The sequence below is a fragment of the Pseudophryne corroboree genome, chromosome 5 (genome assembly GCF_028390025.1).
Source record: "Pseudophryne corroboree isolate aPseCor3 chromosome 5, aPseCor3.hap2, whole genome shotgun sequence".
NCBI classification, from domain to species: domain Eukaryota; kingdom Metazoa; phylum Chordata; class Amphibia; order Anura; family Myobatrachidae; genus Pseudophryne; species Pseudophryne corroboree.
In genome coordinates this window covers 795,391,123-795,679,480 of record NC_086448.1, presented here as the reverse complement: position 1 = coordinate 795,679,480, position 288,358 = coordinate 795,391,123, and the positions used below count along the sequence as shown (strand labels likewise).

Sequence of the window (288,358 nt, the reverse complement as noted above, 5' to 3'; positions counted from 1 at the left end):
TAGAGGGTATTAGAGACCCGGCAGTGGACAGGTGATGCTGACTTTAAAAGGCACATGGAGATTCTGCCTTATAAGGGTGAGAAATTGTTTGGGGATGGTCTCTGGGACCTCGTATCCACAGCAACAGCTGGGAAGAATTTTTTTTTACCTCGGGTTTCCTCACAGCCTAAGAAAGCACAGTATTTTCAGGTACAGTCCTTTCGGCTTCAGAAAAGCAAGCGGGTCAAAGGCGCTTCCTTTCTGCACAGAGACAAGGGAAGAAGGAAAAAGCTGCACCAGACAGCCAGTTCCCAGGATCAAAAATCTTCCCCCGCTTCCTCTGAGTCCACCGCATGACGCTGGGGCTCCACAGGTGGAGACAGGTGCGGTGGGGGCGCATCTCGGGAACTTCAGGGACCAGTGGGCTTGCCCACAGGTGGATCCCTAGGTTCTGCAAGTAGTATCACAGGGATACAAGCTGGAGTTCGAGGCGACTCCCCCTCGCCGTTACCTCACATCAGCCTTGCCTGCTGCCCTCGGAGAAAGGGAGGTAGTACTGGCGGCAATTCACAAGCTGTACTTCCAGCAGGTTAAATCAAGGTACCCCTCCTTCAACAAGGCCGGGGTTACTATTCCAAAATGTTTGTGGTACCGAAACCATACGGTTCGGTGAGACCCATTCTAAAATTTAAATCCTTGAACACTTATATACGAAGGTTCAAGTTCAAAATGGAATCGCTCAGGGCGATTATTGCAAGCCTGGAGAATTTCATGGTATCACTGGACATCAAGGATGCTTACCTGCATGTCCCTATTTACCCTCCTCACCAGGAGTACCTCAAAATTGTGGTACAGGTTTGTCATTACCAATTCCAGACGTTGCTGTTGGTCTGTCCCCGGCACCGAGGGTATTTACCAAGGTAATGGCCGAAATAATTATCCCGTACTTGGACGATCTCCTTATAAAGGCGAGGTCCAGGGAGCAGTTGTTCGTCGGAGTAGCACTATCTCGGGAAGTGCTACAACAGCACGGCTGGATTCTGAATATTCCAAAGTCGCAGCTGGTTCATACGACGCGTCTACTGTTCCTGGGTATGGTTCTGGACACAGAACAAGAAAAAAGGGTTTCTCCCGGAGGAGAAGTCCAAGGAGTTGTCGTCTCTAGACAGAGACCTCCTAATACAAATACAGGTGTCGGTGCATCAATGCACGTGAGCCCTGGGAAAGATGGTAGCTTCTTACGAAGAAAAGCCATTCGGCAGGTTCCATGCAAGGATCTTCCAGTGGGATCTGTTGGACAAGTGGTCCGGGTCGCATCTTCAGATGCATCGGCGGATAACCCTGTCTCCAAGGGCCAGGGTGTCGCTGTTGTGGTGGCTGCAGAGGGCTCATCTTCTAGAGGGCCGCAGATTCGGCATACAGGACTGGGTCCTGGTGACCACGGATGCCAGCCTTCGAGGTTGGGGGGCACTCACACAGGGAAGAAACTTCCAAGGACTATGGACAAGTCAGGAGACTTCCCTACACATAAATATTCTGGAACTATGGGCCATTTACAATGCCCTGAGTCAGGCTAGACCCCTGCTTCAACACCGGCCGGTGCTGATCCAGTCAGACAACATCACGGCGGTCGCTCATGTAAACCGACAGGGCGGCACAAGAAGCAGGATGGCGATGGCAGAAGCCACAAGGATTCTCCGATGGGTGGAAAATCATGTGTTAGCACTGTCAGCAGTGTTCATTCCCGGAGTGGACAACTGGGAAGCAGACTCTCTCAGCAGACACGACCTCCACCCGGGACAGTGGGGACTTCATCCATAAGTCTTTCAAATGATTGTACACCGTTGGGAAAGGCCACAGGTGGACATGATGGTGTCCCGCCTCAACAAAAAGCTAAAAAGATATTGCGCCAGGTCAAGGGACCCTCAGGCGATAGCTGTGGACGCTCTGGTAACACCGTGGGTGTTCCAGTCGGTGTATGTGTTCCCTTCTCTGCCTCTCATACCCAGGGTAATGAGAATAATAAGAAGGAGAGGAGTAAGAACTATACTCATTGTTCCGGATTGGCCAAGAAGAGCTTGGTACCCAGAACTCCAAGAAATGATCTCAGAGGACCCATGGCCTCTGCCGCTCAGACAGGACCTGCTGCAGCAGGGGGCCTGTCTGTTCCAAGACGTACCGCGGCTGCGTTTGGCGGCATGGCGGTTGAACGCCGGATCCTGAAGGAAAAGGGCATTCCGGAGGAAGTTATCCCTACGCTAATTAAAGCTAGGAAAGAAGTGAGCGCAAACCATTATCACCGCATATGGCGAAAATATGTTGCGTGCTGTGAGGCCAGGAAGGCCCCAACGGAGGAATTTCAGCTAGGTCGATTTCTGCACTTCCTACAGTCAGGGGTGACTCTGGGCCTAAAATTGGGTTCCATTAAGGTCCAGATTTCGGCTCTAACGATTTTCTTCCAAAATAGAACTGGCTTCACTGCCTGAAGTTCAGACTTTTGTTAAGGGAGTGCTGCATAGTCAGCCCCCGTTTGTGCCCCCAGTGGCACCGTGGGATCTCAACGTGGGGTTAGATTTCCTGAAGTCGCATTGGGTTGAGCCACTTAAATCCGTGGAGCTAAAATACCTCACGTGGAAAGTGGTCATGCTGTTGGCCTTGGCGTCGGCCAGGCGTGTATCAGAATTAGCGGCTTTATCATGCAAAAGCCCTTATCTGATTTTTTTTTTTTATATGGATAGGGCGGAATTGAGGACTCGTTCCCAATTCCTTCCTAAGGTGGTATCAGTGTTTCATGTGAACCAACCTATTGTGGTGCCTGCGGCTACTTGGGACTTGGAGGATTCCAAGTTACTGGACGTAGTCAGGGCCCTGAAAAATATGTTTCCAGGACAGCTGGAGTCAGGAAAACTGACTCGCTATTTATCCTATATGCACCCAACAAGCTGGGTGCTCCTGCTTCTAAGCAGACTATTGCTCGCTGGATCTGTAGCACGATTCAACTTGCACATTCTGCGGCTGGACTGCCGCACCCTAATCTGTAAAAGCCCATTCCACAAGGAAAGGGGCTCTTCTTGGGCGGCTGCCCGAGGGGTCTCGGCTTTACAATTTTGCCGAGCTGTTACTTGGTCGGGTTCAAACACTTTTGCAAGAGTCTACAAGTTTGATACCCTGGCTGAGGAGGACCTAGAGTTTGCTCATTCGGTGCTGCAGAGTCATCCGCACTCTCCCGCCCGTTTGGGAGCTTTGGTATAATCCCCATGGTTTTTACGGAGTCCCAGCATCCACTTAGGACGTCAGAGAAAATAAGATTTTACTCACCGGTAAATCTATTTCTCGTAGTCCGTAGTGGATGCTGGGCGCCCATCCCAAGTGCGGATTGTCTGCAATACTTGTTTATAGTTATTGCTTAACTAAAGGGTTATTGTTGAGCCATCTGTTGAGAGGCTCAGTTATATTTCATACTGTTAACTGGGTATAGTATCACGAGTTATACGGTGTGATTGGTGTGGCTGGTATGAGTCTTACCCGGGATTCAAAATCCTTCCTTATTGTGAAGGCTCTTCCGGGCACAGTATCCTAACTGAGGTCTGGAGGAGGGTCATAGTGGGAGGAGCCAGTGCACACCAGGTAGTCCTAAAGCTTTCTTTAGTTGTGCCCAGTCTCCTGCGGAGCCGCTATCCCCATGGTCCTTACGGAGTCCCAGCATCCACTACGGACTACGAGAAATAGATTTACCGGTGAGTAAAATCTAATTTTCTCTAACGTCCTAAGTGGATGCTGGGGACTCCGTAAGGACCATGGGGAATAGCGGCTCCGCAGGAGACTGGGCACATCTAAAGAAAGCTTTAGGACTATCTGGTGTGCACTGGCTCCTCCCCCTATGACCCTCCTCCAAGCCTCAGTTAGATCTCTGTGCCCGAACGAGAAGGGTGCACACTAGGGGCTCTCCTGAGCTTCTTAGTGAAAGTTTTAGTTTAGGATTTTTATTTTCAGTGAGACCTGCTGGCAACAGGCTCACTGCATCGAGGGACTAAGGGGAGAAGAAGCGAACTCACCTGCGTGCAGAGTGGATTGGGCTTCTTAGGCTACTGGACATTAGCTCCAGAGGGACGATCACAGGCCCAGCTTGGATGGGTCCCAGAGCCGCGCCGCCGGCCCCCTTACAGAGCCAGAAGGCAGAAGAGGTCCGGAAAATCGGCGGCAGAAGACGTCCTGTCTTCAACAAGGTAGCGCACAGCACTGCAGCTGTGCGCCATTGCTCTCAGCACACTTCACACTTCGGTCACTGAGGGTGCAGGGCGCTGGGAGGGGGGCGCCCTGAGACGCAATAAAAACACCTTGGATGGCAAAAAAATGCATCACATATAGCTCCTGGGCTATATGGATGCATTTAACCCCTGCCAGAATCCATAAAAAAGCAGGAGAAAAGTCCGCGAAAAAGGGGCGGAGCCTATCTCCTCAGCACACTGGCGCCATTTTCCCTCACAGCTCCGTTGGAGGGAAGCTCCCTGGCTCTCCCCTGCAGTCACTACACTACAGAAAGGGTTAAAAAAGAGAGGGAGGCACTAATTAGGCGCAGTATTAACTATACAGCAGCTATAAGGGGAAAAACACTTATATAAGGTTATCCCTGTATATATATATATATATATATATATATATATATATATATATATATATATATATATATATATATATATATATAGCGCTCTGGTGTGTGCTGGCAAACTCTCCCTCTGTCTCCCCAAAGGGCTAGTGGGGTCCTGTCCTCTATCAGAGCATTCCCTGTGTGTGTGCTGTATGTCGGTACTTTTGTGTCGACATGTATGAGGAGAAAAATGGAGACTGAGCAGATTGCCTGTAATAGTGATGTCACCCCCTAGGGGGTCGACACCTGAGTGGATGAACTGTTGGAAGGAATTACGTGACAGTGTCAGCTCTGTATAAAAGACAGTGGTTGACATGAGACAGCCGGCTACTCAGCTTGTGCCTGTCCAGACGTCTCATAGGCCGTCAGGGGCTCTAAAGCGCCCGTTACCTCAGATGGCAGATATAGACGCCGACACGGATACTGACTCCAGTGTCGACGGTGAAGAGACGAATGTGACTTCCAGTAGGGCCACACGTTACATTATTGAGGCAATGAAAAATGTTTTACACATTTCTGATAATACGAGTACCACCAAAAAAAGGGGTATTATGTTCGGTGAGGAAAAACTACCTGTAGTTTTCCTGAATCTGAGAAATTAAATGAGGTGTGTGATGATGCGTGGGTTTCCCCCGATAACAAGAAAAAATGTTATTGGCATTATATCCTTTCCCGCCAGAGGTTAGGGTGCGTTGGGAAACACCCCCTAGGGTGGATAAAGCGCTCACACGCTTGTAAGGGCTCTACCTTCGCCTGAGATGGCCGCCCTTAAGGATCCTGCTGATAGAAAGCAGGAGGGTATCCTAAAAGGTATTTACACACATACTGGTGTTATACTGCGACCAGCAATCGCCTCAGCCTGGATGTGCAGTGCTGGGTTGGCGTGGTCGGATTCCCTGACTGAAAATATTGATACCCTAGATAGGGACAGTATATTTTTGCCTATAGAGCATTTAAAAGATGCATTTCTATATATGCGTGATGCACAGCGGAATATTTGCCGACTGGCATCAAGTCTAAGCGCGTTGTCCATTTCTACCAGTAGAGGGTTATGGACACGTCAGTGGTCAGGTGATGCGTATTCCAAACGGCATTTGGAAGTATTGCTTTATTAAGGGGAGGAGTTATTTGGGGTCGGTCTTTCAGACCTGGTGGCCACGGCAACAGCTGGGAATTCCACGTATGTACCCCAGGTCGCCTCTCAACATGAGAAGACGCCGTATTATCAGGCGCAGTCTTTTCGTGGACAAGCGGGCAAAAGGTTCCTCATTTCCGCCCCGTGACAGAGGGAGAGGAAAAAGGCTGCAGAAATCAGCCAGTTCCCAGGAACAGAAACCCTCTCCCGCCTCTGCCAAGCCCTCAGTATACGCTGGGGCTTTACAAGCAGAATCAGGCACGGTGGGGGGCCCGTCTCAATGAATTTCAGCGCGCAGTGGGCTCACTCGCAAGTAGACCCCTGGATCCTTCAGGTGATATCTCAGGGGTACAAATTAGAATTCGAGACGTCTCCCCCTCGCCGTTTCCTAAAGTCGGCTTTACCGATGTCTCCTTCTGACAGGGAGACAGTTTTGGAAGCCATTCACAAGCTGTATTCCCAGCAGGTGATAATCAAGATACCCCTCCTGCAACAGGGAACGGGGTATTATTCCACACTGTTGTGGTACCGAAGCCGGACGGCTCGGTGAAACCGATTCTAAATCTAAAATCTTTGAACACTTACATACAGAGGTTCAAATTCAAGATTGAGTCACTCAGAGCAGTGATTGCGAACCTGGAAGAAGGGGACTACATGATGTCTCGGGACATCAAGGATGCTTACCTTCATGTCAAAATTTACCATTCTCACCAAGGGTACCTCAGGTTTATGGTACAGAACTGTCGCTATCAGTTCAGACGCTGCCGTATGGATGGTCCACGGCACCCCGGGTCTTTACCAAGGTAATGGCCGAAATGATGATATTCCTTCGAAGGAAGTGAATTTTAGTTATCCCTTACTTGGACAATTCCCTGATAAGGGTAAGATCCAGGGAACAGTTGGAGGTCGGTGTAGCACTATCTCAGGTAGTGTTGCGGCAGCACGATTGGATTCTCAATATTCCAAAATCGCACCTGGTTCCGACGACGTGTCTTCTGTTCCTAGGGATGATCCTGGACACAGTCCAGAAAAAGGTGTTTCTCCCGGAGGAGAAAGCCAGGGAGTTATCCGAGCTAGTCAGGAACCTCCTAAAACCGAGCCAAGTCTCAGTGCATCAATGCACAAGGGTTCTGGGTAAAATGGTGGCTTCCTACGAAGCAATCCCATTCGACAGATTCCACGCAAGAACTTTCCAGTGGGACTTGCTGGACAAATGGTCCAGGTCGCATCTTCAGATGCATCAGCGGATAACCCTGTCACCAAGGACAAGGGTGTCCCTCCTGTGGTGGTTGCAGAGTGCTCATCTTCTAGAGGGCCGCAGATTAGGCATTCAGGACTGGGTCCTGGTGACCACGGATGCCAGCCTGCGAGGCTGGGGAGCAGTCACACAGGGAAGGAATATCCAGGGCTTATGGTCAAGCCTGGAGACATCACTTCACATAAATATCCTGAAGCTAAGGGACATTTACACTGCTCTAAGCTTAGCAAGACCTCTGCTTCAAGGTCAGCCGGTGTTGATCCAGTCGGACAACATCACGGCAGTCACCCACGTAAACAGACAGGGTGGCACAAGAAGCAGGAGGGCAATGGCAGAAGCTGCAAGGATTCTTCGCTGGGCGGAAAATCATGTGATAGCACTGTCAGCAGTATTCATTCCGGGAGTGGACAACTGGAAAGCAGACTTCCTCAGCACGACCTCCACCCGGGAGAGTGGGACTTCACCCAGAAGTCTTCCACATGATTAAAAACTCGACAGGTATTGCGCCAGGTCCAGGGACCCTCAGGCAATAAGCTGTAGACGCTCTGGTAACACCGTGGGTGTACCAGTCAGGGTATGTGTTCCGTTGTGTGTTATAATTTGCAACAATTTAAATGTTGCAATACTGTAGTGCAATACCTGTAAGGAAAAGGATTAGTAATGTTTACAGCTCCTTTAGTGTTTGTTTTCAGTCCTGCCGGATTTTTCTATAAAACCGGCTCCTTATCCCGTTGAAATCTCTGTGCGGGGTGACGGTTACCTTATCTTTCCCTATACTACCCACCTTGTGTTCAGCAGTGGTGGGACGAGATCTTTATTCCAAGCGGTGAAGTGTTTTTCCTCTTCGTAACCGCTGCTTGTCTCTGTTGTCCCGTGCTGTGCTGCGGCGGCTGCTCGGAATCCCGGCTTGTATTGCGGGGAGGAGACAGGTTGTTTCTTCTGTGCGCTCCGTTTCCAGTGTGCCGTGCTTTGCTGCTGCGGCCGCTCGGAATCCCGGCTTTTGAGACGGACGGGAGAGATGTTGTTTCTTATTTGCACTCTTGTATAGCTAAGAGTGCACGGACCGAAATCTTCCAACGCGTTTTGGACTGCACGTCCTTTATCGAGGATGTCACTGGTTTAGCCTATCTTCTTTTTCTAACATATCTTCTTTTTTTTAACATAGTGTCCATTTAAATTATTTTTTATTCAGGGCAGCTAAAACACTTAAATCCCGGCAACAGCGCGGTAATTCTCATTTTTAAAAGGGTATGTGTTCCCTCCTCTGCCTCTCATACCCAAGGTACTGAGATTGATAAGATGGAGAGGAGTAAGCTCTATATTCGTGGTTCCGGATTGGCCAAGAAGGACTTGGTAACCGGAACTTCAAGAGATGCTCACGGAGGATCCGTGGCCTCTACCTCTAAGAAGGGACCTGCTCCAGCAAGGACCCTGTCTGTTCCAAGACTTACCGCGGCTGCGTTTGACGGCATGGCGGTTGAACGCCGGATCCTGAAGGAAAAAAGGCATTCCGGATGAAGTCATCCCTATCCTGATCAAAGCCAGGAAGGATGTAACCGCAAAAACATTATCACCGCAATTGGCGAAAATATGTTGCGTGGTGCGAGGCCAGTAAGGCCCGACGGAGGAAATTCAACTGGGTCGATTCCTACATTTCCTGCAAACAGGAGTGTCTATGGGCCTGAAATTGGGGTCCATTAAGGTTCAAATTTCGGCCCTGTCAATTTTCTTCCAAAAAGAACTAGCTTCAGTCCCTGAAGTTCAGACGTTTGTAAAAGGGGTACTGCATATACAGCCTCCTTTTGTGCCTCCAGTGGCACTTTGGGATCTCAATGTAGTTTTGGGTTCCAAAAGTCACATTGGTTTGAACCACTTAAATCTGTGGAGTTAAAATATCTCACATGAAAAGTGGTCATGCTGTTGGCCCTGGCCTGGGCCAGGCGCGTGTCAGAATTGGCGGCTTTATCCTGAAAAAGCCCTTATCTGATTTTCCATTCGGACAGGGCGGAATGGAGGACTCGTCCTCAGTTTCTCCCCAAGGTGGTTTCAGCGTTTCACCTGAACCAACCTATTGGTGGTGCCTGCGGCTACTAGGGACTTGGAGGCCTCCAAGTTGCTAGACGTTGTCAGTGCCCTGAAAATATATGTTTCCAGGACGGCTGGAGTCAGGAAATCTGACTCGCTGTTTATCCCGTATGCACCCAACAAGCTGGGTGCTCCTGCTTCTAAGCAGACTATTGCTCGTTGGATTTGTAGTGCACATTCTGTGGCTGGCCTGCCACAGCCAAAAATCTGTAAATGCCCACTCCACAAGGAAGGTGGGCTCATCTTGGGCGGCTGCCCGAGGGGTCTCGGCTTTACAACTTTGCCGAGCAGCTACTTGGTCAGGAGCAAATACGTTTGTAAAATTCTACAAAATTGATATCCTGGCTAAGGAGGACCTGGAGTTCTCTCATTTGGTGCTGCAGAGTCATCCGCACTCTCCCGCCCGTTTGGGAGCTTTGGTATAATCCCCATGGTCCTTACGGAGTCCCCAGCATCCACTTAGGACGTTAGAGAAAATAAGAATTTACTTACCGATAATTCTATTTCTCATAGTCCGTAGTGGATGCTGGGCGCCCATCCCAAGTGCGGATTGTCTGCAATACTTGTACATAGTTATTGTTACAAAAATCGGGTTATTATTGTTGTGAGCCATCTTTCAGAGGCTCCTCTGTTATCATGCTGTTAACTGGGTTCAGATCACAGGTTATACGGTGTGATTGGTGTGGCTGGTATGAGTCTTACCCGGGATTCAAAATCCTTCCTTATTGTGTACGCTCGTCCGGGCACAGTATCCTAACTGAGGCTTGGAGGAGGGTCATAGGGGGAGGAGCCAGTGCACACCAGATAGTCCTAAAGCTTTCTTTAGATGTGCCCAGTCTCCCGCGGAGCCGCTATTCCCCATGGTCCTTACGGAGTCCCCAGCATCCACTACGGACTATGAGAAATAGAATTATCGGTAAGTAAATTCTTATTTTTTTTACAGTGCAAAACCACAATGCTGGTTTAAATCTTAGTGCTGAATCACCCAAATCCTGGCACCTTGCAAACATTTGGGGCGGTGTTGGTGCTTTTTCCTTTTTGAGCTGTTATTTATTTAGGTTATTAGCTTGTTTATTTGCCATCAGGTTAAAAAGATCTGCAACCTCCCCCTTCCCCTCTTTGGGTGTGTACACACGGTGAGATCCTTGCTATGCCCGATTTTTACTTGCGATTTCCCCTGAACTCCCCAGAGCCCAGATAGCACAGATTTTGACTAACTTTTCTTGAGATATGGACCATGTGTGCTTACGATTTTGGCTTATGTGACATTTTGGGTTATGTGAGATGTCATTGATATGCGAGATGAACTAGTACACCGATCTAGCAGGGATTGACTTGCCTGCACAGTCTATCTTTTCTTGCGATGCCGACCTGGCGGGACCGCGCATCGGGATCGCAAGGTGACTTTCACCTTGCGATCTGCACTAACTTTTCTTGAGATTTTGACTATATAGTCAAAATCTCAAGAAAATATCTCACCGTGTGTACACACCCTTACAGGTCTTCTGTATCTTGATGATCAATGTTCTCCTGAATGTTGCCCTAGATTAAAGCCTAGCGGTTTCATTCACATTCAGTAAGCCTTTCCCAGAAAACCATGCATGGTTACCAGCAGAATGCTGTGGTCTGGCGTATGCCCGTCTCGGGGGCCGAAACAAACTCTTAACAATTTTAATGCAAAGATAAATTTGTTGATCGCTAAGCTAAATGAGAGGAACGCCAAACAGTAATTTCAGATAAGTCAGCGAACATTTTCCTTGTGTGGCGGGGTAATACGCAACGTATCACTGCATTTAAACAAACCTCAAATGAATCTTTCATCAAAAGCAAATGAGCTATTCGTAACGTTCTACTTGGTTTCCAAGTCAATATTTTAAATTAGATCTTGCCCTTGGAGAGACCTAATGTTTCTGTAAACTTATAATACTGCTGGGGAAAGAGATGGAGAACAGTCTAATTTCTGTACAGAAGAAATTGGGTTGAATTGGACTAACAAAGGTATACAAAGTCCACCTTCAGATGTCTGTTATATATTGACCGCATTATGGGGGTCATTCTGACCTGATCGCTCGCTGACGTTCATCGCAGCGAACAGGTCATAAGTGCGCATGCGAGACAGCCTAGCGATCGCCTCTGCCTGATTGACAGGGGCAGAGGCGGTTGCTGGGCAGGAGGGGGCGGCACGGCGGCGTTTAGCGCTGTTTTGTGGGCGCAGTCTGGCCAACGCAGGTGTCGGACCGCCGCCCCCCCCCCCCCCCCCCCCCCCGCATGTCAGTGCACAGCTACGATCAGGTCAGAATGATCCCCCAATATCTTCCTTCATCTTGTACCAAACACCTATGTTTTTCCAGCATTCTTCTGTGCCTCTCAGCCATATTTCTCTATCGTCCTAGTGGATGCTGGGGTTCCTGAAAGGACCATGGGGAATAGCGGCTCCGCAGGAGACAGGGCACAAAAAGTAAAGCTTTTCCAGATCAGGTGGTGTGCACTGGCTCCTCCCCCTATGACCCTCCTCCAGACTCCAGTTAGATTTTTGTGCCCGGCCGAGAAGGGTGCAATTCTAGGTGGCTCTCATAAAGAGCTGCTTAGAGAAAGTTTAGCTTAGGTTTTTTATTTTACAGTGATTCCTGCTGGCAACAGGATCACTGCAACGAGGGACAGAGGGGAGAAGAAGTGAACTCACCTGCGTGCAGGATGGATTGGCTTCTTGGCTACTGGACATCAGCTCCAGAGGGACGATCACAGGTACAGCCTGGATGGTCACCGGAGCCTTGCCGCCGGCCCCCTTGCAGATGCTGAAGTAAGAAGAGGTCCAGAATCGGCGGCTGAAGACTCCTGCAGTCTTCTAAAGGTAGCGCACAGCACTGCAGCTGTGCGCCATTTTCCTCTCAGCACACTTCACACGCAGTCACTGAGGGTGCAGGGCGCTGGGGGGGGGCGCCCTGGGAGGCAAATGAAAACCTATTAAAAGGCTAAAAATACCTCACATATAGCCCCCAGAGGCTATATGGAGATATTTAACCCCTGCCTGGATTCACAAAATAGCGGGAGACGAGCCCGCCGGAAAAGGGGCGGGGCCTATCTCCTCAGCACACGGCGCCATTTCCTCTCACAGCTCCGCTGGTCAGGACGGCTCCCAGGTCTCTCCCCTGCACTGCACTACAGAAACAGGGTAAAACAGAGAGGGGGGGCAAATTTAATGGCAATATTTTGATATATATAAAGCAGCTATAAGGGAGCACTTATTATAAGGCTATCCCTGTCATATATAGCGCTTTTTTGGTGTGTGCTGGCAGACTCTCCCTCTGTCTCCCCAAAGGGCTAGTGGGTCCTGTCTTCGTGTAGAGCATTCCCTGTGTGTCTGCTGTGTGTCGGTACGTGTGTGTCGACATGTATGAGGACGATATTGGTGTGGAGGCGGAGCAATTGCCAAATATGGGGATGTCACCTCCTAGGGGGTCGACACCAGAATGGATGCCTTTATTTGTGGAATTACGGGATAGCGTCAACTCGCTTAAGCAGTCGTTTGACGACGTGAGGCGGCCGGACAATCAATTAGTGCCTGTCCAGGCGCCTCAAACACCGTCAGGGGCTGTGAAACGCCCTTTGCCTCAGTCGGTCGACACAGACCCAGACACAGGCACTGATTCCAGTGGTGACGGTGACGAATCAACCGTATTTTCCAGTAGGGCCACACGTTATATGATTTTGGCAATGAAGGAGGCGTTACATTTAGCTGATACTACAGGTACCACTAAACAGGGTATTATGTGGGGTGTGAAAAAACTACCTATAGTTTTTCCTGAATCAGAAGAATTAAATGACGTGTGTGATGAAGCGTGGGTTGCCCCTGATAAAAAGCTGATAATTTCAAAGAAATTATTGGCATTATACCCTTTCCCGCCAGAGGTTAGGGAGCGCTGGGAAACACCTCCTAGGGTGGACAAGGCGCTAACACGCTTATCTAAACAAGTGGCGTTACCCTCTCCTGAGACGGCCGCACTTAAAGATCCATCAGATAGGAGGATGGAAAATATCCAAAAAAGTATATACACACATGCAGGTGTTATACTACGACCAGCTATAGCGACTGCCTGGATGTGCAGTGCTGGGGTAGTTTGGTCAGAGTCCCTGATTGAAAATATTGATACCCTGGACAGGGACAATATTTTACTGTCGTTAGAACAAATAAAGGATGCATTTCTTTATATGCGTGATGCACAGAGGGATATCTGCACACTGGCATCACGGGTAAGTGCTATGTCCATTTCGGCCAGAAGAGCTTTATGGACGCGACAGTGGACAGGCGATGCGGATTCAAAACGGCATATGGAAGTTTTGCCGTATAAAGGGGAGGAGTTATTTGGAGTCGGTCTATCAGATTTGGTGGCCACGGCTACAGCCGGGAAATCCACCTTTCTACCTCAAGTCACTCCCCAACAGAAAAAGGCACCGACTTTTCAACCGCAGCCCTTTCGTTCCTTTAAAAATAAGAGAGCAAAGGGCTATTCATATCTGCCACGAGGCAGAGGTCGAGGGAAGAGACAGCAACAGGCAGCTCCTTCCCAGGAACAGAAGCCCTCCCCGGCTTCTACAAAAGCCTCAGCATGACGCTGGGGCTTCTCAAGCGGACTCGGGGACGGTGGGCGGTCGTCTCAAAAATTACAGCGCGCAGTGGGCTCACTCGCAGGTAGATCCCTGGATCCTGCAGATAATATCTCAGGGGTACAGGTTGGAATTAGAGACAGATCCACCTCGCCGTTTCCTGAAGTCTGCTTTACCAACGTCCCCCTCCGAAAGGGAGACGGTTTTGGAAGCCATTCACAAGCTGTACTCTCAGCAGGTGATAGTCAAGGTACCTCTTCTACAACAAGGGAAGGGGTATTATTCCACTCTATTTGTGGTACCGAAGCCGGATGGCTCGGTAAGGCCTATTCTAAATCTGAAGTCCTTGAACCTGTACATAAAGAAGTTCAAGTTCAAGATGGAGTCACTCAGAGCAGTGATAGCGAACCTGGAAGAAGGGGACTTTATGGTATCCTTGGACATCAAGGATGCGTATCTCCACGTTCCAATTTACCCCTCACACCAGGGGTACCTCAGGTTCGTTGTACAAAACTGTCACTATCAGTTTCAGACGCTGCCGTTTGGTTTGTCCACGGCACCTCGGGTCTTTACAAAGGTAATGGCCGAGATGATGATTCTTCTTCGAAGAAAAGGCGTATTAATTATCCCATACTTGGACGATCTCCTAATAAGGGCAAGGTCCAGAGAACAGCTAGAGATGGGATTAGCACTATCTCAAGAGGTGCTAAAGCAGCACGGATGGATTCTGAATATTCCAAAATCCCAATTAATGCCGACAACTCGTCTGCTGTTCCTAGGGATGATTCTGGACACGGTTCAGAAAAAGGTTTTTCTTCCCGAGGAAAAAGCCAAGGAGTTATCCGACCTGGTCAGGAACCTCCTAAAACCAGGAAAGGTGTCTGTACATCAATGCACAAGAGTCCTGGGAAAAATGGTGGCTTCTTACGAAGCAATTCCATTCGGCAGATTCCATGCAAGAATTTTCCAAAGGGATCTGTTGGACAAATGGTCAGGGTCGCATCTTCAGATGCACCTGCGGATAACCCTGTCTCCAAGGACAAGGGTATCTCTTCTGTGGTGGTTGCAGAGTGCTCATCTATTGGAGGGCCGCAGATTCGGCATACAGGATTGGATCCTGGTGACCACGGACGCCAGCCTGAGAGGCTGGGGAGCAGTCACACAAGGAAGAAACTTCCAGGGAGTGTGGTCGAGCCTGGAAAAGTCTCTTCACATAAACATTCTGGAACTAAGAGCAATCTACAATGCTCTAAGCCAGGCGGAACCTCTGCTTCAAGGAAGACCGGTGTTGATCCAGTCGGACAACATCACGGCAGTCGCCCATGTAAACAGACAGGGCGGCACAAGAAGCAGGAGTGCAATGGCAGAAGCTGCCAGGATCCTTCGCTGGGCGGAGAATCACGTGATAGCACTGTCAGCAGTGTTCATCCCGGGCGTGGACAACTGGGAAGCAGACTTCCTCAGCAGACACGATCTTCACCCGGGAGAGTGGGGACTTCATCCAGAAGTTTTCCACATGCTAATAAACCGTTGGGAAAGACCAATGGTGGACATGATGGCGTCTCGCCTCAACAAAAAACTGGACTGGTATTGCGCCAGGTCAAGAGATCCGCAGGCAATAGCTGTGGACGCGCTGGTAACACCTTGGGTGTACCAGTCGGTGTATGTGTTTCCTCCTCTGCCTCTCATACCAAAGGTATTGAGAATCATACGGCAAAGCGGAGTAAGAACGATACTAGTGGCTCCGGACTGGCCAAGAAGGTCTTGGTACCCGGAACTTCAAGAGATGGTCACGGACGATCCGTGGCCTCTACCTCTGAGAAGGGACCTGCTTCAACAGGGTCCCTGCCTCTTTCAAGACTTACCGCGGCTGCGTTTGACGGCATGGCGGTTGAACGCCAGATCCTAAAAGGAAAAGGCATTCCAGAAGAAGTCATTCCTACCTTGATTAAGGCAAGAAAGGAAGTCACCGCGAAGCATTATCACCGCATTTGGCGGAAATATGTTGCGTGGTGCGAGGATCGGAGTGCTCCGACGGAGGAATTTCAACTGGGTCGTTTCCTACATTTCCTGCAATCAGGATTGTCTATGGGTCTCAAATTGGGATCTATTAAGGTTCAAATTTCGGCCCTGTCAATATTCTTCCAAAAAGAATTGGCCTCAGTCCCTGAGGTCCAGACTTTTGTCAAAGGAGTACTGCATATACAGCCTCCTGTGGTGCCTCCGGTGGCACCGTGGGATCTAAATGTAGTTTTAGATTTTCCTCAAATCCCATTGGTTTGAACCACTAAAAAATGTGGATTTGAAATATCTCACATGGAAAGTGACTATGTTACTGGCCCTGGCTTCCGCCAGGAGAGTATCTGAACTGGCGGCTTTATCTTATAAAAGCCCTTATTTAATTTTCCATTCGGATAGGGCAGAGCTGCGGACGCGTCCGCATTTTCTCCCTAAGGTGGTATCAGCGTTTCACCTGAACCAGCCTATTGTAGTGCCTGCGGCTACAAGCGACTTGGAGGACTCCAAGTTGTTGGACGTTGTCAGAGCTTTAAAAATATACATTTCAAGGACGGCTGGAGTCAGAAAATCTGACTCGCTGTTTATACTGTATGCACCCAACAAGTTGGGTGCGCCTGCTTCTAAGCAGTCGATTGCTCGTTGGATTTGTAACACAATTCAACTTGCACATTCTGTGGCAGGCCTGCCACAGCCTAAATCTGTTAAGGCCCATTCCACAAGGAAGGTGGGCTCATCTTGGGCGGCTGCCCGAGGGGTCTCGGCATTACAACTCTGCCGAGCAGCTACGTGGTCAGGGGAGAACACGTTTGTAAAATTCTACAAATTTGATACCCTGGCAAAAGAGGACCTGGAGTTCTCTCATTCGGTGCTGCAGAGTCATCCGCACTCTCCCGCCCGTTTGGGAGCTTTGGTATAATCCCCATGGTCCTTTCAGGAACCCCAGCATCCACTAGGACGATAGAGAAAATAAGAATTTACTTACCGATAATTCTATTTCTCGGGAGTCCGTAGTGGATGCTGGGCGCCCATCCCAAGTGCGGATTATCTGCAGTACTTGTACATAGTTATTGTTAACTAATTCGGGTTATTGTTTAGGGAGCCATCTTTCAGAGGCTCCTCTGTTATCATACTGTTAACTGGGTTTAGATCACAAGTTGTACGGTGTGATTGGTGTGGCTGGTATGAGTCTTACCCGGGATTCAAAATCCTCCCTTATTGTGTACGCTCGTCCGGGCACAGTACCTAACTGGAGTCTGGAGGAGGGTCATAGGGGGAGGAGCCAGTGCACACCACCTGATCTGGAAAAGCTTTACTTTTTGTGCCCTGTCTCCTGCGGAGCCGCTATTCCCCATGGTCCTTTCAGGAACCCCAGCATCCACTACGGACTCCGAGAAATAGAATTATCGGTAAGTAAATTCTTATTATTTATAGCATCTGGTTTCATTTTACCCTGAAAGGCCTTGTGTATCTGCTTAGAACACTGCAAGCTTGGGCCCAGATTTATCAAGCCTTGGAGAGTGATAAATTGAACAGTGATAAAGTACCAACCAATCGGCTCCTAATGGTCATGTTACAGGCTGTGTTTGAAAAATGACAGTTAGGAGCTGATTGGTTGGTACTTTATCACTGTGCCTCTACAAGACTTGATAAATATGGGCCTTAGTCCCATGCAAACTAAGAATGTGACCTGCGCCTGAATGAAACCTACAGATGCACTTTTTTAAGATCTTAAGATGTCGTAAAATGTTATTCCATATACAGGAACAACTTGTCTTTTATATTCAGTTACTAGTATCTGCAGATGAACCAACAGTATTGTGAATAGGTTGCAAGATACAAAGAGGGCAATTTAATTATCTGCAATGCTGGCGATTTTATCTTTTTTTAATTATCCTATAAATTTAATTGTGAGCAATTGAACTGCAACCATAGCGTCTTGGTTTGTATGGATTTCACTAAATTTCTGTTTTTTATTTTTCTGTTCCTGCAGGTGTGTTGAGCAATTGCTAACCCTATGCGGAGTCGGGAGAGCCTCCAAAATTCAACCTGGATGATCTGTGGCATTTAACCTCTCCACTGTTTACAAACACTTACTTTTTTTTTTTTTGGACTAATTATTTGGATTCATTTGCTGCTAGACATCTAGCAACCTGTCAACATGGCCAGTAAAAGAAAGTCTACGACACCGTGCATGGTACGGGCCAGTGAGGTTGTGGACCAGGATGACCAAGACATTGACGTTTTAGGCGGTGGTGATGCTCCTGCCGCATCAAGCACAGAGACGAAGAATGACTGGGCTGCCGATAAAGAGAAGGCCGTTGAGGACTCTGAAGCGGTGGAGGAGAAACCACCCCCTGAAACTCAATCTAAAAAGCTCCAAGGTGGCTACGAATGCAAATACTGTCCTTACGTAACACAGAATCTCAACGAGTTTACAGAACACGTGGACATGCAGCACCCAAACGTCATTCTCAACCCCCTCTACGTTTGTGCTGAATGTAATTTTACAACCAAAAAATATGATTCTTTGTCTGAGCACAATTCAAATTTCCACCCGGGAGAGAGCAACTTCAAATTAAAGCTGATGAAACGCAATAATCAAACCATTTTAGAACAATCAATAGAGAGTGGCGCAGATGTGTCAAGCACCCACGAGAACATGGACACTGATGACATGTCCGGAATTTCCATAAGCAAAATGCCCATCATGAAACTGGGAAGAGGCCGTTCGGATGTGAAAAAGAGGAGGGCTGAGGAGTCCTTCCTTGATAACCAGTTTGGAATTAACACTTCTCTCCCAGATACGAATGGAATTTCTAATGATTCTTTAACTCATGTCATGCCATCTGTTCAACTTCCACCCAACATTAACCTCCTCCCAAAAATCCCGGTACCCCTGAACAGCAACAAGTATAATTCGGCTCTTGACACAAACGCAACCTTGATCAGTTCCTTTAATAAGTTTCCTTACCCAACACAGGCAGAGCTGTCTTGGTTGACTGCGGCCTCTAAACATCCTGAGGAACAAATAAGAATTTGGTTTGCTACCCAAAGACTGAAACATGGCATAAGCTGGTCTCCAGAAGAGGTAGAAGAAGCAAGGAAGAAAATGTTCAATGGGACTATACAGTCTGTTCCACAAACTTTCACTGTCGTCCCGGGCCCGTTGACAACTACAGCTAAAATTGGACAGCCTATTATACAGACCGCTTTGCCGTGCCAAATTCTTGGCCAGACTGGGCTGGTCTTCACTCAAGTGACAAACACCCCTACGGTGACGGTCCCTTCAGTCCATTCGTTTTCCAGCAATGCTACCAGTGCCCCTAGTCCAACCCTGAAGCGCGCCTTACAAAGTCCACACGAGGCTACAGAGTCGAAACGTCAAAGCACTGGACAGACGCCATCACCATCCACCCCCAAAATGAATGTGCTCTCCAGCTCTCGGCATGAGCGGAAAAAGACCAACGAGCAAATATCTCTTCTGAAAGCAAGCTTTGTACTTAGCCAATTCCCTGACGATGCAGAAGTTTACAGGTTAATAGATGCTACTGGGCTGTCCAGGAGTGAAATAAAGAAGTGGTTCAGTGATCATAGGTATAGAAGCCAGAGAGGTATTGTTCATATTACCAGTGAAACTATCGCTAGAGACCGTCTGTCGTCCAGAACTCGACGCCCTTACCATTATAGAGAGTTGGCAAATGCCAAAGTTACATCGATTACAAACGAGCAGCTTGAGTGTCTTGAAAACAGTTTTCAGAAGAGCTCCTTTCCAACTCAAGCTGAAATGGACCAGTTACGAGGAGATACGAAGTTATCAAGAAGAGAGATAGACTTGTGGTTTTCAGATAGAAGGAAGATTAGGGATTCCATGGAGCAAGCCGTTTTGGATTCAATGGGCTCAGAGACCATAAACGATGGACTTGTCAACGGCACAGCTGCCCAGTCTGGTAACTTATCCAGTTCTTGGTCTCCACCTTCAACAGAGTGCAAGACTAAACAGGAGCAGCTCCATCTGTTAAAAAGTACTTTTGCCAAGACACAGTGGCCGTCGCCACAGGAATATGACCAGCTAGCCGCACGAACCGGGCTCGTTAGGACGGAAATAGTAAAGTGGTTCAAGGATAACAGATGTGTCCTCCGGACTGGAAGTTTAAGGTGGATGGATCAATACCGGAAACAATATGAACGTGCCCTAGAAGAGAGGAGGAAGTTCGTAAAGATGGTGGCCGCCACAAAAATGGGTAGAGACATTCTTACATGTTATTTCCAGGAGTACAACCAGTTACACGAGGAAGACATTGAATTGCTTGTGAATAAGTCTAAAATGGGTTCAGATCAAATTAAGGAGTATTTTGCAGAAATGCATGAACAAGCGGCTTTAAATCAGCTGGAGAATGTCGATCAAGATGATAAGCTTGATACAGAGAATGAGTCAAAGGACTGGAACAAGTCTTCTCCTGGAGATGAGGAAGCCATGTCTGATGGTGCTGATAGCGGTAGCCAGACTGGACAGGACACCCAAGATGAGACGGCCGATTATGAATTTGAAAGTGCACCTAAAGACGACTTGTGCGTCTAACCAGGTAATGGTGGCTCAGAGTAGCTCCAGTCAAGGATTTACGTTGTTGTTGTTCTGTATTGTTCTTGTTATATTAAAAAAATAATCATTGGCAGGAAGTGTCCGTTTGGAGGTGTTAACAGGGTGATTATGGGGAGGGGTTGGGGAAACGCAGGCGTGCCATGGCAGTTTTTGGGACTGTGGATCTGCTGATGGCTGCGAGCTCGCATGTGTACACAGTTGAGGTTTTTGATGGTTCCGGTGACCGTCTCTTTTTTTAATTTCTTGGCAGCAGCCTCACTTGCTGACATTAGCAGCTCTGTAGCCTAGAGATTCGCAATTACATTTGCATACAAACATGAATTAGTCCCACAAAAACATGCAAATGCTGCAGCCATCTGGATTTGTAATGAGCCCACCACCGGCGGCTTCGTGAGTCCCAGCGCCTGTGTAGAAAGATGCAATGTCGGTCACAGATCAGTCCATTATCGATCTTCAGAATAGCCCAGTGTTCGTGCAATATGGCCTCAGGAAGTAAGGCGCAGGAGGCACTGTTACTACATACAAGGTCACACATACAAGCTGAGATATGCCTCTAAAACGGTTATGACGCACCTGCGTTTTTGGCGCCTCTTCCTGTAACTGTCCCCAAGCGGTCCCTGACTGTCAATTACTTTGCAAATAAACCCTCCCTGCGACCACAGCCGCATGACCATTCCGCCACATGCTCAGTGCGACTCGGACGTATGCGCAATCGAGTGATGAACTACAAAAACATTGGGTTGCGTAAATCTCTGAATCGGGCCCTATACCCCATTATGTAAGGAGGTCCCCTCCCATTGCCACCACTAGTACATCACAGGTGGGGAGGCATTTGATATGCTGGCATACCGACAACTATTCTCCCTCTTGGGGGGTCCACGACACCCCTGGAGGGAGGAAAAAATAGCGTGGCGCGCACTGCTCTATTGCGCTCGCCCCGCTGTCAGCATGCCAGCGGTCAGGACCCCGGCGCTGGGATCCCGTCAGCCGGCATAACGTAGTAGACCCCACAGGTGTTGTGTTTTGAAATGGATTATTGGAAACATGTGAGCAAGACCCTCTGCGCTCTCTGCCTGCTAGCAACAAGTACTGTTTTATTACTGTGTTTTGCAATTGTAAAGCACAACAGAATATTCTAGCGCAGTGGTTCTCAAACTCTATCCTCAGGACCCCACACAGGTCATGTTTTCCAGGTCACCTGACAACTGCACCGTGTATCACTAACTGTCTCATTTTAAAAATCCCATAGTGGACCTGGAAAACATGAACTGTGGGGTCCGGAGGATGGAGTTTGAGAACCTGTGCTCTAGCGCTATATAAACATTAATAGATGGGTTGTCTCAGCATCACTTTTTAGTGTTTAAAAATAATAATTTCTATGTTCAGTGTATTAACTGGTTCCCCCCCTCTCCTTTTCAGATCTAAGGACTTTCAGAAAGCATGGATTCCTTTCCATTTGAAGATAATATAGAGATATATTTTCCTACTGTTAATATCAAAATGTGCTGGTTTTGTGCTCAGCCAAGATGGCCCAATGCACTAGTCTTGGATTCTAAAACTGAAAAGTTCTTTAATTGCCAAAGAACTAAATCCTATGAGACTTTGTACATTTTCCAGCCCATTTATTCTGTACTGGAACAGTTTCAAGTATCGGAGATGCATTGAATACCTGTGTTTTTGTTTGGCAAATTCATTTTTCTTTTAATTAAATTTTACATTGTTTAGAATTAGTAACCACTAAGTTGTCTGAATTGTTTTCCCTTTAGTTGAGTGTGTGTATATATAGAACATATATTTTACCTTTAGTGGTACAGCTATGTGACTATGGGACCACTGCCCTTTTGGGATCAGGTTGGACCTTGGCCACTGCGGAAATAGTGGAGTAAGGGAAGGGAAATTAGAATTCAGATCAAATATGTGTACGAAGGAGGACAGAAGGCCTCAGGGTTTTGATGTTATCCTAAGTGGACAGAGTCTTAATGGATATTAAAACTGAGGTTTCCCCCGGTGTCTTTAGGTTACCCGAATATGGCGAATCGAAAGGGTTGCTGAGGATGTGCATAAAATAGGATTTTTTTTTTTCTAATTTCTCGTATTTTATTTTTATTTTGTTTAATTATGTTTTGGTATGTATAAATGTATCTAAAAGCCGTGAGCACAACTAAAATTGTTTTGGGTTTTTTATTTTTTTTATTTTTGGTTAGGTATAGTTTATATATATATATATATATATATATAGTACCACTATTCTGTGAGTGCACTTCCCGATTTTTTTTTTTTTTTTTTTCCTCCTGTTCGCCCCCCAATCTCCCGAACGTACATGGTGGAATAATACATAGTTGTTTTGGAAAACATACTCATTTCAATACACTGCACAAATACGCTAGGATGTTTAAATAAATCTAAACTTCTTAAAAAACAAGATCATTTAAATTAAAGCATTTTTTTATTGTTTTATTCAGTGCTAGTTACATACACCCTTCCCCCCCTTTTTTTTTTTTGTACAATTTCATAAATTACTGATTTTGGACACGCAAGTTTATTTTAATTTTTCTTTTCTTTTTTTAACTGTTTTTACATGGTTAAGATAAATAGGAAAATTTGGAATTTATAAAACGCCTACGTGTTTGGTATATTATTTCTTCTGCCCTGTTGTATAAATCTGCTAATTTACAGTTGATAGAATGCATTTTTATACCAGCTCCAGAGATGCTGCAATAGTTTCATTTAAAAAAAAAAAAACTTTTTTTTTTTAGTTGCATGAAACTTTTTTTTTTTCTCGTTAAAAAATCATAGCCATGTTTTTAACGCTTCGCAACGGAGTGTTTTCACCCCCCTGTTCTGAGCCTATTTTGTGTTTTTTTGTGGGGGTTTTTTTGTGTTTTTTTTGTATTTAACATTTAGAATTTTCCAAAAATCCTTTGATTTCGTTATACCTCCTCACACTGTAAATGAATTGTACTCAAATATGGGATAAAAACTTTTTTTCCTATTGAAACGGCAAGAAAATAATCTGAAATAAAACTATTTTTGTTTATATTACTACCAAAAATAAATATTTTGTGGTTCTCGATTTAGCATTGATCCACATTTTCAAAACTGCAAAAAGCAGGCATCTACGCCAAGGTTTATAAATGCACGCTTAAAGGCGCTAGCGCAGTGTGTGTGTGTGTTTTCTGACTTGGGGTATCCTATTAGCCCCGATAATTTTTTAGCTGGAAAAAATGATACTTTTTTCACGAATTTAGCACGATGGTGAGTCTTGGGCTACTGTATTAAGGCCCCTTTCTTTAAAATTTTTTTGCATCAGAAAAGAAATTCAGTTTGCGGACGATAACACATGTGAACTGGGATATGTCCCTGGCGGCCGGGATCCCGTGGTCTAGATGCTAACCTCCGGGATTCCGACCCTGGGCGTTACAGCCCTAACCAGTGCTGGGTGCTTGTAGGACCTACTCATCAGCTTTCCACCAGCGGCATTTACAGATGGGACTAGATTTAAGTTTAAAAAAAACAACGTACAGCCTTGCAACCTGTACTAAATCTCCTTTCTTTCCAATAAGAGTTCTTTTGTGGTGGGGTTTCCTTCTGCTCCCCCTTATTTACCAGGATGTCACATACAGATAGGGCTTCTCCAATCACCATTAGCAGCTCTCGCTGAAAGTCTTAGAGCAGGAGTGGGGAACCTCAGGCCCGCGGGCCGTATAAGGCCCGCAGAGCCACTTGATCCGGCCTGGCTCACCTAACTGAGGGAGATACTGGGCGCCCGCTGAGATTTTGTTACAAGCAGGCGCACGGCTTCTTTACCTCAGCAGCTGCCGGAGGCAGGAGTACACTTTGTGTGTGTGTAAGTGGTGCTAATAGGGGGCATATCTAATAGGGCATATTTAATGGGGCATAACTAGTGACTGGGGGCATATCTACTGGGGCATAACTGACTGGGGACATAACTACTGGGGGCATATCTACTGGGGCACAACTACTGGGGACAGGCTAATTTTTTAGTTGATAATGTTTGTATGGCCCCCGAAGGATTTTATAGATATCCAAATGTCCCTTGGTAGAAAAAAGGTTCCCCACCCGTCTTAGAGCAATGGTGTCTAAAAATCTTGGTGTACCGTTGTTTAGTTTAGAATTCCCATATAAAGAGTATGCTAACACTGCAATATACTGTAGGGTAGTAATCCTACAGCCTGCTCTCCCTTACAGTGAACAGGTCTTTACTAGGCTATAGGTGAGTATGGTTTCCCTTGTTGTGTTGGATGTCCTGCGTCTGGCCCTGGGTATAGGTAAAATAAATCTAAATCTTCAAACTTAGTTTTGGATATATTTATACATATTAAATGACCACTCGGTGCCAATTTTTGTCAACCTAACCATATTTATTTTTGGACATTTTTTCGTCATTGCAAAGGTAGTCTGTGTCCGAAGGTTTTCCTACTGGTATTGGAAAAGTAACTGAAATACCTTATACAGAGTGTGTGTGGCCTGTGTACACTCTTTCAAAGCAGCACCATCCTTCCACAAGTCATTGATCTGCCACCTGGTTGAAGGTGGTAGAAAGTGCACTATCTCAGGCATCGCTGCAGACTATCCCACAAGTGCTGGATTGGTGCCAGCGAGGAAGTTATGGCACGTGGATAACTCCAGCATCATATTAATCATTGACTGGACAGCTGCTGTGTGGGCATGGTATGGTCATTGTAGAAGATGCCCCATAAGAAAAGACATAATGGAAGATGGTCACTTGGTACCATTAAATAGTGATAAGCATTAACCTAACCTTCACAGAGAATTCATGCACCAAAACAGTGCCAAGTAACCTTTCTCTTCAACATTATGGACTTAGTTTGGGAATAATTGATGGTGCGCTTCTCTTGGTGCCATGTGTACTTGTGCAGAACATTTATGACCTGTACAATGGTCTTCTGCCGTAACTCAGTAGAGAATTGCCTGTGCTCTTTCCACTGCTGAACTTGCAGACGGAGTGTGTGTGGAGCCGTTTCAGCGCTTTAACATGACAGATATCCTACTCGATGCGGTTACTTGTCTACCAACCGGTACTTATTACAGCTTTGTACACGGGGCTGTAATAAAGAAGGTACAGTGAGGCTGGTTGGCGTCGAGACCAAAACTTGGACTGGAGGGTTCCTGCAGAAATGGCTAAATTGTGTAGGCTGTCCCTGTGCTGGCAGCTTCCGTGGTGTGCATCACTTGTACAAGGAATGGCCTACAGGTCTGAGTCTATAGATTCCTGCAAGTGTCATACCCCTCAAGCCATCACCGGTCAGCAGACTTCCCTAACTGCCCCTGAATCTTGCATGCCAATCATGCCTCGCACACATGCCATCTGACTTTTCTACATGCACTTTATATGCCCATCAGTTCCTAATGCTTGCCCCTTACGATCTCATGCCTACCCAACCACCCATTATGACAGTCATACCTCCCCCACTTTACAACTGGACCACGCAGATTTCTGTGGCCCAGAGGAGGGAGAGCACACTGCTCATCCTCCTACGGTGTGTTGTGTAACACCACCTCCCCCCATCCCCCCCCCCCCCCCTGCGTATTGCGCAGCGGAGCGCCTGGACTATGGCACTTGCCTGCTCCCAGCCTGTCTAATCTCTGGATTGTCTGCAGCTGCAACCCACTTTTTAAAGAGACACGTGTTGTCCACCTCTGTCTTATCATTTATTTATATAGTTCCACAAGGGTTCCGCAGTGCCTAACAAATGAGCAAAATATGAAAACCATGCAGAAAATATACATGGTTTATGAACATTGGTGTATTAGCGGTCATACCACTGAAATGTGCTGCAGGCTGGCAGAAACTATTGTACAAAGTAGATGACCGTAAGAGAAGGATAAGCACGTGCGGGAAAAGGGCCCTGCTCGTGATCTTACATTCTAAAGGGGAGGGGCAGACAGACGGGTGACACAGATGGGGTAGACAGCGTGGAACAGAGGGTTAGGATGAGATTTGGCTGGGTTTGAGGAATAAGTGGGTCTTGAGAGCCTGTTTGAAGTTTTGTATAGAGGTAAAGAATCTGATAGAGGGAGAGAATTCCAGAGAGAAGGAGCAGCACAGGTAAAAGCTTGGAGGTAGGAATGGGAGGAAGTAATCAGTAGGCAGTGCATTTGTGGGGTGAAGAGGGCGGGAGTGTGGAGGGAGATGAGGTCAAAGATGTAGATGGGAGAGAAGTGGGTGAGGGCTTTGTAAGTGAGTGAGAGAAGCTTGAATTGGATTGTGAAGGGCTTATAGGAGAAGGGAGGCAGATGTATTATGTTTGCCTTCTACAAATTACCATAAACGTAGGTATAGTTGAATACTTGGCATAAAAATAAATAAATAAATGACGTCACTTTATTCTGCAGGTCCCCAAAGCTTGATGCCTAAGACAGCTGCCTCGCCCCTGCCAAGACGATACTGTAAAATTAGAACACCAGATGTGTAACATCATATTTATCTGATTCATTTTAGCAGTGGGGGAAAAAAGCAGCATGTTATCTCTATCTCTGCTGTGGGCTACAGCAGTACGCAATCATCTCAGTGACAATTCTGTGTGACTTCCACATCGAGAGACACTGATGAATAAATACAAGTTTTATCTTTTTTTATTTATTATAAAAATATATCACATACAGTAGTACCTGTCTGAAGATTCTACTCTCTTTGTGCGGTGTTTTAAAATCAGCAACTGATTATATAAATACACTTGATTTAAAAGTGACATCTTTCAGCAGATGATGAAGAGGCCAGCTGGGTGGAGGGGACTGGTTAGATTTGCCCTTATACAAGTATTGTTAAATGTTCTTTGTTAGAGAGTGTACCTAATCAAGTGTATGAATTAGGCAGGCACTTGTATTTATAAAATATAAATTTTTCTGGGCTGCATGTTTTATGATCATTTAACCTCTAAGAAAGAATAATTATAAAATGCTTCGATATTTAAGATCACTTTGTAAGGGGTTAACAATAATGATCTTTCCAGCAAAAATTACTTTCTGCAGTTCCCATGGCGCATCGCTAGGTGGCACTGTTATGTCACTTTGAATAGCAAAGCATTGCACTGAATATTTTTCTGATTTGCAAAGCCATTTTCACAGCTGGCTGCATACAGTAGATCTTCCCCACAATGTAAGGAGGCTGTTTCTGTGTGTGGGGTGGGGGCAGGGCTTAAAGTGGTCCTGGAGAGGTGGTGGAACTCATTTACTCTACCACCTCCCCTCCCCCCACCCACATTAAATAGATCCAGTGCTAGTGTTTTCTGCACCCCATGCAAAATATAAATTTGTGCCCTACTTCCTATACTTTATAAAGGGACATTGCTCTCACAAAGAAGCAGCATGGTCACACAGTAGTACTCCCAATTCAAATTACACCACACAGTAGCCCAATGTTATTCACATTACACCGCATGTAGTGCCTCTGATTCATATTACACCACATAGTAACATAGTTAATGAGGTTGAAAAGAGGCAAAATGCCCGTTAATGTCCCTTATTATGTTCACATCACTTGGTAGTGCCCTTTATTCACATTGTGCTACACAATGGTACCATTTATACACGTTATTCCTCACAGGAGTACCCCTTATATACAGTGCTCCATGTGCACAATTCCAACAGTAGTAGTGCCCCTTATACACATAATGCCCACAGAAGTGCCGCTTATACACAATCTGCCCACAGTAGTAGTGCTGCTTATATAGAGAATACCCACAGTAGTAGTGCTCCTTACACATAATGACCACAGTAGTAGTGCTCCTTACACATAATACCCACAATAGTAGTGCTCCTTACACATAATGACCACAGTAGTAGTGCTCCTTACATATAATGACCACAGTAGTGCCCCTTACACACATCTCTGCCTCTGTCACTCCAACACTCACCACCTGTGTCCCTCCAGCAGCTTCCCCACCTCTCTTGTCCCTCCAGCCCCCTCTCATCTTATCTTAATGCACAGAGCCTGCTCCTCTTCACTTCAGCAGGGGTGACCGCATGACATCACATATGCTGTACCGGAAAAGAAAGCCACTGGGACCTGAGGAGGGGATGAATTCTGTCCAACAGACACAGCGTGTGTGAGTACCAGGAGTTGGAGGGCTGTAGATAGAGCAGGACCATAAGTCACCAGGACCTGAGGAAGGGGGAGGTGGCTGCAGCTCATCAGTAACACTGTGATGACGTAGGTTATGGGGCAGGCTTTTCTGTTGGAATTACTGTGCAGGGCAATGGAAGAGGTGGAGCTAGTTCCCCCTACGATTATAGGTGGTGGAACTCAGTTCCACCTCAATCCCACCCCCCCACTTTAACCCCTGGGTGGGGGTTAGGAAGCACATGCTCAGATTTTGATTGGTATTATTATCATTCATCCTGGTAAATGCGGTGAGGTGAGGTGATGACTGTACCCATATGTGTGCAATCAAAGGTCAACCAGCCCCCTTGTGATCGGGTACATCCAGTTTGCTGAACACCTGCGTCTGGGAAAACTGGCACCTGCCTATTTGTCCATCAACCCAGATAGTCAGAAACATTACCTTACATCTTACATGGCAGCCTTCATGGAATGGATAGAATGCTTTTTTCTCTATCGTCCTAAGTGGATGCTGGGGTTCCTGAAAGGACCATGGGGAATAGCGGCTCCGCAGGAGACAGGGCACAAAAGTAAAGCTTTTACAGGTCAGGTGGTGTGTACTGGCTCCTCCCCCTATGACCCTCCTCCAGACTCCAGTTAGATTTTTGTGCCCGGCCGAGAAGGGTGCAATTCTAGGTGGCTCTCATAAAGAGCTGCTTAGAGAGTTTAGCTTAGGTTTTTTATTTTACAGTGATTCCTGCTGGCAACAGGATCACTGCAACGAGGGACAGAGGGGAGAAGAAGTGAACTCACCTGCGTGCAGGATGGATTGGCTTCTTGGCTACTGGACATGAAGCTCCAGAGGGACGATCACAGGTACAGCCTGGATGGTCACCGGAGCCACGCCGCCGGCCCCCTCACAGATGCTGAAGCAAGAAGAGGTCCAGAATCGGCGGCTGAAGACTCCTGCAGTCTTCTTAAGGTAGCGCACAGCACTGCAGCTGTGCGCCATTTTCCTCTCAGCACACTTCACACGGCAGTCACTGAGGGTGCAGGGCGCTGGGGGGGGGGCGCCCTGGGAGGCAAATGAAAACCTTTAAAAAGGCTAAAAATACCTCACATATAGCCCCAGAGGCTATATGGAGATATTTACCCCTGCCTAAATGTACTAAATAGCGGGAGACGAGCCCGCCGAAAAAGGGGCGGGGCCTATCTCCTCAGCACACGGCGCCATTTTCTGTCACAGCTCCGCTGGTCAGGAAGGCTCCCAGGTCTCTCCCCTGCACTGCACTACAGAAACAGGGTATAACAGAGAGGGGGGGCAAAATAAATGGCAATATATTAATATAAAAGCAGCTATAAGGGAGCACTTAATCATAAGGCTATCCCTGTCATATATAGCGTTTTTTGGTGTGTGCTGGCAGACTCTCCCTCTGTCTCCCCAAAGGGCTAGTGGGTCCTGTCTTCGTATAGAGCATTCCCTGTGTGTCTGCTGTGTGTCGGTACGTGTGTGTCGACATGTATGAGGACGTTATTGGTGTGGAGGCGGAGCAATTGCCAAATATGAGGATGTCACCTCCTAGGGGGTCGACACCAGAATGGATGCCTTTATTTGTGGAATTACGGGATAGCGTCAACTCGCTTAAGCAGTCGTTTGCCGACATGAGGCGGCCGGACACTCAATTAGTGCCTGTCCAGGCGCCTCAAACACCGTCAGGGGCTGTAAAACGCCCCTTGCCTCAGTCGGTCGACACAGACCCAGACACAGGCACTGATTCCGGTGGTGAAGGTGACGAATCAACCGTATTTTCCAGTAGGGCCACACGTTATATGATTTTGGCAATAAAGGAGATGTTACATTTAGCTGATACTACAGGTACCACTAAACAGGGTATTATGTGGGGTGTGAAAAAACTACCAGTAGTTTTTACCGAATCAGAAGAATTAAATGACGTGTGTGATGAAGCGTGGGGTGCCCCGATAAAAAACTGCTAATTTCAAAGAAGTTATTGGCTTTATACCCTTTCCCGCCAGAGGTTAGGGAGCGCTGGGAAACACCTCCTAGGGTGGACAAAGCGCTAACACGCTTATCAAAACAAGTGGCGTTACCCTCTCCTGAGACGGCCGCACTTAAAGATCCATCAGATAGGAGGATGGAAAATATCCAAAAAGGTATATACACACATGCAGGTGTTATACTACGACCAGCTATTGCGACTGCCTGGATGTGCAGTGCTGGGGTAGTTTGGTCAGAGTCCCTGATCGAAAATATTGATACCCTGGACAGGGACAATATTTTACTGTCGTTAGAACAAATAAAGGATGCATTTCTTTATATGCGTGATGCACAGAGAGATATCTGCACACTGGCATCACGGGTAAGTGCTATGTCCATTTCGGCCAGAAGAGCTTTATGGACACGACAGTGGACAGGCGATGCGTAGAGGAGTTATTTGGGGTCGGTCTATCGGATTTGGTGGCCACGGCTACGGCCGGGAAATCCACCTTTCTACCTCAAGTCACTCCCCAACAGAAAAAGGCACCGACCTTTCAACCGCAGCCCTTTCGTTCCTTTAAAAATAAGAGAGCAAAGGGCTATTCATATCTGCCACGAGGCAGAGGACGAGGGAAGAGACAGCAACAGGCAGCTCCTTCCCAGGAACAGAAGCCCTCCCCGGCTTCTACAAAAGCCTCAGCATGACGCTGGGGCTTCGCAAGCGGACTCGGGGGCGGTAGGCGGTCGTCTCAAGAATTACAGCGCGCAGTGGGCTCACTCGCAGGTAAATCCCTGGATCCTGCAGATAATATCTCAGGGGTACAGGTTGAAATTAGAGACAGAGCCACCTCGCCGTTTCCTGAAGTCTGCTTTACCAACGTCCCCCTCAGAAAGGGAGACGGTTTTGGAAGCCATTCACAAGCTGTATTCTCAGCAGGTGATAGTCAAGGTACCTCTTCTACAACAAGGGAAGGGGTATTATTCCACTCTTTTTGTGGTACCGAAGCCGGATGGCTCGGTAAGGCCTATTCTAAATCTGAAGTCCTTGAACCTGTACATAAAGAAGTTCAAGTTCAAGATGGAGTCACTCAGAGCAGTGATAGCGAACCTGGAAGAAGGGGACTTTATGGTATCCTTGGACATCAAGGATGCGTATCTCCACATTCCAATTACCCCTCACACCAGGGGTACCTCAGGTTCGTTGTACAAAACTGTCACTATCAGTTTCAGACGCTGCCGTTTGGTTTGTCCACGGCACCTCGGGTCTTTACAAAGGTAATGGCCGAGATAATATTTCTTCTTCGAAGAAAAGGCGTATTAATTGTCCCATACTTGGACGATCTCCTAATAAGGGCAAGGTCCAGAGAACAGCTAGAGATGGGTTTAGCACTATCTCAAGAGGTGCTAAAGCAGCACGGATGGATTCTGAATATTACAAAATCCCAATTAATGCCGACAACTCGTCTGCTGTTCCTGGGGATGATTCTGGACACAGTTCAGAAAAAGGTTTTTCTTCCCGAAGAAAAAGCCAAGGAGTTATCTGACCTGGTCAGGAACCTCCTAAAACCAGGAAAGGTGTCTGTACATCAATGCACAAGAGTCCTGGGAAAAAATGGTAGCTTCTTACGAAGCAATCCCTTTCGGCAGATTCCATGCAAAGGGATCTGTTGGACAAATGGTCAGGGTCGCATCTTCAGATGCACCTGCGGATAACCCTGTCGCCGAGGACAAGGGTATCCCTTCTGTGGTGGTTGCAGGAGGCTCATCTATTGGAGGGCCGCAGATTCGGCATGCAGGATTGGATCCTGGTGACCACGGATGCCAGCCTGAGAGGCTGGGGAGCAGTCACACAGGGAAGAAATTTCCAGGGAGTGTGGTCGAGCCTGAAAAAGTCTCTTCACATAAGCATTCTGGAACTAAGAGCAATCTACAATGCTCTAAGCCAGGCGGAACCTCTGCTTCAAGAAAGACCGGTGTTGATCCAGTCGGACAACATCACGGCAGTCGCCCATGTAAACAGACAGGGCGGCACAAGAAGCAGGAGGGCAATGGCAGAGGCTGCCAGGATCCTTCGCTGGGCGGAGAATCACGTGATAGCACTGTCAGCAGTATTCATCCCGGGCGTGGACAACTGGGAAGCAGACTTCCTCAGCAGACACGACCTTCACCCGGGAGAGTGGGGACTTCATCCAGAAGTTTTCCACATGCTATTAAACCGTTGGGTAAAACCAATGGTGGACATGATGGCGTCTCGCCTCAACAAAACACTGGACAGGTATTGCGCCAGGTCAAGAGATCCGCAGGCAATAGCTGTGGACGCGCTGGTAACACCTTGGGTGTACCAGTCGGTATATGTGTTTCCTCCTCTGCCTCTCATACCAAAGGTATTGAGGATTATACGGCAAAGAGGAGTAAGACTAGTGGCTCCGGATTGGCCAAGAAGGACTTGGTACCCGGAACTTCAAGAGATGGTCACGGACGATCCGTGGCCTCTACTTCTGAGAAGGGACCTGCTTCAGCAGGGTCCTTGTCTTTTTCAAGACTTACCGCGGCTGCGTTTGACGGCATGGCGTTTGAATGCCAGATCCTAAAAGGAAAAGGCATTCCAGAAGAAGTCATTCCTACCTTGATAAAGGCAAGGAAGGAAGTCACCGCGAAGCATTATCGCCGTATTTGGCGAAAATATGTTGCGTGGTGCGAGCAGCGGAGGGCTCCGATGGAGGAATTTCAACTGGGTCGTTTTCCTACATTTCCTGCAATCAGGATTGTCTATGGGTCTCAAATTGGGATCTATTAAGGTTCAAATTTCGGCCCTATCAATATTCTTCCAAAAAGAATTGGCCTCAGTCCCTGAGGTCCAGATTTTTATCAAAGGAGTACTGCATATACAGCCTCCTGTGGTGCCTAAGGTGGCACCGTGGGATCTAAATGTAGTTTTAGATTTCCTCAAATCCAATTGGTTTGAACCACTAAAGAATGTGGATTTGAAATATCTCACATGGAAAGTGACTATGTTACTGGCCCTGGCTTCGGCTGGGAGAGTATCTGAACTGGCGGCTTTGTTTTATAAAAGCCCTTATTTAATTTTCCATTCGACATAGGGCAGAGCTGCGGACGCGTCCGCATTTTCTCCCTAAGGTGGTATCAGCGTTTCACCTGAACCAGCCTATTGTAGTGCCTGCGGCTACAGACGACTTGAAGGACTCCAAGTTGTTGGACGTTGTCAGAGCCTTAAAAATATACATTTAAAGGACGGCTGGAGTCAGAAAATCTGACTCGCTGTTTATACTGTATGCACCCAACAAGTTGGGTGCACCTGCTTCTAAGCAGTCGATTGCTCGTTGGATTTGTAACAAAATTCAACTTGTACATTCTGTGGCAGGCCTGCCACAGCCTAAATCTGTTAAGGCCCATTCCGCAAGGAAGGTGGGCTCATCTTGGGCGGCTGCCCGAGGGGTCTCGGCATTACAACTCTGCCGAGCAGCTACGTGGTCAGGGGAGAACACGTTTGTAAATTTTTACAAATTTGATACCCTGGCAAAGGAGGACCTGGAGTTCTCTCATTCGGTGCTGCAGAGTCATCCGCACTCTCCCGCCCGTTTGGGAGCTTTGGTATAATCCCCATGGTCCTTTCAGGAACCCCAGCATCCACTTAGGACGATAGAGAAAATAAGAATTTACTTACCGATAATTCTATTTCTCGGAGTCCGTAGTGGATGCTGGGCGCCCATCCCAAGTGCGGATTATCTGCAATACTTGTACATAGTTATTGTTAACTAATTCGGGTTATTGTTTAGGAAGCCATCTTTCAGAGGCTCCTCTGTTATCATACTGTTAACTGGGTTTAGATCACAAGTTGTACGGTGTGATTGGTGTGGCTGGTATGAGTCTTACCCGGGATTCAAAATCCTCCCTTATTGTGTACGCTCGTCCGGGCACAGTACCTAACTGGAGTCTGGAGGAGGGTCATAGGGGGAGGAGCCAGTACACACCACCTGACCTGTAAAAGCTTTACTTTTGTGCCCTGTCTCCTGCGGAGCCGCTATTCCCCATGGTCCTTTCAGGAACCCCAGCATCCACTACGGACTCCGAGAAATAGAATTATCGGTAAGTAAATTCTTATTTTTTGTAATTTTGGTAGAGATATAGGGGGTCATTCTGACCAGTTCGCACGCAGTGGTTCTTCGTAGTGGTGCGAAGGCATCAGGACTGCGCATGCGCGGTGTGCGCATTGCATGCGTGCTTTGTTGCCCGGCGACGGCAATGACGCCGGTAATGAGGAAAGCGGTCGCAGCGGCGACCGCAATAAGATTGACAGGAGGAAGGCGTGGTGGCGGATGTCTGACGTCAAATCCGGGACCTGCATCGTTGGATACGTCGCAAAGGGTAAGTAGGTCTAGGGATACTCTTGTTTTGCTTGAAATGTTTTTAGCATAGCAGGGCTGCACAAGCAATCGCAGCCCTGCTATGCAGATATACACTCCCCCATAGGCGATGTCAAGTTAATCGCACAACCAGCAAAAAGTTCCTACGTGCGATCAACTCGGAATGACCCCCATAGAACAAGATTCATTGTAGGTAATTACAGATAGGAAAGCCTCTAAATTTTGCTTGCGCCTCCATGGGGTATCGAGTGTTATGGTAAGAACTTACCGTTGTTAAAACTCTCTCTGCGAGGTACACTGGGCTCCACAAGGATGGACAATATGGGGTGTAGAGTAGGATCTTAATCTGAGGCACCAACAAGCTCAAAGCTTTGACTGTTGGCCAGAATGCACAGCGCCACCTCCTCTATAACCCCGCCTCCCAGCACAGGAGCTCAGTTTTTAGTTAACCAGCCCAATGCAGTAGCAGGAAAAGAGACGACAACGGTTAGTAGCCACATACACCACACTCTCACAACAGGAGAAGTGTCAGCGGCTAATGCCATACCAACCCGAAGAAGCTAAGTGCGTCAGGGTGGGCGCCTTGTGGAGCCCAGTGTGCCTCGCAGAAAGAGTTTTAACAACGGTAAGTTCTTACCATAAAACTCGTTTTCTGCTGCGGGGTACACTGGGCTCCACAAGGATGGACAATGGGGATGTCCTAAAGCAGTTCCTTATGGGAGGGAACGCACTGTAGCGGGCACAAGAACCCGGCGTCCAAAGGAAGCATCCTGGGAAGCGGCAGTATCGAAAGCATAGAACCTTATGAACGTGTTCCCGGAGGACCACGTAGCCGCCTTGCACAATTGGTCAAGGGTCGCACCACGTTGGGCTGCCCAAGAAGGTCCAACAGACCGAGTAGAATGGGCCGTAATGTGAGCAGGAGCGGACAGACCAGCCTTCACATAAGCATGTGCAATCACCATTCTAATCCATCTGGCCAGGGTTTGCTTGTGAGCAGGCCAGCCACGTTTGTGAAATCCAAACAAAACAAAGAGAGAATCAGACTTTCGAATAGAAGCAGTTCTCTTCACATAGATACGGAGAGCCCGTACCACATCCAAAGACCGCTCTTTGGGAGACAAATCAGGAGAGACAAAGGCCAGAACCACAATCTCCTGATTAAGGTGGAACGAGAACACCACCTTTGGTAAATAACCAGGACGAGTCCGAAGTACCGCCCGGTCACGGTGAAAAATCAGATATGGGCAACTACAGGAAAGGGCACCCAAATCCGACACTCTTCTAGCCGAGGCAATAGCCAGCAAGAACACCACCTTAAGGGAAAGCCTCTTAAGGTCAGCTGAACCAAGGGGTTCAAATGGAGGCTCCTGCAACGCCTCCAAAACCACAGGCAAATCCCAAGGAGCCACAGGCGGGACATAGGGAGGTTGGATACGCAACACACCCTGAGTGAAAGTATGAACATCCGGTAAAGTCGCAATTTCTCTGACGTCCTAGTGGATGCTGGGAACTCCGTAAGGACCATGGGGAATAGACTGGCTCCGCAGGAGACTGGGCACTCTAAAATAAGATTTTTCCTTACCGGTAAATCTATTTCTCGTAGTCCGTAGTGGATGCTGGGACTCCGTAAGGACCATGGGGAATAGCGGCTCCGCAGGAGACTGGGCACAACTAAGAAAGCTTTAGGACTACCTGGTGTGCACTGGCTCCTCCCACTATGACCCTCCTCCAGACCTCAGTTAGGATACTGTGCCCGGAAGAGCTGACACAATAAGGAAGGATTTTGAATCCCGGGTAAGACTCATACCAGCCACACCAATCACACCGTATAACTCGTGATATTATACCCAGTTAACAGTATGAACATAACAGAGCCTCTCAACAGATGGCTCAACAATAACCCTTTAGTTAACAATAACTATATACAAGTATTGCAGACAGTCCGCACTTGGGACGGGCGCTCAGCATCCACTACGGACTACGAGAAATAGATTTACCGGTGAGTAAAATCTTATTCTCTCTGACGTCCTAGTGGATGCTGGGAACTCCGTAAGGACCATGGGGAATAGCGGCTCCGCAGGAGACTGGGCACAAAAGTAAAGCTTTAGGACTACCTGGTGTGCACTGGCTCCTCCCCCTATGACCCTCCTCCAAGCCTCAGTTAGATTTTTGTGCCCGAACGAGAAGGGTGCACACTAGGGGCTCTCCTGAGCTGCTTAGTGGAAAGTTTAGTTTTAGGTTTTTTATTTTCAGTGAGACCTGCTGGCAACAGGCTCACTGCATCGAGGGACTAAGGGGAGAAGAAGCGAACTCACCTGCGTGCAGAGTGGATTGGGCTTCTTAGGCTACTGGACACCATTAGCTCCAGAGGGATCGAACACAGGCCCAGCCATGGAGTCCGGTCCCAGAGCCGCGCCGCCGGCACCCTTACAGAGCCAGAAGCAAGAAGAGGTCCGGAAAATCGGCGGCAGAAGACATCCTGTCTTCACCAAGGTAGCGCACAGCACTGCAGCTGTGCGCCATTGCTCCTCAGCACACTTCGGTCACTGAGGGTGCAGGGCGCTAGGGGGGGGCGCCCTGAGCAGCAATAAAAACACCTTGGCTGGCGAAAATACATCACATATAGCCCCCAGGGCTATATGGATGAATTTTAACCCCTGCCAGATTACACTGAAAAACGGGAGAAAAGGCCGCCGAGAAAGGGGCGGAGCCTATCTCCTCAGCACACTGGCGCCATTTTCCCTCACAGCTCCGTTGGAGGGAAGCTCCCTGGCTCTCCCCTGCAGTCACTACACTACAGAAAGGGTTAAAAAAGAGAGGGGGGCACTAATTAGGCGCAGTATAAACAATACAGCAGCTATAAGGGGAAAAACACTTATATAAGGTTATCCCTGTATATATATAGCGCTCTGGTGTGTGCTGGCAAACTCTCCCTCTGTCTCCCCAAAGGGCTAGTGGGGTCCTGTCCTCTATCAGAGCATTCCCTGTGTGTGTGCTGTGTGTCGGTACGTTTGTGTCGACATGTATGAGGAGGAAAATGATGTGGAGGCGGAGCAAATTGCCTGTAATAGGGATGTCACCCCCTAGGGGGTCGACACCTGAGTGGATAAACTGCTGGAAGGAATTACATGACAGTGTCAGCTCTTTACAAAAGACAGTGATTGACATGAGACAGCCGGCTACTCAGCTTGTGCCTGTCCAGACGTCTCATAGGCCGTCAGGGGCTCTAAAGCGCCCGTTACCTCAGATGGCAAATACAGACGCCGACACGGATACTGACTCCAGTGTCGACGGGGAAGAGACAAATATGACTTCCAGTAGGGCCACACGTTACATGATTGAGGCAATGGAAAATGTTTTACACATTTCTGATAATACGAGTACCACCAATAGGGGTATTATGTTCAGTGAGGAAAAACTACCTGTAGTTTTCCTGAATCTGAGAAATTAAATGAGGTGTGTGATGAAGCGTGGGTTTCCCCCGATAAAAAAACTGATAATTTCTAAAAAGTTATTGGCATATATCCTTTCCCGCCAGAGGTTAGGGTGCGTTGGGGAACACCCCCTAGGGGGGATAAAGCGCTCACACGCTTGTCAAAACAAGGGCTCTACCCTCTCCTGAGATGGCCGCCCTTAAGGATCCTGCTGATAGAAAGCAGGAGGGTATCCTAAAATGTATTTACACACATACTGGTGTTATACTGCGACCAGCAATCGCCTCAGCCTGGATGTGCAGTGCTGGGTTGGCGTGGTCGGATTCCCTGACTGAAAATATTGATACCCTAGATAGGGACAGTATATTATTGCCTGTAGAGCATTTAAAAGATGCATTTCTATATATGTGTGATGCACAGCGGGATATTTGCCGACTGGCATCAAGAGTAAGTGCGCTGTCCATTTCTGCCAGAAGAGGGTTATGGACACGACAGTGGTCAGGTGATGCGGATTCCAAATGGCATATGGAAGTATTGCCTTATAAAGGGGAGGAGTTATTTGGGGTCGGTCTTTCAGACCTGGTGGCCACGGCAACAGCTGGGAAATCCACGTTTTTACCCCAGGTCACCTCTCAACATAAGAAGATGCCTTATTATCAGGCGCAGTCCTTTCGTTCCCATAAGGGCACGTGGGCAAAAGGTTCCTCATTTCTGCCCCGTGACAGAGAGGGAAACGGCTGCAGAAATCAGCCAGTTCCCAGGAACAGAAGCCCTCCCCCGCCTCTGCCAAGCCCTCAGCATGACGCTGGGGCTTTACAAGCAGACAGGGAGGCAGTGTTGGAAGCCATTCACAAGCTGTATTCCCAGCACGTGATAATTAAGGTACCCCTCCTGCAACAGGGAAAGGGGTATTACTCCACACTGTTGTGGTACCGAAGCCGGACGGCTCGGTGAGACCGATTTTAAATCTAAAATCTTTGAACACTTACATACAGAGGTTCAAATTCAAGAGAAGGGGACTACATGGTGTCTCTGGACATCAAGGATGCTTACCTTCATGTCCAAATTTACCCTTCTCACCAAGGGTACCTCAGGTTTGGGGTACAGAACTGTCATCAGTTTCAGACGCTGCCGTTTGGATGGTCCACGGCACCCCGGGTCTTTACCAAGGTAATGGCCGAAATGATGATACTCCTTCGAAGGAAGGGAGTTTTAGTTACCCCTTACTTGGACGATCTCCTGATAAGGGTAAGATCCTGGGAACAGTTGGAGGTCGGTGTAGCACTATCTCAGGTAGTGTGGCGACAGCAAGATTGGATTCTCAATATTCCAAAATCGCAGCTGGTTCCGACGACTCGTCTTCTGTTCCTAGGGATGATTCTGGACACAGTTCAGAAAAAGGTGTTTCTCCCGGAGGAGAGAGCCAGGGAGTTATCCGTGCTAGTCAGGAACCTCCTAAAACCGAGCCAAGTCTCAGTGCATCACTGCACAAGGGTTCTGGGAAAAATGGTAGCTTCCTACGAAGAAAAGCCATTCGGCAGATTCCACGCAAGAACTTTCCAGTGGGACCTGCGGGACAAATGGTCCGGGTCGCATCTTAAGATGCATCAGCGGATAACCCGGTCACCAAGGACAAGGGTGTCCCTCCTGTGGTGGTTGCAGAGTGCTCATCTTCTAGAGGGCCGCAGAGTCGGCATTCAGGACTGGGTCCTGGTGACCACGGATGCCAGCCTGCGAGGCTGGGGAGCAGTCACACAGGGAAAAAATTTCCAGGGCTTATGGTCAAGCCTGGAGACATCATTTCACATAAATATCCTGGAGCTAAGGGCCATTTACAATGCTCTCAGCTTAGCAAGACCTCTGCTTCAAGGTCAGCCGGTGTTGATCCAGTCGGACAACATCACGGCAGTCACCCATGTAAACAGACAGGGTGGCACAAGAAGCAGTCAATGGCAGAAGCTGCAAGGATTCTTCGCTGGGCGGAAAATCATGGGATAGCACTGTCAGCAGTATTCATTCACTCCCGGAGTGGACAACTGGGAAGCAGACTTCCTCAGCAGGCACGGCCTCCACCCGGGAGAGTGGGGACTTCACCCAGAAGTCTTCCACATGATTGTAAACCATTGGGAAAAACCAAAGGTGGACATGATGGCGTCCCGCCTAAACAAAAAATTGGACAGGTATTGCGCCAGGTCAAGGGAACCTCAGGCAATAGCTGTGGACGCTCTGGTAACACCGTGGGTGTACCAGTCAGTGTATGTGTTCCCTCCTCTTCCTCTCATACCAAAAGTACTGAGAATTATAAGACGGAGGGGAGTAAGAACTATACTCGTGGCTCCGGATTGGCCAAGAAGGACTTGGTACCCGGAACTTCAAGAGATGCTCACGGAGGACCCGTGGCCTCTACCTCTAAGAAGGGACCTGCTCCAGCAAGGACCCTGTCTATTCCAAGGCTTACCGCGGCTGCGTTTAACGGCAGGGCGGTTGAACGCCGGATCCTGAAGGAAAAAGGCATTCCGGATGAAGTCATCCCTACCCTGATCAAGCCAGGAAGGATGTAACCGCAAAGCATTATCACCGCATTTGGCGAAAATATGTTGCGGGGTGCGAGGCCAGTAAGGCCCCGATGGAGGAATTTTCAACTAGGTCGATTCCTGCATTTCCTGTAAACAGGAGTGTCTATGTGCCTAAAATTGGGGTCCATTAAGGTTCAATTTCGGCCCTGTCAATTTTCTTCCAGAAAGAACTAGCTTCAGTTCCTGAAGTTCAGACGTTTGTAAAAGGGGTACTGTATATACAGCCTCCTTTTGTGCCTCCAGTGGCACCTTGGGATCTCAATGTAGTTTTGGGGTTCCTAAAGTCACATTGGTTTGAACCACTTGAATCTGTGGAGTTAAAATATCTCACATGGAAAGTGGTCATGTTGTTGGCCCTGGCCTCGGCCAGGCGCGTGTCAGAATTGGGGGCTTTATCCTGTAAAGGCCCTTATCTGATCTTCCAGACAGGGCGGAATTGAGGACTCATCCTCAATTTCTCCCTAAGCGGTTTTCAGCGTTTCACGTGAACCAGGCTATTGTGGTACCTGCGGCTACTAGGGACTTGGAGGACTCCAAGTTGCTGGATGTAGTCAGGGCCCTGAAAATATATGTTTCCAGGACGGCTGGAGTCAGAAAATCTGACTCGCTGTTTATCCTGTATGCACCCAACAAGCTGGGTGCTCCTGCTTCTAAGCAGACTATTGCTCGTTGGATTTGTAGCACAATTCAGCTTGCACATTCTGTGGCAGGCCTGCCACAGCCAAAATCTGTAAAAGCCCATTCCACACGGAAAGTGGGCTCATCTTGGGCGACTGCCCGAGGGGTCTCGGCTTTACAACTTTGCCGAGCAGCTACTTGGTCAGGGGCAAACACGTTTGCTAAATTCTACAAATTTGATACCCTGGCTGAGGAGGACCTGGAGTTCTCTCATTCGGTGCTGCAGAGTCATCCGCACTCTCCCGCCCGTTTGGGAGCTTTGGTATAATCCCCATGGTCCTTACGGAGTTCCCAGCATCCACTAGGACGTCAGAGAAAATAAGAATTTACTTACCGATAATTCTATTTCTCATAGTCCGTAGTGGATGCTGGGCGCCCATCCCAAGTGCGGATTGTCTGCAATACTTGTACATAGTTATTGTTACAAAAATCGGGTTATTGTGGTTGTGAGCCATCTTTCCAGAGGCTCCTCTGTTATCATGCTGTTAACTGGATTCAGATCACAGGTTGTACGGTGTGATCGGTGTGGCTGGTATGAGTCTTACCCGGGATTCATAAATCCTTCCTTATTGTGTACGCTCGTCCGGGCACAGTATCCTAACTGAGGCTTGGAGGAGGGTCATAGGGGGAGGAGCCAGTGCACACCAGGTAGTCCTAAAGCTTTACTTTTGTGCCCAGTCTCCTGCGGAGCCGCTATTCCCCATGGTCCTTACGGAGTTCCCAGCATCCACTACGGACTATGAGAAATAGAATTATCGGTAAGTAAATTCTTATTTTCTCTGACGTCCTAAGTGGATGCTGGGACTCCGTAAGGACCATGGTGATTATACCAAAGCTCCCAAACGGGCGGGAGAGTGCGGATGACTCTGCAGCACCGAATGAGAGAACTCAAGGTCCTCCTCAGCCAGGGTATCAAATTTGTAGAATTTTGCAAACGTGTTTGCCCCTGACCAAGTAGCAGCTCGGCAAAGTTGTAAAGCCGAGACCCCTCGGGCAGCCGCCCAAGAAGAGCCCACTTTCCTCGTGGAATGGGCTTTTACAGATTTAGGCTGCGGCAGGCCAGCCGCAGAATGCGCATGCTGAATTGTGCTACAAATCCAGCGAGCAATAGTCTGCTTCGAAGCAGGAGCACCCAGTTTGTTGGGTGCATACAGGATAAACAGCGAGTCAGTCTTCCTGACTCCAGTCGTCCTGGAAACATAAATTTTCAAGGCCCTGACTACGTCCAGTAACTTGGAGTCCTCCAAGTCCCTAGTAGCCGCAGGCACAACAATAGGTTGGTTCAAGTGAAAAGCTGATACCACCTTAGGGAGAAACTGGGGACGAGTCCTCAATTCTGCCCTATCCATATGGAAAATCAAATAGGGGCTTTTACATGACAAAGCCGCCAATTCTGACACTCGCCTAGCCGAAGCCAAGGCCAAAAGCATGACCACTTTCCACGTGAGATATTTTAAATCCACGGTTTTAAGTGGCTCAAACCAATGTGACTTTAGGAAACCCAACACCACATTGAGGTCCCACGGTGCCACTGGAGGCACAAAAAGGAGGCTGAATATGCAGCACTCCCTTAACAAATGTCTGAACTTCAGGCAGTGAAGCCAGTTCTTTTTGGAAGAAAATCGACAGAGCCGAAATCTGGACCTTAATGGAACCCAGTTTTAGGCCCATAGTCACCCCTGACTGTAGGAAGTACAGAAATCGACCCAGCTGAAACTCCTCCGTTGGGGCCTTCCTGGCCTCACACCACGCAACATATTTTCGCCATATGCGGTGATAATGTTGTACGGTTACATCTTTTCTAGCTTTAATGAGCGTAGGAATTACTTTCTCCGGAATACCCTTTTCTTTTAGGATCCGGTGTTCAACCGCCATGCCGTCAAACGCAGCCGCGGTAAGTCTTGGAACAGACAGGGCCCCTGCAGCAGCAGGTCCTGTCTGAGCGGCAGAGGCCATGGGTCCTCTGAGATCAATTCTTGAAGTTCCGGGTACCAAGCGCTTCTTGGCCAATCCGGAACAATGAGTATAGTTCTTACTCCTCTTTTCCTTATTATCCTCAGTACCTTGGGTATGAGAGGAAGAGGGAGGAACACATAAACCGACCGGTACACCCACGGTGTCACTAGAGCGTCCACAGCTATCGCCTGAGGGTCCCTTGACCTGGCGCAATATTTTTCTAGCTTTTTGTTTAGGCGGGACGCCATCATGTCCACCTGTGGCCTTTCCCAACGGTTTACAATCAGTTGGAAGACTTCTGGATGAAGTCCCCACTCTCCCGGGTGGAGGTCGTGCCTGCTGAGGAAGTCTGCTTCCCAGTTGTCCACTCCCGGAATGAACACTGCTGACAGTGCTAACACGTGACTTTCCGCCCATCGGAGAATCCTTGTGGCTTCTGCCATCGCCGTCCTGCTTCTTGTGCTGCCCTGTCGGTTTACATGGGCGACTGCCGTGATGTTGTCTGACTGGATCAGAACCGGCTGGTTTTGAAGCAGGGGTTTTGCCTGACTTAGGGCATTGTAAATGGCCCTCAGTTCCAGAACATTTATGTGTAGGGAAGTCTCCTGACTTGACCAAAGTCCTTGGAAGTTTCTTCCCTGTGTGACTGCCCCCCAGCCTCGAAGGCTGGCATCCGTGGTCACCAGGACCCAGTCCTGTATGCAGAATCTGTGGCCCTCTTGAAGATGAGCACTTTGCAGCCACCACAGCAGAGATACCCTGGTCCTTGGAGACAGGGTTATCAACCGATGCATCTGAAGATGCGATCCGGACCACTTGTCCAACAGGTCCCACTGAAAAGTTCTGGCATGGAACCTGCCGAATGGAATTGCTTCGTTGGAAGCTACCATATTTCCCAGGACTCGCGTGCAGTGATGCACCGACACCTGTTTTGGTTTCAGGAGGCCTCTGACTAGAGATGACAGCTCCTTGGCTTTCTCTTCTGGGAGAAACACTTTTTTCTGGACTGTGTCCAGAATCATCCCCAGGAACAGTAGACGTGTCGCAGGAACCAGCTGTGACTTTGGAATATTTAGAATCCAACCGTGCTGGTGTAGCACCTCCTGAGATAGTGCTACGCCGACCAACAACTGCTCCCTGGACCTCGGCTTTATCAGGAGATCGTCCAAGTATGGGATAATTAAAACTCCCCTTTTTCGAAGGAGTATCATAATTTCGGCCATTACCTTGGTAAATACCCTCGGTGCCGTGGACAGGCCGAACGGCAACGTCTGGAATTGGTAATGACAATCCTGTACCCCAAATCTGAGGTACTCCTGGTGAGGATGGTAAATGGGGACATGCAGGTAAGCATCCTTGATGTCCAGTGATACCATGTAATCCCCCTCTTCCAGGCTTGCAATAACCGCCCTGAGCGATTCCATCTTGAACTTGAATTTTTTTATATATGTGTTCAAGGATTTCAAATTTAAAATGGGTCTCACCGAACCGTCCGGTTTCGGTACCACAAACATTGTGGAATAGTAACCCCGTCCTTGTTGAAGTAGGGGCACCTTGACTATCACCTGCTGGGAATACAGCTTGTGAATTGCCTCTATCACAGCCTCCCTGCCTGAGGGAGTTGTTGGCAAGGCAGATTTGAGGAAACGGCGGGGGGGGGGGGGAAATGTCTCGAATTCCAGCCTGTACCCCTGAGATACCACTTGAAGGATCCAGGGATCTACTTGTGAGCGAGCCCACTGATTGCTGAAGTTTTTGAGACGGGCCCCCACCGTACCTGGCTCCGCCTGTTGAGCCCCAGCGTCATGCGGCGGACTTAGAAGAAGAAGCGGGGGAGGACTTTTGTTCCTGGGAACTGGCTGTATGCTGCAGCTTTTTTCCCCTACCTCTGCCTCTGGGCAGAAAGGACGCGCCTCTACCCCGCCTGCTCTTTTGGGGACGAAAGGACTGTACCTGATAATACGGTGCTTTCTTTGGTTGTGAGGGGACATGTGGTAAAAATGCTGACTTCCCAGCCGTTGCTGTGGACACTAGGTCTGAAAGACCATCCCTGAACAACTCCTCACCCTTATAAGGCAAAACTTCCATGTGCCTTTTAGAATCTGCATCACCTGTCCACTGCCGAGTCCATAACCCTCTCCTGGCAGAAATGGACAGTGCACTTATTTTAGATGCCAGCCGGCAAATATCCCTCTGTGCATCTCTCATGTATAAGACAGCGTCTTTAATATGCTCTATGTTTAGCAATATAGTGTCCCTGTCTAGGGTGTCAATGTTTTCTGACAGGGAATCTGACCACGCAGCTGCAGCACTGCACATCCATGCTGAAGCAATAGCTGGTCTCAGTATAATACCAGTGTGTGTATATATAGCCTTCAGGAGAGCCTCCTGCTTTCTATCAGCAGGTTCCTTTAGGGCGGCCGTATCCGGAGACGGTAGTGCCACCTTTTTTTGATAAGCGTGTAAGCGCTTTATCCACCCTAGGGGGTGTTTCCCAACGTGACCTATCCTCTGGCGGGAAAGGGTACGCCATTAGTAACTTTTTAGAAATTACCAGTTTTTTATCTGGGCAAGCCCACGCTACTTCACACACCATTTAATTCTTCAGAAGGGGGAAAAACTACTGGTGATTTTTTCTCTCCAAACATAATACCCTTTTTTGTGGTACCTGGGGTCACATCAGAAATGTGTAAAACATTTTTCATTGCCTCAATCATGTAACGAGTGGCCCTATTGGGCATTACATTAGTCTCTTCGTCGTCGACACTGGTATCAGTATCCGTGTCGACATCTGTGTCTGCCATCTGAGGTAGCGGGCGTTTTAGAGCCCCTGATGGCCTTTGAGACGTCTGGGCAGGCACGAGCTGAGAAGCCGGCTGTCCCGCATTTGGCATGTCATCAAATTTTTTATGTAAGGAGTCGACACTTTCACGTAATTCCTTCCACAAGTCCATCCACTCAGGTGTCTGCCCCGCAGGGGGTGACAACACATTTATAGGCATCTGCTCCGCCTCCACATAAGCCTCCTCATCAAACATGTCGACACAGCCGTACCGACACACCGCACACACACAGGGAATGCTCTGACAGGAGACAGGACCCCACAAAGCCCTTTGGGGAGACAGAGAGAGAGTATGCCAGCACACACCAGAGCGCTATATAATACAGGGATTAACTAAATTATATCCCCTTATAGCTGCTATATATGTATATTGCGCCTAAATTTAGTGCCCCCCCTCTCTTTTTTACCCTTCTGTAGTGTAGACTGCAGGGGAGAGCCACGGAGCTTCCTTCCAGCGGAGCTGTGAGGGAGAAATGGCGCCAGTGTGCTGAGGGAGATAGCTCCGCCCCTTTTTCGCGGACTTCTCCCGCTTTTTTCAGGAATTCTGGCAGGGGTAATTTATCACATATATAGCCTCTGGGGCTATATATTGTGATGATTTTGCCATGCAAGGTGTTTATATTGCTGCTCAGGGCGCCCCCCCCCCAGCGCCCTGCACCCATCAGTGACCGCAGTGTGAGGTGTGCATGAGGAGCAATGGCGCACAGCTGCAGTGCTGTGCGCTACCTTGTTGAAGACAGGAGTCTTCTGCCGCCGATTTTCCGGATCACTTCTTGCTTCTGGCTCTGTAAGGGGGCCGGCGGCGCGGCTCCGGGACCGAACATCAAGGCCGGTTCCATGCGGTCGATCCCTCTGGAGCTAATGGTATCCAGTAGCCTAAGAAGCCCAAACTACCACCAGTTAGGTAGGTTCGCTTCTTCTCCCCTTAGTCCCTCGCTGCAGTGTCTGTTGCCAGCAGATCTCACTGTAAAATAAAAAACCTAAAATATACTTTCTCTCTAGGAGCTCAGGAGAGCCCCTAGTGTGCATCCAGCTCAGCCGGGCACAAGATTCTAACTGAGGTCTGAAGGAGGGTCATAGTGGGAGGAGCCAGTGCACACCAGGTAGTCCTAAAGCTTTCTTAGTTGTGCCCAGTCTCCTGCGGAGCCGCTATTCCCCATGGTCCTTACGGAGTCCCAGCATCCACTTAGTACCTAATCTTTCTTTTCTCTGACGTCCTATCTGTTGTGCACTGGCTCCTCCCTCAATGCCCCTCCTCCAGACCTCAGTTAGAATCTGTGCCCGGCCAGAGCTGGGTGCTCCTAGTGGGCTCTCCTGAGCTTGCTAGAAAGAAAGTATTTGTTAGGTTTTTTTTTCCAGTGAGATCTGCTGGCAACAGACTCACTGCTTCGTGGGACTGAGGGGAGAGAAGCAAACCTACCTGCGTGCAGCTAGCTTGTGCTTCTTAGGCTACTGGACACCATTAGCTCCAGAGGGTTCGAACACAGGGCCTGACCTCGATCGTCCGTTCCCGGAGCCGCGCCGCCGTCCCCCTTGCAGAGCCAGAAGAAAAAGGAGATAAAATCGGCGGCAGAAGACTCCGGTCTTCATTAAGGTAGCGCACAGCACTGCAGCTGTGCGCCATTGCTCCCACTGCACACCACACACTCCGGTCACTGTAGGGTGCAGGGGGGGGGGGGAGCCACCTTCCCTTACACAGTTACATGAGTTATATAGAGGGGTGTAGCTGCCATAGGTGCAGGGAGTACAGCTGCTATGGGGCACAGAGCTGAGAGGGGCCACCTTCCCTGGAAAACTGTATATGTGCAAAAAAAAACGCCATTAAGATATACAAAACGCGGGAGAAGCCCGCCGCTGAGGGGGCGGGGCCTTCTTCCTCAGCACACCAGCGCCATTTTCTCTTAACAGCTCCGCTGGAAGGACGCTCCCCAGGCTCTCCCCTGCAGTATCCTGTACAAGTAGGGTAAAAAGAGAGGGGGGGCACATAAATTTAGGCGCAAATAAGATAATAAGCAGCTATTGGGAAAAATCACTCAGTATAGTGTAAATCCCTGTGTTATATAGCGCTGTGGTGTGTGCTGGCATACTCTCTCTCTGTCTCCCCAAAAGACTTTGTGGGGTCCTGTCCTCAGTCAGAGCATTCCCTGTGTGTGTGCGGTGTGTCGGTACGGCTGTGTCGACATGTTTGATGAGGGTTACGTGGAGGCGGAGCAAGGGCAGATAAGTGTGGTGTCGCCCCCGACGGGGCCGACACCTGATTGGATGGATATGTGGAAGGTCTTAACCAACAGTGTCAACTCCTTACATAAAAGGTTCGATGACTCAGCAGCCTTGGGACAGCCGGGATCTCAGCCCGCGCCTGCCCAGGCGTCTCAGAGGCCATCAGGGGCTCATAAACGCCCGCTAGCTCAGATGGTAGACACAGATGTCGACACGGAGTCCGACTCCAGTGTAGATGAGGATGAGACAAATGTACAGTCTACAAAAGCCATCCGATGCATGATTACTGCAATGAAAGATGTATTGCACATTTCTGATATTAACCCGGTTACCACCAAAAGGGGTATTATGTTTGGGGAGAAAAAGCAGCCAGTGACTTTTCCCCCATCTGATGAATTAAATGAATTGTGTGAGGAAGAGTGGAGTTCCCCCGATAAGAAACTAGTGATTTCTAAGAGGTTACTGCTGGCGTACCCTTTCCCGCCAACGGACAGGTTACGTTGGGAAACATCCCCTAGGGTGGACAAGGCGCTCACACGCTTATCAAAAAAGGTGGCACTGCCGTCTCAGGATACGGCCGCCTTAAAGGAGCCTGCGGATAGAAAGCAGGAAGCTATCCAGAAGTCTGTGTATACACACTCAGGTACTATACTGAGACCTGCTATTGCTTCAGCATGGATGTGTAGTGCTGCAGCCGCATGGTCTGATTCCCTGTCAGACAACATTGATTCCCTCGACAGGGATACTATTTTGCTAACCATAGAACATATAAAAGACGTTGTCTTATATATGCGGGATGCACAGAGGGACATTTGCCTGCTGGCATCTAGAATTAATGCAATGTCCATTTCTGCCAGGAAAGTATTATGGACTCGGCAGTGGACAGGTGATGCTGATTCTAAAAGACACATGGAGGTTTTGCCTTATAAGGGTGAGGAATTGTTTAGGGACGGTCTCTCGGACCTCGTATCCACGGCAACAGCCGGGAAGTCAACTTTTTTACCTCAGGTTCCCTCACAGCCTAAGAAAGCACCGTATTATCATATACAGTCCTTTCGGCCTCAGAAAGGCAAGCGGATCAGAGGCGCATCCTTTCTGCCCAGAGGCAGGGGTAGAGGAAAGAAGCTGCACCAGGCAGCCAGTTCCCAGGAACAAAAATCCTCCCCCGCTTCCTCTAAGTCCACCGCATGACGCTGGGGCTCCACAGGCGGAGCCGTGTGCGGTGGGGGCGCGTCTCCGAAACTTCAGCAACCAGTGGATTCGCTCACAAGTGGATCTCTGGGCTGTACAAATTGTATCTCAGGGATACAAGCTGGAGTTCGAGGCGACTCCCTCTCGCCGTTACCTCAAATCAGCCTTGCCAGCTGCTCCCAGGGAAAGGGAGGTAGTACTGGCGGCAATTCACAAGCTGTACCTCCAGCAGGTGATAATCAAGGTTCCCCTCCTTCAACAGGGACGGGGTTACTATTCCACAATGTTTGTGGTACCGAAATAAGACGGTTCGGTGAGACCCATTCTGAATTTAAAATCCTTGAACACTTATATAAGGAAGTTCAAGTTCAAAATGGAATCGCTCAGGGCGGTTATTGCAAGCCTGGAAGAGGGGGATTTTATGGTGTCGCTGGACATCAAGGATGCTTACTTGCATGTCCCCGTTTACCCACCTCACCAGGAGTACCTCAGGTTTGTGGTACAGGATTGTCATTACCAATTCCAGACGTTGCCGTTTGGTCTGTCCACGGCACCGAGAGTATTTACCAAGGTAATGGCCGAAATGATGATACTCCTTCGGAAAAAGGGAGTTATAATTATCCCGTACTTGGATGATCTCCTTATAAAGGCGAGGTCCAGAGAGCAGTTGTTGGTCAGCGTAGCACTCTCTCAGGAAGTGTTGCAACAGCACGGCTGGATTCTGAATATCCCAAAGTCGCAGCTGATTCCTGCGACGCGTCTTACGAAGCAATTCCCTTCGGCAGGTTCCATGCAAGGATCTTTCAGTGGGATCTGTTAGACAAATGGTCCGGATCGCATCTTCAGATGCATCGGTTGATCACCCTGTCCCCAAGGGCCAGGGTGTCTCTGCTGTGGTGGCTGCAGAGTGCTCATCTTCTCGAGGGCCGCAGATTCGGCATACAGGACTGGGTCCTGGTGACCACGGATGCAAGCCTCCGAGGATGGGGGGCAGTCACTCAGGGAAGGAACTTCCAAGGACAGTGGTCAAGTCACGAGACTTCACTACACATAAATATACTGGAACTAAGGGCCATTTACAACGCCCTGAGTCAAGCAGAGCCCCTGCTTCAAAACCAACCAGTGCTGATTCAATCAGACAACATCACGGCGGTAGCCCATGTAAACCGCCAGGGCGGCACAAGAAGCAGAATGGCGATGGCAGAAGCCACAAGGATTCTCCGATGGGCGGAAAATCACGTGCTAGCACTGTCAGCAGTGTTCATTCCGGGAGTGGACAACTGGGAAGCACACTTCCTCAGCAGGCATGACCTCCACTCAGGAGAGTGGGGACTTCATCCAGAAGTCTTCACGCAGATTGTAAACCGTTGGGAACGGCCACAGGTGGACATGATGGCGTCCCGCCTCAACAAAAAGCTAAAAAAATATTGTGCCAGGTCAAGGGACCCTCAGGCGATAGCTGTGGACGCACTAGTGACACCGTGGGTGTACCAGTCGGTTTATGTGTTCCCTCCTCTTCCTCTCATACCCAAGGTACTGAGGATAGTAAGAAAGAGAGGATTAAGAACTATACTCATGGTTCCGGATTGGCCAAGAAGAACTTGGTACCCAGAACTTCAAGAAATGATCTCAGAGGACCCATGGCCTCTGCCTCTCAGACGGGACCTGTTACAGCAGGGGCCCTGTCTGTTCCAAGACTTACCGCGGCTGCGTTTGACGGCATGGCGGTTGAACGCCGGATCCTAACGGAAAAGGTTATTCCAGATGAAGTGATTCCTACGCTGATAAAGGCTAGGAAAGACGTGACAGCACAACATTATCACCGTATATGGCGAAAATATGTTGCTTGGTGTGAGGCCAGGAAGGCCCCTACAGAGGAATTCCAGCTGGGTCGATTCCTGCACTTCCTACAGTCAAGAGTAACTATGGGCCTAAAATTAGGATCCATAAAGGTCCAGATTTCGGCCCTATCTATTTTCTTTCAAAAAGAACTGGCTTCACTGCCTGAAGTTCAGACGTTTGTTAAGGGAGTGCTGCATATTCAGCCCCCTTTTGTGCCTCCAGTGGCACCTTGGGATCTTAACGTTGTGTTGGATTTCCTGAAATCCCACTGGTTTGAGCCACTTAAGACCGTGGAGCTAAAATATCTCACGTGGAAAGTGGTCATGCTATTGGCCTTAGCTTCGGCTAGGCGTGTGTCAGAACTGGCGGCTTTGTCATGTAAAAGCCCTTATCTGATCTTCCATATGTATAGGGCAGAATTGAGGACTCGTCCCCAATTTCTCCCTAAGGTGGTATCAGCGTTTCATTTGAACCAACCTATTGTGGTGCCTGCGGCTACTCGGGACTTGGAGGACTCCAAGTTACTAGATGTAGTCAGGGCTTTGAAAATCTATGTAGCCAGGACGGCTGGAGTCAGGAAAACTGACTCGCTGTTTATCCTGCATGCACCCAACAAGCTGGGTGCTCCTGCTTCAAAGCAAACTATTGCGCGCTGGATCTGTAACACGATTCAGCAAGCTCATTCTGCGGCAGGATTGCCGCATCCTAAATCAGTAAAAGCCCATTCCACAAGGAAGGTGGGCTCTTCTTGGGCGGCTGCCCGAGGGGTCTTGGCTTTACAGCTTTGCCGAGCTGCTACTTGGTCGGGTTCAAACACATTTGCTAAGTTCTACAAGTTTGATACCCTGGCTGAGGAGGACCTTGCCTTTGCTCATTCGGTGCTGCAGAGTCATCCGCACTCTCCCGCCCGTTTGGGAGCTTTGGTATAATCCCCATGGTCCTTACGGAGTTCCCAGCATCCACTAGGACAGTGATGGCTAACCTTGACACTCCAGCTCTTGTTTAACTACACATCCCAGCATGCCCTGCAACAGTTTTGCTATTTGGCCATGCTAAAACTGATGCAGGGCATGCTGGGATGTGTAGTTCAACAACAGCTGGAGTGTCAAGGTTAGCCATCACTGCACTAGGACGTCAGAGAAAATAAGAATTTACTCACCGGTAATTCTATTTCTCGTAGTCCGTAGTGGATGCTGGACGCCCGTCCCAAGTGCGGACTCTCTGCAATACATGTATATAGTTATTGCTTAACTAAAGGGTTATTGTTATGAGCCATTTGTTACTGAGGCTCAGTTGTTGTTCATACTGTTAACTGGGTATGGTTATCACGAGTTGTACGGTGTGATTGGTGTGGCTGTTATGAGTCTTACCCTGGATTCCAAATCATTTCCTTGTTGTGTCAGCTCTTCCGGGCACAGTTTCCTTAACTGAGGTCTGGAGGAGGGGCATAGAGGGAGGAGCCAGTGCACACCAGATAGTACCTAATCTTTCTTTTAGAGTGCCCAGTCTCCTGCGGAGCCCGTCTATTCCCCATGGTCCTTACGGAGTTCCCAGCTTCCACTACGGACTACGAGAAATAGAATTACCGGTGAGTAAATTCTTATTTTTTCTCTGAAACCACACCAACAAGGCAGAAATATGAACCTTGAGGAAGGCCAGACGTAGGCCTAAATCCATGCCCTGTTGCATAAAAGCCAAAAGTTTGGCTGTACTAAACTTGGAAGCGTCATAATTGTTAGATGCGCACCAAACAAAGTAGGAATGCCAGACCCTATGGTAAATCCGAGCAGAAGCCGGTTTCCGGGCCCCCAACATAGTTTTAATGACCTCTTCAGAAAAACCCTTAGCCCTCAAGAAGGAAGCTTCAAGAGCCATGCCGTCAAAGACAGCCGGGCTAGGTCCTGGTAGACACAGGGGCCCTGAACGAGGAGGTCTGGGCGTTGTGGAAGCAGAATTGGACGCTCTGACGATAGGCCCTGCAGGTCTGAGAATCAGTGCCGTCTGGGCCACGCTGGAGCTATGAGAAGCAGAATTCCTTTTTCTTGCTTGAACTTCCGAATTACCCTGGGCAGGAGTGACACCGGAGGTAACACGTACGGCAGCAGAAACCTCCACGGTACCGCCAGCGCATCCACGAATGCTGCTTGAGGATCCCTTGTCCTTGCTCCGAAGACCGGAACCTTGTGATTGTGTCGAGACGCCATCAGATCTACGTCTGGAAGACCCCACTTTTCCATTAGGAGTTGAAACACTTCTGGATGGAGGCCCCACTCGCCGGCATGCATGTCCTGATGACTGAGAAAGTCTGCTTCCCAATTCAGGACTCCCGGAATGAATATTGTCGATATGGCCGGTAGATGGCGTTCCGCCCAATGTAGAATCCGTAAGACTCCCTTCATTGCCAAACGGCTTCGAGTGCCGCCTTGATGATTTATGTAAGCCACTGTGGTGGCGTTGTCCGACTGTACTTGAACAGGACGGTTCTGAATTAAATGCTGAGCCAGGTTCAATGCATTGAAGACCGCCCACAATTCCAGAATGTTGATCTAGAGGAGAGATTCCTCCTTGGTCCACCGACCCTGAAGGGACTGTTGCTCCAGCACCGCGCCCCAACCTCTTAGACTGGCATCTGTCATCAACAGGACCCAGTTGGATATCCAGAAGGGATGGCCCCTGCACAGTTGTTGGTCCTGGAGCCACCAGAGCAGCGACAGACGGACCTCCGGAGTCAATGAGATCATTTGAGACCTGATCCGGTGAGGTAGACCGTCCCACTTGGCTAGAATCCGCCTCTGGAGGGGGCGAGAATGGAACTGAGCATACTCCACCATGTCGAATGCTGAGACCATGAGGCCCAGCACCTGCATCACCGAATGTATCGACACTTGCGGACGAGAAAGGAAGCAACAAATCCTGTCCTGAAGCTTCAGGACCTTCTCCTGACACAAGAACAACCCCCAGATGCACCATGCTCTGAGTAGGGATCAGGGAGAATTTCTTCCAGTTGATGAGCCACCCGTGGGCTTGTAGAAACCGGACCGTCATATCCAGATGACGAAGGAGAAGTTCTGGGGAATTTGCCAGGATTAACAAGTTGTCCAGATACGGCAGTATCCTGACCCCTTGACGGCGGAGTACCACCGTCACCACCGCCATTACTTTGGTGAAGACTTGCGGATCCGTTGTTAAACCAAAAGGTAACGCCCGAAACTGATAATGGTGGTTGCCAAAAGCAAACCTCAGGTATTGCTGATGTGACACTGCTATAGGAATATGCAGGTAAGCATCCTGTATGTCCAGGGAGACCATGTAGTCCCTAGGTTCCAAGGCCAGAACTATAGAGCGAAGGGTTTCCATACGTAACTTGGAAACCTTCACAAACCTGTTCAATGCCTTGAGGTTGAGAATGGGCCGGGAGGACCCATTCGGTTTCGGGACTAGAAACAGAGGAGAATAGTACCCCCGGCCACTCTGCGCAAGAGGCACCTGTACTACGACTCCTGTATCACCGAATTGCAGAGTGTTTGCCTTTGTCTGGTCCGACGGGACGTCTATCTGGCATAATCGATGAGGGGGTCGGTTTTTGAAGGCTATGGTGTAAACTCGAGTGACGACTTCCCGTACCCAGGCATCTGAAGTGGTTTTCAACCATTCCTGGGTATACCCTAGAAGCCGGCCCCCCACCCTGGGATCCCCCAGGGGGAGGCCCGCCCCGTCATGCGGCAGGCTTATCGGCCTTGGAAGCTGGCTGACGGGCCGCCCAGGCTCTTTTTGGCTTTGGCTTACCAGGTTTGGAAGTGCGGGCCTGCTTGTTGTATGCCTGACCTTTTGCTTTACCTGAAGAACGAAAGGGATGAAATGAAATACCTTTAGCCTTCGACACAGAAGGAGCGGTACTTGGCAGACAGGCAGTTTTGGCAGTAGCCAAGTCAGCCACTATCTTATTTAAGTCCTCCCCAAACAGAATATCTCCCTTGATAGGAAGTAGCTCCAGGGTTTTTCTAGAGTCCAGATCCACAGGCCAGGATCTCAGCCACAATATCCGGCGAGCCAGGACTGATGTAGTAGAGGTCTTGGCTGCTAGGATACCGGCATCAGAAGCCGCCTCTTTAATATAGCGAGAAGCTGTGACAATATATGACAAGCATTGTCTAGCATGGTCAGAAGAGATTTCAGCTTCTAACTCCAAGGCCCATACTTCAATAGCCTCTGCAGCCCATGTTGCTGCAATAGTGGGCCTTTGTGCAGCACCCGTGTGGGTGTAAATCGCTTTAAGACAACCCTCCACATGTTTATCCGTAGGCTCTTTGAGAGACGTGACGGTCGTGACAGGCAGAGCTGAGGAAACCACCATCCTAGCCACATGTGAGTCTACTGGAGGAGGCGTTTCCCAATTCTTAGTCAGCTCTGGTGCGAGGGGATAGCGAGCCAGCATCTTTTTTTGAGGCACAAACTTCGTACCCGGGTTTTCCCAGGGTTCCTGACGTATATCCACTAGGTGGTCAGAGTGAGGTAAAACTTGTTTAACCACCTTCTGACGCTTGAACCTATCTGGTTTCTTAGGAGGGACGGATGGCTCGGGATCATCCATAATCTGTAGAATTAAATTAATAGCCTCCAAAAGATCAGGAACATCCACATGTGAACTACCCTCCCCATCAGCCGTATCTGAGTCAGAACCTGTGGGGTCAGTGTAAGTGCCGTCTTCATCAGATGAGGTGCCAGTGACAGCAGTGGATTGTGAGGAGACAAGCGCTCGCTTAGAGGACCCCTTGGACTTAGGCGAGCGATGGTCAGACTTTTTAGTAGTCAGGGACTGGTTCAACTTCTTCAATTGAGCAGATAAATCGTCTGCCCACGGCGGGTTAGCTGCAGGGACCACATACGGTTGTATCGGCATAGGGGGTGTTAGTTTATGAAATAGCGTATGCAGAAGCATGGAAAAAGCGGCCCACGATGGGTCATTATGTGCCTCCGTTGCCACAGTCCCACTGGGGGGCAAGGAGCCCCCAGAACCAGAGCCCACAGCTGCTATATTCCCCTCATAGGGATCTGTGGCTTCAGCAACATGGGCAGTGTGTTCAGACCCAGACCAGTTACCGTCAGAAGCAGACATGATATAACTTGCAGTATCAGGTAACATAGTACATTTGGCAGCAGCACAATACCTCTTACCCAAACCCCTGCGCAGTGTAGTCAGCACCAGCAGAGATAAAGGAGAGATATGGTGACTAAATCACAGAGATAAATCCGTATTAGAGTATATCTTTGTGAAAATCCTATATTAGATAAAACCTGACGCACCAAGCCCCCTCAGGTTATAGAATATAGGGATAGCAGGTTGAGTGAAAGACACGAGATGGACACCACTCAGCTATCTAATGCACACACAAATAGTCACCGTTTATACAATGCAGAGGTTATTACTAACAATAATACTGCACTGGACTAGCTTACACAGCTATATAACAATAGATATAACAGTACACAGTAAGAACTGGATGTATATCACAGGGTAATTGTACTAGAAAACCCTGACTAAGTGCACTCTTTCTTACTAACACTGACTAAAAAAGGCAGGTAAAATACTTAAGTGTCATGTAAAGTCACAGCACTGACGACCAGGCGGCTTTACATAGGAGGATTTGCCCAAGCATTCCCAGGAACAGTGAGCTGAGGGATAATGGCGCCGCAGACACTGCCAGGGAGTGACGGAGAGACAGATATGCAGCTCCAGGGTGGGAACATTTGCGGGAAATGGCGCCCTGGGGCTGGGGGAGGGGCTTCAGGTCTAAGCCTTATTCCCCTGCTGGCAAAACTACCGGGTACTGTGGGCTCTTATTAAACTGGTTTAGAGAGAAAACCTGACCTGCGCCCATGCCCTGGTGATCACAGTGTCCACCGCCAGCGCGTGCGGCCCGCCTCCCACTGACCGCACTGGATCGCGATAAAGACCGGGTCCCGCAAGCGGGACCCACTCACCACCTCCAGAAGCGCGGCCACGCGATCCCGAAGAGCCCCCATCGTGTGTACCTGACGTGAAGAAAACCGGAGCCTCCGCTGTATGTACCCGGCAACCAGGGCTCGGGAGTGTACAGCGCCGCTGGGGAGAGCTGGAGCTGCAGCAGTGAATGTCTTCTGACATTTACCACGGCTGCTGCCCTTGAAGTCTTCACTTTTTCTTCATAAAAAGCTCTTCTTAGGGCTGCCTGGAGCGGGCAGCCCCTCTGTTAAGGGTAGCGTCTAGATTCTCTGTGTGCAGAGGACCTTTCCCATAACCCCCTGGGTCCATGTCACAATCTATTTGGAATAGAAAAGTATGGCGAGCGAAGCGAGACACCGAGCCCGATGCGTGGCGAGCGTCCAATGCTGCACAGAAAAAAAAATACCCCAAACGGACGGAGAACGAAGAAGACATTTAGGAGCTGTAAGGGCGGAAGTTCTCTCCTGCCCACTCGTTTTGTCACGTCCAGGTCCTTTACACGAAGGCAACATAGACACAACCCTCTGTTAAGTGCCTGCTTACTGCAGCACCAACTACAAAACTGAGCTCCTGTGCAAGGAGGCGGGGTTATAGAGGAGGCGGCGCTGTGCATTCTGGGAACAGTCAAAGCTTTGAGCCTGTTGGTGCCTCGGATCAAGATCCTACTCTACACCCCATTGTCCATCCTTGTGGAGCCCAGTGTACCCCGCAGCAGAAATTACCCTGCCCAAATAATCATGCACCAAATAGTGTGCAAGGTTCCAGTAGACTCTCACAGTCAATGCCATTTCAATCTCCCTTACATTTTCTGGAATTTGGCACTTAGGCCACGGTTCCCAGCATCCCAGTCCGTGGCCTGCATTCAATTCTCTGCGATGTGCTCAGGTAGAATACAGTAAAACTACTAGGGTGGCGGCCACTTTCCAACCATTGCTCCGGCACTGCCACCATCACTGCTAATTGAATTGCGTCCACCGAGATAAGAGTTAGGGTAATGAATACTAGGGGGGTGATTTAGTAGGCGTTGAAGATCATAACATTGCTTACGTCTGTTGTAGGGAGCCTCCATGTGTTAGTGTGAGCAGCTGTGATCCTGTAACGGTAAGGGAGCAGCTGCTAGGAGTGCGAGTACAGCCGGCACGCTGTATAGATGGGTAGAGGGTAGGATGTGACGTATGCCCTAAAACAGGGGCGGGGAACCTTTGGCCCTCCAGCTGTTGAACTACATATACCAGCATGCCATGGTAAAGTTTTGCAATTTGGCTATGCTAAAACTTGCAGGGTATGCTGGGATGTGTAGTTCAACAACAGCTGGAGAACCGCAGGTTCCCCACCCCTGCCCTAAAATCACAATATGAACTGACGACACTTCTGAACGTACACCTATATCCCGCTAATTGTCAGGCGGGAGATAACAGCACACTCTAAAGATAGGAAAAAAACAGGAAGTAAATAAACATTTAAAACATTTCAAAGAAACAAAAAATCTGTACAAAAGAATATTGTGAGGTAATGGATGGAAATGCTGTAACAAGTGTTTCTGTGATATATGTAGCCATACTGGGCTTTTAGGCAAATGCAATTTTTGTGCATAAAATAAAAATGAACTGTAGAAATGTTGGGGACACATCCGCAGCGGCGCCAGCATTAATGTAATCTCCGCGTCAGACCTTCTGTTCTACTTACCAGGCTGATCACTGTAACATACAATAAAAAGGAATGATTTTTATTGCTATGTATTCCCGTTGTAGCCAAGCGCAAAGTGGGCCTAATTCAGATCTGATCGCTGGGTGATTTTTGTTGTCCTGCGATCAGATAGTCACCACCTACAGCGGGAGTGTATTTTTCCGACATGTAAGTGTGCGATCGCATGTAGAGCAGAGCTGCACAAACTGATTTTGTGCAGTGTGTGCGCAGCCCAGCACTTACTCTTCCTGTCCGACAGAATTGGGCTGATCAGGAGCGGACGCCAGACACCCTCCCTGAAAACGCCTGCGTTTTTCCGGACACTCCCTGATAACGGTCAGTTGCCACGCACAAACGCCCTCTTCCTGGCAATCTCCTTGCAAACGCCCGTGCGAATGGATCCTTTGCACAATCCCGTCGCAGGGTGCCGATGCCCATTGCAGCCATGCGACGCGCTAGCGCAGTGCAAACGCAGTTCAGATCTGATCATCCGCTGTGTGAAAACGCACAGCAGCTATCAGATCGGAATGACCCTGTGTCTCCACAATATTATATAGCGCTACCAATTATGTAGCAGAACACACAGAATCTGTCATTCACATCAGTCCCTGACCCACTGGCGCTAGTCTATATTCCCTAAACTCACACTAGGGAACATTTTAAAACAGCAGATAAGTAACTTGCCCGTATGTGGGAAGAGACCGGAGTGCTCTGAGGAAACCCACGCAAGCACAGGAAGAACTTAGAAACTCTTCACAGACAGGGTGCTGGTACTGTAAAGCAGCAATGCTGACCACTGAGACAGTGTTGGACCAATAAAAATAAAAACAATGTTTTATAAAGTGGCAATGTGTGTAAAAGCAGATGGTGCCAGACTACATGACACAGGCTTGTATTTAAATGATCCTTAAGAGACCGATTCAATCTCAGCATAAATAGCATCCTGTAACCTTCATAATTACAGATGTAAGTTCTCATGGGGCCTGGTAGTGAATGGTAACAGAACAACCAACTAATCCAACCTGGTTTTGCCTTTAAAATTATTGGCGCTTTAAACATAAACTGTACCTCACCAGTGTCACACCCCGGCTATTATATAAGCTGTGCCTCGCCAGTCTCACGCCCAGGCTGTTCTATAAACCGTACCTCACCAGGGTCACGCCCAGGCTCTTTTCTCTTACGTCCTAGAGGATGCTGGGGACTCCAAAAGAACCATGGGGTATAGATGGCGGATCGCAGGAGACATGGGCACACTAAAAGACTTTGACTGGGTGTGAACTGGCTCCTCCCTCTATGCCCCTCCTCCAGACCTCAGTTAGACTTTGTGCCCAGGAGTGACTGGACACACACTAGTGGAGCTCTACTGGAGATTCTCTGGAAAGACTTTTGTTAGGTTTTTTATTTTCAGGGAGACCTGCTGGCTACAGGCTCCCTGCATCGTGGCACTGAGGGGAGAGAAGTCGGACCTACTTCTTCTTAGTTCAAAGGCTCTGCTTCTTAGGCTACTGGACACCATTAGCTCCAGAGGGTTCGATCACTTGGTGCGCCTAGCTGCTTGTTCCCGGAGCCGCACCGTCACCCCCCTCACAGAAGCCAAAAGAGAGAAGCCGGGTGAGTATTAGAAGAACAGAAGACTTCAGATGGCAGAAGATTTCAGTGACGGAGGTACAACGCAACGGTCGCGCTGCGCTCCATGCTCCCACACATACACCAATGGCACTCACAGGGTCCAGGGCGCTGGCGGGGGGGGGAGCGTCCTGGGCAACAGTTACTGAAGGCTTTTTTGCACTGGCACAAGGCCTATTCGGTGCCCGGGCACCGTATAAGATACCCCCGCCAGTATAAAGAATTCAAATTTGAGCGGGACTACAGCGTGCCGGGAAGGGGCAGGGCTTAGCCACACAGCTTACCAGCGCCATTTTCTCTCTCCACAGCTGCTGCAGAGACGCTGGCCCGGACCTCCAAGCTCCTTACAAGTAACAAGTGAGCAAAACGGGGGGGCACATACAATTTGGTGCTTTATATGTATATTACAGCGCAAACACCATATATATTTGTTGTAGTATATGGGCGCTGGGGTGTGAGCTGGCATACTCCCTCTGTGTTCTCTCTACAGGCTTCCCTGTGGGGCTGTCCCCTTTATTTGGCCGGTGTGGGTGTGTCGGTACTACATGTTGACATGTCTGAGGCTGAGTGTTCCTCCCCGGAGGAAGTTACTGGGGGCGCAGAAAAGGATTTGGGAATGACTCTGTCGGCATAGCCGACTGCTGATTGGGTGAATATGTTGAGTACGCTGAATGCAAACGTGGCTTTATTGTCTAAGAGGCTGGATAAATCTGATTCTCAGACACAAAGGGGTATATTTACTAACATTCGTAATTCTCCCGATTTGGTGGGAGAATAATCACGAATGACATCGAAAGTGTAAAACTGCAACTTTTTGAATTTGTTACGACGGATTTACTAAGCTGTCGTATTCGTATTTTTTGTTTTGTCCGATGTCGATGTCATTCGTGGTTTTCTGGTGTAGAATGCGGCCGATTTGGTTGTTTTGCGGCCGTGTTTTTTGATTATTTTACGACTGCGTCACATGTCTGTTACGGCAGTGATTTTGATGTTGCGGCCGCGTTTTTAGTCCTAAGTTTCGTTTTTGTCACGCGTCCGTGATTGGTTGTATTCGTGATGGAGGAGTGTCTGTGCACATTACTATAAAACCGCCCCAAACACACCGCACCTCGTGGGTTTAGCTAGTGGAGAGGAGAGAGGAAGGTGTATTTGGAGTTGGTGAGTTTGGTGGAGTTTTTGGTGGATTTGGTGCGGAGTTTTGTGATTGTTGAGTGCTGTACTGTGTGTGTAAGTAGTCTTGTCATATTTGTAGTATTGTTTTTTCACAGTTTGTAAACTTTTTTGTCCTTGTTTTTTTTTTATAGTCTTTTGTCATTGTTTGAGTGAGTGAGTGAGCGTGTGTGTTGGCTGTGTGGTGTGTAGTAGTAGTAGTGGAGGAGTGTGTTTTCTGTATTGATTTTTCTGTGTTTTGTGTCGTTTGTCCTCATGTCTGACTCAGAGGTCAGTGTGGTGGAGGAGGTTAGCGAGAGGGAGGCGGTTAGTGAGGTGGAGGCTGTTAGTGAGGTGGAGGAGGTGAGTGAGGTGGAGGGGGTTAGTGAGAGGGAGGAGGTTAGTGAGGAGGAGGAGGAGGGGGTGCCTGTTGCTGCATTCTCCAGTGAGAGTGATGGTGCTGTGGCTCCGCAGCCACGCACCACTACCAAGACTGGCAGGAATATTAAGTTCAGCTATGCTGAAAACATGGCGTTGGTGCGTGAGCTGATGAAGCACCATCGGCAATTGTTTGGTCAGGATGCTGCCAAGGTGTCCTCCCGCAGGAAGTCTGTCCTGTGGGGGAAAGTAATAGTTGCCGTAAATAGTGAGGGTGTGGTGAGGCGGACTGAGGACACGTGTCGCAAGAGGTTCTATGACATAAAGCGCCGTGTCAAGGCCAAGATGGCCAAAGAGGCTAAATCAGCACGCAAAACCGGGGGTGGCCCCCCTTTCCGGGCAACTTATCGGGAGTGGGAGGAGCCTGTGCGGGCACTGATTCCAGCAGAAGTGGTGTCTGCAACTCATGTCCGGGATTCGGACCGACCCACGCAGGATGGTGAGTTTGATAAATCTAAATTATTTTTTAAAGTGTGCAAAATGATAATGGTGGAAAAATTATTTTTAAAATGTATGCATACATTGTTGGTCATGTATTGCAGGCCTATGCACCCTTATGCTGTTTTTGTGTTTTGAAACTGCATTTCCCATCTTGCCTTGGCTGTATTTTTTAAAATTTATAATGCAAAATCAGGTGCAGTGCATGCTAGTATGTGTAGTTGCAATAATTAATATGAGATATTGCTTGGACATAGCTGTTGTATCTAATAGCAGCTTGTTATGATGTTTTTTTTTTTAATTCAATTTTTAAAAAAACTTTTAATTTACATTTTGGTTCAAGTTGCAAGTAATCAAACTATGCAATATCCGACACATAATTCATCAATGTTACTGGTTTTTTTTGTGCAACACCATGTACATTTTTATATACATAACAAATTAAGGAATCACGAAGATCTTAAGCTGAAAATAAGAATTTACTTACCGATAATTCTATTTCTCGTAGTCCGTAGTGGATGCTGGGGACTCCGTCAGGACCATGGGGAATAGCGGGCTCCGCAGGAGACAGGGCACATCTAAAAAGCTTTTTAGGTCACATGGTGTGTACTGGCTCCTCCCCCCATGACCCTCCTCCAAGCCTCAGTTAGGTACTGTGCCCGGACGAGCGTACACAATAAGGAAGGATCTTGAATCCCGGGTAAGACTCATACCAGCCACACCAATCACACCGTACAACTTGTGATCTGAACCCAGTTAACAGTATGATAACAAAACGAAGTAGCCTCCGAAAAGATGGCTCACAACAATAGTAATAACCCGATTTTTGTAACAATAACTATGTACAAGCATTGCAGACAATCCGCACTTGGGATGGGCGCCCAGCATCCACTACGGACTACGAGAAATAGAATTATCGGTAAGTAAATTCTTATTTTCTCTAACGTCCTAGTGGATGCTGGGGACTCCGTCAGGACCATGGGGATTATACCAAAGCTCCCAAACGGGCGGGAGAGTGCGGATGACTCTGCAGCACCGAATGAGAGAACTCCAGGTCCTCCTTAGCCAGAGTATCAAAATTTGTAAAATTTTACAAACGTGTTCTCCCCTGACCACGTAACTGCTCGGCAAAGTTGTAATGCCGAGACTCCTCGGGCAGCCGCCCAGGATGAGCCCACCTTCCTTGTGGAATGGGCATCTACATATTTAGTCTGTGGCAGGCCTGCCACAGAATGTGCAAGCTGAATTGTACTACAAATCCAGCGTGCAATAGACTGCTTAGAAGCATGAGCACCCAGCTTGTTGGGTGTATACAGTATAAACAGCAAGTCAGACTTTCTGACTCCAGCCGTCCTAACTATATATATATATATATATATATATTTTTAGGGCCCTGACCACGTCTAGTAACTTGGAGTCCTCCAAGTCCCTATTAGCCGCAGGCACCACAAGAGGTTGTTTCAGGTGAAAACGCTGACACCCCTTTATGAAGAAACTGGAGACGAGTCCCAGTTCTGTCCTGTTCAAATGGAAAATTTTAATATGGGCTTTTGTAAGACAAAGCCGCCCATTCTGACAATCGCCTGGCCGAGGCCAGGGCTAACAACATGGTCACTTCCCATGTGAAATATTTGTCAATAGCATGGTCACTTTCCATGTGAGATATTTCAAATCCACAGATTTGAGCGGTTCAAACCAATATGATTTTAAGAAATCCCAACACTATGTTGAGATCTCACGGTGCCCCTAGGGGCACAAAAAAGCTGTATATGCAATACATCCTTTACAATCTGGACTTCAGGAACTGAAGTCAATTCTTTCTGGAAGAAAATCTACAGGGCCGAAATTTAAATGTTAATGAACCCCAATTTGAGGTCCAAAACACTCCTGTTTTCAGGAAGTGTAGAAATCGACCTAGTTGAATTTTCGTCGTGGAGCCTTCCTGGCCTCACCCACGCAACATATTTTCACCACATGTGGTGATGACGTTGTGCGGTCACCTCCTTCCTGGCTTTGACCAAGGTAGGTATGACCTCTTATGGAATGCCTTTTCCCCTCAGGATCCGGCATTCAACCGCCATGCCGTCAAACGCAGCCGCGGTAAGTCTTGGAATAGACATGGTACTTGCTGAATCAAGTCCCTTCTTAGCTCCCCAGGCCCTTAGTCCTCTGTGAGCATTTCTTGAAGTTCCGGGTACCAAGTCCCTCTTGGCCTATCCGGAGCCACTAGTACAGTTCATACTCCTCTATGTCTTATAATTCTCAATACCCTGGTTATGAGAAACAGAGGAGGGAACACATACACAGACTGGTACACCCACGGTGTTACCAGAACATCCACAGCTATCGCCTGAAGGTCTCATGACCTGGCGGAATACCTGTCCCGTTTTTTGTTCGGGCGGGACGCCATCATGTCCACCTTTGGTCTTTGCCAACGGTCCACAATCATGTTGAAAAACTTCCCTATGAAGTTTCCACTCTCCCGGGTGGAGGTCATGCCTGCTAAGGAAGTCTGCTTCCCAGTCGTCCACTCCCGGAAAGAACACTGCTGACAGTGCTATCACATGATTTTCCGCCTAGCGAAAAATCCTTGCAGTTTTCACTGCCCTCCTGCTTCTTGTGCCGCCCTTCTGTTTACGTGGGCGACTGCCGTGATGTTATCCCACTGGATCAATACCGGCTGACCTTGAAGCAGAGGTCTAGCTAAGTTTAGAGCATTATAAATTTGCTCTAAGCTTATTTATGCGGAGAGAATTCTCCAGACTTAATCACACTTCCCTGGAAATTTTTTCCCTGTGTGACTGTTCCCCAGCCTCTCAGGCTGGCCTCCGTGGTCACCGGCATCCAATCCTGAATGCCGAATCTGCGGCCCTCTAGAAGATGAGCACTCTGTAATCACCACAGGAGAGACACCCTTTTCCTTGGATATAGGGTTATCCGCTGATGCATCTGAGGATGCGATCCGGACCATTTGTCCAGCAGATCCCACTGAAGAGTTCTTGCGGGAAATCTGCCGAATGGAATTGCTTCGTAATAAGCCACCATTTTTACCAGGACTCTTGTGCAATGATGCACTGACACTTTTCCTGGTTTTAGGAGGATCCCGATTAGCTCGGATAACTCCCTGGTTTTCTCCACTGGGAGAAACACGTTTTTCTGGACTGTGTCCAGAATCTTCCCTAGGAACAGTAGACGTGTCGTCGGAAAAAGCTGCGATTTTGGAATATTTAGAATCCACTCGTGCTGTCGTAGAACTACTTAAGATAGTGCTACTCCGACCTCCAACTGTTCTCTGGACCTTGCCCTTATCAGGAAAGCGTCCATGTTTCTTTTAAGAAAAATCCTCATTCCGGCCATTACCTTGGTAAAGACCCGGGGCGCCGTGGACAATCCAAACGGCAGCGTCTGAACTGATAGTGACAGTTCTGTACCAGGAACCTGAAGTACCCTTGGTGAGAAGGGCAAATTTGGACCTGTAGGTAAACGTCCCTGATATCCAGTGACATCATATCGTCCCCTTCTTCCTGGTTCGCTATCACTGCTTCGAGTGACTCCATCTTGATTTGAACGCTTGTATGTAAGTGTTCAAATATTTCAGATCTCACCGAGCCGGTTGGCTTCAGTACCACAATATAGTGTGGAATACTACCCCCTTCCTTGTTGTAAGAAGGGTACTTTGATTATCACCTGCTGGGAATACAGCCTGTGAATTGTGTGAGGGGGAGACGTCTCGAATTTCCAATGTACACCTGGGATATTACATGTAGGATCCCGGAGTTCCCTTGCGAGTGTTGCTGAAACTCTTGAGATGACCCCCTACCGCACCTGAGTCCGCTTGTACGGCCCCAGCGTTATGCTGCGGACTTGGCAGAAGCCGTGAGGAGCTTCTGTTCCTGGGAATGAGCTGCTTGCTGCAGTCTTCTTCCCTTTCCTCTCCCCCTGGGCAGATATGACTGGCCTTCGCCCGCCTGCCCGTATGGGGACGAAAGGACTGAGACTGAAAAGACTGTGTCCTTTTCTGCCAATATGTGACTCGGGGTAACAAAAGGTGGATTTTTCAGCTGTTGCCATGGCCACCAGGTCCAATGGACCGCCCCTTTATACGGCAATACTTCCATATGCCGTCAGGAATCTGCCTCACCTGACCACTGTCGTGTCTTCGTCTGGCAGATATGTACATCACATTTACTCTTGATGCCAGAATGCAAATATGCCTCTGCGCATCACACATATATAGAAATGCATCCTTAAAATGCTCTATAGACAATAAAATCCTGTCCCTGTCAAGGGTATCAAAATTTTCAGTCAGGAAATCCGACCAAGCCCCCTCAGCGCTGCACATCCAGGCTGAGGCGATTGCTGGTCGTAGTATAACACCAGTATGTGTGTATATACTGTTATGATATTTTCCAGCTTCCTATCAGCTGGCTCCTTGAGGGCGGCCGTTTATAAGCGTGTGAGCGCCTTGTCCACCCTAAGGTGTGTTTTCCAACTCGCCCTTACTACTGGCGGGAAAAAGGGTATACCGCCCATAACTTTCTGTCGGAGGAACCCCACGTATCATCACACACTTCATTTAATTTATCTGATTTAGGCAAAACTACAAGTAGTTTATTCCCACCCTACAAAATACCCTTATTTGTGGTACTTGTGGTATCAGAAATACGTAACACCTCTTTCATTGCCCTTAACATGTAACTTGTGGCCCTAAAGGAAAAATACGTTTGTTTCTTCACCGTCGACACTGGGGTCAGTGTCCGTGTCAGTGTCTGTCGACCGACTGAGGTAAATGGGCGTTTTTACAAGCCCCTGACGGTGTCTGAGACGCCTGGACCGATACTAATTTGTCCGCCGGCTGTCTCATGTCGTCAACCGGCTTGCAGCGTGTTGACATTATCACGTAATTCCATAAGTAAGCCATCTTCTGGTGTCGACTCCCTAGAGAGTGACATCACCATTACAGGCAATTTTCTCCGTCTCCTCACCAACATTTTCCTCATACATGTCGACACACACGTACCGACCTACAGCACACACATACAGGGAATGCTCTGATAGAGGACAGGACCCACTAGCCCTTTGGGGAGACAGAGGGAGAGTTTGCCAGCACACACCAAAAGCGCCATAATGTATATAACAACCCTAGAAGGTGTTGTTTCTATATATGGGCTCTTAATATATAATTATATCGCCAATTTATGCCCCCCTTCTCTTTAACCCTGTTTCTGTAGTGCAGGGGAGAGTGGGAGCCTTCCTCACCAGCGGAGCAGGTCAGGAAAATGGCGCTGAGTGCTGAGGAGAATAAGCTCCGCCCCTTTCACGGCGGGCTTTTCTCCCGGTTATTAGGAAAACTGGCCTGGGTTAAATACATACATATAGCCTTAATGGCTATATGTGATGTATTTATTTGCCAAATAGGTATTTATATTGCTGCCCAGGGCGCCCCCAGCAGCGCCCTGCACCCTCCGTGACCGTGTCAGTGAGCCGTGTAGCAACAATGGCGCACAGCTGCAGTGCTGTGCGCTACCTCTCTGAAGACTGTGAAGTCTTCTGCCGCCTGTTTCCGGACCTCCGTTCCGCCGTCTTTCTTCAGCGTCTGTAAGGGGGATCGGCGGCGCGGCTCCGGGACGAACCCCAGGCTGACCTGTGTTCCGACTCCCTCTGGAGCTCAGTGTCCAGTAGCCTAAGATCCCAATCCATCCTGCACGCAGGTGAGTTGGAGATCTCTCCCCTAAGTCCCTCGTTGCAGTGATCCTGTCGCCAGCAGGAATCACTGATTAGAAACCTAAAAAAAAACTTTACTAAACAGCTCCTTAAGAGAGCCATCCAGTTTGCACCCTTCTCGGACGGGCACAAAAACCTAACTGAGGCTTGGAGGAGGGTCATGGGGGGAGGAGCCAGTACACACCATGTGACCTAAAAAGCTTTTTAGATGTGCCCTGTCTCCTGCGGAGCCCGCTATTCCCCATGGTCCTGACGGAGTCCCCAGCATCCACTAGGACGTTAGAGAAATTAGTTTAATTTACAATACGTACAAGATGGTTACAGTACACTAAGGCTTTGCAGTTAGCATTTTTTGACAAAGTATGGTCATAATGTTTTTTCAACTTTTTCAACAGTCCGACAGACCAGCCGGCCAGACAGGCCACAGACAACTCAGGATGATGCTGGGATTGCAGGTAAGAATTCACTGTAGTCACATATTCTGCAAACACATAGAAGTACAAAATATTAATGTTTATATATTCTCATAGGTTCTGCTTCTGTAAGCCGCCCTCCTCTAAGGCGCCCATCACAGGGCTCGGGGCACTTACCCAGGAGGCCAAGTAAGACACGGCGTCTTGTCTCTGAATCTGCGGCTCCATCTTCCCCACCCAGGCGGCGCATTTCTGCAGTCTCACCCCAGCCACCACAGGCACTATTGGCGAGTCCACAGAGTGATGAGCCCAGATCAACTCAGTTATCTGGTGAGTCAAAACATAAACTAAACACATAGCAAATCATCTACACAGTACAGTTACTATGATGTGAGTTGTAGTTGAGATTACATGTTTGCCATAACAAACAATGTGATGTTACGTCTTAAATTTTTAAAGGTGCAAATGCTGAATTTTTCAATATCTTAGTGGTTGCTATCGCCAACATCAAATTTAAAAATGAACTGACATTTGTAAAAATTTAGGCCACACACGTGCACATAAAAATAACAACACATTACTGGCTTTAAAAAAAAACCCACCACCCCCTCCACACCATTATAGTGTTCACACACCTCCCCTGTCCTGTATGTAGACTGCTTACTTGCTCCGCTCCTCGGGAATATCCAGGTAAGCAGTCTATATCCTGGACAGGGGAGGTGACAGAACACTGTAATGCTGTGGAGGGGAGGTAGTTAGGTGAGGATTCCGCAAGTCAGTCTATGTGCACGCCTGTGATGGTATATATGTGTTTGTAAACCAAATAAATTATAAGTTTAAAAACACAACTCAAAATACAAAAATAATGGAGTATTATGAATGTAGAAATGTTTAGAACTAGCAAATATATTATTTGTAAAGTAAACAGTGCATGTTGTCCACCCCATACAGAGCCAAGCTTGATGCCCGACGTGGACCAGCAGGGACAAGACCAACAGGCAACATTCACACTGCAACTAACACCTGTTGACCCGAGCCAGCCAATACAGCCGCAGGATATCCCCCAAGCCTCCATGAGTCCACAACTGGTACAAGCTCCACCCCAGCCACAAATTCCAGATGACTTTTGGTCCAGTTGGACAAGCCAACAGACCCAAAGCAATGCCAGCCTGACCGCACATACCCAACACCTTGCCAGTCTGCCCCATCATCTACCGCGCATTAGTCGCAACTCGGGCAGACTGATTGTCCAAGTAGGCCGAATCGCAACATCGATGGAGCAAATACGGGCAGACAACAACCAAATGCTGGCTCATTTAACGCGCATCATTGATGAGCAACAGCGCCAGCACCAAACACTCATACAACTAATACAGCACAACCAGGTTGTGAATGAATCTTTATCCCGGATTGTAGCCAGCCACACTGCAACCAACACACAACTGAATGCCAGCATAAATAATTTGAGCAACAACATAACATTGATGGCAGCACAACAAGTGACCTCCAGCTCTGGAACCACGACCCCTAGCCAAACGCCAGTAACCTCCCCTGTTCGGCGATCCTCCCGAGCACGTGCCAGTGAGCCAGCACAAAGCACAGCACCCAGCACACACAAGCGCAAAAAATAATACATCAAAAACATTTGTGTAACGCAATAAAAAATTTGATTTGACAAACACACAACTTCCTGTGTCCGTCTCAAACATTGTAGAAGCTGCTATGTATGTATGTATGTTTTTATGGGGTAATGAATGACAATGTATTGATAACATAAACTAACTACAATGTACACACCACTATAAACAACAAACAGTAAGTAACAAAACACACAATTGTTTGTATTGCAAAGTGTTTAGTCAAGGCTAATTACATCCTACAAAAACTTACCCGAAAAATACCGCTGAATCACTTCTTGCCGTACCTGCCTCCCTACATATGTACTCACACTGTCACCAGATGTTTCTAACTCCTCTGCTTGCTGACTGCTTTCTCCCTCATCATGTGCCAGATGTTGACTTAAACACAGATTATGGAGAAAACAGCAGCAGAACACAATTCTAGTCACCTTTGAGGGACTATACAACAAAAGGCCTGCAGATTTATCCAGACACCGAAACCGTGATTTCAGCACACCAAAACATCTTTCTATCACATTCCGCGTAGCCTTATGTGCATGATTGTAACTGTGTTCAGCAGGAGAATCAGGTTGGGACAATGGAGTAAGGAGCCAAGAGAAGCAGCCGTAACCACCATCACCTGAAAAACAGATATAGTCAACATTAGTACATGTGTAAGATTATTCATTACCCTAGTCAAAAATAGAGTTTGTTGTTAAAAGACATACACACAACACATTTTAAACATACCCAGCAGCCAGCCATCAGGCATTTGTCCGTCCTCAAATTTATCGAAGAGCGATGACTGACTGAGGATGAAGGAGTCATGGCAGCCACCAGGGTAACCTGCAACAACACTCATAATTTTTAATTTTGCATCACAGACCACCTGGACATTAGTGGATTGGGCCATATGTCTATTAGTATATATATATTGACGGCCCCTAGGTGATCTCAGCTGAACGTGTGTGCAATCTATGGCCCCCAGCACATTGGGCATGCGAGCAAGCTCATAGAAAGCTACCCTGACAGCACGCCACTCCGACTCCTGGGTAGGGAAGCAGATTGAGGCATTAATATGTGGATCCAAGACATCCAAAACCTGAGTGGACATTAAACAATCTAAGGTGAGTGTCATGTTAGGTATTCTATACAATACTGTGTTGTAAGAGCTTACAGAAGCAACACTTAGACATAACCGGCTATGTATTTTTTGACTCACCTGATTCAAATATTTTGAAAAGGTTGGCTGTGAGATACCAATAACGTCGCCTGCCACAGCCTGGAAGCTCCCAGTAGCCATAAAGTGTAACACAGCCAGGAGTTTGTGCAAGCCTGAGACAGAGCGAGAGCGTGCTGTCTCAGGGTCTAGTCCCAGTTTGACAAGGTCATACAGGCGGAATATGTTGGTTCTATTTAGGCGGAACATCTGTATGACCCTATCATCGGACAATGCGTTTAAGTTTAAACGACCCCTAAAAAAACGTGGCTGGCGCAGCCTCCGCGGCACCTGGACAACCTGCTGACCATGTTCACTTACCTGGCCCTGATTTCTGGAAGCCTCATGGAGCAGTCTAAGGTATCCCACAGCAAACAGAAAGTCATTGGCACACACCACAGCCGCCATTTCAGAGTGAGAGAATTTCAAAATGTGCCTGGAACACTTTTATAGGGCCAAACATTCAGGTGTGAGTAATGGATAATTGAGTACACATGTAAACACGCTTTTCAAAAGCAGGTGCGTTTTTTTTTAGGACTTTTTTACGATTTGTATTTTTTCACGGCCGCAAATGCATTTTCACGGCAGACATTACAATTACGAATGGTTAGTAAATGACCGAGATTCATATCTAAACAGGCGTATTTTGACCGATGGTGTATTCATTCGTAATTTTTTACAACTACTTCCAAAAAATTACGAATGCCCTCATCTCTGCCGTGATTTGAGTTTAGTAAATTACCGAGATGACACTTTGAAGAAAAAACGGCATCTCGGTCAAAATCGGGACCTTAGTAAATTTACCCCAAACATGGAGGAAATCCATGGAGGATGCTTTGTCTCAGGTACAGACCCCCTCAGGGTCACAAACATTCATTTACCCAGATTGCAGATACTGATACCGACACAGACTCTGATTCCAGTGTCGATTTCAATGAGGCTACTTTACATCCAAAGGTAGTTAAGAGTATTCAGTACATGATTGTGGCTATTAAAGATGTTTTGCATATTTCTGAAGAGCCCCCTGTTCAGATAAGAGGGTTTGTTTGTACAGGTATAAGGGAAAAAAGCCTGAGGTGACATTTCCCCCATCTCATGAACTGAACGCTCTTTGTGAAAAGGCTTGGGAGTCGCCTGATAAAAGGTGGCAGATTCTCAAGAGAATTATTATGACATATCCTTTCCCCTCTGACGACAGGGAGAAATGGGAGTCGTCTCCCAATGTGGACAAGGCTCTATCCCGATTGTCCAAAAAGGTGGCGCTTCCGTCTCCTGACACGGCTGCCCTCAAGGATCCGGCAAACCGGAGACGACATTGAAGGCCATTTTCGTTACTACTGGTGCTTTACTCAAACCTGCTGTGGCGTCGGCGTGGGTGAGTAGTGCTATTGCTAAGTGGGCTGATAATTTAGCTTCTGATATGGATACCCTTGATAAGGATAACATTCTTTTGACTCTTGGTTATATCAAGGATGCTGCAGATTACCTAAAGGATGCGGCGAGGGATATTGGCCTCTTGGGATCAAGAGCCAATGCCATGGTGGGTCTCGGCCAGGAGGGCGCTGTGGATTCATCAATGGAATGCTGATGCCGACACCAAGAAAGCTATAGAAGCTCTTCCTTTTAAAGGTAGTGTCTTGTTTGGTGATGGCCTTGCTGACCTGGTGTCTACCGCTACTGCGGTTAAGTCATCTTTTCTTCCTTATGTTCCCACACAACAGAAAAAGGCGCCCCATTATCAGATGCAGTCCTTTCGGCCTAATAAATACAAAAAAGGAAAGGGCTTGTCCTTCCTCGCTTCAAAGGGTAGAGGAAGGGGAAAGAGATCACCTGCCGTGCCTGGCACCCAGGACCAAAAGTTCTCCCCCGCCTCTACCAAGTCCACCGCATGACGCTGGGGCTCCCCTGCGGGAGTCCGTGGCAGTGGGGGGCCGTCTCCGATTCTTCAGTCAGGTCTGGGTTCAATCGGCCCTGGATCCTTGGGTCTTAGACATGATCTCCCAAGGGTACAATCTGGAGTTTCAGGAGATACCCCCCAGCCACTTTTTCAAGTCAGCCTTGCCAGTTTCTCTTCCAGAAAGGGAAGTAATAAATGCTGCAATACAAAAGCTGTGTCAACAGAGGGTCATTGTACCTGTTCCCCCGTCCCAAAGGGGGGAAGGGTTCTATTCGAGTCTCTTTGTAGTGCCGAAGCCGGACTGCTCGATCAGACCGATCCTGAACCTAAAATCCCTCAATCCATACTTGAAAATGTTCAAGATGGAATCTCTTTGAGCTGTGATCTCCAGCCTAGAAGGGGGGATTTTATGGCGTCAGTCGACATAAAGGATGCCTACTTACACGTCCCGATATATCCTCCTCATCAGGCCTTCCTAAGATTTGCGGTGCAGGATTGTCATTACCAATTTCAGACGTTGCCGTTTGCGCTTTCCACGGCCCCTAGGGTTTTTACCAACGTAATGGCGGAAATGATGGTACTCCTTCGCAAACAGGGGGTCACAATTATCCCGTACTTGGACGATCTCCTTATAAAGGCGAGATCAAAGGAAAAGTTGCTAAGAAATGTGGAACTCTCCCTGTCGGTTCTGCGACATCACGGTTGGATTCTAAATTTGCCGAAGTCTCAGTTGATCCCGACAAATCGGCTGCCCTTCTTGGGCATGATCCTAGACACGGAACTACAGAGTGTTTCTTCCGGCGGACAAAGCTCTGGAAATCCAGATTATGGTCAAGGAACTTCTGAGACCGACAAGAGTGTCGATTCATCAATGCACTCGAGTGCTAGGGAAGATGGTTGCGGCTTACGAAGCCATTCCGTTTGGCAGGTTTCATGCCCGGGTGTTTCAGTACGATCTACTGAACAAATGGTCCGGGTCTCACCTACACATGCACCAGAAAATAAGTCTATCTTCCAGGACCAGGATTTCTCTCCTGTGGTGGCTGCAAAGTTCTCACCTTCTAGAGGGACGCCGTTTCGGAATCCAGGACTGGGTCCTGCTGACCACAGATGCAAGTCTCCGAGGCTGGGGTGCAGTCACACAAGTAAGAAGTTTCCAGGGATAATGGTCAAGCTAGGAATCTTGCCTCCACATAAATGTTCTCGAGTTAAAGGCCATTTACAACGGCCTCCTGCAGGCGAAGTACCTTCTTCAGGGTCTCCCTGTCCTGATTCAGTCGGATAATATAACAGCGGTGGCGTACGTAAACCGCCAAGGCGGAACAAGGAGCAGGGCGGCAATGGTGGAGGCCACAAGAGTTCTCCGCTGGGCGGAACAATACGTGAGCGCTCTGTCAGCAGTCTTCCTTCCGGGCGTGGACAACTGGGAAGCAGACTTCCTCAGCAGACACGATCTCCATCCAGGAGAGTGGGCTCTTCATCAGGAGGTGTTTGCAGAAGTAACAAGGAATTGGGGAATTCCTCAAACAGACATGATGGCGTCTCGCCTCAACAAGAAGCTTCCGAAGTATTGTTCCAGGTCGAGGGACCCCCAAGCCAGTGCAGTGGACACCCTGGTAACTCCGTGGGTGTTTCAGTCTGTGTATGTGTTCCTCCTCTTCCTCTCATTCCAAGAGTGTTGAAGATTATAAGAAGAACAAGGGTTCAGGCAATACTCGTTCAAGATTGGCCACGGAGGGCCTGGTATCCGGATCTTCAGGAGTTACTAGTAGAAGATCCTTGGCCCCTTCCTCTATGAGAGGACCTGTTACTGCAGGGACCCTGCGTGTTTCCGGACTTACCGCGGCAGCGTTCGACGGCGTGGAGGTTGAACGCCAGATCCTAGCTCGGAAAGGTATTCCCAGGGAGGTCATCCCCACTCTCCTTAAGGCTAGAAAGGAGGTCACGGCGAAACATTATCACCGTATTTGGAGAAAATATGTGTCGTAGTGTGAAACCAAAGCGGTTCCTGCAGAGGAGTTTCATTTGGGTCATTTCCTCCATTTTTTTACAGGCAGGCGTGGATGCAGGCCTGAAATTGGGTTCCATCAAAGTGCAAATTTCGGCTTTATCTATTTTCTTTCAAAAAGAATTGGCCGTCCTTCCTGAGGTTCAGACTTTCGTGAAGGGAGTGTTGCATATTCATCCTCCGCTTGTGCCACCTGTGGCACCGTGGGATCTTGAAGCGGTGTTACAGTTTCTTATGTCTCACTGGTTTGAACCTTTGCGAAAGGTTGAGTTAAAGTCTCTCACTTGGAAAGTGGTCATGCTTTTGGCTTTGGCCTCTGCCAGACGAGTGTCAGAATTGGCGGCTTTGTCTCACAAGAGCCGTATTTGATATTTCATGTGGATAGAGCGGAATTGAGGACTCGTCAACAATTTCTGCCGAAGGTGGTTTCTTCGTTTCACATAAATCAACCTATTGTGGTACCTGTGGCTACGGAGGCTGTGGCAGTCCCAAAATCTCTTGATGTCGTAAGAGCGTTGAAAATTGATGGCGCCAGGACGGCTCGTTAGGAAAACGGAAACACTGTTTGTCCTGTATGCTCCCAACAAGATTGGAAATCCTGCTTCCAAGCAGACCATTGCACGCTGGATTTGTAATATGACTCATCACGCTCATTCTTCGGCTGGGTTGCCGTTGCCGAAGTCAGTAAATGCCCATTCTACCAGAAAGGTGGGCTCGTCTTGGGCGGCTGCCCGAGGGGTCTCGGCACTTCAGCTTTGCCGAGCAGCTACGTGCTCGGGTTCAAACACTTTTGCTAAGTTCTATAAGTTTGATACCCTGGCGGAGGAGGACATCATGTTTGCTCAATCGGTGCTGCAGAGTCGTCCGCACTCTTCCGCCCGGTCTGGAGCTTTGGTATAGACCCCATGGTCCTTTTGGAGTCCCCAGCATCCTCTAGGACGCAAGAGAAAATAAGATTTTAATACCTACTGGTAAATCCTTTTCTCCTAGTCCGTAGACTACGCCCATCCCAGCGCGGACTGTTTCTTGCAGTTTGTATTGATACTTGTTATTTCGGTTGCACAGAGGTTGTGTATCAGTTATGTACAGCTTGTTGCGGTTTTTAGTTCATACTGTTATCTGGTATTTCTGCTAATCCAGTTGTACGGTGTGTTTGTGGTGTGGGCTGGCATGTTTCTCGCCCTTAGTTTAACAAAAATCCTTTCCTCTAAATGTCCGTCTCCCCTGGGCACAGTTCCTATAACTGAGGTCTGGAGGAGGGGCATAGAGGGAGGAGCCAGTTCACACCCAGTCAAAGTATTTTAGTGTTCCCATGTCTCCTGCGGATCCCGTCTATACCCCATGGTCCGTTTGGAGTCCCCAGCATCCACTACGGACTAGGAGAAAAGGATTTACCGGTAGGTATTAAAAATAAGAATTTACTCACCGGTAATTCTATTTCTCGTAGTCCGTAGTGGATGCTGGGAACTCCGTAAGGACCATGGAATAGACGGGCTCCGCAGGAGACTGGGCACTCTAAAAGAAAGATTAGGTACTATCTGGTGTGCACTGGCTCCTCCCTCTATGCCCCCCCTCCAGACCTCAGTTAAGGAAACTGTGCCCAGAAGAGCTGACACAACAAGGAAAGGATTTGGAATCCAGGGTAAGACTCATACCAGCCACACCAATCACACCGTACAACTTGTGATAACCATACCCAGTTAACAGTATGAACAACAACTGAGCCTCAGTAACAGATGGCTCATAACAATAACCCTTTAGTTAAGCAATAACTATATACATGTATTGCAGAGAGTCCGCACTTGGGACGGGCGCCCAGCATTCACTACGGACTACGAGAAATAGAATTACCGGTGAGTAAATTCTTATTTTCTCTGACGTCCTAGTGGATGCTGGGAACTCTGTAAGGACCATGGGGATTATACCAAAGCTCCCAAACAGGCGGGAGAGTGCGGATGACTCTGCAGCACCGCATGAGCAAACTCAAGGTCCTCCTCAGCCAGGGTATCAAACTTGTAGAACTTAGCAAACTTGTTTGACCCCCGACCAAGTAGCACAGGGCTGGCCAAACCAGTCCTCGAGATCTACCAACAGTTCACATTTTCCAGACCACCTAGCTGGTGCACAGGTGTAGTCATTACTAATTAAGATGTGCTGCATTCATTCCTAACTGACCATTCTACAGATCTCCAGGAGGCCTGGAAAACATGAACTGTTGGTAGATCTCGAGGACCGGTTTGGCCAGCCCTGAAGTAGCAGCTCGGCAAAGCTGTAAAGCCGAGACCCCTCGGGCAGCCGCCCAAGAAGAGCCCACCTTCCTTGTGGAATAGGCTTTCACCATTTTGGATGCGGCAATCCAGCCGCAGAGTGAACCAGCTGAATCGTGCTATAGATCCAGCGAACAATAGTCTGCTTCGAAGCAGGAGCGCCAACCTTGTTGGCTGCATACAGAATAAACAGCGAGTCAGACTTTCTGACTCCCGCCTTTCTGGAAACATAAATTTTCAAAGCCCGGACTACGTCCAGCAACTTGGAATCCTCCAAGTCCCTAGTAGCCGCAGGCACCACAATAGGCTGGTTCAAATGAAACGATGATACCACCCTAGGAAGAAATTGGGGATGAGTCCTCAATTCTGCCCTGTCCATCTGGAAGATCAGATAAGGGTTTTTACATGACAAAACCGCCAATACTGACACACGCCTAGCCGAAGCTAAGGCCAATAGCATGACCACTTTCCACGTGAGATATTTTAGCTCCATGGTCTTAAGTGGCTCAAACCAGTGGGATTTCAGGAAATCCAACACAACGTTAAGATCCCAAGGTGCCACCGGTGGCACAAAAGGAGGCTGAATATGCAGCACCCCCGGAACAACGTCTGCACTTCAGGCAGTGAAGCCAGTTCATTTTTAGAGAAAATGTATAGGGCCGAAATCTTGACCTTTATGGATCCTAATTTTAGGCCCATAGTCACTCCTGACTGTAGGAAGTGCAGGAATCGACCCTGCTGGAATTCCTCTGTAGGGCCTTCCCGGCCTCACACCAAGCAACCTATTTTCGCCATATACAGCGAAAAAGTCTTGCTGTCACGTCTTTCCTAGCCTTTATCAGCGTAGGAATAACTGCATCCGGAATGCCCTTTTCCGCTAGGATCCGGCATTCAACCGCCATGCCGTCAAATGCAGCCGCGGTAAATTTTGGAACAGACAGGACCCCTGTTGCAACATGTCCTGTCTGAGAGGCAGAAGCCCTGAGTCCTCAGAGCATTTCCTGCAGCTCCGGGTACAGAGTCCTTCTTGGCCAATTCGGAGCAAAGAATATTGTTTTCACTCCTCCTTTTATTACAATTTTCAGCCCTTGGGTATGAGAGGAAGAGGAGGGAATACAGAGACCGACTGGAACACCCACGGTGTTACTAGTGCGACCACAGCTATCACCTGAGGGTCCCTTGACCCAGCGTAAAACCTTTTTTAGCTTTTTATTGAGGTGGGACGCCATCTAGTCCACCTTAGGCAGTTCCCATCAATTTGCAAACTGCGTGAAGACTTCCTGATGAAGTCCCCACTTTCCCGGATGGAGGTCGTGCCTGCTGAGGAAGTCTGCTTCCCAGATGTCCACTCCCAGAACGAACACTGCTGACAGAGCGCTTACTTGATTCTCCGCCCAGCGAAGAATTCTGGTGGCTTCTACCCTCGCCACCCTGCTCCTTGTGCCGCCTTGGCGGTTTACATGAACCCCTGCGGTCTGACTGGATCAGAACCGGTTGGTCGCGAAGCAGGATCTCCGCTTGACTTAGGGCGTTGTATATGGCCCTTAGATCCAGGATATTGATGTGAAGGCAAGACAGTTGACTTGACCACAGACCTTGGAAATTTCTTCCCTGTGTAACTGCCCCCCACCCTCGGAGGCTTGCATCCGTGGTCACCAGGATCCAGTCCTGAATGCCGAATCTGCGGCCCTCGAGAAGGTGAGCACTCTGCAGCCAACACAGGAGAGACACCCTGGCCCTGGGGGATAGGGTGATTAACCGATGCCTCTGAAGAGGTGATCCGGACCACTTGTCCAGTAAGTCCCATTGGAAAGTCCTCGCATGGAACCTGCCTAAGGGGATGGCCTCGTATGATGCCACCATCCTTCCCAGGACTCGAGTGCAGTGATGCACTGACACCTGTTTTGGTTTTAATAGATTCCTGACCAGTGTCATGAGCTCCTGAGCTCTCTCTATCGGGAGATAACCCTTTTCTGGTCTGTGTCTAGGATCGTGCCTAGGAGAGGCAGATGAGCTGTAGGAAACAACTGCGACTTTGGAATATATAGAATCCAGCCGTGTTGCCGTTACACTTCCAGAGAAAGTGATACGCTGTTCAGCAACTGCTCTCTTGATCTCGCTTTTATGAGGAGATCGTCCAAGTACGTGATAATAGTGACACCTTGCTTCCGCAGGAGCACAATCATATCCGCCATTACCATGGTGAATATTCTCGGGGCCGTGGAGAGACCAAACGGCAACATCTGAAATTGGTAATGACAATCCCGTACCGCAATTCTGAGGTACGCCTAATGAGGTGGATAAATGGGGACCTGAAGGTATGCATCCCTTATGTCCCGATTCACAATAAAGTCTCCCCCTTTTTAGGCTTGCACTGACCGCTCTTAGCGATTCCATCTTGAACTTGAACCTTCTCAGGTATATGTTCAGGGATTTTTAATTCAATATGGGTCTGACCGAACCGTCTGGTTTCGGGATTACAACATGGTCTAATAATAACACCCTCTTGTTGAAGGAGGGGACCCTTGACCACCACCTGTTAAAGATACAATTTGTGAATTGCAGATAACACTGGCTCCCTCTCTTGGGGGGAAGCCCGCAGGGCCGTCGGTGAGGGGGCATCTTCTCACAGTCCAGCTTGTATCCCTGAGACACAATATCTATTGCCCAGGGATCGAACAGGGAGTGAACCCACTTGTGGCTGAACTTACGAAGGCGTGTCCCCACCGGGCCTAGCTCCGCCTGTGGAGCCCCAGCGACATTGGTGGATTTTTGTAGGGGCCGGGGAGGACTTCTGTTCCTGGGAACAGGCTGCCCGGCTCTGACAAGAAAGGACGCCCCTCAGACTTTCTTGTTTCTTTATACGAAAGGCTGCATTTAATGTCGTGCTTTCTTAGGCTGTGCAGGAATATAAGGCAAACTAGCAGAATTACCAGCTATAGCTGTGGAGACCAGGCCCGAGAACCCTTCTCCACACAATCCTCAGCATTCCATATGCCTCTTAAGTCGGCATCATCTGTCCAATGCATATTCTACAGGACACGTCAAGCAGAGATCGACATAGCTTTGACTCTAGGACCCAATATACTCATGTCTCTTTGGGCATGCTTTATAACTATATATCTATCACTTAAGACAGCATCTTTAATATATTTCTCTATCGTCCTAAGTGGATGCTGGGGTTCCTGAAAGGACCATGGGGAATAGCGGCTCCGCAGGAGACAGGGCACAAAAAAGTAAAGCTTTTACCAGATCAGGTGGTGTGCACTGGCTCCTCCCCCTATGACCCTCCTCCAGACTCCAGTTAGATTTTGTGCCCGAACGAGAAGGGTGCAATCTAGGTGGCTCTCCTAAAGAGCTGCTTAGAGAAAGTTTAGCTTAGGTTTTTTACTTTACAGTGAGTCCTGCTGGCAACAGGATCACTGCAACGAGGGACTTAGGGGAGAAGTAGTGAACTCACCTGCGTGCAGAGTGGATTTGCTGCTTGGCTACTGGACACTAGCTCCAGAGGGACGATCACAGGTACAGCCTGGATGGTCACCGGAGCCGCGCCGCCGGCCCCCTTGCAGACGCTGAAGAGAGAAGAGGTCCAAAATCGGCGGCTGAAGACTCCTGAGTCTTCATAAAGGTAGCGCACAGCACTGCAGCTGTGCGCCATTTTCCTCTCAGCACACTTCACACAACAGTCACTGAGGGTGCAGAGCGCTGGGGGGGGCGCTCTGAGAGGCAAATAAAAACCTTATTAGAGGCAAAAAATACCTCACATATAGCCCACAGAGGCTATATGGAGATATTTAACCCCTGCCTAACTTCAAAAATAGCGGGAGACGAGCCCGCCGTAAAAGGGGCGGGGCCTATCTCCTCAGCACACAGCGCCATTTTCTCTCACAGAAAAGCTGGAGAGAAGGCTCCCAGGCTCTCCCCTGCACTGCACTACAGAAACAGGGTTAAAACAGAGAGGGGGGGCACTGATTTTGGCGATATTGTATATATATAAAAGATGCTATAAGGGAGAAACACTTATATAAGGTTGTCCCTATATAATTATAGCGTTTTTGGTGTGTGCTGGCAGACTCTCCCTCTGTCTCCCCAAAGGGCTAGTGGGTCCTGTCCTCTGTCAGAGCATTCCCGGTGTGTGTGCTGTGTGTCGGTACGTGTGTGTCGACATGTATGAGGACGATGTTGGTGAGGAGGCGGAGAAATTGCCTGTAATGGTGATGTCACTCTCTAGGGAGTCGACACCGGAATGGATGGCTTATTTAGAGAATTACGTGAGAATGTCAACACGCTGCAAGGTCGGTTGACGACATGAGACGGCCGACAATCTATTAGGACCGGTCCAGGCGTCTCAGAAACACCGTCAGGGGTTTTAAAAACGCCCATTTACCTCAGTCGGTCGACACAGACACAGACACGGACACTGAATACAGTGTCGACGGTGAATAAACAAACGTATTTCTCATTAGGGCCACACGTTAAGGGCAATGAAGGAGGTGTTACGTGTTTCTGATACTACAAGTACCACAAGAAAGGGTATTATGTGGGAGTGAAAAAACTACCTGTAGTTTTTCCTGAATCAGATAAAATAAAATGAAGTGTGTGATGATGCGTAGGGTTACCCCGATAGCAAATATTGGCGTTATACCCTTTCCCGCCAGAAATTAGGGTACGTTGGGAAACACCCCTTAGGGTGATAAGGCGCTCACACGCTTATCAAGTGGCGTTACCGTCTCCAGATACGGCCGCCCTCAAGGAGCCAGCTGATAGGAAGCTGGAAAAATATCCTAAAAAGTATATACACACATACGGTGGTTATACTGCGACCAGCGATCGCCATCAGCCTGGAGATGCAGTGCTGGGTTGGCTTGGTCGGATTCCCTGACTGAAAATATTTTATTCATGTAGAGCATTTAATAGGATGCATTCTATATATATGTATGTGAGATGCACAGAGGGATATTTGCTCTCTGGCATCAAGATAAGTGCGTTGTCCATATCTCCCAGAAGATGTCAGGGACACGACAGTGGTCAGGTGATACAGATCCCATACGGCAGATGGAAGTATTGCTGTATAAAGGGAAGGAGTTATTTGGGGGTCGGTCCATCGGACCTGGGGACCACAGCAACAGCTGGGAAATCCAACCTTTTTTACCCCAAGTTACATCTCAGCTAAAAAAGACACCGTCTTTTCAGCCTCAATCTTTCCTTTCCCATGAGGGCATGCAGGCAAAAGGCCAGTCATATCTGCCCAGACATAGAGGTAAGGGAAGTAGACTGCAGCAGGCAGCCCTTTCCCAGGAAAAGAAGCCCTCCACCGCGTCTGCCAAGTCCTCAGCATGACGCTGGGGCCGTGCAAGCGGACTCAAGGTGGGGGGGTAGTCTCAAGAGTCTCAGGGCGCAGTGGGATCACTCGCAAGTTGACCCCTAGATCGTACGAGTATTATCCCAGGGGTAAAGATTGGAGAGTCGAGACATCTTCTCCTCGCAGGTTCCTGAAGTCTGCTTTACCAACGGCTCCCTCCGACAGGGAGGCAGCATTGGAAACAATTCACAAGCTGTATATCCAGCAGGTGATAATCAAAGTACCCCTCCTACGACAAGGAAAAGGGTATTATTTTTCCACACTATATTGTGGTACTGAAGCCAGACGGCTTGGTGACACATAGTCTAAATCTAAAATGTTTTGAACACTTACATAAAAGGTTCAAATCGAGATAAAGTCACTCAGAGCAGTGATAGCGAACCGGAAAAAAGGGGACTATATGGTGTCCCTGGACATCAAGGATTACCTCCATGTCCAAATTTTGTCCTTCTCATCAAGGGTACCTCTGGTTCGTGGTACAGAACTGTCAATATCAGTTTCAGACGATGCCGTTTGAATTATCCACGGCACCCCGGGCCTTTTTACCAAGGTAATGGCCGAAAAGATGTTTCTTCAAAGAAAAAAGGCATCTAAATTATCCCTTACTTGCACGACCTAAAAAGGGCAAGTTCCAGAGAACAGTTGGAGGTCGGAAGAGCACTATCTAAAGTAGTTCTTCGACGGCACGACTGGATTCTAAATATTCCAAGAATCGCAGCTGTTTTCCGACGATACGTCTGCTGTTCCTAGGGATGATTCTGGACACGGTTCAGAAAAAGGTTTTTCTTCCCGAGGAAAAAGCCAAGGAGTTATCCGACCTGTCAGGAACCTCCTAAAACCAGGAAAGGTGTCTGTACACAAGAGTCCTGGGAAAAATGGTGGCTTTTTACGAAGCAATTCCATTCGGCAGATTCCATGCAAGAATTTTCCAAAGGGATCTGTTGGACAAATGGTCAGGGTCGCATCCTCAGATGCACCTGCGAATAACCCTGTCGCCAAGGACAAGGGTATATCTTCTGTGGTGGTTGCAAAAGGCTCATCTATTGGAGGGCCGCAGATTCGGCATACAGGATTTGATCCTGGTGACCACGGACGCCAGCCTGAGAGGTTGGGGAGCAGTCACACAAGGAAGAAACTTCCAGGGGGTATGGACGAACCTGGAAAAGTCTCTTCACATAAACATTCTGGTACTAAGAGCAATCTAAAATGCTCTAAGCCAGGCGGAACCACTCCTGCAAGGAAAACCGGTGTTGATTCAGTCGGACAACATCACGGCGGTCGCCCATGTAAACAGACAGGGCGGCACAAGAAGCAGGAGTGCAATGGCAGAAGCTGCCAACATTCTTCGCTGGGCGGAGAATCACGTAATAGCACTGTCAGCAGTGTTCTTCCCGGGCGTGGACAACTGGGAAGCAGACTTCCTCAGCAGACACGATATTCACCCGGGAGAGGGGGGTCTTCATCCAGAAGTCTTCCACATGCTAATAAACTGTTGGGAAAGACCAATGGTAGACATGATGGCGTCTCGCCTCAAGGACAAGTATTGCGCCAGGTCAAGAGATCCACAGGCAATAGCTGTGGACGCACTGGTAACACCTTGGGTGTACAAATCAGTATATGTGTTTCCTCCTCTGCCTCTCATACCAAAGGTATTGAAGATTATACGGTGAGGAGGAGTAAGAACAATACTAGTGGCTCCGGATTAGCCAAGAAGGACTTGGTACCCGGAACTTCAAGAGTTGGTCACGGACGACCCGTGCCCTCTACTTCTGAGAAGGGACCTGCTACAACAGGGTCCCTGTCTCTTTCAAGACTTACCGCGGCTGCGTTTGACGGCATGGCGGTTGAACGCCAGATCCTAAAAGGGAAAGGCATTCCAGAAGAAGTCATTCCTACCTTGATTAAGGCAAGGAAGGAAGTCACCGCGAAACATTATCACCGCATTTGGCGAAAATATGTCGCGTGGTGCGAGGATCGGAGTGTTCCGACGGAGGAATTTCAACTGGGTCGTTTCCTACATTTCCTACAATCAGGATTGTCTATGGGTCTCAAATTGAGATCTATTAAGGTTCAAATTTCGGCCCTGTCAATATTCTTCCAAAAAGAATTGGCCTCAGTTCCTGAGGTACAGACTTTTGTTAAAGGAGTACTGCATATACAGCCTCCTGTGGTGCCTCCGGTGGCACCGTGGGATCTAAATGTCGTTTTAGATTTCCTCAAATCCCATTGGTTTGAACCATTGAAAAAGGTGGATTTTAAATATCTCACATGGAAAGTGACTATGTTACTGGCCCTGGCTTCCGCCAGGAGAGTATCTGAATTGGCGGCTTTATCTTATAAAAGCCCTTATCTAATCTTCCATTCGGATAGGGCAGAACTGAGGACTCGTCCGCATTTTCTCCCTAAGGTGGTATCAGCGTTTCACCTGAACCAACCTATTGTGGTGCCTGCGGCCACTGGCGACTTGGAGGACTCCAAGTTGTTGGACGTTGTCAGAGCCTTAAAAATATACATTTCAAGCACGGCTGAAGTCAGAAAATCTGACTCGCTGTTGATACTATATGCACCCAACAAGTTGGGTGCCCCTGCTTCTAAGCAGACGATTGCTCGTTGGATTTGTAACACAATTCAACTTGCTCATTCTGTGGCAGGCCTGCCACAGCCTAAATCTGTTAAGGCCCATTCCACAAGGAAGGTGGGCTCATCTTGGGCGGCTGCCCGAGGGGTCTCGGCATTACAATTCTGCCGAGCAGCTACGTGGTCGGGGGAAAACACGTTTGTAAAATTCTACAAATTTGATACCCTGGCAAAAGAGGACTTGGAATTCTCTCATTCGGTGCTGCAGAGTCATCCGCACTCTCCCGCCCGTTTGGGAGCTTTGGTATAATCCCCATGGTCCTTTCAGGAACCCCAGCATCCACTTAGGACGATAGAGAAAATAAGAATTTACTTACCGATAATTCTATTTCTCGGAGTCCGTAGTGGATGCTGGGCGCCCATCCCAAGTGCGGATTATCTGCAATACTGTACATAGTTATTGTTAACAAATTCGGGTTATATTGTTAAGGAGCCATCTTTAAGAGGCTCTTTCTGTTATCATGCTGTTAACTGGGTTTAGATCACAAGTTGTACGGTGTGATTGGTGTGGCTGGTATGAGTCTTACCCGGGATTCAAATTGCCTCCCTTATTGTGTACGCTCGTCCGGGCACAGTACCTAACTGGAGTCTGGAGGAGGGTCATAGGGGGAGGAGCCAGTGCACACCACCTGATCTGGTAAAAGCTTTACTTTTTTGTGCCCTGTCTCCTGCGGAGCCGCTATTCCCCATGGTCCTTTCAGGAACCCCAGCATCCACTACGGACTCCGAGAAATAGAATTATCGGTAAGTAAATTCTTATTTTATATTGCATACTAGGGTCTCATCTCTGCTGATAAGGTACCTGTCCACGCTGCCACAGCGCTATAAACCCATGCCGACACAATCGCCGGTCTGGGTAGTATACTAGAATGTGCACGCTATCTGCAGGATCCCTGAGAATAGCAAGTGCTACCATCTGTGCAAACAGGACACCCCAGGGGAAGATTCTCAACATATCCTGGCCCTAGTGGGGAAAGGATACAGCCTGAGAATTCTCTTGTGGGAAGCTGCCGTCTCTTGTCTGGAGATTCCCGCTCTTTTTCCTCATGAGAGGAGGGAAATTTACCTCCGCATTCTTCCCCTTAAACATGTGTACTCTCGTGTCAGGGACAGATGAGTCATCAGTGATATGCAAATCATCTATTATTTCAATAATCATATATTGAATACCTTATAGCCATCTTGGCTGTAACTTTGCATTATCGTAGTCGACAGTGGAGTTAAACTCCATGTCGATACCAGTGTTTGTTATTATGGATAGTGAGCATTGAGAGACTCTGAAGGTCTCTGTGACATAGGGACAGACATGGGTAGATTTCCTGTCTGTTCCCTAACCTTTTGTGCAATAAATTCACCTTAGCACTTACACATATCCAAACAGGTGCCGGCGTTGTCGACGGAGACACCCTCTCACACACATATCCGCTCTATCACCTCCTTAGAGGAGCCTTTTACCTCAGACATGTCGACACACGCGTACCGATACACCACACACACAGGGGATGCTCTATTTGAGGACAGTTCCCCCACAAGGCCCTTTGGAGAGAGAGAGTATGCCAGCACACACCCCAGCGCTATATAACCCAGGGATTACACTACAACTCAGTGTTTACCCAGTAGCTGCTGTATATACAAATTTTTGCGCCTAAATTTATGTGCCCCCCCCTCTCTTTTCACCCTTTGTGTACCAGGATACTGCCGGGGAGAGCCTGGGGAGCTTCCTTCCAGCGGAGCTGTGAAGAGAAAATGGTGCTAGTGTGCTGAGGAAGAAGGCCCGGCCCCCTCAGTGGCGGGCTTCTGTGCTGTTTCTGACTAAAAATGGCGGGGGTTTTACACATATACAGTTTTCCAAACTGTATTATGTGTTATATTGCCAAAAGGTATTCTTATTGCTGCCCAGGGCGCCCCCAGCGCCCTGCACCCTACAGTGACCGGAGTGTGTGGTGTGCAGTGGGAGCAATGGTGCACAGCTGCAGTGCTGTGCGCTACCTTAATGAAGACCGGAGTCTTCTGCCGCCGATTTTATCTCCTTCTTCTGTCTTGTGGCTCTGCAAGGGGGATGGCGGCGCGGCTCCGGGAATTGACGATCGAGGTCAGGCCCTGTGTTCGAACCCTCATGAGCTAATGGTGTCCAGTAGCCTAAGAAGCACAAGCTAGCTGCACGCAGGTAGGTTTGCTTCTCTCCCCTCAGTCCCACGTAGCAGTGAGTCTGTTGCCAGCAGATCTCACTGAAAATAAAAAACCTAACAAATACTTTCTTTCTAGCAAGCTCAGGAGAGCCCACTAGGTGCATCCAGCTCTGGCCGGGCACAGATTCTAACCGAGGTCTGGAGGAGGGGCATAGAGGGAGGAGCCAGTGCACGCCAGATAGTACCTAATCTTTCTTTTAGAGTGCCCAGTCTCCTGCGGAGCCCGTCTATTCCATGGTCCTTACGGAGTTCCCAGCATCCACTAGGACGTCAGAGAAATTCTATTATATAAGCCGTACCTCACCAGTGTCACCCCCAGGCTATTATATAAGCCGTAGCTCACCAGTGTCACCCCTAGGCTATTATATAAGCCGTACCTCACCAGTGTCACCCCCGGGCTATTATATAAGCCGTACCTCACCAGTGTCACCCCCAGCCTATTATATAAGCCGTACCTCTCCAGGGTCACGCCCAGGCTATTATATATGCCGTACCTCACCAGTGTCACCCCCAGGCTATTATATAAGCCGTAGCTCACCAGTGTCACCCCCAGCCTATTATATAAGCCGTACTTCACCAGTGTCTCCCCCAGCCTATTATATAAGGCATACCTCACCAGTGTCACCCCCAGGCTATTATATATGGCGTACCGCACAAGGGTCACCCCCAGCCTATTATATAAGCCGTACCTCACCAGGGTCACGCCCAGGCTATTACAGAAGCCCCTGAAACCTGATATTTGATCAGTATCTGCCTCACTTTGCAAGTTTCATCCCAGAACCCTTTTGTCTTTACCTTTCCCCATCTTTTCAGTATTTCTTCCTCCAACGTTAAAGCAGAAACTGTAAAGACCCAGCAGAAACTGTGTATTACATGGGTTGGGAACACGTGGCCAGTTGTCAACATATGAACCACGGGACTGGGGGGGAAGGGGGGCTGGTAAAGCCCAACAAAGGCCCCTGTGGCCTTGCTGCACTCGCTCAAAAGTGGGACTAGACCTGCCGGCATTCCATCAGCCAGCATTTTGTGCACTCTGAATTCTAGCATCGGCATGGTGACCACCGGGATCCCGAGCACTGGTCACATGCCCGCATTATGTATTACATCATATAATGTCTTATTGGTGCATTCTGTTTTTTGCACTTCAAATGAGGAATATATAACCAGGCTTAAAGATGTCTAAAGTGGGCAAGTTGATGTGTTACCAATAGCAACCAGATGCTAGCTATCATTTTAAAGACTATTAGATAAATGAAAATAGGATTTTAATGACCTAGCGGTAAATCCTTTTCTCATAGTCCATAGAGGATACTGGGGTCCATTTAGTACCATGGGGTATAGATGGGTCCACTAGGAGCCATGGGCACTTTAAGAAATCAATAGAGTGCACTGGCTCCTCCGTCTATGCTCCTCCCACCAGACTCAGTCTAGGAAACTCTGCCCGAGGAGACGGACGTACTTTAAGAGAAGAATTTAAAAGGACAGTGGTGATATTCGAACCAGCACACACAAACAAGAGGAAAGCCATACTAACCAAGGGGGTAATTCTGAGTTGATCGCAGCAGGATCTTTGTTAGCAGTTGGGCAAAACCATGTGCACTGCAGGGGAGGCAGATATAACATGTGCAGAGAGAGTTAGATTTGGGTGTGGTGTGTTCAATCTGCAATCTAAATTGCAGTGTAAAAATAAAGCAGCCAGTATTTACCCTGCACAGAAACAATATAACCCACCCAAATCTAACTCTCTCTGCAAATGTTATATCTGCCCCCACTGCAGTGCACATGGTTTTGCCCAACTGCTAAAAAAATTTCCTGCTGTGATCAACTTGGAATTACCCCCCAAATCTGAACAGGAACAGCTGAACCAACAACACTACTTAACCAAGTAACTGTGCAGGAAACACGAAGCACTAGACGGGCGCCCAGTATCCTCTACGGCCTACGAGAAAAGGATTTACCGGTAGGTAATAAAAATCCTATTTTCTCTTACATGCTAGAGGATACTGGGGTACATTTAGTGCCCTGGGGATGTACAAAAGCTTCCAAACCGGGTGGGAGAGTGCTGAGGTTGCTGCAGAACTGATTGGCCTCTGAGGATCTTCAGTTTGGTCAAAGTATCGAACTTGTAGAACTTAGCAAACGTGTTCGAACCAGACCAAGTAGCCGCTCGGCAGAGCTGTAAGGCTGAGCCACCCCGGGCAGCCGCCCAGGAAGAACCCACCGACTTAGTAGAGTGAGCCTGTACAGATTGGAACCGGCGAACCTGCCGTAGAATAAGCATGCTGGATAGTAAGCCTGATCCAACAAGCAATAGACTGCTTTGAAGCAGGACACCCAATTTTATTGGGATCATAGAGAACAAACAGCGAGTCTGATTTTCTGTGACGAGCTGCCCGTTTCACATAGATCTTCAAAGCCCGCACAACATCCAAGGACTTTGAAGTGTCGGTAACCACAATAAGTTGGTTGATATGAAACACCGACACCACCTTAGGAAGAAATTGCTGACGAGTTCTGAGTTCAGCTCTATCTTCATGAAAAATCAAATAGGGGCTCTTGTGAGACAACGGCCCCAGCTCCATCACACATCTTGCTGAAGCCAAAGCCAACAGTGTGACAGTCTTCCACGTAAGAGAAAACGTGAGGCAAGATGACGCCACTTGTCTCTCTCTTGGTGTATATTCTTAAGTGAAACCACAGTGAAGGTTTCTTGTGTGGGACGAGGGGCTGACACATTTAGGATAAGCGCAAGAAAGGTCTCTTTTCTCTTTTTTGGTAGTCTTCCAAGTAAGAAACTTTTCCTCAACCTCCTGTAAAGGCTCAAACCATTCTGATTATAGGAACTGCAACACCACGTTGAGATGCGGTTGGATGTGCAGAATATCCTTCAAAAATGTCTGAATCTCAGGGAGAGAAGCCAATTGTTTCTGGGGGGAAAATGGATAAGGCCGAAATCTGGACTTTAATGGAGCCCAAACGTAGACCCACATCCACACCTGACTGCAGAAAAAGCAGAAAATGTCCCAGTTGAAATTCCACAGCAGGAAATTTCCTGTTCTCACACCAAGAGACGTATGTTTTTCCAAATACGGTGGTAATGTTTAGACGTTATCCCCTTTCTGGCTTGAATCAAGGTTGGAATAACCCTGCCCGGGATCCCTTTCCGGGCTAGAATTTGACGCTCAAGTTCCATACTGTCAAACGTAGCCGTGGTAAGTCTTGATAGACGAACGGCCCCTGTTGTAGAAGATCCTTGCGAAGAGGTAGAGGCCACGGATCCTCTAAGAGCATCTCCAGTAGATCCGCATACCAGGCCCTTCTTGGCCAGTCTGGAGCAATGAGAATTGCTTGAATCTTTTCCCTATTTATTCTTTTGAGAATTCTTGGGATCAATGGAAGTGGTGGAAACACGTACACCATCTGGTAGACCCATTGAGTCACCAGAGCATCCACCGCCACTGCCTGTGGGTTTATCGACCTGGAATAATACTGCTTGAGCTTCTTGTTGAGATGAGGCCATCATGTCGTTTTGTGGAATTCCCCACCGATGTGTCAAGCACCCGAACACCTCCGGGTGAAGGCCCACTCTCCTGGGTGGAGGTCGTGTCTGCTGAGGAAGTCTGCTTCCCAGTTGTCTACTCCCGGAATGAAGATTGCCGACAATGCCACAGCGTGTCTTTCTGCCCAGAGGAGAATCCTTGTTACCTCCGACATTGCTGCTTTGCTCTTCGTTCCGCCCTGCCGGTTTATGTACGTTACCGCCGTCACATTGTCCGACTGAACCTGAATGGCATGATCTTGAAGATGTGATGCCTGTAGAAGGGCGTTGTATATGGCCCTCAGTTCCAGAATGTTGATTGGAAGAATGTTTCCTGACTTGACCATTTTCCTTGGAACTGTTCTCCTTGGATGAATGCTCCCCAAGCTCTGAGGCTTGCATCTGTGGTTAGCAGAATCAAATTTTGAATCCCGAACCTTCGGCCCCCGGTCAGATGAGAAGTCTGAAGCCACCACAGAAGAGAAATCCTAGCTTTTGGCGACAGATGTATCCTCTGGTGCATGTGAAGATGCGATCCACACTATTTGTCCAACAGATCCAGCTGGAAGGGCCTTGCATGAAACCTTCCGTGCTGCAGTGCCTTATAAGAGGCTACCATCTTCCCCAGAAGGCGAATGCATAGATGCACCGATATCTGGGTTGGTTTTAGAACATCCCGCACCAATCAACTGGATTACCAATGCCTTTTCTAATGGAAAGAATATCTTCTGGGACTCCGTATCCAGTATCATCCCCAGGAACGGAAGCCTCCATGTTGGTTCCAGGTGAGATTTTGGTAGGTTCAGAATCCACCCGTGATCCTGGAGTAGTCGGGTTGAGAGGGCAATGCTGTCCAACAACCTCTCCCTGGATGGTGCTTTTATCAGTAGATCGTCCAGGTACGGTATTATGTTCACTCCTTGTTTGCCGTGGAGAGGCCAAATGGCAGCGCCTGGAACTGGTAGTGACAGTCCTGTAATGCAAACCTTAGATAAGGCTGATGAGGTGGCCAGATTGGAATATGAAGGTACGCATCATTGATATCCAGAGACACCAGGAATTCCCCCTCCTCCAGACCTGAGATCACCACTCTGAGACTCCATTTTAAACTTGAACACCCGTAAGTACGGGTTCAGTGCCTGAGGTTTAAAATGGGCCTTACCGAACCGTTCGGTTTTAGTACCACAAATAGGTTGGAATAATAACCCTTGTTTTGCAGCTGAGGTGGAACTGGAACAATGACCCGAGTCTGTATCAGTTTTTGAATTTCATCCTGTAAAGTCATACTTGCTTCTTGAGAAACCAGTAAGCCTGATTTGAAGAATCTGTGAGGTGGTTGTACCTGAAACTCCAGTCTGTAGCCCTGGGTGATAAGATCTTTGACCCAGGGATCCTAGCATGATGTTGCCCATATGTGACTGAAATATTTTAATCGGGCTCCCACCTGCCTGTCTTCCAGACAGTGCAGTCCACCATCATGCTGGAGGCTTTGAGGAAGCAGAACTGGAGTTCTGTTCCTGTGAACCTGCAGATGCTTGTTTTCTGGGTTTACCTCTATTGCCTATGAAGGCCAAAGAAGAACCTTTGGTTTTATTTTTAAATTTGGCTGTCCGAAAGGACTGCAGAGTTGGAGCAGAGTAGGTCTTCCTAGCTGGGGGAGCTGTGGAAGGAAGGTATGTAGACTTACCCGCCGTAGCCTTGGCTATCCACATATCCAGTTCATCTCAAAACAGGGCATCGCCTGTGAATGGTAGGATTTCCACACCTTTCCTGAAATCCACATCCGCAGTCCACTGGCGTAGCCATAGGCCCCTGCGTGCTGACACTGCCATGGCCATGGTGTGTGCATTGAGCAAGCCTATTTCTTTTATGGGCTCTACCATAAAATTTGCAGAGTCCTGTATATTGCTGTAGGAGAAAAAAAAAACAAAACACACACTATCTCCCCTCTGCATAAGGAATCTAACCCCTCAATTAGGTTACCTGACCATTTTGCAAAGGCCCTAGTGATCCATGCACAAGCTATAGTAGGTCTTTGGGCCACCCCAGCAGCTGTGTACAGAGATTTGAGAGTAGTCTCAATCTTGCGGTCAGTCGTGTCTTAAGGAGGCTGTCCCCGAGACAGGTAAGATTATCTTACGTGACAACCTAGATACCGATGCGTCAACAATTGGTGGATTTTCCCATTTTTTCGTATCATCCTGAGGAAACGGGAAGGATGCAAGTAACCTTTTAGGGATCTGAAACTTATTGTCGGGATTAACCCAAGTTTCTTCAAACAGGAAATTCAACTCCTTTGATGCAGGAAAAGTAGCAGAGGATTTCTTTTTTTACATTAAAATAAGATTCCTCATCCTCCTCTGTCACCTTGTCAGGAATGTGCAGGACGTCTCTAATAGCTTCTATTAGGGACTGTATTCCTTGTGACAGAGCTGCATCCCCCCCCCCCCCCCCTCCCGAGTCCACCTCACCCTCCTCCGCATCTGATACGTCATCATCAGTGTCAGCCTGCAGGATTTCAGCCAGAGTACGCTTTTGTGGACAAATGGTAGGGGTCTGAGACGCTCGTATGCGAACTGAATGTCTATTCATCAGGTCATCCACAGACTGTCTCAAGTATTGCATCTCTTTCTCATTATGGGATAATTTATTAGAAATAAGGGACCCACTAGCCTGAGAATGTGTACTATCCCGAGTACACTGTAATGATCCCCCCCGGGGAAGACAAACATTCTGCTGTGCATGAAACACACTCCCTTGACATTGTAGATGTGAAGGAACACACATATATACACACACACACACAGGAAAAAAAGGTTAAAGCACAGTTAATCCATACAGAGCCCTCTATAGGGAGACAGAGTATGATGGAGCCAGCCAGACTGCGCCCTTATTGCTAATGCAAAGCTTAGCTGAGTCGCAAACTAAGTACCCTTAATAGGGACTTAGTATTCTAATATCGCTCCCCACCCCCCTTCCCCATGCTATGATCTTCCCCTGAGCGGTACCAGGGGAAGAACTTGTGGAGGAGGTGCGCTTCCCTGCCAGTCTGTCTGTGTGAAGCTGCAGAGGGAAAATTGCGCTAGTGAGCTGCTGGATCCGCTCATAGTGAAGCCCCGCCCCAATTTTTTTTTTTTATACTGGCTGAGGTGATTTTGATGCTTAACTGTGGGTCAGAGCCCCTGTAAGCGCTTTGCCAGTGTGGGTTTGTGTTAAAACGGCTCAGCTCGACCCTCAAACGGTGCAGCAATGCTGATCTGAGCCAGGGGGACGCAGCCTGCACTCAGAGCTGCACTTCTACCCTTGTGCCACCATAATAGCCGGCGACCCACTAACCAGGACGCCAGCATAGTACTCACCACTCTTCTTTCTTCTGGCTCTGTTAGGGGTGGCGGCGTGCTGCAGGAATGTACGCTCGCTGTGGTGGGGTTTGCAAATGGTTCCCTCAGGAGCTCAGTGTCCTGTCAGCGGGGAATGGGACCATTAACCCTATAGGAAGTTGGGCCATTCCCCGTACCCAAGTCCCACGAAGCAGGCAGGCTGGTGCCAACCAGACCTGTCTGAAAATAACAAACACAGAAAATAAATGCAGAAAACTCTTCAGGAGCTCCCCTAGCTGTGACTGGCTCCTCCGGGCACATTTTCTAAACGGAGTCTGGTAGGAGGGGCACAGAGGGAGGAGCCAGCGCACACTATTAAATTTCTTAAAGTGCCCAAGGCTCCTAGTGGACCAGTCTATACCCCATGGTACTAAATAGACCCCAGTATCCTCTAGGACGTAAGAGAAAGTCAATTATTAGTTCTGCTGTGCCATGAGAAATTAATGATTAACACAAGTCTGCATTTCTTCAATTCTGGATGGAGATTTATGCCTGTGGGATTTAATATTGAGCGGCAGGTTTAAGAGTTATCCAGAGTGGGTCACTATATTATCGTATAGGTACAATCACTCGCCATTTTCATAAGCGTCCCATATTATAACAGCATCATCAGCATAACTATACGTGGTATTTTACCGGCATATTTACAGTTATACTGCCAACACCAGTAAAACGCATTGTAACGAGGTCAGCATTGATTAGGATGTCTGCAATGTTCCAGTCAACAAATTGTGCCATACCTGGTACAGAGATAGACCTAAAGTACTACAGATGAAGCTGTGGCTTATTCCACAACGAAACAAGATTAGGACCAATCTTTACAACAGCCTCAGCATAGTCCCGTGGTTTCCAAACACATCCCTCAAGGCACCCCAACTTTCCAGGTTTTAGGGGTAACCATGCTTCTGCACAGATGGTATATTCAAAATGACTAAGGTACAAAACCACCTGGATATCCTTAAAACCTGGACTGTTGGTGTAACTTTAGGACCGCATTTGGGAACCAATGGCTTAGTCATGACTGACAGAATTTGAGTAATTTGTATATGTTGCCTTTGCAAAAACATCTATCATTACCACAACACATACACAATCTGCCCATTACGCTTTGCTAGGGGGAAAGGGTATAATACAACAGAGTGTACATGCCTAACACATTGTGTGTCCCTTATAAGTAGAAGATGGGCCATATCACTAATGGGTTAAATTAGCATTAGAAGATACAATAATAGGATTTTGGTACTTACCAGATAAATCATTTTCTTTGAATCCATAGTGGGCACTGAAGTACTCTTGGGATATGGACGGCTTTAGCAGGACAGGCACTGAATATTTAAATTTAGTAACTCTCCTCCCCTCCATACTCCCATAATACCTCAGTGTTTTTTCCTGAGCCGAACAGGAGCGATAGAGAGGATGACAATGGAGAATTACATAAAACATTATAACATAACGGACAACGATAAAGTTGACACATAACGTAACCGACAACTAAACAGTTGACACCATAACCGATATAACTTGAACCTTTGAACAAGTCGGTGAGAATGTGTTATCATAAGATCCACTGAACTTACCACAAACCAGGTAAAACTGCTCTGGGTGGGCATCCAGTGCCCCCTATGGATCCAAAGAAAAGGATTTATCTGGTAAGTACCAAAATCCTATTTTCTTTTTCATCCACTAGGGGTCACTGGAGTACTCTTGGGACGTACCAAAGCTTCCACCTTGGGCGGGAGAGCTGTTTGGCACCTGTAACACTAGGCGGCCAAAGCTAGATGCTGATGCCGCAAACGTATCAAACTTGTAAAAGCGCACAAACGTGTGCACTGATGACCATGTAGCCGCACGGCAAAGCTGCGTCGTAGAAGCCCCATGACCAGCTGCCCATGAAGTTCCCACAGAACGTGTGGAATGAGCTGTTACTGATGTAGGCGGCAGTTTAATCCATCTGGATAAGGTCTGCTTAGAAGCTGGCCAACCCATCTTCACAGCATCAGAGAGAACAAATAATGTATCCGTCTTACGAACTGGAGACGTTCGGGCTACATAAACGCGTAGTGGGCGTACCACATCCAAAGTTCTAGAATCTTCTGTTAACACAGGAACTACTATTGGTTGATTGATGTGAAAAGATGACACTACCTTTGGCAAGAAAGCGGGATTCGTCCGAAGTTCCGAACTGTCATCATGAAACACCAAATACGGTGGCTTGCATGACAAGGCACCCAAATCTGAAACACGCCTTGCCGAAGCTAAGGCTAAGAGAAAAATTGTTTTCCAAGTGAGAAACTTAACATCCACTTGTTGTAAGGGTTCAAAATAGGAAGACTGTAAAAGTCTAAAACCAGATTCAAGTCCCATGGCGCTGTAGGTGGTATAAATGGAGGCTGTACTCTGAGGACACCTTGCAGGAAGGTGTGCACAGACGGCAAAAGAGCCAAACATCTATGAAAGTAAATTGACAAGGCAGAGACCTGCACCTTTAGTGTAGATAAACGCAGTCCTCCATCCAACCCCATCTGTAGAAATAACAAAAGACGGGATAACTTGAAAGATGATGTCGGAAACTTCCGAGCTTCACACCAACCTATATAGGCACGCCAAATCCTGTGATAATGAGCTGCTGTAACTGGCTTCCTAGCACGTAACATGGTTGGTATAACCGATTCCGGAATGCCCTCTCTTCTTAAGAGGGCGGTCTCAACAGCCACTCCGTCAAATGCAGCCGCGCTAAATCGGGGTAAAGAAAAGACCCTGTTGTAATAGGTCCGGACGTAGCGGGAGCGGCCAAGGATAGTCTGCGAGTAGTCCGCGGAGATCAGAGAACCATGCTCTCCGAGGCCAATGAGGCGCCACTAGTATGACTGTGGCAGACTCTCGTTTGATCCGTTTGAGCAACAGAGGGAGCAGCGGAAACAGATACACGAGGCTGTACGGCCACGCGATTGTGAGAGCATCCACCGCCAATGCCTTTGGATCTCGCGTTCTGGACACATACTGGGGCGTTTTGTGATTGTGGCGAGATGCCATCAGGTCCACTTGTGGGTAACCCCACCTCTGGACCAACATGTGAAACACTTCTGGATTTAATGCCCATTCTCCTGGATGAAAATCCCGACGGCTGAAATAATCCGCCTTCTAGTTGTCCACTCCCGGAATGAACACTGCCGACAATATCACTTGGTGATGCTCGGCCCAATTGAGGATTCGAGCTACTTCCAGCTTCTCGTTCCTCTTTGTTTGTTCATGTATGCAACCGCCGTCGCGTTGTCTGACTGCACCTGGACAGTCTGAGACCGGAGCATGTACACTGCTTGTCATAGCGCATTGTAAATTGCCCGGAGTTGCAGGACATTTATAGACAGTAATCTTTCGTGATCCGCCCAGAGACCCTGGAGCTGACAATTTTGAACCACAGCTCCCCAACCTTTGAGACTCGCGTCCGTCGTTAGAATTATCCAATTCCAGACGCCGAACCGTTTCCGGTGAGATTGTGTACTTTGAGCCACCAGAGTAGAGAGATACTCTGGCCCGTGAAGACAATCTCACCATCTGGTGAATCTGCAGATGCGAGCTTGACCACTGTGCGAGCACATCCAGTTGAAAAGGACGTGAGTGAAATCTTCCGAACTGAAGAGCTTCGAAAGCCGCCACCATTTTCCCTAACAGTCGAATGCACAAATGTACAGAGACTGTGCGTGGCTTGAACACGAACTGTACCAGATGACGAATACTCTGCACTTTCTGTTCTGGTAGGTAAATTCTTTGATTCACCGTATCGAGAATCATTCCTAGGAACTGAAGTCGTTGAGACGGAATCAGATTCGATTTCTTGAAGTTGACAATCCAACCGTGCTGAACTAGCACATTGTATGTCAGCAAGGCATGTTGGAGGAGCATCTGTTGAGACGGAGCTTTGATGAGTAGATCGTCCAAGTACGGGACTATTCTCACTCCCAGGGATCTGAGATAAGCTATCATCACAGACATCACTTTGGTGAATACCCGAGGCGCTGACGAGAGGCCAAACGGTAGAGCCTGAAATTGGTAATGGTTTTGCCGCACCGCAAAGCGTAAGTACCTCTGATGCGGTGGCCAAATCGTAATGTTTAAATAGGCATCCTTGAGATCCAGCGCAATCATGAATTCCTGTGGTTCTAAACCTGCAATTACTGACCACAGGGATTCCATCTTGAATCTGTAGTAAGCGACGTACTGATTGAGACCCTTTAAGTTCAATATTGGTCTGACCGAGCCAGCCGGCTTTGGTACTACAAAAAGGCTGGAATAATAACCCTGACCTTGTTGGTGAACAGGGACCGGAATCAAAACTGCTGAATCCAGCAGAGACTGAATGGCAATTTGCAGAACCGCCTTCTTGTCATCCAGCATACCTGATGTTCTGTAGTGAGGGCTATGACGGTGCTTCTTCTCTAAGCTCCGTCCAGCTTTTCCTGCAGGTCAGAGAGTGAGCTGCTGTTGGCTGTGAGGGTGCTCTGTGTGAGGACAGACACGCCAGTAAAAGTTAAAAAATAAAAACTTTAAAAAAAAATATCAAAGTATAAAATTATCAAAGTAAGTGTGGAAGAATCCACTCGTGCTCGTCACTGCTGTGAGCACCGAAAAAACACTGAGGTATTATGGGAGTAAGGAGGGGAGGAGAGTTACAAAATTTAAATATTCAGTGCCTGTCCTGCTAAAGCCGTCCATATCCCAAGAGTACTCCAGTGACCCCTAGTGGATGAAAAAGAAAAATGGCTTATTGATTTCACAGACCCCCGAAAGCAAAAAGATATACGACACAATTTTAGTTTTTATCAAAGTTTCCTTAAACTTATCAAGTGCTGCAGTCTCATTGGCATTTCAAGTCACATGATCATATCAGTCGCTTTCTGTAATTGGTTTGTATTTTCAGAAACAGATTTGAAATTATGAGCAATTTAAAAGTAATTAGCAAAGATAAATGATGTCACTAAACTATCAACTGGACTGTCGTATTAATGTCTGGCTTTAATGATGTCAAAAGACGACAACATAACGTAATCTCGACATTCGAGAAGTTGAGTCTGGCCTCAAAAATAATATTAACTATATACCATAAAAAAAAAAAAAGAATGGTCAGCATCAGATTAAATATATTTTAATTAAAAATTGTCATCCTTATAATGATACGAGTTGGATTTGTGGTCTAACCCGTTCGCGGACATAGGAGACTGCCACGCATCGCTCTGGGTTCAGTCACTATGTAGAATAGTCATAACATTCCAAAGTCTTTCCACGCAGTAAGTGTGATGTGTACAAATAAGTCGGGAGTAAAAGGCAAGTGATCAAAGCCTTCCAAAAATAAAATAATAATAAATTGTATAGGTTTCTTTTTTCTCTCAATGGGATGCAAACTTTTTGGAACACAAACCAAAAAGGGACAGAATCAAAAGGATGGAGTTTCGGTCCACGTTGCGTTTGAGAAGACTGTAAGCGGTGTACTCCGGCCCTCGGGAGAATATGTCAGCAGATAATTGTAGCTACTGCTGGTTGCATACGTTGTCTTATGGATTCAGTAGAATTGTTCATAAAAGTTACAAAGAAAATATTAAAAAGTCATTTGTTTTTTTTTAAATCCTTCACAACTCTTTCCTCACGATTTCACTGCTCTCCCAGCCGAAATCCATGTCCCCAGTTGTGTCTTCCGCCACCTGCTGCTGCCTGATCGTCTGCTGCTCGTCTGGCACTCGCAGGGGGGATGCCGAATCCCGATATGCCTCCTCTTCTGCTTGGGAACCAGTTGTACCTGAGCAGAAGACAACAGCGAGTCTTACACATTCACAATCTTAACATGGTGCGTCAGTATAGTCACGCATTTCACAACTGCGAACTCTTTCAAGCATACTTAGGGGGATATTCAATTCTCACCGATTAAGCTTCTGGTGATATTTTTCGATGCTTCATCGATGTTTTTTCACCCGGAAATACGCAGGTTTTTTTTGGTAGAAACAGCACTGTTTTCGGGTGAAAATGGGGTTGTTTTCGGGTATTTTGCTTCGCCTGCCGGAGGCAGGTGAAACAAATCACCGTAAAGCCACGGCACGCGCCAGTTTATTGGGGCAAATTAGATAGCCGCCCCCCCCCCCCAGCGATACTTTTACACCCGCAGTTGGTGCAGGTAATTGAATATCCCCCCTGAATTAGCTCAATGCCAGCTATTTAACACGTGGCTTGGGGAAAGGCTAGTCAATAAAAAAAAACGCCTTTTCCCCCCCACACCTAAAATCGGGGATTACAGTGCAGGAACACACTGATTTTGTGGAAACAATTGGGTTTCCAGCGTGTTTACCATTGATGGAGCAGTTTTCTTGCTGCTGATGAAGCTGCAATGAATAGTACACTATTGGAGACTCAGGCGCAGGGTAATTACTACCAACGGAACCGGACCTATGCGGCAACTAGCAATTACTGAATATGCCTGTTTAAATTAGAGATGAGCGGGTTCGGTTTCTCTGAATCCGAACCCGCACGAACTTCATGTTTTTTTCACGGGTCCGAGCAGACTCGGATCCTCCCTCCTTGCTCGGTTAACCCGAGCGCGCCCGAACGTCATCATGACGCTGTCGGATTCTCGCGAGACTCGGATTCTATATAAGGAGCCGCGCGTCGCCGCCATTTTCACACGTGCATTGAGATTGATAGGGAGAGGACGTGGCTGGCGTCCTCTCCATTAGAAATTAGATTAGAAGAGAGAGAGAGATTGTGCAGAGTCAGACAGAGTTTACCACAGTGACCAGTGCAGTTGTTGTTAGTTAACTTTTATTTATTTTAATATAATATATCCGTTCTCTGCTATATCCGTTCTCTGCCTGAAAAAAAACGATACACAGCAGCAGCCAGTCACACAGTGTGACTCAGTCTGTGTGCACTCAGCTCAGCCCAGTGTGCTGCACATCAATGTATAAAAGGCAAAGCTTATAATAATTGTGGTGGAGACTGGGGAGCACTGCAGGTTGTTATAGCAGGAGCCCCCAGGAGTACATAATATTATATTAATTTAAAATTAAACAGTGCACACTTTTGCTGCAGGAGTGCCACTGCCAGTGTGACTAGTGGTGACCAGTGCCTGACCACCAGTATAGTAGTATATTGTTGTATGTATTGTATACTATCTCTTTATCAACCAGTCTATATTAGCAGCAGACACAGTACAGTGCGGTAGTTCACGGCTGTGGCTACCTCTGTGTCGGCAGTCGGAACTCGGCAGGCAGTCCGTCCATCCATAATTGTATTACAATATATACCACCTAACCGTGGTATTTTTTTTTCTTTCTTTATACCGTCGTCATAGTGTCATACTAGTTGTTACGAGTATACTACTATCTCTTTATCAACCAGTGTACAGTGCGGTAGTTCACGGCTGTGGCTACCTCTGTGTCGGCAGTCGGCAGGCAGTCCGTCCATCCATAATTGTATTATTATTATAATATATACCACCTAACCGTGGTTTTTTTTTCATTCTTTATACCGTCGTCATAGTGTCATACTAGTTGTTACGAGTATACTACTATCTCTTTATCAACCAGTGTACAGTGCGGTAGTTCACGGCTGTGGCTACCTCTGTGTCGGCAGTCGGCAGGCAGTCCGTCCATCCATAATTGTATTGTTATTATAATATATACCACCTAACCGTGGTTTTTTTTTCATTCTTTATACCGTCGTCATAGTGTCATACTAGTTGTTACGAGTATACTACTATCTCTTTATCAACCAGTGTACAGTGCGGTAGTTCACGGCTGTGGCTACCTCTGTGTCGGCAGTCGGCAGGCAGTCCGTCCATCCATAATTGTATTATTATTATAATATATACCACCTAACCGTGGTTTTTTTTTCATTCTTTATACCGTCGTCATAGTGTCATACTAGTTGTTACGAGTATACTACTATCTCTTTATCAACCAGTGTACAGTGCGCGGTAGTTCACGGCTGTGGCTACCTCTGTGTCGGCAGTCGGCAGGCAGTCCGTCCATCCATAATTGTATTATTATTATAATATATACCACCTGTGGTATTTTTTTTTCTTTCTTTATACCGTCGTCATAGTGTCATACTAGTTGTTACGAGTATACTACTATCTCTTTATCAACCAGTGTACAGTGCGGTAGTTCACGGCTGTGGCTACCTCTGTGTCGGCAGTCGGCAGGCAGTCCGTCCGTCCATCCATAATTGTATTATTATTATTATAATATATACCACCTAACCGTGGTTTTTTTTTCATTCTTTATACCGTCGTCATAGTGTCATACTAGTTGTTACGAGTATACTACTATCTCTTTATCAACCAGTGTACAGTGCGGTAGTTCACGGCTGTGGCTACCTCTGTGTCGGCAGTCGGCAGGCAGTCCGTCCATCCATAATTGTATTATTATTATAATATATACCACCTAACCGTGGTTTTTTTATACCACCTAACCGTGGCAGTCCGTCCATAATTGTATACTAGTATCCAATCCATCCATCTCCATTGTTTACCTGAGGTGCCTTTTAGTTCTGCCTATAAAATATGGAGAACAAAAAAGTTGAGGTTCCAAAATTAGGGAAAGATCAAGATCCACTTCCACCTCGTGCTGAAGCTGCTGCCACTAGTCATGGCCGAGACGATGAAATGCCAGCAACGTCGTCTGCCAAGGCCGATGCCCAATGTCATAGTACAGAGCATGTCAAATCCAAAACACCAAATATCAGAAAAAAAAGGACTCCAAAACCTAAAATAAAATTGTCGGAGGAGAAGCGTAAACTTGCCAATATGCCATTTACCACACGGAGTGGCAAGGAACGGCTGAGGCCCTGGCCTATGTTCATGGCTAGTGGTTCAGCTTCACATGAGGATGGAAGCACTCAGCCTCTCGCTAGAAAACTGAAAAGACTCAAGCTGGCAAAAGCACCGCAAAGAACTGTGCGTTCTTTGAAATCCCAAATCCACAAGGAGAGTCCAATTGTGTCGTTTGCGATGCCTGACCTTCCCAACACTGGACGTGAAGAGCATGCGCCTTCCACTATTTGCATGCCCCCTGCAAGTGCTGGAAGGAGCACCCGCAGTCCAGTTCCTGATAGTCAGATTGAAGATGTCAGTGTTGAAGTACACCAGGATGAGGAGGATATGGGTGTTGCTGGCGCTGGGGAGGAAATTGACCAGGAGGATTCTGATGGTGAGGTGGTTTGTTTAAGTCAGGCACCCGGGGAGACACCTGTTGTCCGTGGGAGGAATATGGCCGTTGACATGCCAGGTGAAAATACCAAAAAAATCAGCTCTTCGGTGTGGAGGTATTTCACCAGAAATGCGGACAACAGGTGTCAAGCCGTGTGTTCCCTTTGTCAAGCTGTAATAAGTAGGGGTAAGGACGTTAACCACCTCGGAACATCCTCCCTTATACGTCACCTGCAGCGCATTCATAATAAGTCAGTGACAAGTTCAAAAACTTTGGGTGACAGCGGAAGCAGTCCACTGACCAGTAAATCCCTTCCTCTTGTAACCAAGCTCACGCAAACCACCCCACCAACTCCCTCAGTGTCAATTTCCTCCTTCCCCAGGAATGCCAATAGTCCTGCAGGCCATGTCACTGGCAAGTCTGACGAGTCCTCTCCTGCCTGGGATTCCTCCGATGCATCCTTGCGTGTAACGCCTACTGCTGCTGGCGCTGCTGTTGTTGCCGCTGGGAGTCGATGGTCATCCCAGAGGGGAAGTCGTAAGCCCACTTGTACTACTTCCAGTAAGCAATTGACTGTTCAACAGTCCTTTGCGAGGAAGATGAAATATCACAGCAGTCATCCTACTGCAAAGCGGATAACTGAGTCCTTGACAACTATGTTGGTGTTAGACGTGCGTCCGGTATCCGCCGTTAGTTCACAGGGAACTAGACAATTTATTGAGGCAGTGTGCCCCCGTTACCAAATACCATCTAGGTTCCACTTCTCTAGGCAGGCGATACCGAGAATGTACACGGACGTCAGAAAAAGACTCACCAGTGTCCTAAAAAATGCAGTTGTACCCAATGTCCACTTAACCACGGACATGTGGACACGTGGAGCAGGGCAGGGTCAGGACTATATGACTGTGACAGCCCACTGGGTAGATGTATGGACTCCCGCCGCAAGAACAGCAGCGGCGGCACCAGTAGCAGCATCTCGCAAACGCCAACTCTTTCCTAGGCAGGCTACGCTTTGTATCACCGCTTTCCAGAATACGCACACAGCTGAAAACCTCTTACGGCAACTGAGGAAGATCATCGCGGAATGGCTTACCCCAATTGGACTCTCCAGTGGATTTGTGGCATCGGACAACGCCAGCAATATTGTGTGTGCATTAAATATGGGCAAATTCCAGCACGTCCCATGTTTTGCACATACCTTGAATTTGGTGGTGCAGAATTTTTTAAAAAACGACAGGGGCGTGCAAGAGATGCTGTCGGTGGCCAGAAAAATTGCGGGACACTTTCGGCGTACAGGCACCACGTACAGAAGACTGGAGCACCACCAAAAACTACTGAACCTGCCCTGCCATCATCTGAAGCAAGAAGTGGTAACGAGGTGGAATTCAACCCTCTATATGCTTCAGAGGTTGGAGGAGCAGCAAAAGGCCATTCAAGCCTATACAATTGAGCACGATATAGGAGATGGAATGCACCTGTCTCAAGTGCAGTGGAGAATGATTTCAACGTTGTGCAAGGTTCTGATGCCCTTTGAACTTGCCACACGTGAAGTCAGTTCAGACACTGCCAGCCTGAGTCAGGTCATTCCCCTCATCAGGCTTTTGCAGAAGAAGCTGGAGGCATTGAAGAAGGAGCTAACACGGAGCGATTCCGCTAGGCATGTGGGACTTGTGGATGCAGCCCTTAATTCGCTTAACAAGGATTCACGGGTGGTCAATCTGTTGAAATCAGAGCACTACATTTTGGCCACCGTGCTCGATCCTAGATTTAAAGCCTACCTTGGATCTCTCTTTCCGGCAGACACAGGTCTGCTGGGGTTGAAAGACCTGCTGGTGACAAAATTGTCAAGTCAAGCGGAACGCGACCTGTCAACATCTCCTCCTTCACATTCTCCCGCAACTGGGGGTGCGAGGAAAAGGCTCAGAATTCCGAGCCCACCCGCTGGCGGTGATGCAGGGCAGTCTGGAGCGACTGCTGATGCGGACATCTGGTCCGGACTGAAGGACCTGACAACGATTACGGACATGTCGTCTACTGTCACTGCATATGATTCTCTCAACATTGATAGAATGGTGGAGGATTATATGAGTGACCGCATCCAAGTAGGCACGTCACACAGTCCGTACTTATACTGGCAGGAAAAAGAGGCAATTTGGAGGCCCTTGCACAAACTGGCTTTATTCTACCTAAGTTGCCCTCCCACAAGTGTGTACTCCGAAAGAGTGTTTAGTGCCGCCGCTCACCTTGTCAGCAATCGGCGTACGAGGTTACATCCAGAAAATGTGGAGAAGATGATGTTCATTAAAATGAATTATAATCAATTCCTCCGCGGAGACATTGACCAGCAGCAATTGCCTCCACAAAGTACACAGGGAGCTGAGATGGTGGATTCCAGTGGGGACGAATTGATAATCTGTGAGGAGGGGGATGTACACGGTGATATATCGGAGGGTGAAGATGAGGTGGACATCTTGCCTCTGTAGAGCCAGTTTGTGCAAGGAGAGATTAATTGCTTCTTTTTTGGGGGGGGTCCAAACCAACCCGTCATATCAGTCACAGTCGTGTGGCAGACCCTGTCACTGAAATGATGGGTTGGTTAAAGTGTGCATGTCCTGTTTTGTTTATACAACATAAGGGTGGGTGGGAGGGCCCAAGGATAATTCCATCTTGCACCTCTTTTTTCTTTTCTTTTTCTTTGCATCATGTGCTGATTGGGGAGGGTTTTTTGGAAGGGACATCCTGCGTGACACTGCAGTGCCACTCCTAGATGGGCCCGGTGTTTGTGTCGGCCACTAGGGTCGCTAATCTTACTCACACAGCTACCTCATTGCGCCTCTTTTTTTCTTTGCGTCATGTGCTGTTTGGGGAGGGTTTTTTGGAAGGGACATCCTGCGTGACACTGCAGTGCCACTCCTAGATGTGCCCGGTGGTTTGTGTCGGCCACTAGGGTCGCTAATCTTACTCACACAGTCAGCTACCTCATTGCGCCTCTTTTTTTCTTTGCGTCATGTGCTGTTTGGGGAGGGTTTTTTGGAAGGGACATCCTGCGTGACACTGCAGTGCCACTCCTAGATGGGCCCGGTGTTTGTGTCGGCCACTAGGGTCGCTTATCTTACTCACACAGCGACCTCGGTGCAAATTTTAGGACTAAAAATAATATTGTGAGGTGTGATGTGTTCAGAATAGGCTGTAAATTATGTTTTTTGAGGTTAATAATACTTTGGGATCAAAATTACCCCCAAATTCTATGATTTAAGCTGTTTTTTAGGGTTTTTTGAAAAAAACACCCGAATCCAAAACACACCCGAATCCGACAAAAAAAATTCGGTGAGGTTTTGCCAAAACGCGGTCGAACCCAAAACACGGCCGCGGAACCGAACCCAAAACCAAAACCCGAAAAATTTCCGGCGCTCATCTCTAGTTTAAATCATATTATTTCCCTTTAACTACAAGGTTACATTTATTTAACTGGGAAAGAAAACTGCAGAGTACCAACTACAATGTGTGATAGGATTATAGATAATCAGAATTATCTGTACAAGACAGAACGGTGTATCCTTTTTTCTCTGGTTGTTTCATTTGTTTTCCTACAATAAACCATTGGCTGGAGTAAGGGGCTATCTCCTTTCCATGTTTTGTTGTGTGCACATATTTTATAATCAATATGGGAAAGACGTTATTCTGCATACTTTGGACTTGGGGTTTTCAGACAACTTTCCCCACCTTCCAATATTTTGGAGCACCATGGCTGAAAATGCTCAAAACAGAGCCAAATTAATGGCATGAAGAAATGTTTTGACCCCACCAACAACCTATACTTAGAGGTGTTCCTCATTAAGAAATGTGCACGTCTTCATAACGGATAACGGATATTCTACTAGTTTAAAATACTCATTTAATTGGTCCCAAATCTCGAAGTCTGATTAAATGGTTGGAATAGAGGTTGTTTTGTGACAGCTTGGGAGTCCGGGGGCAGCACATCCTATCATCTCTCCGCAGAGCGCAGACATGCCAGGGGATAAAATTACCCCATCATAATCGTCAATGATCGGGAGACCCCAATTCCTCCACTTGATAGGGGTTGTGCTAAACAAGATGTTTGGTGCAGGTGTTTCTCCCCCCCCCCCCCCCCCACTTAAAAGTAACATTTGTAGCAAATTGATAAGAGGGATCAGGACTCGAACCTGTAATGTTTGAAATGAATATAGCAGCGTGTGCCAGATATTCATTCTGTCACACCGCGGGAGGTGGAGGGGTTTAAATCACACTTAATAGTGTTAATTATACGCATCGTTCTTTTAATACACTTGAACGGAAAGCATCTGGTGCCACTGACTTATCTACTGTTCATTTGAGAAATACAGCGACACCTCTTGTGTAATACTTTTGAAATTTCTACTGTAGGTTTCAGTGTAAGTAGAAAATTTGTTTCCTTCAGTCCCCCTAAGCAGTAAAGGATACAGCATCACAGGACTTAGCGACAGGCCCACTTCAGGCTTACTCAGAACACGTTGCATCTATAGTAAGTGAATTAACTCTCGATGCATAATACATGGAACTATTGTCCAATGAATATACATTTCATTTCTGGGCATTATATAGTGATATTTCCACGATTGCTCTTTTAGCAACTTATCCAAAATCGACTCAATTCTAATTTTAATCTGCGCTGTTTAACAGTCACATGGATACAAAATACATGTACTCTATTGGAACTTAAACCTGACCGAGAGGCATCAGGCCTTTAATGCGGCAAAACCAGGTTGCGCTTTGGTCAAGTCACAGGTTATTACATCTGGCTCTTTACGTGACAGTAACTTTTACTTACAGAAATTGTGGTGTGGACAGAAAGTTCCTTCCTCCGAGATCCATGGGATATTTAAACATCAGAAAGAAGTAAAGATGTCCCACCAAATTTCCAATCAGTTCATTAATGATCCTTCAACAAAGAGAGAAATATACAGAGGTTTCAGACGCATGATGGAAAAATAGATATCCTGCCCTACAATTTCTCCAGTCTCGGTGGATGCGTGGCGTGATGGCGGACATATACACTGGCATAGTTTCAGAACCAGGGACAATTACATACCACCAGCGGTCAGCTGGGTTTTGGTGGCGTTCTATTCTGTCAGACAGCCACGGCTGTTCAAACAGACAACTATAAGCAGTAATAATAAATCGAAATGCAGACAGGTGTGAATGCTATTATGTCCAGGGAATTGCACTCAATTAGGTGTTATTACATGCAACCATCTGTTCAAATACATACCCCCAAGGGTGATGGGCACCTGGCACACCTGCCAGTCACACTCTTCGTCATAGTGTCATAACACTGTTTCTATATTACCCACTATTATATTTCTATTATTTTCAGCGATATAGAGGTCACTAAAGAACCAGGACTATAAACGTTGGGGGCACCTGTGTGGAACAGGCATCTCAACGAAAGCTATCTACTCAAAGACCCATAAGGGGAGGAGGATGGAAATAAGAATGTACAAAAAAAAAAAAAACCAGACAAACTGTTAGTTGACAAAACAGGTTATATAAAACTTTTTTTTTTTTTTTCTTTTTACTTACGATCCCCCAATAATGTAGTTGAATCCAAGAATCACCCATGGAAGATAGCAAGCCTAGCGTAGCAGGGAAATAAGAAACGCTGCAGTTAGTGCGGCTTCAGTTCCTCTACCATTCTGTGCGCAGCAGAAACGCCTATCCCTATCTATGCCAATATGGCATCCCGTCTGCAGACTAGGGGCTCATACGTATATGCAGAGGCTAAATATTACTTTTATGGCTTTTGGTTCAGAGATTATGGGCGGGATGTAATCGCATCAGAGATTTCGGAGGTGCGAAATACCAGCTGATCTCAGACTTTTTTTTTTAAAGGGGCAATCACTTTTTTAAAGGGACAATTACTTACAAGGCAAAACCATGTCTTGTAAGTGATTGACCCTTTAAAAAAAATAAGAATTTACTTACCGATAATTCTATTTCTCGGAGTCCGTAGTGGATGCTGGGGTTCCTGAAAGGACCATGGGGAATAGCGGCTCCGCAGGAGACAGGGCACAAAAAGTAAAGCTTTAGGATCAGGTGGTGTGCACTGGCTCCTCCCCCTATGACCCTCCTCCAAGCCTCAGTTAGGTACTGTGCTCGGACGAGCGTACACAATAAGGAAGGATTTATGAATCCCGGGTAAGACTCATACCAGCCACACCAATCACACTGTACAACCTGTGATCTGAACCCAGTTAACAGTATGATAACAGCGGAGCCTCTGAAAAGATGGCTCACAACAATAATAACCCGATTTTTGCAACTATGTACAAGTAATGCAGATAATCCGCACTTGGGATGGGCGCCCAGCATCCACTACGGACTCCGAGAAATAGAATTATCGGTAAGTAAATTCTTATTTTCTCTATCGTCCTAGTGGATGCTGGGGTTCCTGAAAGGACCATGGGGATTATACCAAAGCTCCCAAACGGGCGGGAGAGTGCGGATGACTCTGCAGCACCGAATGAGAGAACTCCAGGTCCTCCCCAGCCAGGGTATCAAATTTGTAGGATTTTACAAACGTGTTTGCCCCTGACTAAATAGCCGCTCGGCAAAGTTGTAAAGCCGAGACCCCTCGGGCAGCCGCCCAAGATGAGCCCACCTTCCTTGTGGAATGGGCATTTACATATTTTGGCTGTGGCAGGCCTGCCACAGAATGTGCAAGCTGAATTGTATTACACATCCAACTCGCAAAAGTCTGCTTAAGAGCAAGAGCACCCAGTTTGTTGGGTGCATACAGGATAACAGCAAGTCAGTTTTCCTGACTCCAGCCGTCCTGGAACCTATATTTTCAGGGCCCTGACCACATCTAGCAACTTGGAGTCCTCCAAGTCCCTAGTAGGCGCAAGACACCACAATAAGCTGGTTCAGGTGAAACACTGACACCACCTTAGGGAGAGAACTGGGGACGAGTCCGCAGCTCTGCCCTGTCCGAAAGGACAAACAGATATGGGCTTTTTTGAGAAAAAAACCACCAATTTGACACTCGCCTGGTCCAGGCCAGGTCCAAGAGCATGTTCACTTTTCATGTGAGATGCTTCAAATCCACAGATTTGACTGGTTTTAAACCAATGTGTTTTGAGGAATCCCAGAACTACGTTGAGATCCCACAGTGCCACTGGAGGCACAAAAGGGGGTTGTATATGCAATACTCCCTTGACAAACTTCTGGACTTCAGGAACTGAAGCCAATTCTTTCTGGAAGAAAAATCGACAGGGCCGAAATTTGAACCTTAATGGACCCCAATTTGAGGCCCATAGACACTCCTGTTTGCAAGAAATGCAGGAATCGACCGAGTTGAAATTTCTTCGTGGGGCCTTCCTGGCCTCACACCACGCAACATATTTTCGCCACATGTGGTGATAATGTTGTGCGGTCACCTCCTTTCTGGCTTTGACCAGGGTAGGAATGACCTCTTCCTGAATGCCTTTTCCCTTAGGATCCGGCGTTCCACCGCCATGCCGTCAAACGCAGCTGCGGTAAGTCTTGGAACAGACATGGTACTTGCTGAAACAAGTCCCTTCTTAGCGGCAGAGGCCATAAGTCCTCTGTGAGCATCTCTTGAAGTTCCGGGTACCAAGTCCTTCTTGGCCAATCCGGAGCCATGAGTATAGTTCTTACTCCTCTACGTCTTATAATTCTCAGTACCTTAGGTATGAAAAGCAGAGGATGGAACACATACACCGACTGGTACACCCACGGTGTTACCAGACCGTCCACAGCTATTGCCTGAGGGTCTCTTAACCTGGCGCAATACCTGTCCCGTTTTTTGTTCAGACGGGACGCCATCATGTCCACCTTTGGTAATTCCCAACGGTTTACAATTATGTGGAAAACTTCCCCATGAAGTTCCCACTCTGCCGGGTGGAGGTCGTGCCTACTGAGGAAGTCTGCTTCCCAGTTTCCATTCCCGGAATGAAACACTGCTGACGGTGCTATCACATGATTTTCCGCCCAGCGAAAAGTCTTTGCAGTTTTTGCCACTGCCCTCCTGCTTCTTGTGCCGCCCTGTCTATTTACGTGGGCGACTGCCGTGATGTTTTATCCCACTGGATCAATACCGGCTGACCTTGAAGCAGAGGTCTTGCTAAGCCTAGAGCATTATAAATTTACCCTTAGCTATATTTATGTGGAGAAAAATCTCCAGACTTGATCACACTCCCTGGAAATTTTTTCCTTGTGTGACTGCTCCCCAGCCTCTCGGGCTGGCCTCCGTGGTCACCAACATCCAAAACTGAATGCCGAATCTGCGGCCCTCTAGAAGATGAGCACTCTGTAACCACCACAGGAGAGACACCCTTGTCCTTGGATATAGGGTTATCCGCTGATGCATCTGAAGATGCGATCCGGACCATTTGTCCAGCAGATCCCACTGAAAAGTTCTTGCATGAAATCTGCCGACTGGAATTGCTTCGAAGGAAGTCACCATTTTTTTTTTTACCATGGCCCTTGTGCAATGATGCACTGATTTTAGGAGGTTCCTGACTAGCTCGGATAACTCCCTGGCTTTCTCTTCCGGGAGAAACACCTTTTTCTGGACTGTGTCCAGAATCATCCCTAAGCACAGGAGACTTGTTGTCGGGATCAGCTGCGATTTTGGAATATTTAGAATCCACCCCTGCTGTTGTAACAGTATCCGAGATAGTGCTACTCCGACCTCCAACTGTTCCCTGGACTTTGCCCTTATCAGGAGATCGTCCAAGTAAGGGATAATTAAGACGCCTTTTCTTCGAAGAAGAACCATCATTTCGGCCATTACCTTGGTAAAGACCCGGGGTGCCGTAGACAATCCAAACGGCAGCGTCTGAAACTGATAGTGACAGTTCTGTACCACGAACCTGAGGTACCCTTAGTGATAAGGGCAAATTTGGGACATGGATCCCGGTTCGTTATCACTGCTCTGAGTGACTCCATCTTGATTTGAACCTTTGTAAGTGTTCAAATTTTTTTAGATTTAGAATAAGTCTCACCTAGCCTTCTGGCTTCAGTACCACAATATAGTGTGGAATAATACCCCTTTTCTTGTTGTAGGAGGGGTAATTTAATTATCACCTGCTGGGAATACAGCTCGTGAATTTTTTCCCATACTGCCTCCTTGTCGGAGGGAGACCTTGGTAAAGCAGACTTCAGGAGCCTGCGCAGGGGAAACGTCTCGACATTCCAAACTGTACCCCTGGGATACTACTTGTAGGATCCAGGGGTCCTGTACGGTCTCAGCGTCATGCTGAGAGCTTGTCAGAAGCGGTGGAAACGCTTCTGTTCCTGGGAATGGGCTGCCTGCTGCAGTCTTCTTCCCTTTCCTCTATCCCTGGGCAGATATGACTCTTATAGGGACGAAAGGACTGAAGCTGAAAAGACGGTGTCTTTTTCTGCAGAGATGTGACTTAGGGTAAACACGGTGGATTTTCCAGCAGTTGCCGTGGCCACCAGGTCCGATGGACCGACCCCAAATAACTCCTCTTCCTTTATACGGCAATACACCTTTGTGCCGTTTGGAATCTGCATCACCTGACCACTGTCGTGTCCATAAACATCTTCTGGCAGATATGGACATCGCACTTACTCTTGATGCCAGAGTGCAAATATCCCTCTGTGCATCTCGCATATATAGAAATACATCCTTTAAATGCTCTATAGTCAATAAAATACTGTCCCTGTCAAGGGTATCAATATTTTTAGTCAGGGAATCCGACCAAGCCACCCCAGCTCTGCACATCCAGGCTGAGGCGATCGCTGGTCGCAGTATAACACCAGTATGTGTGTATATACTTTTTATGATACTTTTCCAGCCTCCTGTCAGCTGGCTCCTTGAGGACGGCCCTATCTATAGACGGTACCGCCACTTGTTCTGATAAGCGTGTGAGCGCCTTATCCACCCTAAGGGGTGTTTCCCAACGCGCCCTAACTTCTGGCGGGAAAGGGTATACCGCCCATATTTTCTATCGGGGGGAACCCACGCATCATCACACACTTCATTTAATTTATCTGATTCAGGAAAAACTACGGTAGTTTTTTCACATCCCACATAATACCCTCTTTTGTGGTACTTGTAGTATCAGAAATATGTAACACCTCCTTCATTGCCCTTAACGTGTGGCCCTAATAAGGAATACGTTTGTTTATTCACCGTCGACACTGGATTCAGTGTCCCTGTCTGTGTCTGTGTCGACCGACTAAAGTAAATGGGCGTTTTAAAAAACCCCTGACGGTGTTTTTGAGACGTCTGGACCGGTACTAATTGTTTGACGGCTGTCTCATTTCGTCAACCGACCTTGGCGCGTGTTGACATTATCACGTAATTCCCTAAATAAGCCATCCATTCCGGTGTCGACTCCCTAGAGAGTGACATCACCATTACAGGCAATTGCTCCGCCTCCTCACCAACATCGTCCTCATACATGTCGACACACACGTACCGACACACAGCACACACACAGGGAATGCTCTGATAGAGGACAGGACCTACTAGCCCTTTGGGGAGACAGAGGGAGAGTTTGCCAGCACACACCAAAAACGCTATAATTATATAGGGACAACCTTATATAAGTGTTTTCCCTTATAGCATCTTTTTTATATATTTCTAACGCCAAATTAGTGCCCCCCCTCTCTGTTTTAACCCTGTTTCTGTAGTGCAGTGCAGGGGAGAGCCTGGGAGCCTTCCCTCCAGCCTTTCTGTGAGGGAAAATGGCGCTGTGTGCTGAGGAGATAGGCCCCGCCCCTTTTTCGGCGGCCTCGTCTCCCGCTCTTAACGGATTCTGGCAGGGGTTAAATATCTCCATATAGCCCCCGGAGGCTATATGTGAGGTATTTTTAGCCAAAAAAGGTTTTCATTTGCCTCCCAGGGCGCCCCCCTCCCAGCGCCCTGCACCCTCAGTGACTGCCGTGTGAAGTGTGCCGAGAGGAAAATGGCGCACAGCTGCAGTGCTGTGCGCTACCTTAAGAAGACTGGAGTCTTCTGCCGCCGATTCTGGACCTCTTCTCGTTTCAGCATCCAGGCTGTACCTGTGATCGTCCCTCTGGAGCTAATGTCCAGTAGCCAAGAAGCCAATCCATCCTGCACGCAGGTGAGTTCACTTCTTCTCCCCTAAGTCCCTCGTTGCAGTGATCCTGTTGCCAGCAGGACTCACTGTAAAATAAAAAACCTAAGCTAAACTTTTCTAAGCAGCTCTTTAGGAGAGCCACCTAGATTGCACCCTTCTCGGCCGGGCACAAAAATCTAACTGAGGCTTGGAGGAGGGTCATAGGGGGAGGAGCCAGTGCACACCACCTGATCCTAAAGCTTTACTTTTTGTGCCCTGTCTCCTGCGGAGCCGCTATTCCCCATGGTCCTTTCAGGAACCCCAGCATCCACTAGGACGATAGAGAAAATAATAATGTCTGAGATCGCCCGGCAACTCGCACCTCCATCGATCTCGGACGCCATTACATCCCGCCGCTTGACAATATACAGGATCCAGGTCCTTCATTACTTCTCTACAACAAGATGAGCATCTCTGCCGCCGCGCTGGCTGTACATGGAATTAGCGCTAGTGGCTGTGTCTTACAGCCGTTATAGGACACATAGTACAGGTCACTTACATACCTTAAATCTTGTTCCAAACCAGAAAGACACAATGGTATCTCTGTTCAGCTGGGACCAGACGTAGAGAACGGACATGATCATAGGAATCATCAACAGCTGAAGAGGAAAACAGGAGACACAACATAATCTATATTGTATCCCTTCAAGTGGTATTTACTAACACCAGGTGATGTTGCTGTGATATCCCCTAAGCGTGCGAGCGTAGAACAACTCATTCAGAACATGTACTGCGCAGAATGTATGATCAGGTCAGGTCAGGTCAGGTCCTGAAGGAGGATTTTTATTGGACGGTTTCCAATTGCAGTCTTTATGCTAATTATTGCTTTCATTAATCATATTAGTAGTATTGTAATTAGCAAGATTTCTGATTAATCCATCATTTACATCAGGGTTCATTGAACATATGCCCAGGATAACTACTCTAAGGGGTATATTCAATTGAAGTCGAAAACTGCCGTCTGTCGAAAAGACGGCAGTTTTCGACTTTTTAAAGGTCGAATCCTGATTCGACCTATTCAATATATCCCTAAATTTTTAGACAAGTCGATGAATTCGACTTGTCGAAAAGCATGTGGATCGGCGGAATAGCTGCCGATCTACGTGCTTGTGTCGAAAACAGGGCCAAAACAGACAGGTTTTGGCCCCCTTTTTGACCATCTCAGTCCGACATCAAAAAGATGTCGGACAGATGCGGACCCAGAGGAGGAGGGGGGGATTGAATAGGGGTTGTCGGATCCATTCCGACAAATACAATCTTATTTCATATAGGGGTACATCGGACACCTTCATTTCCCAGCATCAGTGATAGAGGAGCCGATCATCACTAGTATGTGCTGCCGGGGAAACCCTGCTCCTTCCACAACTTAAAGATCAGTCTCTGGCTTTAAAATGGTCTTTAATTCCCCTCTCAATATCATAACCCTACCCCTGCCATATGACGACATGCCCTCACTTATACACATCACACAAGAAACTACAATCCACAGCATAAGGAAACCGATCTATAAATACTCTGTGCAGCTGTGAGCATTCTAGTGAGCTAATTGCTGTGTACAAGGTTTTGAAGTGGGAAAATGTAGCCAGAGTGCAGATCTACAGAATGGGGACAAAACGACAGCGTGACCATAATATGACACCAAAAACTTTGTGCATATGAAGCAATGTTTTTTTAATGGCAACAGAGAAAGAGCTAAAATAACATTTTTAACATTTTTCAAAGCTAGAGCAACATTCTTACCTGCATATCCATTATCAATCCAGTTATCTTGTATTACAAAGTTAAGGGAACTTTGACATAAGAAATACACAACGGTCTGCAACAGCAAAACTTGACAAATAAAAACCCAATAGAAACACCTGGTAAAGAGTTCGTAACCCTCGCCTATTCCCAGGAATTACTGGGCACTCCGTCTGCTGTGGAACTACAGAACCCAGCATTCCCCAGAAGTTAGGGCATGCTAAAGCTGTGGCAGGGCATGCTGGGATGTGTAGTTTCACAGCAGCAGATGCGCTGGATGTTGCCTATCCCTGTTATAAAGGATAGTTCACAAAATAGGCAGAAGTGTCAATTGTGTACTTTGAATATTAAACTCAAGAGAGGTGTGTGTGTGTGTGTGTGGGGGGGATAATCCAACTGCGGGCTAAATTCTTGCGCCGGAAAGTTAGCGTAGCAACAGCCGCACTTTATGGCAGCTTGATGGCACGTATTAGTTTGCAGCCCCATGTGCGAACTCAGGGAAGAGATCAGGCCCCGAGATGCGGTGCCACTGCTGGCATTTCAATGCACCCTTCGCCCGCAATAGGATTCACCATAATGGATGAGTTGTATATTTAAGACAATACAGGTCGTCAGATCATACAAAGAGGACACTGGCATGGGACTCCATAATCCCTACAAGCAGAGCAGGTCAGTGTGTAGCGCCTGCACTTGGAGCCTAATTCAGATCTGATCGCAGCAGCAAATTTGTTAGCAGTTGGGCAAAACCATGTGCACTGCATGGGGGCAGATGTAACATGTGCAGAGAGAGTTAGATTTGGGTGGGGGGTGTTCAATCTGCAGTCTAAATTGCAGTGTAAAAACAAAGCAGCCAGTATTTACCCTGCACAGAAACAATATAAACCACCCAAATCTAACTCTCTCTGCACATGTTACATCTGCCCCCCCCCCCCCCCCCTGCAGTGCACATGATTTTGCCTAACTGCTAACAAATTTGCTGCAGCGTTCAGATCTGAATTACCCCCTTATACACCTTTTCCACTAGCTTAAAAAACACGGGTAAATGCACGGGGGCACGCATTTACCCGTTGTTTTGCAAGTGGAAAAGGGTCCCCCCGCAAAAACCTGGATCAGGTGACCCGTGAATCCTACCGGGGTAGGACAAGGGAATGATCCGGGTAGGGTTGTAGTGTGAATGGGAGCCGTGTCGATGCGACACAGCTCCCGTTTACACTGTATGGAAGGGCGGTGCTGGGAGATCATGTGATCTCCCAGCGCCGCCCCTGCCACGTCACTAGCAGCGTCACCAACCCGGCAATATGCCAGGTTGGTGACTGCTGATGGGAAAGGGGGCTGAGCACGGGCCGCAGCCGGGTAGCACCCATATCGGGCTCCCGGCTGCGACCTGTGCTCATAGGTGGAAAAGGGGTATTAATCTTCCTGCAACTTCCTGAGTTTCTGTTTGTCATAGAACCTTAATTTTTTTAAAAACTTTTTTAAACCATGCAAGTCTAATGCTGCCATGCTCACATATACATTCGGTAGCCCAGAAGTTACACATTATAATACACACCCCTATGGGGCTGAAAAACGTAAAATTTACAGACAATGCAGGATGCTGTTTGCCATCACCCACACCTCTCCCCTAATTGAAGTTTAGAATGTAAGATCTCATAAGCAGGGCCCTCAAACCTCTTGTGCTTATCCTTCTCTTACTTAAACCATCCTCGACAGCACCTAATCCCGCGGTGTTCTGCCACTCTGATACTAATGTCAGTGTTATTTACCCCGTACTTGTTCTGCAAGTCACTGTTGTCCCGTTTTGATTTTAATTTGTACTCTGTAATTGGGTGCTGCAGATCCCTTGTGGCGCAATATAAATAAAAGATAATAATAAAAAATTCTTGAGAAAATCAGTCATAAAACCAACTAATCGCTCCCTGCCTAACATCCCCTGCTAATATGTCTCAGGCTAGCGGCACACAGGTGCCTACAGAGGGGCTCCTTCCTCTAGCACTCGCCTACTGTGTGTCTGCAAATACAGCAAGTTCCAATGGGCATAGGACTTGTTCTAATTGGCTGCCATAGCCAATGTCATGTGACCAAACAGATAACCGGTTTCTATAGAAAATGTGTACACAAAGATGAAGCCTAAATTACAGGTCAACAAGACAACTAAACTAGATGTCTTCATTTAGGGATTTAAATGGATATTCCAGAGCTTTGTTTTAGTTTTGGCCACAGAAACCATTACAGTGACTGACTGCATCACATTAACATGATGTAACCTAGTACCTGGTAAGCCATGCATACATAAGATTACAGAATGACCAACTGAATATGCACAAAATATAGACTTACAGCCAAATAAATGCAGCCAGAGAATCGGTGCAACAATCTCCCTGCACGGCATCAGCTGCTGGGAGGCCGCGCTGCTGCACGGCATCACAGCCCATTTCGCCGATCACTGGTTGGCTGCATCTCGCAAGGTATGTACTGCATTTCCCCTGTTCCTGGGGATGAACAGGGAAACATTTTCCTCCCCAGGGAAGTATCACAGATATTGTGTGGCCAAACCTAGATATTTCACTACTGCGGTGGAGGCACCACCTTAATCGCTATTTCTGCTGTACATGGTAATAAGAAAAAGCCAAAGTTCAACAGTTTTCCATGAAAGGATACAACAATACAAATCCAATTAAACAGGAGCATGAACAGGTAATCTGCAGGTCTTCCATCAAATGCACCTGGAAGACAGGGGAGATGATTAATGTTTGGGGATGTTGAAGTATAGGTAGTGTTATTACATACATACATGGAGGGGGGGGGGGGGAGAGATAGAGAGAGAGAGAGGGGGGGGGGGAGAGAGAGAGAGAGGGGGGGGGGGAGAGAGAGAGAGACACACACAGCTGGTTCCACAAGATGGTAGAGAGGGGAAACCTAATAGATATTGGGGTGACGGGGAGGATGTGTCAGGAGGTACAGACACTGTAGGAGTGTTGGATAGGTGGAAAGGATACAGAAAGAGGTGGGTCATGGAGACCAATGGATGCAAGGCGTGCAGAAGTGGTACAGCGGAGGGGGTAGTACGGCGGAGGGGGTAGTACAGCGGAGGGGGGCTGGGAATGTTGAAACAAATGGAAGTAGGCAAGTAAAAAAAAAAATAATCTAAATATATACGTGAGCTAGACAAAGTTGATGAAGGAATTGTGGGACAGGACCTGGTGGGCGATGAGTGACGGTAGGTGAAGGTGGAGAGTAGAGACTGAAATAACATCAGGAACATCAGTAATAAATTACCTGTTTCAAGCCGCGTTGAATACTGATATAAGAAATACAAATTCACCATGTACAGAAATCCAGTGCCAGGCCCCACAGGGAAATAAAAGGTTGACGTTATGGGTCTCCATATCTGTTCCGATAGAAAACGCAGTATGCATGATGGCGACAGGTCTTACAGTACATTCATATTACATTCTATCAGACCTGAATATACAGGAAGCCTCCATAGGGATCACTTTCCCAGCCATAATAGCCAATCGCACTTAAAATCTCACAACTGGTATTTATTTAAAACACACCTTTAAGATAGCTTTATTATTTATGTTATGAGGATAAACTATCATACAATCTCAAATATTTAATTTGGTAAGGTGGAGCGGTAGGTGGATGTTCAGTCAGCAGGTGCGGGGTTGCCACAGGGTGAGTCTGCAGGTGCGGGGTCGCCACGGGTGAGTCTGCAGGTGCGGGGTCGCCACGGGTGAGTCTGCAGGTGCGGGTGTAGGGATGGGAATCTATTGTCAAAATATCGGTCTAATCGATATTTCTCGATGGATTTTAAATGATTCCACCATCGATAGTGCCAACACAATTCTATTGATTCTTCACCCAATGGAGTCTATTCATAAAGCAGTGAAAAGCATGGAGAAGTGAGCCTGTGGAGAAGTTGCCCATGGCGACCAATCAGCTGCTTTGTAGAGTTGTATAGTATGCAAATTATAAATGTTACTTCAATGCTGATTGGTCGCCATGGGCAACATCTCCACTTGGCTCACATCTCCACACTTTTCACTGCTTCATGAATAGACCTCATAATCTTCTATGCCTTCCATGAGCAGAGGCCAGAACCAGGACACGGATGTCTAATGCACGGCATACATTATGTAGTTATCAGCAGTTCAGGCAGATAGTTGCATAGCATATGTCCACAACTTATCAGCGATAATTGAATGGTCGGCATGAGAAATCTTTGAAGACGCCCCATTTCGCCGATCACTGGTTGGCTGCATCTCGAAGGGTATGCACTGCATTGCTCCGGTTCCTGGTGATGAACAGGGAAACATTTCCTCCCCAGGGAAGTAACACAGATATTGTGCAGCCATACACAGAGATATTTCACAGTGTATGGCCATATCATCTGCTGGGTTCAGGCGGTTACTTCAAATGTATTTTTCTGACAGACATTAAAGGGTCTATTCAATTGTTTTACCCTGCGGCTACCACCAAGTGGTGCAAAACGAAGCAATTCCATTGCTCCTCGAGAGGTACGAGAAAAAAAAAAGGGTGTTGAAACGCTGCACCATAGCAGTAAGTTTAGCTGATTTAGGCTGCTAAACCCGGTTAGTTTGGCCGTGACATGCGCAATGTGCAAGGGCGCCATAACACAACTGAATTGTGACAATAGTTTGGCAGTCTAAAATGTCCAGTTTAGACTGGATTTTTAGACACCCAAAACAATTGAATCACCCCCTTTACCTGACAATGTATGCCCAGCATTAGACAATGACAGGAAGGGAGACGAGTTTGTGAAACTAACCTGACTCCGATTGGTCAGGTGATGTCAACAATGCACTAGGGGGCCAGACAGTCATAGCGCGTGCGTACGGGAGGCAGGGGCTCAGCCAGTCATAGCGCGTGCGTACGGGAGGCACCAGTTAGTCATAGCATGTGTATGGGGGGCAGTCAATGTGTATTTAGAGACCTGTCAATCAGTATGGATGGAGGCACTGGACAGTGAGAGTGTATATGGGAGGCAGGGTGTAGTTAGTGGGTATGGAGGCACCATTCACTATGGGTGGAGGCCCCGGCCAGTCAGTCCCGGCCGGTCAGTCAGTGTATGCACGCAGAGGCCCCGGCCGGTCAGTCAGTGTATGCACGCAGAGGCCCCGGCCGGTCAGTCAGTGTATGCACGCAGAGGCCCCGGCCGGTCAGTCAGTGTATGCACGCAGAGGCCCCGGCCGGTCAGTCAGTGTATGCACGCAGAGGCCCCGGCCGGTCAGTCAGTGTATGCACGCAGAGGCCCCGGCCGGTCAGTCAGTGTATGCACGCAGAGGCCCCGGCCGGTCAGTCAGTGTATGCACGCAGAGGCCCCGGCCGGTCAGTCAGTGTATGCACGCAGAGGCCCCGGCCGGTCAGTCAGTGTATGCACGCAGAGGCCCCGGCCGGTCAGTCAGTGTATGCACGCAGAGGCCCCGGCCGGTCAGTCAGTGTATGCACGCAGAGGCCCCGGCCAGTCAGTCAGTGTATGCACGCAGAGGCCCCGGCCAGTCAGTCAGTGTATGCACGCAGAGGCCCCGGCCAGTCAGTCAGTGTATGCACGCAGAGGCCCCGGCCAGTCAGTCAGTGTATGCACGCAGAGGCCCCGGCCAGTCAGTCAGTGTATGCACGCAGAGGCCCCGGCCAGTCAGTCAGTGTATGCACGCAGAGGCCCCGGCCAGTCAGTCAGTGTATGCACGCAGAGGCCCCGGCCAGTCAGTCAGTGTATGCACGCAGAGGCCCCGGCCAGTCAGTCAGTGTATGCACGCAGAGGCCCCGGCCAGTCAGTCAGTGTATGCACGCAGAGGCCCCGGCCAGTCAGTCAGTGTATGCACGCAGAGGCCCCGGCCAGTCAGTCAGTGTATGCACGCAGAGGCCCCGGCCAGTCAGTCAGTGTATGCACGCAGAGGCCCCGGCCAGTCAGTCAGTGTATGCACGCAGAGGCCCCGGCCAGTCAGTCAGTGTATGCACGCAGAGGCCCCGGCCAGTCAGTCAGTGTATGCACGCAGAGGCCCCGGCCAGTCAGTCAGTGTATGCACGCAGAGGCCCCGGCCAGTCAGTCAGTGTATGCACGCAGAGGCCCCGGCCAGTCAGTCAGTGTATGCACGCAGAGGCCCCGGCCAGTCAGTCAGTGTATGCACGCAGAGGCCCCGGCCAGTCAGTCAGTGTATGCACGCAGAGGCCCCGGCCAGTCAGTCAGTGTATGCACGCAGAGGCCCCGGCCAGTCAGTCAGTGTATGCACGCAGAGGCCCCGGCCAGTCAGTCAGTGTATGCACGCAGAGGCCCCGGCCAGTCAGTCAGTGTATGCACGCAGAGGCCCCGGCCAGTCAGTCAGTGTATGCACGCAGAGGCCCCGGCCAGTCAGTCAGTGTATGCACGCAGAGGCCCCGGCCAGTCAGTCAGTGTATGCACGCAGAGGCCCCGGCCAGTCAGTCAGTGTATGCACGCAGAGGCCCCGGCCAGTCAGTCAGTGTATGCACGCAGAGGCCCCGGCCAGTCAGTCAGTGTATGCACGCAGAGGCCCCGGCCAGTCAGTCAGTGTATGCACGCAGAGGCCCCGGCCAGTCAGTCAGTGTATGCACGCAGAGGCCCCGGCCAGTCAGTCAGTGTATGCACGCAGAGGCCCCGGCCAGTCAGTCAGTGTATGCACGCAGAGGCCCCGGCCAGTCAGTCAGTGTATGCACGCAGAGGCCCCGGCCAGTCAGTCAGTGTATGCACGCAGAGGCCCCGGCCAGTCAGTCAGTGTATGCACGCAGAGGCCCCGGCCAGTCAGTCAGTGTATGCACGCAGAGGCCCCGGCCAGTCAGTCAGTGTATGCACGCAGAGGCCCCGGCCAGTCAGTCAGTGTATGCACGCAGAGGCCCCGGCCAGTCAGTCAGTGTATGCACGCAGAGGCCCCGGCCAGTCAGTCAGTGTATGCACGCAGAGGCCCCGGCCAGTCAGTCAGTGTATGCACGCAGAGGCCCCGGCCAGTCAGTCAGTGTATGCACGCAGAGGCCCCGGCCAGTCAGTCAGTGTATGCACGCAGAGGCCCCGGCCAGTCAGTCAGTGTATGCACGCAGAGGCCCCGGCCAGTCAGTCAGTCAGTGTATGCACGCAGAGGCCCCGGCCAGTCAGTCAGTCAGTGTATGCACGCAGAGGCCCCGGCCAGTCAGTCAGTCAGTGTATGCACGCAGAGGCCCCGGCCAGTCAGTCAGTCAGTGTATGCACGCAGAGGCCCCGGCCAGTCAGTCAGTCAGTGTATGCACGCAGAGGCCCCGGCCAGTCAGTCAGTGTATGCACGCAGAGGCCCCGGCCAGTCAGTCAGTGTATGCACGCAGAGGCCCCGGCCAGTCAGTCAGTCAGTGTATGCACGCAGAGGCCCCGGCCAGTCAGTCAGTCAGTGTATGCACGCAGAGGCCCCGGCCAGTCAGTCAGTCAGTGTATGCACGCAGAGGCCCCGGCCAGTCAGTCAGTGTATGCACGCAGAGGCCCCGGCCAGTCAGTCAGTGTATGCACGCAGAGGCCCCGGCCAGTCAGTCAGTGTATGCACGCAGAGGCCCCGGCCAGTCAGTCAGTGTATGCACGCAGAGGCCCCGGCCAGTCAGTCAGTGTATGCACGCAGAGGCCCCGGCCAGTCAGTCAGTGTATGCACGCAGAGGCCCCGGCCAGTCAGTCAGTGTATGCACGCAGAGGCCCCGGCCAGTCAGTCAGTGTATGCACGCAGAGGCCCCGGCCAGTCAGTCAGTGTATGCACGCAGAGGCCCCGGCCAGTCAGTCAGTGTATGCACGCAGAGGCCCCGGCCAGTCAGTCAGTCAGTGTATGCACGCAGAGGCCCCGGCCAGTCAGTCAGTCAGTGTATGCACGCAGAGGCCCCGGCCAGTCAGTCAGTCAGTGTATGCACGCAGAGGCCCCGGCCAGTCAGTCAGTCAGTGTATGCACGCAGAGGCCCCGGCCAGTCAGTCAGTCAGTGTATGCACGCAGAGGCCCCGGCCAGTCAGTCAGTCAGTGTATGCACGCAGAGGCCCCGGCCAGTCAGTCAGTCAGTGTATGCACGCAGAGGCCCCGGCCAGTCAGTCAGTCAGTGTATGCACGCAGAGGCCCCGGCCAGTCAGTCAGTCAGTGTATGCACGCAGAGGCCCCGGCCAGTCAGTCAGTCAGTGTATGCACGCAGAGGCCCCGGCCAGTCAGTCAGTCAGTGTATGCACGCAGAGGCCCCGGCCAGTCAGTCAGTCAGTGTATGCACGCAGAGGCCCCGGCCAGTCAGTCAGTCAGTGTATGCACGCAGAGGCCCCGGCCAGTCAGTCAGTCAGTGTATGCACGCAGAGGCCCCGGCCAGTCAGTCAGTCAGTGTATGCACGCAGAGGCCCCGGCCAGTCAGTCAGTCAGTGTATGCACGCAGAGGCCCCGGCCAGTCAGTCAGTCAGTGTATGCACGCAGAGGCCCCGGCCAGTCAGTCAGTCAGTGTATGCACACAGAGGCCCCGGCCAGTCAGTCAGTCAGTGTATGCACACAGAGGCCCCGGCCAGTCAGTCAGTCAGTGTATGCACACAGAGGCCCCGGCCAGTCAGTCAGTCAGTGTATGCACACAGAGGCCCCGGCCAGTCAGTCAGTCAGTGTATGCACACAGAGGCCCCGGCCAGTCAGTCAGTCAGTGTATGCACACAGAGGCCCCGGCCAGTCAGTCAGTCAGTGTATGCACACAGAGGCCCCGGCCAGTCAGTCAGTCAGTGTATGCACACAGAGGCCCCGGCCAGTCAGTGTATGCACACAGAGGCCCCGGGCAGTCAGTGTATGCACACAGAGGCCCCGGGCAGTCAGTGTATGCACACAGAGGCCCCGGGCAGTCAGTGTATGCACACAGAGGCCCCGGGCAGTCAGTGTATGCACACAGAGGCACCGGGCAGTCAGTGTATGCACACAGAGGCACCGGGCAGTCAGTGTATGTATACAGAGGCACCGGGCAGTCAGTGTATGTATACAGAGGCACCGGGCAGTCAGTGTATGTATACAGAGGCACCGGGCAGTCAGTGTATGTATACAGAGGCACCGGGCAGTCAGTGTATGTATACAGAGGCACCGGGCAGTCAGTGTATGTATACAGAGGCACCGGGCAGTCAGTGTATGTATACAGAGGCATCGGGCAGTCAGTGTGCATACAGAGGCACCGGGCAGTCAGTGTATGTATACAGAAGGCACCGGGCAGTCAGTGTATGTATACAGAGGCATCGGGCAGTCAGTGTATGTATACAGAGGCACCGGGCAGTCAGTGTATGTATACAGAGGCACCGGGCAGTCAGTGTATGTATACAGAGGCACCGGGCAGTCAGTGTATGTATACAGAGGCACCAGGCAGTCAGTGTATGTATACAGAGGCATCGGGCAGTCAGTGTATGTATACAGAGGCACCGGGCAGTCAGTGCAGGGGTGACCGGTGACACGGGGGCGGAGTACCTGGAACTTGTGCAGGAAGTTCTCCGGCCACAGGACCAGGTAGGCGGGGGTGATGAAGCCCAGCTTCCCTATGAGCGGGCAGGCGATGGATGCAGCGAACCAATAGCGGGTGATGAGCGGGATGCTCCGGAACCAGTCCCCGATGTCGGACATGGCGATAGCGGCGGCGGCGGACACCGGACCCGACACCTGCTACCTCAGCGACGTCACGCGCCCACCACTGACGTGTCCGTACCGGGTTCGACCGGTGAGACGCGTCACTGCCGCTTCCGGTCACCTGACACCGACAAGCCCCTCCCACCCAGAAAGAACAGAATTGAGGGGGCGTATTGAGCTCCGGAGGAGGGGCCTCATGCCAATGACCCACGTGATACCCTGCCGTCACTAGCAGTACTACTACCTCCAGTTACCATGGTAGCCACTGCGTGACATGTGCTGTGTCGCATCCATCTGTAATAACGGAATAGTAGAAGCATAGCGTTACAAGGGTGTGCTGCCAGCACTAAAGATGGCGGAGTACATCCGTGACACGCTTTGTACGCGACGTACTCTCTACTCCTTCCATCTGCTCTATGGTCCTAAAGAGAAATGACCCAGAACTCTGCGCGGCCAGTGTGACTGAGGGCGTGGCTTTTGTGGTAACAGTTAGGGAGAGCTCAGGAGGCGTGGCATAAGTTCCCGCTGAGAGTCCCGGCTGCTGCTCATACACACACAGGTGTGCAGTGCAGGGGGCGGGGCTACCTCAGCTCCGCCTCCGGCACAGGCAATGAGGGCCTGACAGACACGCCCACAACTGCTGCGCACACACACACTGGACTGTAGTATCAGGTACACTAACAGGACAGGAGTGTGCTACAGTCACTACACAACATACAGGACACCTGCACAAACACACACATCAGCATAATGCATATCACACCCGCTGTGTAATGCCACCAACTATTAATGCACTGCTGACCACTGAGCTACAGGCACACGGGCAGGTCTCATACACAGCCATGCATAATTAATTTTATTTATTTGTGCTGGACTTGGCCCATTATTGCACAGATTGGAACCATTCCCATCCTGGTTATACCCCTAACGCGCTCTGGTGTCTGATCCTCATCTAAGCTGGCATCATGCAAACCGTGGACTTGGGCAGCAGGGAGACTGGCAAGATTTGGCACAGGAAGCCCGCGCCGGCCTCCAGTGATGGGTAAGCAGCCGCCTCAAACTGTACTATACTATATAGCAGAGTTAGGTATAAACAGCATTTGCAGATTATATATATATATATATATATATATATATATATATATATATATATATATACACACACACACACACACACACATACAGTATATGTGTGCGTATGTATACATGTTATGTTTGAAAAGCCCTTGGTGCATACATAGTCATATCTTTTTTTTTTTTTTTTTTTTTTTTTACAATTACAGGGTACGTACTTAATAAATAAGATTTGAAACCTACCGGTAAATCTTTTTCTCGTAGTCCGTAGAGGATGCTGGGGACTCCGTAAGGACCAAGGGAATAGACGGGCTCCGCAGGAGATAGGGCACTTTAAGAAAGCTTTGGATTCTGGGTGTGCACTGGCTCCTCCCTCTATGCCCCTCCTCCAGACCTCAGTTAGAGAAACTGTGCCCAGAGGAGACGAACAGTACGAGGAAAGGATTTTGTAAAATCCAAGGGCAAGATTCATACCAGCCACACCATTCACACCGTAAAACATGGAATATATGAACCAGTCAACAGTATGAAACAAAACCAGTATCAGTCCAAAACTGATTCAACTGAAACATAACCCTTATGTAAGCAACAACTATATACAAGTCTTGCAGTAGGACGTCCGCACTGGGACGGGCGCCCAGCATCCTCTACGGACTACAAGAAAAAGATTTACCGGTAGGTTTAAAATCTTATTTCTCTGACGTCCTAGTGGATGCTGGGTACTCCGTAAGGACCATGGGAATAGACGGGCTCCGCAGGATACTGGGCACTCTTTAAAGAAAGATTAGGTACTACATCTGGTGTGCACTGGCTCCTCCCTCTACGCCCCTTTTCCAGACCTCAGTTAGAGTCTGTGCCCGGCCAGAGCTGGATGCACTTAGTGGGCTCTCCTGAGTTCACTATAAAGAAAGTATTTGTTAGGTTTTTTATTTTCAGTGAGATCTGCTGGCAACAGACTCACTGCTACGTGGGACTTAGGGGAGAGAAGCAAACCTACCTGCTTGCAGCTAGCTTGTGCTTCTAAGGCTACTGGACACCATTAGCTCCAGAGGGATCGAACACAGGGCCCGACCTCGATCGTCCGGAGCCGCGCCGCCGTCCCCCTTACAGAGCCAGAAGACGGAAGATACCGGAGAAAATCGGCGGCTGAAGACTCCGGTCTTCAATAAGGTAGCGCACAGCACTGCAGCTGTGCGCCATTGCTCCCACAGCACACCACACGCTCCGGTCACTGGTGGGTGCAGGGTGCTGGGGGGGGGGGGGGGGGCGCCCTGGGCTGCAATTAGTATACCTTAAATGGCAAACTGCACATAATACAGTTCTAAACTGTATATGTGCCTAATCCCCCGCCATAATTTTCATTGAAAAAGCGGGAGAAGCCCGCCGCTGAAGGGGCTATCTTCCTCAGCACAGCCAGCGCCATTTTCTCTTCACAGCTCCGCTGGAAGGACGCTCCCCAGGCTCTCCCATGCAGTATACACTACAGAAAGGGTAAAAAAGAGAGGGGGGGGGGCACATAAATTTAGGCGCAAATTGTGATATAAGCAGCTATTGGGGGAAAATTCACTTTGTGTATAGTGTATATCCCTCTGTTATATAGCGCTCTGGTGTGTGCTGGCATACTCTCTCTCTGTCTCCCCAAAGGACTTTGTGGGGTCCTGTCCTCAGTCAGAGCATTCCCTGTGTGTGTGTGCGGTGTGTCGGTACGGCTGTGTCGACATGTTTGATGAGGACGCTTACGTGGAGGCGGAGCAGGTGCCGATAAGTGTGATGTCGCCCCCTGCGGGGCCGACACCTGAGTGGATGGATATGTGGAAGGTATTAACCGACAGTGTCAACTCCTTGCATAAAAGGTTCGATGACGCAGCTTTGGGACAGCCGGCATCTCAGCCCGCGCCTGCCCAGGCATCTCAGAGGCCATCAGGGGCTCAAAAACGCCCGCTACCTCAGATGGCAGACACAGATGTCGACACGGAGTCTGACTCCAGTATCGACGAGGATGAGACAAATGTACAATCCACAAGGGCCATCCGATGCATGATTACGGCAATGAAAAATGTGTTGCACATTTCTGACATTAACCCGGTTACCACAAAAAAGGGTATTATGTTTGGGGAGAAACAGCAGCCAGTGACTTTTCCCCCATCTGATGAGTTAAATGAATTGTGTGAAGAAGCGTGGGGTTCCCCAGATAAGAAACTAGTGATTTCTAAGCGGTTACTAATGGCGTACCCTTTCCCGCCAACGGATAGGTTACGCTGGGAGACATCCCCTAAGGTGGACAAGGCGCTCACACGCGTATCAAAAAAGGTGGCACTGCCTTCTCAGGATACGGCCGCCTTAAAGGAGCCTGCAGATAGAAAGCAGGAGGCTATCCTGAAGTCTGTGTATACACACTCAGGTACTATACTAAGACCTGCTATTGCTTCAGCATGGATGTGTAGTGCTGCAGCCGTATGGTCTGATTCCCTGTCTGATAACATTGATTCCCTTGACAGGGACACTATTTTGCTAACCATAGAGCATATTAAGGACGTAGTCTTATATATGAGGGATGCACAGAGGGACATTTGCCGGCTGGCATCTAGAATTAATGCAATGTCCATTTCTGCCAGGAGAGTATTATGGACTCGGCAGTGGACAGGTGATGCTGATTCTAAAAGGCACATGGAAGTTTTGCCTTATAAGGGTGAGGAATTGTTTGGGGACGGTCTCTCGGACCTCGTATCCACAGCAACAGCTGGGAAGTCGACTTTTTTACCTCAGGTTCCCTCACAGCCTAAGAAAGCACCGTATTATCAAGTACAGTCCTTTCGGCCTCAGAAAGGCAAGCGGGTTAGAGGCGCGTCCTTTCTGCCCAGAGGCAGGGGTAGAGGGAAAAAGCTGCACCAGACAGCCAGTTCCCAAGAACAAAAATCCTCCCCTGCTTCCACTAAGTCTACCGCATGACGCTGGGGCTCCACAGGTGGGGGCCCGTCTCCGGAACTTCAGCGACCAGTGGGTTCGCTCACAGGTGGATCTCTGGGTTCTACAAGTGGTATCTCAGGGATACAAGCTGGAGTTCGAGATGTCTCCCCCTCGCCGTTACCTCAAATCAGCCTTGCCAGCTACTCCCCAGGACAGGGAGGTAGTACTGGCGGCAATTCACAAGCTGTACCTCCAGCAGGTGATAATAAAAGTTCCCCTCCTTCAACAGGGACGGGGTTACTATTCCACAATGTTTGTAGTACCGAAACCAGACGGTTCGGTGAGACCCATTCTAAATTTAAAATCATTGAACACTTATATAAGAAAGTTGAAGTTCAAAATGGAATCGCTCAGGGCGGTTATTGCAAGCCTGGAAGAGGGGGATTATATGGTATCACTGGACATCAAGGATGCTTACCTACATGTCCCCATTTACCCACCTCACCAGGTGTACCTCCGTTTTGTGGTACAGGACTGCCATTACCAATTCCAGACGTTGCCGTTTGGTCTGTCCACGGCACCGAGGGTATTTACCAAAGTAATGGTCAAAATGATGATACTACTTCGAAAGAAGGGAGTTATAATTATCCCGTACTTGGACGATCTCCTTATAAAGGCGAGGTCCATGGAGCAGTTGTTGGTCGGAGTAGCACTATCTCAGGAAGTGCTACAACAGCACGGCTAGATTCTGAATATCCCAAAGTCGCAGCTGGTTCCTACGACGCGTCTGCTGTTCTTGGGTATGATTCTGGACACAGAACAGAAGAAGGTGTTTCTCCTGGAGGAGAAGGCCAAGGAGTTGTCATCTCTGGTCAGAGACCTCCTGAAACCAAAATAGGTGTCGGTGCATCACTGCACGCGAGTCCTGGGAAAGATGGTAGCTTCTTACGAAGCGATTCCCTTCGGCAGGTTCCATGCAAGGATCTTTCAGTGGGATCTGTTAGACAAGTGGTCCGGATCGCATCTTCAGATGCATCGGCTGATCACCCTGTCCCCGAGGGCCATGGTGTCTCTGCTGTGGTAGCTGCAGAGTGCTCATCTTCTCGAGGGCCGCAGATTCGGCATACAGGACTGGGTCCTGGTGACCACGGATGCAAGCCTCCGAGGTTGGGGGGCAGTCACTCAGGGAAGAAACTTCCAAGGACAATGGTCGAGTCAGGAGGCTTCCGTACACATAAATATTCTGGAACTAAGGGCCATTTACAATGCCCTAAGTCAAGCAAAACCCCTGCTTCAAAACCAGCCGGTGCTGATTCAGTCAGACAACATCACAGCGGTCGCCCATGTAAACCGACAGGGCGGCACAAGAAGCAGGATGGCGATGGCAGAAGCCACAAGGATTCTCCGATGGGCGGAAAATCACGTGATAGCACTGTCAGCAGTGTTCATTCCGGAAGTGGACAACTGGGAAGCAGACTTCCTCAGCAGGCACGACCTCCACCCAGGAGAGTGGGGACTTCATCCAGAAGTCTTCCAGCTGATTGTAAATCATTGGGAAAGGCCACAGGTGGACATGATGGCGTCCCGCCTCAACAAAAAGCTAAAAAGATATTGCGCCAGGTCAAGGGACCCTCAGTCGATAACTGTGGACACTCTAGTGACACCGTGGGTGTACCAGTCGGTTTATGTGTTCCCTCCTCTTCCTCTCATACCAAAGGTACTGAGGATAATAAGAAAGAGAGGAGTAAGAACTATCCTCATCATTCCGGATTGGCCAAGAAGGACTTGGTACCCGGAACTACAAGAAATGATCTCAGAGGACCCTTGGCCTCTGCCGCTCCGACAGGACCTGCTACAGCAGGGGCCCTGTCTGTTCCAAGACTTACCGCGGCTGCGTTTGACGGCATGGCGGTTGAACGCCGGATCCTGATGGAAAAGGGCATTCCGGTTGAAGTCATTCCTACGCTGATAAAAGCTAGGAAGGATGTGACAGCAAAACATCACCGCATATGGCGAAAATATGTTGCTTGGTGTGAGGCTATGAAGGCCCCAACAGAGGAATTTCAGCTGGGTCGATATCTGCACTTCCTACAGTCAGGAGTGACTATGGGCCTAAAATTGGGATCCATTAAAGTCCAGATTTCGGCCCTGTCTATTTTCTTTCAAAAAGAACTGGCTTCACTGCCTGAAGTTCAGACGTTTGTTAAGGGAGTGCTGCATATTCATCCCCCCTTTGTGCCTCCAGTGGCACCTTGGGATCTCAACGTTGTGTTGGATTTCCTAAAATCACATTGGTTTGAGCCACTTCAGACCGTGGAGTTGAAATATCTCACTTGGAAAGTGGTCATGCTTTTGGCCTTGGCTTCGGCTAGGCGTGTGTCAGAATTGGCGGCTTTGTCATGTAAAAGCCCCTATCTGATCTTCCATATGGACAGGGCAGAATTGAGGACTCGTCCCCAATTTCTCCCTAAGGTGGTATCAGCGTTTCATTTGAACCAACCTATTGTGGTGCCTGCGGCTACTCGGGACTTGGAGGCTTCCAAGTTGCTGGATGTAGTCCGGGCCCTGAAAATCTATGTTTCCAGGACGGCTAGAGTCAGAAAAACTGACTCGCTGTTTATCCTGCATGCACCCAACAAGCTGGGTGCTCCTGCTTCTAAGCAGACTATTGCTCGCTGGATCTGTAGCACGATTCAACTTGCACATTCTGCGGCTGGACTGCCGCATCCTAAATCAGTCAAAGCCCATTCCACGAGGAAGGTGGGCTCTTCTTGGGCGGCTGCCCGAGGGGTCTCGGCTTTACAACTTTGCCGAGCTGCTACCTGGTCAGGATCAAACACGTTTGCAAAATTCTACAAGTTTGATACCCTGGCTGAGGAGGACCTTAAGTTTGCTCATTCGGTGCTGCAGAGTCATCCGCACTCTCTCGCCCGTTTGGGAGCTTTGGTATAATCCCCATGGTCCTTACGGAGTACCCAGCATCCACAAGGACGTCAGAGAAAATAAGAATTTACTCACCGGTAATTCTATTTCTCGTAGTCCGTAGTGGATGCTGGGAGCCCGTCCCAAGTGCGGACTTCTGCAATACTTGTATATAGTTATTGCTTAACTATAGGGTTTTTTGTTCTGAGCCATCTGTTTAATGAGGCTCAGCTGTTCATACCGTTAACTGGGTATAGTTATCACGAGTTGTACGGTGTGATTGGTGTGGCTGGTATGAGTCTTACCCTGGATTCCAAATCCTTTCCTAGTAATGTCAGCTCTTCCGGGCACAGTTTCCCTAACTGAGGTCTGGAGGAGGGGCATAGAGGGAGGAGCCAGTGCACACCAGATGTAGTACCTAATCTTTCTTTAAAGAGTGCCCAGTCTCCTGCGGAGCCCGTCTATTCTTATGGTCCTTACGGAGTACCCAGCATCCACTACGGACTACGAGAAATAGAATTACCGGTGAGTAAATTCTTATTTTTCTCTTACGTCCTAGAGGATGCTGGGGACTCCGTAAGGACCATGGGGATTATACCAAAGCTCCAAAACGGGCGGGAGAGTGCGGATGACTCTGCAGCACCGAATGAGCAAACATTAGGTCCTCATAGGCCAGGGTATCAAACTTGTAGAATTTCGCAAAGGTGTTTGAACCCGACCAAGTTGTTGCTCGGCAAAGCTATAAAGCCGAGACGCCCCGGGCAGCCGCCCAAGAAGAACCCACCTTCCTAGTGGAATGGGCCTTAACCGAATTCGGTAACGGCAATCCAGCCGTAGAATGAGCCTGCTGAATCGTGTTACAGATCCAGCGAGCAATAGTCTGCTTAGACGCAGGAGCACCAACCTTGTTGGCAGCATACAGGATAAACAGAGCCTCTGTTTTCCTAACTCGAGCCGTTCTGGCCACATAAATTTTCAATGCCCTGACCACATCCAGGGACTCGGAATCCTCCACGTCCCTTGTAGCCACAGGCACCACAATAGGTTGGTTCATATGAAAAGAAGATACCACCTTAGGCAAAAATTGGGGACGAGTCCGCAACTCAGCTCTATCCACATGGAAAATCAGATAAGGGCTTTTGTGAGACAAAGCCGCCAACTCCGACACTCGCCGCGCCAAAGCCAAGGCCAACAACATGACCACTTTCCAAGTGAGATACTTTAATTCAACTGTTTGAAGTGGTTCAAACCAGTTAGACTTAAGGAACCGTAACACCACGTTAAGGTCCCATGGTGCCACTGGAGGCACAAAAGGAGGCTGGATATGCAGCACCCCCTTCACGAAAGGCTGGACCCCTGGAAGAGAAGCCAATTCCCTTTGAAAGAAAATGTAAGGGCCGAAATCTGAACCTTAATGGAGCCTAACTTTAGGCCTAAATTCACTCCAGTTTGCAGGAAGTGGAGAAAACGGTCCAGATGGAATTCTTCCGGAGGAGTAGTCTTGGCTTCGCACCAAGACACATACTTCCTCCAGATACGGTGATAATGTTTCGAAGTCACCTCCTTCCTTGCCTTTATTAGAGTAGAAATTACCTCTTCCGGAATGCCCTTTTTCGCTAGGATCCTGCGTTCAACCGCCATGCCGTCAAACGCAGTCGCGGTAAGTCCTGGAAGGCCCCTGTTGTAACAGGTCTTCCCTGAGAGGAAGAGGCCACGGATCTTCTGAGAGCATTTCCTGTAGATACGGATACCAGGCCCTTCGAGGCCAATCTGGAACGATGAGAATCGCCTGAACCCCTCTTCGTCTTATGATTCTCAGTATCTTTGAGATGAGAGGAAGAGGAGGAAACACATAGACCGACTGAAACACCCACGGTGTCACCAGTGCGTTCACTGCAATCGCCTGAGGGTCCCTTGACCTGGCGCACTATCTCGGAAGTTTCTTGTTGAGGCGTGAAGCCATCATGTCTATCTGAGGCAGACCCCACTTACTTGCAATCTCTTCGAAGACTTCCTGATGAAGTCCCCACTTTCCTGGATTTAGATCGTGTCTGCTGAGGAAGTCTGCTTCCCAGTTGTCTACTCCCAGAAATGAAGACTACTGTCAGAGCGCTTACATGACTCTCCGTCTGACTGAATCAGAACCGGTAGACCTTGAAGTATGGTCTGCGCCTGACGAAGGCCGTTGTATATTGCCCTTAATTAGAGAATGTTGATGTGTAGACAAGCCTCCTGGCTTGACCACAGACCCTGGAAGTTTCTTCCCTGTGTGACTGCTCCCCATCCTCGGAGGCTCGCGTCCGTGGTCACCAGAACCCAGTCCTGGATTCCGAACCTGCGGCCCTCTAGAAGGTGAGCACTCTGCAGCCACCACAGGAGAGACACCCTGGCCCTGGGGGACAGGCGGATCATCTGATGAATATGTAGATGTGACCCGGACCACTTGTCCAGAAGGTCCCACAGAAATGTTCTGGCATGGAACCTGCCGAATGGAATGGCCTCGTAAGACGCCACCATTTTTCCCAGCACTCGCGTGCAGTGATGTACCGACACCCTGTCTGGCTTCAACAGGTCCCTGACCAAGTCCTGCAGTTCCTGGGCCTTTTCCGTCGGGAGAAAGACCCTCTTTTGTTCCGTATGTCTAGGGACACCATATAATCTCCCTCTTCCAGACTTGCAATGACCGCCCTGAGCGACTCCATCTTGAACTTGAACCTCTTTAAGTAAAGGTTTAAGGATTTTAAATTTAGAATGGTTCTGACCGAACCGTCCGGTTTCGGGACCACAAACAGGGTTGAGTAATAGCCCATCCCCTGCTGCAGCAGGGGAACCTTGACCACCACTTGTTGGAGACACAATTTTTGAATTGCTGCCAAAACTACCTCCCTCTCTGGGGAAGAAGTCGGTAGTGCCGATTTGAAAAACCGGCGAGGGGGCACTTCTTCGAATTCCAGCTGGTACCCCCGGGAAACAATGTCTATTGCCCAGGGGTCCACCTGAGAATGAATCCAGACCTGGCTGAAAAGACGAAGACGTGCCCCCACCGGAGCGGACTCCACCCGCGGAGCCCCAGCGTCATGCTGTGGATTTAGTAGAGGCCGGGGAGGACTTTTGATCCTGGGAACTGTAGTTGGCAGCTTTTTCCCCTTGCCCTTACCTCTGGCAAGAAAGGAAGATCCCCGAGCCCTCTTGGATTTATGCGGCCGAAAGGACTGCATCTGATATTGTGGCGTTTTCTTAGGCTGTGAGGGAACATAAGGTAAAAAGGTTGATTTACCTGCAGTAGTTGTGGAAACTAGGTCCGCGAGACCTTCCCCAAACAACTCCTCACCCTTGTAAGGTAAAACCTCCATATGCCGTTTTGAGTCGGCATCACCCGACCACTGTCGGGTCCACAGTGCTCGCCTGGCAGAAACTGCCATAGCGTTCGCTCTGGACCCCAGTATGCCTATATCCCTCTGAGCCTCTCTCATATAAAGGACCGCCTCCTTAATATGACCCAGGGTCAATAAGATAGAATCCCTATCCATGGTATCCATATCAGTAGATAAGGTATCTGTCCACGCTAGTACAGCGCTACAAACCCAAACCGACGCTAGTGCCGGTCTGAGTAATGTACCGGTATGCGCGTAAATTGACTTTAAGGTAGTTTCTTGCTTGCGATCAGCAGGATCCCTGAGGACAGCAGTATCCTGCGACGGCAGCGACACCTTTTTGTTAAGGCACGTCAACGCTTTGTTCACCCTTGGGGAGGATTCCCACCGTATCCTGTCCTTGATCGGGAAAGGATACGCCATAAGAATCCTTTTGGGAATCTGCAGCTTCTTATCTGGAGTTTCCCAAGCACTCTCAAATAACTCATTTAATTCAAAAGAAGGTGGAAAAGTAACCTCAGGCTTTTTTTCTTTACACATGTGGATTTTTGGATTAGGCACCGCGGGGTCATCTATAATATGCAGCACATCCTTTATAGCAATAATCATATAATGAATACTCTGCCAATTTTGTCTGCAACCTCGTATCATCATAATCGACACTGGATTCAGAATCCGTGTCGGTATCTGTGTCAACTACCGGGGAAAGTGGGCGTTTTTGAGACCCAGAAGGCCCCTGTGACGTAGGGAAAGGCAGGGTATTACCCTCTGTACTGTCCCTGGATTCTGCTTTGTCCAAACGTTTGTGCAATAAATTCACATTTGCATTTAAAATATTCCACATTTCCATCCAGTCATGTGTCGGTGTTGCCGACGGAGACACCACACTCATATGCTCCACCTCATCCCTAGGAGAGCCTTGCGCTTCAGACATGCCGACACGCACATACTGACACACCACTCACTCAGGGAATTCTCTATCTGAAGACAGTTTCCCCAAAAGGCCCTTTGGAGAGACAGAGAGAGAGTCTGCCAGCACACACCCAGCGCCAATAACCCTGGGAAAAGAAAAAATATTACCCAGATACAGCGCTATTCACTGCGCCAAATGATGTGCCCCCCTTCTTTAAAGCCCTCTGTCACCGGTGATCAGCAGGGGAGAGTCCGGGGAGCCAGCTTCTCAGCGTGTGCTTGTGGAGAAAATGGCGCTGGTGAGTGCTGAGGGAGAAGCCCCGCCCCCCAGTGGCGGGCTTCGGTCCCGCTGTTTCTTTAAACTGGCGGGGGCTGAATTCATGCTCAAAAATGTGTATGTACCTATTGCCAGAGTCATGGTCCACATTGCTGCCCGCCCCCCGCGCCCTGCACCCAACAGTGTCCACTGTGTGTGTGTCCGTGGGAGCAATGGCGCGCAGCGTTACCTCACTAAGAGATCTGATGTCTTCTGCCGCCTTTGAAGTCTTCTGCCTTAGTATACTCACCCGGCTTCTATCTTCCGGCTCTGCGAGGAGGACGGCGGCGCGGCTCCGGGACGAACCGCTAGGGGAGACCTGCGTTCTGACTCCCTCTGGAGCTAATGGTGTCCAGTAGCCTAAGAAGCAGAGCCTATCACTTAAGTAGGTCTGCTTCTCTCTCCTCAGTCCCACGATGCAGGGAGCCTGTTGCCAGCAGTGCTCCCTGAAAATAAAAAACCTAACAAAATACTTTTTTACAGGAAGCTCAGTAGAGCTCCCTGTAGTGCACCCAGTCTCCTCTGGGCACAGTATTAAACTGAGGTCTGGAGGAGGGGCATAGAGGGAGGAGCCAGTGCACACCCATTCTAAAGTTCTTTTTAGTGGCCATGTCTCCTGCGGAGCCCGTCTATTCCCATGGTCCTTACAGAGTCCCCAGCATCCTCTAGGACGTAGCACTGCGCCACATGTACTATGTGTGTTATTCATACTGTATGCTATACCAGTGAAACTCCCGCTATAGAATATTGTAGAACTCTCCTGATGGGTGTAGTATGGCTGACCGGCGGTCAGGAGACTCCCGACTGCCGGTCACATGAATACCACCCCTCCTGATCATTACATATATCATGCATTGTGTGTTCTTGTTTCTGTGCAGGATCATAGTGAATTTAGTGCACGGAGCGGTCGGTTCCCATGCCAGGACCATGCGTTTTTTACAGGTAGTGTTTGACAGCGCTGGAGATCGCCTCCTCGCTGGGGACCACTTGGGTAACGTTTATCTATTCAACCTAAACAGAAACAGGTGAGATGCTCGGGGGCCTTCCGGGAAATGGGAATATTACCTGTACCATTTGTGTGATGGATATATACTGTAGAAACCTATTGCAGAGACTTCTGTGGCTGGGAAGGAAGCTGTAGACCGTTTAGGACCATTTGATTTGCTTTTTACCAGATTACTGGTGGTGTCCTGGGGGTTTGCTGGCCAGAAATGGCCATCGATTCTTCTGCTCAGTCAAAGCTCCATAGTTCCGTTTTGATTGGTCGAGGTGCGAAATCTCATTGGTGTATCATGTTCTCATGCAATCTGATTGACAGATGTCTGATAAATGAACACAGTATATCGGAGATAACATTGATTTTTTTATTTTTTTTTCCCCTTGCTAATTCTTCCCACTAGGTTTGAGCTGGTTCAGAGAACGATGCAAGCCTGCACAGCACTAGCCTTTAGCCTTCATAGGAAGTCTGAATTCCTTGCGGCACTGGCAGATTACTCCATAAAGTGTTTTGATACAGGTAATGCACCTATTGCACTTTTTCCCATTCATGGGGGGAATTTCTGGATGTGCAATTTCCATTTTTTGTGACACCCCCAAGCCTGGCCTGGAGAAGATGGCAATTTTTGAAGGAAAATGTTGCATCCTGCAGATGGGGTCATTCAGATCTGATTGCTGGGCTGCTAATTTTGCTGTCCTGCGTACAGATAGTCGCCGCCTCCAGGGGAGTGTATATTCGCCGTGTAAGTGTGCGATCGCATGTGTACGCTGAGCTGCAGAAATCCAGTGTGTGCAGTCTCTGCGCAGCCCAGGACTTACTCTTCCAGTGCGATGAGAACAGGCTGATCGTGTCGAAGCTGATGTCACACACCCTCCATGAAAACGCTTTTCCGGACACTCCCAGTAAACGCTCAGTTAGCACCCACAAACTGCCTCTTTCTGTCAATCACCTTGCGAACGTCCGTGCAATCGAATTTTTTGCATCATCCCGTCGCGACCAGCGATGCTCTTTGTTGCTGTCCGACGCGCGTGCGCATTGCGATGCATGCGCAGTTGTTACCCGATTGCACAGCAGCGATCCGATCTGAATGACCCCCAGAGTGTAAACTTGCAAGAACAGTCCTCTTACCTCTGTGTTATTGCCAAGTCTCATTTTATTACGCTGTTCCCATTTGTAAACCGCAATGGCATACGCTGGCACTACATAAATAATCCTTCTGACGAAAGGAGCTGAGTTGGTCAGAGTATTGTCCATGTGGCTACATGTCCATGAATGCACCTAGACATATACCAACATGCAAACGGAGAATTTCCTGCTTTGCCACATCAACCGAACATTTTCTTGCACATAAAGATCTGAATATTATTGGTGCTTAGGAGGCAGAGCCCTTACTAGGGTGTGTGAGTGGTACGGTTGCAGAGAACGCAGGTCACTGCGCTCTCCCAAGCTTCTCCATGGCCCTTGCTTTTGGCTAGCAGGGTGCTTGGAACATCAGCTAATATTGCTGCTGCAGTGCACCCCGCAGTCTGTGCGTCCTTCGCACGCTCCAGGAAGTGCTGCACCTCCCAGTGCTGGCGACACCTCCCCCTCTACATGATGTCATGCTCTTAGAGCTCAGGGTCAGTACAGGTGCTCCGGAGCTCTGTTATTCCGCTGTTTGGAGGTGCATAAATACAAAAGCTTTACAATCCACGAGTCCCTTGTAACTTGCCTTGAACAATATGGCCGCATAGATGTTTACACTGTTGGTTACCTCTGAATTTGTTCTTTAGACAACAAGGAGCTGGTGAGCTGGATGCGCGGACACGAGTCCACAGTCACCTCCATCTCTGTACATGGTTCCGGCAGATATGCAGTTACCACATCCAGTGACACCGCTCAGCTCTGGGACTTGGACACCTTCCAGAGGAAACGGAAGCTGAATGTTCGTCAGTCTGTCGGAATACAGAAGGTAAGGAACAGGCATAAATCCACCTTTATATTTGTATAATAATTGGGAGATGCGGATTCATTGCTAGAGAACTAATGTAGGGTTGCTTACTTAAGGGCAGCGTCAGTCCTCACCCTGATTGTAATTTCCAATAGTATTACCTGTTATCAAGCATAAAGAAAAAGTAGTTGCGCTGAAGATTTCAGCAATGGAGAACACAAGCAACTTGGAAATTAAAAAATTAGTAGGCGGATTTACTCCCCAGACTGAGCAAGGGCGCGAACCGTCAGCAATTGAAAGATAGTGATGGGATTTTTCCCAGGACAGACTCCATCAAATTTCTACACTTACTACTATAGTGTTCATTCTAGCACCCTGCTCTTTTCCCCTTTCCTGTCTGGGGTGTTGTTCTCTGCTTTGGTGCTTCTAGCACACACTAGTCTGTAACTCAGGACTGAGATACAGACCACAGTGTGCAAGAATCACCAGAGCAGAGCGCGACACCCCAGACAGGAAAGAGGAACTGTACAGGTTGTGACAGGTGCAGGGTGCTGGAATGAACACTGTGTGCTACACGACATATAAAATATGTACGGGAGAATCCCCGTAACGGGACACTCGGTGGCTTAGAGAACATTTCTTCTATACGCTGTACTGACTCTACAATCTGGTCTATTCAGTTAGCCGTGACGTGCCGTTGTAATGGTATGGAACAGTCCTATATGGCTGCCAACAAAAATCTGCAAGTGTGTGTCTATCATAAGCGAGCACTTACCCGCGGGCGTGGCGGCTTGTGACCATTTCAGTTGACCCAGCAGAGTGATGTCATTGCTCCATTTAAAAAAAAAACCCAAAAACATCACAGCTTTGATTCTTTATGTATTTTTATTATTATTTTTGGTTTTTTGTTTTAATGCGTCCTCGCTTACTTAAAATTATACTTTCAAAAATTTAAAAAACTATCCATGTGTCAAAGTCTCTTAAAAATATTCTGTTCATTAAAATTCCACATATCTTTCCCCTTGTTAAAATGGCTTCTATGTGTGTGTGTATGCGTCCTCTTCATTTCCTTTGTGTAGGTATTCTTCCTTCCTTTGAGTAATACAATCCTCAGCTGCTTTAAAGACAATAGCATCTTTGCTTGGGAGAGCGATACCCTTACATGCAAGTACCAGCTGCCGGCTCCAGAGGACGGATCTGTGTTCCAGTATAAAGCCTTTTCCATCACCAGGTAAAGTCTGGTCGGGGGAATCTGCCCAGCACTATACTCTATATCAGGGGCGGGGAACCTTTGACCCTCCAGCTGTTGTTAAACTACACATACCAGCATGCCCTGCTACAGTTATCCTATTTGGTCATGCTAAAACTTTTGCTTGGCATGCTGGGATGTGTAGTTCAGCAACGGCTGGAGGGCCGCAGGTTTCCCCACCCCTGCTCTATATGAAGGTAAAGCAGAACGTTTTGGGAGTAGATTATGGTCCTGATTTCGAGTTGCAGAGGCATTGCGGGTGACTGAGTTCGCCGCATCTCTGGCGGTTTTCCCATGTGTCTAAGTGGGCGTCGCTGGGTGGCAACGGGACCTTCGCACATAGGAAGTAGCGTCCCATGGTCATGTAGACAAAGTCACGGACTACTAGAGATGAGCGTGTGACGAGAGATGTCTGATTTCAGTCAGCTCTCCTGCACCGAGGATGGGTGTAAATACAGATACCTGCTGCTCTGCCAAGTGAAGGACTGGGGGTGTACGGTCACCTAGATAACGTCTGATTCGGAATACCGGCGGCTGTTTGCATAGCTTTCCAATAGATGGAAGCGTCTCGTATTGCTGTCAGAAGTTACAATGGAGAGGGTACTGTTGGCCTGCAGTGTAACTTCTACCACTTGGGGAACCCTGTTTATCCAGCGGCTGTTGAGCTACAACTCCCAGCATGCTTTGCCAAAAGTATAGAGGACAAACCTATGGACTAATTGCTGCAGATTTTTTTTTTTTTTGCTATCATTAATGTACAGAAACAGAATAAAGTTTCGTTATCATAATTAATGCGATCAGCTGAGGCTGATTTTGAGTTTGGAGCAAACCAGACAAGAAATTAACTTGGCCTTTGGGCAAAACTATGCTGCACTGCAGGTGGGGCAGATGTAATATGTGCAGAGAGATTTAGGGGATCATTCGGAGTTGATCGCTCTATAGCTACTTTTTGCAGCGCTGCGATCAGATAGTCGCCGCCTATAGGGAGGGGAGTGTATTTTAGCTTTGCAAGTGTGTGAACGCATGTGCAGCCGAGCGGTACAAAAAAGTTTTGTTCAGTTTCTGAGTAGCCCAGAACTTACTCAGCCGCTGCGATCACTTCAGCCTGTTCTTGTCCGGAATTTACATCAGACGCCCGCCCTGCAACGCTTGGACACGCCTGCGTTTTTCCAAACACTCCCAGAAAACGGTCAGTTGACACCCACAAACACCCTCTTCCTGTCAATCTCCTTGCGATCGGCTGTGCAAATGGATTCTTCGTTAAATCCATTGCTCAGCAACGATCCGCTTTGTACCCGTACGACACGCCTGCGCATTGCGGTGCATACGCATGCGCAGTTCGGACCCGATTGCAGCGCAGCGAAAAAACCTAGCGTGCAATCAGGTTGGAATGACCCCCTTAGATTTTGGAAGGGCGAGTCCGAACTGAAATCTAAATTGCAGTGTGAAAATTAAAGTTGTCCAGCATTTGTGGGCTACATGCAAAAGCAGCCAGTATTTACCCTGCATGCAATCATAATGCATGTATGTGCAGCCCATGTAATATGTAATAGGTTCCGAAATGAAAGAACCGGCATCATTTCAGTGAGTTTGCCTCTACATTTAAGGTGGCAAGCTACAATGATGGTTTTGCATTATAACTGATTGCCGCTTGAAGGTTATCAGCAAACTCTACAAATTCACACCCATTCCTTCATCTCGGACACCTATTACATAACAACCCCCACCCCCACCCCGCTCCTCCGTTCTACCTATAAGCTAGCTGCTTACTCTTACTTTCAGCTTACTCTGATTGGTTTGTGTCTTTTCTGTCACAGGGATGGAAGGATGTTGGCAGCTGGAGGAAAATCAAACAACCTGCATCTGTGGTGCCTTAGTTCCAAGCAGCTGTTCCGAATTATCCAGATGCCCGCGGTGGTGCGCAGCGTACGCCAGCTGGAGTTTCTCCCCGACAACTTTGATGGCGGTTCCAGCCAGGTCAGTGCTTGGCAGCCTCTTATGAAGATGCGGTTTTAAATACAAATGGTCTCGAGGACAGCAGAAGCCAACAAGATATTTGTGTAGCATATGCTAGGTACTCCATTGGCTGGTACAATGGGACACACTGTCTTCAGAGCTTTATACCAAATGCAGATTTCCTCTGATTTCTACTGATCTCACTTGTGACCGTCGATTAATGAAAACGCCTTCAGATTTTCTCTTCTGTCCTAGAGGATGCTGGGGTTCCATTTAGTACCATGGGGTATAGACGGGTCCCTTGGGAGCCATGGGCACTTTAAGAGTTTAATAGTGCCCCTCCTACCAGACTCAGTTTAGAAAATGTGCCCGGAGGAGCCGGTCCCAGCTAGGGGAGCTCTTAGGAGTTTTTCTAGTTTTATTATTTTCCTGAGTTAGTTAGGTATAGGCAGGCTGCTGGCAACAGCCTTCCTGCTTCTTGGGACTTTGGGGGTGAGTAGGAATCAACTCTAGAAGTTAATGGTTCTCTATCTCCGCTGACAGGACACTGAGCTCCTGAGGGTGCTGATCGCAAGCCCACGAGGCATTTTCTCCCTGCAGATCATCAGAAGGAGATGCTGACAGGGAGCGCTGCCCTCCACATAACTCCAGTATACCTCTGCGATACCAGGGTGTTATAGACAGTGGGCGAGAGTGATTATAAGTACTGTTTACCCTATTAAGGTTACTCCGTGAGCTCCGGCCGTTTGTTATATTAACTGCCTACTAGGGCGCTATGTGGCTGGCTCCTTATACTCTGTGGCTCTCTGAAGGTACTCTGGGGGAAACTGTGTCTGACATTTTCCTGTGTGTGTGTGTGTGTATATCTCACATTAACCTGTCTATGGACTCTGTGTCTTGTGCTGCAGAGTGTGTATCTTCTCCTGAAGAGTCTATTCCATGTACTCAGGAGTGCCATGTACCTTCTCAGCCTTCGGAGTCGGAACCTCCATGGGTGGATTCTATAAGAGGAATGATATCCCAGATTTCATCTAGGATGTCGTATAATGAGAATGAAACGCAGGTTTTAAGACAATCTGTAGAGGTTTTGAAGTGTTCAGCTCCCACTACCTCATCTAAGGCCCCTATTACATACCTTAAAAAGCGTGCTCTTGCTCAAATAATGCAGGCTGACACGGACACCGACTCTGATACAGGGGACGGTGATGGGGAGATGCAGGAAGGGGGTGCAACTCATGATTGAGGCTATTAGGGACATTGTACACATAACTGACAAGGTACTTGAGCGGGTAGAGGAGGCTTACTTTACAGACAATAAGAAATCCTTCCTTACCTTCCCTGCTTCTAAGGAGTTAAACTCCTTGTTTGAAAAATCCTGGGAAATCCCGGAGAAAATATTCCAGTTCCCGAAAATGGTTCTCATTGCTTTTCCCTTCCCTGAAGAGGACAGGAAAAAGTGGGAAAAGCCGCCTATAGTAGACGCTTCCGTATCTCGGTTGTCTAAAAAGGTGGTTTCACCTGTCCCTGGTTCAACCGCTTTAAAAGAGCCGGCTGACCGCAAGATTGAGACTACGCTCAAATCACTATATACAGCTACAGGCGTGGCGTTAAGGCCCACTATTGCTTGTGCGTGGATTTCTAAAACCGTAGTAAAGTGGTCAGGCACATTACTAGAGGAATTAGATACTATGGATAGGAGTGACATTGAATTGTTTTTGCGTCACATACAGGATTCTGCAGGTTTCATGGTGGAGGCCATGAAGGACCTTGGCCTACTTAATGTAAGGGCTTCTTCCATGGCTCTCTCGGCATGCAGAAACCAAGAAAAGTGTGGAGAACCTACCATTCACAGGTCAGGCTCTGTTTGGGGGCGCATTGGATGCGTGGATCTCCACGGCAACTGCGGGTAAGTCGACCTTCCTTCCCTCAGCAACTCCACCGACTAGGAAATCTTATCCTACGTCTACAATGCAGTCCTTTCGGACCGCGAAAGTTAAAAAGTCTAAACCCCCTTCCACTTTCTTTAGAGGCGGTCGGGGGAAATCCAGAAAACCTGCAACAACAGGTTCACAGGAACAGAAGCCGGGTTCTGTTTCCTCAAAGTCTTCAGCATGACGGTGGACCTCCCAGCCTGGTAATCGGGCAGGTGGGAGCCAGACTAAAAGATTTCAGTCACATCTGGGCGTCTTCTTGCCTAGACCCCTGGGTAAAAGATATTGTTGCCCAGGGGTACAGACTGGAGTTTCAGGATCTCTCACCTCACAGATTCTTCAAGTCAGGCTTACCAGCTTTGCTGACAGAAAGTGCTATCATACAGGAAGCCATTCAAAAATTGTTACACACAAGTGTCATTGTTCCATTTCCTCCTCACCTAAAAGACATGGTTTATTACTCCAACCTATTTGTGGTTCAAATTCAAGATGGAGTCCCTGAGAGCGGTGATCTCAGGTCTGGAGGAGGGGGAATTCCTGGTATCCCTGGATATCAAGGATGCGTACCTTCACATTCCGATCTGGCCGCCTCACTAGGCTTATCTAAGATTTGCGCTACTGGACTATCACTATCAGTTCCAGGCACTGCCATTTGGCCTCTCCACAGCACCGAGGGTGTTCACCAAGGTCATGGCAGAGATGATATTACTCCTCTGCAGGCGGGGAGTGAACATTATTCCATATCTGGACGATCTGCTGATAAAGGCATCTTCCAGGGAGAAGCTGTTACAGAGCATTGCTCTCTCAACTCAACTACTCCAGGATCATGAGTGGATCCTGAAACTTCCAAAGTCACATTTGGAGCTGATAAGGCGTCTGTCCTTCCTGGGGATGATCCTCGACACGGAAGTGCAGAGTTTGTTTCTACTGGTGGACAAAGCGTTGGTAATACAATCAATGGTCCGGGAGGTCCTGAAACCTGCCCAGGTATTGGTTCATCAGTGCATTCGCCTTCTGGGAAAGATGGTTGCCTCCTACGAGGCTCTACAGTACGGAAGATTTCATGCACGGTCCTTCCAACTGGATCTCCTGGACAAATGGTCAGGATCTCATCTTCACATGCACTAGAGGATTCGCCTGTCACCGAAAGCCAGAATTTCTCTCCTCTGGTGGCTACAAACTTCCCACCTTCTCGAGGGCCGCAGGTTCGGGTTCAGAATTGGATCCTTCTAACCATGGATGCAAGTCTCAGAGGTTGGGGAGCAGTCACCCAAGGGGAAAACTTCCAAGGAAACTGGTCAAGTCTGGAATCCATCCTTCCGATAAACATTCTGAAACTAAGGGCAGTGTACAATGGCCTTCTACAAGCGGCACATCTTCTGCAAGATCAGGCCATTCAGGTTCAGTCGGACAATGTAATGACGGTGTCATACATAAACCGACAGGGCGGAACGAAAAGCAGAGCCGCAATGTCAGAGGTAACAAGAATCCTCCTCTGGGCAGAAAAGCATTCGGTGGCGCTGTCAGCAATCTTCATTCCGGGAGTGGGCAACTGAGAAGCGGACTTCCTCAGCAGACATGATCTCCATCCAGAAGAATGGGGCCTCCACCCGGAGGTTTTTCGCAGAGGTAACAAGTCGTTGGGGTGTAGCTTATATAGACATTATGGCCTCCCACCTCAACAAGAAGCTTCTGAGGTACTGTTCCATGTCGAGAGACCCACAGGCAGTGGTGGTGGACGCCCTGGTGACTCCGTGGATGTTCAAGTCAGTGTATGTGTTCCCTCCACTTCCACTCATCCCAAGGATTCTCAAACTAATAAAAAGAACAAGAGTTCAGGCGATCCTCATTGCTCCAGACTGGCCAAGAAGGACTTGGTACACGAATCTTCTGGAATTACTGCTGTAAGATCTGAGGCCTCTTCTTCTTCGCGAGAACCTTCTGCAACAGGAGCCGTTCGCTTATCAAGACTTACTACGGCTACGTTTGATGGCATGGAGGTTGAATGCCAGATCTTGGCTCGGAAGGGCATTCCGAAAAGGGTTGTTCCTACCCTGATACAGGCTAGGAAGGGAGTAACGTCTAAACATTACCATCGGATTTGGAAAAAGTATGTGTCTTGGTGTGAATCCAAGAAGTTTCCTATGGTGGAGTTTCCAATAGGACGATTTTTCCTCTTTCTGCAAGCAGGTGTGAATGTGGGCCTACGCTTGGGCTCCATAAAAGTCCAGATTTCAGCCTTGTCCATTTTCTTCCAGAAACAATTGGCTGCTCTCCCTGAGGTTCAGACATTCTTGAAAGGGGTTATGCACATCCAACCACCCTTTGTGAAATCACCATGGGATCTTAATGTGGTGCTGCAGTTCCTGCAATCGGATTGGTTCGAGCCTTTACAGGAGGTTGATGTCAAGTTTCTTACTTGGAAGGCGGTCACACTGTTGGCATTGGCATCTGCTAGACGTGTGTAAGAGTTGGGGGCATTGTCCTGCAAGAGCCCCTACTTGATTTTCCATGAAGATAGAGCTGAGCTCAGGACGCGTCAGCAATTTCTTCCAAAGGTTGTGTCGTCTTTCATATCCGCCAACATATTGTGGTGCCTGTGGCTACTGACTCCTCAATTACCTCAAAGTCCTTGGATGTTGCGAGGGCTTTGAAGATTTATGTGAAGAGAACTTCTCGTCACAGAAAGTCGGATGCTCTGTTTGTCCTTTATGATCCCAAGAAGGTTGGGTGTCCTGCTTCTAAGCAGACAATTTCTCGCTGGATCAGGTTTACTATCCAGCATGCTTATTCTACGGCAGGCTTGCTGTGTCCAAAATCCGTTAAGGCCCACTCTACTCGTAAAGTGGGTTCTTCCTGGGCGGCTTCCCGGGGAGTCTCGGCTTTACAACTTTGCCGAGCAGCTACTTGGTCAGGGTCGAACACGTTTGCTAAGTTCTACAAGTTCGATTCTTTGGCCTCTGAGGACCTAAAGTTTGGTCAATCTGTTCTGCAGGAGCCTCGGCGCTCTCCCTTCCGTACTGGGAGCTTTGGTACATCCCCATGGTACTAAATGGATCCCCAGCATCCTCTAGGACGTAAGAGAAAATAGGATTTTAATTATCTACCAGTAAATTATTTTCTCGTGGTCCGTAGAGGATGCTGGGTGCCCGCCCAGCACTTCGTTTTTTCTGCATTGTTGCTTGGTTCAGTACTGCATTGTTACTTGGTTAAGTACTGTTGTTCAGCCGTTGCTGAATCGTTTCAAGATGGCTAGCTTAGCTTTCCGTTTGTTATGTGTGAGCTGGTGTGAATCTCACCACTATCTGTGTATTTCCTTCTCTCGAAGTATGTCCGTCTCCTCGGGCACAGTTTCTAGACGGGTCTGGTAGGAGGGGCATAGAGGGAGGAGCCAGCCCACACTCTCAAACTCTTAAAGTGCCCATGGCTCCCAAGGGACCCGTCTATACCCCATGGTACTAAATGGAACCCCAGCATCCTCTACGGACTACGAGAAAAGGGTTTACCGGTAGGTAATTATAATCCTATTTTTACAGTGACCTTTTGTATCTGTTTAAACAAGATAATTAATCATTTATGTTTTGCTCAGTAGCTCTTTTTTGCAGAAGTCCTCTATGTACTGCCTGCAGTCTGGCCAAACAATAGTTTTCTATGTCAGTAGTCTGGTTGATATATAATGACCGTACCTGCGTGCATATGTCGGCCTTGGCAGTGACATCTCAACTGTCCATTATAACTGATTACATCACTGTTCTCTAATAGCGAATCTGCATATAACTTCGTATTCATCTTGTACCATACTCTTAGCCTCTGGGGCTAATTCCTTTTATTGAATGTCACATGTCTGAGGGCACACCATGGTATCGCAGTAGGTCTTATTTATTACCAGTTATTTATATAGCGCACACATATTCCGCAGCGCTTTACTGCTTGATAACTGTTAACCGGACACATGCCTATGTATTGGGAGATACTAGGTAATTGGCCCCTAAAATGTAGTTTTCATGATCCATAACATGCCCCAGTGAATCCAAAAGTCATCCTTTAGAATGCACCTTCCTCTGACACTGATGTCCTTCTTAAGCCTTTCTCTGTGACCGCACCTCTCTTCAGGAACTTCTTACCTCCTGAAGATTTTTTTAGAATTGGTTACCATTTGTCGTACATGTATTATGTATTTTTTTTTCTTGGATCGCTCTGTTCCTTCTTTGTCCACAGTAGAGCTTGACTTGGAGTCTTCTTCCCTGAGACCCCACTTTTTGCACAGTTTAGCGCGGTCACAGGTTCCTCGGTCAGTGGGAACCTCTGCTCTTTAGTAAATATCTGTGAGCACTGAAAAAGGATGGGTTCGGCACATTGACTAAAAATGACAGCTGCCAGATTTAATTTGGTGTTGAATCCTTCAGTCCTTGGGTTCCCTTAGACTTTGGCGTGGTCTAGCCAGCAGAGGTACAACTAATTGTAAAAGATGTGACCGGCTACGTTTACTGGCACAAGGGGAAGTAATAATAATGGGCGATTCCCAATCGAGAGCAAACCCTAACAGAAATGCTGTGTCCTACAGTAGATCACTGACCATGTAGCAGCATCCCTGGAGCAACTGCTCTTTATGTTCTTATATTTGTGACCAACAATATTACACCCTGCTTTTCTCAATAATCCCCTTGGAGAACACTGAATCCTTGGTATATATAGACTCAGCTAGGGTCCAGGGCACTTTATTAATTTGTGCACAAAGTCTGAAACTCCTCCCCCTCTATATCCCCAGGCTGGGCAGGAAGTCCGTTTTTTTAAAGTGCCTACAAAAGCAAGGTGACTTGTACTACCTGCCATTGGGCGCCGTTTCATTATATATTGTATTCACGTTTGCTGTCATTGCCATTATCAGCACAGCCTTCAGGACTGCAGGATGCCATAAACGAATCATTCCGATCCCTGCTCCTCCAGTAACTGCTGCATTGGGTGGTGATTGGGGAGTTGGTGTTGCTGGTGCCAAAGGCAAAGTTTGCCAGGATTTGAAACGCACATTGAAGACTCCGCTAAAGGTGACTTCTCTAACCCGAAGAGAGAGCGAATCTGGAAACCAGCAAAATGTAACCTGAATTTCAGCTTTAATATTTGCAAATGGACAACTGAGAAGCAGATCTTATCTATATACATGCACTGCATGACTGATGATGGTCTCTCCATCCAGAAGTGTTTCAGCAGATTGTTGCGACAAGGCATCAGCCTTATGTTGACATGGTTGCACCTTGGTTGAACCACAAGCTGGAGCTATTTTACTGAGGACCATGTAGCTGTAGGCGTTTCTAGAAAATACTTCAGTATGTCGGTCCCTCACAATTTTCATGGTTCAGCTGTTACCTCTGGTAACAAAGCTCCTGACTATTAATTAATAAGTTAAAATTCGATGGTTCTTGTGGCTGTAGACAGGCCGAGAAGGTCATGGTATATGGACATTCTCAATACTGCAATCATTTTACGATGTCTAACACTATGACCGGGCCTGTAAGTACTGATTCATCATCAAAGTGTAGGGATTCTGGCTTTAACTCTGTGGATTTGGGTATGGTTGTGCCTTGTAAATGACTGCCTCTTTAAAATAAAAAGTCTAAGCTTGGCCGGCAACCCATTCAGCAAACTTGGACAATATTACATCCTGCCCCAAACATCTAGCTGAGCCTGTGTACTGCAAGGTTCTAGTGCCCCCCCCAATGGATTCCGAGATAAAAAGGATTTAATGAATGTTGCGTAATAATCTCTCTGGTGTGTGCTGTTCCCTTTTAGGTGCTTGGGGTACTCAGTCAAGATGGAATAATGAGGTTCATCAATATCCAGACGTGCAAGCTTGTGTTTGACATTGGAGGCCATGATGACGGCATAGTGACATCATCTGTAAGCCCAAATGGGCGATACATTGCCAGCGTAATGGAGAATGGTAGTGTTACCTTGTACAGTGTCCAGGCATTGACCAAAGAAATCAATAAGGTGAGATATCTCTTACATCTTCCTGGGCCAGCTCGTCTCTTCCTACAGCTCTCGCCATTGGAGCTATAATTGCTGATCCGTGTGTCACATTCTATATTCCAGCCCCCTCCACCACTTGTAAAAGTAGTTGATTTAACCAAAGACAAGGACTCTACGGGGAACAAGTCTGGAACAAGTAGTGAGAGGGTTAAAGTCGCAGCAGGTCGGTCTTGTCGGCCTTGGAAATCCAAAGAAGAGATCATTAAGACTAGAATTCTACGACCAGACGGGAGTGACAGCTCGGATAATAAAGAGGTACGTTCTCCTGTTCACTCTCTGCTTATCTATATGCGGAATTCAGTGTAACATTGTCACTCTTTCCTCCAGTAAATGCTGTACAGGTTGAGTATCCCATATCCAAATATTCCGAAATACGGAATATTCCGAAATACGGACTTTTTTGAGTGAGAGTGAGATAGTGAAACCTTTGTTTTTTGAAGGCTCAATGTACACAATCTTTGTTTAATACACAAAGTTATTAAAAATATTGTATTAAATGACCCCCAGGCTGTGTGTATAAGGTGTATATGAAACATAAATGAATTGTGTGAATGTACACACGCTTTGTTTAATGCACAAAGTTATAAAAAATATTGTCTAAAATGATCTTCAGGCTGTGTGTATAAGGTGTATATGTAACATAAATGTATTCTGTGCTTAGATTTAGGTCCCATCACCATGATATCTCATTATGGTATGCAATTATTCCAAAATACGGAAAAATCCGATATCCAAAATACCTCTGGTCCCAAGCATTTTGGATAAGGGATACTCAACCTGTAGTAGGACATTCGGTTAAAGGATTAAGAAACTATTTTAACTAGTCATTAGTGAGTAGGTTCTGGCCACAGGCAGGTTGTGTGTCTAACTATTTTTCTCTTACGTCCTAGAGGATGCTGGGGACTCCGTAAGGACCATGGGGTATAGACGGGCTCCGCAGGAGACATGGGCACTACAAAGAACTTTTAGTATGGGTGTGCACTGGCTCCTCCCTCTATGCCCCTCCTCCAGACCTCAGTTAGATTATGTGCCCGGAGGAGATAGGGTGCATTACAGAGGAGCTCTACAGAGTTTCTCTAAATAAAGAATTTTGTTAGGTTATTTATTTTCAGGGAGCACTGCTGGCAACAGGCTCCCTGCATCGTGGGACCGAGGAGAGAGAAGCAGACCTACTTAAATGATAGGCTCTGCTTCTTAGGCTACTGGACACCATTAGCTCCAGAGGGAGTCGGAACGCTGGTCTCACCCTGCCGTTCGTCCCGGAGCCGCGCCGCCGTCCTCCTCGCAGAGCCAGAAGATAGAAGCCGGGTGAGTATAAGAAGAAAAGAAGACTTCAAGGCGGTAGAAGACTTCAGATCTTCATTGAGGTAAGCACGCAGCGGTAACGCTGTGCGCCATTTCTCACATACACTACACACACAGTACAGGCACTGATGGGTGCGGGGGGGGGGGGGCGCCATGGGCAGCAATAAACCTCCGGATTGGCATTTCAGGGCACATTAAGCTGCTGGGCAGTAAATGTAGAGATCCCCCGCCATATTTTGAAAATTACAGCGGGACCGAAGCCCGCCGCTGTTGGGGGCGGAGCTTGATCCCTCAGCACTAACCGCCATTTTCTCCACAGAACGCTGCAGAGAAGCTGGCTCCCCGGACTCTCCCCTGCTGAACTCGGTGATAGAGGGCTGGAAAAGAGGGGAGGGGGCATTTTCTAGGCGCAGTGAGTGTATTACACATTCATTGGTGATAAAAGCGCTGTCTGGGTTATTTTCCAGTATCTGTAGGCGCTGGGTGTGTGCTGGCATACTCTCTCTCTCTGTCTCTCCAAAGGGCCTTGTTGGGGAATTGTCCCCTTATAGATATATCCCTGTGTGTGTGGGGGTGTCGGTACGTGCGTGTCGGCATGTCTGAGGTGGAAGGCTCGTCCAAGGAGGAGGTGGAGTGAATGAGTGCTGTGTCTCCATCGGCAACGCCGACTCATGAATGGATGGACATGTGGCATATGTTAAATGCAAGTGTGGCCTCATTACATAAGAGACTGGACCTGGCAGAGTCCAGGGAAAAAGCTGGGGGTCAATCCACGGATTGGGCTGGGTCACAGGGCCCGTCGGGGTCTCAAAAACGTCCCCTATCCCAAATAGCTGACACTGATACCGACACGGATTCTGATTCCATTGTCGATTATGATGATGCAAGATTGCACCCAAGGGTGGCAAAGGGTATTCAGTGTATGATTATTGCAATGAAAGAGGTTTTGCATATCACGGATGACCCCTCTGTCCCTGAGACGAGGGTGCGCATGTATAAGGAGAAGAAACCTGAGGTAACCTTTCCCCCATCTCATGAGCTGAACGCGTTATTTGAAAAAGCTTGGGAAACTCCAGATAAAAAACTGCAGATTCCCAAAAGGATTCTTATGGCGTATCCTTTCCCGGCTCAGGACAGGGTGCGTTGAGAATCCTCTCCCAGGGTGGACAAGGCTTTGACGCGCCTGTCCAAGAAGGTGGCGCTACCGTCTCCGGACACGGCAGCCCTCAAGGATCCTGCTGATCGCAGACAGGAGACTACTTTAAAGTCTATTTATGCGCATACTGGTGTTTTGCTCAGACCGGCAATAGCATTGGCATGGGTATGTAGCGCAGTTGCAGCATGGACAGATACCTTGTCAGAGGGCCTTGATACCCTAGACAGGGGTGGTCTTCAGTATGCCAAATGTCGGGATCCCGGCGCACAGTATACTGGCGCCGGGATCCCGACACCCGGCATACCGACAGCTATTCTCCCTCGTGGGGGTCCACGACCCCCCTGGAGGGAGAATAAATAGCGTGCCCGCAGCGTGGCGAGCGCAGCGTGGCGAGCGCAGCGAGCCCGCAAGGGGCTCCTTTGCGCTCGCCACACTGTCGGTATGCCGGCGGTCGGGCTCCCGGCGCCGGTATGCTGGTCGCCGGGAGCCCGGCCGCCGGCATACCATACTACACCCCCTAGACAGGGATACCGTTTTATTAACATTAGCCCACATTAAAGACGCAGTCTTATTTATGAGGGACGCTCAAAGAGACGTTGGGCTGCTGGGTTCCAGAGCCAATGCGATGGCTATTTCTGCGAGGCGAGCTCTATGGACCCGCCAATGGACGGGTGACGCAGACTCCAAGAAACATATGGAGGTTTTACCTTACAAGGGTGAAGTGTTGTTTGGGGATGGGCTCGCGGACCTGGTTGCCACAGCTACCGCGGGTAAATCTACATTTTTACCTTTTGTTCCCCAACAGCAAAAGAAAACTCCACAGTATCAGATGCATTCCTTTCGGTCGCATAAGGCCAGAAGAGGTCGGGGCTCCTCTTTCCTTGCCAGAGGTAAGGGTAAAGGGAAAAGAACACCTGCGTTGGCTAGCTCCCAGGAGCAAAAGTCCTCCCCGGCTTCTACAAAATCCACAGCATGACGCTGGGGCTCCCCTAAGGGAGTCCGCACCGGTGGGGGTACGTCTTCGACTTTTCAGCCAAATCTGGATTCTTTCAGAAGTGGATCCTTGGGCAATCGAAATTGTTTCCCAGGGCTACAAGCTGGAATTAGAAGAGGTGCCCTCCCCCGCCGATTTTTCAAGTCGGCCTTGCCAGCTTCACCACCAGAAAGGGAGGTGGTGTTAGCTGCAATTCAAAAGCTGTGTCAACAGCAGGTGGTGGTCAAGGTTCCCCTGGTTCAACAGGGAAAAGGGTATTATTCAACCCTGTTTGTGGTCCCGAAGCCGGATGGTTCGGTCAGACCCATTTTAAATCTGAAATCCCTAAACCTGTACTTAAAAAAAGTTCAAATTCAAGATGGAATCGCTCCGAGTGGTCATATCCAGCCTGGACGGGGGGGATTTTATGGTGTCACTAGACTTAAAGGATTCATACCTTCATGTCCCCATAAACCCTCCTCATCAGGAATACCTGAGATTCGCTGAACAGGACTGTCATTACCAGTTTCAGACGTTGCCGTTTGGACTTTCCACGGCCCCGAGGATTTTCACCAAGGTACTGGCAGAGATGATGGTGATCCTGCGCAGGCAGGGAGTCACAATTATCCCATACTTGGACGATCTCCTGATAAAGGCGAGATCGAGAGACAAACTGCTGGAGAGCGTGTCGCTCTCCTTGAAAGTGCTCCAACAACACGTTTGGATTCTCAATCTGCCAAAGTCACAATTGGTTCCGACGACTCGGCTATCGTTCCTAGGCATGATTCTGGATACGGAACAAAAGAGGGTTTTTCTCCCGGTGTAAAAAGCCCGGGAACTCCAGAACATGGTCAGAGACCTGTTAAAACCGAAAAGACGGTCAGTCCATCAATGCACTCGAGTACTGGGAAAAATGGTGGCAACCTACGAGGCCATCCCCTTCGGCAGGTTTCATGCGAGGACATTTCAGTGGGACATTCTGGACAAGAGGTCCGGGTCCCATCTTCAAATTCATCAGAAAATAAGCCTGTCCCCCAGGGCCAGGGTGTGTCTTCTGTGGTGGCTACAGAGTGCTCACCTCTTAGAGCAGGCATTCCCAACCACGGTCCTCAAGGCACACCAACAGTGCAGGTTTTAGTGATATCCAGGCTGCAGCACAGATGGTTAAATCAAAATAACTGAGTTACTAATTAAGTCACCTGTGCTGAAGCCTGGATATCACTAAAACCTGCACTGTTAGTGTGCCTTGAGGACCGTGGTTGGGAATGCCTGTCTTAGAGGGTCGCAGGTTCGGCATTCAAGACTGGGTTCTGGTGACCACGGACGCGAGCCTCAGAGGATGAGGAGCAGTCGCACAAGGAAGAAATTTTCAGGGACTATGGTCAAGCCAGGAGGCTTGTCTACACATCAACATACTGGAGTTGAGGGCCATATACAACGGCCTACGACAAGCGGATTATCTTCTTCGGGGCCTCCCGGTTCTGCTTCAATCAGACAACGTCACAGCCGTGGCTCATGTAAACCGCCAAGGCGGGACAAGGAGCAGAGTGGCGATGGCGGAAGCCACCAGGACTCTTCGCTGGGCGGAAAATCACGTAAGCGCTCTGTCAGCTGTCTTCATTCTGGGAGTAGACAACTGGGAAGCAGATTTCCTCAGCAGACACGATCTCCATCCAGGAGAGTGGGGACTTCATCAAGAAGTTTTTGCAGAGATAACAAGTCTTTGGGGAATTCACAAATAGACATGATGGCGTCACACCTCAACACCAAGCTTCAACGGTATTGCGCCAGGTCTCGGGACCCTCACGCAGTAGCAGTAGACGCCCTGGTGACACCATGGGTGTTTCAGTCGGTCTATGTGTTTCCTCCTCTTCTTCTCATCACAAAAGTGTTGAGGATCATAAGACAAAAGAGAGTACAGTCGATACTCATTGTTCCAGATTGGCCTCGAAGGGCCTGGTACTCAGATCTTCAGGAAATGCTCACAGAAGATCCGTGGCCTCTTCCTCTCAGAGAGGACCTGTTACAGCAGAGGCCATGTGTGTTCCAAGACTTACCGCGGTTGCGTTTGACGGCATGGCGGTTGAGCACCGAATCCTAGCTGAAAAAGGTATTCCGGAGGAAGTCATCCCTACTCCTACTAAAGGCTAGAAAAGAGGTGACGGCAAAGCATTATCACCGTATATGGAGGAAATATGTGTCTTGGTGTGAAGCCAAGACTGCTCCTACGGAAGATTTCCATCTGGGCCGATTTCTCCACTTTTTACAGACAGGAGTGGATATGGGCGTGAAGTTAGGCTCCATTAAGGTACAGATTTCGGCCTTATCTATCTTCTTTCAGAGGGAATTGGCTTCTCTCCCAGAAGTCCAAACGTTTGTGAAGGGAGTGCTGCACATCCAGCCCCCCTTTGTGCCCCCAGTGGCACCGTGGGACCTTAACGTGGTCTTAAACTTTCTGAAGTCTCATTGGTTTGAACCTCTTCAAACAGTTGAATTAAAATTTCTCACGTGGAAGGTGGTCATGTTATTGGCCTTGGCATCTGCTAGGCGGGTGTCCGAATTGGCGGCCTTGTCCCACAAGAGCCCCTATTTGATTTTCCATATGGATAGAGCTGAGTTGAGGACACGTCCTCAATTTTTGCCTGAGGTGGTTTCTTCTTTTCACATGAACCAACCTATTGTGGTGCCTGTGGCTACGGGGGACTGGGAGGACTCCAAGTCCCTGGATGTGGTTAGAGCCTTAAGGATTTATGTAGCCAGGACGGCTAGGATTAGGAAAATAGAGGCTCTGTTTGTCCTGTATGCAGCCAACAAGGTTGGCACTCCTGCTTCTAAGCAGACTATTGCTCGCTGGATCTGTAACACGATTCAACAGGCTCATTCTACGGCTGGATTGCCGTTACCAAATTCTGTAAAGGCCCATTCCACTAGGAAGGTGGGCTCTTGGGCGGCTGCCCGAGGCGTCTCGGCATTACAGCTTTGCCGACCAGCAACTTGGCCGGGTTCAAACACTTTTGCTAAATTCTACAAGTTTGATACCCTGGCTGAGGAGGACCTTGCGTTTGCTCAGTCGGTGCTGCAGAGTCATCCGCACTCTCCCGCCCGGTTTGGAGCTTTGGTATAATCCCCATGGTCCTTACGGAGTCCCCAGCATCCTCTAGGACGTAAGAGAAAATAAGATTTTAAACCTACCGGTAAATCTTTTTCTCCTAGTCCGTAGAGGATGCTGGGCGCCCATCCCAGTGCGGACTAAATCTGCAAGGCTTGTGTATAGTTGTTGCTTACATAAGGGTTATGTTACAGTTGAGATCAGTCTTTAGCTGATACTGGTTTTTGTTCATACTGTTAACTGGTTGCGTATATTCCAGGTTATACGGTGTGGATGCTGTGGGCTGGTATGAATCTTGCCCTTAGATTAACAAAATCCTTTCCTCATATTGTCCATCTCCTCTGGGCACTGTTCTCTAACTGAGGTCTGGAGGAGGGGCATAGAGGGAGGAGCCAGTGCACACCCATACTAAAAGTTCTTTGTAGTGCCCATGTCTCCTGTGGAGCCCGTCTATACCCCATGGTCCTTACGGAGTCCCCAGCATCCTCTACGGACTAGGAGAAAAAGATTTACCGGTAGGTTTAAAATCTTATTTTGTCTCTTACATGGCCTTTTCTATTTCATCCACTAGGGGACACTGGAGTCCTTATACTTTAGGGGTGTGAAGCTTGAAACCGGAGGTGTGGCACAATCTAACATTAGAATTGTCTGCACAGCCGGCTCCTCCCCCTTCACATCCCTCCTCCCTCAGTTTTGAAAATTGTGCTGGAGGTAGCACATGGAGCTTTGAGCTCCTGACTAGAATTTTTTTTTTTTTCCCTTTCTCTCTTGTTATGGGCTGCGTCACCCTAATGAAAAGGGAGACAAAAGCCACAGATTTATGAGAGACAAAGATCCCTCTTGAAGGGATCTGCATCTCTCGACAGCAGGGAGCAGTGCCCTGCAGAAAAGGTTTAATAATGGAAGCGGCTCCCTATGAAAAGGGAGACAAAGCCAGCGGTGTGTCAGGAGACAAAGATCCCTGTTTGAAGGGACCTGCATCTCCCGATAGGAGATCCTCATCACGGAGTACAGTGAGTACTGGGGTAAAACCAACCCTTCGATAGCTCAGCTAGACATAGTAGCTGCTGCGTCCCCTTCCCTTCCCCCCGCGACTTCTTATCTAAGCAAAAGCGCACAGCATGCTCCGTTGTGAGACCAGGTGAAGGGCCCTGTAGTGCGCGCTCGCCGGCGGGAGACAGAGTGACGCGGCTGCACTGAGGAGGGGAGGCGCTGCTGAAGACGGGTAAGAGCCATTAGCACGGCCTGTCGGAGTTTAAACGCTGCCTGTATAGAGGGACGCAGTGCTTCCTAGCAAGTATACCGCGCCACTAGGGGACCGGGTGAGAGCGGTCCCGCAGCGCGCGCGCTGAAGGTCAATAGGGAGTTAGTATTCAGCGCAGCTGAGGAGCCCTAGCCGCGTGTAGGCGGTAAAAGAGACGGCTACAGAATGCTTCAGTGGTACATCACTTTAATATAATACAAGTGATGAAAAAATTTCAATGGCGGCCATCTTATTTTCCCCATATAGGCGCCAATCTGAGTGGCTGGGATTAACCCTCCCCCTATTATATGTTCTATGAGACATTGATATAGGATTAGCTCCCTCTGCTGGTAAGAGGAGTTATAAGTGGTTCTGTAATCCTATGAGAAATGATATAGGATTAGCTCCCTCTGCTGGTAAAAGGATTTATAGGAGGATCTCCTGAAGTAAACTTATTAACTATTTATATTTTCTAAGGAATTCTATACAAAAGATCCTGAAGAAAATACTGGGAAGCACATGGACAACCTCACCATCGTAGCTGATTTACAGTTCGGGCTGTGAGGATTGCAAACCGGCTGGTGACATTTTTATTTAATATTTATTTCTCTGACGTCCTAGTGGATGCTGGGAACTCCGTAAGGACCATGGGGAATAGCGGGCTCCGAAGGAGGCTGGGCACTCTAGAAAGATCTTAGACTACCTGGTGTGCACTGGCTCCTCCCACTATGACCCTCCTCCAAGCCTCAGTTAGATTTCGTGCCCGGCCGAGGTTGGATGCACACTAGGGGCTCTCCTGAGCTCTTAGAAAGAAATAGACTTAGGTTTTTTTATTTTCAGTGAGACCTGCTGGCAACAGGCTCACTGCAGCGAGGGACTAAGGGGAGAAGAAGCGAACTCGCCTGCTTGCAGCCGGATTGGGCTTCTTAGGCTACTGGACACCATTAGCTCCAGAGGGATCGACCGCAGGCCCAGTCCTTGGTGTTCGGTCCCGGAGCCGCGCCGCCGTCCCCCTTACAGAGCCAGAAGCAAGAAGATGGTCCGGAAAATCGGCGGCATGAAGACTCAGTCTTCACCAAGGTAGCGCACAGCACTGCAGCTGTGCGCCATTGCTCCTCTCACACACTTCACACTCCGGTCACTGAGGGTGCAGGGCGCTGGGGGGGGGCGCCCTGAGGCAGCAATAAAAACACCTTGGCTGGCAAAAATACCTCAATATATAGCCCCAGGGGCTATATATGAGGTAAATACCCCTGCCAGATTCCATAAAAAAGCGGGAGAATAGGCAGCGGAAAAGGGGCGGAGCTATCTCCCTCAAGCACACTGGCGCCATTTTCCCTCACAGCTCCGATGGAGGGAAGCTCCCTAGCTCTCCCCTGCAGTTTACAACACAGAAAAGGGTTAAAAAAGAGAGGGGGGGCATTTAATTTAGGCGCAGTATACATTATATAAAAAAAGCAGCTATAGGGGACATAACTTAGTTAGTCCCTGCATTATATAGCGCTCTGGTGTGTGCTGGCATACTCTCACTCTGTCCCCCCAAAGGGCTTTTGTGGGTCCTGTCCTCGTTTAGAGCATTCCCTGTGTGTCTGCGGTGTGTCGGTACGGCTGTGTCGACATGTTGAATGAGGAGGCTTATATGGTGACGGAGCAGAGGCCGATATATGTGATGTAGCCCCCTGTGGGGCCGACACCAGAGTGGATGGATAGGTGAAAGGTATTAACCGACAGTGTCAACTCCTTACATAAAAGGGTGGATGACGTAACAGCTGTGGGACAGCCGGCTTTACAGCCCGCGCCTGCCCAGGCGTCTCAAAGGCCATCAGGGGCTCAAAAACGCCCGCTCTCTCAGATGGCAGACACAGATGTCGACACGGAGTCTGACTCCAGTGTCGACAAGGTTGAGACATATACACAATCCACTAGGAACATCCGTGACTTGATCCCGGCAATAAAAAATGTGTTACACATTTCTGACATTAACCCAAGCACCTCTAAAAATGGGTTTTTAGGTTTGGGGAGAAAAAACAGGCAGTGTTTTGTTCCCCCATCAGATGAATAAATGAAGTGTGTGAAAAGCGTGGGTTCCCCCGTTTAGAAACTGGTAATTTCTAAAAAGTTACTGATGGCGTACCCTTTCCCGCCAGGAGGATAAGTTACGCTGGGAGATATCCCCTAGGGTGGATAAGGCGCTCACACGGTTGTCAAAAAAGGTGGCACTGCCGTTTTAGGAACGGCCACTTTGAAGGTACCTGTTGATAAAAGACAGGAGGATATCCTGAAGTCTGTATTTACACACTCAGGTACTAGACGGAGACCTGCAGATCGTGCTGCTGCAGCGTGGTCTGTGACCCTGTCAAACATGAGAACATATTAAAGACGTCGTCTTATATATGAGGGATGCACAGAGGGATATTTTGCCGGCTGGCATCCAAAATGAATGTAATGTCCATTCTGTCAGGAGGGTATTAGAGACCTGTCACGGGACAGGTGATGCTGACTTTAAAAAGATTCTGCCTTATAAGGGTGAGGAATTATTTGGGGATGGTCTCTGGGACCTCGTATCCACAGCCACAGCTGGGAAGAAATATTTTTACCTCAAGTTTCCTCACAGACTAAGAAAGCACTGTATCAGGTACAGTCCTTTCGGCTTCAGAAAAGCAAGCGGGTCAAAGGCGTTTCCCTTCTGTACAGAGACAAGGGAAGAGGGAGAAAGCTGCACCAGTCAGCCTGCTCCCAGATTCAAAATTCTTCTCTCGCTTCCTCTGAGCCCACAGCATGACGCGGGGGCTCCACAGGTGTAGCCAGGTACGGTGGGGGGCCGTCTAAAAAATTTCAGCGATAAGTGGGCTCGCTCACAGGTGGATCCCTGTTTTTTTTCAAGAAGTATGTCAGGGGTACAAGCTGGAATTCGAGATATCTCCCCCCAGCCGTTTCCTAGATTATGGCTTGCCGACAACTCCCTCAGGCAGGGAGGCTGTACTAAAGGCAATTAATAAGCAGTATTCCCAACAGGTAATACTCAAGTGCCCCTACTTCAACAAGGACGGGGTTACTATTCTACACGGGTTGGGGTACCGAAACCGCATGGTTCGGTGTGACCCATTTATATTAAAATCCTTGAACACATACATAAAAAAATTCAAGTTCAAGATGGAATCGCTCGGGGCGGTTATTGCAAGACTGGACGAGGGGGATTACATGGTATCCCAGGACATCAAGGATGCTTACCTGCATGTCCCCATTTACCATCCTCGCCAGAAGTACCTCAGATTTGTGGTACAGGATTACCATTACCAAGTCCAGACAGGACTGTACAAGGCACCGAGGGTGTTTACCGGGGTAATGGCCGAAATGATGATACTCCTTCGAAAAAAGGGAGTTTTAATTATCCCGTACTTGGACAATCTCCTTATAAGGGCGAGGTCCAAGGAGCAGTTGCTAGTCGGGGTAGCACTATTTTGGAAAGTGCTACAACAGCAGAGTTGGATTCTAAACAGTCCAAAGTCACAGCTGGTTCCTATGACACGTCTACTGTTCCTGGGGATGGTTCTGGACACAGACCAGAAATAAGTGTTTCTCCGGGAGGAGAAAGCCAAGGAGCTGTCATCTCTAGTCAGAGACCTCCTGAAGCCAAAACAGGTATCGGTGCATCATTGCACGCGAATCCTGGGAAAAAGGGTAGCTTCCTACGAAGCAATCCCATTCGGCAGGTTCCATGCAAGAACTTTTCAGTGGGACCTGTTGGACAAGTGGTCCGGATCGCATCTTCAAATGCATCGGCTGATACCCTGGTCCTTGGAGACAGGGTTATCTCTAAAATGGTGGCTGCAGAGTGCCCATCTTAAGGAGGGCCGCAGGTTCGACATACTGGACTAGGTCCTAGTGACCATGGAGGCCAGCCTTTGAGGCTGGGGGCAGTCACACAGGGAAGAAAATTCCAAGGACTTTGGTCAAGTCAGGTGACTTCTCTACACAGGCAAGGCCTATGCTTCAAAACCAGCCGGTACTGATTCAATCAGACAACATCACGGCGGTCGCCCATGTAAACCAACAGGGCGACACAAGAAGCAGGATGGCGATGGCAAAAGCCACAAGGATTCTCCGATGGACGGAAAATCATGTGTTAGCACTGTCAACAGTGTTCATTCCCGGAGTGGACAACTGGGAAGCTGATCTTCTCAGCAGACACGACCTCCTCCCGGGAGAGTGGGGACTTCATCCAGAAGTCTTCCAAAGGATTGTACACCTTTGGGAAAGGCCACAGGTGGACATGATGGCGTCCCGCCTCAACAAAAAGCTATAAAAGATATTGCGCCAGGTCAAGGGACCCTCAGGCGATAGTTGTGGACGCTCTGGTAACACCGTGGGTGTACCAGTCGTTTTATGTGTTCCCTCCTCTGCCCCTCATACCAAAGGTATTGAGAATAATAATAAGAAGGCGAGGAGTAAGAACGATACTCGTGGTTCCGGATTGGCCAAGAAGAGCTTGGTACCCAGAACTTCAAAAAAATTATATCAGAGGACCCATGGCCTCTGCCGCTCAGACAGGACCTGCGGCAGCAGGGGCCCTGTATGTTCCAAAACTTACCGCGGCTGCGTTTGACGGCATGGCGGTTGAACGCCGGATCCTGAAGGAAAAGGGCATTCCGGAAGAAGTCATTCCTACGCTTATTAAAGCTAGGAAAGAGGTTACAGCAAATCATTATCACCGCATATGGCGGAAGTATGTTGCATGGTGTGAGGCCGAAAAGGCCCCAACAGAGGAATTTCAACTAAGTCGATTTCTGCATTTCCTGCAAGCAGGAGTGAATATGGGCCTAAAACTGGGCTCCATTAAGGTACAGATCTCGGCTCTGTCGATTTTCTTTCAAAAAGAACTAGCTTCAGTACCTGAAGTTCAGACTTTTGTAAAGGGAGTGCTGCATATTCAGCCCCCGTCTGTGCCCCCTGTGGCACCTTGGGATCTCAACGTGGTGTTGAGTTTCTTAAAATCACATTGGTTTGTACCACTAAAAACCGTGGATCTGAAATATCTCACGTGGAAGGTGGTCATGTTATTGGCCTTGGCTTCGGCCAGGCGAGTATCAGAATTGGCGGCTTTGTCCTGTAAAAGCCCTTATCTGATTTTCCATATGGATAGGGCAGAATTGAGGACTCGTCCCCAGTTTCTCCCTAAGGTGTTGTCAGCGTTTCACCTGAACCAGCCTATTGTGGTGCCTGCGGCTACTAGGGACTTGGAGGACTCCAAGTTGTTAGACGTGGTCAGGGCCCTGAAAATATATGTTTCCAGGACGGCTGGAGTCAGAAAATCTGACTCGCTGTTTATCCTATATGCACCCAACAAGCTGGGTGCTCCTGCTTCTAAGCAGACTATTGCTCGTTGGATTTGTAGTACAATTCAGCTTGCACATTCTGTGGCAGGCCTGCCACAGCCAAAATCTGTCAATGCCCATTCCACAAGGAAGGGGGCTCATCTTGGGCGGCTGCCCGAGGGGTCTCGGCTTTACAGCTTTGCCGAGCTGCTACTTGGTCAGGGGCAAACACGTTTGCAAAATTCTATAAATTTGATACCCTGGCTGAGGAGGACCTGGAGTTCTCTCATTCGGTGTTGCAGAGTCATCCACACTCTCCCGCCCGTTTGGGAGCTTTGGTATAATCCCCATGGTCCTTACGGAGTTCCCAGCATCCACTAGGACGTCAGAGAAAATAAGAATTTACTCACCGGTAATTCTATTTCTCGTAGTCCGTAGTGGATGCTGGGCGCCCGTCCCAAGTGCGGTGTATCTGCAATACTTGTACGTAGTTATTGTTAACTAAATCGGGTTATTGTTGAGCCATCTGTTGAGAGGCTCGGTTGTTTCATACTGTTAACTGGGTTTCGTATCACGAGTTATACGGTGTGATTGGTGTGGCTGGTATGAGTCTTACCCGGGATTCAAAATCCTTCCTTATTGTGTACGCTCGTCCGGGCACGGTGTCCTAACTGAGGCTTGGAGGAGGGTCATAGTGGGAGGAGCCAGTGCACACCAGGTAGTCTAAGATCTTTCTAGAGTGCCCAGCCTCCTTCGGAGCCCGCTATTCCCCATGGTCCTTACGGAGTTCCCAGCATCCACTACGGACTACGAGAAATAGAATTACCGGTGAGTAAATTCTTATTTTATTTATTTATATTTTAATTTTTGGGTGTCATTTTCCCCTTTTTCCATAGAAGGGATAAGTTTGTCCAGCCGGTTCCAATACCTTTGCTTCCGTCATCCCTCAGGCTTTCCCTTCCTAATTTAAGGAGTAAAAGCGCTGCGTAATACCCTAGTACTGGGTTTAATTAGCATGTCTAAAGCATCAACCAAGACTACTAAGACCTGCTATGTTTGTACGAAATGTAACAAGAAGAGCAAAAGGGTTGGTAGCTCCGGGGTGTGCGACTCCTGCTTAGCAAGGACACTCCACCTGGGAGCAGTGCTCCGCCTAGGTCATGCATAGATCTCAGAGGAGATGGCGGAATCCCGCAGACAGCAATTGGAATGGGCTGCAGGATTCACTAAGACGATGGAGGAGTTTCTCATCAAGTTAACGCCGCGAGCACATGCAGAAACAAATGTGCGCAAGGCAGTTAAAAGACCTCTTCCTATCATAACGGAAAGGACACAATTTTCCAGAAGTAGACACGACAATCTCGGGTATTGAGTCCTTGATTGAGGCGGTAAAAGAGATCCTAGACTTCAAGGCGGAAGACGTCAAGAAACCAGAAGAATTCGATTTTTTTTTTTTTTCGTATCACAAAAGCCACGTTCTGCGGTGTTTCCCATTCCTAAATCCCTCCAATCTTAGATGAAGGAGGCTTGGAAACAGCCGGACAAACGCTTTCAATCTCCAAAGAAGTTTCAAGCGTCTTATGCCCTACCCAAGGGTGTTATGGATAGGTGGCAGATATTACACCTGTAGTGGAGGCTTCCCTAGGGAGGTTATCGAAGAAGACAATATTTCCGATACCTAATGTGATGACTTTAAAGAACGTCAGATCGGAAAGTGGACACCACTTTGAAATCAATATTCATGGCAGCAGGTGCAGCACTGAGACCTGCGATCGTATGTGCTTGGGTCAACAAGGCCATGGGCGAGTGGTCTAGGCGTATTGTACAAGCTATTGAGGAGGAAAATAGCTTAGAAGAGATTACCCAACTGGCAGACCACATTCAAGAATCTGCTTCATACTTGTGTCAGGCCTCCCAAGATCTTAGCATTCGCGCATCTCCACTTCAGTTATATCAGCTAGACGGATTTTATGGCTCAGAGAATGGCAAGGCGACTCTGACACCAAGAAGGCAGTTGAATCCATCCCCTTTGGGGGAGAGATGCTTTTCGGTGCTAAGTTGGATAAGTGGATTTCGCAGAGGGAATTCTACCTGTCTGCCTACTCCATATACGAGAGCCGTTCCACAGGCTAGAAGAGGATATTCGGGACCAGCGTTTAATTCATTTAGATCGCGGTCCTTTCGAAGCCAAGGACGAGGTTTTGATACACAAGTCCGTGGAGGCAGCGGTAGAGGCCGCACACAGGCAGCAGCCACACAACGGGATACAGCTGTTGACAAAAGCGCGGCATGACGGTCTTCCGGCCCACCTGGGATCTCCTTTAGTGGGCGCCTTCGTCTGGAAGGTTTTCGAGACATATGAACCATCACCTGTCCAGATCTTTGGATCAACGACATAATCTCCCAGGGGTACAGACTGGATTTTCACAGTCAGTTTTTTACAACGGGTTTGCCTCAATGCCCTCAGAAGGCAGAAGCACTACTGATTCCAAAATTATTACGGTCAGGGGTCATTACTACAGTTCCCGCCTCTCAGAGGGGAACGGGTTTTTTATTTTTTATTTTTTTTATTCCAATCTTATTGTCGTGCCAAAGCCAGATGGAACGGTCAGGCCGATACTCAATTTAAAAGTTTTAAACCAGTTTCTAAAGATATGCAAATTCAAAATGGAATCAATCCAGTTAAAGGATGCATACCTGCATATTCCAATTTGGGCTCCCCACCAAGCTTACCTAAGGTTTGCACTGGTGAGGGATCATTACCAATTCAGAGCTCTACAATTCGGCCTATCATCAACCCCAAGGATCTTCACGAAGATAATGGCAATTATGGTTGCGGGGTTGAGAATGTTGGGAGTCACGATAATACCCTATCTAGACGATATTCGGATCAAGGCCTCCTCTCAAGAGAAGCTGATCAAAGATGTTCAGGCGTTATCACCAATTTCTCATTCAACACGGATGGATTGTGACCTTCCAGAAATCCAACCTCACTCCGACTCAACAAATTAAATTCCTGGGTCTCATCTTGGACAAGGTGCAGTTAAAGATTTTTCTGCCAGAATCCAAGATCAAGGATATACAGAAGTTAGTAGATCAAGTACTAAGGCCAACGTCAGTGTCTCTGCGACTCTTTGTACAACTTCTCGGAAAAAGGGTGGCGTCATTCAAAGCTCTCCAGTACGGCAGACTTCATTCCCGACCGTTCCAGATAAACCTCCTGGCTCAGGGAGCTGGTTCACACTGGTTTCTTCATCAACGGATCCAACTGCAACCACACGTACGAGTCTCCTTGATTTGGTGGTCGTTACACAAGAATCTCACAGCAGGGAAGAGATTCGGGATATGGAATTGGAGGATCCTGACAACGGACGCCAGCATCAGAGGTTGGGGGGCCGTCTTCGAGGACCATCAGTTTCAGGGTAGATGGACGTTACAGAAGAGCAGATTACCCATCAACATTCTCGAGCTAAGAGCAGTTTACAATGCACTTCTCACCAAAGACTTAGTAGTGAATCAGTGCGTGAGGGTACAATCGGACAATGTCACAACGACGGCTTACATAAACCGTCAGGGAGGAATAAGGAGCAGAATGGCGTTAAGAGAAGCCACAAAGATAATGTTGTGGGCGGAGAGGCGAGACGTCATCCTCTCGGCAGTGTTTATTCCAGGTGTGGAGAACTGGGAAGCAGATTATCTCAGTCGACAGGGAGAGTGGTGCCTGCATCCACGGGTTTTCAACATGGTGGTGCGTAGATGGGGTCTTCCTCAAGTGGACCTAATGGCGTCTCGGCAGAACCACCAGATGCCCAGATAGGTGTCCAGAACAAGGGATCCAGCAGCAGAAGGAGTGGACGCATTAACACTTCCTTGGGGTTACGAAAAGGTTTACATATTTCCGCCGTTCCCTCTCATTCCCAGGGTTCTGCAGAGGTTGAAACGAGAGCGAGTGTGGGCGATTCTAATCGCACCAGATTGGCCACGCAGGAGTTGGTACTCGGATCTACAAGGATTGCTAGCGGAGGATCCGTGGCGGTTACCTCAGAGAGTGGACCTGCTATCTCAAGGCCCGTTTCCTCATTCGGACCTGAACAGGCTGCGTTTAACGGCGTGGCTATTGAGACCAGGATCTTACGGAAAAGAGGGATACCTACAACGGCTATTCCTACGATGGTTGCGACTTGAAAACCGGTCACGGCCATACATTACTACAGAATTTGGAAATTTCCACTTATCCAGACTGTTACTTTTCCTTCAGGCCGGCCTAGACTTAGGTCTGAGCCTGGGATCTCTAAAGGTTCAAGTGTCGGCTCTTTCTATCCTTTTTCAACACTTTTTACAGGGGTTTTGAGAATACAGCCCCCGTTTCGTCCTCCCACTGCTCCGTGGGATCTCAATTTGGTATTAGATTTTTTGAAGTCGCCACACTTTGAGCCGTTACCTAGAACAGACCTGAAACATCTTTCTTGGAAGGTAACATTGTTACTAGCCTTGGCATCGGCTACGCGGTTTTCTGATTTAGGAGCCTTATCGTGTAAGAGTCCTTTCTTTGAATTTTCATGAGGATCGGGCGGAACTCCGTACAAGAGCGGATTTCCTTCCTAAAGTTGTTTCGGGGTTTCATGTAAATCAGCATGTGGTCCCATCTTCCAGTGTCTGGTAGATGGGGATGTATTAGGGAATGTGTCACAGCATTGTGGGTGTACGTACAGATTACGTCATCCTTTAGGAGGTCGGACCATTTATTTGTCCTGTATGATGGGCCAAAGAAGGTTGGCCGGTTTCTAAGCAGTCTCTGTCTAGATGGATCTGACTTGCCATTCGGCAAGCTTATGTTTCCTGTGGTAAACAGGTTCCGGTACAGACGGGTGCTCATACCACCCGATCAGTGGGTGCCTCCTGTGCGGCTGCCAGAGGTGTTTCCACGACTCAACTTTGCATAGCGGCGACGTGGTCCTCAGCCCACACGTTCGCGAAATTTTACAGGTTTGATACCTTTGCGTCCGAGGATTCTAAGTTCGGACGTTTGGTTTTACAGGCAACAGACAGCACTCCCTCCCTCGGGGATAACTCTGGGACGTCCCCTAATGTATAAGGACTCCAGTGTCCCCTAGTGGATGAAAGAGAAGAGAGGATTTTGGTACTTACCGATAAATCCATTTCTCTGAATCCGCTAGGGGACACTGGACGCCCGCCTCGGTGCTGTCAGCCTGCTGTGTTTGGGTTATTTTCACAGTTCGTTCAAACGGTGTTCGTTCCGGTTAAAGAAGTTCTTGGATACTGTTTGTTCTGTTGTACAGTTTGGTTCCTCGCCAGGGCGGTAGTCTCATGTCCTATTCTCTCAGTCACATTTTCAAAACTGAGGGAGGAGGGATGTGAAGGGGGAGGAGCCGGCTGTGCAGACAATTCTAATGTTAGATTGTGCCACACCTCCGATTGCAAGCTTCACACCCCTAATGTATAAGGACTCCAGTGTCCCCTAGAGGATTCAGAGAAATGGATTTATCGGTAAGTACCAAAATCCTCTTTTTAGGGCCAAATTCAATTAGCTACTGTAATTAATCGTGGGCTAGTACAAAAACAGACTGGTAGGTAAATTGGCTTCTGACAAACTGGACCCTAGTATGCATGTATGTATGTTTGCATATATGTGTGTACACATGCAGTAATACCACCGGGAATTTGGAGAAAAGACGGCAGTCAGATGGGTTGGGATTGATTTGAGGGGGTTTGGGATGCCGGCTGTCAGAATACCGACCGCGACGTCCCGATGGTTAGAATCCCGACAGGTAAGTTTACTTACGTCCCCTCTTCCCCCGTAGCCTAAACCTCTAATCCTAACCTCCCTCAAAGCCCCTCGCGGCTTACCTCTCCAGCTTGGCGGTGGCTGCTCGTTCGGGATCCAGGTTGTGGGGATTTTGACGCCGGGCTGAAGACCCTATTCAGGATGCTGTGTCGGCATTCCGAATAGTGTCGGGATTCCGGTGTCGATGTTCTGGCTGCCGGGATCCTGACCAGATACCCAGTTAGATGCCTGCACTGATTATTCTGTTTGCCCCGGAGTCCAATTCTATGTGACAGACTTGTGGATGGCTTGTGAGAAGCTCTCCCTCCTTTGCTTGAGGGGTTAGGGCTGCTCTAGATGTCTCATGTGGTGCTCCCCTCCCCTCTGGGGATGGTCCATGGGGAAGAAAGAGCAGCTGACTCTTTCTTCCCCACGGGACCGTCTTCTTTTTTTTTTTTTTGTTAAAAAAAAAATTCTGTTATAATTTTTATTCCAGTGCAGCTCATTCATATGACTCCTCTCTGCTTATAGGCGTACGCTGACTAAATCACTATATGGGGTGGAGCTTCGTATGGAGGCTTTTTAACAATCACAATGTGGAGCCTTGCAGCCAATAGCAAACTTTCCCTTAACTCCTCCCATACATCTGTCCTTTCCCATAGGTCAGTTGTTTCCTACGATTCCTCCTCACTTGCTGAACCACTCCCTAGGATAACGGGATAGAACCTGTACTTTACATTTACACCCACCATGCCCCCCGAGTTGTGCGGTCTAAGATGGGTTTGTCTGCAGAGTGGCAGCGGTTTGCATAGGCAAAGCGGAGGCATTGGATAGGGTGATTTTCTCTGGCAATGGTGAAGAGAACTTCAAAATCATCTTTATTTATTGCCTTAATCAGACGTTAATATTTGTATTGATATTTTTATATAGTACTATACCCATGTGACATATTTTCGTTTCATCTATAGTAACCTTATGTTTGTGCTTTATGCAGAATGAGTTCCCAGGTGGGCTGAACAAGCAACGTCTTCAGGCTTTACTGAAAGGTTTTGGAGAATATCCAGCAAAATACAGGTAAAGAAATGCGTTGCATTAGTGCAGTATCCGAGAACATTTCTCTGTTACATTTTCATTGCTTGCCCCATCCCACTTGTACCCAGACAGCAATTATATAGCGTAAGGAGCTGGGTTTCCCATTCATATTGCTGTGGGGAGTTTGTGGGGTCAAAGCCCCTCAGATCTAATAAAGTTTGGACAACTGGCATTTTCATTGTGCTTGCTTATTCATTGCTATTATATTGGATGTAGAGTTGCTGAGATCATTCAGGCCTCCTATACAGGCTTAGAAACTACTAGAGATGAGAGTTCTGTCTTTAACCAAGAACATTAAAGGCATTTGTTGAGATATAATCAGTATCTGTCTTATACGATGATCTTGGGTCAGGAAGTGTCCTCCATGTGTAGCAATCCTAAAGTGGAGAAAACCTAGCTTGTCAAACAAGTAAGGACGATTATTTATTTTTTTGCATGTGTTTTATATTTTGCATTTTCTTTTTTATGCAGAATGTTTATATGGCGTACCCTGCTCCAGCTGCCGGAGAACCATGCGGCCTTCAGCAGCCTCACAGACAAGGGCACACATCCCCAGTATCTCCTGCTCCACCAGGAATACCCCATCAAAAGTAGGAAACTCTTGAGGGTCCTACAGAGGTAACAGCATGCATTATACTGTACATTGATATGACAATTAGCAGCATTTTCTTAAAATACCTACTCAGCTAAACTGGACCGACGCGTTTCACCCCTTGGTGTAAGATAACCTACTCATTGCTGTGCAATACTTTTCTGTAACGGAACTGATCTCTATAGATTCAGTCATATAACCACAATGAGTTTGCAGAGCAAGTACTAGCTTTTCAGTCCATGTATCCATCCTTTGGGATGCGGTAGTGGGAGGAGGTAATTGTGGAGGAGGAAGTGTGGATTTAGATTAGGTCAGAGATGGAGAAAGGAAGTGAGTGATGACTTGCTTGGGATGGTAGGGAATCCTAAACTGGATTCTGTGGTGGAAGGGGAGCCAGTGACGGAGAAGCTAATTCAGAGTGATGGGATAGGAAGATACGTTGAGATGCAGCACTGAGGAAGGTGTAAGAGGGAAGAGGACGGCCAGAGAGTAGGTGGTTAGGACAGTTCATGGGGGATGGGGGACAATGAGCTCAGTCTTAGACATGTTGAGTTTAAGAAAGTGCTGTGACCTCCAGGAAGAGACAGAAGAGAAACAGATGGAGACGTGAGAGAGGGTGGAGGGTGAGAGGTAGGTTTGTATCATCTGCGTGTAGGTGGTATTGTAGAATGAGATCATTAGGTCACCATGGAGGAGGTCTAGAGAGAGGAGGGGACCGTGGATAGAACCTTGGGGAGCACTGGTAGGAGGTGGGGGAAAATAGAGTTCGTGGTAGAGCCTGAGAAGGAACAGTTAGAAAGATAGGAGGACCAGCAGCGTGACGGAGATTAAACCCCGTATTTATAAAATATACATATTATTATTTTTAGGTTCAGTTGTACCTTACAGTTCATTTGTAGCAGGAAATGTGTGTTGTATAGTGAGCAGTGCTTATGTTGTATTGGTGTTAGCGCTGGTCACATTCATCCCCGTACTGATGTCTCTGATCACTAGGACGCTGTCCGCCTTGGCTCACTGGTCAGCAATATTTGGAGAAACAAAGTATCTACCTCTGTTGGCGTTTCCATTCGTGAAGCTTTTTCAGAACAATCAGCTGGTCTGCTTTGAAGTTGTGGCTACAGTGATCAGTAAGTTTTGTACCCTCTAAACGCCAGAACTTGTAGCGCACCGATCCAGCGTGATTGGTTTGTAGTCATGTGAATAGGATGCCTCATATTACTGCCTGAATATCAGTGGTCTGTGGGCATTCCTAGTAAGAGACACCTGCTTCACCTCTAATAATTGGCCTTCATTAGCATAAAAATAGGGTTTTAATACCTATTGATAAATCTTTTTCTCGTAGTCCATAAGTGATATTGGGGAATTCGTATGATGGGGTATAGACGGGGTCTAAAGGAGCCAGTGCACTTTACCTATGCCCCCTCCCACATGCAGTTATAGGTAAAACAGTGCCCAAATGAGAAAGGACATATATATGAGAGAAGGAACATGATAACAGAAAAGGTGGTGAGATTCACATACCAGCACACCACTAACATACAACAACAAGCAACTACTGGAAACAACAAACAGCAACAGGTAACTATAGAACAAGAACCTGCAGAAAAGTCCACGCACTGAGGCGGGCGCCCAATATCCCTTATGGACTACGAGAAAAGGATTTACCAGTAGGTATTAAAATCCTATGTTCTCTAGCATCCATAAGGGATATTGGGGGGAAACTAGTACGATGGGGACGTCCCAAAGCTTCCAGAATGGGCGGCAACGTGCGGAGACTGCTGCAGCATCGCCTGGCCAAACTGGGTATCCTCTTTGGCAAGGGTATCAAATTTGTAAAACCTCACAAAGGTGTTCTTCCCCGACCAGGTAGCTGCTTGGCATAGTTGCAAGGCCGAGACTCCACGGGCAGCCGCCCAGGAAGACCCCACTGATCTTGTAGAGTGGGCCTTTAGAGACCGAGGAACAGGTAAGGCTGCCTACACATAGGCCTGTTGGATAGTGAACCTAATCCAACGAGCAATGGACTGCTTTGAAGCAGGGCAACCCTTCTTCTTCTGCGCATCATAGCGCACGAACAGGGAATCCGTCTTTCTGACCCGAGCCGTGCGCTTGACATAGATCCTCAAGGCACACACAGCATTCAATGCCTCCAGAGGAGCAGAAGCGTCAGAACCGGACAGAATTACAATAGGTTGCTTCAGGTGAAACGCGGAGACAACCTTCGGCAGGAACTGCTGTCTATTCCGGAGCTCCACTCTGTCCTCGTAAAAGACCAAGTATGGACTGTTACATGATAAGGCCCCCAATTCTGAGACACGCCTGGCAGAAGCCAGGGCCAGTAACCTCACCGTCTTCCACGTGAGGTACTTATCTTCTACCATCGTCAGAGGTTCAAACCAGGAGGACTGTAGAAAATCGAACACCACATTCAAATCCCAAGGCACTGTAGGCGTCACAAAAGGAGGTTGTATGTGGAGTACCCCTTGCAAGAATGTCTGAATTTCTGGCAACACTGCCAATTTCTTCTGAAAGAAAATTGAGTGAGCTGAAATCTGGACCTTAATGGAACCCAGACATAACCCTTATCCACACCAGCCTGCAGGAAACGTAAGAAACGTCCCAAGTGAAACTCTGCAGGTGGATACGTGCGTTTATCGCATCAAGAGTCATATCTCCTCCAGATATGATGATAGTGTTTTGACATTACAGGTTTCCTGGCCTGAACCATGGTAGCAATAACCTTTTTGGAAAGGTCTTTTGAGCAGAACATCCTAGTTCATACCTCCATGCCGTCAAACAAAGTCGCCGTAAGTCCGGGTAGACAAACGGTCCTCGTTGAAGAATATCGCTTCTTAGTGGTAGAGGCCAAGGGTCTTCGACAGACATATCCAGAAGATCTGCGTACCACACCCTCTGAGGCCAATCCGGGGCAATCAGGCCTGGACTTCCTGATTTCTGATTCGCTTGAGCACCCTTGGGAGCAACGGAATTGGAGGAAACAGGTAGACCAGCCGGTAAGGCCAAGGCGACGTCATTGCATCTACTACCCTTGCCTGATGGTCCCTGGTCCGTGAGCAATACCAGGGAAGTTTCTTGTTGAGACGAGAAGCCATCATGTCTATTTGTGGGCAACCCCACCGGTTGATGATCTGCTGGAACACCAGATGGTGGAGTCCCCAATCCCCCGGGTGGAGATCGTGACGACTCAGGAAGTCCGCCTCCCGGTTGTCCACACCCGGAATGAAGATTGCTGACATGGCTCTTTCATTTCTTTCCGCCCAGAGGAGTATCTGTAATACCTCTCGCATGCAGGCTCTGCTTTTTGTCCCCCCTTGTCGATTGATATATGCCACTGGCGTGACGTTGTCTGACTGCACATGGATTGCATGATCCTTGAGCAGAGGAGAGGCTTGAAGCAGAGCATTGTAGATAGCCTGAAGTTCCAGAATGTTGATCGGAAGGAGGCTTTCATGGGTTGACCACCTGCCCTGGAACTGCGCCCCTTGGATGACAGCTCCCCGTCCCCTCAGACTCGCATCCATCGTGAGGAGGGTCCAATCCTGAATCCCGAAACTCCGGCCTTCCAGGAGATTGGAGGACTGTGTAGCCACCACAGGAGGGAAATCCTGGCCTGAGTTGACAGCTGAATCATCCGGTGCATCTGTAGATGTGAGCCGGATCACTTGCTCAGGAGATCCAGCTGAAATGTTCTGGCATGGAACCTCCCATACTGGATCGCCTCGTATGAGGCAACCATCTTGCCTAACAATCTTATGCAAAGATGTACGGACACTAGAGTAGGTTGGAGGACCATGCGGACCATCTCCTGAAGTGCTTTCGCCTTGTCCTCTGGTAGAAACACCTTCTGGGCCACAGTATCCAGCAACATCCCCAGGAACAGGAGCCTCTGAGTTGGTTCCAGGTGGGACTTCTGTAAGTTGAGGATCCACCCATGGTCTGACAGAAGATGGATGGTGCGGTCAATATGGAGCAACAAAATCTCCCTGGATCTTGCTTTTATCAGAAGGTCGTCCAGATAAGTGACCACATTGACCCCCTTGGTCTCGGAGTTGAAGCATCATCTCCGCCATCACCTGTGTTAATACCCTCGGGGCTGTAGACAGGCCGAAGGACAGTGCTTGGAATTGAAAGTGATCGTCCAGCAGGGCAAACTGTAGGTATGCCTGATGAGGCGGCCAAATCGGAATATGGAGATAGGTGTCCTTGATATCCAAGGAGACCATAAATTCCTGTTCTTCCAGGCCCACAATCTCTGCTCGCAGGGATTCCATTTTGAACTTGAACACTCTCAAATAAGGATTCAAGGATTTCAGATTCAGAATGGGTCTGACCGAACCGTCCGGCTTTGGCACCACAAATAGGTTTGAGTAAAACCTCTTGACGCGTTGCGATAGTGGTACTTTAACAATGACGTGGGACTAGACCAACTTTCGGATAGCCTGTTGCAACGTAACTTGCATATCCTCCAAAGCTGGTAAGCTTGATTTGAAAAATCGTTGAGGGGGAGTACTGTCAAACTCCAGGCTGTAGCCCTGAGAAACAAGACCTCTGACCCAGGCATCCTGGCAGGAAGCCTACCAGATGCGGCTGAAGTGATGCAATCGAGCTCCCACCTCGAGATCCCCTTGGGTTGGGTGGGTACCGTCATGCTGAGGCCTTAGTGGAAGCAGAACCGGTGGACTGTTCCTGAGAACTGGTGCTTGCCGGTTTTCTGGACTTACCTCTGGTGCCTCTAGCCGCATTGGAGGCACCTCTGGCCTTAGATTGAAACCTGTGAGACCGAAAGGACTCGAGAGAAGGCCCCGGATAGGAGCGTCTCGCCGGCGGGGCCCCAGTGGGGAGAAACGTGGATTTCCAAGCGGTAACTTTGGAAATCCAGGTATCCAAGTCGACCCCAAAAAGCCATTCCCCAGAAAAGGGGAGGGATTCCACACTACGTTTGGATTCTGCGTCCGTAATCCACTGACACAACCACAAGGCCCTGTGCGCCGACAAAAATCCGAGTATTAATGTTGCACATCAGCTTGAACGAATCACAGAGGACACGGGTAGTGTCCTGAATGTGCTTCAGGGAGGGTAACCATAGTAACTAAGGGCATAACCCCCAAGAGGCCCCCCTGAATTTGAATGTGAGAGGCCGGCTGCAGTGTATATAGACTTTTACGGTAGTCTTTATCTTTCAATCCCAGGATCCTTCATGGTAAAGGAGCCCGGGGCAGGCAGCACCGTCTTTTTAGACAGGCGAGAGACTGAGACATCCACCCCAGGGGATTCTTCCCAAAATTTTCTACCTTCAGGAGCAAATGGGAAAGTGCGCAAAAACTTTTTGGACACTTGGAATTTTTTGTCTGGATTTTTCCAGGCCTTTTTGAATAAGTCATCTAACGCTGTAGAATCAGGGAAAGTGACATTAGGCTTGTTTTGTACAAAGAAAAACGACTGCTGCGAGGCAGTGTCCTCTAGAGGGAGCACATCCCTTATAGCCAAAATGAGGAGTTCATTACCCTGAGTAGAATCGGGATCCAGCTCATCCCCATCATTCTGTATATCCTCATCTGTATCAGATAGTAGTACAGGGAAACCATGCTTCTGGGGACCCGCGGGGAGGCTGTGCATCTGCCCTAGCAGCTAAATCTGCAACAGCTTGTTGAAGTAGCTGAGTTTTCTGCACATTAGCAGTGAGCTGGGATGACACATCTGACATCATAGTCTTAAGAGACCCTAACCAGTGGGGCTCTGGACCCCCTCCCCCAGCCCCTTCACTGATTTGTGAAGATTGACTACATTGTTCACAGGAAACAGTCATTAGAAAATGGAGAGAATCTGATGTGGCATACACTGCACAGCTTGTGTTTACCCATATTTCACAGTAAGCACAATAACATACACATACACACACACACACACACACACACACACACACACACAGTTATAATGCAAGCCTGCCCTACTGTATGTGAGAGGAGACACAGAGAGAGGGATGAGACCACCCTGAGCTGCACAATCCTAGTGAGACTGTCAGCTCTGTCAAACACAGTAGACGCGAACAATTGCAATCCTAAATATGCTCAGGATAGTGTACACAAGCGGCTCTCCCCCTTTGCAGTAAGCAGAGAAAGGCGCCAAACCACCCCAAGTCCTGCTCTGAGGAAGCTCCGCCCCCTCCAATGGCGCCGGAGCTGTACATATTTTTTATACTGGCAAAGTCTCCTAAACACCTTAAAACATCACACAAGGGCTAGTCAAGCAGTTTTATGCTAGTTTACACACGTGGGATCCTAGTGAGACCCCCCAGGGAGGGTCCCGTACGCCGCGCCCGTGGTCAGCCGCACTTTGAACTGTGGAACCCTCCTAGCGGGGCCCCCGATGTTTACTCACCACCGATGTCACCTTCAGGCAGCGTTAGGGGTGTGCTGCGGCTGTGACAGCAAAGGCGCAGTGCCACCGCTGAACAACAACCTGTGGTCCTGCAGCGGGGAAACGGCTCTGCACCTCGTAAGGCCGGCAACCGTCTCGCCCCCTAACTCCCACGGTGCAGGTATGCTGTTGCCCATGCAGCATACTGAAAATAATAAAAGTTTTAAAAGAAATTAAAGAAAACTCTCTGGAGCTGCAGAGTGTGCATCCTCTCCTGAGGACACTTTTTTCTAAACTGCCTGTAGGAGGGGGCATAGAGGGGAGGAGCCAGCACACCCAATTGAAGAAATTTAAAGTGCACTGGCTCCTTTGGACCCCGTCTATACCCCATCGTACTAGTTTCCCCCAATATCCCTTACGGATGCTAGAGAAATGTTTTCTTTTGAAATTAGCAGCTGTAAGATTCGTTATGACCACATCATACGACTTGTTACCCCTTCTCTGTAGCAAACTGGTGTCAGCATTGGTTCGAATATTTTCCGAATCCTCCAATCAACATTCTGAGCATGGTAGAGAATGTTTTGGCGCATCACGATAAGGAACTTCTCCAGCATTTCGTGAGCTATGACGTCACATCCCAGGTAACCAGCGCAGCATTTACTTCTGGAAAGTTTTGGCACTTTAAACGCATGAAACAATCACTCTGGTTAATTCTGAGTTGGGAGTAACTGTGCACCTCGGCAAAATCATTTTGCACTGTAGGTGGGGCAGATGTAACATGTGCAGAGAGATGTAGATTTGGGAGGGGTGTGTCCAAACTCAAAACTTAATTGTGGTATGAAATTAAAGCTGCCCAGCATCTGTGGGCTACATACAGAAGCAGACAGTATTTACCCTGCATGCAAAGGCAATAAGGGGTATATTCAATTAAGGTCGAAACTGCCATGTTGTCGAAAAGACGTCAGTTTTCGACTTTTTCAAGTCGGAAGGGGTTCCAACCTATTCAGTCCCCACCATTTTTATTCGACAAGTCGTGGGGAATTCGACTTGTCGAATAGTACGTGAATTGGCGGTATAGCTGCCGATTCACGTGCTTCTGGGGGAAACGGGGCCAAATTCGATAGATTTTGGCCCCGTTTAAGACCATCTCAGTTCGACTTAAAAAAAAGTCGAACTGAGATGAGAGACCTGAGAGGAGCAGAGGGGGGAGAGCCGCGGGCAGACGGGGGACAGCAGCGGGGAGACAGGAGAGAGCAGCGCTACAGCGCAGCGCTGCAGGAGGATGTGGCACAGCCGCCGCTCACGGCAGCGTCCACCCGGCTCCAGCAAGTGAGGTCCCGCTTGCTGGACCCGGGTGAACGCTGCCGTGAGATCTGGCGGCTGTGCCACATCCTCCTGCAGCGCTGCTGTCCCCCGTCTCCCAGCGGCTCTCTCCCTTCCCTCCGGTCTCTCATCTCAATTCAACTTTTTTAAAGTCGAATTGAGATGGGCTTTGAATAGCCCTTGTCGGATCCATCCCGACAAATGCATGTCGGAATGGATCCGACCCTAATTGAATATACCCCTAAGTGTATCTGCTCCTCCTTGCATTGCCGCATGGTTTGTTCCAGGTAGAAAATTCCGTGTCTATTATTCCTTTACTCCCAATTCAGAATCCGCCCCTAAATTTGCGCGGTGTGATTGCTGTTCTACAAGGACATTCCTAGAACCTTTTTATCCTCAAATAATCTATACAATTATGAGACAACCTAAATATTCTATAGTGCAGCGTGTGCATCACGAAATAGTTTTATGATTAAATCTCTCCCTGTACTCCCCACAGAGCAATGCAAAGTACCAGATGACATGTAGTGATGGGTGACTAGTTCTGAGAGCAAGTAATGCCGCCGTATTAATATATAAGGCTGTGTATGCCGTTGCTGAAGATTCTACACGAAGACACTAGTGTTTATGGGCCTAATTCAGACCTCATCGCTTGCTAGCGTTTTTTGCACCGCTGCGATCAGGTCAGCACTGCGCATGCACGTCGCGCGGGTACAAAGCGGTTCGTTGCTCTGCGATGGGTTTGTGCGAAGAATCTATTCGCACGGGCGATCGCTAGGTGATTGCCAGGAAGAGGGCGTTTGTGGGTGGCAACTGACCATTTTCTGGGAGTGTCAGGAAAAACGCAGGCTTTCCCAAGCGTTTGCAGGGCGGGTGTCTGACGTCAGTTCCGGTCCCTGACGGGCTGAAGTGATCGCAGCGGCTGAGTAAGTCCTGGGCTACTCAGAAACTGCACAAGATCTTTTTGTACCGCTCGGCTGCACATGCGATCGCACACTTGCACAGCTAAAATACACTTCCCGGTGGACGGCGACTATGCTAATGCGGGACTGCAAAAAAACAGCTAGCGAGCGATCAGGTCTGAATGACCCCCTATCTCCACTCATCTAATGCAGATTGCTTTGCTAGGAGGGAGGTGCTGCTCTATACTGACCGGCACATTTGTGTTGTGGAAATGTAGAATGTAGATTGGGTGACTCAGGTTTTTGTTGTTTTTGGATTAGTGGTCCTTTTAAAATTACCAGTTAATTTATGTTTCTCCATCTGTTGTTCTTAACTTTAACATAATATAAACTAAGTTCCCCTTCAGTCATACCTCTAGACTTAGGGGTCTATTCAATGCATGTCGGATCCCCTCCGATGGAGAGGATCCGACAATGCAGTATTCAAATTGCGGGCAAATCCAACAGGTTTTGCCCGTTTTCGACAATGCCAATCCAACTAAGTCGAATTGACATTGTCGAAAGCGGGACTAAAACCTGTCGGATTTGGCCCCAAATCCCTCAAAACACGTGGATACGTGGCTAATCCGCCAATCCAGGTGTTTTTCGACAAGTCGGAAAAGCGGCAGCCCCATTAATTAGGTCTAATCATGATTCGACCTAAAAAAGTCGGAAACTGCCGTCTTTCCAACTAGACGGCAGTTCCGACTTCAATTGAATAGACCCCTTAGCATCATGTATTGTCTGCATTAACGCTGCCATTTACTATTTACTTTTTGACCTCTTTCTGTAACGTTTTGTAGGATGCAAACATTCAGCAGGATATAATGCCGCCGTAGTCGCCGGCCGAACTCGGACGTTTATTTTAAAGGAGCAATCACTTACAAGGCATGGTTTTGTTTTGTAAGTGATTGCCCCTTTGAAAAAAACATCCGAGCTCGGCCAGCCTCCGGACTCGGGCGGCATTACATTCTGCCGATGGATACAGTTCTGGAAATACTATATTTTACATAAGGGGGATCCTATTTTTAGGATTTAGGCAGCAGAGCGTAGCAATTAGAATAGCACAATCAAAACTACCTGATATTGGGCCTTTTTAAGGGTTGTTGGCAAACCAAAAAAGCACACTAATGGGCAAAACCATGTGCACTGCAGGTGGGGCGGATGTAACATGTGCAGAGAGAGTTAGATTTGGGTGGTATGTTCATACTGAACTCTAAATAGCAGTGTAAACATAAAGTATTTGCCCTGCACAGAAACAATATAACCCACCCAAATCTAACTCTCTCTGCACGTGTTACATCTGCCCCCCCTGCACTGCACATGGTTTTTCCCTTTAGTGTGCCTTTTTATTTTGCTAACATTGTTGAATAACCCCCATTGTTACAATTCTATTTAAAGGATAATTCTAAAAATGGAAAATCTCAGTTTTGGGTGATGGTCTAGAACAGTGATGGCTAACCTTGACATTCCAGCTGTTGTTGAACTACACATCCCAGCATGCCCTGCATCAGTTTTAGCATGGCCAAATAGCAAAACTGTAGCAGGGCATGCTGGGATGTGTAGTTCAACAACAGCTGAAGTGTCAAGGTTAGCCATCACTGGTCTAGAAGTCAAATGTCAGTAGAAAATATTACATACGTGGGTCTATTGTATGAGCCAGACGGTCCTGTGATGCCTGTGGAAATTTGAGGGCGCTGTCCTCGCTCCCATACAGGTAGAGTGCATGCAGCAGCAGTGTCCCAGTCGGTGAAGGCAGAGAATCCCTGCACTGTGGATGTCATTCTCTGGATTAATGTTTCAGTCATGGAATGCCACCTACAGCGTGCAGTTAAACATTGTACTTTGCCTGGTATATGGATTATTTTATGGCAGCTTGAGTGGCACAGTGGTTAGCATTGCTGCCTCACAGCACAGGGGTCAAGAGTTTCATTCCAACCTGTGTGGAGTTTGTATATGCTCCCTATGTTTGCACACTCCAAAATATACAAGTAGTGTGTGTGTGTGTGTGTGTGTGTGTGTGTGTGTGTGTATACATGTGATAGGGAATATAGTGGGGTACATGTATCAAGCAGTGGAAAGTTTGGAGAAGATGGCCATAGCACCCAATCAGCAGTTGCATTTATCAAGTTCATTCTATAACATGATTGGTTGCTATGGGCAACTGCTGCACTTCTTCATCTGTACACTGCTTGATTCATCTCCCTTATAGACTTGTAAGCTCCACTGAGGAAGGGAATGATGGAAATGGACAAGTACAGTAATCTGTGGAATATGAGTGCACTGTATACACAATTGATAATAAATATATAATATATATGCACCCATAATAGAGGACGCCCAAACATGAGATGTCTCCATCTGTAATGATCCCTGTCCAGCTAAGGTGTACGTCTGCCTGAGATGGCATTGGTGCAGTACCTGCTCTCCTGCTACTGATATTATGGCATTGGTGCAGTACCTGCTCTCCTGCTACTGATATTATGGCACTGGTGCAGTACCTGCTCTCCTGCTACTGATATTATGGCATTGGTGCAGTACCTGCTCTCCTGCTACTGATATTATGGCATTGGTGCAGTACCTGCTCTCCTGCTGCTGATATTATGGCATTGGTACAGTACCTGTTCTCCTGCTGCTGATATTATGGCATTGGTGCAGTACCTGCTCTCCTGCTACTGATATTATGGCATTGGTGCAGTACCTGCTCTCCTGCTGCTGATATTATGGCACTGGTGCAGTACCTGCTCTCCTGCTACTGATATTATGGCATTGGTGCAGTACCTGCTCTCCTGCTACTGATATTATGGCATTGGTGCAGTACCTGCTCTCCTGCTACTAATATTATGGCATTGGTGCAGTACCTGCTCTCCTGCTACTGATGTTATGGCATTGGTGCAGTACCTGCTCTCCTGCTACTGATATTATGGCACTGGTGCAGTACCTGCTCTCCTGCTACTGATATTATGGCATTGGTGCAGTGCCTGCTCTCCTGCTACTGATATTATGGCACTGGTGCAGTACCTGCTCTCCTGCAGCTGATATTATGGCATTGGTGCAGTACCTGCTCTCCTGCTACTGATATTATGGCATTGGTGCAGTACCTGCTCTCCTGCTACTGATATTATGGCATTGGTGCAGTACCTGCTCTCCTGCTACTGATATTATGGCACTGGTGCAGTACCTGCTCTCCTGCTACTGATATTATGGCATTGGTGCAGTACCTGCTCTCCTGCTGCTGATATTATGGCATTGGTGCAGTACCTGCTCTCCTGCTACTGATATTATGGCACTGGTGCAGTACCTGCTCTCCTGCTGCTGATATTATGGCATTGGTGCAGTACCTGCTCTCCTGCTACTGATATTATGGCATTGGTGCAGTACCTGCTCTCCTGCTACTGATATTATGGCATTGGTGCAGTACCTGCTCTCCTGCTGCTGATATTATGGCACTGGTGCAGTACCTGCTCTCCTGCTACTGATATTATGGCATTGGTGCAGTACCTGCTCTCCTGCTACTGATATTATGGCATTGGTGCAGTACCTGCTCTCCTGCTACTGATGTTATGGCATTGGTGCAGTACCTGCTCTCCTGCTACTGATGTTATGGCATTGGTGCAGTACCTGCTCTCCTGCTACTGATATTATGGCACTGGTGCAGTACCTGCTCTCCTGCTACTGATATTATGGCATTGGTGCAGTGCCTGCTCTCCTGCTACTGATATTATGGCACTGGTGCAGTACCTGCTCTCCTGCAGCTGATATTATGGCATTGGTGCAGTACCTGCTCTCCTGCTACTGATATTATGGCATTGGTGCAGTACCTGCTCTCCTGCTACTGATATTATGGCATTGGTGCAGTACCTGCTCTCCTGCTACTGATATTATGGCACTGGTGCAGTACCTGCTCTCCTGCTACTGATATTATGGCATTGGTGCAGTACCTGCTCTCCTGCTGCTGATATTATGGCATTGGTGCAGTACCTGCTCTCCTGCTACTGATATTATGGCACTGGTGCAGTACCTGCTCTCCTGCTACTGATATTATGGCATTGGTGCAGTACCTGCTCCCCTGCTACTGATATTATGGCATTGGTGCAGTACCTGCTCTCCTGCTACTGATATTATGGCATTGGTGCAGTACCTGCTCTCCTGCTACTGATATTATGGCATTGGTGCAGTACCTGCTCTCCTGCTACTGATATTATGGCATTGGTGCAGTACCTGCTCTCCTGCTACTGATATTATGGCATTGGTGCAGTACCTGCTCTCCTGCTACTGATATTATGGCACTGGTGCAGTACCTGTTCTCCTGCTGCTGATATTATGGCATTGGTGCAGTACCTGCTCTCCTGCTACTGATATTATGGCATTGGTGCAGTACCTGCTCTCCTGCTACTGATATTATGGCATTGGTGCAGTACCTGCTCTCCTGCTACTGATATTATGGCACTGGTGCAGTACCTGCTCTCCTGCTACTGATATTATGGCATTGGTGCAGTACCCGCTCTCCTGCTACTGATATTATGGCACTGGTGCAGTACCTGCTCTCCTGCTACTGATATTATGGCATTGGTGCAGTACCTGCTCTCCTGCTACTGATATTATGGCATTGGTGCAGTACCTGCTCTCCTGCTACTGATATTATGGCATTGGTGCAGTACCTGCTCTCCTGCTACTGATATTATGGCATTGGTGCAGTACCTGCTCTCCTGCTACTGATATTATGGCATTGGTGCAGTACCTGCTCTCCTGCTACTGATATTATGGCATTGGTGCAGTACCTGCTCTCCTGCTACTGATATTATGGCACTGGTGCAGTACCTGCTCTCCTGCTACTGATATTATGGCATTGGTGCAGTACCTGCTCTCCTGCTACTGATATTATGGCACTGGTGCAGTACCTGCTCTCCTGCTACTGATATTATGGCATTGGTGCAGTACCTGCTCTCCTGCTACTGATATTATGGCATTGGTGCAGTACCTGCTCTCCTGCTACTGATATTATGGCACTGGTGCAGTACCTGCTCTCCTGCTACTGATATTATGGCACTGGTGCAGTACCTGCTCTCCTGCTACTGATATTATGGCACTGGTGCAGTACCTGCTCTCCTGCTACTGATACTTACAGCAGAGTTTGCAGAATGCATTGCGCTTTCGTAAACCTCTTTGGATCAGTGTTCACTACTGACCTTCATACCAGATTGCGCCCTAGGGTATATTATTACCGTCTGCGAGTGTGAGTAGGACATGTTCCTGTAAGGTGATGACGCTCTCTGTTCTGCAGATTTATGCCTGGCCGCTGCTGGAAACCCTTTTTTCTGAGGTCTTAACCCGGGAAGAGTGGCTGAAGCTGTTTGATAATGTGTTTTCCAACCACCCGTCCTTCCTGCTGATGGCGGTGGCGGCGTATATCCTGAGCTCGCGCTCCCCGTTACTGCACTGCAGCCAGAAGGAAGACTTTCAGGTAAATAAAATCATTCCTTTTTTTTTTCTTTCTTTTTTTTTTTTACATAGCTAAACAACAGAAATACATCCTCAGCCGGCATACTTGTACCCTGTAACAGCCTGCATACATAATATGTATCGACTCCAGCGTCGATTCCATTTTCAAGAGCTCATTGGCAAACGTAGGGGTAGGGGGTTTGTTTTGGAACCCCATCCCGTCTGCTACTTAAATCATGACCGCAGTAGCAGTAGTGTATAATATGATATTCCTAGAACTGCAGCCACAACATGCAGATTGAGAGATGGACAGGAGCTGCTGCACATGCCCAATGGCTTCTCCTGCCAAGTCTGCCGTGTGTGTTGGTCTGAACATTCAATCAATGCACCAGACCAGAGAGCAGCTGCCAGCAGGAAGAGACAGGTGTCTTACCATGAGGTGGGAGAATGTGTACTTAGAAAATAAGAATTTACTCACCGGTAATTCTATTTCTCGTAGTCCGTAGTGGATGCTGGGAACTCCGTAAGGACCATGGGGAATAGCGGGCTCCGAAGGAGGCTGGGCACTCTAGAAAGATCTTAGACTACCTGGTGTGCACTGGCTCCTCCCACTATGACCCTCCTCCAAGCCTCAGTTAGGTACTGTGCCCGGACGAGCGTACACAATAAGGAAGGATTTTGAATCCCGGGTAAGACTCATACCAGCCACACCAATCACACCGTACAACTCGTGATATGAAACACAGTTAACAGTATGAAACAATAGAGCCTCTCAACAGATGGCTCAACAATAACCCGATTTAGTTAACCATAACTATGTACAAGTATTGCAGATAAACCGCACTTGGGATGGGCGCCCAGCATCCACTACGGACTACGAGAAATAGAATTACCGGTGAGTAAATTCTTATTTTCTCTAACGTCCTAGTGGATGCTGGGAACTCCGTAAGGACCATGGGGATTATACCAAAGCTCCCAAACGGGCGGGAGAGTGCGGATGACTCTGCAGCACTGAATGAGAGAACTCCAGGTCCTCCTCAGCCAGGGTATCAAATTTGTAGAATTTTTGCAAACGTGTTTGCCCCTGACCAAGTAGCTGCTCGGCAAAGTTGTAAAGCCGAGACCTCTCGGGCAGCCGCCCAAGATGAGCCCACCTTCCTTGTGGAATGGGCATTGACAGATTTTGGCTGTGGCAGGCCTGCCACAGTATGTGCAAGCTGAATTGTACTACAAATCCAACGAGCAATAGTCTGCTTAGAAGCAGGAGCACCCAGCTTGTTAGGTGCATATAGGATAAACAGCGAGTCAGATTTTCTGACTCTAGCCGTTCTGGAAACATATATTTTCAGTGCCCTGACAACGTCTAGCAACTTGGAGTCCTCCAAGTCCCTAGTAGCCTAGGCACCACAATAGGCTGGTTCAGGTGAAACGCTGACACCACCTTTGGGAGAAACTGGGGACGAGTCCTCAATTCTGCCCTATCCATATGGAAAATCAAATAAGGGCTTTTACAAGACAAAGCCGCCAACTTTGATACTCGCCTGGCAGAAGCCAAGGCCAATAACATAACCACCTTCCACGTGAGATATTTCAGATCCACGGTTTTTAGTGGTTCAAACCAATGTGATTTTAAGAAACTCAACACCACGTTGAGATCCCAAGGTGCCACAGGAGGCACAAACGGGGGCTGACTCTGCAGCACTCCTTTTATAAATGTCTGAACTTCAGGTACTGAAGCTAGTTCTTTTTGAAAGAAAATCGACAGAGCCGAGATCTGTACCTTAATGGAACCCAATTTAAGGCCCATAGTCACTCCTGCTTGCAGGAAATGCAGAAATCGACCTAGTTGAAATTCCTCTGTTGGGGCCCTTTCGGCCTCACACCATGCAACATATTTTCGCCATATGCGGTGATAATGAGTTGCTGTAACCTCTTTCCTGGCTTTAGTAAGCGTAGGAATGACTTCCTCCGGAATGCCCTTTTCCTTCAGGATCCGGCGTTCAACCGCCATGCCGACAAACGCAGCTGCGGTAAGTCTTGGAACAGACAGGGCCCCTGCTGCCGCAGGTCCTGTCTGAGTGGCAGAGGCCATGGGTCCTCTGATATAAATTCATGAAGTTCTGGGTACCAAGCTCTTCTTGGCCATCCACAAGTATCGTTCTTACTCCTCGCCTTCTTATTATTCTCAGTACCTTTGGTATGAGAGGCAGAGGGGAGAACACATAAACCGACTGGTACACCCACGGTGTTACCAGAGCGTCCATAGCTATCGCCTGAGGGTCCCTTGACCCGGTGCAATATCTTTTATAGCTTTTTGTTGAGGCGGGACGCCGTCATGTCCACCTGTGGCCTTTCCCAATGGTGTACAATCCTATTGGAAGACTTCTGGAGGAAGTCCCCTTTCTCCCGGGTGGAGGTCGTGTCTGTTGAGAAGATCTGCTTCCCAGTTGTCCACTCCGGGAATGAACACTGCTGACAGTGCTAACACATGATTTTCCGCCTATCGGAGAATCCTTGTGGCTTCTGCCATCGCCATCCTGCTTCTTGTGCCGCCCTGTTGGTTTACATGGGCGACTGCCGTGATGTTGTCTGATTGGATCAGTACCGGCTGGTTTTGAAGCAGAGGCCTTGCCGGCCTCAGGGCATTGTAAATGGCCCTCAGGTCCAGAATATTTATGTGTAGGGAAATAACCTGACTTGACCAAAGTCCCTGGAAATGTCTTCCCTGTGTGACTGCCTCCCAGCCTCAAAGGCTGGAATCCATGGTCACTAGGACCTAGTCCTGTATGCCGAACCTGCGGCCCTCTTGAAGATGGGCACTCTGCAGCCACCACAGTAGAGATACCCTGGTCCTTGGAGACAGGGTTATCAGCCTATGCATCGGAAGATGCGATCCGGACCACTTGTCCAACAGGTCCCTCTGAAAAGTTCTTGTATGGAACCTGCCTAATGGGATTGCTTCGTAGGAAGCTACCATTTTTTCCCAGGACTCGCGTGCAATGATGCACCGCTACCTATTTTGGCTTCAGGAGGTCTCTGACTAGAGATGACAACTCCTTGGCTTTCTCCTCCGGGAGAAACACTATTTCTGGTTTATGTCCAGAACTATCCCCAGGAACAGTAGACGTGTCATAGGAACCAGCTGTGACTTTGGACTGTTTAGAATCCAACCATGCTGTTGTAGCACTTTCCAAAATAGTGCTACCCCGACTACCAACTGCTCCTTGGACTTCGCCCTTATAACGAGATTGTCCAAGTACGGGATAATTACAACTCCCTTTTTTTGAAGGAGTATCAACATTTCGGCCATTACCTTGATAAAACACCCTCGGTGCCATGTACAGTCCAAACGGCAGTGTCTGGACTTGGTAATGGTAATCCTGTACCACAAATCTGAGGTACTCCTGGCGAGGATGGTAAATGGGGACATGCAGGTAAGCATCCTTGATGTCCCAGGATACCATGTAATCCCCCTCGTCCAGGCTTGGAATAACCGCCCTGAGCGATTCCCTCTTGAACTTGAATTTTTGTGTTCAAGGATTTTAAATATAAAATGGGTGACACCGAACCATGCGGTTTCGGTACCCCAACCCGTGTGGAATAGTAACCCCGTCCTTGTTGAAGTAGGGGCACCTTGAGTATTACCTGCTGGGAATACCGCTTATTAATTGCCTCTAGCACAGCCTCCCTGCCTGAGGGAGTTGTCAGCAAGGCATATTTTAGGAAACGGCTGGGGGGAGACATCTCGAATTCCAGCTTATACCCCTGAAATACTACTTGAAAGAAACAGGGATCCACCTGTGAGCGAGCCCACTAATTGCTGAAATTTTTGAGACGGCCCCCCACCGTACCTGGCTACACCTGTGGAGCACCCGCGTCATGGTGTGGCCTCACAGGAGGCGGGGGAAGAATCTTGATTCTGGGAACAGGCTGACTGGTGCAGCTTTTTTCCCTCTACCCTTGTCTCTGTACAGAAAGGAAGCGCCATTTGACCCGATTGCTTTTCTGAAGCCGAAAGGACTGTACCTTTGTCTGTGAGGAAACCTGAGGTAAAATTATTTCTTCCCAGCAGTTGCTGTGGATACGAGGTCCCAGAGACCATCCCCAAATAATTCCTCACCCTTATAAGGCTCTCTATGCGCTTTTTAAGTCAGCATCACCTGTCCAGTGACAGGTCTCTAATACCCTCCTGACAGAATGGACATTACATTTATTTTGGATGCCAGCCGGCAAAATATCCCTCTGTGCATCCCCCATATATAAGACGACGTCTTTAATATGTTTTTATGTTTGCCAACTAGTATCCCTGTTTGACAGGGTCACCGACCACGCTGCAGCAGCACTATCTGCAGGTCTCAGTCTAGTACCTGAGTGTGTAAATACAGACTTCAGGATAGCCTCCTGTTTTTTATCAACAGGTACCTATTAAAGTGGCCGTATCCTAAGACGGCAGTGCCACCTTTTTTGACAAACGTGTGAGCGCCTTATCCACCCTAGGGGATATCTCCCAGCGTAACTTATCCACCTGGCGGGAAAGGGTACGCCATCAGTAACTTTTTATAAATTACCAGTTTCTTAACGGGGGAAACCACGCTTTTTCACACACTTCATTTATTCATCTGATGGGGGAACAAAACACTGCCTGTTTTTTCTCCCCAAACCTAAAACCCATTTTTAGAGGTGCTTGGGTTAAAGTCAGAAATGTATAACACATTTTTTATTGCCGGGATCACGTCACGGATGTTCCTAGTGGATTGTGTATATGTCTCCACCTTGTCGACACTGGAGTCAGACTCCGTGTCGACATCTGTGTCTGCCATCTGAGAGAGCGGGCGTTTTTGAGCCCCTGATGGCCTTTGAGACGCCTGGGCAGGCGCGGGCTGCGAAGCCGGCTGTCCCACAGCTGTTACGTCATCCACCCTTTTATGTAAGGAGTTGACACTGTCGGTTAATACCTTTCACCTATCCATCCACTCTGGTGTCGGCCCCACAGGGGGCGACATCACATATATCGGCCTCTGTTCTGTCACCATATAAGCCTCCTCATTCAACATGTCGACACAGCCGTACCGACACACCGCAGACACACAGGGAATGCTCTAAACGAGGACAGGACCCACAAAAGCCCTTTGGGGGGACAGAGTAAGAGTATGCCAGCACACACCAGAGCGCTATATATATACAGGGACTAACTGAGTTATGTCCCTAATAGCTTTTATATACAGTATACAGTGCCAATTTTAATGCCCCCCCTCTCTTTTCCCTCTTACTGTGCAGGGAAGAGCCAGGGAGCTTCCCTCCAGCCGAGCTGTGAGGGAAAAAATGGCGCCAGTGTGCTGAGGAGATAGGCTCCGCCCCTTTTTCGCGGCCTATTCTCCCGTTTTTATGGAATTCTGGCAGGGGTATTTACCTCATATATAGCCCCTGGGGCCATATATTGAGGTATTTTAGCCAGCCAAGGTGTTTTTATTGCTGCCTCAGGGCGCCCCCCCCAGCGCCCTGCACCCTCAGTGACCGGAGTGTGAAGTGTGTGAGAGGAGCAATGGCGCACAGCTGCAGTGCTGTGCGCTACCTTGGTGAAGACAGAGTCTTCATGCCGCCGATTTTCCGGACCATCTTCTTGCTTCTGGCTCTGTAAGGGGGACGGCGGCGCGGCTCCGGGACCGAACATCAAGGCTGGGCCTGCGGTCGATCCCTCTGGAGCTAATGGTGTCCAGTAGCCTAAGAAGCCCAATCCGGCTGCAAGCAGGCGAGTTCGCTTCTTCTCCCCTTAGTCCCTCGCTGCAGTGAGCCTGTTGCCAGCAGGTCTCACTGAAAATAACAAATTCTAAGACTATAACTTTCTAAGAGCTCAGGAGAGCCCCTAGTGTGCATCCAACCTCGGCCGGGCACGAAATCTAACTGAGGCTTGGAGGAGGGTCATAGTGGGAGGAGCCAGTGCACACCAGGTAGTCTAAGATCTTTCTAGAGTGCCCAGCCTCCTTCGGAGCCCGCTATTCCCCATGGTCCTTACGGAGTTCCCAGCATCCACTAGGACGTTAGAGAAAGCTCAGTTCTGTCTCCAACTGATTATACTCTGTATGCATATATATTGTGGATTGTTTAACATTTTACTGACTGCTTATGCTGTTTATATGAGATAAATATCTTTGATGCAGAAAGATAATTTTTAAGACTCTCCCCTACAGCCTATACAATATAGATTGTCTATAGTTTTAATTATTAATACTGTATTACATACACCATGCAGCGTTTAAGGCGACCAGTGTGTATAGATACGTCCATGGTCGATGCTTGGGTCTTCCGTATCTACCCAAGGTTCCCGCACTTGCTTCAGTGGTCCACAGGGCAGGTGACTTGGACTGTTGTATGGAGCCCACATTCAGCTCAGTGGTTGCTGGCCTGCTGATGTCTGATGTGTTACATACATCGCACTTACTAGATGCCCACCATGTGCTGCCCCCTTCTAAAATTCCTGCCGTTGCCCCTGACACAGTACATAGATTATCATATTGATAAATTGTATAATATAGACATGAGTGTTGCCATGCCCTGACCTGCACACACACAGTAGCTAGGTTAGTGTGAGAGTTGTAGTACCCCACATAGTCCGGCCTTGCTTGTTTAGACAAAAAAAGTGGAATCATTCTGCCATGCTGTGGGATTTGGTTTCAATACTAGCCACCTGGCAACTTACAGTCCCCCTAATAACACTTCTTTCATTATATCATCTCTGTGCCCTTACTATGTAATGAGTTCCTAACTGCAGCCAGATTATTGGGATATTAGCAACATTTTATCTTCCTGACAATATGGCGGAGTGGGGTTCAGTATGATCACAATGCCGACGCCGGCATCCCGATATTTGAAATCCCAACAGGGGCGATGTAAATAAGTTCCCCCCTCTCCCCACCCCCCCACCCCTAACTCTCCCTTCCTGCAACCTAACCCCAATGTCACCCTCTCCCCCCTTCCTTAGTGGCTTACCCTACCCTCCCTCCGGTGGTGCCTAAACCTAACCCTCCCTTCCCGCGGCCTAACCCCAACTACCCCCTTAGTGCCTAACCCAACCCTCCCCCTGGCAGTTCCTAAACCTAACCCTCCCTTGCTGGAACCTAACCCCAACGCCCCCCCCTTAGTGGCTAACGCTAACCTCCCCCCGGTGGTGCCTAAACCTAACCCTTCCTTCCCGCAGCCTAACCCCAAACTCCCCCCACTGGTGCCTAAACCTAATCCCCCCACCCCCTTCCCAGCAGCCCGAACCTTCCCCCTTTGTGCCTAGACCTAACCTTCCCCCGGTGGTGCCTAACCCTAACCCTCCCTTCCCGCAGCCTAACCCTAACCTCCTCCCTTAGTGCCAAACCCTAACCTCCCCCCGGTGGTGCCTAAACTTAATCCCCCTCCCCTTTCCCCGCAGCCCTAACCCTCCCCCTTAGTGCCTAGACCTAACTCCCCCCCCCCCCCCCCCCTTCCTCTTATCCCTAACCTTTCCACTTGGTGCCTAGACCTAACCTCCCCCCAGTGGTGCCTAATCCTAACCCTCCGTTCCCGCAGCCTAACTCTAACCTCCTCCCTTAGTAACCTGATCCCCCCTCCCCCTTCCCCGCAACCCTAACCTTCCCCCTTAGTGCCTACACCTAACCTGCCCCCGGTGGTGACTAAACCTAACCCTCCCTTCTCGCAGCCTAACCCCAAAGTCCCCCTCTTAGTGTCTAGCACTAACCTCCCCCCGGTGGTGCCTAAACCTAACCCCCCCTTCCCCGCAGCCCTAACCCTCCCCCTTAGTGCCTAGACCTAACCTTCCCCTGGTGGTGCCTAAACCTAACCCCCCCTTCCCCGCAGCCTAACACCAACCTCCTCCCTTAGTGCCTATCCCTATCACTTAGGTTTAGTGAAATGAAGAGGGTTGCTGTTATACTGCCAATTTCTTCTTTAGTGGAAACCTAATAAAGTTGTATAAAGGTGGCAAAGCCCCTATGACACTGGAATGTTTCCCATACATCACTCCGTATATTTACTTACGTCTTAGTACTTTTTCCATCACCGGAATAATCTGGATATCAATGCGATGATTAAAGAAGCGTACCATCTCATGGATTCCACGCCAGCCAGTATCCACCCCGAGCGCCTTCTCAGCGAGTTTGCGCCTCTTACAAAGGAACAGTATCCCATCTTCAACAAGTACCCCAAGTTCATTGTGGATTACCAGAGCCAGGAGAGGGGGAGAATCCGGCAAGAGGAATTGGAGTACTTACGGGAGAGGTATGCCGCGTCAGCTGATCCGCTTCATATTGTCTCTTACCCATTCTGATCGCCTTGACGTCTACTCTCTCCTCTGTGTTACCTGCAGACAAATAACCCACGAAATGGAAGCTGAGGCTTTAAAGCGCCGCGCAGAGGACGAGGCCTGGTACCAGCAACAGGAGCTTCTCCAAGGAGCAGAACAGCAGAGGCGGCAGCTTCTAATGGAGGAGGAACAGAAGCTGCTGCAGCAGAGGCAGAGGTGATATTGGGGAGGGGGGGGGGGGGGGGTTGGAGTGAGCAGCGTTTAGTCTTACACATTCCAATCCTGGGGCCGAAACACAGCTCCGTAGACAGGGACAGATAGCATCAGGCTCACTAGCGTGTTCAGCTATATCCTGGCAACTGTTACATCTCCTAAAACAGGGGTGGGGAACCTTTTTTCTACCAAGGGCCATTTGGATATTTATAAAATCCTTCGGGGGCCATACAAAAATGATCAACTTAAAAATTAGCCTGCCCCCAGTAGATATGACCCCATTAGATATAACCCCTAGTAGCGCCGCTTACACACACACACACACACACACACACACACACACACACACACACACACACACACACACACACACACATTAAAAGAAAGAAAAAACAATACTCACCAGCCATGCTCCTGCTTCCGGACCCTTGCCCTCTGCCTGGCTGCCCGCTCCTCAGAACTATGGGAGAGACGTCATGACATCTCTCCCATAGCACTGCACAGGCACACACGCACACTGCCAGAGCCGGAAGCCACAGCTCAGGAGTGAGTTCCTGCCTCCAGCTGCTGCTGAGGGGAAGCCGGGCGCCCGCTAGTAACATAATCTCAGTGGGCGCCCGGCATCTCCCTTGGTTAGGTGAGCCTGGGAGGGCCGGATCAAGTGGCTTTGCGGGCCTTATACGGCCCACGGGCCTGAGGTTCCCCACCCCTGTCCTAAAAGCTGGTTGCTGCCCGCCTATATTGTAACCTTTTAATGCTGCAGACAGATCATCTGATGGAGGTCACCACTCATATCATAAGCCCGAAACTCTGATCTGCTCCACAGAAAAATGCCTGTCACAGCAGTGATGAGCAATATAGGTTGAACTCCAGGTATTGTGGGACACAGGTCACAATGTTGTGTTTAAAGTTGTCTCCTCACCTTCACACTGTAAGACCGTAATCTGTGAATTTTTTGTTTTTTTTATGTGCACTACAAATCCCAGGCGAATATGCTCATCTCAGCGGATCTTCGGGGCTAACTCAGAGTAGCATAGAATGTTGCTGGATGTCTGCCTAGGTCACATGACTGATATATATATATATACCCCCGTTCCTAGGCTGGCAAGTGTAAAACGAGAGCTGAAAGTAAAAGAACTTCAGCTCCTAGATGCCGCAAGAAGACGCTTCATGAAATATCAGCAGGACCAGCGCAAGATGGAGCTTCGGCGCCTGGACGACACCATTGAACGGAAAACGTGCGTGCGGGAAAGGGAAAAGGCGGCTGTAGTGCAAGATGTGGAAATCCGGAAGATGGAGCTGGAAGCCCAGAGACGGTTCTTTGAACAGGTAGTACTAAATTCTTATTAACTTTTATTTAAAAGGCGTTTAAAAATGTGTGCAGCGTTGTACAGGATGAACATAGAGACCGGTAAATAAATAAAATGTGCTAATAAGTATCAGTATGACACGTCAGGCAGGGTAAGACAGACCTCGGGGGCAGGGCAACTTGCTGCAGCTAGCAGGAGCATAGCCACGTTGTTTCATTACTCAGTAATCCTGTACCCAATATATGGGAAATGGGAGTGCTCCTCCTCCTCTTCTCCAGCTGAACTGCCGCCTTCTTCTTCTTTAGGCTGTGATGTACTGTAATGAGGGGGTAATTCAGATCTGATCGTACAGTAGATGTGCTAAATTTAGCACATTTACGATCAGTTTCTCAGACGTGCGGGGGGACGCCCAGCACAGGGCTAGTCCGCCCCGCATGTCTGGCTCTGCCCCACCTCCCCCCGCACGGGTCGGCAACAGATGCGTGTGACGTCACACAACCGCCGTGGCCCGCCCCCGCAACGGCGTTCTAACGCTGTTGGCACGCCCCCTCCAGCGACCGCCTCTGCCTGTCAATCAGACAGAGGCGATCGCAGCCCTTAGATACTTTTAGCATCTCACTGGGCTTCCGACGGCAGCGATCCAGTCTGAATTAGGCCCGAGTCCGTCTGCAGTGCACCGGCTGCAACGCTAGTAGTTCCGCCTATGCCTCAAAGCTTACATACTGAGGAGAATAATTGTGTCTTTATTCTATTCATCTAGACTGTTATACAAGCATGTTCTTTACCTCTTTGTCCACCAGTTTAGCTCCACAAGTTTATTATGTGTTTTATTTCCCAGCAATTGGCTAAAGAGCAGGAAGCGGAGACACAGGAAGTGAAAGGAGAGATGGACGCCAATCAGAGGAAGGCTGACCTAAAAGATCAAATGTTTTGGAGATTAATGGAATCAGAGGCCGATCTCAGAGACCAGAAGGTTGGGGATTTGATTCAAAAGCTGGGACCCTTTTATAAAGTATTATAACAAAGTAAATGTTCACATACGTACTGTCTATATGAAGTGTGGATATAAAACGTGCTGTCCAGACTTACCCTGGCCTTTCCTGTAGCTGTCCCACACCCACTTTAAAACACCACCCTAAGGGTATAAGACAAGTGGAAGAACACAGAACATGCCAAGCACAGCGTGTTGGTTAGTTGCTGTGACCACCCTCCCAATAACTGCTTCCCGAGGACGATATAATTGTCATGCGGGACAGAGTCTAAGTATGAACATTTCAGTTATTCAAGGTATATAATTCAGCTCAGAAATACACCGTTCATGCAGAATCATCTAGCGAACCTATATCCATTTATTATGGGGCTAATTTCTTTATCATCCACTAGGGGTCACTGGAGTACTCTTGGGATATGGACGGGCGTAGCCGAACAAAGGCACTGAATATTTAAATTTAGGACTCTCCCCCCCCCTCCATATACCCGAGTACCTCAGTGTACTCTCTCAGTGTTTTTTCGGTGCTCACAGCACGAACATCGGCTTGTGGTATACCCACACTTGGATTTTTATTTTTAATTTTTATTTTTACACATAGCACATCCCTTCCCAGTTTCTGGAAAAACATGGGTCCGGGATAGTGCCGCTGCAGGGGCAGCGCATGGCGTGTCGGTCCTCACAAAGAGCACCCTCACAGCCACAGACAGCATGGCGTGTCGGTCCTCACAAAGAGCACCCTCACAGCCACAGACAGCTCACTGCTTCTAAAAGAGCAGCCAGGACTAGAGAGCTGGACGGGCTTGCACAAAAGAAGCCCGTCGCAGCCATAGATCACTGGGACGCTGACTGGAGCTGGACGGGGCTTACACATAGAAGCCCCGTCACAGCCAGGACTACAAAGCTGAACGGAGCTTACACAAAGAAGCTCCGTTGCAGCCAGGACTACAGAATGACAACCATGAGTCACATCAATGAAGACTGGACGGAGCTTACACAGAAGAAGCCCCGTCACAGCCATGACTCACTTCACTGAAACTGGACGGAGCTTACACACAAGAAGCCCCGTCACAGCCAGGAGTTACAGCGTCGCAAGGAAGGTAGGCTGGGGAACGGGGCGGTCAGCGCAGGCTGCCGCCCCGCTATGTAGGGGTTAACATGCCTCGCGCTCATACTGAGCTCCGTCCGGCAGCACAGCAGGGGGAGCTCAGACGCGCTATGCCCAGCCGCTACGCACAAGGTAAGCGCTCCGTTCGGCCGCTGCTTCGCCCGGCCGCACGGCACGCGGCTGCTCTCCCCACTCAGACACAGCAGAGCAGGGGGAAAACCATATTTATCAGCCGCTCCGCACAAGGTCTGACAAAGACGGTGAGCGCTCCGTTCGGCCGCAGCTTCGTCCGGCCGCACAGCACGTGGCTGCTCTCCCCACTCAGACACAGCAGAGCAGGGGGAAAACCATATTTATCAGCCGCTCCGTCCGGCGTCCGTGTTTCCCAGCGGTGGAAAGCGCTCCAGGCACGCCGCTGCTCTCCCCACTCAGGCGCCCTCACAACGGCCACAGCAGACCTCAGTGCAGGTGATGACAAAGGCTGTCGGCCGCCGCAGCTCTCTCAGTCTCAGTACAGAGACGGTGGGGGGAAGAGACCCGGTGGAAGTTGCCAGGTTAAATATAAGATATTTATAAGGATGGCCTGATAGTAATGGGCTATTAAATCTATATTACTGTCTGTGATGTAGCAGTATAATAGGCTTTTGAGCCTATATATTAATGGCTGTTATTAACATTGTAAAAAGGCTATTGAGCCTATATATTGATGCTGTATAAATATATTAATGTCTGGAATATATATATATATTTATTCATAGAGCATGTGTTGTACCCGGCCTGTGATTATACTGTATAATAGGCTAGATTAACACTGGAAAATTTGTAATTTGTTCTGTGATTATCACGGTCAGCATGGCAAAGGGGCCATTTTAACCATGCTTCCTGTTGTTTTCCAGTTTGTAATTCTGGAACATTCCTGCCCTACATCTCTAAGCCACCAGAGGCGCAGGGGTGTTAGGGGGAATTTTTGGTCAGCATAAGTTAGCCATGTAAACTGTATTTTTACATAATTCTAGAACATTCCTGCCCTACATCTCTAAGCCACCAGAGGCGCAGGGGTGTTAGTAGGAATTTGGTTCGGGTTTCATAGGCCATGTGAACTGCTTTTCACATAAAGATTACTCTGGTTTCTCTTCACAGCCAATAAATCTTTCGGTTTTTACTAAAGATTTCCGTAGAGAGAAACAACCATGAGTTTAATATTAATATGCTGTTCAGCAATAAAATATATATATGACATGATAACGTCATAAGGCGTGCAATGGCTGTCCGTTGCCTATTGTGGTGTCTGTCTGCATAGCGAGTAAGGCTAGCGCAGACTAAAAATAATTTTCAAGTCCTATTTTAATGGCAATTCAAATAAACATCGGAGTCTCGGAAGTTATTCCGCCAGCTCTAACAAAAGACAGTCTTTCCAAAGGGCCAATTTCCCTTTGGGTACCATAGTGTTTATTTAACTGGTCTTATAATTTAATGCACGATTCTATGTCAAATCTCACACCGATAACTACGAGTGAGAAGGGTACATTAGACCAGCACTCAGATAGTGCAGGGTTGTTGCCAACATACATTGATAAATTACAGTGAGTCAATGTCTCCATTGTTACACTTAGTAGACTTTGACCACTATTTAATCGTTTCCAAGATGACGCCATCCGCCATTGGTAAATGCGTCTGTGTCAAACATTATAAAGACCCAAGAAACATTTGGGTCACTAGACTATGTATGGAAACAATGACATTACTGTTAAAAGAAGCTGCAGAGTATATCTGTAAAGCCTCTTCTAACGACGGTACTTCGATTCTCACTTTTCATCGTCGCTAGTTCAGCACGACAAGGCCACAGCTTGTTGGTCCTAAATTTGATATTCAGCCATTACCGCATCCAGTATCAAAACGGAATACTTGTGCCGGCGTTTAATCCCTTTAGACTTCAGTTTTTCAAGGCGGTGGTACAAAACACTCACGCCTTGTAACGACAGGACGCTACGGTCAGCAAGCCAGTAGTTTGATGATCTCTTTTCCAATTGTGGAAGCGCGTCTTTACATGTTACTTTTGCGGGGTTTCCAGACTTCAACTCATGGAGGTCTCAGCTAGTTACAAATTAAAGGACATGACTGCCTCAGTCGAACGGTTTGGCAGGTAGTCATTTGGTCTCTGCTGGGTTTTCAGCTGTCTTTATAATACAGGCAGTAGTACAACAACAGAGTCAGGGTTGCTTATTCCCCTCTGTTTGGGGTAACAAAACCATACAGCTACGTCGCAGTTTCAATCAGCAAGTCACTTACTGCAGTTTGAAAATAGATTTGCTGCGGTTAGTATTGGCAGATTGGAGCCACAAAATTGCATACTTGCACTTGATCTGCACAATGCAGATATACCCATTCCGGTTTGTTCATCACAGGTTTTAGCGTTTGCAAATCGCCACAACCATTAACCATTTCAGGTCTACCGTTTCTTATACTCTGGTATTTACCAAAGTGATGTTGGAAGATGATAGTTCATCTCACATAAGAACTCTGTCGCAACAGAGTTTCTCTATCTTAGATGATCTGCTCATAAGAACTCTGTATCAACAAAGTTCCTCTAACTTGCGCTACTAATGTATACTGCGGTGGCAGATCACGTTCACAATTCCTAGGTAAGATTATAAATACGGTAATTCAAAGCATTTACCTACTACACCAGCAAGAACAAATGTACATCTAGTAATTAGTGCAATTCACGCACACTAACGGTACATTGGTGTATTCACCTAGTTAAGATAATAATGCGTTTTAAGCGATTTAGTTCGCCGCCCTTCACTCGCGGTTCCCACAGAGGGGCGAGGGTGTCTGGACGAGAGTCGCAGAGGTTCAGGAGTTGTAGTTTACAAAAAATCAGCGACAGAGGTTCTAAAACACGATAGATTGCTGTCGATAAATGTCCTGGAACTACGTGAATTTTACAATGCACTACATGCTTCGCTTTCAGTCTGACCACGGGCAGTCAGACAACGCAACGGCAGTTGCATACAGAGAACAAAAAAGCCGCATGGCAATGCGGCAGGTAACTCCAATCCTCAATGGCTCAGAACACCATTATGTGAAAATGTCAAGAGATTATTCCGTGAGTGGACATCTGTTAGACAGATGATCTCACCCGTCAGAATTTGGATCCTGAAAACTGGACATTAAATCCAGAGGTGTTTCATATGTGAGTCCACAGAAGGGGGTTACCCTCAGGTATACATGATGGTATCTCGCCACAATTACAAAAGCTCAGTATGTGTACAAAACAACAGATCACAAGGGCAGTGGCGGTGGAGTCTCTCACATTCATGTGGTCATTCAGCATCGTGTATCTGGCTCCACCATTTTCCGCTGCTCTCTCTCTCTCTCCGTTGTCAAAACGGATCATAAGACAGTTCGTCACAGTCATACTGATGGTATCTCATGTGTGTCAGAGAAGTTGCTTCTCGAATTTCCAAGGAATACTTGCACACGATCTTGGGCCGCTCATAATACGTCCGACCTGGTACATCAGGGAACGTTTTTTTACCCATAGTTACCTATGTACTTGTTACCTATGTACCGCAGCTGCGGTTGATGGGGTGAGGGTTCAAACCGCCCTCTTAAGAAATAGAGCATTACAGTGTCGGTTATACCAACCAGGTTACGAGCTAGTAGACCGCTTAAGGCAGCTCATTATTACAAAATTTCGTGTGCTTACATAAGTCGTAAACCTCGGAAGTTTCCGACATCATCCTTCAAGTTATCCGTATTCTGTTAAACGGGGTGGTATGGAAAACTGCGTTTACTTGCACGGAGGGTGCAGGTATCTGTGTAGTAAACTTATCTTCAAAGACGTTTGTCTTTATTGCGTCTGTACACACCGTTATACAAGGTGTCACCAAAGTTCAGATTCTATTTATCTCACCTACAGCGCCAGGTGGCTTGAGGTTGGGTTCAGATTTCTTACAGTTTTCATATTTTGAACCCTTACAACAAATGGGGATTAAGTTTCTCACTTTGGAAAACATTTTTATTCTAGCCTTGGCTTCGGCAAGGGTTTTGGTTTCATATTTGGGTGCCTTGTATTCCAAGCCACCGTATTTGAGTTTTCTCATGACAAAGCAGATCTTCGGACGAATTCCGCTTTCGTATTCTTCACATCAATATACCAATAGTGGTTCCTGTGTGGACAGCACATTCTAGAATTCTGAATGTGGTACACGCATTACGCGTTTATATATGTCCCGAATGTCTACAGTACGTGATATCAATACGTTGTTTGTTCTCTATGATTCTGCCAACTGGGGTTAGCCAGTTTCTCAGCAGACATTATCCAGTGGGATAATAATAATGACTACAAGTCAGGCTTACTTTAAGGCTAAGTTACAATCGCCTACGTCAGTAATAGCTCATCCCACAGGTTCTGTGGGAATGTCAGACCCAGCGGGTCGTGGAGCGTCTACGACGCGGCTACATAGCCGTGCACGTTTACACGTTATGAATGGTGGCGCCATCAGCATCTAGCTTTGGCCTGCCTACTGTTACAAGTATCAAACAGCTCTCCCGCCCACGAGGGAAGCTTTGGTACGTCCCAAGAGTACTCCAGTGACCCCTAGTGGATGATAAAGAAAATAGGATTTTGGTACTTACCAGGTAAATCCTTTTCTTTGAATCCATAGGGGGCACTGGACGCCCACCCAGAGCAGTTTTACCTGGGTTGTTTTAAGCTCAAGGGAGCTTAGGGTAACAAGTTTTACTTGATTGATATTAAGCTCAGAGGAGCTTATGGTAACACATTTTCACCGATTGGTTCAAATTATAAAGTTCTATCGGTTATGGTGTCAACTGTTTAGTTGACCGTAAGGTTATGGGTCAACATTGTTGTTGTCCGTTATGTTATGGTTATGGTGTCAACTGTTTAGTTGACAGTAAGGTTATGGGTCAACATTGTGGTTGTCCGTTATGTTATAGGTATTCTCCATTGTCAACCTCTCTATATAGTTCCTGTTCGCTCAGTAAAAAAACACTGAGAGAGTACACTGAGGTACTCGGGGATATGGAGGGGGGGGAGAGTCCTAAATTTAAATATTCAGTGCCTTTGTTCGGCTACACCCGTCCATATCCCAAGAGTACTCCAGTGCCCCCTATGGATTCAAAGAAAAGGATTTACCTGGTAAGTACCAAAATCCTATTTTCGGTTGGATTGCAAAGAGCAATCCAACCAGAATGTTTACGAATGCAGGTGCAGCACCAGTCCTGCCCATGCGCCCGCAGAAGATACCAACGCCTCTTGTTCGCGGCAAGGCGGAGATGGAGCGTTGCGGGGGCGTGGTGTAAAAATGGGGGGTGCAGGGGTAGGTGCATATATGTGTGTGTGTGTGTGTGTATGTGTGTGTGTGTGTGTGTGTGTGTGTGTGTGTGTGTATATATATATATATATATATATATATATATATACACACACACACACACATATTCTATCCAATAGTGCAAAGAAAAAAATATAAACAAATTAATGTTCCATATACTGCATATGATGATGCTAGGAGTGGTAAGAGGCTCAACATAGACTTTTGCCACTATGTATGTAAGGCAGACGGCCAGCGGCTCTTCAGGTCAATACAGGGCATTGTTAAGGTCTTCTACTGCTTAGCAGGAATCTGGTAATCCGCTGCTTCAGCTAGGCCTTGGTAGGCTCTGTTTGTTCCTCGTAGAAGGAAGGTTAGATGGCTGAGGATTCCATCCTGCAAGATTTCTCATGCTTTGTGGAGGATTCCCTTATATGGCAGTTCAAGGTGCCCGACAATTCACTGATTGAAAGGAGGAAAAAGTCTGTTTCCTTCACTCCTCATCAGCTGGAAGATTTATTATGCAAAGCGTGGACCAAACCTGATGCCAGTGTCCAGGTAGCATGTAGGCTAGAACTTTTTTCCTCTTCCCAATGAGATCCCTCTTACACCTACCTAGGGAAGGGTTTCCTAGTTATCACTACGCACTTGACCACCACCACTCTTATGAACCCAAAAGTTGGGGTCTTCAGTGATAGCCCTGATAGGCATAGGGATAAAAATGTAAAGCCATCCTTAAGTCTGATGCAGCCAGGTCTCTATTAGACCTACCTTGGCTTAATAAGATAGGAATACGGAGTAGTTATTGAACTGCATTCAGTCTATAAAACTTGTCCACTTCAGGTGGATAGGTTCAAGATGGAGTACTGGATGTCAATGGTAAACAGCATGGTAATAATGTCTCCAATAGACATCAAAGATGCATACTGGCATGTTCTGATCTGGGAAGGTCACCAATGCCTGTTCAGATCCACAGTTCTAGCTCACCAGCTCCACTGTTGGAGAACGTTGTTCTATCTTGTGCTATTCTCTATTCAATCCTGGGTGGCTTGGTTATCAATATCATTAGCTTCCTGGCAGGTTAGGGGATGTAGAGATGGGGGCTGGTTTACACATTGTATGTAGACCAGTATAGGGTCCAAACTCAAGGCTGAGCCTCTTACAGCCTAGGGTTCCAGAACCTCCCTCCCTGTGGAATCAGAGAAAAGGGACTAATGAACGTATGAAAAAGTAACTAATATCTGTTGAGGGTGGGCAAATCATTTGGGATTTCTACTTTGTTTTTACACTCTAGTGACATGTTTTGCCCTCCTTAGTGTACTGTCATATGATGGTTTGCTGTTACCTTTTTACTGTTGGGAGAGTAGCGGCAGCAGTCTGCACTTTCTTCTCTCTCTGAAATACATGCCGGGCACTAGGACCCAAGGTCTGCATGGAGGTGTAACCTCCGACCTGATGTGTGACTGCATCCATCCCTACTGTATATTGTGATACAGTGCTGTGCAGATGCACAGTACTTACATTAGCTCCTGAGGTGAGACTCCTAACACCTGCATTAGCCTGTGTTCCTGCATTAATCCTGTACCTGCTATTTACCAATAACCCAGCATTGTGGTTAAGGGCTGTCTGTGTGACCTAACAGTCACTGTCACATCCCCTGCGTCCCTATTGTGACTTTAGGCTTTATCACTTACAAGGTCTCTACATTTTCTTCATTTACATTTTCTTCATTTTCCGTAGTTGCTGGAAGAGAGCTTGGCAAAAGCTGACCGTCTGTGCTCAGAAACAGAGTGGAAGCTCCAGACCCTTCACAAGCAGACGCAGGATGACGTGCAGCGTGGGAAATGTTACCAAGAAATGGTGAAACTAACGGAGGGTATTAAAGAGCAGGAGAAGCAGCTGTGTGATGTCATTAAAGAGCTGGAAACCAGAAAGGCAAGAAACCGCTCTACAAAGATTGGGGCTGATTCTATAGGGAGCAGGGAATTCAGGATGGATGGAGCAGGAGGGTGCGGGGAACAGCAGAGATGGAGCAGGGGATTCAGGATGGATGGTGCAGGAGGGTGTGCGGGGAGCAGGAGATTCAGGATGGATAGTGCAGGAGGGTGTGGGGAACAGCAGAGAGGGAGCAGGGGATTCAGGATGGATGGTGCAGGAGGGTGTGCGAGGAACAGCAGAGAGGGAGCAGGAGATTCAGGAGGGATGGTGCAGGATGGTGTGGGGAACAGCAGAGCGGGAGCAGGATATTCAGGATGGATGGTGCAGGAGGGTGTGCAGGGAGCAGCAGAGAGGGAGCAGGGGATTCAGGAGGGATGGTGCAGGATGGTGTGGGGAACAGCAGAGCGGGAGCAGGATATTCAGGATGGATAGTGCAGGAGGGTATGCGGGGAACAGCAGAGAGGGAGCAGGAGATTCAGGATGGATGGTGCAGGAGGGTGTGCGGGGAGCAGGAGATTCAGGATGGATAGTGTAGGAGGGTGTGCGGGGAACAGCAGAGAGGGAGCAGGAGATTCAGGATGGATGGTGCAGGAGGGTGTGCGGGGAACAGCAGAGAGGGAGCAGGGGATTCAGGAGGGATGGTGCAGGATGGTGTGGGGAACAGCAGATCGGGAGCAGGATATTCAGGATGGATAGTGCAGGAGGGTGTGCGGGGAACAGCAGAGAGGGAGCAGGAGATTCAGGATGGATGGTGCAGGAGGGTGTGCGGGGAGCAGGAGATTCAGGATGGATAGTGTAGGAGGGTGTGCGGGGAACAGCAGAGAGGGAGCAGGAGATTCAGGATGGATGGTGCAGGAGGGTGTGCGGGGAACAGCAGAGAGGGAGCAGGAGATTCAGGATGGATAGTGCAGGAGGGTGTGCGGGGAACAGCAGAGAGGGAGCAGGAGATTCAGGATGGATGGTGCAGGAGGGTGTGGGGAACAGCAGAGAGGGAGCAGGGGATTCAGGATGGATGGTGCAGGAGGGTGTGGGGAACAGCAGAGAGGGAGCAGGGGATTCAGGATGGATGGTGCAGGAGGGTGTGGGGAACAGCAGAGAGGGAGCAGGAGATTCAGGATGGATGGTGCAGGAGGGTGTGGGGAACAGCAGAGAGGGAGCAGGGGGTCAGGATGGATGGTGCAGGAGGGTGTGGGGAACAGCAGAGAGGGAGCAGGGGGTCAGGATGGATGGTGCAGGAGGGTGTGGGGAACAGCAGAGAGGAAGCAGGGGGTCAGGATGGAGGGTGTGGGGAACAGCAGAGAGGGAGCAGGGGGTCAGGGTGGATGGTGCAGGAAGGTGTGGGGAACAGCAGAGAGGGAGCAGGGGGCCAGGATGGATGGAGCTGGGAGGGTGTGGGGAACAGCAGAGAGGGAGCAGGGGGTCAGGATGGGTGGAGCTGGGAGGGTGTGGGGAACAGCAGAGAGGGAGCAGGGGATTCAGGATGGATGGTGCAGGAGGGTGTGGGGAACAGCAGAGAGGGAGCAGGGGGTCAGGATGGATGGTGCAGGAGGGTGTGGGGAACATCAGAGAGGGAGCAGGGGGTCAGGATGGATGGTGCAGGAGGGTGTGGGGAACAGCAGAGAGGGAGCAGGGGGTCAGGATGGATGGTGCAGGAGGGCGTGGGGAACAGCAGAGAGGGAGCAGGGGGTCAGGATGGATGGTGCAGGAGGGTGTGGGGAACAGCAGAGAGGAAGCAGGGGGTCAGGATGGAGGGTGTGGGGAACAGCAGAGAGGGAGCAGGGGGTCAGGATGGAGGGTGTGGGGAACAGCAGAGAGGGAGCAGGGGGTCAGGATGGAGGGTGTGGGGAACAGCAGAGAGGGAGCAGGGTTGGGGGATGGATGGAGCTGTGGGTGGACAACAGGAAAAGCAGAGAAGGAGCGGGGTTGGGGATGGATGGAGCTAGGGGTTCTGGAGAACAGTAGAGAAGGAGCAGGGGGGGCGTGGAGAACAGCAGAGGAAGAGAGGGGGCTCAGGATTGAATGGATGGAGGGGGGGGCAAAGGGAACAGCAGAGAAGGGAGCAGGGATGGGGAGATGGATGGAGCTAGGGGCCATGGGGAACATCAGAGAGGGAGCGGAGGGTCAGGATGTATGGAGCTGGGAGGGCGTGGGGAATAGCAGGAAAGGGGGAAGGGATGGAACTGGGAGGCTTGGGAACAGCAGAGCGAGATCGGGGGGTCAGGATGGATGAAGTTGGGAGGGCGTGGGTAATAGCAGAGAGGGAGCAGGGATTGGGAAACAGATGGAGCTGGGGGTAGGGGCGGCAGCATAGATGGAGCAAGTGAGGTCAGGATGGATGGAGTTGGGCGCGGGGGAGGAACAGCAGAAAGAGGTGAGATGGATGGAGCTGGGGGGGGCATAGGGTACAGTAGGAGCGGAGGGATGAATGGAGCTGGGGATTTGAGGTACAGCAGGGAAAGGGGGGCAGCAGCGGAGACTGACTTTGTGTCTGTAGTGGATGGCTGAAGAATATTGTATGGTTAGTTTGGTATCTGTGCAGCGTGTGTTTTATATGGCAATAGAACAGTCTAACAGGGTGTGTCTGATGCGTACTCGGTAGTAACGTGTAGTCACACTGACCCATGCTGCCGTATACTTTCCTGTATGACTGGGATTTGTCCTCTGTCCATCTGTAAGGTCCCCCTACTGTGGCAGGACACTGTGTACAGAGTGGCTCTCTAACCCTCTCCATATTGTGCTCTTCATTCCCGTCTCATTAGTGGGCAGAGGTGGCAAACAGACGTTCTCAGCTGGGAACAGAACAGCTCATGAAGTCTTCCTTAGATGCAGAGAGGAGAAAGCTGCTCGGTGCCCCAGCGGTCCAGGAGGTGCAGCCCGAGGACGTCTTGCAGGAGTCTGAAGATGAATATTTTGGTTTGTACTTTGCAAAGTAAATGTTTCTTAAATAGAAATAGGAACTTGTTTTAGCTGGTATTCTATCTCCAGTGGTTCTGCATATATAATGTTTTCTCTAACGTCCTAGTGGATGCTGGGGACTCCGTAAGGACCATGGGGAATAGACGGGCTCCGCAGGAGACTGGGCACTCTAAGAAAGAATTAGGACTACTGGTGTGCACTGGCTCCTCCCTCTATGCCCCTCCTCCAGACCTCAGTTAGAATCTGTGCCCGGCCAGAGCTGGGTGCCTTAGTGGGCTCTCCTGAGCTTGCTAAGAAAGAAAGTATTTTAGTTAGGTTTTTTATTTTCAGAGAGCTTCTGCTGGCAACAGACTCCCTGCTACGTGGGACTGAGGGGAGAGAAGCAAACCTACTAACTGCGGCTAGCTTGTGCTTCTTAGGCTACTGGACACCATTAGCTCCAGAGGGTTCGAACACAGGATCTTAACTCTGGTCGTCCGTTCCCGGAGCCGCGCCGCCGTCCCCCTCGCAGAGCCAGAAGTCAGAAGCCGGCAGAAGCAAGAAGACATCGAAATCGGAGGCAGAAGACTCCTGTCTTCACATGAGGTAGCGCACAGCACTGCAGCTGTGCGCCATTGCGCCCACACTACCCACACACTCCGGTCACTGTAGGGTGCAGGGCGCAGGGGGGGTGCCCTGGGCAGCAATAAGGATACCTCTTGGCAAAAAGACACATATATACAGCTGGGCACTGTATATATGTACGAGCCCCTGCCATTTTATTTACACAGACCCGGGACAGAAGCCCGCCGCTGAGGGGGCGGGGCCTTCTTCCTCAGCACTAACCGGCGCCATTTTCTCTCCACAGCTCCGCTGAGAGGAAGCTCCCCAGGCTCTCCCCTGAAGTATCAAGGTAGAAAAAGGGTAAAAAGAGAGGGGGGGCACATAAATTTAGGCGCAAATTATCATAAACAGCAGCTACTGGGTAAACACTAAGTTACTGTATAATCCCTGGGTTATATAGCGCTGGGGTGTGTGCTGGCATACTCTCTCTCTGTCTCCCCAAAAGCCTTGTGGGATCCTGTCCTCAATTAGAGCATTTCCCTGTGTGTGTGCGGTGTGTCGGTACGTTTGTGTCGACATGTTTGAGGAGGACTGTTACGTGGAGGCGCAGAACAAGTGCAAGCGAATGTGGTGTCGCCGCCGACGGCGCAGACACCTGATTGGATGGATATGTGGAAGGTGTTAAATGATAACGTAAGCTCCTTGCATAAAAGGTTGGATAATCAGTCAGGGTCTCAACCCATGTCTGATTCTACAGCTCAGAGACCGTTAGGGTTTCAAAAGCGCCCACTATCCCAGTTGGTTGACACAGATGTCGACACGGATTCTGACTCCAGTGTCTATGACAATGATGCAAAGTTGCAGCCTAAAATGACTAAAGCCATCCGATACATGATTATAGCAATGAATGATGTATTGCACATATCGGAGGATGACCCTGTCCCTGACAAGAGGGTTTATATGTTTGGGGAGAAAAAGCAAGAAGTGACTTTTCCCCCTTCACATGAATTAAATGAGTTATGTGAAAAAGCGTGGGATTCCCCTGATAGGAAAGTACTGATTTCCAAAAGATTACTTATGGCGTATCCTTTCCCGCCAACGGACAGGTTACGCTGGGAATCCTCCCCTAGGGTAGACAAAGCGTTGACACGCTTATCTAAGAAGGTGGCCCTGCCGTCACAGGATACGGCCGCCCTAAAGGATCCTGCGGATAGAAAGCAGGAAGGTATCCTGAAGTCCGTTTATACACATTCTGGTACTCTTCTGAGGCCAGCAATTGCTTCGGCCTGGATGTGTAGTGCTGTAGCAGCATGGACAGATACTCTGTCTGAGGAGTTAGATACCCTGGACAAGGATACTATTTTACTGACCCTGGGGCATATAAAAGACGCTGTCCTATATATGCGGGATGCCCAGGGGGACATTTGCCTGCTGGGCTCTAGAATAAACGCAATGTCGATTTCTGCCAGAAGGGTCCTATGGACTCGGCAATGGACAGGTGATGCCGACTCTAAAAAACACATGGAGGTGTTACCTTATAAGGGTGAGGAATTGTTTGGGGACGGTCTCTCGGACCTAGTTTCCACAGCTAAGGCTGGGAGGTCAAATTTCTTGCCATATATTCCCTCACAGCCAAAGAAAGCACCGTATTACCAAATGCAGTCCTTTCGTTCACAAAAAAGCAAGAAAGTCAGAGGTGCATCCTTTCTTGCCAGAGGCAGGGGTAGAGGAAAAAAGCTGCACCATGCAGCTAGTTCCCAGGAACAAAAGTCCTCCCCGGCTTCCACTAAATCCACCGCATGACGCTGGGGCTCCACAGGCGGAGCCAGGAGCGGTGGGGGCGCGTCTCCGAAATTTCAGCCACCAGTGGGTTCGCTCACGGGTGGATCCTTGGGCTATACAAATTGTGTCTCAGGGATACAAGCTGGAATTCGAGGTGACGCCCCCTCACCGTTACCTAAAATCGACCTTGCTAGCTTCCCCCATGGAAAGGGAGGTAGTGTTGGCAGCAATTCACAAACTATATCTCCAGCAGGTGGTAGTGAAGGTTCCCCTCCTTCAACAGGGAAGGGGTTACTATTCCACCATGTTTGTGGTACCGAAACCGGACGGTTCGGTCAGACCCATTTTGAATTTAAAATCCCTGAATATTTATCTGAAGAAATTCAAGTTCAAGATGGAATCGCGCAGAGCGGTCATAGCAAGCCTGGAGGAAGGGGATTTTATGGTGTCTCTGGACATCAAGGATGCGTACTTGCATGTCCCCATTTATCCACCTCATCAGGAGTACCTCAGGTTTGTGGTACAGGACTGTCATTACCAATTCCAGACGTTGCCGTTTGGCCTGTCCACGGCACCGAGAATATTTACCAAGGTGATGGCAGAAATGATGGTGCTCCTTCGGAAGCAAGGGGTTACAATTATCCCATACTTGGACGATCTCCTAATAAAGGCGAGGTCCAGGGAGCGGTTGCTGATCAGCGTAGAACACTCTCAGGAAGTGTTGCGACAGCACGGCTGGATTCTGAATATTCCAAAGTCGCAGCTGATTCCTACAACGCGTCTGCCCTTCCTGGGCATGATTCTGAACACAAACCAGAAAAAGGTGTTTCTCCCGGAGGAGAAGGCTCAGGAGCTCGTGACTCTGGTCAGAGACCTCCTAAAACCAAAACAGGTATCGGTGCATCACTGCACGTGAGTCCTGGGAAAGATGGTGGCGTCATACGAAGCCATTCCCTTCGGCAGGTTCCATGCGAGGATCTTTCAGTGGGATCTGTTGGACAAGTAGTCCGGATCGCATCTTCAGATGCATCGGCTGATCACCCTGTCCCCCAGGGCCAGGGTGTATCTTCTGTGGTGGCTGCAAAGTGCTCACCTCCTCGAGGGCCGCAGGTTCGGCATACAGGACTGGGTCCTGGTGACCACGGATGCAAGCCTCCGCGGATGGGGGGCAGTCACTCAGGGAAGAAACTTCCAGGGGCTGTGGTCAAGTCAGGAGACTTGTCTGCACATCAATATCCTGGAACTAAGGGCCATATACAACACCCTGAGTCAAGCGGAGCCTCTGCTTCGAAACCAACCAGTGCTGATTCAGTCAGACAACATCACTGCAGTGGCCCATGTAAACCGCCAGGGCGGCACAAGAAGCAGGGTGGCAATGGCAGAAGCCACCAGGATTCTTCGTTGGGCGGAGAATCACGTACTAGCACTGTCAGCAGTGTTCAATCCGGGAGTGGACAACTGGGAAGCAGACTTCCTTAGCAGGCACGACCTCCACCCGGGAGAGTGGGGACTTCATCAAGAAGTCTTCACTCAGATTGCAAATCGATGGGAACTGCCACAGGTGGACATGATGGCATCCCATCTCAACAAAAAGCTAAAAAGGTATTGCGCCAGGTCAAGGGACCCTCAGGCGATAGCGGTGGACGCCCTAGTAACACCGTGGGTGTTCCAGTCGGTCTATGTGTTTCCTCCTCTTCCTCTCATACCAAAAGTACTGAGAATTGTAAGAGGAGTGAGAACAATACTCATTGTTCCGGATTGGCCAAGAAGGACTTGGTACCCGGAATTGCAAGAAATGCTCACAGAGGACCCATGGCCTCTGCCTCTCAGACAGGACCTGTTACAAGCAAGGGCCCTGTCTGTTCCAAGACTTACCGCGGCTGCGTTTAACGGCATGGCGGTTGAACGCCGGATCCTAGCGGAAAAAGGCATTCCGGATGAAGTTATTCCTACGCTGATAAAGGCTAGGAAGGACGTGACAGCAAAGCATTATCACCGTATATGGCGAAAATATGTTGCTTGGTGTGAGGCCAGGAAGGCCCCTACAGAGGAATTCCAGCTGGATCGATTCCTGCACTTCCTACAGTCAGGAGTGACTATGGGCCTAAAATTAGGGTCCATAAAGGTCCAGATTTCGGCCCTTTCCATTTTCTTTCAAAAAGAACTGGTTTCACTGCCGGAGGTTCAGACGTTTGTTAAGGGAGTGCTGCATATTGAGCCCCCTTTTGTGCCACCAGTGGCACCTTGGGATCTTAACGTGGTGTTGAGTTTCCTGAAATCTCACTGGTTTGAGCCACTTAAGACCGTGGAGCTAAAGTATCTCACGTGGAAAGTGGTCATGCTATTGGCCTTAGCTTCGGCTAGGCGTGTGTCAGAATTGGCGGCTTTGTCATGTAAAAGCCCCTATCTGGTTTTCCATATGGATAGGGCAGAATTGCGGACTCGTCCGCAATTTCTGCCAAAGGTGGTGTCATCCTTTCATTTGAACCAACCTATTGTGGTGCCTGCGGCTACTTGTGACTTGGAGGATTCCAAGTTGCTTGACGTAGTCCGGGCTTTGAAGATTTATGTGTCCAGAACGGCTGGAGTCAGGAAGACTGACTCGCTGTTTGTCCTGTATGCATCCAACAAGCTGGGTGCTCCTGCTTCAAAGCAAACTATTGCTCGCTGGATCTGTGGCACGATTCAGCAGGCTCATTCTGCGGCTGGATTGTCGCATCCAAAATCAGTGAAAGCCTATTCCACAAGAAAGGTGGGCTCTTCTTGGGCGGCTGCCCGAGGGGTCTCGGCATTACAGCTTTGCCGAGCTGCTACTTGGTCGGGTTCAAACACATTTGCAAAATTCTACAAGTTTGATACCCTGGCTGAGGAGCACCTTGTATTTGCCCATTCGGTGCTGCAGAGTCATCCGCACTCTCCCGCCCGTTTGGGAGCTTTGGTATAATCCCCATGGTCCTTACGGAGTCCCAGCATCCACTAGGACGTTAGAGAAAATAAGATTTTACTCACCGGTAAATCTATTTCTCGTAGTCCGTAGTGGATGCTGGGCGCCCGTCCCAAGTGCGGACTTTCTGCAATACGTGTATATAGTTATTGCTTAATAAAGGGTTATGTTATGTTGGCATCCATTGGTTGATGCTCTGTTGTTTGTTCATACTGTTAACTGGGTATAGTTATCACAAGTTGTACGGTGTGATTGGTGTGGCTGGTATGAGTCTTACCCTGGATTCCAAAATCCTTTCCTTGTAATGTCAGCTCTTCCGGGCACAGTTTCCTTAACTGAGGTCTGGAGGAGGGGCATTGAGGGAGGAGCCAGTGCACACCAGGTAGTACTAAATCTTTCTTTAGAGTGCCGAGTCTCCTGCGGAGCCCGTCTATTGCCCATGGTCCTTACGGAGTCCCCAGCATCCACTACGGACTACGAGAAATAGATTTACCGGTGAGTAAAATCTTATTATTTCTCTTCCCCATATGAATAAGCTATAGCCAAACATAGTAGCGGATGACTACATTGGCCTTATTATAAATTGTTCGATGTTGATGAAGGTATTGGAGAATAAGAGTACATTGAGGGTCATCGAGAAGAAGAGTCATTTGTGATCGTTGCAGAAAATGTATCAGGTGTCAGTCCAATAAGGGACGAGTTAGGTCCTGTGGGCCATGTTGTGGAACATGTATGTAGAGGTGTAATGATGTGGGACATGTATGTAGAAGTGAAATCAAGTGGGACAGGTATGTAGAGGTGTAATGATGTGGGACATGTATGTAGAGGTGTAATGATGTGGGACATGTATGTAGAGGTGTAATGATGTGGGACATGTATGTAGAGGTGTAATGATGTGGGACATGTATGTAGAGGTGTAATGATGCGGAACATGTATGTAGGGGTGTAATGATGTGGGACATGTATGTAGGGGTGTAATGATGGGGGACATGTATGTAGAGGTGTAATGATGGGGGACATGTATGTAGAGGTGTAATGATGGGGGACATGTATGTAGGGTGTAATGATGGGAGACATGTATGTAGGGGTGTAATGATGGGGGACATGTATGTAGGGGTGTAATGATGGGGGACATGTATGTAGGGGTGTAATGATGGGTGACATGTATGTAGGGGTGTAATGTTGCGGGACATGTATGTAGGGGTGTAATGATGCGGGACAGGTATGTAGAGGAGTAATGATGTGGGACATGTATGTAGAGGTGTAATGATGTGGGGACATGTATGTAGAGGTGTAATGATGAGGGACATGTATTTAGGGGTGTAATGATTCAGGACTTGTATGTAGAGGTGTAATGAAGTAGGACAGGTATTTAGGTGTGTAATGATGTGGGACATGTATGTACAGGTGTAATGATGTGGGACATGTATGTAGGGGTGTAATGATGCGGGACTTGTATGTAGAGGTGTAATGATGTGGGACATGGATGTAGAGGTGTAATGATGTGGGACATGTATGTAGGGGTGTAATGATGCGGGACTTGTATGTAGAGGTGTAATGTCTTTCTCTATAGTCCTGCCCCATATTTCTAGTAGTAGAGTGATATGCGTGATCTATACACAGGGTAACGCCGGTACGTCTTGTCTACACTGTGTATATAATCTCTGTTGTACTCCAATTTTCTCTTTCATCCACTAGGGGACACTGGAGCATCCTTATACATTAGGGTGTGAAGCTTGCAACCGGAGGTGTAGCACAATCCAAAACTAGTATTGTCTGCACAGCCGGCTCCTCCCCCTTCACATCCCTCCTCCCTCAGTTTTGAAAATTGTGCCAAGGAGGTAACGGGCACTGAAGGAGCTCCTGCTCCATTACAAGAAAGAATGAGACTGCGTCAACCTAATGAAAAGGGGGACAAAAGTCTTAACATTAGAGAGACAATGATCCCTACTAAAGGGATCTGCATCTCTCCTCAGAGAATCCACAAGCAGTGAGTACTGATTGTATTAGAGAAATAATAAGATTTTACTTACCGATAAATCTATTTCTCATAGTCCGTAGTGGATGCTGGGGACTCCGTCAGGACCATGGGGAATAGCGGCTCCGCAGGAGACAGGGCACAAAAGCAAGCTTTTAGGATCACATGGTGTGTACTGGCTCCTCCCCCTATGACCCTCCTCCAAGCCTCAGTTAGGTACTGTGCCCGGACGAGCGTACACAATAAGGAAGGATCTTGAATCCCGGGTAAGACTCATACCAGCCACACCAATCACACCGTACAACTTGTGATTTGAACCCAGTTAACAGTATGATAACAATGAAGTAGCCTCTAAAAAAGATGGCTCACAACAATAATAACCCGATTTTTTGTAACAATAACTATGTACAAGTAATGCAGACAATCCGCACTTGGGATGGGCGCCCAGCATCCACTACGGACTATGAGAAATAGATTTATCGGTAAGTAAAATCTTATTTTCTCTAACGTCCTAGTGGATGCTGGGGACTCCGTCAGGACCATGGGGATTATACCAAAGCTCCCAAACGGGCGGGAGAGTGCGGATGACTCTGCAGCACCGAATGAGAGAACTCCAGGTCCTCCTCAGCCAGGGTATCAAATTTGTAGAATTTTGCAAACGTGTTTGCCCCTGACCAAGTAGCTGCTCGGCAAAGTTGTAAAGCCGAGACCCCTCGGGCAGCCGCCCAAGATGAGCCCACCTTCCTTGTGGAATGGGCATTTACAGATTTTGGCTGTGGCAGGCCTGCCACAGAATGTGCAAGCTGAATTGTACTACAAATCCAACGAGCAATAGTCTGCTTAGAAGCAGGAGCACCCAGCTTTTTGGGTGCCTACAATATAAACAGCAAGTCAGACTTTCTGACTCCAGCCGTCCTAGAATTATATATATATATATATATATATATATATATATATATTTTCAGGGCCCTGACAACGTCTAGCAACTTGGAGTCCTCCAAGTCCCTAGTAGCCGCAGGCACCACAATAGGTTGTTTCAGGTGAAACGCTGACACCACCTTAGGAAGAAACTGGGGACGAGTCCGCAGTTCTGCCCTGTCCGAATGGAAAATCAAATATGGGCTTTTGTAAGACAAAGCCGCCAATTTTGACAATCGCCTGGCCGAGGCCAGGGCCAACAGCATGGTCACTTTCCATGTGAGATATTTCAAATCCACAGATTTGAGTGGTTCAAACCAATATGATTTGAGGAATCCCAACACTACGTTGAGATCCCACAGTGCCACTGGAGGCACACAAGGGCTGTATATGCAATACTCCCTTGACAAACGTCTGGACTTCAGGAACTGAAGCCAATTCTTTCTGGAAGAAAATCTATAGGGCCGAAACTTGAACCTTAATGGACCCCAATTTGAGGCTCATAGACACTCCTGTTTGCAGGAAGTGCAGAAATCGACCTAGTTGAAATTTTTTCGTGGGGCCTTCCTGGCCTCACCCACGCAACATATTTTTACCACATGTGGTGATAACGTTGTGCGGTCACCTCCTTCCTGGCTTTGACCAGGGTAGGTATGACCTCTTCCGGAATGCCTTTTCCCTTAGGATCCGGCGTTCAAACCGCCATGCCGTCAAACGCAGACGCGGTAAGTCTTGGAACAGACAAGGTCCCTGCTGGAGCAGGTCCTTTCTTAAAGGCCGATGCCACGGTTCCTCTTGGAACAGACATGGTACTTGCTGAAAGCAAATCCCTTCTTAGCTCCCGAGGCCATTAGTCCTCTGTGAGCATCTCTTGAAGTTCCGGTTACCAAGTCCCTCTTGGCCAATCCGGAGCCACGAGTATAGTTCTTACTCCTCTATGTCTTATAATTCTCAATACCTTGGTTATGAGAAGCAGAGGAGGGAACACATACACCGACTGTTACACCCACGGTGTTACCAGGACGTCCACAGCTATCGTCTGAAGGTCTCGTGACCTGGCGCAATACCTGTCCCATTTTTTGTTCGGGCGGGACGCCATCATGTCCACCTTTGGTCTTTCCCAACGGTTCACAATCATGCGGAAAACTTCCCGATGAAGTTCCCACTCTCCCGGGTGGAGGTCGTGCCTGCTGAGGAAGTCTGCTTCCCAGTCGTCCACTCCCGGAATGAACACTGCTGACAGTGCTATCACATGATTTTCCGCCTAGCGAAAAATCCTTGCAGTTTTGCCACTGCCCTCCTACTTCTTGTGCCGCCCTTTCTGTTTACGTGGGCGACTGCCGTGATGTTATCCCACTGGATCAATACCGGCTGACCTTGAAGCAGAGGTCTTGCTAAGCTTAGAGCATTATAAATTTGCTCTTAGCTCCAGTATATTTATGTGGAGAGAATTCTCCAGACTTGATCACACTCCTTGTGTGACTGCTCCCCAGCCTCTCAGGCTGGCCTCCGTGGTCACCAGCATCCAATCCTGAATGCCGAATCTGCGGCCCTCTAGAAGATGAGCACTCTGTAATCACCACAGGAGAGACACCCTTGTCCTTGGATATAGGGTTATCCGCTGATGCATCTGAAGATGCGATCCGGACCATTTGTCCAGCAGATCCCACTGAAGAGTTCTTGCGTGAAATCTGCCGAATGGAAGCGCTTCGTAATAAGCCACCATTTTTACCAGGACTCTTGTGCAATGATGCACTGACACTTTTCCTGGTTTTAGGAGGATCCCGATTAGCTCGGATAACTCCCTGGCTTTCTCCTCTGGGAGAAACACCTTTTCCTGGACTGTGTCCAGAATCATCCCTAGGACCAGCAGACGTGTCGTCGGAACAACTGCGGTTTTGGAATATTTAGAATCCACCCGTGCTGTCGTAGAACTACTTGAGATAGTGCTACTCCGACCTCCAACTGTTCTCTGGACCTTGTTCTTATCAGGAGGTCGTCCATTTTCTTTGAAGACGAATCCTCCTTTCGGTCATTACCTTGGTAAGGACCCGGGGTGCCTTGGACAATCCAACGGCATCGTCTTGAAACTGATAGTGACAGTTCTGTACCACGAACCTGAGGTACCCTTGGTGAGAAAAGGCAAATTTTGGGACATGGAGGTAAGCATCCCTGATGTCCCGGGACACCATATAGTCCCCTTGTTCTTTGCTATCACTGCTCTGAGTGACTCCATCTGGATTTGAACCCTTGCAAGTGTTCAAATTTTTCAGATTTAGAATAGGTCTCACCTAGCCTTCAGTACCACCATATAGTGTGGAGTAATACCCCTTTCCTTGTTGTCGGAGGGGTAATTTTATTATCACCTGCTGGGAATACAGCTTGTGAATTGTTTTCAATACTGCCTCCCTGTCGGAGGGAGACATTGGTACAGCAGACTACAGGAACCTGCGAGGGGGGAAACCTCTCGACATTCCAATCTGTACCCCTTGGATACTACTTGTAGGATCCAGGGGTCCTGTACGGTCCCAGCGTCATGCTGAGAACTTGGTAGAAGCGGTGGAGGGCTTCTGTTCCTGGGAATGGGCTGCCTGCTGCAGTCTTCTTCCCTTTCCTCTATCCCTGGGCAGATATGACTCTTATAGGGACGAAAGGACTGAGGCTGAAAAGACGGTGTCTTTTTCTGCAGAGATGTGACTTAGGGTAAAAAACGGTGGATTTTCCAGCAGTTGCCCTGGCCACCAGGTCCCATGGACCGACCCCAAATAACTCCTCCCCTTTATACGGCAATACATCTTTGTGCCGTTTGGAATCTGCATCACCTGACCACTGTCGTGTCCATAAACATCTTCTTGCAGATATGGACATCGCATTTACTCTTGATGCCAGAGTGCAAATATCCCTCTGCGCATCTCGCATATATAGAAATGCATCCTTTAAATGCTCTATAGTCAATAAAATACTGTCCCTGTCAAAGGTATCAATATTTTTAGTCAGGGAATCCGACCAAGCCACCTCAGCTCTGCACATCCAGGCTGAGGCGATCGCTGGTCGCAGTATAACACCAGCATGTGTGTGTATACTTTTTAGGATATTTTTCAGCCTCCTATCAGCTGGCTCCTTAAGTACGGCCCTATCCGTAGATGGTACCGCCACTTGTTCTGATAAGCGTGTGAGCGCCTTATCCACCCTGAGGGGTGTTTCCCACCGCGCCTTAACTTCTGGCGGGAAAGGGTATACCGCCAATAATTTTCTATCGGGGGAAACCCACGCATCATCACACACTTCATTTAATTTATCTGATTCAGGAAAAACTACAGGTAGTTTTTTCACCTCACACATAATACCCTTTTTTGTGGTACTTGGCGTATCAGAAATATGTAACACCTCCTTCATTGCCCTTAACGTGTGGCCCTAAAAGAAAATACGTTTGTTTCTTCACCGTCGACACTGAAATCAGTGTCTGGGTCTGTGTCGACCGACTGAGGTAAATGGGCATTTTACAGCCCCTGACGGTGTTTGAGACGCCTGGACAGATACTAATTTGTTCGCCGGCCCTCTCATGTCGTCAACCGGCTTGCAGCGTGTTGACATTGTCACGTAATTTCCATAAATAAGCCATCCATTCCGGTGTCGACTCCCTAGAGAGTGACATCACCATTACAGGCAATTTGCTCCGCCTCCTCACCAATATTTTCCTCATACATGTCGACACACACGTACCGACATACAGCACACACATAGGGAATGCTCTGATAGAGGACAGGACCCACTAGCCCTTTGGGGAGACAGAGGGAGAGTTTGCCAGCACACACCAAAACGCTATAATTATCCAGGGACAACCTTTATATAAGTGTTCCTTTTATAGCATTTTAATATATATACATATCGCCAAATCAGTGCCCCCCCTCTCTGTTTTAACCCTGTTTCTGTAGTGCAGTGCAGGGGAGATCATGGGAGCCTTCCCACCAGCCTTTCTGTGAGGGAAAATGGCGCTGTGTGCTGAGGAGAATAGGCCCCGCCCCCTTTTCGGCGGGCTTCTTCTCCGGAGTTTTAGATATCTGGCAGGGGTTAAATACATCCATATAGCCTCAAGGGCTATATGTGATGTATTTTTCGCCATACAGGAATTATACATTGCTGCCCAGGGCGCCCCCCCCCCAGCGCCCTGCACCCTCCATGACCGCTGTGTGAAGTGTGCTGACAACAATGGCGCACAGCTGCAGTGCTGTGCGCTACCTGATGAAGACTGAGAGTCTTCTGCTGCCTGGTTCCGGACCTCTTCATCTTCAGCATCTGCAAGGGGGGTCGGCGGCGCGGCTCCGGGACGAACCCCAGGGCGAGCCCTGTGTTCCGACTCCCTCTGGAGCTATGTCCAGTAGCCTAAGAATCCAATCCATCCTGCACGCAGGTGAGTTGAAAATCTCTCCCCTAAGTCCCTCGATGCAGTGAGCCTGTTGCCAGCAGGACTCACTGAAAATAAAGAACCTAAAAACTTTTTCTAAGCAACTCTTTAAGAGAGCCACCTAGATTGCACCCTTCTCGGCCGGGCACAAAAACCTAACTGAGGCTTGGAGGAGGGTCATAGGGGGAGGAGCCAGTACACACCATGTGATCCTAAAAGCTTGCTTTTGTGCCCTGTCTCCTGCGGAGCCGCTATTCCCCATGGTCCTGACGGAGTCCCCAGCATCCACTAGGACGTTAGAGAAATATATAAAAACACAGGCATTGTTTTTGTGTTTTTATATAACTACAGCTTGAGGCTACACAAGATCCCGGCCGTTCTCTCAGAAACAAGCTCAGCTCTGCTGCATTCTTTGAACCCGTCCCCCTTCCGCTACCTCACAGCGTCCCCGTTCCTCCTGTACGGCTCTTCACTGGGAGTACCGCTCACCCGCCGCCTGCACTGAGAACAGGGGCGGTTAGGGCAATCAGTCCCGCTGCGCGTCACCTCCCGCCACCTGCACTGAGCAGCGGCAGTTAGGGCAGTCAGTCCTGCTGCGCGTCACCTCCCGCCGCCTGCACTGAGCAGCGGCGGTTAGGGCAGTCAGTCCCGCTGCGCGTCACCTCCCGCCTCCTGCACTGAGCAGCGGCGGTTAGGGCAGTTTGTCCCGCTACGCGTCACCTCCCGCCGGAGAAATCAGTCCTGCAGCGCGTCACCTCCCGCCGAAGAAATCAGTACCGCTGCGCGTCACCTCCCGCCGGAGAAATCCGTCCCGCTGCTCCTTCCCTCCCGCCGCCAGCGCAAATCCGGGCGCGGAGAGCTGGGGGTGAAAGAATACATCTTCCGCTCACCTCCCTCCAGGGCAGCGGATGACAGCTGATTAAACAGCTCTGCTGCATTCTTTGAGCCGCGACCGCGATCTCCAACTAGAGTAGTATAACGGACGCTGATTACTCCCTCCTCCGACACAGGTGCGTTTTAGGAGGGCTGTTGGTAAAGAACTGGAGCGCTGGGGAATTTTAATATCAGGAAAATTCAGTGGCGACCATCTGTAATATATAAGAGGCGCCAAGGTGCTGAGAAGGGAAAGCTGTACGCCCCCTATAGTGGAAACATAATCCTGACCAGTTAGATAAAACAGGAGGAGGGGTTTTAGTATTGCTCCCTCTACTGCTGCTTGTGGGTAAATATCTGAGAAAAAGGATTTTCCATGTGTTTTTAATCAAGCATGTTTATGCCTTATATTTTCATGGGAATTCTAATACAAAGACCCTGTGAAAATCATGTAAACGACTAGATATCAACCCCGACCTCAGCACTGAATCAAAAAACTATTGCAAAGGATTTCTATTGCAAAGATCCTGAGGCAAATACGCGGAAGCGAGTGTATACCAACTTTACCATCGTAACTGACTTACAGTTGGATGTGTGAGTTTTGCAAGTCGACTGGTGTTAACATTTATTTATTTAATTATTTATTTCTCTTTTCTATTCCATCTAAGAGAGTCACCAGCCAGGCCATCAGATACCTTTGTTTCCGCCATCTGTCCGTCTTTCTCTTCCTAGGTTAAAGGGTGAAAGTTCTGCGACAGTCTAATATGACGTTTAGTCAACGTGTCTCCAACAAGGTAACAAAGGGAGCACAGGGTTATGGCAGCTCCGGCGTGTGCGATTCCTGCTTAGACAAGGACGCTCCACCTGGGAGCAGTGCTCCGTCTAGGTCATGGGAAGAAGACCTTGCAGATAATCTCCAAGGAAATGGCGGAATCACGCAAGCAGCAATCAGAATGGGCTGCGGGATTCTCAAAGCCGATGGAGACTTCCTCATCAACACCGCCCGCACAAGCAGTAACGAATGTGCACAAGGCAGTTAAAAGACCTCTTCCTATTGTACCAGAATCAGAGGAGGAAGAGGGTCTTATTATTGATACAGAGGAAGGTGAGTTGATGAAACTAACCTAGACGCCAATTCTCCAGAAAGAACAAGGCAATCTCGAGTCTTGGTTCTAAAATTGACGCTGTAAAAGAGATCCTAAACTTTTAAATAAAAGTTACGGAGCCAGAGGATTTTGAATTATGCGATTCCCAACAACCGCGTTCAGAGAGTCAATTTTTGGTAGCAGTAGGTGCAGCACAGAGACCTACGGTCGTCTGTTTTTGGGTTAACAAGGCCATGGGAGCATGGTCTGGACGTATGGTACAGGCTATTGAGGAGGAAAATAGCTTGGAAGAAATTACCCAACGGGCGGAACACATTCGAGAATCGGCTTCATACTTGTGTCAAGCCTCCAAGTATATTCGCAGCATAGCATCGCGCATCTCTGCATCAGCCATGTCGGCTAGACGGATTTTAGGGCTCAGAGAAGAGACTTTGACACCAAGAGGGCGGTAGAATCCATCCCCTTGTGGGGTGAGATACTTTTCGGTCCAGTGTTGGGCAAGTGGATTTCGCAAGCTAACACCTCACCAGAACTGTGGATAAAAATAACCTCATCTTACAGGGGTACACACTGGATTTTCAATAAAAAGCAAGAACGCTACTGACTGCAATTCAAAAATTGTTACGGTCAGAAGTCATTATTCCGGTTCCCGCCTCTCGGAGGAACGGGTTTTCTATTCCAGTCAGCAGGAAAGTCCTTTTTCTGCCTACTCCTTATACGAGAGCCACTCCACAGGTAGGAGAGGTTATTTGAGACCAGCATTTAATTAATTTAGATCGCAGTCCTTTAGAGACCGAGGAAGAGGTTTCGGTACACAAGTACGTGGGGGCAGATGTAGAGGCCGCTCACAGGCAACAGCCAGAAAGCGGGATAAGCCTGCCGACAAGACTGTGGCAGGACGGTCTCCCGCCTCATTTGGGATCCCCCTTGGTGGGCGCACGTCTGGAACTTTTTGTCGTGCCAAAGCCAGATGGGATGGTCAGGCCGTTATTCAATTTAAAAGTTTTAAACCAGTTTTTAGGGGTCTACTGACTCAAGATGGAATTGATCTAGTCGGTCATTGCAGGCTTAGAACATGCATATCTGCATACCCCAATCTGGGCACTTCACCAGGTTTACTTAAGGATCGCACTGGTGACGGATCACTACCAATTCCGACCATTGCCGCTTGGTCTATCATCGGCCCTAAGTATCTTTCCAAGGATCGTGGCAATCATGAATGCAGAATCGACCTTATCTAGACAATATACTTATCAAGGCATCCTCTCAGGTATAGTTGATCGAGGGTGTTCGATCCAACCTCATGCCAACTCCACGGATTCAATTCCTCGGTCTCATCTTGGACACTGTACAATTGAGAGTATTCCTACCAGAGAACGAGATCCAGGACCTACGGAGATTACTGGCTCAGATACTGAGGTCACAAACGGGTTCTCTACACCTCTGTGTACAACTTCTTGGGAAGATGGTGGGGTCTTTTACAGCTCTCCAGTATGGCAGACTTCATTCCCGACCATTACAGATGAACCCCATTGCTCAAGGACCGGGGTCACACTGGTTCTACATCAAGAATCCGTCTTCCACCGCGCATACGAACCTCCTTAATTTGGTGGTCCTTGCACAGGAATCTCCCAGCAGGCAAGAGATTCGGCATTTGGGATTGTAGGATCCTGACGACAGACGCCAGTCTCAGGGGTTGGGGTGCCTTCTTAGAGGAGCATCAGTTTCAGAGCTGCTGGACACTACTGGAGAGCAGCCTACCCATAAACATTACCGAACTGAGAGCAGTTTACAATGCGCTTCTCTTAGCCGAAGACCTAGTCATGGGTCAACACATAAAGATAGGGTCGGACGATGTCACGACAATGGCGTACATATACCGTCAAAGTGGAACAAGGAGCAGGGTGGCGTTAAAGGAAGCCACATAGATCTTGTTGTGGGCAGAATGGCGAAACCTCATCCTCTTGGCAGTGTTCATTCCAGGTGGGGAGACATGGGAAGCGGATTAGCTCAGTCACCAGGACATGCATCCGGGAGAGTGATGCCTACATCCAGGGTTTTTCGACATGGTGGTGATGACATGGGGTCTACCTCAGGTCAACATAATGGTGTCTCGGTAATACCATCAGCTGCCCAGATATGTGTCCAGGACAAGAGATCCAGCAGCAGAGGGAGTGGACGCATGAACCCTCCCTTGGTGTTACAGGAAGATTTCCATTTTTCCTCCTTTCCAACTCATACCCAGGGTTACGGAAGGGTTGAAACGAGAACGAGTGTGGGCGATTCTAATCACACAACACAGACCTGAACAGGCTGCGTTTACCGGCGTGGCTATTGAAATCCAGATCTTAAGAAACAGAGGGATGCCAAGAACTGCCATTCCTACGATGTTTGCCGCTAGGAAGCCAGTCGCAGCCATGCACTACGACAGGATTTGGAAGAAATACATGGACTGCTGTCAGGAACGTGGGTGGAATTCGACGAACTTCCACTTATCCAGACTTCTTTTCCTTCAGGCCCGTCTGGCGCTAGGACTGAGGCTGGGCGCTCTGAGGCTTCAAGTTTCGGCTCTCTACCCTATTTCAACAGCGGTTAGCATCCTTGCCAGAGGTGCAAACCTTTTTTATAGGGGGTTTTGAAGATTCAACCCCCTTGTCGTCCTCCCGCTGCGCCTTGGACCTTAAAAATGGTGTTGAAATTTTTAGTGATCACCAACTTATGAGCCGTTAACAAACACAGACCTGAAATATCTCTCTTGGACGGCCACATTATTACTTGACTTGGCTTCGGCCAGGCGGGTTTCTGAGTGGGGAGCCTTATCGTGTAAGAGTCCCTTTTTAATTTTTCATGAGGATAGGACAGTTCTCCGTACAAGAGCAGATTTCCTTCCTAGGGTTGTTTCGGGGGCTCTCGTCACCCAGCAAATTGTGGTCCCATCTTTCCGGATCTTGCAGATGGGGACGTGTCCTTGGATGTTGTCCGGGCTTTACGGGTATACGTACCAGTTAGGTCGTCCTTCAGAAAGTCGGACCTTTTGTTTGTCTTTCTGATGGGCCAGAGAAGGGTTGGCCAGCATCTACGCAGTCTAAGTTTAGAGGGATTAGTCTTGCCATTATATTTCCTGTGGCGAACAGGTTCTGGTTCAGACTGGTGCTCATACCATGATCAGTGGGTGCCTCAGGGGCGGCTGCCAGAGTTGGTTCCACTATTCAACTTTGCGGGGCGGCGACGTGGTCCTCAGCCCACAGGTTCTCGACCTTTTACAAGTTTGATACCTTTGCTTCCGGAGATTCTAAGTTCGGACGTTTGAAGGCCATCGACAGCACTCCCTCCCTGGGGGATAACTTTGGGACGTCCCCTAATGTATAAGGATGCTCCAGTGTCCCCTAGTGGATGAAAGAGAAAAGAAGATTTTGGTACTTACCGATAAATCCATTTCTCTGAATCCTCTAGGGGACACTGGACGCCCGCCTCGGTGCTGTCAACCTGCTGTATTTAGTAGTTCTTGTTCAAACAGTTCGTAAAAACAGTGTTCGTTTTTCGGTCAAGAGTTTCTTGGTTGCTGTTTGATATGTTGTACGGTTCGGTTCCTCGCCATGTGCTCTAGTATCATGTCCTATTCTCTCAGTCAAATTTTCAAAACTGAGGGAGGAGGGATGTGAAGGGGGAGGAGCCGGCTCGGCTGTGCAGACAATACTAGTTTTGGATTGTGCCACACTTCCGGTTGCAAGCTTCACACCCCTAATGTATAAGGATGCTCCAGTGTCCCCTAGAGCAGTGGTTCTCAAACTCGGTCCTCAGGACCCCACACAGTGCATGTTTTGCAGGTAACCCAGCAGGTGCACAGGTGTATTAATTAATCACTGACACATTTTAAAAGGTCCACAGGTGGAGTTAATTATGTCACTTGTGATTCTGTGAGGAGACCTGCAAAACATGCACTGTGTGGGGTCCTGAGGACCGAGTTTGAGAACCTGTGCCCTAGAGGATTCAGAGAAATGGATTTATCGGTAAGTACCAAAATCCTCTTTGCGCAGTGATTTGTAAATAGTCCTTCCCAGCAGTCTAGATACATACATTATAACTAATCCTCAGCTACTGAGAAATAAAGGTGGTTACTGACCTCCGGTTCATTATTTCCCGAGTAGGTTCCTTCTCGGGGGACTACCGGTCTTCCTTCCAGTCATTTTCACATTATAATATAAACTGTGGCAAGTAACATATTTCAGATGTCCTCCTATTTATATTCACACATCATGTAACTTTCCTTGTATCCGTTACTGTAATGAAGACTTTATGCCAGTGACTATATATTTGTTTAATACAGAAAGGCTTCGTGACTTGAACCTCGGTTCCACGGACAGAAATCCAGCGCAGATGGACACAGCCGGTCAGAACAAGCCACAAAATGTTTGTTTAAATGACGTGTCGTCCTCAAGTTCTTCCGCTCACTGTAAGTGGTAGTGTGACTGTGACCGGCGGACGTGTTTATTCTGAAGTGGGTGCCATAGGTTACTTAGTGATCTGCTCCTCAATACCAAACACTTGGGAGTATATAGTGCTCGGTAACAGATGCACAATACACAGTGTATTTAGAGGAAAATTTGGCGTGCAGAAGCAGAGCGGGGTGCGCTCGGGTTAGTGGGGTGCTATTAGAGTGCTGTTATAGATCTGTATGCGGGAGGGAGCCGCTGATCAGACACCGATGGTGAGGGAGAGGGGACTATCAGAGGAGACGCAACGTGTAGAGGAGAGGTAAATACAGGAGGGGGTGTGGGGTGAGTATATAGGAGATGAGGTGTGTGACGTATGAGGGGCTGCTGCTGAGGTTCTGAGCGGTGACACTCGGGACACACGCACTATGCACAGCCTTACAGCATCCGCCATCTATCTATACATTGGAACCCGCAACTGATGGCGTCCTCTATAGGTGCACCAGGTGCTATTACAGCATCTGCAGATGCTCATAGTGGGTGTCTCAGCTCTTGCACAGTCACGCACACGGATGTGCACCAGGGAAGGGCTTTGTAGTAACGTTCGCATAAAGTACCAGACGGGCGACCGCCACAAGACGCGCCTGCGCCCACCTCTGAATGAGGCCCGGTCACATCAGCGCTGTTACATGTAACCCGTATGAGCTGGCTAGAGGCCCTCCATTAGCCGGGTACGGGTCTCGCTGAGGATTCCATGTAGCTGTTTGTTTCAGTTGATTTTTGCAGGATTTTGTTCCAAGCGTATTATTTTCTCTGCAGATCACAATTCCCAGCAATTGCACTGATTCTTTGCTGATATTGGGCCTGATTCAGTGTTGTACGGACACCGGATGTATCCAGAGACGCAGCTGCTGTGTGTACTGCATCCATCGCTGAATCAGGACATTATATGCTGCTATATTTTGGATAAGAAGTGCCATTTGTGTCTACTCCGTTCCCTTTATGTCTAGAATCCATGTAATGTCGCCCCTGTTCTAGAGCTGTATCTGGCTGGGGGATAATACCCCTTACATGGGTGTTACCCGTGTTACTGGGTCACCCTCTGACATCTCTTTATGATCAGTGACAGAAAGCCGGTATTGTATGTGCCAGACGCTGAGTATACTTATCCCGTGCACCTTCTGTGTCTGTTTCCATAGTTTCTCTAGATCGGGGAAGAGGGGATTTGGAAGGCAAGGAGCGGGCGCTCATGTTGGAGGTACAGGGGCTGAGGCAGAGGCTGGCGTCACAGGCCCGGAAATTACACCCAGCGTCACATTTGCCGGACACACAATGGACCTAGTGGCTGTCTCATTACAGAGGATGTATGCTGTAGTTGTGTCATTACTCTTTGCTAGTGTTATATACAGCCAGTTATATCATGTATAAATGTATATAGTATCAATAAAATCTTTTATCACAAAAGCGTTTCTCCGTTTTCTTTTCCTGATGAGATAATGAAGTATTTTCACTACAAAAATAAAATAAAGAGAAAACCTAATTTCATATAGATTACACTGGTGGGGATCATCTGTTGGCACCTAGAGCAAGGCCTGGGTTCTTCCAGGCATCCAGGACCAGACATTTACTGTGCAGCGTTTGTGTATACCATAACCGATGATGTCCACTAGGTGGCAGTGATATCCTGTCTTGGGAAAAGAAGGTGACGTTTTTTATAGTTTGCAGGGACGACATGTGTAAGATACAGGTGATAACCAAAGTTGGGATTTTCAATAGGGGTATTAAAAGTCTTTCTCACATAAGCTCACAGTAAGGACAACGTAAACATAATCACCAATCACAGGAGAGTGGAATTCTGGGAAAATCCCATTCTCCAAGGTGTCATATGACCAATGGTGCTGGTAAAGCAGAAAGCAATATCCCCAGGTCACTTGTACCAACGCGTTTCGATGCACCAGGCATCTTTGTCAAGGATCCTCTGGAATGTCTTTTATTTTTATAGTCATTTAGTTATTGTTCTAGTCCTTTATTCTCCTGCTTTAACCCATTCAGTGGCATGCCTGGAAAATTTCCGGGCCCAGCTGCGCTGATCAGACTGGCAACCCCGGAAATTTTCCGGTCACACCACTGCTCCCCCTCCCTTCTCCTTGTACTCTGTTCTGACGGTTAGCATTTGCAGAATGACGCAATAGCATCGGGATGTCATCATGCGATCACGTCATTCTGCAAACGCCCATCGTCAGAACGGAATGAAGAGAGGATGGGGGGACAGGATATCAGTGCTGGCGGGATAGTGCCTGCCAGCACATGCTGCCTGGGGATGGCCATCGGTGTGTTATCCATCGATGGATAAGCTCGATGGTGTAAAACCATCAGGAATGGATCCATCGATGGTTATCTATTTACAGTACACATGCGGGCGGACCAGGGGCGTGGCTTAGTGGGTATCAGGGGGTGGAGCTAAGCTCTGTGCCCTGACAATTTTAGAAAAAAAAATCCGTAGCACTGAACCATCGATGGCGGAAAACCATCTGGTTCTGCCCCATCAATGATAAAAGTATTCAACATCGGTCATAGACCATCAATGATTTTGAATCATCGATGGTCGGTGTCCATCCCTAGCTATCCCTAGGCAATGAGCATTCCCCGTGGCAACGAGCATTCCCCGTGGCAACGAGCATGGATCCCAGAGCATAAAACCCCTGGCAAAAATCATGACACGTGAAACCCCTGGCAACGTGCATGAAACCCCTGGCAACGCGCAGGTAAAGCAAATTAAAAATCTGCCCTGGGAGATGTGACCAAATTCGAAAAACCAGACACTGAAGGGGTTAAACCCCTAATAATAATATCTTGTTATCTGCAGTCCAGGGGGCCGGGTGATGGAGCTGGAGGCCTGCGTGAAAGTGGTGCAGTTTCTGGCGATACAGAAGAAGAGCATGGAGGCCTCGGAATACCTGCAGAGCGTGGTCTACATAGACCTGTGTCAGGTCAGCCTGCGTGTTCACTCTTACACGATCACTTACTGTTAGTCAGTAGCTGCCTGGGCTTGTAATTGGCTGATGATTGGCGTCACTCCGGTGTGTACCCAGCTTTAGACTGGAAGAAGCCTCTGGTGTGAGATGATTGGCAACGTTACTAGTTCTTTAGGCCGAACACCTCTCACAGTTTGTTGGGCAGGCACCTGTTGTGGTTACAATAGACCATGGGTCTTCAACCTGCTGTGGAACTACACATCCCAGCATGCCCTGCCTCAGTTTTAGCATGCCTTAATAGCAAAACTGGCAGGGCATGCTGGGATGTGTAGTTCCACAGCAGCGGGAGGACCGCAGGTTGAAGACCATGGCAATAGACTGTCATTGTATAACTCGGCACTAACCATCTATGTGTGACACAGTGTTGCGTGGTTTTTATGTAAGAACACACGTTCTGTACCTTATATTGATTTCCACCAATAATGATTACTGCCTGTCCTTAATCTTTTCTTATACATCCATGTAGGAATTTGTATATTATTTATTAGGCCGGTGGGACTGCCGGATTATATGCATAGAGAATCTCTCTATTACTAAAGTAAAGTTCCTTATCTTTACTGGTATTTTTCTGTTGCGTTCTTCTAAGGTTTATATAAAGTATGTTTTATCACACGGGTGTCCATTTGTTGATTTTTAATGTTAAACTAAAATAAGTATTTTTTTATAATAATAATAATAAAGGTCAGAGCGGCCCTCAGTAACCTGAGAATACTTATTTCTCCTCCTGTTTTTTCCCAGTTTTACAACTAAAAGTCCATCATCTCAGCCTCAACTGTACATGACAGGAGGGTTCCAGAGAATGTCAGCAGGCCCATTGTGATGTCATCAGCACATTGTGATGTCATCGGCCCATGGCCTGTGGCTATATAATCTCTCATCCAGGCAGTTTACTGCCATAACATCTTGGAAGCTTCAGCAGAACATCTCGAGGTAAGTAGCCGGCTTTGATTTGACTTTTGTAGTTGCATTTATAAGACTATTATTTTAATTACCGCCACTGTTCATTATGACAAGGATTTTATATTTAGTTTTCTCTATCGTCCTAGTGGATGCTGGGGTTCCTGAAAGGACCATGGGGAATAGCGGCTCCGCAGGAGACAGGGCACAAAAAGTAAAGCTTTAGGATCAGGTGGTGTGCACTGGCTCCTCCCCCTATGACCCTCCTCCAAGCCAGTTAGATTTTTGTGCCCGGCCGAGAAGGGTGCAATCTAGGTGGCTCTCCTAAAGAGCTGCTTAGGAAAGTTTAGCTTAGGTTTTTTATTTTACAGTGAGTCCTGCTGGCAACAGGATCACTGCAACGAGGGACTTAGGGGAGAAGAAGTGAACTCACCTGCGTGCAGGATGGATTGGCTTCTTGGCTACTGGACATCAGCTCCAGAGGGACGATCACAGGTACAGCCTGGATGGTCACCGGAGCCTTGCCGCCGGCCCCCTTGCAGATGCTGAAGTAAGAAGAGGTCCAGAATCGGCGGCAGAAGACTCCTCAGTCTTCTAAAGGTAGCGCACAGCACTGCAGCTGTGCGCCATTTTCCTCTCAGCACACTTCACACGGCAGTCACTGAGGGTGCAGGGCGCTGGGAGGGGGGCGCCCTGGGAGGCAAATGAATACCTATTTTGGCTAAAAATACCTCACATATAGCCTCCGGAGGCTATATGGAGATATTTAACCCCTGCCAGAATCCGTTAAGAGCGGGAGACGAGGCCGCCGAAAAAGGGGCGGGGCCTATCTCCTCAGCACACAGCGCCATTTTCCCTCACAGAAAGGCTGGAGGGAAGGCTCCCAGGCTCTCCCCTGCACTGCACTACAGAAACAGGGTTAAAACAGAGAGGGGGGGCACTAATTTGGCGATATGCTTATATATATATTAAGATGCTATAAGGGAAAACACTTATATAAGGTTGTCCCTATATAATTATAGCGTTTTTGGTGTGTGCTGGCAAACTCTCCCTCTGTCTCTCCAAAGGGCTAGTGGGTCCTGTCCTCTATCAGAGCATTCCCTGTGTGTGTGCTGTGTGTCGGTACGTGTGTGTCGACAGGTAGGAGGACGATGTTGGTGAGGAGGCGGAGCAATTGCCTGTAATGGTGATGTCACTCTCTAGGGAGTCGACACCGGAATGGATGGCTTATTTAGGAAATTACGTGATAATGTCAACACGCTGCAAGGTCGGTTGACGACATGAGACGGCCGACAAACAATTAGTACGGTCCAGACGTCTCAAAAACACCGTCAAGGGTTTTAAAACGCCCGTTTACTTTAGTCGGTCGACACAGACACAGACAGGGACACTGAATCCAGTGTCGACGGTGAATAAACAAACGTATTCCTTATTAGGGCCACACGTTAAAGGCAATGAAGGAGGTGTTACGTATTTCTGATACTACAAGTACCACAAAAGAGGGTATTATGTGGGATGTGAAAAAACTACCATAGTTTTTCCTGAATCAGATAAATTAAATAAAGTGTGTGATGATGCGTGGGTTCCCCCCGATAGAAAATTATGGGCGGTATACCCTTTCCCGCCAGAAGTTAGGGCGCGTTGGGAAACACCCTTTAAGGTGGATAAGGCGCTCACACGCTTATCAAAACAAGTGGCGGTACCGTCTATAGATAGGGCCGTCCTCAAGGACCAGCTGACAAGGCTGGAAAATATAATAAAAAGTATATACACACATACTGGTGTTATACTGCGGCCAGCGATCGCCTCAGCCTGGATGTGCAGAGCTAGGGTGGCTTGGTCGGATTCCCTGACTAAAAATATTGATACCCTTGACAGGGACAGTATTTTATTGACTATAGAGCATTTCTATATATGCGAGATGCACAGAGGGATATTTGCACTCTGGCATCATGAATAAACGCGATGTCCATAACTGCCAGAAGATGTTATGGACACGACAGTGGTCAGGTGATGCAGATTCCAAACGGCACAGTATGGCCGTATACAGGAAGAGGACTTGTTTGGGGTCGGTCCATCGGACCTTGGTGGTCACGGCAACTGCTGGAAAATCCACCGTTTTTTACCCTAAGTCACATCTCTGCAGAAAAAGACACCGTCTTTTCAGCCTCAGTCCTCTCGTCCCTATAAGATCATATCTGCCCAGGGATAGAGGAAAGGGAAGAAGACTGCAGCAGGCAGCCCATTCCCAGGAACAGAAGCGTTCCACCGCGTCTGACAAGTTCTCAGCATGGCGCTGAGACCGTACAGGACCCCTGGATCCTACAAGTAGTATCTCGGGGGTACAGATGGGAATGCCGAGATTCCCCTTCGCAGGCTCCTGAAGTCTGCTTTACCAAGTCTCCCTCCGACAAGGAGGTAGTATGGGAAAAAATTCACAAGCTGTATTCCCAGCAGGTGATAATTAAATTACCCCTCCTACTACAGAAAAGGGGTATTATTCCACACTATATTGTGGTACTGAAGCCAGAAGGCTAGGTGAGACTTATTCTAAAAATTTGTTTTTGAACACTTACAAAGGTTCAAATTAAGATGAAGTCACTCAGAGCAGTGATAACGAACCAGGAATAAGGGGACTATATAGTGTCCCGGGACATCAGGGATGCTTACCTCTATGTCCCAAATTTGCCCTTCTCACTAAGGGTACCTCAGGTTCGTGGTGCAGAACTGTCACTATCAGTTTCAGACGCTGCCGTTTGGATTGTCCACGGCACCCTGGGGTCTTTACCAAGGTAATGGCCGAATTGATGATTCTTCTTCGAAGAAAAGGCGTCTTAATTATCCCTTACTTGGACGATCTCCTGATAGGGGCATAGTCCAGGGAACAGTTGGAGGTCGGAGTAGCACTATCTCGGATACTGCTACAATCAGCACGGGTGGATTCTAAATATTCCAAAATCGCAGCTGATCCCGACGACACGTCTGCTGTGCCTAGGGATGATTCTGGACACAGTCCAGAAAAAGGTGTTTCTCCCGGAAGAGAAAGCCAGGGAGTTATCCGAGCAAGTCAGGAACCTCCTAAAAACAGTGCATCATTGCACAAGGGTCCTGGTAAAAATGGTGGCTTCCTACGAAGCAATTCCATTCGGCAGATTTCACGTAAGAACTTTTCAGTGGGATCTGCTGGACAAATGGTCCGGATCGCATCTTCAGATGCATCAGCGGATAACCCAATATCCAAGGACAAGGGTGTCTCTCCTGTGGTGGTTATAGAGTGCTCATCTTCTAGAGGGCAGCAGATTCGGCATTCAGGATTGGATGCTGGTAACCACGGAGCCCAGCCTGAGAGGCTGGGGAGCAGTCACACAAGGAAAAAATTTCCAGGGAGTGTGATCAAGTATGGAGACTTTTCTCCACATAAATATACTGGAGCTAAGGGTAAATTTATAATGCTCTAAGCTTAGCAAGACCTCTGCTTCAAGGTCAGCCGGTATTGATCCAGTGGGGAAAAACATCACGGCAGTCGCCCACGTAAACAGACAGGGCGACACAAGAAGCAGGAGGGCAATGGCAGAAACTGCAAGGACTTTTCGCTGGGCGGAAAATCATGTGATAACACTGTCAGCAGTTTTTCATCCCGGGAATGGAAACTGGGAAGCAGACTTCCTCAGCACGACCTCCACCCGGGAGAGTGGAAACTTCATTGAGAAGTTTTTTCCACATGATTGTAAACCGTTGGGAAATACCAAAGGTGGACATGATGGCGTCCCGTCTGAACAAAAAACGGGACAGGTATTGCGCCAGGTCAAGAGACCCTCAGGCAATAGATGTGGACGTTCTGGTAACACCGTGGGTGTACCAGTCGGTGTATGTGTTCCCTCCTCTGCTTCTCATACCTAAGGTGCTGAGAATTATAAGACGTAGAGGAGTAAGAACTATACTCATGGCTCCGGATTGGCCAAGAAGGACTTGGTACCCGGAACTTCAAGAGATGCTTACAGAGGTCTTATGGCCTCTGCCGCTAAGAAGGGACTTGCTTCAGCAAGTACCATGTCTGTTCCAAGACTTACCGCAGCTGCGTTTGTCGGCATGGCGATGGAAAGCCGGATCCTAAGGGAAAAAAGGCATTCCGGAAGAGGTCATTCCTACCCTGGTCAAAGCCAGAAAGGAGGTGACCGCACAACATTATCACCACGTGTGGCGAAAATATGTTGCGTGGTGTGAGGCCAGGAAGGCCCCACAAAGAAATTTCAACTCGGTCGTTTCCTGCATTTCCTGCAAACAGGAGTGTCTATGGGCCTCAAATTGGGGTCCATTAAGGTTCAAATTCGGCCCTGTAAATTTTCTTCCAGAAAGAATTGGCTTCAGTTCCTGAAGTCCAGAAGTTTGTCAAGGGAGTATTGCATATACAAACCCCTTTTTTGTGCCTCCAGTGGCACTGTGGGATCTCAACGTAGTTCTGGGATTCCTCAAATCACATTGGTTTAAAACCAGTCAAATATGTGGATTTGAAGCATCTCACATAAAAAGTGACCATGCTCTTGGCCCTGGCCTGGACCAGGCGAGTGTCAAATTGGTGGTTTTTTCTCAAAAAAGCCCATATCTGTTTGTCCATTCGGACAGGGCAGAGCTGCGGACTCGTCCCCAGTTCTCTCCCTAAGGTGGTGTCAGTGTTTCACCTGAACCAGCTTATTGTGGTGCCTTGCACCTACTAGGGACTTGGAGGACTCCAAGTTGCTAGGAGTTGTCAGGGCCCTGAAAATATGTTCCAGGACAGCTGGAGTCAGAAAATCTGACTCGCTGTTTATACTGTATGCACCCAACAAGTTGGGTGCGCCTGCTTCTAAGCAGGCGATTGCTCGTTGGATTTGTAACACAATTCAACTTGCACATTCTGAGGCAGGCCTGCCACAGTCTAAATCGGTTAAGGCCCATTCCACAAGGAAGGTGGGCTCATCTTGGGCGGCTGCCCGAGAGGTCTCGGCATTACAACTCTGCCGAGCAGCTACGTGGTCAGGGGAGAACACGTTTGTAAAATTCTACAAATTTGATATCCTGGCAAAAGAGGACCTGGAGTTCTCTCATTCGGTGCTGCAGAGTCATCCGCACTCTCCCGCCCGTTTGGGAGCTTTGGTATAATCCCCATGGTCCTTTCAGGAACCCCAGCATCCACTAGGACGATAGAGAAAATAAGAATTTACTTACCGATAATTCTATTTCTCGGAGTCCGTAGTGGATGCTGGGCGCCCATCCCAAGTGCGGATTATCTGCAATACTTGTACATAGTTACAAAAATCGGGTTATTATTGTTGTGAGCCATCTTTTCAGAGGCTCCGCTGTTATCATACTGTTAACTGGGTTTAGATCACAAGTTGTACGGTGTGATTGGTGTGGCTGGTATGAGTCTTACCCGGGATTCATAATTCCTCCCTTATTGTGTACGCTCGTCCGGGCACAGTACCTAACTGGCTTGGAGGAGGGTCATAGGGGGAGGAGCCAGTGCACACCACCTGATCCTAAAGCTTTACTTTTTGTGCCCTGTCTCCTGCGGAGCCGCTATTCCCCATGGTCCTTTCAGGAACCCCAGCATCCACTACGGACTCCGAGAAATAGAATTATCGGTAAGTAAATTCTTATTTTAGTCCTAGTCACTTTTTTTGCTTTGTTTTAGTGACGATTTAGTCAGTGGATCTCCGTTTTCATTTTAGTCTCATTTTAGTATTGAAATATAACTAGTCGAGGATTATTGTTAGTCAGAATGCTCATCTATATAATAAACACCGGTGACGGCGGCTACAGTTATTATACTGTGTTACACAATGGGAACGGCTTCTTATTGATGTGGAATCTCTGATTATTATTTTATCCCAATTTGGAGTTCATTAGATCCACATTCTTCAATATAGTCTCCGGCTATTATCTCTCTCATATCCAGGAGTTCTCTTTTACACCTTTTAACATAAATTCAATGTTATTTTTGTATTTATTACCATCTGTTTATTATATATACTCATTTTTTACGTTCTGTTTCGCTGAGTTTACATTGTTGGAACAACTGTTTTATGTATAACCGGTATTGTGTGTTATCAGACAATAGGTGGGATGTAGTATAATCCGAGTTTGCCGGAGGTGCAGAATACCGGTCGGACATTTTTAAAAAGCGGCAGCCATGTACAAGTCTTGATCTTGCCTTGTAAATGATTGCCGCTTAAAAAAGTTCGGCCGGCATCCCGCACCTCCGGAAAACTAGGATGCTGTTACATCCCGCCTTATATTTCTATAGACAAAGTAAATGAGAGAGTTTTTATTTTGTTCTTTTTATTTCTCTATGCACCACCTTATGTTATTTTTCTGCTTCTTTTCAGTTACCAATTTGCCCAAAATTCTTACAACTCCACTCAATGGCACCACGTAAATCCAAGAAGCCCGCAGGCCGAAAGCAGAGAAGAAAGACCACCACTCGCCGCAGACAAAAACACCAGGCTGCCGTGGCCTGCAGTCTACCAGAGGAAACCTTGGTGGAGTACCTGCGCCGGGCATATAAGATGCTGCCCGCGCACCGGGCCCATGAACAGCAGTAGGCTGCAGTCTGTGAGGCCTCAGGGGCTAGCCCAGCTGGTGGTCTGCTATTTCCTGGCACCATGGAGGTCTTGTGGAGCTAAGTAAGATAGGCTGTAAGAGTAGTCAGAAAAAACAAAATTAACATAAAAAAAAATAATTAACATCAAAAAAAAAAAAAAGACAACTCTGATAAAAAAAAACATCAAAAACAGTGGAAATTGTAGCTAGAAGCTTTTTTTTTATTTCATTAATGTTTTCTTGATCAGGAAAATGGAATAACATATTAATGCTGTGATACATTGCTATCTATCCAATATATTCCAGTAGATAGCAATGTTTCTCGGCATTAATATGGAATCCGATATTAATGCTGTGAAATGTTGCTATCTACTGGAATATATTGGATAGATAGCAATGTATCACAGCATTAATATGTTATTCCATTTTTCTTTTCATGAAAACATTAATGGGGGTTTTTTATGTTAAAACCAGTTATTGCGTTTCCCAACAACTGGTTTAATCATAAATAATCCCACCCTTCCATCTTACCACCTCAGTCTGAGTCACCTGGCAAAGACAAAAGATCCAGGAGCTGAAACACCAGCGCTTACCACCTCAGTCTGAGTCACCTGGCAAAGAAAAAAAGATCCAGGAGCTGAAACACCAGCGCTTACCACCTCAGTCTGAGTCACCTGGCAAAGACAAAAAGATCCAGGAGCTGAAACACCAGCGCTTACCACCTCAGTCTGAGTCACCTGGGAAAGAAAAAAGATCCAGGAGCTGAAACACCAGCGCTTACCACCTCAGTCTGAGTCACCTGGCAAAGACAAAAAGATCCAGGAGCTGAGACACCAGCGCTTACCACCTCAGTCTGAGTCACCTGGCAAAGACAAAAAGATCCAGGAGCTGAGACATCAGCGCTTACCACCTCAGTCTGAGTCACCTGGCAAAGAAAAAAGAGATGCAGGAGCTGAGACACCAGCGCTTACCACCTCAGTCTGAGTCACCTGGCAAAGAAAAAAGAGATCCAGGAGCTGAGACACCAGCGCTTACCACCTCAGTCTGAGTCACCTGGCAAAGAAAAGAGATCCAGGAGCTGAGACACCAGCGCTTACCACCTCAGTCTGAGTCACCTGGCAAAGAAAAGAGATCCAGGAGCTGAGACACCAGCACTTGCCACCTCAGTCTGAGTCACCTGGCAAAGAAAAGAGATCCAGGAGCTGAGACACCAGCGCTTACCACCTCAGTCTGAGTCACCTGGCAAAGAAAAGAGATCCAGGAGCTGAGACACCAGCACTTGCCACCTCAGTCTGAGTTACTTGGCAAAGAAAAAAAAGATCCAGGAGCTGAGACACCAGCGCTTACCACCTCAGTCTGAGTCACCTGGTAAAGAAAAAAGAGATCCAGGAGCTGAGACACCAGCGCTTACCACCTCAGTCTGAGTCACCTGGCAAAGAAATAGAACATAAAGAACCAGGAGTTGAAATAATACATCCCACCATGCAACTGAATGACTACTCCGTTGGTGTCCCCTGGAAAATAATCTCAATAAAAAACAAATAAACAAAAAAAAGTGTTGTCCTTTATTGATAGCAAATGGTCAGGGTATTGGAAAAACATAAGTTGTGAATACACGGGCCCTCTTTATTTACCAGTTCTTACTTAGTGTTACGGTCATTAGGGTCTTTCTGTTGGTTTAGGCCCGCCAGTTAGTATATATTAAACTCCCAAATGGTAATTTTACAATGTTAGTTGTTAAATTATGGTGACTTAATATTGGGGTATAATGGAGAGATAGCATGTACTACTAATCTCTGGGCAGGGAGTTAATAGGAAATACAAATTCCTATTTCATGTATATAATATAGTTGGTATAAAATATGTTCATCCAAGAGACTACAGAGGGTGTAACGCTAAGAGGGGGTAAACTGAGAAATCCGGTCTATCCATAGATTTATACTAATGTCTATCAAATAGTTACATGCTGGGGATACGATGGATAATAGTAATAAGCATACCTTGACATACAGTAAAAGTACCACCAACAATACAACCAGGATTAGAAAGGAAGGGAGATTTTAAACCAAATACTGTATAAGGAATTGAAGGAGCAGGGTGATGGAGGAGATGATGGAGCCTGTGTGTGAGGGAAGGAGCAGGGTGATGGAGGAGAGGATGGGGTCTGTGTGTGAGGGAAGGAGCAGGGTGATGGAGGAGAGGATGGGGCCTGCATTTAAGGGAAGGAGCAGGGTGATGGAGGAGAGGATGGGGCCTGCGTGCGAGGGAAGGAGCAGGGTGATGGAGGAGAGGATGGGGCCTGCGTGCGAGGGAAGGAGCAGGGTGATGGAGGAGAGTATTGGGCCTGCGTGTGGGGGAAGGAGCTGGGTGATGGAGGAGAGGATGGGGCCTGCGTGTGGGGGAAGGAGCTGGGTGATGAAGGAGAGGATGGGGCCTGTGTGTAGTCATGGGCAAAGTGATTCACTGAACTGAGTTGAGACACATGACTCAGTTCAGTGAAGTGTCTGGAGTCAGTGTCTCGGCACATGAGTCATGACTCATTTGTACTGGAATGTATTGCAGAGACTGCACATGAATCAGTGAGTTGCCAGTGCTGGCAGATCAGTGCTGGACTCATGGAGGGAGTTATTCAGCTGCAGTGAATGTGCAGTGTATCTTTGGGAGGCAGCTGCTTATGCACTGATTGTTAATAATATATTAACATAGATTCACTGTTATGTTGATATATTATTAATAACCATTTATTGCATTCTAGTTACAGAATATGCACATTACTTCTGGCTGAGGAGAGAAAGCTTAACAGCCATGAAACACATCATTCAGTCTGTAACTAAACCAAATTAAAAAAAAAATATTTTTATTTTGCATACTTTGCTAATTGGATGATTTTAGGTGAGCTTGGATTTATTATATTATCCACTATCTAGCCTCCAGGGAGTTTGCCACCCACAATCACACTGAGCAGGATCAGTGAGCACTGAGCTGAGATCCCTGTACCACAGGGGCTCCACCTCCTGCAGGTTTATGCAGCATGAATCAGATCCGTCCACTGAGTCACTGATACCCCTTTCACATCGCACAAATAACCCGGTACCGACACGGCATATTGCCGTGTCGAACCGGGTCAGTGTGCGATGTGAAAGCACACTAGGCGATTTAGCGGGTCGCCTGACCCGGTAAATCAACCCGGTAAAAAAGAAGGGTTTTACCCGGGTTGATTACCGGGTCAGGTGCGGTGTGAATGGGAGCCGTGTCGATGCGACACGGTTCCCATTCACAAGATAGGGAGAGGCGGCGCTGGAGATGAGCTCATCTCCCGACGCCGCCTCCACCCCCGCCCCTGCTGCTGCTGCGGCCTCCGTTGTCATGTCAACCGACCCGGTATATTTACGGGTCGGGAAGCCTGCAACGGAGCGCAAATGCCGGATCCCACCCGGTAAGTACACGTTTGTCTTACCGGGTAGGACCCGGCATTTGCGGTGTGAATGCAGCATGAGTCTACACAGTGTACAACTGTCTCCACTCACTGGCAGACTCAGGATGAATCATGATTCATGAAATGGATCAGGCAGAGCAGCACAGCACTCACTGACTGGTGAGTCGTGACTGCTCCCTCCCACTGGGTGTCACCTGGTATAGCCTCTGGCCAATCACAGCTAAAGACACTCAGCAGAACACACTGACTGAAGGACACACTGAGTTTCCTCCCTCTGGCTGAGAGAGGCTGCTGCTGCAGCTGTCTCCACTCATTAAACAGTGAGTGACTCGAATCATTCATACTTCCTGATGATTCCAGTCACTGTGTTGAGACAGTGAGTCAGTAGCCATCTCTACCTGTGTGTGAGGGAAGGAGCAGGATGATGGAGGAGAAATGGGCCTGTGTGTGAGGGAAAGAGCAGGGTGATGGAGGAGAGGCTGGGGCCTGCATTTGAGGGAAGGAGCTGGGTATTGGAGGGGAGGATGGATCCTGCGTGTGAAAAGCATAGTGATGGAGGAGAGGATGGGGCCTGCGTGTGAGGGAAGGAGCACGGTGATGGAGGAGAGGATGGGGCCTGCGTGTGAGGGAAGAAGCAGGGTGATGGAGGAGAGGATGGGGCCTGCGTGTGAGGGAAGAAGCAGGGTGATGGAGGAGAGGATGGGGCCTGCGTGTGAGGGAAGGAGCAGGGTGATGGAGGAGAGGATGGGGCCTGTGTGTGACGGAAGGAGCTGGGTGATGGAGGAGAGGATGGGGCCTGTGTGTGAGGGAAGGAGCAGGGTGATGGAGGAGAGGATGGGGCCTGCGTGTGAGGGAAGGAGCAGGGTGATGGAGGAGAGGATGGGGCCTGCGTGTGAGGGAAGGAGCAGGGTGATGGAGGAGAGGATGGGGCCTGCGTGTGAGGGAAGGAGCAGGGTGATGGAGGAGAGGATGGGGCCTGCGTGTGAGGGAAGGAGCAGGGTGATGGAGGAGAGGATGGGGCCTGCGTGTGAGGGAAGGAGCAGGGTGATGGAGGAGAGGATGAAGCCTGTGTGTGAGGGAAGGAGCAGGGTGATGGAGGAGAGGATGGAGCCTGTGTGTGAGGCAAGAAACAGGGTGATGGAGGAGATGATGGAGCCTGCGTGTGAGGGAAGGAGCAGGGTGATGGAGGAGAGGATGGGGCCTGTGTGTGAGGTAAGGAGCAGGGTGATGGAGGAGAGGATGGGGCCTGCGTGTGAGGGAAAGAGCAGGGTGATAGAGGAGAGGATGGAGCCTGCGTGTGAGGGAAGGAGCAGGGTGATGGAGGAGAGGATGGGGCCTGTGTGTGAGGTAAGGAGCAGGGTGATGGAGGAGAGGATGGAGCTTGCGTGTGAGGGAAGGAGCAGGGTGATGGAGGAGAGGATGGGGCCTGTGTGTGAGGTAAGGAGCAGGGTGATGGAGGAGAGGATGGGGCCTGTGTGTGAGTGAAGGAGCAGGGTGATGGAGGAGAGGATGGGGCCTGTGTGTGAGGGAAGGAGCAGGGTGATGGAGGAGAGGATGGGGCCTGTGTGTGAGTGAAGGAGCTGGGTGATGGAGGAGAGGATGGGGCCTGTGTCTGAGGGAAGGAGCTGGGTGCTGAAGGAGAGGATTGGGCCGGAGTGTGAGGAAAGAAGCAGGTGATGGAGAAGATGGGGACGGAGTGGGGGGCACCCGGCCGTTCAGGAGACTGATGCTGGAACCCCGACAGACGGTGAAAGGAAATGCTGGCAGTCACAATCCCAACAAATGCTGGTTTTTCCTACTCGGTTGGTGGGTCCACGGCACCAACTGAATGGGAATATAATCTTGTTGCGAGTGGCGCAAGCTACCTTGCCTGAAGCGTGGCAAGCGCAGCGAGCCCATGAGGGGACTCGCTGCCGGGATTCCAACAGACAGGATGCCGCTGTCGGTATAGTGACAGCCTTCTTATGCTATGATTGCAATCACCTGAGTTGATAAATAGTGGACCTTCTCACAGTCCAAATATGTCTTGGTAAAGGTCACTTAGACTAAAACGCGTGGACTATTGGACTGCGAGTAGCTTCATTTTTCGACCATCTTTTCTTGTTTTAACAGTTTTTTTTTATCTTCTTTTGGGTATATATTTTATTTCTCTGACGTCCTAGTGGATGCTGGGAACTCCGTAAGGACCATGGGGAATAGTGGCTCCGCAGGAGACTGGGCACAACTAAAGAAAGCTTTAGGTCACCTGGTGTGCACTGGCTCCTCCCACTATGACCCTCCTCCAAGCCTCAGTTAGTTTTTGTGCCCGGCCGAGGTTGGATGCACACTAGGGGCTCTCCTGAGCTTCTAGAAAGAAAGTATAGAATTAGGTTTTTTATTTTCAGTGAGACCTGCTGGCAACAGGCTCACTGCAGCGAGGGACTAAGGGGAGAAGAAGCGAACCTGCCTGCTTGCAGCCAGCTTGGGCTTCTTAGGCTACTGGACACCATTAGCTCCAGAGGGATCGACCGCAGGCCCAGCCTTGGTGTTCGGTCCCGGAGCCGCGCCGCCGTCCCCCTTACAGAGCCAGAAGCAAGAAGAGGTCCGGAAAATCGGCGGCAGAAGACATCAGTCTTCACCAAGGTAGCGCACAGCACTGCAGCTGTGCGCCATTGCTCCTCATACACACTTCACACTCCGGTCACTGAGGGTGCAGGGCGCTTGGGGGGGGCGCCCTGAGCAGCAATAAAAACACCTTGGCTGGCAAAAATACCACAATATATAGCCCCAGAGGCTATATATGTGGTAAATACCCCTGCCAGAATCCAGAAAAAAGCGGGAGAAAAGTCTGCGAAAAAGGGGCGGAGCTATCTCCCTCAGACACACTGGCGCCATTTTCTCTTCACAGTGCAGCTGGAAGAAAGCTCCCCAGGCTCTCCCCTGTAGTTTTCAGGCTCAAAGGGTTAAAAAGAGAGGGGGGGCACTAAATTTAGGCGCAATATTATATATACAAGCAGCTATTGGGGAAATTTCACTCAGTTATAGTGTTAATCCCCACATTATATAGCGCTCTGGTGTGTGCTGGCATACTCTCTCTCTGTCTCCCCAAAGGGCTTTGTGGGGTCCTGTCCTCAGTCAGAGCATTCCCTGTGTGTGTGCGGTGTGTCGGTACGGCTGTGTCGACATGTTTAATGAGGAGGCTTATATGGTGACGGAGCAGATGCCGATAAATGTGATGTCGCCCCCTGTGGGGCCGACACCAGAGTGGATGGTTAGGTGAAAGGTATTAACCGACAGTGTCAACTCCTTACATAAAAGGGTGGATGACGTAACAGCTGTGGGACAGCCGGCATCTCAGTCCGCGCCTGCCCAGGCGTCTCAAAGGCCATCAGGGGCTCAAAAACGCCCGCTCACTCAGATGGCAGACACAGATGTCGACACGGAGTCTGACTCCAGTGTCGACAAGGTTGAGACATATACACAATCCACTAGGAACATCCGTGACTTGATCCCGGCAATAAAAAAATGTGTTACACAATTCTGACATTAACCCTCTAAAAATGGGTTTTTATGTTGGGGAGAAAAAGCAGGCAGTGTTTTGTTCCCCCATCAGATGAATGAATGAAGTGTGTGAAAAGCGTGGGTTCCCCCCGATAAGAAACTGGTAATTTCTAAAAAGTTACTGATGGCGTACCCTTTCCCGCCAGAGGATAAGTTACGCTGGGATATATCCCCTAGGGTGGATAAGGCGCTCACACGGTTGTCAAAAAAGGTGGCACTGACGTTTTAGGAACGGCCACTTTGAAGGTACCTGTTGATAAAAAGCAGGAGGCTATCCTGAAGTCTGTATTTACACACTCAGGTACTAGACTGAGACCTGCAGATCGTGCTGCTGCAGCGTGGTCGGTGACCCTGTCAAACATGAGAACATATTAAAGACGTCGTCTTATATATGAGGGATGCACAGAGGGATATTTTGCCGGCTGGCATCCAAAATGAATGTAATGTCCATTCTGTCAGGAGGGTATTAGAGACCTGTCACTGGACAGGTGATGCTGACTTTAAAAGGCGCATAGAGATTCTGCCTTATAAGGGTGAGGAATTATTTGGGGATGGTCTCTGGGACCTCGTATCCACAGCAACAGCTGGGAAGAAATATTTTTACCTCAGGTTTCCTCACAGACTAAGAAAGCACTGTATTATCAGGTACAGTCCTTTCGGCTTCAGAAAAGCAAGCGGGTCAAAGGCGCTTCCTTTCTGTACAGAGACATGGGAAGAGGGAAAAAGCTGCACCAGTCAGCCTGTTCCCAGAATCAAAATTCTTCCTCTGAGTCCACCGCATGACGCGGGGGCTCCACAGGTGTAGCCAGGTACGGTGGGGGGCCGTCTCAAAAATTTCAGCGATCAGTGGGCTCGCTCACAGTTGGATCCCTGTTTCATTCAAGTAGTATTTCAGGGGTACAAGCTGGAATTCGAGATGTCTCCCCCCTGCCGTTTTCTCAAATATGCCTTGCTGACAACTCCCTCAGGCAGGGAGGCTGCGCTAGAGGCAATTAATAAGCTGTATTCCCAGCAGGTAATACTCAAGGTGCCCCTACTTCAACAAGGACGGGGTTACTATTCCACACGGTTTGGGGTACCGAAACCGCATGGTTCGGTGTGACCCATTTTATATTTAAAATCCTTGAACACATACATAAAAAAATTCAAGTTCAAGATGGAATCGCTCAGGGCGGTTATTGCAAGCCTGGACGAGGGGGATTACATGGGATCCCGGGACATCAAGGATGCTTACCTGCATGTCCCCATTTACCATCCTCGCCAGGAGTACCTCAGATTTGTGGTACAGGATTACCATTACCAAGTCCAGACACTGCCGTTTGGACTGTACATGGCACCGAGGGTGTTTACCAAGGTAATGGCCGAAATGATGATACTCCTTCAAAAAAAAGGGAGTTTTAATTATCCCGTACTTGGACAATCTCCTTACAAGGGCAAGGTCCAAGGAGCAGTTGCTAGTCGGGGTAGCACTATTTTGGAAAGTGCTACAACAGCACGGTTGGATTCTAAACAGTCCAAAGTCACAGCTGGTTCCTACGACACGTCTACTGTTCCTGGGGATGGTTCTGGACACAGAACAGAAATAAGTGTTTCTCCCGGAGGAGAAAGCCAAGGAGCTGTCATCTCTAGTCAGAGACCTCCTGAAGCCAAAACAGGTATCGGTGCATCATTGCACGCGAGTCCTGGGAAAAATGGTAGCTTCCTACGAAGCAATCCCATTCGGCAGGTTCCATGCAAGAACTTTTCAGTGGGACCTGTTGGACAAGTGGTCCGGATCACATCTTCAGATGCATCGGCTGATAACCCTGTCTTCAAGGACCAGGGTATCTCTACTGTGGTGGCTGCAGAGTGCCCATCTTCAAGAGGGCCGCAGGTTCGGCATACAGGACTAGGTCCTAGTGACCATGGATGCCAGCCTTTGAGGCTGGGGGGCAGTCACACAGGGAAGAAACTTCCAGGGACTTTGGTCAATCAGGTGACTTCCCTACACATAAATATTCTGGAACTGAGGGCCATTTACAATGCCCTGAGTCAGGCAAGGCCTCTGCTTCAAAACCAGCCGGTACTGATCCAATCAGACAACATCACGGCAGTCGCCCATGTAAACCAACGGGGCGGCACAAGAAGCAGGATGGCGATGGCAGAAGCCACATGGATTCTCCGATGGGCGGAAAATCATGTGTTAGCACTGTCAGCAGTGTTCATTCCCGGAGTGGACGACTGGGAAGCAGATCTTCTCAGCAGACACGACCTCCACCCGGGAGAGTGGGGATTTCATCCAGAAGTCTTCCAAAGGAATGTACACCATTGGGAAAGGCCACAGGTGGACATGATGGCATCCCGCCTCAACAAAAAGCTATAAAAGATATTGCGCCAGGTCAAGGGACCCTCAGACGATAGCTGTGGACGCTCTGGTAACACCGTGGGTGTACCAGTCGGTTTATGTGTTCCCTTCTCTGCCTCTCATACAAAAGGTACTGAGAATAATAGGAAGGCGAGGAGTAAGAACGATTGGCCAAGAAGAGCTTGGTACCCAGAACTTCAAGAAATTATATCAGAGGACCCATGGCCTCTGCCGCTCAGACAGGACCTGCGGCAGCAGGGGCCCTGTCTGTTCCAAGACTTACCGCGGCTACGTTTTGACGGCATGGCGGTTGAACGCCGGATCCTAAAGGAAAAGGGCATTCCGGAGGAAGTCATTCCTACGCTGATTCAAGCCAGGAAAGATGTAACTGCAAAACATTATCACCGCATATGGCGGAAATATGTTGCTTGGTGTGAGGCCAAAAAAGGCCCCAACAGAGGAATTTCAACTAGGTCGATTTTTGCATTTCCTACAAGCAGGAGTGTCTATGGGCCTAAAATTAGGCTCCATTAAGATACAGATCTCGGCTCTGTCGATTTTCTTCCAGAAAGAACTAGCTTCAGTACCTGAAGTTCAGACATTGTAAAAGGAGTGCTGCATATTCAGCCCCCGGTTGTGCCTCCAGTGGCACCTTGGGTTCTCAACGTGCTGTTGAGTTTCTTAAAATCACATTGGTGTGAGCCACTAAAAACCGTGGATCTAAAATATCTCACGCGGAAAGTGGTCATGTTATTGGCCTTGGCTTCGGCCAGGCGTGTATCAGAATTGGCGGCTTTGTCATATAAAAGTCCTTATCTGATTTTCCATATGGATAGGGCAGAATTGAGGACTCGTCCCCAGTTTCTCCCTAAGGTGGTATCAGCTTTTCACTTGAACCAACCTATTGTAGTGCCTGCGGCTACTAGGGACTTGGAGGATTCCAAGTTACTGGACGTAGTCAGGGCCTTGAAAAATTATGTTTCCAGGACGGCTAGAGTCAGGAGAACTGACTCGCTGTTTATCCTGTATGCACCCAACAAACTGGGTGCTCCTGCTTCTAAGCAGACTATTGCTCGCTGGACTACCGCAGCCAAAATCTGTAAAAGCCCATTCCACAAGGAAGGTGGGCTCATCTTGGGCAGCTGCCCGAGGGGTCTCGGCTTTCCAACTTTGCCGAGCTGCAACTTGGTCAGGGGCAAACACGTTTGCTAAATTCTACAAAATTGATACCCTGGCTGAGGAGGACCTGGAGTTCTCTCATTCGGTGCTGCAGAGTCATCCGCACTCTCCCGCCCGTTTGGGAGCTTTGGTATAATCCCCATGGTCCTTACGGAGTTCCCAGCATCCACTAGGACGTCAGAGAAAATAAGATTTTACTCACCGGTAAATCTATTTCTCGTAGTCCGTAGTGGATGCTGGGCGCCCATCCCAAGTGCGGATTGTCTGCAATACTTGTATATAGTTATTGCCTAACTAAAGGGTTATTGTTGAGCCATCTGTTGAGAGGCTCAGTTATATTCATACTGTTAACTGGGTATAGTATCACGAGTTATACGGTGTGATTGGTGTGGCTGGTATGAGTCTTACCCGGGATTCAAAATCCTTCCTTATTATGTCAGCTCGTCCGGGCACAGTGTCCTAACTGAGGCTTGGAGGCGGGTCATAGTGGGAGGAGCCAGTGCACACCAGGTGACCTAAAGCTTTCTTTAGTTGTGCCCAGTCTCCTGCGGAGCCGCTATTTCCCATGGTCCTTACGGAGTTCCCAGCATCCACTACGGACTACGAGAAATAGATTTACCGGTGAGTAAAATCTTATTATTTTCTCTTACGTCCTAGAGGATGCTGGGGTCCATTTAGTACCATGGGGTATACACGGGTCCTTTGGGAGCCATGGGCACTTTGAGTTTAATAGTGTGGGCTGGCTCCTCCCTCTATGCCCCTCCTACCAGACTCAGTTTAGAAAATGTGCCCGGAGGAACCAGACACAGCTAGGGGAGCGCCTAGAAGTTTTTCTAGTTTTATTGTTTTCTAAGAGTTGTTAGGTATAGGAAGGCTGCTGGCAACTGCCTTCCTGCTTCAAAGGAATTAGGGGGTGAGTAGGAAACAACTCTCGAAGTTAATGGTTCTCTATCTCCGCTGACAGGACACCGAGCTCCTGAGGGTGCTGATCGCAAGCCCACAAGGCGACCGTTCTCTCCCACAGCACGGCTGCCACCCCCTAACAGAGCCAGAAGAAATAAGAGTGGTGAGTTAAGCGCCGGCGGCCCGGTTAGTGGGTCTCCGGCAGAAATGGCGGCACAAGGGTGGGAGCGCAGCTCTGACAGGCTGCGCTCCATGAAGGCTCAGCAACGTTGTTATATAGACGCGGCTGAGGGCGTCCTGGGCCAGCGCGATCACCCTACACTGGTAAAACAGCTAACAGGGGCTAATCCCGCTGATAGCACTAAACACCTCAGGCCAGTATAATCTTCTAATGTGCGGGAAGCCGTGCACCATTGCAGGGGGCGGGGCTTCTCTTCAGAGCAGATCCAGCACTCACCAGCGCCATTTTCTCCCTGCAGAATGCTGAAGCACGCTGACAGGTTGCGCTGACCCTCCATCTGACTCCAGTTACTACGGTACCAGGGTGTTATATACTGGTGGGGAGTGTGTAATTAGTACTAGTCATCCTATTAAGGTTGAATAGTCAGCGCCAGGCTTTTATCATAATAACTGCTCCAGGGGCGCTGTGTGGCTGGCTCCTTATACTCTATGGCTCTCTGAAGGTACTCTGGGGGAAACTGTGTCTGACATTTTCCCGTATGTGTGTGTGTGTATATATCCACATTACCATGTCTAAGGACTCTGTATCCTGTGCTGCAGAGTGTGTATCTTCTCCATGTACTCAGGACTGCAATGTGCTTTCCCAACCTGCCGAATCCGAACCCCCATGGGTGGATTCTTTAAGGGGAATGATATCACAGATTTCATCAAGGATGTCACATAATGAGAAAGAGACGCAGTTTTTGAGAAAGTCAGTAGAGGATTTGCAGCAATCAGCTCATACTCCCTCAAATACCCCACCTACATACCCTAAAAAACGTACACTTGCCCAAATATTACAAGTTGACACTGATACCGACTCTGATACAGGCAGGGCCGGATTAACAATGGGGCTGATGGAGCTGCAGCCCCAGGCCCACACTACAAACAGGCCCACAGCATCCACATTGCTATATGCTGCTGTAGATAGGAAAAAAAAAATTTCCTTCTACCGCAGCATTCCTAGTCCCCCAGCCGCTGCCGCATAGAGGAGTTTCTAATGCTGCTTGGCGGCACTGCGCAGATGATTTTTGTAATAGCGGCTCAGTGGAAGGCTTTCCTAGCCCTCCCTGCGCTGCATTTCCTTGGTGACCCAGAGCCTCCTAAACGGCGCAGACGTCACGGCGTGTGACGTCACAAAGGTGCCACCCGGCCGCCGCTGGCCCTCACCCAGGTCCCAGAGAGACTCACAGAGCTCCAGCTCACCACACGGAAAGCTCCTTGAAGGCGGCCCGGCGGCTTGTCTGACTATCCTCTGTGAGGTGAGGACGGTGTCAGACATTTCATGGCTGCCTGGCTGCTGCTCTAGGATTAGCAGCTATTCAATATAAAGCTAATAATTAGTAAAATATGTTGAATCAGATGTAAATATGTATATATACAGTACATATATCTATATGTACAGTGTGTATATATAAATAGTATGTACAGTGTATATTAGTGATGTGCACCGGAAATTTTTCGGGTTTTGGATTCGGTTCCGCGGCCGTGTTTTGGATTCGGACGCGTTTTGGCAAAATCTCCCTGAAATTTTTTGGTCGGATTCGGGTGTGTTTTGGATTCGGGTGTTTTTTTACAAAACCCCCTCAAAAACAGCTTAAATGATAGAATTTGGGGGTCATTTTGATCCCATAGTATTATTAACCTCAATAACCTGTTAGGGTCTCCTGCCCTGTGCTGCCACGTCGTCATGGCAACCGGGAGACAAGTGCTAGTGGAGTAACCTGAGCGCAGCTGATACTCCGGTTCGGGTCTTTTGCTGTGCAGTGGTTATAGGCTCTGTGCACGGCAGGGGATCCATTGCTGGTTTTTGTGCTCACAGTCTGTGAGGTCTGAGTGGGGCGTGGACAGCACCTGCTTTATAAGGCCTCTTTTCAGGGTAAGCAGATGCTGCTGAATCTCTGTTGGTTAGTCAGTTCATGAAAGTTAGCCAGTACTGTGTAGCTTTGTATTTGTTTGTTGCTTACTGCAAATAGGCCTGGGGATTTGGTATTACACTCTGCCAATCCAGACCTAGCAGTAAGACTGGAGTCAGTCGTTTAGCTTGCTGGGGTTCTGTTATTACTCTGTGAACTTAGCAAGTTTGCGGCTGTATTCTAACACTTGCCTGTCTAATCCTGTCTCACTGTGCTAGGTGTCAGGGGTCAGTTTAGTGGCAGTAAGCTTAAACCTGTGCACTGCAAGTGAGAATCAGGATTGTGGAGGCTCTCCTTGTGTCTATCATTCCATCTCTGACCAAGGAGTTTACTGCCACACCCGTTGGTAACCCTTTAGGGTTTTGCTGTTGCCCTTAGCAACAGCATTTCGGGTTCTCTACGTATTAAAACACAACATCTTGCTTTTTACATCTGAGCAGTTCTAATACAAGGGAGATACCCAGTTCCTTAGCCTCTGGGCTTCTCTGTTCACTGTGTGTGTATTTTGTTACCCTATCACCTTCTGTGTACGTTATGTCATATTCCCCAGTTTGTCTGTGAGTCCATTTGTTTTGCATAACAGTTCAAACACCAGTACATTCCTGCAGACACTGGAGTGCATAACAGTTCTGACACTAGTACTTTCCTGCAGGCACTGGTGTGCACAACATATTCAGCAGCCTAATACTCCTGTTGAAATTTTGTGGGAATATGGAGCATACCCCTCAAAATACGTTGCAACAGGTGGTCGATCAGGTGCAGGTCCTGACTCGACAATTTAATGATTTGTCCATTAAAATGCACACCTCCCAGGCTGCTGGCAGAGCTCCCGCAGCAGCAGCACCTGCAGGGGTTAAGGAGCCGAAAGTAAATCTCCCGGATCGTTTTTCTGGAGATCGCTCGCAGTTCTTTTGTTTCAAGGAGAGCTGCAAGCTATACTTCCGGCTTAGGCCTCAGTCTTCTGGGTCGGAGATTCAGCGGGTGGGCATAGTGATTTCCTTGCTACAAGGAGACCCACAGGTCTGGGCATATGGGTTGCAGCCTGACTGTCCGTCACTTAAAAGTGTTGATGCTTTTTTTACGGCACTGGGCATGTTGTATGATGACCCTGACAAGACGGCCTCAGCCGAGGCTCAGATTTCGATCCTTAAGCAAGGGCGAAGGCCAGTTGAGGTTTACTGTACGGAGTTTCGGAGGTTGGCCCATGATACCCAGTGGAATGACCCAGCCCTGAGACACCAGTACCGAAGAGGTCTTTCTAACCAGATAAAGGACCAACTGGTACAATATCCCTTGCCTGATAGCTTGGATCAGCTCATGCAGTTATCCATCCGGGTGGATAGACGGCTGAGAGAGCGTAGGCTTGAAAGGGAGACTGAGATTTCCTTCCTTCCCAAGGGAACCTCAGACTCTGAGGAATTTTCTGAGGAGCCTATGCAGATTGGGGCTACCCGCCTCTCCTCGCGTGAGAAGACGCGGAGGAGACAGCAGGGGTTGTGTTTGTACTGTGGGAATAAAGGTCATGTGGTAGTATCATGCCCAGAAAAGCCGGAAAACTTCAGGGCCTGAGGGTGATGGGAAATATCCTGTCAGGCCAGAAGTCAGAATTTCCCAAGAAGACTTTTATCATTCCGGTGACCTTGAAGATCCTCGGTCAAACTGTCAAGACTGAGGCCTTTGTGGACAGTGGGGCCGACGGGGTTTTTATGGACCGCCAATTCGCCCTAAAACACTCTGTTCCCTTAGTACCCTTGGCATCGGAAATTGAGATTTGTGGGTTAAACGGGGAACCATTATCCCAAGGTAAAATTACCTCTTGCACTAGCCAGATTTCTTTGTTTATTGGAGCCACACACTCTGAAAAATTGTCCTTTTATGTGACTGTCTGTACTTTTGCCCCATTGGTGTTGGGGTTACCCTGGTTAAGGGCCCACAATCCTCAATTTGACTGGGTCTCTGGGGAGATTCTTAGTTGGGGTACTGATTGTTTCAGGAGTTGCTTGAGCCTTCCAGTCAGGCTCTCGCAGCTAAGTTTGCCAGGATTGCCAGGGTGTTATGCAGATTTTGCGGACGTGTTCTCCAAAAAAGTTGCAGAGGTACTACCTCCCCATCGCCCCTATGACTGTGCCATTGATTTGTTGCCAAATGCTAAGCTTCCCAAGAGCAGGTTGTACTCCCTGTCACGTCCTGAGACTCAGGCTATGGCAGAGTACATTCAGGAGAACTTGGCTAAGGGATTTATCAGACCTTCACAGTCTCCAGTTGGGTCGGGGTTCTTCTTCGTGGGTAAAAAGGACGGTTCGTTGCGACCCTGCATCGACTTCAGGGAATTGAACCGTATCACGATTAAAAACTCATACCCACTGCCTCTCATTTCGGTCTTGTTTGACCAGCTTCGTACTGCCACCATTTTTTCTAAGATTGACCTACGCGGTGCGTACAATCTAATCCGAATAAGAGAGGGGGATGAATGGAAGACTGCCTTTAATACCCACTCAGGGCATTATGAATATTTGGTGATGCCTTTTGGGCTCTGTAATGCCCCGGCAGTCTTCCAGGATTTCATGAATGATGTGCTCAGGGAATATTTGGATAGATTCTTAGTTGTATACTTAGATGACATCCTAATCTTCTCCCATTCCCTGGAGGAACATCGGAAGCATGTACGCTTAGTCCTCCAGAAACTCGGAGACCACCGGCTTGGGGCGAAGCTGGAGAAGTGCGAATTTGAAGTTCAGCAAATCGCATTTCTAGGATATATTATCTCCCCAGAAGGTTTCCAAATGGAGGGTTCCAAGGTACAGGCAGTCCTGGATTGGGTGCAGCCCACTAGTTTGAAGGCGCTTCAGCGTTTCCTGGGCTTTGCGAATTTTTATAGACGATTTATCGCTGGATTTTCGTCTATAGTGGCGCCCTTGGTGGCACTCACTAAGAAAGGGGCGGATGTTGCTCACTGGTCTTGTGAGGCTAAAGCGGCTTTTGCCCGTCTCAAAAGGGCATTTGTTTCGGCCAAGGTGCTGCGACACCCAGATCCAGAGCGTCCTTTTGTGGTGGAGGTGGATGTCTCTGAGATGGGTATTGGGGCAGTGCTTTCTCAGATGGGAGTGTCTGATAATCGCCTTCATCCCTGTGCTTACTTTTCCCGTAAATTTTCGCCTGCCGAGATGAATTATGACGTGGGTAACCGGGAATTGTTGGCTATTAAGGATGCACTCGAGGAGTGGAGACACTGGCTTGAGGGGGCTAAGTTTGTGGTCTCAATTCTCACTGACCATAAGAATCTGGCATATTTAGAGTCAGCGAAGCGTCTCAATGCCAGGCAGGCACGATGGGCTTTGTTTTTTGCTCGCTTTAATTTTTTGATAACATATCGCCCTGGGTCAAAAAACATCAAGGCTGATGCGCTCTCGCGGAGTTTTGCTCCAATCCAGGAGACCACCGAGGAGCCGTTGCCCATTGTTTCCCCATCATGTATTAAAGTGGGCATTACCCAGGACCTCTTATCATTAGTCCTTAGAGCACAGGAGCAGGCTCCTCCAGACCTTCCGGTAGGTCTTTTGTTTGTGCCTCCTAGGTTAAGACAGCGAGTGTTCCTGGAATTCCATGCCAAGAAGTCGGCAGGTCACCCGGGTATTGCCAGAACTCGGGAGTTGCTATCTAGGGCGGTGTGGTGGCCCTCGGTGGCTAAGGATGTGGATCAGTGGGTTCGGGCATGTGACATCTGTGCCCGAAATAAGACTCCTAGAGGGGTTCCTGTTGGCCCATTACATCCACTCTCTATCCCATCTAAGCCATGGACCCACATTTCAATGGATTTTGTGGTGGACTTGCCCAAATCCTCGGGGATGACAGCCATCTGGGTTGTCGTTGACAGGTTTTCGAAGATGGCGCACTTCGTTCCACTGGTTGGGCTGCCATCAGCCAGACGCCTGTCTGAATTATTTATGCTGCATGTTGTGCGTCTCCACGGGTTGCCACTTGATGTGGTCTCTGACCGCGGATCCCAGTTTGTGGCCAAATTCTGGAGGGCATTTTGTTCCGATCTCCAGATTTCTGTCAGCTTGTCGTCAGGCTACCATCCGCAGTCTAATGGGCAGACTGAAAGGGTGAACCAGTCCTTGGAGCAGTTCCTCAGGTGTTATGTCTCCAAGTGTCAGACTGACTGGGTTGCTCATCTGTCCATGGCGGAGTTTGCCTATAACAACGCGGCTCACTCTGCTACAGGGATCTCTCCCTTCCTTTGTGTGTATGGGCATCATCCTAAGGCCAATTCTTTTGACCCCCTGGACTCCACGCCTGGTGGTTCCTCTGTGGTTTCGGTCCTTAGAGGTATTTGGCGGAAAGTGAAGAAAGCCCTTGTGTCTGTGTCATTAGTGACCAAAAGGGTTTTTGATAAGCGGAAAAGACCCTGCAGCTTCAAATTAGGAGACTTCGTCTGGTTGTCTACCAAGAATTTGAAGTTGAGACAGCCATCTCATAAGTTAGGGCCCCGGTTCATCGGCCCTTATAAGATCACCAGGGTTATCAATCCGGTGGCATTTCAGTTAGATCTGCCCCGTTCTTTGGGTATCAATAAAACATTTCATTGTTCCCTTTTAAAACGGGCGATTAGTAATCCTTCTTCCAGTGGAAGACCTTCCCCTCTTCTGATACGTGGCCAGAGGGAGTTTGTTGTTGAAAGGATTCTTGACTCCAAGGTGGTTCGGGGTCGGCTGTCATTTTTGGTGCACTGGAAGGGGTATGGCCCGGAGGAGCGGTCGTGGGTGCGCAGTTGTGATCTTCATGCCCCCAGACTGATACGCTCTTTCTTCTCGCAGTTCCCCAATAAACCCGGTGGTAGGGGTTCTTTGACCCCTCGTCAGAGGGGGGGTACTGTTAGGGTCTCCTGCCCTGTGCTGCCACGTCGTCATGGCAACCGGGAGACAAGTGCTAGTGGAGTAACCTGAGCGCAGCTGATACTCCGGTTCGGGTCTTTTGCTGTGCAGTGGTTATAGGCTCTGTGCACGGCAGGGGATCCGGTGCTGGTTTTTGTGCTCACAGTCTGTGAGGTCTGAGTGGGGCGTGGACAGCACCTGCTTTATAAGGCCTCTTTTCAGGGTAAGCAGATGCTGCTGAATCTCTGTTGGTTAGTCAGTTCATGAAAGTTAGCCAGTACTGTGTAGCTTTGTATTTGTTTGTTGCTTACTGCAAATAGGCCTGGGGATTTGGTATTACACTCTGCCAATCCAGACCTAGCAGTAAGACTGGAGTCAGTCGTTTAGCTTGCTGGGGTTCTGTTATTACTCTGTGAACTTAGCAAGTTTGCGGCTGTATTCTAACACTTGCCTGTCTAATCCTGTCTCACTGTGCTAGGTGTCAGGGGTCAGTTTAGTGGCAGTAAGCTTAAACCTGTGCACTGCAAGTGAGAATCAGGATTGTGGAGGCTCTCCTTGTGTCTATCATTCCATCTCTGACCAAGGAGTTTACTGCCACACCCGTTGGTAACCCTTTAGGGTTTTGCTGTTGCCCTTAGCAACAGCATTTCGGGTTCTCTACGTATTAAAACACAACATCTTGCTTTTTACATCTGAGCAGTTCTAATACAAGGGAGATACCCAGTTCCTTAGCCTCTGGGCTTCTCTGTTCACTGTGTGTGTATTTTGTTACCCTATCACCTTCTGTGTACGTTATGTCATATTCCCCAGTTTGTCTGTGAGTCCATTTGTTTTGCATAACAGTTCAAACACCAGTACATTCCTGCAGACACTGGAGTGCATAACAGTTCTGACACTAGTACTTTCCTGCAGGCACTGGTGTGCATAACATAACCATAATTTCCACTCATTTCCAGTCTATTCTGAACACCTCACACCTCAAAATATAATTTTTAGTCCCAAAATTTGCACCAAGGTCGCTGGATGACTAAGCTAAGCGACTCAAGTGGCCGACACAAACACCTGGCCAATCTAGGAGTGGCACTGCAGTGTCAGACAGAATGGAGGATTTAAAAAATAGTCCCCAAACAGCACATGATGCAAAGAAAAAAAGAGGTGCACCAAGGTCGCTGGATTGCTAAGCTAAGCGACCCAAGTGGCCGACACAAACACCTGGCCCATCTAGGAGTGGCACTGCAGTTTTCTAGCGAGAGGATGAGTGCTTCCATCCTCATGTGAATCTGAACCACTAGCCATGAACATAGGCCAGGGCCTCAGCCGTTCCTTGCCATTCCGTGTCGTAAATGGCATAATTTTGATTTTTCGGTAATTTTACTGAACTTTTGTAGTATACTTGACGACACAGAGGTAGAGCAATGGACTACTGTACCGTACTGCTATATATATACTGGTGGTCACAGCAACATTCTGCACTGTCCCCTCCTACTATATACTGCGCACAACTAAAATGCAGCACAGGTATGGATGCATAGTATACTTGACGACACCGAGGTAGAGCAGTGGACTACTGTACCGTACTGCTATATATATACTGGTGGTCAGCAAAATTCTGCACTGTCCTCCTATATAGTATACTGCGCACAACTAAAATGCAGCACAGGTATGGATGCATAGTATACTTGACGACACAGAGGTAGAGCAGTGGACTACTGTACCGTACTGCTATATATATACTGGTGGTCAGCAAAATTCTGCACTGTCCTCCTACTATATAGTATACTGCGCACAACTAAAATGCAGCACAGGTATGGTTGCATAGTATACTTGACGACACCGAGGTAGAGCAGTGGACTACTGTACCGTACTGCTATATATATACTGGTGGTCAGCAAAATTCTGCACTGTCCTACTATATACTGCGCACAACTAAAATGCAGCACAGGTATGGATGCATAGTATACTTGATGACACAGAGGTAGAGCAGTGGACTACTGTACCGTACTGCTATATATATACTGGAGGTCAGCAAAATTCTGCACTGTCCTCCTACTATATAGTATACTGCGCACAACTAAAATGCAGCACAGGTATGGATGCATAGTATACTTGACGACACCGAGGTAGAGCAGTGGACTACTGTACCGTACTGCTATATATATACTGGTGGTCAGCAAAATTCTGCACTGTCCTCCTACTATATACTGCGCAAAACTAAAATGCAGCACAGGTACCATGGATGCATAGTATACTTGACGACACAGAGGTAGAGCAGTGGACTACTGTACCGTACTGCTATATATATACTGGTGGTCAGCAAAATTCTGCACTGTCCTACTATATACTGCGCACAACTAAAATGCAGCACAGGTATGGATGCATAGTATACTTGATGACACAGAGGTAGAGCAGTGGACTACTGTACCGTACTGCTATATATATACTGGTGGTCAGCAAAATTCTGCACTGTCCTCCTACTATATACTGCGCACAACTAAAATGCAGCACAGGTATGGATGCATAGTATACTTGACGACACAGAGGTAGAGCAGTGGACTACTGTACCGTACTGCTATATATATACTGGAGGTCAGCAAAATTCTGCACTGTCCTCCTACTATATAGTATACTGCGCACAACTAAAATGCAGCACAGGTATGGATGCATAGTATACTTGACGACACCGAGGTAGAGCAGTGGACTACTGTACCGTACTGCTATATATATACTGGTGGTCAGCAAAACTCTGCACTGTCCTATTATATACTGCGCACAACTAAAATGCAGCACAGGTATGGATGCATAGTATACTTGACGACACCGAGGTAGAGCAGTGGACTACTGTACCGTACTGCTATATATATACTGGTGGTCAGCAAAATTCTACACTGTCCTCCTACTATATACTGCGCACAACTAAAATGCAGCACAGGTATGGATGCATAGTATACTTGATGACACAGAGGTAGAGCAGTGGACTACTGTACCGTACTGCTATATATATACTGGTGGTCAGCAAAATTCTGCACTGTCCTCCTACTATATAGTATACTGCGCACAACTAAAATGCAGCACAGGTATGGATGCATAGTATACTTGATGACACCGAGGTAGAGCAGTGGACTACTGTACCGTACTGCTATATATATACTGGTGGTCAGCAAAATTCTGCACTGTCCTCCTATATAGTATACTGCGCACAACTAAAATGCAGCACAGGTATGGATGCATAGTATACTTGACGACACAGAGGTAGAGCAGTGGACTACTGTACCGTACTGCTATATATATACTGGTGGTCAGCAAAATTCTGCACTGTCCTCCTACTATATAGTATACTGCGCACAACTAAAATGCAGCACAGGTATGGTTGCATAGTATACTTGACGACACAGAGGTAGAGCAGTGGACTACTGTACCATACTGCTATATATATGCTGGAGGTCAGCAAAATTCTGCACTGTCCTCCTACTATATAGTATACTGCGCACAACTAAAATGCAGCACAGGTATGGATGCATAGTATACTTGACGACACCGAGGTAGAGCAGTGGACTACTGTACCGTACTGCTATATATATACTGGTGGTCAGCAAAATTCTGCACTGTCCTCCTACTATATACTGCGCACAACTAAAATGCAGCACAGGTACCATGGATGCATAGTATACTTGACGACACAGAGGTAGAGCAGTGGACTACTGTACCGTACTGCTATATATATACTGGTGGTCAGCAAAATTCTGCACTGTCCTACTATATACTGCGCACAACTAAAATGCAGCACAGGTATGGATGCATAGTATACTTGACGACACCGAGGTAGAGCAGTGGACTACTGTACCGTACTGCTATATATATACTGGTGGTCAGCAAAATTCTACACTGTCCTCCTACTATATACTGCGCACAACTAAAATGCAGCACAGGTATGGATGCATAGTATACTTGACGACACAGAGGTAGAGCAGTGGACTACTGTACCGTACTGCTATATATATACTGGTGGTCAGCAAAATTCTGCACTGTCCTCCTACTATATAGTATACTGCGCACAACTAAAATGCAGCACAGGTATGGATGCATAGTATACTTGACGACACCGAGGTAGAGCAGTGGACTACTGTACCGTACTGCTATATATATACTGGTGGTCAGCAAAATTCTGCACTGTCCTCCTACTATATAGTATACTGCGCACAACTAAAATGCAGCACAGGTATGGTTGCATAGTATACTTGACGACACAGAGGTAGAGCAGTGGACTACTGTACCGTACTGCTATATATATACTGGTGGTCAGCAAAATTCTGCACTGTCCTCCTACTATATACTGCGCACAACTTAAAATGCAGCACAGGTATGGATGCATAGTATACTTGACGACACAGAGGTAGAGCAGTGGACTACTGTACCGTACTGATATATATATACTGGTGGTCACAGCAAAATTCTGCACTGTCCCCTCCTACTATATACTGCGCACAACTAAAATGCAGCACAGGTATGGATGCATAGTATACTTGACGACACAGAGGTAGAGCAGTGGACTACTGTACCGTACTGCTATATATATACACTAATGGTCAGCAAAATTCTGCACTGTCCTCCTATATACTATGCACAACTAAAATGCAGCACAGGTATGGATGCATAGTATACTTGATGACACAGAGGTAGAGCAGTGGACTACTGTACCGTACTGCTATATATATACTGGTGGTCAGCAAAATTCTGCACTGTCCTCCTATATACTACGCACAACTAAAATGCAGCACAGGTATGGATGCATACTATACTTGATGACACAGAGGTAGAGCAGTGGACTACTGTACCGTACTGCTATATATATACTGGAGGTCAGCAAAATTCTGCACTGTCCTCCTACTATATAGTATACTGCGCACAACTAAAATGCAGCACAGGTATGGATGCATAGTATACTTGACGACACCGAGGTAGAGCAGTGGACTACTTCACCGTACTGCTATATATATACTGGTGGTCAGCAAAATTCTGCACTGTCCTCCTACTATATACTGCGCAAAACTAAAATGCAGCACAGGTACCATGGATGCATAGTATACTTGACGACACAGAGGTAGAGCAGTGGACTACTGTACCGTACTGCTATATATATACTGGTGGTCAGCAAAATTCTGCACTGTCCTACTATATACTGCGCACAACTAAAATGCAGCACAGGTATGGATGCATAGTATACTTGACGACATCGAGGTAGAGCAGTGGACTACTGTACCGTACTGCTATATATATACTGGTGGTCAGCAAAATTCTACACTGTCCTCCTACTATATACTGCGCACAACTAAAATGCAGCACAGGTATGGATGCATAGTATACTTGACGACACCGAGGTAGAGCAGTGGACTACTGTACCGTACTGCTATATATATACTGGTGGTCAGCAAAATTCTGCACTGTCCTCCTCCTATATAGTATACTGCGCACAACTAAAATGCAGCACAGGTATGGATGCATAGTATACTTGACAACACAGAGGTAGAGCAGTGGACTACTGTACCGTACTGCTATATATATACTGGTGGTCAGCAAAATTCTGCACTGTCCTCCTCCTATATAGTATACTGCGCACAACTAAAATGCAGCACAGGTATGGATGCATAGTATACTTGACAACACAGAGGTAGAGCAGTGGACTACTGTACCGTACTGCTATATATATACTGGTGGTCAGCAAAATTCTGCACTGTCCTCCTACTATATAGTATACTGCGCACAACTAAAATGCAGCACAGGTATGGTTGCATAGTATACTTGATGACACCGAGGTAGAGCAGTGGACTACTGTACCGTACTGCTATATATATACTGGTGGTCAGCAAAATTCTGCACTGTCCTACTATATACTGCGCACAACTAAAATGCAGCACAGGTACTATGGATGCATAGTATACTTGACGACACAGAGGTAGAGCAGTGGACTACTGTACCGTACTGCTATATATATACTGGTGGTCACAGCAAAATTCTGCACTGTCCTCCTACTATATACTACAATGCAGCACAGATATGGAGCATTTTTCAGGCAGAGAACGTAGATTTCTCTAACGTCCTAGTGGATGCTGGGGACTCCGTCAGGACCATGGGGATTAGCGGCTCCGCAGGAGACAGGGCACAAAAATAAAGCTTTAGGATCAGGTGGTGTGCACTGGCTCCTCCCCCTATGACCCTCCTCCAAGCCTCAGTTAGGTTTTTGTGCCCGTCCGAGCAGGGTGCAATCTAGGTGGCTCTCCTAAAGAGCTGCTTAGAAAAAGTTTTTTAGGTTTTTTATTTTCAGTGAGTCCTGCTGGCAACAGGCTCACTGCATCGAGGGACTTAGGGGAGAGAAGTGAACTCACCTGCGTGCAGGATGGATTGGCTTCTTAGGCTACTGGACACCATTAGCTCCAGAGGGAGTCGGAACACAGGTCTCACCCTAGGGTTCGTCCCGGAGCCGCGCCGCCGACCCCCCTTGCAGATGCCGAAGATGGAAGAGGTCCAGAAGCAGGCGGCAGAAGACTTTTCAGTCTTCCTGAGGTAGCGCACAGCACTGCAGCTGTGCGCCATTGTTGTCAGCACACTTCACACAGCGGTCACGGAGGGTGCAGGGCGTTGGGGGGGCGCCCTGGGCAGCAATGTATAATACCTTTTTATGGCTAAAAATACATCACATATAGCCCTTGAGGCTATATGGATGTATTTAACCCCTGCCAGATCTCACAGACTCCGGAGAAGAGCCCGCCGAAATAGGGGGCGGGGCTTATTCTCCTCAGCACACAGCGCCATTTTCCTGCTCAGCTCCGCTGTGAGGAAGGCTCCCAGGACTCTCCCCTGCACTGCACTACAGAAACAGGGTAAAACAGAGAGGGGGGGCACTTTTTTGGCGATATTACTATATTTAAGCTGCTATAAGGATACAACACTTATATAGGGTTGTTCCCATATATATTATAGCGCTTGGGTGTGTGCTGGCAAACTCTCCCTCTGTCTCCCCAAAGGGCTAGTGGGGTCCTGTCTTCAATAGAGCATTCCCTGTGTGTCTGCTGTGTGTCGGTACGTGTGTGTCGACATGTATGAGGACGATGTTGGTGTGGAGGCAGAGCAATTGCCGGTAATGGTGATGTCACCCCCTAGGGAGTCGACACCGGAATGGATGGCTTTGTTTATGGAATTACGTGATAATGTCAGCACATTACAAAAATCAGTTGACGACATGAGACGGCCGTCAAACCAGTTGGTACCTGCCCAGGCGTCTCAGACACCGTCAGGGGCTGTAAAACGCCCTTTAACTCAGTCGGTCGATACAGACCCAGACACGGACACTGAATCTAGTGTCGACGGTGAAGAAACAAACGTATTTTCCAGTAGGGCCACACGTTATATGATCACGGCAATGAAGGAGGCTTTGCATATCTCTGATACTACAAGTACCACAAAAAGGGGTATTATGTGGGGGGTGAAAAAACTACCTGTAGTTTTTCCTGAATCAGAGGAATTGAATGATGTATGTGATGAAGCGTGGGTTAACCCAGATAGAAAAGGGTTAATTTCAAAAAAGTTATTGGCATTATACCCTTTCCCGCCAGAGGTTAGGGCGCGCTGGGAAACACCCCCTAAGGTGGATAAGGCGCTCACACGCTTATCAAAACAAGTGGCGTTACCGTCTCCTGATACGGCCGCCCCCAAGGATCCAGCTGATAGGAGGCTGGAAACTACTCTAAAAAGTATATACACACATACTGGTGTTATACTGCGACCAGCCATCGCCTCAGCCTGGATGTGCAGTGCTGGAGTGGTCTGGTCGGATTCCCTGACTGAAAATATTGATACCCTGGATAGGGACAGTATTTTACAGACTTTAGAGCAATTAAAGGATGCTTTTCTTTATATGCGAGATGCTCAGAGGGATATTTGCACTCTGGCATCGAGAGTAAGTGCGATGTCCATATCTGCCAGAAGAAGTTTATGGACACGACAGTGGTCAGGTGGTGCGGATTCCAAACGGCATATGGAAGTATTGCCGTATAAAGGGGAGGAATTATTTGGCGTCGGTCTATCGGATTTGGTGGCCACGGCAACTGCCGGGAAATCCACCTTTTTACCTCAGACCCCCTCCCAACAGAAAAAGACACCGTCTTTTCAGCCGCAGTCCTTTCGGTCCTATAAGAACAAGCGGGCAAAAGGACAGTCATATCTGCCCCGAGGCAGAGGAAAGGGTAAGAGAGGGCAGCAAGCAGCTCCTTCCCAGGAACAGAAGCCCTCCGCGGGTTCTGCAAAGCCCTCAGCATGACGCTGGGGCTTTACAAGCGGACTCAGGAACGATGGGGGGTCGACTCAAGAATTTCAGCGCGCAGTGGGCTTGCTCACAGGTGGACCCCTGGATCCTGCAGGTAGTATCTCAGGGTTACAGGTTGGAATTCGAGAAGTCTCCCCCTCGCCGGTTCCTAAAGTCTGCTTTGCCAACGTCTCCCTCAGACAGGGCGACGGTATTGGAAGCCATTCACAAGCTGTTTTCTCAGCAGGTGATAGTCAAGGTACCCCTCCTACAACAGGGAAAGGGGTATTACTCCACGCTATTTGTGGTACCGAAGCCGGACGGCTCGGTAAGACCTATTCTAAATCTGAAATCTTTGAACCTGTACATACAAAAATTCAAGTTCAAGATGGAATCACTCAGAGCAGTGATAGCGAATCTGGAAGAAGGGGACTTTATGGTGTCCCTGGACATAAAAGATGCTTACCTGCATGTCCCAATTTGCCCTTCACATCAAGGGTACCTCAGGTTCGTGGTGCAAAACTGTCATTATCAGTTTCAGACGCTGCCGTTTGGATTGTCCACGGCACCTCGGGTCTTTACCAAGGTAATGGCCGAAATGATGATTCTTCTGCGAAGAAGAGGCGTATTAATTATCCCTTACTTGGACGATCTCCTGATAAGGGCAAGGTCCAGAGAACAGCTGGAGGACGGAGTAGCACTAACCCAAGTAGTGCTGCAACAACACGGGTGGATTCTGAATTTTCCAAAATCTCAGTTGACCCCGACAACACGTCTGCTGTTCCTGGGAATGATTCTGGACACGGTTCAGAAAAAAGGTGTTTCTTCCGGAGGAGAAAGCCAAGGAGTTATCCGAACTTGTCAGGAACCTCCTAAAACCAGGAAAAGTGTCTGTGCATCAATGCACAAGAGTCCTGGGAAAGATGGTGGCTTCTTACGAAGCAATCCCATTCGGCAGATTCCACGCACGAACTTTTCAGTGGGATCTGCTGGACAAATGGTCCGGATCGCATCTGCAGATGCATCAGCGGATAACCTTATCGCCACGGACAAGGGTGTCTCTTCTGTGGTGGTTGCAGAGTGCTCATCTGTTAGAAGGCCGCAGATTCGGCATACAGGACTGGGTCCTGGTGACCACGGATGCCAGTCTGAGAGGCTGGGGAGCGGTCACACAGGGAAGAAACTTCCAGGGAGTATGGTCAAGCCTGGAGATGTCTCTTCACATAAATATACTGGAGCTAAGAGCGATTTACAATGCTCTAAGCCTGGCAAAACCCCTGCTTCAGGGTCAGCCGGTGTTGATCCAGTCGGACAACATCACGGCAGACGCCCACGTAAACAGACAGGGCGGCACAAGAAGCAGGAGAGCAATGGCAGAAGCTGCAAGGATTCTTCGCTGGGCGGAAGATCATGTGATAGCACTGTCAGCAGTGTTCATTCCGGGAGTGGACAACTGGGAAGCAGACTTCCTCAGCAGACACGATCTACACCCGGGAGAGTGGGGACTTCATCCAGAAGTCTTCCACATGATTGTGAACCATTGGGAAAAACCAAAGGTGGATATGATGGCGTCTCGCCTCAACAAAAAACTGGACAGGTATTGCACCAGGTCAAGAGACCCTCAGGCAATAGCTGTGGACGCTCTGGTAACACCGTGGGTGTTCCAGTCAGTGTATGTGTTTCCTCCTCTGCCTCTCATACCCAAAGTACTGAGAATTATACGGCAAAGGGGAGTAAGAACGATACTCGTGGCTCCGGATTGGCCAAGAAGAACTTGGTACCCGGAACTTCAGGAGATGCTCACGGAAAATCCGTGGCCTCTACCTCTAAGACGGGACCTGATTCAGCAGTGACCGTGTCTATTCCAAGACTTACCGCGGCTGCGTTTGACGGCGTGGTGGTTGAACGCCGAATTCTAAGGGAAAAAGGCATTCCGGAAGAGGTCATTCCTACACTGGTTAAAGCCAGGAAGGAGGTGACTGCACAACATTATCACCGCATTTGGAGAAAATATGTTGCGTGGTGTGAGGCCAGGAAGGCCCCCACGGAGGAATTTCAATTGGGTCGATTCCTACATTTCCTGCAAACAGGATTGTCTATGGGCCTCAAGTTGGGGTCCATTAAGGTTCAAATTTCGGCCCTGTCGATTTTCTTCCAGAAAGAATTGGCTTCAGTTCCTGAAGTCCAGACTTTTGTAAAAGGAGTACTACATATACAGCCCCCGGTTGTGCCCCCAGTGGCTCCGTGGGACCTTAATGTAGTTTTGGATTTTCTCAAATCCCATTGGTTTGAGCCACTCAAATCGGCGGATTTGAAATATCTTACATGGAAAGTAACCATGCTACTGGCCCTGGCTTCAGCCAGGAGAGTGTCAGAATTGGCGGCTTTATCGTATAAAAGCCCATATCTGATTTTCCATTCGGACAGGGCAGAACTGCGGACGCGTCCTCATTTTCTGCCTAAGGTGGTGTCAGCGTTTCACCTGAACCAGCCTATTGTGGTGCCTGCGGCTACTAGTGATTTGGAGGATTCCAAGTTGCTGGACGTTGTCAGGGCATTGAAAATATATATTTCAAGGACGGCTGGAGTCAGAAAATCTGACTCGTTGTTTATACTGTATGCACCCAACAAGCTGGGTGCTCCTGCTTCTAAGCAGACGATTGCTCGTTGGATTTGTAGCACAATTCAACTTGCACATTCTGTGGCAGGCCTGCCACAGCCTAAATCTGTCAAGGCCCATTCCACAAGGAAGGTGGGCTCATCCTGGGCGGCTGCCCGAGGGGTCTCGGCATTACAACTCTGCCGAGCAGCTACGTGGTCGGGGGAGAACACGTTTGTAAAATTCTACAAATTTGATACCCTGGCTAAAGAGGACCTGGAGTTCTCTCATTCGGTGCTGCAGAGCATACTTGCCTACTTTTGAAAAGTAGTTTCAGGGAGATTATAGATCGCAAGCATTGAGGGGGGCGTGTCACATTCCACCCAATGGGCGTGTCTAACTCCACATATGGGCGTATCTACTGTCAATCAAGGGTGTGTCCTGCAGTGGCAGGTGAAAGCCAAAGTACAAAGCTCAGTACTGGCTACACACTGACATCGCAGCTACATTACACAGCAGGACTACACACTGACATCACACCCACATTACACAGCAGAACATAAAACTGACATCACACTTACATCATTATACACATACAGTATATGTGACATATACATTTGACAGACTTTAATCAAGCCCTGGCGATAACTACTGGGGAGGATCTTTTCCAGTGTCAGGGAGGGGGGGGGGGGGCAGAGAAAGTGAGGTAATGAGAAGGGGAGAGAGAGAGGGAGAGAGAGGATGTCAGGGAGAGTGAGGGAATGACAAAGAGAGACGGAAGAGCAAGAGTGTCAGGGATAGAGGGTGAGAGAGAGTGTCAGGGATAGAGAGGGTGAGAGTGTGTCAGGGATAGAAAAATAAGGGGGTGAGAGAGAGTGTTTCACTGATAGAGGGGGGTAGAGAGAGAGGGTGTCAGGGATAGAAAGAAGGGTGAGAGAGTGTGTGTCAAGAATAGAGAGGGAGAAAAAGTGTGCCAGGGATAGAGAGAACGAGAGAGGGGGAGTGTGTCTCAGGGATAGAGAGAGAGGGATGAGAGAAAGGGAGGTGAGAGAGGGAAGAGAGAGAAGGGGCTGAGAGGGAGTCAGGGATAGAGAAAGGGGGGTGAGAGAGAGGGAAGAGAGAAAGGGGGTGAGAGACGGTGTCAGGGAGAGAGAGAGAGAGAGAGAGAGAGAGGGTGTCAGGAATAGTGAGAGGCAGTGGGAAAGATGGTGTCAGGGAGGGAGAGGGAAGAGAGAGAAGGGGGTGTGAGAGAGAGGGTGTCAGGGAGAGAGAGGGAGGGATGAGAAAAAGGGGGTGAGAGAGTGTCAGGGATAGAGAGAGGGAAGAGAGAGAAGGGGTGAGAGGGTGTCAGGGATAGAGAGATGGGGAAGAGAAAAAAGGGGGTTAGAGGGAGACAGGGATAGAGAGGGTGTCAAGAATAGAGAGAGGGGAGGTAAGAGATAGAGAGTGTCAGGGATAGAGAGAGTAAGGGCTGAGAGAGAAGGTATCACTGATAGAGAGAGGGTGAGAAAGTGAGAGGGTATCAGGGATAGAGAGAGAGGGGTGTGAGAGAGAGAGTGTAAGAGAAAGAGATGGTGCCAGGAATAGAGAGAGAGGGGGTGAGTTGGTGTCAGGGATAGAGAGAGGGGGTGAGAGGGAAGAGAGAGAGGGTGTCAGGGATAGAGAGAGGGTGGTTGAGAGAGAGATGGTGTTAGGAGTAGAGAGAGATGGTGTCAGGGATAGGGAAGGGAGAAGTCTGCAGCTATGAGGGGAGAAAGTGAAAGGCTAAGGAAACAAGCCTCTCTGCAAACAGAGCCTACCCTGCTGGATAATAGGACCTCCGTGGCTCTGCTACGTGTGACTGTTGTGCTGGACATGCTGTCACAGTAGATGCCGGCGTGGACTGGTGGCAGGAGAAGCTCAGGCATCTATCTCCAAGCTGCAAAGTCTCTGCAGCTGCCGGTGTTCTGTAAGGAAAGCATGGTGAGTGATGTGTTACGGGAGTGGGGCCACATGCGTTCCTTCCCACAGTCCTACCAGCTCCGACCCCGTTAATTCCATACTCGCGCATGCGCTGTCCATATTCTATTGGGAGGGGGGGGGCAGGCTGTGGAAATCCGGGAGCTGCACTTTAGTTTGCGGGGCAGAGGGGGACACTGGTAAAAAAGCAGGAGCCTCCCACATTTAGGCAAGTCTGCCCAGCAAAAAAAGTACACATATTATATATAAAATATATATGTGTGTAGCAGCGCTGAATGATATACAATTATACTGTAGTAAAAAATAAATATAGATATTTAAACATATAAAACTTTAAAATTTCAATAACACATAATATGCATATGCTCAGGACTCCTATAAACTCCGTACAATTATGCAGGGTCACCCGCTATCATTTGTTCCAATCAATAAGGACAGTTCTTGGAAGAACATTTTAAAGTTTTATATGTTTAAATATATATTTTTTTTTACTACAGTATAATTGTATATCATTCAGCGCTGCTACACAAATATATATTTCATACATATTATGTGAACTTTTTTTCCTGGTTATACTATATAAGAATTGACTACCCTTTATTAGCAGCTGCTTTTGGAAATTTAACCCATATAAGCACCAAACTTTCTTTCCTATTGGATAAGTCTGACCAGCAGCCTCCCTCACACACATTATGCCCCAGCCCTGCACCTAGCAACCTGCCCCACAACTATATGACCCAGCTTGGCACCCAGATTCTTAACCTCCCTCAAACATATATACCTCTGCCCTGCCCCAGTCACCTCAGCTCAGTCTCTCTCTGCCTAAGTCCAGCACTGACTGACTTGGAGCTGGAGGGTCGGGGCTACCAGCCGGAGTGTGAGAGAAGAGCACCCAGCTGCAGCTATGAAGTCCCGGGGCCTGGCTGGGACTGTACGGAGGATGCTTGGAGGCTGTTCCTGCTCTGGCAGCCGAAGGAAAGGATGTCAGACGCTGGTGAGCAGACACCCTCCCCCCTTCCCATCCCCTCCCTCTCCTTACCCACTGGGGAATGTCAGGGCTCCGGACCGGTGCACAAGCACTTACATATGGGTAACTTCCTCGAAGCTGGGACATCCTCTCCCTGCCGGCTGCTACATTCTGCGCCAGGACCCGCGGCTGCTGTCTCCTCCACAGACTGCCCCGGCTTCCTCTGTGCACTGCAGAACGGCCACCGCTACTGACAACTCGCGGTGGCCGGCGCTTAGGTAAGATGACGTCAGACGTCGTGACATCTCCTGTTTAGGTCCCATCCTCAGGTATTCGCACATGCGCGGTCAGTATTTTTCGCACCGAGACCGCAAAATGCGAGAGGGCAAGCAGAGTTTGCGGGGCAGCGGGAGGCTCAATAAAAAAACGGGAGCCTCCCGCTAAATGCGGGAGGGTAGGCAAGCCTGCTGCAGAGTCATCCGCACTCTCCCGCCCGTTTGGGAGCTTTGGTATAATCCCCATGGTCCTGACGGAGTCCCCAGCATCCACTAGGTCGTTAGAGAAAATAAGATTTTACTTACCGATAAATCTATTTCTCGTAGTCCGTAGTGGATGCTGGGCGCCCATCCCAAGTGCGGATTGTCTGCAATACTTGTACATAGTTATTGTTACAAAAAAATCGGGTTGTTCTTGTTGTGAGCCGTCTGTTCAGAGGCTCCTACGTTGTCATACTGTTAACTGGGTTCAGATCACAAGTTGTACGGTGTGATTGGTGTGGCTGGTATGAGTCTTACCCGGGATTCAAAATCCTTCCTTATTGTGTACGCTCGTCCGGGCACAGTATCCTAACTGAGGCTTGGAGGAGGGTCATAGGGGGAGGAGCCAGTGCACACCACCTGATCCTAAAGCTTTATTTTTGTGCCCTGTCTCCTGCGGAGCCGCTAATCCCCATGGTCCTGACGGAGTCCCCAGCATCCACTACGGACTACGAGAAATAGATTTATCGGTAAGTAAAATCTTATTATTTGCAGCACACTGAGCACAGATATTTGCAGCACACTGAGCACAGATATTTGCAGCACACTGAGCACAGATATTTGCAGCACACTGAACACAGAAACTGAGAGAACGCAGCCACGTCCTCTCGCTATCATCTCCAATGCACGAGTGAAAATGGCGGCGGCGACGCGCGGCTCCTTATATAGAATACGAATCTCGCAAGAATACGACAGCGGGATGATGACGTTCGGGCGCGCTCAGGTTAACCGAGCAAGGCGGGAAGATCCGAGGCTGCCTCGGAACAGTGTAAAATGGGTGAAGTTCGGGGGGGGGTTCGGATCCCAAAGAACCGAACACGCTCATCACTAGTGTATGTATGTATGTATGTATGTATATATATATATATATATATATATATATATATATATGTATATATATATCTTTATATAAATATGTATATATCATAAAGTATATATATGTATAGTATAAATATGGTATATATGTTTATATAATATATACACACACATATTTATTAATTAGCCGGTGTGGTCCGGCTCTCCCGGTATTATGCACTGGGTGCCCGCACAAATAAGTAAATAGATAAAATAAATGTGGTGCAGCACTCCTGATGTGTAAAGCATTGAGTTTTAAAGCCTGATGCCATGCCGCTGTAAGACTCAATGGTTTAGACATCAGGAGATCAGGAGTGCTGCACCACATTTATGTTGTGTGTGTATATATTTAAAAAAAAAAAAGTGTCTTTCAACAATTTTTAGACCCCTCTTTTTTACGGTTTTATTTGATGTTATCCCCTTTTTTGACATATACAATATAGTAGCCGCTGTCTTTTTTTGTGCTAAATAAATGAATGTTTTATATATATATATATATATATATATATATATATACACATATATGAACACTGCTCAAAAAAATAAAGGAAACACTTAAACAACACATCCTAGATCTGAATGAATAAAATAGTCTTATTAAATACTTTGTTCTTTACATAGTTGAATGTGCTGACAACAAAATCACACAAAAATTATCAATGGAAATCAAATTTATTAACCCATGGAGGTCTGGATTTGGAGTCACTCAAAATTAAAGTGGAAAAACACACTGCAGGCTGATCCAACTTTGATATAATATCCTTAAAACAAGTAAAAATGAGGCTCAGTAGTGTGTGTGTGGCCTCCACGTGCCTGTGTGACCTCCCTACAATGCCTGGGCATGCTCCTGATGAGGTGGCGGATGGTCTCCTGAGGGATATCCTCCCAGACCTGGACTAAAGCATCCGCCAACTCCTGGACAGTCTGTGGTGAAACGTGGCGTTGGTGGATGCAGCAAGACATGATGTCCCAGATGTGCTCAATTGGATTCAGGTCTGGGGAACGGGCGGGCCAGTCCATAGCATCAATGCCTTCGTCTTGCAGGAACTGCTGACACACTCCAGCCACATGAGATCTAGCATTGTCTTGCATTAGGAGGAACCCAGGGCCAACCGCACCAGCATATGGTTTCACAAGGGGTCTGAGGACTCATCTCGGTACCTAATGGCAGTCAGACTACCTCTAGCGAGCACATGGAGGGCTGTGCGGCCCCCCAAAGAAATGCCACCCCACACTATTACTGACCCACTGCCAAACCGGTCATGCTGGAGGATGTTGCAGGCAGCAAAATGTTCTCCTTGGCGTCTCCAGACTCTGTCACGTCTGTCACATGTGCTCAGTGAGAACCTGCTTTCATCTGTGAAGAGCACAGGGTGCCAGTGGCGAATTTGCCAATCTTGGTGTTCTCTGGCAAATGGCAAAAGTCCTGCATGGTGTTGGGCTGTTAGCAAAACCCCCACCTGTGGACGTTGGGCCCTCATGTACCCAACTTAGGACTCCTATCAGACCTTACAGCACCGCAATTTCTTTCGGTGGAGGCTCATTTGGAATATTTTCCTGAGAGAGACAGCGAAAAATTCCTTTTCGGTATCTTTCCACTGGAATTATTTGTAGGGAGAGAAACAACCTATCGATCCCCCTTTCCAGTGGAAGCCCACCAGGGATATTTCCTGTAAAGCGAAAAAACCCTTGTTTACACAATCACGTTTACGTGTGCTCCCCACAGCGCATAGGACACAATAATATCACGTTGGGCTGTGTAGAACATACGGACGTGCTGTTCAATCGCACGGCCTATAGAGGCTGTGTAGAACATACGGACGTGCTGTTCAATCGCACGGCCTATAGATACTAGTTATCTATATGCCCTACGACTGCGGGAGTCAAATTCACAAGCTGCGCTCCTCAGCCGGAGCATAACAAAAACCTTTTACTTCAATTCACAATTCTATATTCACAATTCCCTATCACGCTCCTGTGCAAGTCTCCTCACGACGTGCGTATTTCTCTCTTTATGTTCGCGTAAGGTAGCGAACCTTACGCCGCCGGGCCTCTACTAACCCAGTGTTCCCACGGGACCCGAATTTCTGGGGTTCAGTTCCACTCACTCTTACTTTCACTCACTCAGATACACCTTGTTTTTCTTTTCTGTACAGAAAATATCACTCCCTTTGACCGGCTACTTTACCCCAGAGGTCATACAGTTTAAACAAAATATTACTGTAATCTGCTTTTGAAATCGGATAGTTATGTGTTATTGCATTAAATGTATACTATCCCGCCTTTAATTGAACAACTATCGTGTGGTTTTACTTTGCGCCCGCAATACTATGCAACCTTGCGTGAACACGCGACCGTGCGTGCCTTTACGCCACGTGTGCGCTCCAGTACTTTGTCCGTACCACGTGTACAAACATGCGTCCGCAACTCAATAAACCACACAATATCTATAAATGTGAGCAATAAAACTACTATCGCTCACAAACACAACACACAATTTTTTCCGTATTAACCTAAACGACCAGGCCGGAACTGCGTTTTGTGTTTTACAATTACACCCTTAACACACTATTTTAAATATTTATATAATAAACAAATGTATCTGATTTCACACAGATCTATAATGACTGTAATAAGCTATGGCAACAATATGTGAGAGAGTATGCAAAGTATCGGTACGCTTTGTGTACGCTTTTCCAGCAAAAAAATGTACACACAGATTTTAAATAGCTTTCTTCCTGTGTCCTCCGGGTTACATCAGCACCTCTTAAGAATGCAGTACATACATGATCTAACAACACAAAAGAGGGTTTTTATAACACCCAAGCAACCAGAAAAAAGTTTACCTAAAGATGCGTCTCCACCCTTTGCTGCTAGATCAAAGTCTGTTTTATGGCTTGCAAGTCTATGAGTGTGTGAAAAACCGGACTGAGCCCCCAGTTGTGAATGCTGATTAACTTACAGGACGAAAAAGCAATACCTTTTACACAAAAACTCAAGCCGCTGCGGCCGCTTCATATAATTCTTAACCTACGTACTTATTACCCTCTTAGCGTACACAGGCCCGTACCGTGTATGCATTTTGCGTACACACGCCGCAACGGACGTACTAAGTACACACTTTGCGTACACACACCGACACGCTGTAAGCACAATGGAGCTACACGTGTGGCTGAAATACACTTTAAACCTTTAGCAGGAAAGGAACACGACACCGATTGTATTTAAAAATGTTGGGATCCGACACACCAACAGTTATTTACTCAAAGGGGGTAACAACGATAATACAAATACAATAACAGAAAAAGAGGCTACAATCAATGATACATACGTTTGTTTCGCCAGCGCCACCTGGTCCCGGTCCTCAGTCAATCAAGATAGATGACCTTCAGAGAATGTGAATGACCGGCCAGGCAGCGAGGCTTTTATACATTTGCCCAAATCATGTGATATGTACAATAGAAACTGTAGTCTCTTCACCCATAGGTTAAAGGGCTGGTCATTTACAGTACAGGAGGGGTCATAGGTCGGTTTGAATAGGTGGGCGATGCCTGGTCCAAGTGCACTTGCTGATGGTCTCCACTGGGTTCCCGCCGAATATCAAGAGTAAATACAGTTCATATTAATATTCTGTCCCTGCGCATATTTATGCACAGGAGCGTGCTGTCTTCTGCAAACTGCTACCCGAATATTGCTCTTAAAATATGTGATACCTTGAAACTGCAGCCCAAATCAACTGTGGCACTACAGGTGCCAGCAAGACTTTCATAAAAGTAAAATGTGTCACGATCCGGGTATCTGGACGCCATTTCTTACCCATCAGATGCCTCCTAAGGCTGGCTCAGCGCTCCAGGACCGGATTCCATCTGTTATCCTGATGTGTACATTCCTGTATCCTCTCCTGTCACTCTGGGACGCTGTCACAGTAAACGCCATATTACACCTGGCATGGCGTCTCCCGCGGCCTCCGCCGCCGTCCCTGAACTTCTGCATGCAGAGTGTCTGAGTGGCGATTACGTCAGCCGCGGCCTCCGCTGTGTCCGCGTGGTTGGATGTGCATCTGTCAGCCTGGCGCCTCCTGTCTCCGGTGGCCGGCGCCGCCATTACTGTTTTCATTACCACATGGATTACAAACCAAACTTCCCTCCAAGTGTCTGCATGGGCGCAGCCATCTTGGATTCTGTCAGCTGATCATTTCCACCAATCTGTTCTCAGTATTGATAATCTGCATAATTGCCTAGCCAATCCCTTCCTTGCTGCAGGTATAAATACACTGTGCCTGAGCAAGGAAGGCGTCAGTGCTTTGGTTGTCAAACCTAGTTCCTGTTTGTCTCTCTCCTGTGATTGTCTTCCAGGTTCCAGCTCCTGTCTCAAGACTTCCACCATAGAGACCCGCACCAGCATTCCACCTGCGGTGTAGCCTGACTCTCCAATCCATTGTGGATTCATCTGTTTCCAGCTACAACATTACCTGCTTCCAGCTCAGCTTCCAGCAGAGTACAGCTTCCCTTAAAGGGCCGGTGTCCTTTCTACACTTTACCACTCTCCACCGGTATTATTATTTCTCCGCTCTCAAGTTCTACATTTCAGTTCATATTTCATCGCTCCCAAGTTCATTTATTATTTAACTGGTTCCAGCCAGTATCCACTCCGTGCTAACAACAGTCTGGTTCCAGCCAGTATCCACAGCAGCTGTTTTATCTTCAGCAACCCAGCTTTTCCTGGAACACCAGCTGGCACAATCCTGGGTTATCTCCATTGCTACAGTCGGGCCTGGTAAGGACTTTCCATCTAGAAGATCATAAGAACTATCTCACACTACCAGTGCCCTGTGGCTCCTGCCATCCTGTAGTACCCAGGAACTGTATTTATTCTTTGCTGACTTTTACGTTTTCTTTTACTGCTGCTGTGTTGCGGAGTTGTCATAATAAACATCATTGACTTTTATCCAAGTTGTCGTGGTCACGCCTTCGGGCAGTTATTATTCATGTTACTTACATGTCCAGGGGTCTGATACAACCTCCCAGGTTCCGGTACATCTCAGCCCCTACAACTGAGGCTGCCTCCCGTCAGCTCAGGCCCTCAGTTGTGACAGTAAGCACTGACCTAATGAATCCAGCCGGAGACCAGGATCAAGCGGCCAGGCCGATGCAAGAACTGGCAGCCCGACTAGAACATCAGGAGGCTGCACAGGGCCACATCATCCGCTGTCTCCAGGATCTCTCTACTCGGCTGGATGGGATTCAGACAACTCTCCGTGGATCAGGCGCGTCTGGTGCGTCAACCACAGTGACTCCAGCTATAACCCCACCCACCTTACCCATTTCTGCTCCACGTCTTCATCTTCCAACGCCAGCAAAATTTGACGGATCTCCAAGATTCTGCAGGGGATTTCTCAACCAGTGTGAGATTCAGTTTGAGCTACAACCTGGCAATTTTCCCAGTGACCGTACAAAAATTGCCTACATTATTTCTCTTCTCAGTGGCTCAGCCCTTGATTGGGCATCACCGTTATGGGAGAGGTCCGACACCCTGCTATCTTCCTACACTGCCTTCGTGTCAACATTCAGGCGCATCTTCGACGAGCCAGGCCGGGTAACCTCAGCTTCATCCGAGATTCTCCGTTTACGCCAGGGGTCACGTACTGTAGGACAATATCTGATACAGTTCCAGATCCTGGCATCCGAACTGGCATGGAACGACGAGGCCCTGTATGCTGCATTCTGGCATGGCTTATCTGAGCGTATTAAAGATGAGTTAGCTACCAGAGACTTACCTTCTAAGTTAGATGAGCTAATCTCACTCTGCACGAAAGTTGATTTACGTTTCAGAGAGAGAGCAACTGAGCGTGGAAGATCATCTGCTCCAAAATCTTCTGCTCCTCCTCCTCGTCAACTGTCACCATCTAAAGATGAGCCCATGCAACTTGGCCGTTCCCGTTTAACTCCTGCTGAGCGCCGAAGACGTCTCTCCGAGTTTCTCTGTCTCTATTGTGCAGCTCCGTCTCACACCATTAATGCCTGTCCCAAACATCCGGGAAACTCCAAATCCTAGCTCGCCAAGGAGAGGGCCGGCTAGGAGTAATGATCTCCTCTCCATCTCCTCAAGATTGTAATCTCCCAGTCTCGCTTCAAGTTGCTCAACGTTATCGGAACGTCATTGCCCTCCTTGATTCCGGAGCGGCTGGGAACTTTATTACCGAAGCCTATGTTAAACGGTGGTCCCTACCCACCGAGAGACTTCCTTCGTCCATTTCTTTAACTGCCGTGGATGGCAGCAACATTTTTGATGCAGTTATTTCTTTAAGGACTCTACCAGTTCGTCTGAGAGTGGGAGTTCTTCATTCCGAACTTATTTCTTTTTTAGTGATTCCAAGAGCCACACATCCTGTGGTCCTGGGCCTTCCATGGCTCCGTCTTCACAGTCCTACAATTGATTGGACGACTACGCAAATCCTGGCATGGGGTTCCTCCTGTGCTGAGACATGTTTGTTTAAAGTATTGCCTGTCTGTTCTTCCTCCCCCAGGTCGTCTGATGTTCCACCTCCTCCATATCAAGATTTCACGGATGTGTTCAGTAAAGCTTCTGCTGATATCCTTCCTCCTCATAGAGAATGGGACTGTCCGATTGATCTCGTTCCAGGGAAGGTTCCACCTCGAGGCCGAACTTATCCGTTGTCTCTGCCTGAGACGCATTCTATGGAGGAATATATTAAAGAGAACCTAGCAAAGGGGTTCATTCGACCTTCTTCTTCTCCAGCCGGCGCAGGCTTCTTTTTTGTAAAAAAGAAAGATGGTGGTCTGCGGCCGTGCATCGACTACAGAGGTTTGAACGACATTACCATCAAGAACCGTTATCCTTTACCCCTGATTACTGAGCTCTTTGACAGAGTTAGCGGAGCTACCATCTTTACAAAGCTGGACTTGCGAGGTGCATACAATCTCATCCGGATCCGTGAGGGTGACGAGTGGAAGACCGCCTTTAACACCCGTGACGGACATTATGAGTACCTCGTCATGGCCTTCGGATTGAGCAATGCTCCAGCTGTCTTCCAGCATTTTGTCAATGAGATCTTCAGAGACATTCTATACCGTCATGTCGTGGTCTATCTAGACGATATCCTCATTTTTGCCAACGATTTAGAGGAACATCGTTTTTGGGTTAAAGAGGTTCTGTCCCGTCTCCGTGTCAATCATCTCTATTGCAAATTAGAAAAATGCGTCTTTGAAGTCAAGTCCATTCCGTTTCTAGGGTACATTGTGTCCGGTTCCGGACTAGAGATGGATCCTGAGAAACTACAAGCAATCCAAAATTGGCCGGTACCCTTAACCCTCAAAGGGGTCCAGAGGTTCTTAGGGTTCGCCAACTATTACCGAAAGTTTATACGAGACTTTTCCACCATTGTGGCGCCTATTACTGCTTTCACTAAGAAGGGTGCTAACCCGTCCAAGTGGTCTGAAGAAGCCATGCAAGCATTTCATCTTTTAAAACAAAGGTTCATCTCTGCGCCTGTTCTGAAACAGCCTGACATCGACTCTCCTTTCATCTTAGAGGTGGATGCCTCCTCCGTTGGAGTAGGAGCGGTGTTATCTCAGAGGGCTAAAGATGGCCATTTACACCCTTGCAGTTTCTTCTCCCGGAAGTTCTCCCCAGCTGAGCGCAACTATGCCATTGGCGACCAGGAGTTGCTAGCCATCAAGCTCGCTCTAGAAGAGTGGAGGTATCTGTTGGAGGGAGCTTCTCATTCAATCACCATACTAACAGACCACAAGAACCTTTTATACCTGAAGGGCGCACAATGTCTCAACCCTCGTCAGGCCAGATGGGCACTTTTCTTTTCCAGGTTCGACTTTAAACTCCAGTTCTGTCCGGGCTCTCAGAATCGCAAGGCCGATGCCCTTTCCCGCTCATGGGAGCAAGAAAATGAGTCAGAGTCTTCAGACAAGCATCCTATTATAAATCCGTTGGCATTCTCCACGGTAGGGATGGACTCTACGCCCCCATCAGGGAAAAGTTTTGTGAAGCCGATGCTAAGGAAGAAGCTCATGCATTGGGCCCATGCTTCCCGTTTTGCCGGACATACAGGTATCCAAAAAACCCTGGAGTTTATCTCTAGGTCCTATTGGTGGCCAACTCTGAAAAAGGACGTCTTGGAGTTTATTGCATCTTGCCCAAAGTGTGCCCAACATAAAGTATCCCGCCAGTCGCCTGCGGGGCAACTGGTTCCACTATCCGTTCCCCGTCGACCATGGACCCACTTGTCGATGGATTTCATTACAGACTTACCCATGTGCAACAAGTTCAATACCATCTGGGTGGTAGTTGACCGGTTCACCAAGATGGCACACTTCATTCCTCTCACCGGTCTTCCGTCAGCTTCCAAGTTGGCTCAAGTATTCATACAAGAGATCTTCCGACTCCACGGTCTTCCTGAAGAAATTATCTCAGATCGAGGAGTTCAATTCACAGCCAAATTCTGGCGAAGTTTATGTCAAGTCCTCCAAGTCAAGCTAAAGTTTTCCACGGCTTACCATCCTCAGACCAATGGTCAAACCGAGAGGGTGAATCAGGACTTGGAGGCCTTCCTCCGCATCTATGTGTCCTCCTCTCAAGATGACTGGGTTCAATTACTTCCCTGGGCCGAGTTCTGTCATAACAACCAGTATCATTCTTCATCTGCTTCAACACCATTCTTCACTAACTTTGGATTCCACCCTAAAGTCCCTGAGTTCCAACCGCTTCCAGCAACTTCTGTTCCCGCAGTGGATATCACCTTGCATCAGTTTGCCAATATCTGGAAGAGCGTACGATCAGCTCTGCTCAAGGCATCGTTCAGGTACAAGAAGTTTGCGGATAAGAAGCGTCGAGCAGTTCCTGCTCTCAAGGTGGGTGATCGGGTATGGTTATCCACGAAGAATTTGAGGTTAAGAGTTCCCAGTATGAAGTTTGCACCTCGCTATATCGGTCCTTTCAAGATTGAACAAGTCATCAATCCTGTTGCTTACAGACTCCAGTTGCCTCCCTTCTTAAAAATACCCAGGACAGGGGGCGTGGCCTAGCTGCTAAGGAAGCCAGACGTGCCTGAAGGGAGCTCCTACAAAGTTAAGCTTTAAAAAGCCACTAACAGGGCATTCTCAATAACCCTGCCTCACTTGCTAACTTCTCTAGCCCCCCTGGGGTGTCTGGGTGAGGGCTGCGGAGTCGGGGAGCAGATACGGAGCTCCTGCGGACTGCGGCCTACCTGAGCCCTCCAGACCGGGGCCTTGATTTGCACTCCAGCCCACCGTGGGCCTCCTTCGCTGGGGACCTGATAATTCTTCCTCCCGGGGATATCCTTGGATACTGGACGCTGACCAGGAGCACTCTCTACCTCCCCAGCCTGCTGCCGATATCGAGCTGTGAGGGAAGGGGAGCCGGCCCGCCCGCTCTGTGAGACGGCCGGCGGACATATTGGAAGAGGCCTTCGGCTGGGGCCTTCCCACAGGCTGCCCGTCGCCCTGTATACCAGATCCCTTGGTCCCCTGACGCTCCTGACGACCCCCGGAACCAGCCGCTGGCACCCGCGGTGCTGGGGATCCGTTTGCTCGTCCCCTGCGTGCTGCGGCCTAGCCGCGCCGGAAGCCGGGGACTCGAGTGCGGCGGCTACCCGGACCTCGAGCTCCGTGGAACCGAAGACGCTCGTTCGCGCGGTCTGGAGCTGCTGATCTGTCCCTGGGCCGCTCACACTACCTCATCTGCCCCTCGAGGCCTGCAGCAAGCCCTACAAAGGTGAGAGGGGACCCCAGCACAGCCCTATATATATATATATATTATCTGCAGGGGGGGATCTGCTTCTGGTGGGCCACGGCGGCCATATTAGATTCCTGGGCATAGGCTGACACTGCCTAGAGGTGCCTGTTCCCCTTTGGACAACCGAGGGGGCAAATAAGAAGGACCTGGTCCATATAAGAGGCCTTTAAGAGAGAGGACGTGTGGCCTTACTGCTCCCACTGTAATAATTAATATAGCCCTGCCTGAGCTACCCCAACCATCTTCAAAAGCTTCCTCCGTGACACCTCTGGGCTCAGGGGCTGGGTGAGTGCACCTTTTATCAACATCTGCTACAAACTGGCTCTGCTGCAGGCAGCTTGGTGGGATACTGCAGTGAATCTTTGATGTGACCCTCTCTTGCCCTCCCCCACCACTCATGCTTAATTGTGTCTAACACCTGACGGTCCTCCGTGTTCCGCATCTCTGTGAATAAAGTAACCTACCGCTACGCCTGTCCTGGTCCTTTACAACTACCTCTGTACTCGTCTGTCATGGCACCTAAAAAGGTAAAAGGAGCGCTGCCATCTAAAGTGTCTTTTCCTAAGCAGAAGTCTCCTCCGACCTCATCTTCCCCGCGGGGAGAACGCCCAGCTACTGCCTCGACCCCTCTGAAATCAAGTAATTCACTGGGCACCATGTCGATTGCTGGCATAGATGTGGACTCTGAGGCGCCCCTGACGGTGAAATCTCTATGTCAGATTCTGGTGGCATTTAAATCTGATTTAACTACCGATCTTACAGCGGCTATTAGAGAAGTCAAGACAGACTTAACCGAGGTTGGAAACCGTACAGATCATTTGGAGCATAAGATGGAGGAACTTGTGTCATCCCACAACGATCTCATCACCGCACATGACCAGCAGAGGGCCGACCTGGACGCGCTACGAGATAAGATGGCGGATATGGAGGACCGTTCCCGCCGGAACAACGTTAAAATAAGAGGGATTCCGGACTCTGTGCCTAACTCGGAATTGGAAGGCTACACCATGACCGTTTTTCGCAAGCTGTTGCCGGACGCTGACACTCGTGATTTACTTATCGACCGTATACACCGCTTGCCTCGCCCGCGTACGGTCTCTAACGATCTTCCCAGAGACACTCTACTACGCATCCACTTCTTTTCTACCAAAGAAAAGATTCTTAAAGCGGCAAGAAATGTAGGAGATTCTGATGTTCTGGGAGGACTCCAAATCTTCCAAGACTTCTCAGCTGTAACAATGGCGAAAAGAAGAAACCTGTCTCCGATAACGACAGCACTACGTGCTAACGACATACCCTACAGATGGGGTTTCCCGGTGAAGCTGATCATCACTAGCGACGGATCCTCGTATGTCGTTTCCTCTCTGGATGCCGGTATCAAGCTACTGTCGGACTGGGACATCTCCGTTAAACAGCCCCAGGGCCTTGGCAGTCGCCCTGGAATACGAGCCGAGTGGTCTACTCATTGAATCGCTTGACCCATTCTGTTGGCTAAAATATCTTGATTACACCGGATTGTTGGTCGTTTCCTGTTCAGGACTATACCTTGCGATTGGGGCTATCCCCTGGGACTATGTGAGTTATACGACGACCCAATCGTGCACAAAGTAATTTTTGATATGTCAATGTGATGTATTTGTTGAGTTTTTACGTTCTCTCTCTGCCTAAAGGTTCTGTTTAATTGCTGTTTAGGTTATGTTACTTATTAATTCTAAGCACCTCGGTTGATTAGCTGTCCCGAATGTGATAAATCGGAATTATTTTAATAGTATATAAACGGGTGGCATGAGTGGTGGCGTCAGGCCACATCACCCCCTTCCTCTTGTTATTCTACTGCACCTGTTCCTCCCCTTGCAGTAGCTATGCAGGCCCGATATACAGGGCCTTCTTGGTTTATTCCCCTGTTATTTATGCCCAATTTTAGTTTACACCCATGTACCTCTTTTCCCCTGTTTCTTTTTTGTCAGCTATTTTTTCCTGGGAAACATCTACTATTTGGTAATGAGTTAGGCCGGTGGTTCACTGTACGATTGGTGGAGACTGCTGACATGCATTTCATCTATCTAAACCATGGTTCGGATTTTATCTTTGAATGTTAAGGGGTTAAACTCCCCTAATAAGAGGAGATTGGCACTTACATACTTTTTTAAACAGAAGGTGGATATTGCAGCGGTACAAGAGACCCACTTCTCAGCTTTGAAACCCCCGGTCTTTGGCGACCAAAGATATCCCCAGCGGTTTTTTGCAAATGGCCCGTTTAAGCGTAATGGGGTGGCGATTCTAATCGGTGCAAAAACACCCTTTGTGTTGCAAGCACAGGCGTTTGATAAAAATGGCAGATACCTCATAGTGCAAGGCCTGTTAGCTGATAAACTGGTGACGATAGTATCGGTATATGCCCCTAATGCCAACCAACTTCCCTTTTTGCGCAAATTATTCACCAAAATTCAAGCAATTCGTAAAGGTTCCTTGATAGTTTTAGGAGACTTCAACCTAGTCTTAGATCCAATCTTGGATAGATCTCCGAGAGGTGTTCCACTACGCTCGGCCCCCCCCTCTCCAACTTCCACTGGGTTTAGGACGTTAGTGAACGAATTTGACCTATACGACATATGGAGAGTCCAGAATCCTTCAGCAAGGGATTACACCTTTTATTCACCGGTACATAACTCATACTCACGCATTGATATCACTTTCTGTGACAAATGGACTCTGCAGCACATCCGCTCAGTGGACATCCTCCCCATAACATGGTCAGACCATGCCCCGATACTTTGCCGGTGGGATCTTGATAGACAGTCCCTACCTCCCCACCCGTGGCGACTATCCCCCCACCTGCTCTCCAACCATGTATCTAAAAAGATGATTGAGGATAGTATATCAGGCTATTTACTGTCCAATGCCCCCTCTGACACGTCCACATGTAACCACTGGTGTGCTTTAAAAGCTGTAGTTCGGGGAGCGGCTATTCAAGCTGGGGCATTACTAAAGCGTCAATCAGCTCAATTACAAAACGATTTGGAAGCTAAATTAAAATGCTTGGAAGACCAAAACAAACAAACCCCGTCTCTGTCTGTTAGAAAGGAGCTTGCCGAGATACGGGGCCAATTGCAGAAACTCTTAATGGCCCGAACACAACAAGCTTTGAATAGATTGCGTAAGAGATTTTATATAGCGGGTAATAGACCGGGCAGATTACTGGCTCGAAAATTACGATCCCAACAAGCTCGGAATAAAATTAAATTCCTGATGTCCCCCTCCGGTTTAAAAGTTTCCAATCCCCTGGATATCTCAAATCAATTTGCCCATTATTATGCCCGACTGTATAATCTCTCGTCGGACCCTACCACCCAACAACCTACAGCAGCGTCCATTGATAGTTTTTTAAGTTCCTTGCACCTCCCTTCTTTGTCGGAGGCCCAAGTAGAGCTTTTGAATGCTCCCTGGGCCTTGGAGGAAGTTATGGAGGCAATACGGTCGCTGCCCTCAGGTAAAGCTCCGGGACCAGACGGTTTCATAAACGATTTTTATAAAATGTATCAGGGACTTCTAACACCCACATTGACCAACGTTTTTAATGACATAACCGAGACGGGTACCCCCCCCAGGAAGATGCTGGAGGCACAGGTGGTGACGTTACCTAAACCAGGGAAGGACCCCTCTTCGTGCCAGAATTACCGCCCCATAGCGTTATTGAATGGCGACATTAAATTATTTGCCAAGCTTATTGCCACCCGAGTTAAACTCTTCTTACCTACCTTGATCCACCAGGACCAGGTGGGGTTTATACCGGGAAGGCAGGCGTCGGATAACACCCGCAGAGTCTTTGATCTTCTTGATTCTTTACCGTCTGATCGGGGCCTTCTCCTGCTATCCCTGGATGCGGAGAAGGCATTTGATCGGTTGGGTTGGCCATATATGAAATCTGTTTTATCTAAATTTGGCTTCAGCGGGCGTATTCTCTCCGGCATGCTTGCTTTATACCACTGCCCCTCGGCTCGGGTGTTTAGCAATGGCTTCTTATCAGATGTATTTCCCATTACCAACGGCACGAGACAGGGCTGCCCCCTGTCCCCGCTAATATTTGCGCTCGCTATAGAACCTCTGGCAGCGAAAATCCGCCTCAGCCCCCTGTTCCCTGGTGTTTCCCTTGGGCCCCAGTCGCATAAATTGTGTCTTTTCGCTGATGATGTTTTGCTATTTGTCACAGATCCCATAGAGTCCCTACCCCACTTACACTCCTTATTAGATGATTATAGTAGAGCCTCTTATTATAAGCTCAATACTGCAAAAACGGATGCTCTGCCAATTAACCTCTCTGATTCTCTTGCCACCCTTCAATCAAAATATCCCTATAACTGGCAGACTTCGTCTCTTACCTACTTAGGTGTTTCTATATCCCCTAAAATAGACACGGTACTGGAGGAAAATCTTAATCCCCTCCTTATCTCACTCACAATTTTAACCAGATCCTGGGCGCTTTATGATATTTCTTGGCTTGGACGCTTAGCTGCGTTCAAAATGTCCCTCCTTCCCAAGTTGATGTATCTTTTCCGAACGATACCTTACTCTTTTCCCAAACGATACATTGACAAATTTACGGCCATTATGGTAAAGTACATATGGACAGCCCGGGCCCCTAAAATAGCACGCACTCGAATGGTCCTACCCAAGGCTTTGGGAGGACTGGCGATGCCAGACCTTGCACTTTACCATGAGGCGTGTACATTAGCACATGTAAGGATGTTTGGGGCAGCTGGATTAAACCTGGGATGGGCTAAGCTGGAAAGACAAGCGTGTACGGCTTACCCGTTGGGGGACATCCTACATACCCCTAAGAGCCTTCGCCCACCTTCTCTATCAACACTTCCATCTACACGCACTTCACTGCAAACATGGGACAAATTAACTGCGAAACTGACTGCTGCACCACCTACCTTTAAATCTATTTCTCTCCATGCCTTGATGAAACTAATCCCAAATTTGAATATCTCCCGATGGCATTTATGTGGCCTCTCCAAACTGAGTGATTTGTTAGACGGGTCAGTAATGATACCCTTCCCTGCCCTGCAAGCTCAATTTTCCTTACCTGATTCCTCACGACTGAGCTATTACCAAATTAGTCATTGGTGGAGCTCGCTTCCTATTATTACTAGAGAGGTCCACCCATATACTCACCGGGTTTACGCTAGACTGAATGTGACAGACTCTAAGGGAGATATATCCTTTTGGTACAACGTTCTCGTGGCCCTACTGCCCAACCCTAAGGTCAAAGCACAGATTAAGTGGGAGAGGGACTTGGACCTCAGACTATCAGATTCCCAATGGAGTAACATCTACCTATCCACACACACTATGTCTAAGTGTCTTAACCACACTGAGATGCACACAAAGTTGCTGAACAGACTTTATCTCACCCCAGATAGACTTCATGTGTTTTGGCCCTCATGTTCAAAATTCTGTTGGAGGCAATGTGGGGAAGTAGGTGATATTTTCCACATTTTTTGGACCTGTCCCTTACTGGCCCCCTTCTGGGCAGCTATATTTGAATTAATAAATAACGTTCTTCATATGTCCCTAAGCCCCTCTCCTAGTATGGCGTTGCTCCATTTGATGCCGAATACTCTATCTCCCCGTCACAAATATGTATTGGGTCACATCCTTATAGCGGCAAGAGCCGCTCTGGCACAAAACTGGAAACAGTCTACATTGCCTCATATTTCGAAAGTTATTCAAAAAATTGAATTTCATTGTGAAATGGAAACACAGTTTGTGGCAATGTCACCTCTCCCTTCTGCGAAACTACCAGATTGGTCATTATGGCGGGAATATGAATCAAGTAGAGCCCGTCCCCAACCCGTACCGACTATTTCCAGTCCTAGCCCCAGCCAGTTCCCTTTAAACGAACCGAATGATCCCCCGGACATTAGTCCCTAAATACTCCAATCTCTCAGTACTGCTATATGCTTGTGTATTTATATGCAGATGTCATGTACTAATTGGATGCAAAGTGAATCTGTTATTATAGATGTTTCTCTCCCCCCTAATTGTTTATAAATGTTTATTATTCTCCCCCCCCTCCCTCTTTCTTTTGTACCCTACCCTTTTTGTTATTGGAAAGAAAAACAATAAAAATTTAATGATGGTAAAAAATACCCAGGACATTCCATGTTTCCCTGTTGAAACCGCTGATCTTGAATCGGTTTCATTCCTCACTTCCTCCAACTCCGAAAGTCCAAACTCAACGAGGCGTTGAGTATGAAGTGGCCAAGATCCTGGACTCACGTCACCGTTACGGTCAACTACAATATCTTATTGAC

The 288,358-nt window shown here is 48.4% G+C and overlaps 3 protein-coding genes, 1 long non-coding RNA gene and 1 other non-coding gene across 10 annotated transcripts in view; 4 read left to right on the top strand and 1 right to left on the bottom strand.

Moving 5' to 3' along the window:
* The window catches only part of ZHX2 (zinc fingers and homeoboxes 2), a 115,143-nt gene extending 93,077 nt beyond the window's left edge, over positions 1 to 22,066 (top strand). For all 5 annotated transcript variants that reach the window (XM_063924443.1, XM_063924441.1, XM_063924444.1 and 2 more), the window contains 2 exons: positions 17,720 to 20,312; positions 21,749 to 22,066. In XM_063924443.1, coding sequence (XP_063780513.1) covers positions 17,888 to 20,308 — 2,421 coding nt within the window. In that variant the 5' untranslated portion in view covers positions 17,720 to 17,887 and the 3' untranslated portion in view covers positions 20,309 to 20,312; positions 21,749 to 22,066. The remainder of the gene's footprint in view (positions 1 to 17,719; positions 20,313 to 21,748) is intronic.
* Positions 22,067 to 68,898: 46,832 nt separating this feature from the next.
* On the top strand, positions 68,899 to 70,660 carry LOC134929483 (uncharacterized). Its single transcript, XR_010178582.1, has 3 exons — positions 68,899 to 69,034; positions 69,110 to 69,322; positions 69,944 to 70,660. It is a non-coding gene; the product is annotated as an uncharacterized LOC134929483 (long non-coding RNA).
* A 29,575-nt stretch (positions 70,661 to 100,235) lies between these two features.
* On the bottom strand, positions 100,236 to 126,881 carry DERL1 (derlin 1). The gene is made up of 8 exons (XM_063924438.1): positions 126,627 to 126,881; positions 120,457 to 120,568; positions 119,839 to 119,903; positions 117,178 to 117,204; positions 115,941 to 116,036; positions 109,883 to 109,935; positions 109,131 to 109,241; positions 100,236 to 100,899 (listed from the first exon to the last, which is right to left on the bottom strand). Exons 1-8 carry the CDS (start codon positions 126,777 to 126,779, stop codon positions 100,755 to 100,757), a joined length of 762 nt encoding a protein of 253 aa, XP_063780508.1. The 5' UTR covers positions 126,780 to 126,881; the 3' UTR covers positions 100,236 to 100,754.
* Positions 126,882 to 126,916: 35 nt separating this feature from the next.
* TBC1D31 (TBC1 domain family member 31) lies at positions 126,917 to 229,579 on the top strand. 2 transcript variants are annotated; one of them, XM_063924436.1, is made up of 21 exons: positions 126,917 to 127,824; positions 139,166 to 139,312; positions 139,688 to 139,803; positions 141,057 to 141,235; positions 142,294 to 142,445; positions 144,281 to 144,440; positions 152,138 to 152,338; positions 152,441 to 152,632; positions 172,258 to 172,337; positions 172,827 to 172,973; positions 173,941 to 174,074; positions 179,833 to 179,966; positions 186,874 to 187,053; positions 195,061 to 195,293; positions 195,382 to 195,534; positions 196,632 to 196,860; positions 197,680 to 197,814; positions 206,020 to 206,214; positions 208,977 to 209,130; positions 228,010 to 228,135; positions 229,315 to 229,579. In XM_063924436.1, exons 1-21 carry the CDS (start codon positions 127,748 to 127,750, stop codon positions 229,455 to 229,457), a joined length of 3,267 nt encoding a protein of 1,088 aa, XP_063780506.1. In that variant the 5' UTR covers positions 126,917 to 127,747; the 3' UTR covers positions 229,458 to 229,579. The 2 variants fall into 2 exon arrangements, with proteins under 2 accessions (XP_063780506.1, XP_063780507.1); XM_063924437.1 differs by having other exon boundaries at positions 228,935 to 229,408.
* On the top strand, positions 200,056 to 200,176 carry LOC134931306 (U5 spliceosomal RNA). Its single transcript, XR_010179086.1, has one exon. It is a non-coding gene; the product is annotated as a U5 spliceosomal RNA (small nuclear RNA).
* Positions 229,580 to 288,358: the final 58,779 nt, after the last annotated feature.

Bases quoted from the DNA above. Each gene is read 5' to 3' on its own strand.
- TBC1D31 (XM_063924436.1), top strand. From the start codon at position 127,748: ATGCAAACCGTGGACTTGGGCAGCAGGGAGACTGGCAAGATTTGGCAC. The intron at 144,441-152,137 runs GTCAGTGCTTGG...GTTCCCTTTTAG, and splicing joins TTGATGGCGGTTCCAGCCAG to GTGCTTGGGGTACTCAGTCA. The intron at 195,535-196,631 runs GTGATATTGGGG...CCCCGTTCCTAG, and splicing joins CTGCTGCAGCAGAGGCAGAG to GCTGGCAAGTGTAAAACGAG.
- DERL1 (XM_063924438.1), bottom strand. From the start codon at position 126,779: ATGTCCGACATCGGGGACTGGTTCCGGAGCATCCCGCTCATCACCCGC. The intron at 120,569-126,626 runs GTACTCCGCCCC...CTATCGGAACAG, and splicing joins ACTTCCTGCACAAGTTCCAG to ATATGGAGACCCATAACGTC. The intron at 116,037-117,177 runs GTAAGAATGTTG...TTTCCTCTTCAG, and splicing joins GATTGATAATGGATATGCAG to CTGTTGATGATTCCTATGAT.